Source organism: Lissotriton helveticus, chromosome 1_2 (assembly GCF_964261635.1).
Source record: "Lissotriton helveticus chromosome 1_2, aLisHel1.1, whole genome shotgun sequence".
In the NCBI taxonomy this organism is placed as follows: domain Eukaryota; kingdom Metazoa; phylum Chordata; class Amphibia; order Caudata; family Salamandridae; genus Lissotriton; species Lissotriton helveticus.
The window spans coordinates 4,315,224-4,603,581 of record NC_136058.1 but is presented as its reverse complement, the minus strand read 5'-3'; the positions used below and the strand labels follow the sequence as shown (position 1 = coordinate 4,603,581).

Sequence of the window (288,358 nt, the reverse complement as noted above, 5' to 3'; positions counted from 1 at the left end):
ATTGTACATAGTTATGATAAAAGATTTACTTATTTATGCAGTCACTTCTATACATGTTTAAAACATTTATGTACATTTGTTTTGCAGAACTAACGAATATCTATTTGTTTTTAAACAATTATTCTACATGTTTATACAAAGCAATACACATATATAGGTACATATCTATAGTACAAATAAAGGCTTATATACAGAGGGATGTGTTGTATATTTCTGTTTGCGTATGGTGCTTATATGGGGGAAGAGACAATTCTTGATTAGTTTCCTGAAGATAAGGTGGTTATCCGTAGATCTTACGTTGGCTGGTAAAGAGTTCCATAGTTTAGCAGCTTGAACAGAAAAGGATGGGCCACCCATAGCTTTTTTTCTTGTATCTTAGGATTTTGAGGCGAGGTGCCCCTCTCGAGCAAGAGTTTTCAAGGTAACAAAGCTTGATCTTGCTAGTTTGCCCACTTGGGCATGTGAACACCTTTCATCTAACGATGATTCACTGGTTGAAAAAGGTATAGTAGTTTCCTTAGTAAATGTATGTATTGTTGGAGGAGAGACATTAAGTTCTCCCAAGTGTATTGTTAGTTTCTTGAATGAAAAACTTGAACTTATGGCGGATTCGGGTTCACCCAGGTCTATTGTTTCAGAGCGTTATTTCAATAAGAAATTTGGTGGTAATAAGTCCATTGGAGATGTGTGCCCCCCTGAAATTGTTGCTCACGGTTTTGATGGTTCTGCTATTGATTTTATTGGGTATGTTGCCTCTGACATTGAGTTTAAGGGAAGTTCAGCTTTTATCAGGTTGTACGTTGCTAAAAAGGGTGTGACCCTGTATACCAGGAGTACAGACTACCGTGTGGTCGAGGCTGGTGCCTTGGCTGGTAGTGTTACGGCAACCCGACATGTCAGTAGGGGATGCCAATACCTAAGCTGTTGTGAGGATCAGACCTGCACCTGAGAACTGTGAACCGTGTCACCACAAAGCTTCAAATGTTGAGCCTGAGTCACTCCCATAAACAGAGGAGGATGCAAACGGTGTATCGCCACATCACCGAAACTCCAGCCAGGAGCATCAGAATACAGCCTCCCACCCATCCCCTTTGGGGAGAGCAAGACTTACTGTGCAGAAGAAGCATTAGAGCACCTCCCATCACTACTGGGGCCAGCCGCGTATGCTTAGGAGATGATGTGATGTAAAGCTCCTAAGGTCCCACTCAATTTATGAGTATTCCCTGACTTCAACATAAGTACCAGGAGTCGCCATTTTTTGATTCCACTTCAACAATGTATTGAGAAAGGGTTCTGTGGGGCTACATTAAGTCTTTCGCATTCAGTGCTGATGCCTTGAATCAAGCTCACCTGTGTTACCGGTGGGTGGGAAAGCAAAACTTGTAGAGTTACCCCAGAGTCCTAGTTTACCCAACAGGCCGACCCCGATGTACAGTACCCAAGCTTTGTGAGTGCCCACTGCCAGGGCACTCGCCATGACACTGCAATCCTCCTTGCTGCTGGAGACTGCTTACAGGCCTTATTGGACCACAGGGGACTTGCTGCTGAGGGCGCAGCAGTACCAAAACACCCTTGACTTTTTTTCTAAGAGTCGGAGTAGACTCCTGAGTTAAGGCTTACTAGTGAGCATTCCCTGGATGCAACCGCCAGTAAATGGGGCATTACTCCAGCCACATTACAAAGAGTCAGCAGGACAGGGATTTGCTAATGAAACACTAGAGCCCCGACCACAAGGGGAAATGTGTTATTGTTTATATAAGTTGTAACCGTGCTTCGAATGCATAAAGTGAGAAATAAAAATACTTATTTTTATTATAAAAACAAGTATTTGACTGAACATTAATTTATTGACACTGCTGTGCGCTCTATGAGTTATGAGTTGTGTTCACTGACCTATATTCACACTTTCCCCTGGAGAGAGTCTTGAACTACTAGACCATCGCTACCATTGAGAATCAAGTGTAGACGGTGTACTTGGTCAGTTGCAAAGGAGCAAATTAGGTTGGGCCCCGGGACATCAGGAATAAAATAACTAAACCCCCACAGTTGGGCCCAGTAACCCCATTGTGTCCCATGGCCCTCTGAAAGAATTAGTCAGGCCTATAGATTTTATCATTGCTCTGTAACTGTAACCCACTCAGGCCCTCTGAATTTTCATAAGATTTCCCACAAGGCAACCTTCAGGCATACTATCAGAAAAGTATTAATAGACACACAATTGTGAGGGAAAGCAACACCAAACCTCTTGCCTACTACAGTAATCTGTGATGATCCATGTAAAATAATATCTGTCTACCGACTTTAACACAATGTTATAATAATCCACTATTAAATACCTATAGGCTTTAACATATATTGTTCACAATAAATAAATAAATCCTACTGCATTTGTCATTTTATTTATTCATTTTATGTTTTCCATGTTTATAAAGTGGACAGCTACCCAAAGAACACTCTAGTTCTAACTACAAAAGAATGATCTGGAGTGAGGTGTAAATGTATAGATAGAGAATTCTATGCAGTCGCATAGGAAAACGCCAACCCTCTCAGATCTACACTTCAGAATTTTAGGAGGAATCACAAGACAAAGTGCAGCAGAGCGAAGAGTATGGTACGGTTCATGAACAACAATTAACTTGCAAATACATTCAGGGAATTAGCTGTAGGTATCTTTATGACAAATGCAGAGTGACTAGAACTTAATACAAAGCTTCTGAATTGATAACCAGTGTAGTGGACTTATGTGTTGACTGATGTATTGAGAAACTGGGGCCCATTGGACAAGACCCAACAAGAGACTTGAAGTAATATTTGAATCAGCTGAAGTTTCTGCAACTGATATTTAGAAAGAGAGAGGTAAAGTGAATTTCAGTAATCCAAATGTGATTCAATAATGCCTCGGATAATTGTATATATTTGATCAAAAGGAATCACACAAACTATTTTCCTTTGCAGTCTCAGATTCAAAATGTATGAAGAGGAGAATTTAGCAATTTGAGTTGAGCAATCAAGTTTATCATCAAACACAAAACCCAAATTGTGTACTGTATTCACTAAGGTAGGGCATGAGCTTAATGATGATGACCACCAGTGAGGAAACAAGATGGATGATAATCCTCTGCAGATCAAAACCCCCAAAAAGTATTTTTCGAATTGGGCTTTAAAAATGTCTTTTTCATCCAGTAGGTTACCACGGACATTCACAAACAGGACATACATACCTGTACCAAACCTCCGGGTAGCTGTGCGCTCTATAAAATTAAATATAAAATAAAATAAAATAAAATGATCTGAGTGACCTCCACATTGGTCATTGCCTACAGGTCATAAGATCTGATGAGCTTGTGCTAGTGGGGCAACATATATATTAAATAATGCCAGGCTCAAAGAAGAGCCTTGAGGTACCCCACAATCAAGACTGTAATATATTGAGGAATAAGGTAAAAGATAGAGACTTTCTGGGTAGGTCCTTGTAAGAAAGACTTTGTTCAAGCAAGTGGCGTGCCCCTTACGCCAACCTCCTGATAGTGTGGGAAACCATAACAAACACTGCAGATAAATACAGAGCAGACACTCTCTCATCCTGGATTATCTGCATTTGGTCCATTCAGAGATAATAGGAAAAGCTCTATTCCATGATGAGCAAAAATCCCTGATTTTACCTTGCCCAAATGTTATTAATAAAGTCTGACAGTTATTAATTCACTTCCTTATCTGCCACTTTAGAGAGAAAATGAATACATTTTTATTACTAAATTAGCACACCAATAGCCTCTGACATAACTTTTTCTAATGAATGACTCAGGCTGGTGGTCTTTATCTATATAGTCATAATCTGACAAATATGTACAAAGTTAAAGTTGGCTAAACAACATATAACTCTTCCTACAATAGCATAAAGAGGATTCACAAACTGCACATCTTCTACCCCGACGAATTGTGAAAAAGGATGCACAACACCAAAACTCTTGCCCAACTTGGAAATTTGTGATATTCCCTCTAACAAGCTTTAACACAGCACAAAAATAAGCCACTTTGGAAGGCCTATTGGCTTATGCTTTTCACAATAAATAAGTCAGTTCTAGAGCCTATAGCCTTGATCAATGACTTGCCACCATATCAAACTCAGTCTTGCTGTATTGAGCATAAGCTTTCCCACAAGGAAAAACATGTAATTTAAGAACTCTTATGCGGAGGGAGCACACAACTTCTGCGCAATCAAAATGTGTACTCAAGGAACTTAACATTTGGCAGAGACAAAGTCCCGCTCCCAGAATTGCTTAGTAAAACTCTTTCTGTTGATCAGCATACATTCTGGCGACAGCAATGCTGTCAATTTAGGCCTAACAAGCAGTGGCAAAGCCAGTGGATCTCGCTTACGCAAGAGCTATTGGCTTTGTCAATTCTTTCTTTAGTTGTACAGAAGTGCAGCTGCGCAGAATGGTTGAAAGTAAAGAAAAAAAGGGCTATGACTGTCAGCGTTAGAGGTAGGAGAAAGGGACAGAGACAGCCTGCAAGAATATGCACTCTTATGGAGTGCTACAACTAAAAGTAAACGTAGCCCGGGCCAGAAAGTGCAAGCAGTTGAAAGACACTCATTGGGTAAGGAAGCAGTCTTGGACTTTGTTCCTGGGGAGGGATAAACACACGAAGAAGAAGTGAAGTCGGCATGCGCTGACCTAAGAGGAGCAAGGAAATGAGAGTGAATATGAAGCCAACTAATGGTAAGCAATGGGTGGGTTTTAAGCAGCCTGTAAAATATAAAAATGACTCACAAGTGACAGGTCATGCGCTGCCTCAGGCGAGACCTGAAAAGGACTTGGGACACCTTATTTTAGTCATCGTCCAGAAACAAAAAACAGATGTGGGCAACGGACCTAAATAAACAGTCAAGTGTACGTTTTGCATGCACGGCTGACAGCATGATTTTTAAATGTGTGCACACTGTGCACAGTGTGAAGCTGCTGCTCTTTGCGGTTTACAGAGGAAGTGATGGCCTGATTGGCCTTGGCATCAACTGGACACTGTGCATGAAGGACAGCGAAGGATCCAAAGCACAAGACTGGTCTGCTCTTTGTTTTTGTACTTTGCTACCAGAGAAAGAGAGTTGTTGATTTGTTCATCACTGAGGATCTCAACTTCATTCCCGACTTCTCCCCTGCAGCATTTCTTGTCTGTCTGCTACAAAGAGTCTATAACCCACAATCAGCATGCCAGTCAGGTAAGGTGGTATAACTGAGACCCCCAAGGTCATTTATGTTACTAATTACTAAAACCAGTGGTAGGTTCTGTCTGATTGATAAATAGATGTCAAATGTGACATCAATCAGGATTTGTAGAGTGCGGCTGCATCATCAATTAGGGTCTTGAGGTGCTGGGAGAACATGCTGCCTGTTCTTCTATTGTTTGAGCATCCAGGATTTCAGGTCCATCCTGAACTGCTGGAGTGAAGCTGATACTCTGAGGTGCAGGAGGAGGTTGTTCTAAGTCTTAGCCACCAGGTGGGAGAAGGAGCGGCCTCCACTGTTTGTCCTGCGGATATGTCAGATGACTGCTAGGGAGAAGGATTTGGAGCGGAGTCTCCTGGTAGGTTGGTAAAAATTAATTTGATTGCTGAGGTACGCCGGTCCTTCATTGTGTACTGCCTTGTAGGTGTGGGTGAGCAGCTTGAACTGGCATCTCTTTGCGACTGGTAGCCAGTGGGGTTTCCTGAGGTGAGGAATGATGTGAGTTTGTCGGCGGAGTTCGAGGATGAGTCTGGCTGCTGTGTTTTGGTTAGTCTGGAGTTTCATCATGAGTTGGGCAGTCATTCCTAAGTAGAAGGAGTTGCCATTGTCTAATCTGCTGGTGACAAGAGCTTGCGTGACTGTTCACTTGATGTTGGGTGGGAGCCATCTGAAGGCCTTCCTGAGTATTCTGAGGGTGTGGAAGCAATAGGAGGAGACAGCACTGAACTGTGTTAGACCTGGCACCATTGGTGTGGGTCTCCCTTCCATTTTTCGCTTTTGTCTCATCTGTTGTTAGATGCTCTAGGCGCTGCTCCCTATTGTAAATTGACTGTATGAATTGGTATAATTCTAATTGACCCAAGGAACATGAAGTGCATCTTTTAGTGACAATTATTTTTATATTCTGTGTTTAAAACTACCACTTTTGGGAAGTAGGTATTTTCTGGCCTAAGACTTCCCGTGTGCTCTGCTGTTATGTGCATTGGCTGTCTGGTTTTGGAGGGTCAGGGCAGGCTGAGACCGACCTGGATGGAATGGAGCGATCTGAAGTTGGAGTATGGAGAGGGGTGACCCTTTGATCTGAGCAGGGCTGTGCCTGGCAAGGTTAATGATGGCTACACCTCCCACTGTGTGTCTGAGGGCTTACCCCCTCTCCCTGAAAGGCAGGGTGCAGTGCTCCAGGACACCACCAAACTGGTTCTGGCTGGTTTCAGTGCTTTGTGACTTTTCTAAGAACAAAGACTTTTGGGGTATAAAGATCTGTGCTAAAACCCATACATGGTGTGTTACTTCTGGATGTCAAGACGAACCTCTGTCAGTGTAACTAGAGGGAAAGGACTCTGAAACGTTCATCCTTCTTGCTGTAGCCACTACCCAAGGGACTGATTTGATCTTGCCTCCTGCCGAAGTTTCAGGAACATTAGACTTCACCCATCAGTCGTCCGGATTCCTATTTGAGGGGGATTTTACTCGCAGGTGAGGCCTCTGTTGAGAATTCCAGAGCCTCTGGTCCTACTGTGGGGAACGTGGGCTGAAAGTCATCGCATCTCTATTGTGGGCCGCCGCAGCTGAGGAGCTGTTGCCGCTGAGAGCCCACATTTGCCTGTGTTACCCAAGTCATCGTTATCACTATTGTGGGCCGCCGCAGCTGAGGAGCTATTGCCGCTGAGAGTCCGCATTTGCCTGTGTTACCAAAGTCATTGTTATCGCCATTGTGGGCCGCCACAGCTGAGGAGCTGTTGCCGCTGAGAGCCCGCATTTGCCTGTGTTACCAAAGTCATTGTTATCGCTATTGTGGGCCGCTGCAGCTGAGGAGCTGTGCTGATGAGTGCCCGCATTTGCCGTCCTACGAGAATCATCGCTATCGCGAGCCACTGCAGCTGAGGAGCGGTGCCACTGAGTGCCCGTATTTGCCGTCCTATGAGAATCATCGCTATCGCTATTGTGGGCCGCCGCAGCTGAGGAGCTGTGCTGCTGAGTACCCGCTTTTGCCATCCTATGAGAGTCATCGCAATCACTATTGTGGGCCCGCTGCAGCTGAGGAGCTGTGCCCCTGAGTGCCCGCATTTGCGGTCCTACGAGAATCATCGCAATTGCTATTGTGGGCCGCTGCAGCTGAGGAGCTGTGCCGCTGAGTGCCCACACTAGTCACCACTCCGAGGAGCTTGTTATCACCTGTGTGTCCCACTGGGTGCCCACCTTTAAGTCCCATCCCAGGATTATCGTGAGTGCATGCCGCGGACCGCTACAGCTGGGAGCTGTGGCCACTGCTAGTCCGCCTGTCATCACCGCAGCTTCCTTGTAAGGCTTAGAGTCGTGCCCCTTCAAATCTCAGGTACATTGTACACCATTGGGTCGCGTGGACCCCGGCCTCGAACTAGGTTCGTTTTTGAGTCCTCTATTGCTTTTGAAGGGAATCTGTAATTATGTGCATTGTGGTTTCTTGATTGCTTTTGAGCCTTGTGTTAAGCCTATATAAAGATACTTATTTTTCTATAGCTAATTGTGTGGTGTTCCTTTGTAGTGTCTTCACTGCGTTATTGTGTATGGTCATAAATGCTTCCCACACTGCCTCTGATATAGGCCTGTCTGCTTGTGCTACGTTACCACAGGGTTGGTCAGGGGCTATCAAAGGGTGTAGCCCCCTTACTCTGACTTATAAAGAAGGATCCTTATTTGGACCTCGGTGCCAGCCGCTGCCAACTGGAGATCCCCATTTCTAACATTGGTGGCAGCGGTGGGATCAGGACTTGCATTTATGATCCACATACAATAACTGGTGTACACTACTAGTGAGTGTAGGCCTAGGCGCAACCACAGACGGTTTGATTTTGTTCTATTGTTGATTGTAATTGCCAGTTATGTCTACAAGGGTAGGCCAACATCCAATGCTTCGGAGGATCTCATCTTTGAGGAAGACAGGTTAGAAACCTACACTGCCAAACAGCTAAAGTCTTTTTGCAAGCAATTCACAGTCCCTATTCCGGGTCTCTCTAGGAAGGAGAAGTATCAGAAGGCCCTTAAGGCCTGGTTAGAAGCGAGAGAGTCCACTAGGAATGAGGGAGAGAATGCTGGAGGGCAGCAGGATGACGAAGTGGATTTAGTGGGAGGTAAAGCACTTTCCAATCCAGGTACTAGTGTGTTGTCAAAGGGTCTGTCTCCAGAAGAGATGGTGACAGGGAGAGCTATAGGATGCATAGTTTGGAGATGGCCAAATTGGAAGGTCAGAAGGACCTAGAGAGTAAAAAGTTGGATATTCGGAATACCAGGTTGGCATTTGAACTTGAGAAAATGAAACTGGAGCATTATAGAGTATTGAGGGAGTTGGAGATCAAGGCTAAGAGTCTAGAGATCTCTTCCTCTGGTGGAAGCATACCTTTAGTACCTACTGAGAGTGGAGTTTACATACCCAAGGATGTCATCAAGGATTTCCAGAAGAGTGAGGCTATTGGACAATGGTTTGCCGCATATGAGATAGCCATTGTGTCCCACAGGATCCCTGAGAAGGATTGGGGAGCGGATTTGTGGGGACACTTTGTGAGTGATGGGAGGGATACCCTGTTGGATCTGCCTGAAGAGAGCAGGAATGTACAGGCAGAGATTTAGAGCCTGTAAGAAGTTAGAGGGTAACACTTGGGTTGAATATTTGTCTATTTTTTGCAGAGCAATGGATCGCTGGGTAAAGGGTAGCAAGGTGGAAACCTTTGAGCAATTGAATGATTTGTTTGCATGGGAGCATTTATCTAGTAACTGTTTTCCAGAGCTACAACAGCATCTTAATGATAGCAAGCTAACTCACCCTAGGAAGCTTGCTGAGGAGACGGACCAATGTGTGAGCACCCGGGTTCGCAAGGGTCTGGTGGGAGACTTCTCCAAAGGAGGGCAGGGTCCCCAGCAGAGAAGTGGGGGGGAACAGGGGTAAACATAGGGCGTTCCAGAGAGGGCCCCAAAGTAATTCCTCAGGGAATCAAGGAGTGGTGTCCCAGCCTCCCCCTGAGAAGAAACCAGTGCCCCCGACAGGTAGGCTTGTTCAGAGGGGTCCTCTTACTGGCTTTAATTGTGGTCAAGTGGACGACCGGTATTATGATCCCCAGTGTCCCCAGAGGGACTTCAATGCGCCACCCCGTGCACCCCCTGCCAGATTGCCAGTGTAGCCGTGGGTGGGGAGGAGATGGGTGCCGAAGGTGGGTGGGATCCCATAGAATTGACTCTTGTCTCCCTAGTAGACTTTGAGAAGATCCCTAACCCTGCACTGCCTGCTAACACTAAGAAGTACAGGCAGTGGGTGACCATCAATGGCCATAGTGTGGAGGCTCTGAGGGACACAGGAGCTAGTGTGACTGCTGTCAGCTCCCGGTTGGTGTCCAAAGAGCAGGTTGTCCCCCATGCATTCTGCAAATTGTCGTTGGTGGTTGTTGGGTCGTTACTAAGGGAGAGGATAAGTAGGGTGACATTTGTCCTGATCTGCTGAACTCCCCTTGTCCCCTATCATGTCACTTCCTTACTTTGTGTGTACAAGCTTATAGTCCTTGCATTGCTGAGGTGAGTAGGGCATGCTGCCTGAAATTTCTCAGGTCTGTTATGGCAGGCCACAGTCCATCATTGCAGGAAGTTTATGAGTGTTGGCTGAACCGCATAACTTCACCCCCCCCAACCATTCCATATTTTATAAGGCCAATAAAATGGATTTCTAATAGAAGACCTTTCTGTATGTGTAATTGATAAATTATTTAATGAATCTTCATAAACACTTTTATTGCATGACTGCCCTTCCCTCTTTTGGTGCCTTGTATTGGTTTGCTAAAAATTATTAGATATATGCATGCTTTTTCACAATCCCATTACTCTATTCGGCTTTGGTTTTTGGGGAATCATGGGTGGCACTCTGGGAACCAATTTTTTAACAGGGTTTATTATTTAATCACCAGTGCACAAATGGGACAGCTATGCATTTTGGCGATTGCCTTCCACAGAACCATAGAGTTTTAGTGGCTAGTTTGTCCTTTAATAGTGTTCATGACCATAGTCCATCAATTGTGTTTACTTTTTGGTTGTAACTAGACCACACATTCAATTTATCTTTCAGACAATAGATCCCTGTTGTACAGGATATAATTCATGTAAAGTACATTAATTTAGCATATTATTTGAATAAAATAGTTTCACAGCTCATACAGAAAGTTGCAATTCTTTTCAATGTATTATCACAGTAAAGTATTAAACTTGCTAAGAAAATGTGTATGCAGTACAAATGCCTATTTTTGATTGTTATTAAAAAATCCAGCATGAAGCATCCCCTCCTGTCTGTGTAAATACACAGAGGAAAATATACATATGTACATATAACTATATGCTGAAGAAAAGATATAGGAGAACTAGAAAGAGAAAGTAGGGATAGATGTAAGTATTGTAAAATGATAAGCTTCAGACGAAGGGAGATCAGGAGAAGAGAGGGAGAGAATAGTTGACATGCTGGTTAGAATTATAATTTAAGTAGATCCCTATAAAGTGCTAGTATAGTAGCATTATTAAAGTGTAAGGTGAAAAATCTTTTTAAAGTGCAATCTTTATGAAGTGCATATATAGTATCAGATTGTTTGTGCAAATCGCAGATTATGGAATGATGTTGTGTACCTGGAGACACCGAAGTAGTACTCCATTTAATTAATAATAAGCAGCAATCGATCTTAATTTAAAGTGTCAGTGCGTCATTATTTGTTACGAACATCATATTGTAAAGTGCACAAGCCTCTCACTTCATGTTTCTCCTAGGATCTGATTATTCTGAGGGATGTTTAACTATCAATAAAGTGCTAAATATGTACGTATATATATATATATATATATATATATATATATATATATATATATATATATATATATATATATATATAATGAATCCAAAGTTATCCCTGCGCGGCAACAGCTCGTCACAGCTCCCACAAGTAACACAATGCACGGACCAAATTCTGCGGTGCTCAAAATTTCTTTAATCGCATGCCGGCTTCCTCATAACGTTTCGGCACTCAGGTGCCTTGCTCACATGACAGCGAACTATTGTGAGAGTGATTAATTTAAAGTGCACGTGCTAAGTTCTGATTGGGCTCCAACATATAGAGCTAAAGAACAGACTCATCAAATGTTATCGTCTAATACACAGCGATCAAAACTCATTTAGGTGAAATACACATTCATATTTTGTAAAATACATTAATGAAAAAAGAGACATATAGCTTATCACATATGATAAAAGTTTCAAAATTAGCTATTATCATGAAAAAGGTTACTGAATATATATAAAATACCTTGGTTCCTAAAAACAATTAACCATAGAAAAATTCATTTTTCCTGTCTGTTCAAACAAGATATTCAAAATACTCCACTAATGTGGGGCCCACATCACATAGTGTTAAAAGAAAAAGTGCTCTTTAGTGTTTTCAACGAAAAGTGCATTGTGCCTGAAATTCATATATTGAACCCATATACCCATCTGTCAACCCAAAGGTACCCCACCGACTGAGCTCAGTCAGTGAGGTCAAATGGATGACCATCACATATTATTTGAAAAATGGCACAGAACTAATATGCAATAATTCACGGATTAAATTAATGTAGATCACGTGAAATTGAAGAATGTCAATAGTTAAATACCGTTCAATACAATATAATTAATATCATCCAATCAAGTGATTCAATAATTCACAGTTCCAAAGTCACATAAGTCACATAAGTCCAGGAGTCAAAGTACTACAACCACCTCGAAGTAAAGATAGTAGTGAGTCCAAGATAGTAATATATCCAATTTGTTGCAGCCAAAGTTCTACCGGTAGATCATAATATACTTGAGCAAACTTCTAAAGATTCATATTTTTCCAGTTATTCAATCGATTTTCATTCTTGTGTTTACACAGTACTGTAGAGGAAGGGAAATAAAAATCCTACTGTAAATTTGTATGATAGAGCCAAGATTTTTCATAAACATACGTTAATAAGAGTCAAAATATCTTCATTCACTAAAACTCCATAAGGACAAGTTCTAATAAACATTAAAACCTCCATTTACAATTAATAAAATCCATTGTAAATAAGGAAATAAAATAAATAAGATAGTAAAATCATGGTATAGCTTTTCTAGTGCATGAACAATAATGACTTATATTTGGGTCCTAAATAATACTGTTATAAAAACTTTTAGATGATATAAATTTGATCTATATTCTAATGCAGACAAGTAAAGAGGTCCTCCATTACATTTAGTCGATTAGGCTGTTTACTGTTTAGTTGTAAAATGTATCTTGTCTCTAACTTCCTGAGTTTTGCCTCTCTATCACCTCCTCTCCTGCTTGGCATAATTGAATCCACCACAAAATATTTTAGTTCTTTGTTGTTACTGTTGTGGTGGGATCTAAAGTGACGTGCCACAGGATAAGTATTGTCCTGTGACGTGACGGCCCTCAAGTGCTGTAGGATTCTCTTATGGACTGGCAGCTTTGTACTGCCCACATACTGTAGTGGGCAAGGACATTCCAAAACGTATATCGCAAAATCGGTTTTACAGGTTAATGTTTTGGTGATTTTATTCTGCCTTATATAAATATAAAACACACCAGTACATCATACATCCACACAAGCAACATCATACGCCAGGACACCGACCATCATACGCAACACACACATCATATATCCTCACATCCCACATCATATAACATTTTTTCCATCATATATTCACACACCCAACTTTATATGACAACAGACACTGTGTAAAATGCCACCATGAGAATTGAATCCTAAGTAACTGATATCGTCCCACAGATCAACGGAGGACTTAAGCAGGGGCCATTAATTGGCAGAGTAAAATCTTCCATTACTGAGACTGTATAAGACGTTGCAATGGCTTCAAGCAAAAATTCTTCGTAGTGGAAAACAAAATGTCCTGTCCAGCCATGCAAACAATTGACAATCTGAAATGTAAACTATTCTTTGGCTTATAAGAAAAATTTTACTGATAGAATATCAACTGATAATTTCTCAGAAATGGAAATGGCAGTGATTCTTTGGTTAGCTTTGATACTGATTGCCACAACTCCCTGTCTTTATCTTACCTATCCTTAAATCTATTCTCAGAGTTACAGCAGCATTTGGAAAAGAACAGAATAATGTATAGGAGCTTCCTGTCTTTTCCTTCTCTGTCCCATCTGTAGCTAGGTCTGGATTTGCTCCAGTCCATATCATTGGAACAGGGTGCCCTGAATTGGTATATGTTCCGCCTTCTTCATGGGGATGGTGGAAAGGCGAGCCATCCTGAGCCGAGGCCTAGAAGGTTTCAAGGACTGAACTCTGAAGAGGCCTTCTTCATAGCTCTGGGAAAGGTTCACTCTTTCCTGTAGCCATAGTGCCACCATGCACTTTTTTGTACACATGAAAGGTGTCAAGTGTCTCCTTAAGAGGGTCCTAAATTGGAGTAAAAACAAGACAAAAAAGGATGAAAAAAACCTCCTTGGCAATGTTGCAGTACTTGATTGTAGATGAAGATTCAAGCAAGGCACAATGCTCTCATTGATTTCAGGGAGGAGGAAGAGCCAAGCAAGTAGAATCCAGAAGGAATCCAACAGAGTCTACAGTTACAAAGAATCAAGACTCAGGTACAAATATCAAAGCAAATTGGTGATGAACGCAGCAGAAAATAAGGGAATGAATGTATTGTGATGCATCCATCACTTTAGACTATAGCCTTGCACTTTGCCTCCTTTGCCTATTATTGTAACTTCTTTTGGATTTTGTCTTTTACCCTTAGACAGGTGTGATTTGTCTGACCACCTCACGGGCAGCACAGCAATTGTGGGTTTGTGTTTTCTCTGCTTGTCCCAAGATGGCAACTGCTCTTCCCTTGGAAAATCATGTTTTATTTGACTGCCACCAGAGTTACACAGTAATGGTGTTACCACGAACTTAAGCCTGCTCCAGGATGTCGCCTCTCTGCCCGGCTTCATGATCCGCGCACAGAATGTGCAGAGGCATGGACCATTTTATTGTCGTTTAGTGTTGTGTGCTTGTTCTTTGCAGGTTTTACATTTTAGTAAGTGTATATCGATTGATGCATTATTTTTCAGATGCACTGATGTGACTTGGGATATGGCTTATTCGCCTCTACATTGGCTGTATTCAAGGATTTTTTTGCTGCTATGAGTCATAGATGCCTAGATATTTGTTTGCTGCTTTGAGTCCTAGATCCCTGGTTCAGGATAGCAGATTGGAGTTCTTACGTGTGTATGTCCACAAATATTTGCAGTTTTACTAATGTCATGTTATTTGTTTGCACTTTAGTTTTTTCATCACATAAATACATGTATTGCTTATAATGGGTAACAGCCCTCTCGTATTAGCTGACCAAGTGCTGCACCTGCTTTTTTTGCATGCATTAATGCATTCCCTCACCCACATTTGAGTTATGGATGGTGTTCTGACCACTTGTTTGAGTTGTTTGGCATTGACTGGTCAACAGTCTGTTTAAGGTGCTTTCACCCCTGTTTGGTGTTCTTCTAGTGTTCTTAGTGTACTCCGTCGTTGTCAGGCCGGCGGGTTTGTGCAGACTCAATTTAGATGTCCTTGTTGTGCTAAAGTGTCCTGGCAGTGGAGTCCTGTTGGAGTGAGGCCATGGAGGTGTAGAGACAGGTTAGTAATACTCACCATTATCTCACTACACATATATGTTGTGAATCTGTCAATTTTCAATGTAGGTAATGTGTAATGCCCTTATTTTTAAACATATAACATTGCACATCAACAACATGCACACACTGTTGAGTTGGCAGGGTATGCCCAGACGTGGGTCCCTTGCTCACTCTACCACTGGATTTAAGATAGCCTGGCTAATGAGGATTATGAATCCGAAACCGGTCCCAGGATGCTTGTTTCCGGTCCAGGGAAGACATGGCTTGGTAGTTTGGGCTGGAATGTTCCCATGAGGCACGGGGTCAGACTGATTTGCATATGGCCATGTCTGAACTGGGGTGGTGGAGTGAGCTAAAGAATGATGATGGATTAAACCCAGATCAGTTCACTGGGGGTGAGTGTTTGATTCGCTCAAGCACTCCGTCCATCTTCCCCTTTGAAATCGCTTTGTTCGCCCTGAGTTGGCAGGGTATGCCCAGACTTGGGTCCCATGCTCACTCTACCACTGGATTCAAGATAGCCTGGCTGATGAGGATTATGAATCCGAAACCCGTCCCAGGATGCTTGTTTCCGGTCCAGGGAAGACATGGCTTGTCAGTTCGGGCTGGACTGTTCCCATGAGGCACAGGGTCAGACTGATTTGCAAATGGCCATGTCTGAACTGGGGTGGTGGAGTGAGCTAAAGAATGGTGATGGATTAAACCCAGATCAGTTGACTGGGGCGAGTGTTTGATTCGCTCAAGCACTCCGTCCATCATCCCCTTTGGTATCGCTTTGTTCGCCCTGAGTTGGCAGGGTATGCCCAGACGTGGGTCCCTTGCTCACTCTACCACTGGATTCAAGATAGCCTGGCTGATGAGGATTATGAATCTGAAACCCGTCCCAGGATGCTTGTTTCCGGTCCAGGGAAGACATGGCTTGGCATTTGGGCTGGACTGTTCCCATGAGGCACAGGGTCAGAGTGATTTGCCTATGGCCATGTCTTAACTGGGGTGGTGGATTGGGCTAAAGAATGGTGATGGATTAAACCCAGATCAGTTGACTGGAGGTGAGTGTTTGATTCGCTCAAGCACTCCGTCCATCATCCCCTTTGGTATCACACTGTTGAAGGTACACCCACAGATTCCGGTGACATGGGTTTGTAGTGTAGTTCCTATATTCCCAATAGGCTCTGAGCATTGGAATAGTATATCCTATAGTTTAGACGTAGGACTGAGGTCGACTAGGTCTCTATCGAATATACTAAACTTAATTGTGAGTGCCAGCTAGCTCAGAGGTCACTAGAAACTTTCTCGAATTCACAAGAAGGGATTAGTTTCTGACAACCGCATAAACATGACAACTTTGTTTCCCAAGAATAAGAAATATATCTCTAGAGTCATGGAAACAATAGATACATATTTTACTCAGTCAATCATGCATGCTTCGTTTCAACAGAGGTGCAGAGAAATAGAGATACGGGCGTTTTCGATAAAAGGATTTATTGAATAGTCTTCTTTCTAATGCAAGTAAAGTGAACTGCTACAATCGTAATGCAGGCTACAAAGTATAATGCGTACAGCGAGAATAGAATTATAAAATAATACTGTAAAAGAATTGTATGGTCTCTAAACCATATAAATGTACATACATAAATATCAATGGCTAAGAGTACTCAACTGGTGCTTCTGAAATACGCCTACCCCAATGTCCCTAACCTAAGTCTAGTACGCGGGAGGGAGTAAGTATTTGTGTAGCATAGGTTTGGTTTTCTTTGCCAAGAATCTATCCAAGATTTCTCTTAGGTTCTAATCAGCTCCATACCTTTTAGTTTAGAATGAGGGAGGTCTGGTATCTCTTGTCTCAGGACTCGATTTCCCAACACCCCGCAAGGAGAGCTTGGAAACACTGGAGCTGGATTCTCGCCGAGAGAAATGTAGCCTCTCGATCAGTGCGTCAGCTGGAGGGTCGGCTTCCTTCAGCACTTGCAGTAGCGAGCTGCGTCGGGCAAGTAGATAGTCGAACTGCTCCGAACCACCGTCTCGTGCTTGAGCAAGTGAAGGCATATTTATACCTTGAAGGTGCCTAGTTTGACGTAAAGTCGGGCATAATAACAACAGGAAAGAACCCCAAGGGAATAGTAGTTCTTTGTAAAGTACATGAGTTCTTGGACAAATCAATATTCAAGCAAGGAAGGTCTCTGACTGCTTAAGCCAATTTTCCGAGAAATCGTTGCGACGTTCTGGTACGGGTGGAAGTTGCCATGCCTGTATTTGGACTGCATGGGCTATATCTAAATATGGGTATGATTTCTATGCCTATATTAGGGCAATGTGAAATGTACCTATATAAGGGCATGAATCGGGAAATTTTGCTTGGGTCCTAAAACGCCATACAACACCCACTCCACTTTATTATGTTCGACATTACTAAATTCCAAGCATATAAAAAAACATATCTAAAGCATGATGTGTTAAAACCCCAACCAAAATACATAAAAATGCATTCGAAAAGGTTGCACACGAAAATAGCATTTGTGCTGTACGCATTTTAAAAACAATGTTTTCATTCAAAGCATATAGTATGACATTGGAATTGCTATCCGAATGAATCACGAAATTACATTTATGAAATGGCTCTTAAGTTCAGAAGAAAAGTAGAGACCATTCCATGACAAAATATATGAATTGTTTGGTTGTGGAAAAGGTCAAATATTGTCTCTTGGAAGAATTAAAATAATTCTTGTTCTGTAGGAATAGTTCTATTTTAAGCAGAGTACTTTGTGCCAAAAAAGTTCAATTTTGGAAAACAGTCAAATTGTAGAAAAATAGAGTTCCAAAGTTAGAAGCTTGTTTTGAAAAGTGAAGGTCGAATAGTCCCATAGAATACTGTGGGCTAACTTCAAAAGTCAGTCTCATTATTTGGAGAAAACATCAAATCTTCTAGGCTGGTAAAGAATTTGTCTACCATAGTAGGGGAAAGTTGGACTTCGTTAAGTAGATCGATTGCACAAAAATGAGAAGCATCGCCGTCAGCGTTAGCCGCATTAGCAATGTTTGAAGGAGATGGATATGCTACCTGTGTGCCCGTCGATCCACGTATCTCACCGTCAGCAGTTTGCATCTGTGAGACCTCAGTGAATGCCGTCATCAGGATTGGTAGCCGCTGGGGACAACACAATGCATGAGCCGTTGCCGATCCAAGCAAAGTATCAACATCCATTGGCAGGACTGATGGGAGCGTCAGACAGATGTCTAACACGCATTCTTCTCCACATAGCAGGCATCGTAGAACAGGTAAGATGTAATCTTGCCAGATTGGTCGAAATGATAGAAACCACGTGATATACAGATCACTTAAACGAGCCAAGCGCTGTATCATGCGCTCACGACACTTCATTGCCAGGAGAGTGTTTTCTAAGGTAATCTGGGTGTCGCTAGTGAGTGGACTTGCCATATAGGAGCAGAAGAAACAAAAATAGTATTCCTGCTAAGAGTCCCAAAATGAGAGGCAGGCCGCCGAACACAGAGTGCATGAAGTTTTGAAATATGCCGAGGACTGCTTCAAACGGTGCTAACAGTTCCAAAAAAACTGTCTTAAATACATATACAATACCACTGGTATCAGACATGTTTAAGATACGTCTCAACATTTCTGCAAAATGTATAGGGCAGTTTGTCGATAAAAGAGCATGTATCTCTGCAGAAGACCTTGCAACTTGTAGTTCATACGTCTCTTTGGACGAGGCCAGTGGCACAGTTTTTTGTAAAAGAATGGCTTTCATTCTGTTTAAAGTATCAATTTGTATAGAAGAGATGTTCAGTGAAGGCCATAATGGCGACTCCCAGTCAGTCTTCGTTTTAGGAAACAATACTTGCATACAGCAAGTGACCCTGGCTGACACAGTTCCGAGATAGGCTATTCCTGGCAACATTCCACAGCAGCTGCGATCATTCAACATAATATAGCTTCCATTAGAAAGCTGCCTAAAAATTGGATCTATCAGTGCAGCTGGAGAACCTTGCAGGTGGCAGGATAAGTTGGTCGAAGAACTATCGCAATCCCCGTGTATGTTAATACCCTGACATAAAAGTGTATCGCTTAGTGTGCTTTTGCAGTTTGTATCACTAAGAAATACTTATTTTCCCCCACTCCAACATCTGTGTGTATATGGTAATTCCCAGGTTGACTTGATGTATTCTTTACCCAACCTTTCGAATACGCCAGCTGGTATATGTTTCAAACAATACTGAAAATGGAAAATTGTGACAGGCAGAGTGATTGTCCCGTGTATTGGCCATTCTGTTGCAGGTTTTTCTGAAACAGTTAATGGTAATCTTTCCACTATTTCAATGCTCAGCACCGTATAGTCTGCTCCTCTTTGTGCCAAAGTGATTTGTCTATCTGTAGGGTTAAATACAGAAAACAATAACGTGGTGTTGGTTAGACGCCATGGCACATATCCAGAATGAAGATTTTGTAACATCCAGCCTAAAAGCATTATAGAACGTAATTGTGACTGTCCATGCTGTAGCATGAGCAAGTCCTGTTCCATTATGTCTATGGCAGAGGATACTTTGCTGTCCAAAGAATACATTCTGGATGACAGAGTCGTTAACCCATTGTCAACTATAGAGAGAGATTTCTCTAAATTAACACGAACAATTTCTTGTATTTGTTCTGCAGTCTCTGCTTGTGTCGCTTTCCAAGCTTCATTATAATTGGTATATATACCAGCGTATATAAAACGTTTATGACGTCGTTTCGCAGGACCTTGTAAGAAGTCCCTTAAATCAACGCCATCTTTAATTAAAGATAAGTGTTGTTTTACCTCTGTTAGTGTGGATTTTTGTAGCCAATCAAGGCACAGTTTTCCTACACTGTATGTTGTTACTATCCCTGGATGTTGTCTCTGGACATATCTTGGATCTGGCCTGGTGTATGTGAACCCTGGTGTCTTTTTCAGGAATCTATCTTGACAGTTGTTTGTGTCTGTGGGCCAGATTAACCATTTCCTCCAATCAGGATCAGTTCTGTTTTTAAATAAAATTGTTTTAACGTCGACCACCCCCTTTGTAGTGTTTTTTTACTATCAGGTGTAGGTGTAGGTATGGACGGTTTGTTCAAGTCTTTCATCTTAGCTAGGCCAAAACAGGATGTCTGTTGGACAGTGTCATTCAAAAACATTATTTGTTCAGGGATAATGCAGGCTCGAAATAAAGCTTCTAATCCCTGCACCTGCCAGTCTTTTGTGCCCCAGACAGTTTTTGTCTCAATGTTGTCTCTCCAAAAGTCAAAGCCTAATGTGGACATCTGGGCATAAAAGGCCGCAAAACAAATTTGCTTAGTATTAGTCAACATACTTTTTGTTCCTGTCTTATTAATATAAAACGTTTCCGGATTTGAGACGTTAAAACCTGAGAAGTCTGGACATTTTTCATAAAATGTTTTTGAGCTACCCTTTGGTGGTGTTGGACGATGTTCCCATTGATTATAATTATGAACATTTCTAGGGTTTGCGGATTTGTGCAAATAATGATGACCATAGTGATTATAACAGGACATTTGTTCATAATCTGATGTACCTTCTAAGTATTCATGTTTTGTAAATTTTGCAGATATCTCGAAGTCTGACATCATATTATTAACAGTCTCAAAGTTCCAACCATCAGAAAATGTGCTGGATGAAACAAAGTCACTCAAAGAAACCTTGAATTGGTGTGGAATCTTCAACAGCTCTGCAGGACCAAAGATGTCATAATCAGTTCTGTCCCAGGCTATACCACCAGGTATAGGAACAGCTGTGATGTTCACTGATATCAAGTCTCTTTGTTCACAATGAGATAATTTGTGTAGCTTGAGGAGTAAGTTGATGTTCTTACTTGCTGTGTCCATTTTACTATATCTTCCATTTATCAGCATTCTCAAACTCAATACGAGAATTAGCCAAAGTAGGAGTAAAAGTACGCCTAGCACAATCCAAAGTTCAACCCATGGTGAAACAAGATAAGTTTTTTCAAGATGATGAAAAAGTTTTGTTGCTTGTTCTTTAAATGTTTTATTTGCTGGCGTCATTTCAGGTTCACTGGGATCCTCGGAAAACGTGAGATCTGTGAGAAGTTAGCCTGGCATATGATGTCCACTAGTTCTAGTGGGCACCTTGCACCAGTCTATTCGACCCTTATTGATGGTGGTTGTAAAGTCAACCTTATAGAAAGCTATCCTAGTGGTAGCATGGACCAGCAGTCATCAGGCTAAGACTTCAGAGAGCGTATTAAGCAAGTTGTTTTACCAATTATAATCCCTTGAGTACCAAATGAAAGGACACCACACAAGGTATACATCAAATATACATGTATTTATTCTTATCACAACCCCTCTGCACTCTTTATGAGGTCAGAGGTAAAAATAAAATACAAGTCACTGAGTTAATATACGATAAATTGAACAGTATACGTTATGCCCTAGGGGCCTCACAACCATATACTAAAATAGTGGTATAAGAACCACGAGAGAATTAGAAAGCAGGCCTGGGGCGTGTGGAATCGCTGGGGCTACTCTAAACAAACAAAGGTTAGGAAGTAGGTGGCCCACAGGAGATGCGTGCAGTGTCTAAACACAGCCGCGGGTTACCATTGACTTTCTATGGGAAACGTAGAAGTTACAAATATACAATTTAAGGACACTTCCGGATGGACTACGATGGAACCCTTTTAAACTAGGATACTTCGATAGTCAAGACCCACGGGAGCACCGGAGTACTCATGTTACCTCACCCAGGGAAGCTGGGTGCATAGGTGTCTTTTCGTGTCGGGTTTCATTATTGTTTTCAATGGAGAGCTGCAAAGAAGTGCTACAGACGACCAGAGGAAAAGTGTCCGGGTGGATCCAAGGGTGGATTGAAGATCTGTAGAACCTGAAAGCAGAAGGGACAGAGTTTGGGTCACTTGCCAGTGACCAGGGCGGCGTTAGGAAGATGCCACCAGATGTCGGGTGATTTCAAGTGAAGATGTGAAGTTTGTCTCTTCACCCACGAGGACCAGGAGGCGTCGATGACAACCAGGAGCTGGATTCGAGCTGCCCCACAAAGGATCTAGTTGACTGCAGTGTCGGTATCCGGACAGGACCCAACAAGCCTTGGCAAACGCAACCCACACAGGATGTTGAGATTGGCTTTGGTGCAGACCAGCAATGTCTGAGGAACTTCTCCTTTGTAGGAAAGTTGGAACAATCCTGGAGCAACTAGGAAAGCTAGTTAGATGTAAAAGGAAGTCTTCAGGGGGCTCACTAGCCAACAGACTAGGAACAGGGAAGACGTGTCAAGCTGAAATGGGGCTTGAGCTTCGGTGCAAATGGTGCTCGGGGCTGGAGCTTATCGGATCCCAATGCACAACTGTAAGATATCTCGGGAGTCAATGCAGTTAGCAAAATGCAGGATGTCCAGGAGTTTCGGTCCCACGTCTCTCGTGTCCTCCACGGGTCTCAGTTTTGCAGGGATCGAAGGTCGGGGTCAGAGATGTCTGGAAGTCTGTGTCCTGCATCACAGATTCTTAGGGATCCGGCAGGAGCCTTGAAAATGCAGACCGGCAAAGTTGCTGTTGGTGCCTGTTTGAACAGGGTGGTCACTCCTTGACCACAAGGGAGATGTCTTCCATCTTCCAGTCAAAATGGAATGTCGAAGGTCCAGGATTTATGTTTCAGAGTTTCGTCCAAGGTGATCTGAAGTCCTAGGGACACAGCTCCTATACTTATACTGAGTTTAGGGGTTGGACTACCCTTAAGGTCCTTCCTATGGGTGGACCTGGGAAGGGGTGGTCACACCCCTTTCCCTTTGTCTAGTTTCACGCCAGAGCTGGGGCAAAGTGCCCCAGCAACTGGTTTGAACGTGGAAATGCATGGAGCGCCTAGTGTGCCCCAGGCAGTGTCTGGAAAGCATTCACTGAATGCAGTCCTCCCTGCCCCAATACACAAAAGCCTGTCTGGGGAGGTGCTGGCACCTCCCTGGACAGGAAATCTATTGTCCAGGCCTCGCCTGCCGGAGTTTCGTCCAGCAACAGGAGGTCAGACTTGTGTCTGTGGCAGCAGCATCCATTTTGTGGTGCTGACGCTCTGTTGAACTTTAACCGGGTAAACCAGTAACTACGTGTCTTCTCCCTCTAGTCTTGATATTAAATGTAAATGTAAATGTAGGTGTACTTATATAGCGCAAACCTGTCACCCAAAAGGCATCCTGGCGCTTGCTTAGGGAACCCGTCCTGGTATTCCCCTGTGAGAAACCCCGGCAGGGTGTCCACAAGGTGAAAGCCAGGCATCCCGCCGCGAGGGGCCGTAGTGGAGATTAAGCAAGCTATTGCCCAGAGTTGCAGAGTGTGACCCCGTGATTCGAGTAGGCACCGGAGCGAGAATTGTCGAGTCCGTGGAATTTTTGAGCCCGAGACCCGCCGAGGCGGGGAATCGAACCCTGGTCCACGGTCGATCTCAGCTTCCGGGTCTGCCGCCTCTAACCACTGAGCCACGCTTCTCCACTTAGAACATTAGACATGAGTCTTCATGTTCTAAGTGGAAATATCTGGAGAGTCCATCCGCATTGGCATGGTTACTCCCAGGTCTATGTTCCACTGTAAAGTCAATACCCTGTAGGGAAATAGACCACCTGAGCAATTTGGGATTTTCACCTTTCATCTGTTTTAGCCACAAGAGGGGCTTATGGTCTGTCTGGACCTTGAAGTGAATACCAAACAAGTATGGCCTCAGCTTCTTCAGTACCCAAACCACTGCAAATGACTACCTCTCAATAGCTGACCAACGTTTCTCTTTAGTGGTCAGCCTTCTGCTAATAAAAGCTACTGGCTGGTCTTGACCATCTTTATTCAATTGTGATAGCACAGCCCCTACCCCCTACTCAGAAGCATCTGTTTGAACAATGAATTCTTTGGAGTTGTCTGGACTTTGCAGAATTGGTGCAGTCACAGTGCACATGACCTGCTTCAGGTCATCAAATGCCTTTTGACAGCTGACTGTCCACTGAACTTTCTTAGACATTTTCTTGGAAGTTCCATCATTAAGGGGTGTCACTATGGAACCATACCCCTTGACAAATTTCCTGTAATACCCAGTCTGGGTGGTTGGAGCAGTCCAGTCCATTATGGTCTGGATCTTGCTCTGCAATTGTTGAACCTGGCCTCCACCTACAAGGTGCCCTAGGTATACAACCTGACTCTACCTGGCAGTTTGTAGCCTTGATAGTTAGGCCTGCCTTTTGCAGGGCCCCCAAAACATTTTTCAGGTGGATTAGGTGATCTTCCCAGGTGGAGCTAAAGACAGCAATATCATCTAGATAAGCTGCATAGTAGTCATCCAGGCCTGAGAGGACTTGGTTCACCAACCTTTGAAATGTGGCAGGTGCATATTTCAGACCAAAGGGCATTACCACAAACTGATAATGTCCACCAGGGGTTAAAAATGCTGTCTTTGCATCCTCAGCTAGTCTGATTTGCCAGTAGCCAGCTGTCAGGTCAAATGTGCTCAAAAACTTGGCAGATGCCAATCTGTCAATGAGCTCATCTGCCCTGGGTATTGGATGGGCATCTGTCCTAGTGACAGCATTGAGACCTCTGTAATCCACGCACAACCTCATCTCTCTCTTACCATCTTGGGTGTGAGGTTTAGCCACAAGGACTACCGGACTGGCCAAGGGCTCTCTAAGGGCTCAACGACTCCCAATTCCAACATCTTTTGGACCTCTGTCCTGATACAGTCCCTGACATGATCAGGTTGCCTGTAAATCTTACTTTTAACAGGCAGACTGTCCCCAGTGTCCATTTCATGAGTGCACCAGGTAGTCTGACTTGGAGTCAGAGAAAACATATGTCTGTAGGCCTGCAGAACTACTGCTGTTGGTCAGTGAGGCTGCCTGCCAAGGCTACACCATTAACTGAACCATCATCCGGGTTCTGAGAGAGCAGGTCTGGGAGAGGGTCACTCTCTTCCTCCTGTCCTTCATCAGTAGCCATGAGCAAGCCCATGTCTGCCCTGTCAACATATGGTTTCAGTCTGTTGACATGAAGCACCCTGTGGGGGTTCCTGGGAGTTCCAAGGTCAACACAGTAGGTGACTTCCCCCTTCTGCTCAACAATAGTGTGTGGTCCACTCCATTTGTCTTGGAGAGCTGCTGGGACCACAGGCTCCAACACCCAAACGTTCTGTCCTGGCTGGTGACCAGTCAGCACAGCCTTTTGGTCATGCCAGGTCTTTTGCAATTCCTGACTAGCCTCAAGATTTCTGGATGCCTTTTTCATGTACTCAGCCATCCGGGAGCGGAGACCAAGTACATAGTCCACAATGTCTTGTTTGGGGGGTTTGAGAGGTAACTCCCATCCCTCCTTCACCAGACAAAGGGGTCCCCTTACAGAATGTCCAAACAAAAGTTCAAAAGGGCTGTAGCCAACCCCCTTCTGTGGGACTTCTCTATAAGCAAACAAAAGGTAGGGCAGCAGGATGCCCCATCTCCGCCTGAGCTTTTCAGGGAGACCCTTAATCATGCCCTTTAAGTTCTTGTTGAATCTCTTAACTAGACCATTGCATTGTGGGTGATAGGGTGTGGTGAATGTGTAGTTCACTCCACACTCCTTCCACATTGCAGTCAGGTATCCAGACATGAGGTTTACACCTCTGTCTGAGACAACCTCCTTAGGAAAGCCTACTCTTGAGAAAGCTCCCAGGAGGGCTCTTGCCACAACAGGTGCTGTTGTGGTCCTAAAGGGAAATAGCTTCTGGGTATCTGGTGGAATGATCCACTACCACCAGAATAAATCTGTGCCCAGAGGCTGTTTGGGGATCCAATGGTCCAACAATGTCAATCCCTACAAGTTCAAAGGGAACCCCCACCACAGGTAGTGGTATAAGGGGGGCCGTTGTGGTGCCACCTCATTTACCACTGGGGTGGCAGGTGACACATGAGTGACAAAACTCCTTGATATCTTCTGACATGGGTGGCCAGTGAAAGTGAGGGACACGCCTGTCCCAAGTCTTGTTCTGGCCAAGATGTCCTGCAAGGGGAATATCATGGGCTAGTGTTAAAAGGAAGCCCTTGAATGTCAAAGGTATGACCCACCTCCTGGAAGCTCCAGGCTTGGGGTCTCTAGCCTCTGAAAATAGGAGCCCTTCATCCCAATAAGTCTTATGGGTCCCACTAGCATTCCCTGTAGCCTCAGCAGCAGCTTGCTGTCTGAGGGGTTCAAGAGAAGGGCAGTCCAACTGCGCCTGCCTCAGATCTGCCCTGGAGGGTCCCCCTGTCCCAAGAAACTCGACCTGATCAGGCTCAAGCTCTTCTAGGACAGTTCCTTCCTGGGTTTCACAATCAACTTCTTCAGAAGGCTGATCCTCTTCCTGAGGCAGGGGGAAGGCACTGCCTTAACCCTACTGCTTCTCCTCCTGGTAGGCAACTGGCCCATTATTCCAGAATCCAGTGCCTGTTCAGTGTTGCAATTTCTGACCTGTGACCTAGTCACAGCAAGGACATGTGCTGAGATTCCTAACATTTCTGCATGGGTCCTATACTCCACTTCAGACCAGGCTGAAGTCTCCAGGTCATTGCCAAGCAAGCATTCCACAGGGAGGTCTGAGCTAACCACAACCTTCTTGAGGCCAGTTACCCCTCCCCAGGAGAAATTAACAATTGCCATACTGTGAGCGGTAGTGACATTGCTAGCATTGGTCACTAGGTAATTTTCACCTAGTATGATCTGTCCAGGGTCCACAAAGCTGGGCGTCACCATTGTGACACTAGCACAATGGTGTCCCCGTAGGCCTGAGCCACTTTATCATTAATTAAAGGAGTTTGTCTGTACTTGCTCAAGTTATTGGGACTCACAGTAGAGGACAGGATTCTGTCCCCATCGCAGATCAAAACAGCTTGAGTTGGTATTATGACTAGGCCAGAATCCATCTCAGTTCCCAGGGTTAACCCTACTACACCCTTCTATTGAGAACCACCACTTGGAGCTGAACTAGGGGGAACAGTTGCCTTAGGGGCAATGGAGGCTGGAGCTGCCTCCTTCATGGTGCGATCACTGGTCCAGTAAGTATTTACTTTACAAACTTTGCACCATGCTTTCTTTGGGCCTTCTTTCTTTTTAGATTGTTGGCAACCCCCACCATTAAAGCTTTTTGGGGACCTTGAGAAGACTTCTGATCTTTTGCTTTCTCCCCACCTTTTTGGTCTTGCTTCTTCTGATCACCACCTTGATTCTGTACCTTCTGCTTCACCCTGGTTCTGACACATTTGTCTGCCTTCTTACCCAATTCCTGGGGAGAGGTCAAATCAGAGTCAACCAGGTGTTGATGCAATAGCTGGTTTTAACAGTTATTAAGAATCTGTTCTCTCATAATAAGATTATACAATCCTGTATTGTCACTTACTTTACTGCCCAGTAACCAACCTTCCAGAGCCTTAGTAGCACAATCTACAAAATCAGTCCAGTCCTGAGTCTGTGTCTTTTGGGTATTTCTGAACAGCAACCTGCACTGCTCAGTAGTTAGGCCAAACCCATCTATCAGAGCCTTCTTCAGGACATTGTAGTTTTCAGCATCCTCTTCTCTAACAGTGAGGAGCTTGTCTCTTCCTTTGTCTGCAAAAGAGAGCCACAAAATTGCTGCCCACTGACTTTGAGGTACCCGCTGTACTTTGCAAACCCTCTCCAAAGCAGTTATCCACTTATGGATGGCATCCCCAATCCAATAGGGAGGGACAATCTTGTTCAGGTTTCTATGGTCATGAGACCTTTCCCTACCACTAGGGTTGTTGCTGCCACCTGTGGGCTCTAGCCCACTCAATTTCTTCTCTCTTTCAAGAGCCAGGGTCTCTTTGGCAAGGGCAATTTCCTGCCTCGTGATCCTAAGCTTGACTTCTCTCATCCTAGCTTTATGCTCTCTTCTCTGATGGGAAGTCATTCTCCTTTGAGCAGAGGCATTGGACCCTATTGATGAGTCAGAATGGTCAGACCCACTGGAAAGTGATCTGCGCCTTCTGTTTCCACTATTAGGCCTATTTGGAAGGTTAGAAGGGGCCTACCTTGGCCCTCTCCACCTCCAGATAGTCCTGAGTTGCCCAGGTCAGTTTTATCAACCTCATCCTGGTCATCAACCACATCATCATCAGAGACCACTGGATCCTCCCCAGTAGTATTCACTTCTGTTGAGGGATGCCCCCCCCCCCTCTTTACTACCCTGGCTACCTGGGTCTGATGCTTTCTCTGCATCGTGTGCCACTAAGATATCTACCAGGTGGTTAAAGGTTGGACTCTGTCCTTGTCTTAACTTTCTGACCACACACAAGCTTCTCAACTCTTGAAAAGAGAATGTGTCATACTTAGAAGGCAACCTTGGGTTGTCTTCTGGCAGAGGCCCACTAGGCCCTGCTTCCAAGGACATGGCTAGTGTGCCGTGGTGTGTGCACCTACTTACACTACTTGTTTCCTACTAGAACCTCTCTAGGAGTTGGAGTCAGGGTGTGCTAAGTTCTTACCACCTACAACTGTTAAGTTCAGTAGAACTTATGTATATACAACTTGATTCATATGTACCTACAGGTACCTTGATATGATCTTTCAAATGATATTCTCAAGATTATTTGGTAAAACAATGCAAGCTCTTATCCCATCCGCTGCACACTAATGTGATAGGTTAGCCTGGCATATGATCTCCACTAGTTCTAGTGGGCACCTTGCACCAGTCTAATTGACCCTTATTGATGGTGGTTGTAAAGTCAACCTTATAGAAAGCTATCCTAATGGTAGCATGAACCAGCAGTCATCAGGCTAAGACTTCAGAGAGCGTATTAAGCAAGTTGTTTTACCAATTATAATCCCTTGAGTACCAAATGAAAGTACACCACACAAGGTATATATCAAATATATATGTATTTATTCTAAACACAACCCCTCTGCACTCTTTAGGAGGTCAGAGGTGAAAATACAATACAAGTCACTGAGTTAATATACGATAAATTGCACAGTATACGTTATGCCCTAGGGGCCTCACAACCATATACTAAAATAGTGGTATAAGAACCACGAGAGAATAAGAAAGCAGGCCTGGGGCGTGTGGAATTGCTGGGGCTACTCTAAACAACCAAAGGTTAGGAAGTAGGAGGCCCACGGGAGACGCGTGCAGTGTCTAAACACAGCCGCGGGTTACCATTGACTTTCTATCGGAAACGTAGAAGTTACAAATATACAATTTAAGGACACTTCCGGATGGACTATGATGGAACCCTTTTAAACTATGACACTTCGAGAGTCAAGACCCACGGGAGCACCAGAGTACTCGTGTTACCTCACCCAGGGAAGCTGGGTACATAAGTGTCTTTTTGTGTCGGGTTTCGTCGGGTTTTCAATGAAGCGCTGCAAAGAAGTGCTGCAGGCAGAGCTTTTTCCACTATAGCACCAACAATGTGGAATGCTCTTCCTGCGGAAATTAAGGCCCTTCCCACCCTTCAGTCCTTTAGAAAAGCCCTGAAGACACGGCTATTTGCCAAAGCTTACCCGTAGTTTTGCCTCTGCCTTTTTGTGATTCATTTTTTAATAGGCGCCTTGATGCCTTCGGGTTTTAGTTGCGCGTTATACATTTTCTTTCATTCATTCTTTCAGGCGACCAGAGGAAAAGTGTTCGGGTGGATCCAAGGGTGGATCGAAGATCTATAGAACCTGAAAGCAGAAGGGACAAAGTCTGGGTCACTTGCCAGTGACCAGGGCGGCGTTAGGAAGATGCCACCAGATGTCGGGTGATTTCAAGTGAAGATGTGAAGTTTGCCTCTTCAGCCACGAGGACCAGGAGGCGTCGACAATGACCAGGTGCTGGATTCAAGCTGTCCCACAAAGGATTTAGTTGACTGCGGTGTCAGTATCCAGACTGGACCCAACAAGCCTTGGCAAACGCAACCCACGCAGGATGTTGAGATTTGCTTCGGTGCAGACCAGCAAGGTCTGAGGAACTTCTCCTTTGTAGGGAAGTTGGAGCAAGCCTGGAGCAACCAGGAAAGCAAGTTAGATGTAAAAGGAAGTCTTCAGAGGGCTCACTAGTCAACAGACTAGGAACAAGGAAGACGCGTCAAGCTGAAATGCAAGAGCGGGCCCCACGGGACAAGCGTGGAGTGTGGGGGCCTGAGCTTTGGTGCAAATGGTGCTCGTCGCTGGGGCTTCTTGTATCCAAATGCACAACTGCGAGATATCACGGGAGTCGATGCAGTTAGCAAAATGCAAGATGTCCAGGAGTTCGGGTCCCACGTCTTTTGTGTCCGCCACGGGTCTCAGCCTTGCTGGAATCGAAGGTCGAGGTCAGAGATGTCTGGAAGTCTGTGTCCTGCATCGCAGATTCTTCGGGATCCGGCGGGAGCCTCAAAAATGCAGACCGGCAAAGTTGCTGTTGGTGCCTGTTTGAACAGGGTGGTCACTCCTTGACCACAAGGGAGATGTCTTCCATCTTCCAGTTGAAATGGAATGTCGAAGGTCCAGGATTTATGTTTCAGAGTTTTGTCCAGGGTGATCTGAAGTCCTCGGGACACAGCTCCTATACTTATACTGAGTTTAGGGGTTGGAATACCCTTAAGGTCCCTCCTATGGGTGGACCTGGAAAGGGAGTGGTCACACCCCTTTCCCTTTGTCCAGTTTCACGCCAGAGCTGGGGCAGAGTGCCCCAGCAACTGGTTTGAACTGGGAAATGCATGGAGCACCTTGTGTGCCCCAGGCAGTGTCTGGAAAGCATTCACTGAATGCAGCCCTCCCTGTCCCAATACACTAAAGCCTGTCTGGGGAGGTGCTGGCACCTCCCTGGGCAGGAAACCTATTGTATAAGCCTCCCCTACAAGAGTTTCATCCAGCAACAGGAGGTCAGACTCGTGTCTGTGGCAGCAGCATCCATTTTGTGATGCTGAAGCTCTGTTTAACTTTAACCGGGTAAACCAGTAACTACATGTCTTCTACCTCTAGAAGGGTGGAATGCTACCCCCGCTGCCAGGACTGGCGGGGGGGGGTAGTATTCCAAAGTGTTTGACACCTTACCCCGACGTGTTTTAATAAAGCCAAACCAAAGTTAACATTAACCGCGATGATTTTAATGCACTTAAGAGTATATGGTATGGCTATATCATAGAACAGCTATAAGGAGATGGTTCTGAAAGCTGCAGAGGGCTCAGCTCATGCTAGGGCACCCTCTCACATAAAACCAAGCCCTATGCCTCTAGGATTGTTAAGGCCTGCCATAGGAGTGACTTATAAGTGTATATGTGTCTATATGTATCTATAGATATAGGTATACTATATCTAAGTAAGGGTTGATTACACCACCTTACCCAGGCTGTGTGAACAGACCTGTGGTGTCAGTTTGGAAGGCAAACCAGGGGTGGCACAATACATGCTGCAGCCCCTGGTAGGCCTAAGGTGCACCTATGCCCTGGGTACCTATGGTACACTATACAGGGGGTATGTCTAACACACGAAACACAGGGGGTCTAACAGCCAAATTGAGAGGCTACACTGTCGATACTGAGTCAACAAGATCTCAAAATATCTTTATCGCACACACATAACGTATTAATAAGGATAAAGAAGGAAAAAAGGCTAACACTACATGCATAGAGGAGACCGGTACATCATCGATTATTCGTAAAATGGCTGATTAATCCACAACAGATTGTAAAGGGTTTCCATCAAATTAGACTCAATGATCAGTCCTATCATTTGGCCAAACCCATGTGCAAATGAGGCTGGTCCCCTGATCAGTGGGACACTCAGCTCCGCACCTTATTGTTGTATCAGGATTTGGTCCACCAAATACACAAACCGTCCATGATGACTGATCTTTTGATGGTAAAGTAAGAAGAAATAGTGCAACGAACAAGAAAGTGATTTAAAATAGGATGGAATGTCCTCCTTCTAAATTAAAAAATAGAACAGTGCAAGAGAAGACAGTGACAATTATCTGTCTACATAAGGGCCAACATGTTTCTGCCTAACGGGTATTTAATCCCTTGGCATTCGTCAGGGCCTCTGCTCGTATAATAGTTGCACTCCTAATAGTGAAATATAGAATTCACCACCATCACCAAAACAAATTGTAGTAAAACTGGTTAGAAACGGTACAACCTGTAACAACCATGGACATTAACCCTCCGATTCACAATGGTTACTGTGAATTCTGTGAAGGAAAACGTTATATCATTAGTACTGTATTCGATGCATCAGTCTCGTGTGCATAGTGTGTCACCAGACCAACCAATAATGTGTGTCATAAAATTAATTTTTATTCTTACCCTTTGTGGTAGGGCAATAGACCTCACCTCACCTGGACACTGCTCAGGTACTAAGAGGCCCCGCACTACAAAGATATAGGGAAAACAAAAGAATGTGGCAAAGTACTGTAAAGAAATGTTTTCGCTTTTCACCCTGCCTATAATCATTCCTATAACCAAATGCCCTATATCTAGAGGCAAAACATGTGAGGTAGATAAACACACCAAACTCAGTGTACTAAGCCTCAAAATGACCCAGAAACTCGACTAAGACACCAAACTTTAAGGAAGATTAAAACTCCTGTGTATGCTTATTCAGGAATTTTACAACATTCTGATCTTCAAAACCTGTGATTTGCTAAAGTTTACAACATAGTATAGCTAAAAGTATTCTGTGGTAGCTGCTCACCTTTCCGTCGGTACCTCAAGCTCCCATCTGAGACTTGGGGGAGGCACCGATCTGTAGGAGATGCTAGTATAAGTAGTCTAGTGAGCGTTTGTTAGTGAAGTATCCCTCCACCTTTAAGATGTATACTAGATAGTGGCAATCTTATCATGTGTCCCTTCAATTGGTATATATTAGTGTCAAGGACACTATTATCAGACATTTATTGTGAAGTAAGCCTTATTGGTCTTTATTTTCATAAGAAAACTAAGCGCACTACTTTACGCTCGAAATCTCGCGAGATCTCGCGAGAGGACGTGCTCAGAACTACCGTATGATGTCATATCGGCCATCTTTGTAGTTCCTAACACTATAATCTGGTAATCATTAGACCATGATTATTCCTCACGTGCATATGATGTTAGAATGCCCCCAGTGTTGTGAGTCACTGCCTAAGCCTAGTTGAGCTTGTTTTCTTAGGAACAAGAGCGCACTACTTAGCGCTCGAAATCACGCGGATAGATGCGCTCAGAACTACCCGATGACATCATATCGGCCATCTTTGTAGTTCTGAAGGCTCCAACCTGTATATCATAGAATCACGATTGATCATGTGTTGTTTTTGAAAAAAGTACCAGTCATTGGGCAATCACAGCTGCCCAATGATGTCATTTCGGACATATTTGCAGTGCGATGACTGCAACCTATTGGTCCGTGATATTCCAATGTTGTTTTTGGGAACGCCAGTGCTCTGAGTAGTGTGCCATGAGTGGCCTCAGAGTATATTCAATGGGCATAACTATGCAGATGCTCCAAAATCTTACAATGTGGGAACCATCCTAATGATTGTGCATAGCTATATGTCACCCTCCAGTGTATGTCAGAAAACTCCCATAATCAAACCTATTTGTGATATTATGAGAAGAGTGTGAGCAAAGTAATTCAGGCATGAATCAATATGTACAGCATGTTTATATAGACACACCCTATTACAGTCAGTATATCCCAGTTATTGCTCACTAGTGCCAAGGCTACAGGGAGGTCCAAGGAATATCATCATTTAATCCTCCTGTATCAGTCCGAAGTTTATAAATCCATTTTTGCTCTTTTCTAAAAAGGTAACCCGACACATCACTTATGTGACTGGGTATATATGGCTTCTCCAGGACAGTCCGTTGGAAGTCCGTTTCTAGATGTGCACGCTCCAGGAAATGTCTCGTAAGTTTAGTGTTGTTTTTCTTACAACGAAAAGAACTCTTATGTTCTAACATCCTGGTGCGGACTTTGCGGGTCGTCATACCCACATATCGTGTGGAGCAAGGACATGTCAGCTCAGCATATAAATCAGATTGGTACTATTGCAATTACTATAGTTACTCTGCAACCAAGGTCTCGTGGTGCCTATATCTATCTCCTTCGTGTGTTTGGTCTGAGGGCAGACTGAGCAAGTGCCGCAAGGGTGATGCCTGACAGCTGGTGGAAGGTTCCACAGTGTTTCACCAAGTTTCCTAGGGAGCTCTTTTGGGCGTGTGTGAACAAGTCGATCCCGAATGCTGCTGGCCCTTTTGAACGCAAACAAGGGTTGCGCGATTTTCTCTCTCCCATGGTTCAGAAGGCGCCAGTGTCTTTTGACAATCTTCTGGATGGCATTGCTTCTAGTATTGAAGGTGCTCACTATACAGGGGCTCACAAAGGTGACCCAGTAACCAATCTGGTATGTACCTAAAGTACATGGAGTCCACTTTATAAAGAAAGCAGATAGACTGGGGCCCTGAATAGCACGGTCCCAGGCCAACTAAGTCGAAAACCAGCAAAACACCAGGAAAAAAGTGGGGGAACCATATAGTCGGATATCCACCTTCCTACAAGGACTGTGGTGGAAAAAGGGAGATGGGCCTGTAGTTCTTGAGCTCTTTGGGGTCTGCGGATGGTTTTGTGAGGAGGGGTTTGACTTCAGCGTGTTTCTATTACTTGGGGAAGGTGGCTGAAGTGATGATGTGCTGAAGATGGTGGTGAGCTTGTTGCTGATGGTCTGGTTACCAAGGTTGAGCATGTGGTTGGGACAGGGGCTTGTGGGTGCTCCTGAGTGGACAGCGTGCATGAAGGCTGAGGTGCTCTGTGCGGTGATCCGGTATTTGGGGAATGCATCAGTGGAGGAAAGGCAGCTAAGGGTGCAGTTGGTGGAGGGTTGGGATGAGAAGTGCTTGTAGATGGTGGACATCTTGTTGTGGAAGAAATCCACCAGGATGTCACAAACGTCGTTTAAAGGGCTGATGATATTCTTGGTAGCTGTAGGGTTGGAGAACTCTTTGACGATGCTGAAGAGTTTTTTGGTGTGGTTGGAGCTAGCTTCGAGGTGGTCAGTCAGGGCATTCTTTTTTGTCTTTTTCAGAAGTCGGTGGTAGTGGTTGAGTGCTGCCTTGAGGGTTGAGCGGTCAGTTGACTCCTTTACAGGTGTGTTTGGAGGTTCTCAGTTCTGCAGTATAACAACTGGTATGTTTGGTGGATCTTCTGAGTTAGGTAGGCTTGAGGGGGCGATTTTGTTGGCAAAGTCAGTGATCCAGGTGTTGAAGTTTTTGAACGCCGCTTCGAGGTCTGTAGTGGTGTTGGGATGTGAGGTATTGAGGGGGTCGGTACATTGACTTTAAGATATTGTGCGTCTTTTCTCCAGTTCTAGTCTGATCTGAGGTTCGGGGTGCCATATTTATGCCCACAAAGTGCCCTTGGGGGATGGTGCGGTCACTAGCTAATGGGCTATTAGGGTTCCTCCTGCCCAGTGACATTTCACTAAAATCATACCCCCTCCCATCCCACTAGAAGCCATAGATCAACAGACCAGCCCACTGCAGCCATTGGATACTTTCACTTTGAGTGACTGCATTTTTTCCCTTCCACATTTACACACACATTTAAATAAAAATAGTTCCCCAAGAATAGAACGTGCATGTTGAAAGGAACTGCCTCTTTTTGCATGATTACTCCTAAAATTTGGACTGATGCTCCTGGTTTTTCTACTCTGAGAGTGCACTGAGGCCTGCTAGTCAGACCTCAGTACCGGTGTTCTAATCCCTTACAAAATGTATGTTGAATTAGCTACCCCCAATTGGTATAAGCAGACTGTAGTATTCTGTCGTAGCTCGGCCATTCTATGGAACGTGAAACGTCCTAGTAACAGCAGTTGAAGACTGGGATGGAGCACCTGGTGGTGTGTTACAGCGGCAGCTCGGTCACATAAACTTCTTTTATATTTACCTTCTTGGTAGTGGTCCTTCTGTTGATGAAGATTACAAAAACATTTTTCTGGCGATGAGCAGGCTGGGACAGAGCTGCATAAGAACCCATGTTCCCATGCCATACCGGCTGTGCAGTGCAGCACTCGTCAGAGACACGCACAAGCGGACGGGCACCCGGAGAGACTTGTCAGTTACGTTTTATTCTTTTTCGTCAATCCAACATCAGCAGGGGCGGCAGCACTTTACTTAATTAAGGAAAGGTTTTGCAGGCATTCGCTTGAGGACCACGCAGGAAGGTACGCAGACCTGGCTGCGCTGCAGGATGTCAGACTTGGCCTTCACGTTACGTGTGCGTCAGCCCGAAAACGTGGTTACGCGCAGGGAAGAGCATACAGAAGCCATCTTTTTTTGGGAAGCGTAAAGTGAAACACACAGGTGCCTTTTTTTCATATTTAGGAAAGGATTGTTGAAAGTGCATGACCACTCGTATCAATTAAGCTTTTACAGTACCCAGTCTTGGCATTGTGCAGTCCAAAGAAAAATAAATAAACGGTTATTTAAAGTTTACCGGTGACATGCACACCTTGTTCAGCGTGTTGCTGCCTTTGTAAAAAGAATTACAGGGCCATCAGTGATTACCGGTCACACACGTCTCAGCTACTGCTTACACTTCAGCGCAGCAGTGATAGTGTTTTTGCCATGTTCTGAGTTAATGAGGGATCCCTCCCTGTTAAGAACAAGCTGCGCAGTGTGCCATTCTCTGTCAGGGAAGATTTGGAAAGAGAGCTAATGGATTTGTGTGACGAGAGTGTAATTGAGCCTATCGAATCTTCAATATGATTGTCTTCATTGGTGGGGGTTCACAAACGTAATGCAGATTTGAGGATCTGCTTAGACTTCCACATCCTAAACAAGGCCATTTGGGTGGATTCTCATCTACTTCTGAACATTTCTGACCTGTTGGCACTCATAACTGGAGCAGAATGGTTCACCAAACTAGACCTAGCGTCTGCCTACCATCAGATAGTCTTAGATGAGGAGTCAAGACATTACACTGCATTTGTTTCACCCATAGGTACGTTCCAATACTGTAGGTTGCTGTTTGGGTAGGCTTCGGCAGCCGCAGTTTCCCAGAGAATCATATACCAACTTCTCAAACGGGTCAAAGGTGTAACGGTGTTCCAGGACGACATATTGATCTTTGCCTCCTCGGTAGAGGAGCACAATGCCATACTTGGCAAAGAGGTGTCCATTTTTCAGGAAAAGGGGATCATGCTGAAACAAGCAAAGGGTGAGATTCTCAAAAACAAGTTTGAGTACTTGGTCCACATGGTGTCGGGTGATGGTGTTGGTCTGAGGCCTGGTTTAATAGAGGCAATTATCAATGCTGAAACCCCTGTTGACAAAACTACTTTGAAGTCTTTCATAGGCCTACGTGAGTTTTATTCAAAATTCATTCCAGAATATGCCAACCATGTCAAAGTACTTACGAGCTTGTTAAAAATAAAATTGTATTTGTTGGGATGTAAAGTGCCAAGAAGCATTTGTCTGGAGAAAACACCAGCTTGCCAGTTCCAAAGTGTTGAAACCCTTAAACCTGAATTTACCATGCTACATTACTGTGGATGCCAGTAATCATAGGTTGGGAGCTGTATTGACACAAAATGATGCAGGACATGAGAACACTATTAGTTATGCGCCTAGAGTTCTCAGAGATTCAGAAACACATTACTCAACTATAGTTACTGGCATGCTCGTGGGCAATCCAGAAATGTAAACAGTACGTTTGGAGAACCAAATTTTTGGTTAAGACGGATCATAAGCCATTTTGAATGACAAAAACTTAAACAGTACAGAAAAAGGTGGTCACAGTGGAGACATAATTAAATATAACATCACCTGCAGAAATTCAATTTGTCAAATTTATTTAAAGATGATTATTTTGCAGAATCAGAGTGGCTCCTCAATCGATTGATCGTGAGGCGGTATCCAAGGAGACTAGCGAAACGAGCACGAAAAAGGGCGTGGTTTAACCCAAGAGAGACATTGATCGGCTTAGCTCATGAGGGTCATTTAGGTGGCACATTTACTAAATGCAGGCTTAGACAAATCTTTTGGTGGCTGTCCATGGATACTGAAGTTGATGAGTTTGTTGGCAGATGTGCCTTTTGTGCTTCTGCAAAAAAACGTTTGTTGTAAGGAGCCTCCTTTACAACCCATTGAGTGCCCCTCACGGGCCTGGGAAAAGGTGGCAATTGATTTGGTTGGTCCTTTTTTAGTCTCTCCCCATTGCTGTTATGCTTTGGGCCTGGTGGACTTGTATTCAAAGTGGCCAGAGGTCAGATTTGTGTCTGACTCAAATGCAAAAACTTCTTGAAAAGAAAATTATGCGGGAAGCTTTCCTGCAGTTCCTTTTGTCAGACAATGGTGTACAATTTGTTAATGAGGAGGTAGCCAGCTTTCTAAGATTGGGGTATGTCAAACACTTGAAAACTTTGCTGTACCATCCACAAAGCAATTAACAGGTTGAGAGGATTAATCGAGTCGTGGTGCGATGTGTCCGCTGGGCAATTGCTACTAAGTTTGTGGTGGTTAATGCAGTTAGTGCAATGGTTTGGTTTTATAGAACTAGTCCCCATAGTTCTACTCAGGTGTCTCCATTTGAACTGTTGAGAGGTAGGAAGGCCTTTTCAAAGATCGGTCCGAGTAGTATCAGTAAATGGATTATGAGTGAGGTGTCCTTAGTTGACTATGATATGACGGTCAAGAGGAATCTTGGGTTGGTCAAAGCAAAGCAGAAGGGAAACGACGACTACCGTATGAGAGTCAAAGAACCACAGATCCAAGTCGGGGATTTGGAAAAAGGGTGCACATACCAATAAAGAAGGGGAAAGGTTCTGTGAGCCTGTTGTCATTGATAAAGTATGTGGTAGTGCTGTCAAAGTTAACAGCAGGAGTTGGTGGAATGTTGCCAGGCATGGTGAAGTGCCTGTACAAGCAGTTTAGGAAAGGACCTCTGTTGGGGAAAATTAAGGTTCAGGGTGATGCTGAGGGTACTGGCTCCAGTTCTCTGAGTTCTGGTAGGGCCTTTTCCTCACAATCTTCGGTTGGTCCTGGCCATGGGGAGACGTCAGACCCATCCTCCTCTCAGCGTGACAGTAGGATCGTTCGTAGGGAGGAATAAGTGCGAAGGCTACCACTCAGATAAAGGTGAGGTTTTTAGCAATTGTTATGACAGGAGCCCCTGGTTTTTTAACAAGTAAAGGACAACGCAACACGAGGCTCAATTATCTGGAAATAACTACAGCCAACTTCCAAATGCTCTAGTTCCAGGTACGTTAGCCCCTTTTTTTTCACAATGATAGACAAGGTAGCATTATAACCCACAACCATTTAGATTAGCATTCGCCTCCTGTAAAGGAATTTCCCTTGCTCACCCTCACCCATTATTATTTTATTTATAGGAATTCCTTGATTGCAGCTCGATTTAGACATGCGATTTTAAAATGGACATTTAAAGCCAGCATCTCTACTTACATCGCATCTTATTGCGGGTAACAATGAAAATCTGACTGTATTTAAAAGCGGATCTCAAGGTAAATAAACATCACCTTATAAGCCTGCTACAAAGAATACCATATGGGTACTTAAAAACATCGGACTTAGCATATAATCCCCAGCTCGCTACAAATAATATCAAATTGGGAACTAAAAACAAAGCAACAAGCACATTTTCCCCGGCTCCTTAATCTGGTATACGATACTAGGGCAAAGCTCTTTACAACTAAAATACCCTATACTGAAATTCTCTTATTTAAAATATAAGTTATCAGCAGTGTAATATAATAGATCCCTCCTAATTGAGAGGTATTTATCAACTTGATTTTCCTACTTATATGAATATCCATGCCTTTCTCGACCCTAAGAAATAAGGGAAATTACCGGTGTCACCAGCCCCAATAAACTTAGAAATGTATGTATCTGAAATGTATGCTTTAGGACATTAGAAAATAAATTGTATAGGTTGTATAGGAACCTTGCGTTCAGTCTCTAATCAATTTTTATCTTCGGATTGTCAACTTTGAACACAAATACAAATGTATGATAAACTGTCTTACACTAGGGAGGTCTTTATTCGAGAATAATACTTGTTGGCACTGTTAACCATCAACTACAGGAGTTTGAGACAAAAAATGTTCTCGCTGACTATTGTGAACTATGATGTACTCACTCTAACCTATTGTGTCTCCATTTTTTAGGGAGATTATATTGACCCCTGTACCACGACAGATATCAAATATAGTCTTGATAAAGGTGGATAAAATTGTGGAAAACCACCGAAACGCGTCGACGCACCATTTTAGTATAATTCACGACTCGGATACCCCTGTTGATATGCTGTACTGTGGTGTGCATAACATAGGTGTCAGAAATAGAGTTTGAATATACGTCTAGTATTGTACGAGTTCAATGTCTTTCTGTTTTCTGTCTCCATGTATCAATTTTGCTGGTCAATATTGAATGTTAATCATTTTTTATCGTTCCCTTTTTTACAATCTGTGTTAAGTGGTTCTCTTATTGTCCACTTTTTTAACATTTGTATTATCAATAAATTATAAACAATTCTTTTTACACACGTGAATCTTGTTATTGTTTTTGACCTTTTAGCTCTGTTAATTTAGTCCTGTTCAAGGGAATCTCTCTTTTACTCATTGGTTGGTTAACCCTATTTCCCTTGATTTTCGTTAAGGGGTACCTCTCACATCTTTTTCCATTTTTGCACAACCTTTTGGTTGGAGAGGAGCTTGTTCTCCTGCGACCCTGTCTTAAGGGCACCCTAAATTTGGTGAACCATACGTGAGACCCATTATGGATAAATTGAAAACATTTGGGTTCTCAGAAGATAAGTATACCAGATTAATGAATTTGGACCCCAAAATTGGAGGCTCTAAAGGATTGCATAATACAAGCCATGAACAATTGATAAAAATCCTAAATTTGAAAAAGAAACTCATCAGAACAGAGCTGCATGCCAAATTTTTGATAAATTATTTAAAAGAGGGGGTTATTCCCATAGGGTTACAGGTTCGGAATGAACCTGGACTGTTTGTTGAACACCCCAAGTTTGTAGAAACTTGGACTCTGATAGCCAACCGGTGTAGCCGTGATTGGCTGATATTAATCATAGAAACAGCCCAGGAAATAATAGAAATAGAAAAACAGCAGATAGACAAACTTGAAGTAGTATTTAAACAATCACCGGCCCTGGAAGATGCGAAAAAGAAACTTGAGGAAATCAATTTTGAGGCAGATGGATATAGGGACTACCTATCTAATAAAAAACTTAGGAAATTCAAAAAGGATGTAGATAAATACACCATTGAGGGGGTATATCCATACACCCATAAGGACTACTATGCCAACAAAAATGAACCCCGTTGGGAAAGACCAAATCCACAAAGACCAGTCTACTCCAGAAACAACAACAAAAGGATAACTTTTTCCGAATCCTCAGGGTCTAGTGGCGATGATGAACCCGATAGACCACAGGACAATAGGGCCAGCTCCAATTATGAACGGGAGCCTTTTTTAGACAGTCGCCCAAATCGCGGATACAGGAACCCCAGGGGATACAATCGCTCGGAATATCCGAGGAAGCAACAACCTCAAAACAGTTCCAGGGAGTACATAGCCACAAGGAGCACTCAGTATTGGAGGTAGGCGAATTCCCCATAGTCAACCTCTCAAAAAGGACCCTAAATAGTATAGAACAAACAGTACTACAGAAAGGTTTTAGCTTCGCCCCGAACAGTGCACCCTCTATGTTTCACATTGAAAGTGACCTCAAAGCATTCTTTAGGAAGATTCGGCTTAACCGATTCTTTGAAAATCGCGAGTACAACCCACCCTCTAGTGTTACAGGGCTTAAACCCAAATCTACCTTCTTTCCCAGCATCCACCAAGTAGACAAAAATTTTGAGGTGTTCGAAAGAGTTGTGGAGGTGGAAGTTAAGAACCTACTCTCCAAAAAAGTCATTTGCAACAACAATATCTCAAAAGCACAGAGAGACGCTCTCAACAGCTTGCAAAATAGTGAGGAACTAACGATCAAACCTGCCGATAAGGGCGGGGGAGTAGTTGTGTTCGACACTGAGAAATACGATAGTAAAATGAAAGAGCTCCTGAGTGTCAAGGAACATTATGAGAAATCTAGATTCCAAGAACTCAGCCAACTAAAAAATGAAGTAGCCGACCTTCTGAGTGAAGGGAGAGACAGGGGCACCATCAGTGAAAGTGAATATAAGTTTTTACTTAATCAACACCCGGTCACCCCTGCTATGTATGGACTCCCAAAGATTCACAAGAATCTTACTGATCCACCTATGAGACCTATAATTAGTGGAATTGGGTCGATATTAGAGCCCTTAAGTCGGTATGTTGACTTCTTCCTGCAGCCAATTGTGAAACAACAAAGGTCCTACCTTAAAGATACCTCCCATGCTATTTCGGTATTTGAGGGTAGAGGGTTCAATAGGGTGACCCAGTTTCTGGTCACCCTAGATATTGAAGCCCTCTATACGAATATCCCCCAAAATAATACCTTGGAGGTCATATCTTCCATACTAGAAACAGAGGACCTCAATGGAGGTGAAGACACTTTTATCATGTCATGTATCCACCTAATTCTGAAGAGAAATTTCTTCCTATTCAAAGATGATTTATATCTCCAAATCAAAGGGACCAGCATGGGGGCCACCTGTGCCCCCAGTCTGGCCTGTCTATATGTGGGAAATTTCGAACTGAAACACATATTCAACGAAGCCGCACCGTTTGTGGAAAATATCTCTTGCTGGCATCGCTACATTGATGATATTATTTTCATCTGGAGCGGTGCCAGCGAGGATCTACATAGTTTTCTGGAATGGCTCAACCTTGGTGACCCTAACCTTAGGTTCACAGGACACCATAGCAATTCCAGGGTGGAATTCCTGGACATTGTTATTAAAGAAGAGGAAGGCATCCTGAAAGTTGAGCTTTTTACCAAACCAACGGACAAAAACTCACTTTTACATTATTCTAGCAACCATCCCAAGGCCCAAAGGGACAATGTGCCCTTTGGTGAATTTTTGAGACTGAGGCGAAATTGTTCCAATCTGGAAGACTTCTACCAACACTCAGAAAACACGACAAGAAAACTCAAGGAGAGAGGCTATCCCCATAAATTAATTAAACACTCCCTAAAGCGAGCAAGGTTTTACGACTGTGACAGCTTACTTGACCAAAACAAAACCCGCAATAAAAATGATCTAGACCGAATAGTATTTGTGACTCAGTTTTCGCACTTGAGCAATCAGATTAAAAATATAGTGAACAGGAATTGGCGCATACTTAACTTTAACACTGAAAACCAACTTAACAAACCCCTGTTCTCATTTCGGAGAAACAAAACTCTCCGCAATTGTTTGGTACACACCTACAAGCCACCTATGGAAACCCAACTAACCCTGACTGGCCTTAGGGCATCAGGTAACCACAAATGTGGAACCTGCTCTATCTGTCCCCATTGCATCACAGGCACGAGCATTGAATTTAACGGAAAAACCCTGACTCCCAAAACATTAAATAATGGTAGGAGTCGAAATGTGGTGTACCTGCTGATCTGCCCCTGCAATTTGGGATATGTGGGGGAGACCAGTAGGGAACTAAGATTCAGAGTCTTGGAGCACAAATCCGCCATACGAACAAATAAATGCAATGCGCCTTTGACAGAGCATTTTAATCAGCATAACCACTCCTGTGATGACTTGCGGTGGTACATTTTGGAGAAGATCAGAACCACCAGACGAGGCGGTGACATCGACAAACTAAGAAAAACTAGGGAACAATGGTACTTTTGTTTCTTAAATACCATTCTCAAAGGGTTGAATACCAGGGAGGACTGGACAAGATGCATTTAAACCTACTCTTACGGGTTCCGACATAGAGGGCTTCCATCCTCCTGTACATTATCAATAATGCGTTACATTTCGCTTACAGTGTAGGCATACTTTTCCACACTGGCCCTTTTTGACTCCACCCCATCAGCATTATTATGTAGAGATATTTTCTCACTCCTTGACGGTCTCTTCTCAACAGCCGCATTTTCATACTCCCATGACTTTGTTCAAAAAGAGTTTTTTATCTCCAAACACTGTGGAGCGTGCTAACATACTATCTAGGCGCTCTACAGGCAATTCGGAAACCGGCGGTCTTATTTCAGGCAATGTATCCTCTATAAACTGCATTATTGCAGCTTCACATTTCCCACTAGCATTGCTAGTTTAAATTCCCGGCACAAATACTCCAGGCTACATCCAAAACACAAGCTCGGTACCTCGGCCAATGGGATTACGGCCCCACAAGCCTGCGTATGCAAATATCCCTGTTTCAAAAATACCTTTTTGATTGGCCTTCCTTTGGACCTATCACGCGCCAGATTCGGTATTTAACCATGGCGTTTCTTCCCCTCTGGTACACCCTTCGTAACCAGAGAAGCAGGCAGTCCTTCGCGAGTTATCAGGTAAGCGGGCATGGTTATAACGGTCTGTAGAACGCGAGATTCGAGACCAAAATAGCTTATCTCTAACAGCTGCGCTCGTATTTCTTGTCTCGATTTCTAGTGAAACACGCCTTCACGCCGCAAGGACATGACGTAAGCGCCCCTGGTTTTTTAACAAGTAAACTTCACGCAACCAGAGAAGCAAGCAGTCCTTTGCGCTCTAATAGGTAAGCTGACAAGGAAACATTGGTTAAGTGTAAAGCGGGCTCTAACATTACAATTCTTGACCTCTGACAGCCCCGAATATATATATTTTTGTCTTGATCCTTAGTGAAATACAAATTCATGCCGCAAGGACATGACACAGGCGCCCCTGGTTTTTTAACAAGTAAAGGACAACGCAACACGAGGCTCAATTATCTGGAAATAACTACAGCCAACTTCCAAATGCTCTAGTTCCAGGTACGTTAGCCCCTTTTTTTTCACAATGATAGACAAGGTAGCATTATAACCCACAACCATTTAGATTAGCATTCGCCTCCTGTAAAGGAATTTTCCTTGCTCACCCTCACCCATTATTATTTTATTCATAGGAATTCCTTGATTGCAGCTCGATTTAGACATGCGATTTTAAAATGGACATATAAAGCCAGCATCTCTACTTACATTGCATCTTATTGCGGGTAACAATGAAAATCTGACTGTATTTAAAAGTGGATCTCAAGGTAAATAAACATCACCTTATAAGCCTGCTACAAAGAATACCATATGGGTACTTAAAAACATCGGACTTAGCATATAATCCCCAGCTCGCTACAAATAATATCAAATTGGGAACTAAAAACAAAGGAACAAGCACATTTTCCCCGGCTCCTTAATCTGGTATACGATACTAGGGCAAAGCTCTTTACAACTAAAATACCCTATACTGAAATTCTCTTATTTAAAATATAAGTTATCAGCAGTGTAATATAATAGATCCCTCCTAATTGAGAGGTATTTATCAACTTGATTTTCCTACTTATATGAATATCCATGCCTTTCTTGACCCTAAGAAATAAGGGAAATTACCGGTGTCACCAGCCCCTATAAACTTAGAAATGTATGTATCTGAAATGTATGCTTTAGGACATTAGAAAATAAATTGTATAGGTTGTATAGGAACCTTGCGTTCAGTCTCTAATCAATTTTTATCTTCGGATTGTCAACTTTGAACACAAATACAAATGTATGATAAACTGTCTTACACTAGGGAGGTCTTTATTCGAGAATAATACTTGTTGGCACTGTTAACCATCAACTACAGGAGTTTGAGACACAAAAATGTTCTCGCTGACTATTGTGAACTATGATGTACTCACTCTAACCTATTGTGTCTCCATTTTTTAGGGAGATTATATTGACCCCTGTACCACGACAGATATCAAATATAGTCTTGATAAAGGTGGATAAAATTGTGGAAAACCACCGAAACGCGTCGACGCACCATTTTAGTATAATTCACGACTCGGATACCCCTGTTGATATGCTGTACTGTGGTGTGCATAACATAGGTGTCAGAAATAGAGTTTGAATATACGTCTAGTATTGTACGAGTTCAATGTCTTTCTGTTTTCTGTCTCCATGTATCAATTTTGCTGGTCAATATTGAATGTTAATCATTTTTTATCGTTCCCTTTTTTACAATCTGTGTCAAGTGGTTCTCTTATTGTCCACTTTTTTAACATTTGTATTATCAATAAATTGTAAACAATTCTTTTTACACACGTGAATCTTGTTATTGTTTTTGACCTTTTAGCTCTGTTAATTTAGTCCTGTTCAAGGGAATCTCTCTTTTACTCAATGACACAGAGTTATACATCATGTTTTGTTTTTAACATTTTTTTACAGACTTTATTCTTGGCTTTTTGTATTTCCTGATTGTTGTTTTTTTTTTAGTTTTAGATTTTGGGTATCTTTGTCCTATATATAGTAATGAAGAATATGTTTGTTTTTCCACATATCTTTTGTTAGATTGTATAACCTTTTAATTTCAAGTTGTTTCTTTTGAAAAGACAGTTGTTTCCTTTTGTCATCAAAGGGAAGGAGTATTGTAATATGCTGTCATAAATCGGACATTCCATGGAATGTGGAACGTCCTAGTAATGGCAGTTGAAGATTGGGATGAAGAGCCTGGCGGTGTGTTACCGCCGCAGCTCCGCCAAATAAACTTATTTTACACTTACCTTCTTCGTAGTCGTCCTTCTGTTGATGAAGATGACTACACTGACTTACTCATAAGTCCCTTTTATATGGTACCAAGGATACCCATGGTATGTAAGAAAGTTGGAAAACAATGCTAAAGATGTATTTAGGCAAGAACTAAAAATGCATTTTCCATGGAAAGTGTGACTGAACCATAACTAAACAGAGGTGAGTTTCATTTAATGTGTGATACGTTTGTCTATGGAATTGCGTTTACTAATATAATTCATGAAATATTTTAGCATTTCACTCGAGCAATGCCGAACTATCAACTGCTCCTTCAAGACAGTCACATTCCCCGACAATTGGAAGCGTGCCAAAGTCAACCCCCTTCTAAAGAAGCCCTCCACAGACCCGACGGACCTCAAGAACTTCAGGCCCAACTCACCACTTCCTTTTGCTGCCAAAGTCATCGAAAAGGCCATCAACACCTCTTAATCTGGCTACTGCAGCAAGCACAGCACAGAGACTGCCCTCCTCGCTGCCACCAATGACATCCACGCCCTCCTCGATCAAGGCCATATGGCAGCCCTCATCCTCTTGGACCTATCAGCAGCTTTCGACACCATCTCACACCGCACACTAGGCACCTGGCTCCATATCACCGGCATCCAAGGAAAGGCCTTAGACTGGATACGATCTTTCCACTCAGGCAGAACAGAGAGAATAAGACTCCCACCCTTCCTCTGAGAATCAACATAGATCAGATGCAGAGTACCCCAAGGATCCTCCCTCAGCGCCCCACTCTTCAATGCCTACATGGCCCCCCTTGCAACCACCGTCAGAAACCAAAGGCTCAATATAGTCTCCTATGCCGACAACACCCAGCTCATCCTCTCCTTCACCAATGAACCCGACATCACCAGGCACAACTTCCAAGAAGGGATGAAAGCCGTCATGACCTGGATGAGGAACAGCTGCCTGAAGCTCAACTTGGAGAAAACAGCAGTCCTCATCCTCGGATCCACCCCTCTGCATGGGACGACACCTGGTGGCCCCCCACCGGCGTAAAGCCACCCACCCCAACGGACCATGCACGCAACATTTGCTTCGTACTTGACTGTTCACTCACAATGAATCACCAGATCAATGCAGTATCCTACATATGCTTCAACACCCTCCGCATATTTCACAAGATGTTCAAGTGGATCCCCCCGACTCCAGGAAAACCATCACTCATGCACTCATCACCAGTAAACTGGATTACGGCAACACCATTTACACCAGAATCAACACAAATCTCCTACGCAAACTCCGGACCATCCAGAACGCCACTGCCAGATTTATCCTCGATATCCCACAGCACAACCACATCACTCAACACCTCCGCGACCTCCACTGGCTCTCTGTCGAAAGAAGAATAACCTTCAAGCTGCTCACACACACCTACAAGCCCCACACAACACCAGACCCCAATACCTCAACCACCGTATCTCCTTCCATGCCCCCAAGAGAAACCTCTGCTCAGCCGCCCTCTCCCTAGCCACCGTCCCGTGTTTTTATGGCACCAGAGCAGGTGGAAAATCCTTCTCGAACCTCGCAGCCAAGACCTGGAACAAACTCCGCTTCACCTCCGACGGAGCTCAACAGTGCAGCAATTCAGGAAGGACCTCAAGACCTGGCTCTTCGAATGACCCTAATGGAGCTGTTCATACCCACCCCTAGCACCCTGTGACCTTTACGGGTGAGTAGTGCACTCTGCAAACCCCGTGATTGATTGATTGATTGATTGAACATAAAGCATTGTTCTTTGGAGTTACGGGTAAGAGAGAAGGATGAATTGCACACTCTACATCCAGGACACCTGGGATAAAATCCTGACTTCCCCTTGACAAAACTGTGAGATACACGGCATCCCAATTTACTTCACTTTGTATTACTAGGTCGTAGCCTACCAGACAGCAGCTGTCTGGTTTGCTAAATACATCTTGGGACATTGAGAAATCTGACCTAGGAATGCATTCGACCCATTGCTGACCATTGACTTTGGGGTTTGTAATTCACATTTTCTGGCTTTCTATGCTGGTTTTATTTGCTTTATGCTGTCCAGCTCGATGTCGGTCCTCCCGTTGCCTAAACCTTGTTTACTGTATTCTTCCACTGGCTCACTTTCTGTGAACATCCCTCTAAATCTTGTTATCTTGTCACATTTGCTATGAATTTAAAGACAGAGGTCAAATGTCAAGTGCTCTCTTCCAAGGAGCTTGATGTTTACTTTTCTTTCTCTGACTTCAAAGTGAGAGAATTTATGTGACTATCCTGATGAGTATCAATGTAAGAGTAGAGGGTGTATGCCACTCTACTCCACTCTATGCCCTTCCACTCTAAAACACTCTATGACACGCCACTCGACTTTACGCCACTCCAATCTATGCCACTCATTTAAAGATACTCTACACCAATGCATCCCAATCTACCTTACGCCACTCCACTTCGCAACTATCTACTCCAATCTACTCCACTCCAATCTACCCCACTCCGCTCCAACCAGTCTACCCCACTTCACTCCAATCTACCGATCTCCACTCCAATCTACCCCTCTCCAATCTATCCCACCCCTATTTACCCACCTCGATCTGCCCCACTCCACTCCAATCTACCACACTCCACTCAAATCCACCCCACTCCAATCTAACCCACTCCATCCCAATCCACCCTACTCCAATCTACTGTATGCCACTCCACTCCATCTACCCTACTCCTATCTATCCGTCCCCAATCTACCCCACTCCAGTCTCCCCACTCCAATTTAGCCCTATCTACTCCACTCGAATCTACCCCACTCAACCCCACTCAACCCCACTATACCACACTCCACCTCAGTCCAACCTACCCCACAGCCATCTACCCTGCCCCACTCTACCCCACTCCAATCCAACTCTCTCCACTCCAATCTACCCTACCCCACTCCAATCATCCCTCTTCAATATACCCCATTCCAATCTACCCCACTCCAATTTCCCCCACTCCAATCTACCCCACTCCACTCCAATCTATTATTTTATGTTAAAAACTTTTGTTAAGCGCACATTCATCAAGCGGTTTCATGTCGCTGATAAGGCAGAAAGAAGGTTACGGGTAGCTGGAATTAAATGTTATATGATTGAGCAAACAGGTAGGTCTTGGGCATTTTTCTTGAACTCTACATAAGATGGAATCAGTCTAATCTCCACATGGAGAGAGTTCCAGAACTATGGGCCTATGACAGCAAATTGAAGGCCTCCAAGCTTTTTACGTTTAAAAGAGGGAATGGTCAACCAGTTTTGGTGAGAGGAACGCAAAGCCCGGAAGGGGATATATCTTTGAATCCTAGATGAAATAAAAGCAGGACTACTGCCGGGAAGAGCTTTAAAAATGGTGCATCCCAGCTTGAAAGGACACCTTTTGGCCACCGAAAGCCAGGGTAAATTTTTCATTATGGGAGTCACGTGCTGCCGTTTGGGTTGGTGAAAGATGAGTCTGGCAGCTTGGTTTTGAGCCAGCTGAAGGCGTCTTAGTTGATAAGCTGCAATGCCACAGTATAAAGAATTGGCCTGGGGGATACCGTTATCAGCTCCTCTTCTCAGTGCATCTATAACAGTGAGTATAACACATTCCGTGGAGTGGACGGGTCGAAAACCTGTCTGATGCGAGTCCAAGATCTGATAGTGTTCAATAAATGAGCTGAGCCAGTTAGCCACATATGCCTCAAGGACTTTATCCAAATAGGGCAGGAGGGGGATGGGGCGATAATTACTAAGGACTGCCGGGTCTAAATCTTGTTATCTTGTCACATTTGCTATGAATTTAAAGACAGAGGTCAAATGTCAAGTGCTCTCTTCCAAGGAGCTTGATGTTTACTTTTCTTTCTCTGACTTCAAAGTGAGAGAATTTATGTGACTATCCTGATGAGTATCAATGTAAGAGTAGAGGGTGTATGCCACTCTACTCCACTCTATGCCCTTCCACTCTAAAACACTCTATGACACGCCACTCGACTTTACGCCACTCCAATCTATGCCACTCATTTAAAGACACTCTACACCAATGCATCCCAATCTACCCTACGCCACTCCACTTCGCAACTATCTACTCCAATCTACTCCACTCCAATCTACCCCACTCCGCTCCAACCAGTCTACCCCACTTCACTCCAATCTACCGATCTCCACTCCAATCTACCCCTCTCCAATCTATCCCACCCCTGTTTACCCACCACGATCTGCCCCACTCCACTCCAATCTACCACACTCCACTCAAATCCACCCCACTCCAATCTAACCCACTCCATCCCAATCCACCCTACTCCAATCTACTGTATGCCACTCCACTCCATCTACCCTACTCCTATCTATCGTCCCCAATCTACCCTACTCCAGTCTCCCCACTCCAATTTAGCCCTATCTACTCCACTCAAATCTACCCCACTCAACCCCACTCAACCCCACTATACCACACTCCACCTCAGTCCAACCTACCCCACAGCCATCTACTCTGCCCCACTCTACCCCACTCCAATCCAACTCTCTCCACTCCAATCTACCCTACCCCACTCCAATCATCCCTCTTCAATATACCCCATTCCAATCTACCCCACTCCAATTTCCCCCACTCCAATCTACCCCACTCCACTCCAATCTATTATTTTATGTTAAAAACTTTTGTTAAGCGCACATTCATCAAGCGGTTTCATGTCGCTGATAAGGCAGAAAGAAGGTTACGGGTAGCTGGAATTAAATGTTATATGATTGAGCAAACAGGTAGGTCTTGGGCATTTTTCTTGAACTCTACATAAGATGGAATCAGTCTAATCTCCACATGGAGAGAGTTCCAGAACTATGGGCCTATGACAGCAAATTGAAGGCCTCCAAGCTTTTTACGTTTAAAAGAGGGAATGGTCAACCAGTTTTGGTGAGAGGAACGCAAAGCCCGGAAGGGGATATATCTTTGAATCCTAGACGAAATAAAAGCAGGACTACTGCCGGGAAGAGCTTTAAAAATGGTGCATCCCAGCTTGAAAGCACACCTTTTGGCCACCGGAAGCCAGGGTAAATTTTTCACTATGGGAGTCACGTGCTGCCATTTGGGTTGGTGAAAGATGAGTCTGGCAGCTTGGTTTTGAGCCAGCTGAAGGCGTCTTAGTTGATAAGCTGCAATGCCACAGTATAAAGAATTGGCCTGGGGGATACCGTTATCAGCTCCTCTTCTAAGTGCATCTATAACAGTGAGTATAACACACTCCGTGGAGTAGACGGGTCGAAAACCTGTCTGATGCGAGCCCAAGATCTGATGGTGTTCAATAAATGAGCTGAGCCAGTTAGCCACATATGCCTCAAGGACTTTATCCAAATAGGGCAGGAGGGGGATGGGGGGATAATTACTAAGGACTGCCGGGTCTGCACCCGGTTTCTTCAAAATGGGGATGATTTCCGCACTTTTAAATAAGTCAGGGACAATGCCGAGATTAAGTGAATTGTTAAGAAACGATAGAGGGGGATCAGGACAGATAGAGAAAGCTTCTCGAAGAATGCGGGGGGGACAACAATCAGTGGGGGAGCCAGAGTCAACATTTTTGAGTAAACCAAGAAAGGTCTCCTTCGAGATCAAAGGAATGTAGTACAACTGGTTTTCGTTCTGACAGGTGTTCAAATCATAAGTGGAGGAACTGGATGGGGGAATACTGGTTTTGATGACTGTGATTTTCTCAAGAAAAAAGGAGTTCAGGGAGTCCCAAAGACTCTGTGTAGGAACTGGCTTAAGCATGATCCTGTCTGATTTAGAAAGCTCGTTCACAATAGAGAAGATTTCTTTAGGTTTATTAGATGAATTAAGAATTTTATTTGAAAAATAATCTTCCTTGGTTCGAAGAATCTCCTTTTCGTATTCTTTCTGGAGAGCTGCATATATAGCCCTCTTATCAGGGAGATAGTGATGTCTCCAACTGCTTATTTTTTAAGTCATCAGTGAACCATCGTTGGGCATCATGGGGTCTTAGAAAAGTAATTTTCTTGAGAGGAGCAGTGCGATCACTGACCCGCTCGAGCCAGATCTTGATGCTCTCTGCCTGGGTCTGAAATGCCTCCTGTGCAGATGGGGCTGTGTCAATTAGCAGCGATCAGAATTGAACAGTAATCATACGTCTCCAATTTCTTGACAGGACGTTCTTTAAATCTTGTGGTTTCGAAGGGGAGGCAACAATGACAGAGAACGTTATTAGAGAATGATTAGACCAAATGCAGGGAGAAATCGATGGAGTAGAGATCTCCAGGTTGGATGTCCATATTTGGTCAAGGACATGGCCTTTTATATGTGTTGCAGCCTTGACGTGCTGGGTGCAATTCATCCCAGTTAAAAGCTTGGTCAATTCCATTGAGCTAGGGCACTCTCCTGCATCATTAGGCCAGTAATTGAAATCCCCAATTATCAGGATTCTGGCGTTGTTGATGGCAAAGTGAGATATAATTTCGCCCAACGCTTGGGGAAATGTAGGCACATGTTGAGGCGGTCTATAAAAGAGGGCACAGATAAATGGGGGATTCAAATTTTAAGACTAAGCTGTCAACTGAGGGTGGGCCCTTGATTACCAAGGAGGTAAACAGTCACCATCTTTTCCTGAAGGACAGTTGGCCTGCAAGATGTAGTACTTGTCCGGTACTGCGGCCAAGATATCGGGGACGGATTCCTCAGTCAACTACGTTTCTGTGAGAAGAAGAATATCAGGCTTGTCAGAATCTAAGAGCTGAAAAATTTCCAGCTGGTGCCTCACCATTGATCGGGTATTCAAATAATGAACTATAAGGCCCTTTGGCTCCTGGATAGTTTGAGTTACAGGAACAGGATATGAAGGTGTGCTGAGTGAGGGATATATTTTAATGTCAATTTCAGGGAAAGTGTGTCTAAAAGCTAAATTATTCTCTTTCTCTAGAGAGGAGTGGGTGATATAATTAATACAATAGTTATTTCGATAAGAAATAAGTTCCCTGCTAGAATATTGAAGAAAATGGGCATGTGGAGGGGCCCCCGGTCCCGTTCTGGCGCGGACGGGCGCAGACAGGCTTACCTTTGCCGGCAGCACGTCCGAGGGAGCATCTTGTTTAAGTCCATTCACGGCTCCTGCCACCAGCCCGACAGCCAGCCGGAAGTGGGGGTGGAGTGGGTGTGAAGGGGGTGTGGCCTACAGCGTTTCTCCATACAAGCGGCACAAGAATTCGTGACGGACCGGAAACGCTGAACAGCAATTTAGCCTGATGAATGAGCAAATGTGCAAATGCGCCAAGCAGGTCAGTTAAAATTGATGCAATACTTTTTTTAAATCCCGAACTTCTCCCCAAGTTTCTGCTGCCCACCAGTGACAACGCTGGAAGTGCTGGAAAATAAATTGAGACCAATGAAGTGTGCTCTAATCCACCCAGTCTACCCCACGCCACTCTCATCTACTCTACTCCAATTTACCCAACTTCACTCTTCCCTAATGTATCTCACTCCACCCCTATCTCAACTGCTCTCCAATCTATCCAACTCCATACCAATCTACCCCACTCCACTCTACCTCAATATACCCCACTCAAATCCACCTAATCTGCCCCACGCCACTCTACCCTACTCGACCACACTCCATTCCACTCTACCCTATCTACTCCACTTCTCTCCAGTCTATCACATACCACACAAATCTACCCCACTCCAGTCCAATCTAACCCACTCCACTCCAATCCACCCCACTCCAATCTACTTTACCCCACTCCACCCCAAACTACCGTACTCCAACCTACCCCATCCACTTCGCCCCACTTTAATCTACCTCAATCTATTCCATTCCAATCTACTCCACTCCAATCTATCCCACACTACTCTAACTTCATTGCAATCTATTGCATTCCAATCTACCCCACTCTACTCCAATCTACCCCAATCTACTTCACTCCAAACTACCCTACCATAATCCACCCAACATCCCACCCTAATCTACTACACGCTGTTCTACTCCTCTCCACTTCTATCTACCCCACTCTCCTCCAATCCACCCCACTACAATCTACCCCACTCCACTCCAATCTACGCCAATCCACTGCACCACACTTCCCCCAATCTACCCCACTCAATCTACCCCAATATACCCCACTCCAATCTACCTGTTCTACCATACTTCAATATACTCCAATCCACTCCAGTCTTCCCCACTTCACCCCAATTCAATGTACCCCACTCCAATCTACCCCAATCTGCTCCACTCCAATTTACTTCACTCCACTCAACCCCACTCTACCCCAATCTACCTCACTCTACCCCAATCTATCCCACTACAGTCTACCCCACCTCATCTCCAATCTACCCCACCCACTCCAGTCTACTCCTAATTCCCCAATCTACCCAACTCCAACTCAATATAACCCACTACAAACTACCCCCAATCTACCCCCAGTCCATTTCATTCTACCCTATGATCGTCCACCCAATCTACCCCACTCCACTCCAATCTACCTGACTCCACTGCAGTCTACCCCTCTCCACTCCAACCAAGGCCAGCGTACCCCACTCCACTCCAATATATCCCACTCCACTCTACCCCGATCTGCCCTACTCCTATCTATCCCACTGCGATCTACCTCATTTTACTCCACTCCAATCTACCCCACTCCACCCCTCCAATCCAATCTACCACGCTAATCTACGCAACTCCTCCACTCCAATCTACCCCACTCCACCCCACTCAATCTGCCTCAATCTAACTATATCAACCCTTCTCCATTCTACCCTGCTCTACTCCCACTCCACTCAACGGCAATATACCCCACTCCACTCTACCCCAGTCTACCCCATTTCACTCTATCCCACCTCAATCTACCCCGCTCCACTCCCCACCACTTACTTTTAGCCATGCTGAACAGCAGCCACACTGGTGTACATAATGGCTAAAATACATTGCCAAAGCCATTCCGAATAGGTGCGACCTATTGGCTTTGCCAATGCTTGTTTTTCTTAATCAGCCAATTTCAGAGCACATTAAATAAAGTAAGCCGGTTCAGGAGCTATGCAATACATAAACCTGATTTACAGCCTTACAGGTGTAAAAAAATGTTTCACGTTTGTTTTTTGTTGTTGTTTTTTGTAATTTGTTTATTGAATGTTTTGCATTACAATACATCAGTGCTTGAACGAGCCATCCGTGTCACACTATTAGAGCCAATGCTGCAAATTAGAGTATACAGTGACATGGATGGAACATCTAGAGGAGAGGAGAAGGCGAGATGAAATGAAAAAAAAGACGGTTACCTCGCATCTCCTAGTAATAACTGGTGATAAGATACAGCCGTATTTAACGCTAACGATGTCTAACTATGACCGATTTCTCTTGACCCGTTTTAGACTAAATATTGTTTTTAGACTCTTGTCCTTCCCAGTAATGAATTCATGGTCTCAAAATTTGCCTATGTGTCCATGTGATGATTTGTCGTCCCAATCTGATATTCACATCTTATTTTTCTGTAAATTTTATATTTTACCTCGTAGAAAATTCCTTATCCCAATTCTTAAAGAAATGAATTTAAATAGATGTCGCCCAGCATTTTAGAACTTCAGAGAATGGACACTGTTTTAACTGTTGATGTAGTTTTAGGTTTTTTTAAACTCGTTTTTAAATTGCGGAAAACAATTGACTTTAATGAAATATAATGAAATGGTTCTTTTAAAAATTTCCCTGTGTAAATTGTAAATCATGTTGTGAACTTTTATGGTTATTATCTTTTAACCGAATAAAGTACTTTTTGACTTTGACTTGAGTATACAGTGTGCCAACAAATATATAAAACAAGTATAAGGCAAATGCCACTTATAACACAGGGAAAAGAAAAGAAACCCCCTCCCCTCCCCGCTCCCACCTCTGGCACTGCAACAATATATGACCTATATAAATAAAGCGTCACTACTTACTAGAGGTACACGTTTGTTTAATAAACGTATAAGCCCTATACATAGAGCCCATGACTAACTGACGTCCTGGATAGCTCCTGGTAACGGTGGCAGGAAATGTAGATATTCTTGGCCAGTTTATGTTTAAAAGCATATTACATTACTTACCATAACTGTGAATTAATGCAGTGACATACCTGTATGTACTTTTTTTTTTAACTCCAAAATGTAATTCGTGCGATTTAAAGAGTCTTTATCATATTTTTTCATGACATGTGTTACCTCCCTTACAGGCTGATTTTTTTTGCTGGCTCGGCTGTTAGACCCTGACTCAGCACCGACTCTCTCTCTTTGAAGCTGCTCATTTACTCATAAAGCAGATTATCTTCAAACTTTCGCGCAGTGCAAAACTCTGACCCTGGGGAAGCCCCGGGGTGACCCTCTGATGTCACAGAGGTCTGTATAGGCACTTGGGTGTGGGATTGGTTGGCAGCTGTGTGACATCACGGAAGGCGTGGCTCGAGCTGGAAACATGGCTCCTGTGGCAGGGGAAGCGATGGCCGACCGGGGGCTAAAGAACATCGTCTGGCAGAGTAAGTGTGCCTTACCTAGGGGCGTCCCAAGCCGCAGGGGGCGCTGACCGCCCGGGGAGCGCAGCCACCGTACCGTGAGCCTGGAGAGCGTCATGCTCCAAGGCGGCGAGCGATGAAGCAGCGGAAAAGCCAACCACCTCATCTGTCTTCTAGGGCGGAGGCTTCCGTGCCATACAGATGCCCGGCGGTGCTCCCGGGAGCACCCACCGAGGCCTGTGTGAGCGACGGGGTGTGGGTGAATGAAAGACAGGAGGGGCGCACGTAGGAGGGCCGGGCATTAGCAGCTGCTCAGACACTTGTTGATATCCATTTCCTGCGCTCAGTAGCGCTGCTTTAGTGGAGCCCAGGACTCCTGTCACAGGCTGACACCAAACACCCTATATGAGGCTCACTAGGGAAATGGAGCCGAAGGATCATTGTAATAAAAAAAAAAGATTTTTTCCTGTCCATTCCTCACTCCTGCGTGCTTTGTTGGATTTTGTGTCTATGTAACCTTCATTTTTAGTCTCCTGTTTTTCATTGTAATGTTTTATTGTGTGTCCACTGTTCTCTTGTAACGTAACTGGCTCTATTGTACAGCGCTCTGACACCTCCGGTTAATGTCCGCGCTTTATAAAAATGCAAAAAAATAAAAGGGCTGAAACTTTACAGGGGTCTGTCTGTGAGACATGGCTGCCTTCAGTAGTGCACCCGGGGGAGGGGTCTGCAGGCGACTGTCAACATATCACACCTCACCTAGATGCTTGCGTTAAAAGACAGCAGCCAGAGTTGAGGGTGCAATGGGACGCGAGGGCCCTCCTACAGTACTGGGTTGCACTGTGTTATGGCTGTAATAACGGGTTACGTGATTCATTCACAAATGGCTAACTTTTTTTGGCGCAGGAACATTTTCAGTGTCAACACTCAGAATGGGAAATAGAGGGCAGTCTTTTGTGGTCAAGCACGAATGGCATTTTAGGTGGCCGGGAAAGTGCACCACGTTATTTTTTCAAACAACTTTTCAAAAATAATTTTAAGCTATTTGACATATTACATTGCAAGGTAATGTGAATTCATAACCTTAATAGAGTAGTGTGTTTGGTACATTGCTTTTTTTTAATGAAAGTGTTGTAAGCCGCATGTATGAACAATTTCATTCTCTCCAGAAGTAAACTCTAAATTATTCATGGTAGGCATTCCATCGACTTTAATCTTACAAAGCGTTGTTGGCGAGGATCCTAGTGTTCGTATTCTGGTACAAAACGATCCCTGTGATATTAAAGTAAACTTCAGTATCACTGGAGTCCTTGACCAGAATATTGTGTTGTATGTAATGCATTTACATATCGCTTACTACCCCTGATGAGGCGTCAAGATGCTTTTTCGGCCAGTAGCACACTACTCCGGAACCCAAAAGGATTAGTGGTGAATTAGTATAGTGAAATATGAAATTAATTTGAGCTGTGAATGTTAGTCTGTTATTTGGATTGAGAAGGATAGTGGAGGGATAGAAGCGGGAAGGGTTAAGATTTATATAGTGCTTGCTCTCCCATATGAGGTGTTGAAGCACTTTTCAGTAAGTAGCACGCTACTCCGGACCCCAAACAGGATTAGTGGGGAATTAGTATAGGGAAATATGAAAATAATTTGAGCAATGGACATGTTAGTCAATTATTTGGATTGAAAAGGAATAGTGGGGAGATAGAAGAGGGAACGGTGTAGATCGTTTTTTTGTGAGTTAATAGCAGTACGAGGGGGTTTGTTTTGTGAGTTGACAGCAGTACAAGGGGGTTTGGGATGAGTGAAGGGGAGGTGGAGGGGGAAGAGTCAGAAGGAAGAGTTTAAAAATGCTTGTTTTGGAGATCTGAATAGTAAAAGAGGTATGAGATGCTGCAAGGAAAGCTAGAGGAGGGAAGAGTCAAGAAAGGGTTATTCTGGGGATGATAGTAGTGGTATGGGTTTTGGGATGAATGAGAGTGTGGAAGTAGAACATATATTGAGAGATATATGGGGTTAGAAATAGGGTACTGCATTGGAAAGTAGAAGAATTAGGTTTGAGGTGAGTCAGAGTTGAGGTAGAGGATATATTGAGAGCGGTATATGGTGAGAAATAGGGTAGTGCTTTGGAGAGAGTAGTAGAATGAGGTTTGAGAAGAGCCAGTGGAGGTAGAGCTACATTACAAAACTCCCTTCATAAATACTTGTGAAAGTTGGAGGACAGTGAGGGAGAGCAAGGCATAGGCAGCCAGTAGGGTTTCCCCTTGCTTTATGCACTGTATTACATTGTGATGTGAAGTATTTCTTTTTTCAAAAAGAAACGCACTGGGATAACATTTACTTATTGGGTCTGCTGAGTGGTTGTTGAGCTCTGAGGACCTGATTTGTAAAGGCAAACCTACACGTTTGTGCAAGTCCATGACCCCTAAACCACAGGGGAGTACTCTGAATTGGTAATGGTCATTGTTGACAAAGAAGGAATAGTTTCTTAACCTGTAACTCCTCTTCTCTTGTAGGGGAAATTCCATTCTAGTCATAAGCACGTAGTCAAAAGATCTAGTAAACATTCTGCAGCACATCTTATAAAGAGTGAAGTTCAGTTCTCTTAAGTAGAGACCTGGCATCATGCTTTCTTCGAAGTGACAGACTTTAACCAGTTCAATTCCCTTACAGTCACGGAACTAACAGATTCCAAATCGCATAACTACGAACAAACCATAACATGTAACTGAAATATTTGCTTCTAGGTTGCATACAGTTAATACCACTACTACAATAAACAATTGTCTTCATACCAGTACCAGAATCAATATGTCATATAGTCCTGTCGGCGTCGCAGCAGCAGGTCTGAAAATATTTTAAATACAAACATTTATATTGAAGCCATTTTGAAGACTCAATGAAGCAAAAAATACATTTCTGCTCGAACAACGTACAACCATTTTCACAGTAAGGGCACGGACATCGTGTTTGTAAACTACTTTATGTAAAGCAAAAATCGCAGTCCTCGGGTACTACATCTCTTCAGCTGTTGAAACTTCTCTTTTTCCAGATCCTTTGGAAACATACATGGTTTATTAATGGCCAGGGCTCCAGGTACGACTTTGAACCTGGACTATTTTAATCCGTACTTTAGTTGCCTCATCCCAAATTTTGGGTGTTAACATATTGCCGTACTGTAATATATAAAAGACATGGTCATCTTGACGAGGCAGTAGTTGGCACAATATTTCTTTTATCTACTTGTTAATAAAATTGTTTTGTATGACTTTTTGAGGCACATACCAGAATGGAAGACTGTTTTATTGTTTACGGACATTATACTGGATTGTTTATTCCGTGGCTTCCTGAAGAAGGCGACCAGCTGAAATGTGCATTGAAAAATATTTTCATTGGCATAGGCTACAATTGTGTAACAATCATTGTAGTATCAGAACAATCATTCTTCTGTACGGTATATGACCATAATTGATGTTATCCTTATTAGTCTGTATGAGAGATGTGCAAATGTATGAATGTATGAGGATGGGTGAGTAAGATACAAGAATCAACTGCATTTATCCCATTGGAAATTATATATGATGATACTTTATTTTTGTAAAAGGAATATAACATAGATACAGTGATATCTCTATTTTATCATAATAATATTTTTGCATCTACTTGTCTCTCTGTCCGACTTAGTATGTTCCTTTTACCTTGTTGTATTCAGCAATTCCCTAGATTTTTCTACAGTTTATTTATATTATTCCTGCCTTGGGCAAGTTATCTTGTAGCAGGTACCCCTCTTTCTTTTCCCTAGCAGGCTACTGCACTGACAAAGGGTGAATACACTGCAAATAGAAATATACAAAATTAAAACTAAGTTAATATCCTTGGGCCGTAGCTAAAGGGGCTGCCTTGGTACTTTGATGGAGTACATATAGAAAATGTGGTAACTTGCTGTTACTTTAGTGTTTTAATATAATATAGACTGAGGTGGAAAGACTTATGAAATGACATTCTATCCAGAAAGTGAAAGTTGTGATGTGATTCCGTGCTATGTATCATGAATGCACAATAAGGATCTTGAAGGCCAGTTGTGCCATGGGTATCAACTTGGATTAGAGTGGGGACTCCATCTAGCTTCCAGACCATCCTGAGAGTGACCTTAGTGTTTAAGTAGCCACAGGAATTGACTCAGCAATTTTCTGGTTAAACACCAACATATTTATCAAATGACGTATAAGTAGAATACATCTACTTCTCTTCAGCATCCTAGTATGCATGTCTCGTAAAACTTTATCTTACCAGGATATCATTGGTTTCAACTGTACTCCAATATATATTTTTTAATGTGAGTTCACCTAAACCTCCAAACTCATGCAGTGGTTTTGGTATGTGAATCTAAGGTTCTAAAGGTAGCTGATTAAATGAGTGAGTAGAGAACAAGACTCTTTAACACAGTGGCTGCAGTTATCATGGGTACAGCACCTAATATGTCTATGCCTTGGTAACATAACCTTTTTAACAGCAACAGTCCTCCCCATGATGAACCGCTCTAGCCCAGTCTTGAATTCAACCATGTTGGAAGGTTTCTGCTGTACTACATTTACATTGTCTTCCAATGCCTTAACCCGTTGCGTGCTTCTGTCAACCAACGGCCGGCGCGTGCACTACCTCCGTAGTGCTGCGCACATCCTTTTGGCCTACGCGACCGCGCCCACTCATTAAAGGTGCCGCAGCGGAATCTCCGCAGTGGTAAAAGGGTTAATACAATTCTAGTCTAGTTTTACAGGTATTCTAACCCCTTTATCCTTGGAGGTGTATATAGATATGTGTAAGGAGCAAAGCTATGTTCTCTCTTTGTAAAGTATAAGATGTAAAGTACACCCAACATACTTTATAAGAATATTGCAAGTCACAGGTGAGTTCCATAACCATATAGAAGAACGAGACTGAAGGCCCAGTCCCCTTATAAGGTTACAGAACTCTGAGGTGACTTGCACTATACTTATCATGTACACTAGGGGGACTTTATCCCTTATAATACATGGCCATGCCATCAACTTTCCCACAATTCACCTAAAACCTTGGTGTGTAGCTCTTTCATATAAAAGATCGAGCATGTATGCAAACATGAAGAATAAAACATCCAGTGCAAAATTAACCATATCAAAAACCTGTTAAATAACAGTTAAAAACAAGTCAGTTTATAAGCTTGGAGTAGCTTGGAATGTGTAGAAACATGCAGAAAGATTTGAGCTTTTCTTCATCTAATAGAGAAAAAAATAAACATTCTCTCTTCTTGTCATTGTAAGATATTAAAATTGAGCTGAAGGAAGAAAAGTAACATTCGGTTTTTGTTGCTTTAAACAGGTACTTCATTTGTGTTCTGTGATCTGACTTACCTTTTACCTTGGCTGCTGACAGCAGGCATTGTGATGTCAGAACTCAGCTGTAATAACTTGTATTGGTCGCGTTCTGACATATTTTTTATAATCGGCAACTGAGTGTGTCACTAGTTTCAGATTATAGAGAAATTAAAGACGTGCAATTATGCAGGGGTTGCAAAATCCCATGTATTATAATTTAATTACCTCACTCCCTAAAGGGAGACTGGGTGATCCCAGAGTGAATGTTACACCTATCCCTCTATTACGCTCTTAAATTGTGAATGAATATTTTGGTAAATGTTAATGCTGCAAGTTTTCAATCTGTTATGCTCAAGATCATGGACATGATTTTCGGTGGTCTTTATGTTCTTCAAATGTGTACATCTTCTTGGGTATACCTGGGTATGACTAGCCTAAAGGAAGTACTATTGTTAACCCTTTGTACAGGAAGCCCTTTTATCAGTTGACCTGGTTTGTTTGTGATCTGGCATTGAGGCATTTTGGGTTTGCTGTATACTTTCTGAAGGGGGGTCTATAACTGTGCAGTTGCAATAGTGATAACAAATGGCATTTTTTCATATTTTTCTAGATTGCAATGTGAAAAGTGTCAGGGATGTCCACTCTCTCCTTTCTTTTTAACATAATTTTGACATCTTTCTCAACTTGTAATGTATATTCTTGAAATAGATTGCTTGAAGAGTCCTTTTAAAACGTGAGGATCGAAGTCGCCAGGCAAGTTGTTAATATATTAGGGCATTAACATTGTCAGCAAAGAAGAGAAAGTGACTCAAGGTGGTTTTTCTGAAGTTCTTGCATTGAAAAGAGGACTCCATTAGTTGGTTTGGTGCATGATTAGGTGTTTGAGGTGCACCTTATATATCTAAGATGTTGCCTGCCTAGATATTTGTTTTTTTCCCAGTGTAGTCAATGTGTTAATCAAAAATAGTTTCTAAGAGGCAATTAGGATTTTTAAAGAAGTGGATCAAATGTTTCTAGGGTTTATTTGAAGTTGGATGTAAGGGGATTTGCCTTCCTTAAACTGAAGCTGTTTCAGATATCCTTATGCTGCATCATTTGTCTAATGCCCTCATTAAGAGTTGGCTGGACTTTTGTAGTGGAGAAGCGAGGGGGTGGCTGAAAGGAAATTTACCAACTGCATCTCAGCTACAATCAATCAGGATTTATAAAGCAGGGCTAATCGACCCGATAAGGTATCTAGGTTCTTGCAGGTCCCCGGAGGCTGAATCGAATTGCCATGTCTTGAGGGCCATTTGGAATTCTGGAAGTGAGCTGACGTTCAAGGTCTTTGCTGCAATATGGGAGAAGGAACGTCCTCCAATTCTGCTTCGGTAGAGGCGGGGTGTATGGGCAAGTGAAAGGGAAGCGGAGTGTAGTCTACTCAATAGTTGGTGGAAGAATTCTGCAAAGTCCAGCTATTACGAGTATTTTTCCAAAATGAGGAATATCTGCTCACACCTGGGTTTACCTGGTATGTTACTGTGCAGTTTTTCAACATCTCTGTGAGAAATCTATGTACGTTTGGTAGAACGTGTATGTGGGACTGCCAGTTGCATGTAGACGGCTGGGAAGGAGGCACAGTGGCTCGAGGCACATTTGTACCTGTCCAAGGGGAGCATTGTAGTCTCTACTTTGGCATGGAGCGATCAGGCCTGTAGTTTTCAGACCTGATAATTCCGGGCTTTTGCACACTTGTAATTTTGACTTGTTATTTTACTTGGAGGTAGCACAATGGGTGAAACTGCATAGCTCGTAATGAGGGCCTAGATGTCTTAGTCTGACTTGTCCTCACCATTCCTCCCACCCCCAGCTGAATGCTGTTTAATGATGGGCTGTTTTACCTGTCACAAAAGAACATGTACTTTCTGTAGACCAGTATAGGTCTTCTATGGAGTTCCCAGCATAGCGAGAAGAAAACTTTCACTCTGAGGAACAAGTGTGGAGACATATAAAGTGATGATGGTATTCTCTCCACTCAAGTCCTTTTACAGAGCAGTGCAAATATTAACCTTAATGGGAAGACGATTTTGTAGGGACGTGAATGTCTCCTGCATGCCATACAGTAGTGTTCCCCTGCCCTAAGTGCCTGCCTGTGAGTGTCTGGTATCCTGTTTTTTTTATTTTTGACTCTTGTCTCTCATTAACCTAGTTTGTGCCTAGAGGCCTAGGTCTGTCTCTTGACATAAGTTCTGTTACCTGGAGGGGCACACCAAACATGCCCTTGTTTGGTTGACAGCGGACTACTGTCTCTGTCCTGAGTTTAGCACCTAGTGCGGTGGTGGCAACATACTGTGCTCTGTGAATACGTAGTCGTAACCAGATCTTTTTATCTGAGTCACTGGAGTGGAGACTTACCAACCCACTCATATAAGGGTTTGCTTCTGAGTTCTAACCCGGATAATTGCTGTAACATCCAAGCGTATGAAGTGTGTTTGCAGTGTATGTATGAGTGACCTGGTGTAATAGAGCTCTGCAGGTTCTATTTTGGGAGCCCCCTCTGTTCCTGTCTGAGGTGAGTTTTTTATTTTTCTAGACACTGGAAGTGTTTTGCTGATTTTCCTGAAGCTGGAGGATGAAGATGTAGACACTGCAGTGAGGATAGAGGAGACAAGGCTCCTTTAGAAATCCTATTAGGTTCTTTTGCACGAGGGGCTGCTGATTAGTCTTCCTGTAGCATTTGGCAAATGGTGCGGTTGCAAGGTGAGACTGTAATCACTGTTCAGAGTGAGAACGTTTCTTTAGGTGAGGCCAGCCTTTTGTCTCATCCCTGGTCGCAGTTCACTGTGGCTATTGATAGTTACATGCAGAAAGATTACAACACTTTGTCTCTATTGTGGGTACTCGAAGCTGGAGACTACCCTGCTGTGAGGAGCATCATTCTACTCAAAAGTTGTGTCTAGAGAACAGCATAGAAAGGAGAACCCGCCCTCAAGACCCTCTTCCCCCAACCTGCAGATATCCCCTATCTACGTTGGCTGTTTAGACTTAGTAGCCTCTGCCCTCTTCTAGTTCCATATCCAAGTTCTCTTCAGCCAAGGATAGAAGTGCTCTGTAGAGTACTCCAAGGATTGTTGTGCAACTAGAGCTGGTGTCTGACTGACAGTCAGCTTCCTGGAGGAAATGGTACATCACCTGGAGTTTTGTCTTCATGGAAAAAATGATTTCTCTAGCGGAAGTAAGCTCCTAGAAGCCAGCCTGCTGCTAAGAGAGGGAACAAGCCTGCCAACCCTGCAGAGCTCTGACTGACCTAAAAGCTCCTGAGTAGTTTGACTACCAGTGGTGTGCAGGTCCAAAGGACAAAGAATGACTAAGGTGATTGATCTACGTGCACTGAGAAGTGTGGTTATCTGTCTCAGTGAAAGCAGTGTCAGGATGGAATACTTTACAGCAGTCGTCACCTCTGCCTTAAAGAAGTTGTTTTTAAGGTGGGATGTTATGCCCAAGGTATCTGTTCTGGCCCTGCTGAAGCAATCAAAGTGTGCCTGAGAGTAACCCTAGCATCACACTCAAGATCCTTGCTGCGACTGCACTTGTGCTGGCATGACCTCTGACCCCTGGTGGTGCACCTCACCTGTGGCCCAATGGTCCACCACTTACCCAGAGACATGAAAGGATGTTGTACAGTGTCTTTCTCTATCATCCTGCTGCAGCCATCCGGATTGTGGGCTGAGCCTCAAGCTGGTACATCTTCTGGAAGCCGAAGTAAAGAAATGCGGATACTGCAGGCTCCCACTGGCTGCCTTAAATGGTCTCTGAAGCCTTTATTATGGTGAAACTGTATTAAACAGTAACTTGTTAAGTAACCTAGAGCTACAAACTGAACTCACAGGTAATCTGTGCATATGGCTTGCCCAGGTACCGGTCCTTGATTTGTATTTGTTACTTGTATGGTGGAATATTCTATTTTAAGTGTTTAGGTTAAAGTTCTTTATGAAAGTAAAACACTGGGCATGACAATCACTTATTGTGCTGCTGGGTTATTGATGAGTTCTGAGCTTGTGTGTCCCCACACTACTTCTCTGAGAAGCCTGTGACCACTCACCATTGCTTCCACTGAGAGCCAAGTGCAGAAGGGGTTATTTTTTGCTCAGTTGTCGGGGATAGTAGGACAGACCCCTGAACATCCGAGGCTACCAATCTCAGTCTCAACTGTTGCCCCTGCTGACACCATGGTCCCCTCAACAGCATCTGGCAAGTATGTTTTGAATTTAGTACAACATGCTTTGGCATAGACGCTTCTTTGTTCATTTTTCCACTTTCAGGAACGTATATTGCTTGTCTGGTGATGACTGGTGTTTATCAGCTGCTGTATAAATTTCCCATGTTCAAAATGGCTTGTGGGCAAGGACATGAGCACAAGTGGTCTCTTGCTTGACCCTTCGCTCATATGTCGAAGTGTGGGTTCCAACTTGTATTGTCGTTTGCTATCTCTATTTGACTTTGGTTGTTGTCTGAAAATATTTAGAGAGGTTTGCTCAGAGAATTAAGTGTGTGTGTGTGTATTTCACAACAGGATCGTAAGGGGGGGGAGAGGCGGTATGGCCCTTAAAGTTGACTCCGCATTGGATCACAATTTCAGATCAACTGAGCAGGAACTGGCCTTTCATGAAATAGTTGTACTACTTCAGTTAGTTCATTCAATTCAAATTCAAAAGAGACTTTATTTCGGTTTGTTTCAACCATAAAAGTACACATTTCATACTGTACATACATACACAATCATAAAAATGTTTACAAAACAGCTTCCCTTGTCAGCATTGGTTCCACTGAACTGAAATTCATTAATGTGTTAATATTCATTGATCCAGGCAAATTCTCAGTCTAAGACAGTTTTAAAAATTCAATAATTTGAAGGACACTATCACTGTGTAACAATTGCAAATATAAAAAGGCTGGACGAATCTGATTAAAATTACGTTTTTTTAAAAGAGCAAACAGATAAAGTTTTCGAGGATATTCATAAAATTTACATAAGAACATAAAATGCATCATATCCTGTGGAGACTTTCCGTCGCAGCCACAAGATGCAGGGAGTTTATTAAAAGCATCTTTTTTTGGTCTTATAAGCAGATGATGAAACAAATTCAATCTAACTTTTCATGGGTACTGAATGTGCTGAGTAAGGCTCCATTGTCGAACAGGTTTTAACCATAATATATTTCCTTACAGTTATTTTCTGAAACTCCGCACCCTCCCTCAAGGCCTTCCAATGCAGAAGGAAAGACTGCTTAATTGCTTCCACATCCCCTTTTACAATTTTAGTCGGATGTTCAAATAATTCAGGACGACCCAGTTCACAGAAGCTGGTTTTTAAGTACTTCAGCCATGGAGTGCCTAATGCCTTATCATGCGAAATAAAGTCATTTACAATCAAGTGTGTTAATGGGATATCTTGGCTCAACCATATTTTCAACCAGCATGTCAATGGGCGTAAGGAGAGAGTATCGCTCAAATATTCTACTCCTAACTCCTCATGTACCGCAAAGTTGGAGGTGGCGGCCGGAACACACAGAAGGCGTTTGAGAAATGCATTTTCCGCAATCTGTAATTGTTCACAGGCCAGGTAACAACAGAGTTCACTGCCATAGACTGCAGTTGCTACTGATTTTGCATCATATAATTTTGTCATTGCAAGAGTTGTTTTTTTTCCTAATTTTGAAGCAAAGTTAAAAATAGAAGCATTAACCCTAACCACATCACATCTTTTCTTTGCAAGTTGAGGGCCCCAAGACAGTTTAGAGTCAAAAAGAACTCCTAGATAAGAAAATGTATTGGAGAATGGAATTACTACATTATCTAGTTTGAATGTGTAGTCTCTTTTTGGACGATTACCAACTTGCATAATGAAAGATTTGGAGTTATTGACCAGCAGATCTCTTTCTTCCATAAACTGTTTAAAAGCATTAAGTAGCGATTGGAGGCCTTTTTCAGTTCTGGATATTAGGACCGCATCATCTGCGTATAGAAGGACGGGGATACTCCTTCTCCCCACCCGAGGGCAATCAGCTTTCACATCCTGCAGAACGCTATCTAGCTCGTTTATATAAAAATTAAAAAGGAAAGGGGCTAGTATACAGCCTTGACGCACTCCCTTTCCAGTTCTAAAATTCTCCGTTACACACAGTTCTTGAGAGTACCTAACGTTTGCGCTTGTATTGCTGTGTAGATCAACAAGAAAATTTACAATCCCGCTGTCTACACCCTTCTCCCTCATGGACCCCCAGAGCCTTCCCCTGTTCACACAGTCGAAGGCTGAGGATAGGTCCATGAAGGCTAGGTGGACTGTACCTTTTTGGGCAGTGCAGTATTTACTGAGTATGGAGTATAGGTTTATACATTGAGTTATGGTCGATCGACCACTGCAGAAGCCGTATTGTGAGATAGACATGATGTTGTTGTCCGTTACCCAGTCCGACAGTCTCTGCAGTACAATTCTACCCACTATTTTTGCCATAGAATTTATTAGGGAGATAGGCCTATAACAGAGTGGACTGTCCCTGTCCCCCTTTTTAAAGATCGGGACTATGGTGGAAACCCCCCAAGAAAATGGGCACCCTATTATAGCGGCTGCATTAATAACAGCCTCGACAATCGGTGCCCAAAAATTGGGATCAGATTTAAAAAGGTCAGGGGGTAGCCCATCTGGGCCTGGCGCTTTACCAGCTGTCAGCCCCTCTATCCCTACCATTACCTCTCCTCTACTTACTCTGAATGGAGTTACCCCATTATAGGAGACTGTGTTCACGGTATTGTCTGCCGTACCACCATATAGTTGCTTAAAATGTACTACCCACTCCTCCTTAGTTATAACGCTTTCAAGTCCCTCTCCTGGGTCTTACACCAGAAAGGGTTTCTTGATTACAGCCCAGAACCTGGCACTATTTTTCAGTGTTTGTGGGTCCAGGATCTCATCCCACGCCTCGTTCCTCAGAGATTCTTTGCGATTGGCAGTGGCTAATTTAAATTCTTTGCGACAGTCTTTGACCATTTCTTTATTACGGGGTTTGTTGCCAGAGCAGACCTTAGGTTATGTGCCGCTTTAGAGCATTCTTGATTAAACCAACGCGGACCATTATTCATAGACTTCTTTACTCGGTCTGTCATTAGGGTGGAAACTTTATCTGATACATTTTGAAAGGCAGACAAGATTTGTGTTGGATCTGAGTCATCCTGAGTGCAACTACTAATTTCTTCACTACAGGTGTCTTTAATGTTTTTATATATCAGATCCGGTGAACACATGGCCCATTTTAGGTGGCGTCTACCATCCGTTGCCCTTACACTGCCCATGGCCTGACTGCACCTAGTATTAACCACCCAAGGACCTCTGAGATGGATAGTCAGAGGATTGTGATCACTAAATTCATTATTTTCAATCGCAAAGGAATCCGCAAAAACCTGCATAGGCAAGCATAGTAGTATATAATCTATAAATGTCCCTTTCCCATGCCCTTTGAAAGTTGGAGTGTCAAAGCGTTTCCTGGGGTCACACAGTGCCATTGTTAGAGTGAGATCATGGTCATTTAATAAATCATTAAAAAGGTCCCCCTCCAATGTATGTTCCAAGTGCAGACCCTCAAGTCTGTCACAGTGGATTTCCTGAAGATTTCTCATTAGAGGGTCCCCACAGGGGTGAACATTAAAATCACCCATAATCATTAGGTTATGTGAGCAGTCCTTCATTGTTGAGCTAACATAGTCATTTAACATTTTTAGGTATTCATTGCCGTGCATGTATTAGTCGCATTATAAAAATTAATCATACCAGCCATACAATTATCTCTAGCTAAAACTAAGCCTAGAATACCATAAGTGCTTGAGGCCCTTCTTTGTATAGTGCATGTCATAGATACAGAAATAAACGTGACCAGCCCCCCTTTTGGTCTGCCCCTGCCTACCGCTGTAGCGGGTACATAGAAAGCCTTGCCTCTATAGGCTGATCTGCTGAAACATGTGCGGTACTTTGACCCTCCTGCTCCACTAGTCAATCACAAGCATCCAAGCCTGAGAATACTTCAAATCTGTTCTGTATGGCCACATTAATGCCATTATTATTTTGAACTGGCATCTGCCATCCATTCACCCCGTGGCTAGCAGTATTACACATATATGGTCCTGCCGATGTGGGAGAACGTGTTTGGGTCATTAGCCTAAAACCTCGAGGTTCTTTTGGTGTAATTGGCCCAGGCGCATAAAAATACCCTAATGGACGCACACAGACGCTGTTAGGGCTATACATTAATGCAGATGCACGCAATAACACTGTGGCAACATGTTGTGGATGTTTAAAATTGATAACCACACAATCCCCCGATGTTGATTTACGTGAGGGGCCAACCCAATTGACCCTTTCTGTTGAAATGATTTGGTCATAAAAATGGGTTGGAAAACCACAATTTTTGTTAAGCCAGGCTACTGTTCTGTTTTTCAGTGAGTCCTGAGTCTCCCCATGTGGCGAAGCAGAGTGTTCTTCAAAACATGGAACATTTGTTAGTACTACCACATAGGGTACACAATCAGGCGGGAGATTAACATTTCTAAGTTTTTTCCTGTGGATTGGCGCTGGTCTGTTAGACAAAGGTGCTGGCGCTTGATTTTTTGGCTGGGTTGCTGGAGGCGGATTATTAACAGCCCTGGTTTCTATCAAGCCTGGGGCACATCGCTGCAGTGCGCTCTCCGCCCCATCAGCCTTTCCCTTCACAGCTTTATTAGAGGTAGTGCTAGGGTTAGTTTTTGGGACAGTCGCTTTTGTGGCAGTGGCAGGAGCCAGATGTGCCTCCAACAATCCTCCCAGCCTTTCTACCTCTGAGGTTACTACATCCAGTCTAGTTAGTAGTGGGTTCATTAGCTCTGTAATTTTCTCCCCCATCTTACTTAGTAGTGTGCTGATTACATTTTTTCAAAGTGGTTAGAAGTTAAGCTTAACCCTCCCTCACTATTTCCATCCCCATCACGAACACTTATGACTGGGGTACCAGCATTTGTAGCGTTATGACGGGAAGTGTCAGCTCTTTTTTTTGTATTTTTCCCCCCTCGTTTCGCCTGATTCTTCCTACACTTCCTTATGGGTCTTAGTGTACGGCGGGCCGAGTCTGAATCTTCGCTGGAGGAGTTTTGCAGACCTGAATGCACCTCCGCATGTACCTGTGCTTGAACCACAGACCTATGTGCCCCTTCACCGCCAGAATTAGGGTTCCCTTCTGTAATTCCCTCTGTCCCTTCTACCACCTTGGTGGGCATAATTTCAGGTGGTACAGGAAGATTGCTACAACGACCCAAAGAAGCCCTACGCTCGTTATTGATTTGATTAACTTTTTTAACCAAAAAATTATCCATGGTGTTTAGACCAGTAACTGGCGTATCTTTGGTGAGTCTGGGCATTATGATATGAGTTAAAATCTTACACCGTTATCCAGCAATCCAGTAGTATTAGCAATGCGGCCGATCAGTAAGACAAATACTATTAAGACAATTATTAAACTTGGTTTTAAAGTCTCACGTGAATAATGAAGTTCTTTCAACCATGGGAGTTAGGCCAGGGTCTATGGCCCGTCCCGTCCTCTTCTGGCCCCTGAGGGCCACAGAGGGCCCGCCCTTTGCCCGGGCTTAGCCTGGCACGTCCCGCGCGCGTCCTCGCGGGACGGGAGGCGTTCCGCTGTTTAGTAGCGCCCCCGGGCGCAGGCTGTGATGTCACTGGTGCGCCGGTGAAGCCCGGGGCACCTGGGAAGTGAAGTCTTTGGTCGTTGCCCTCACGGCGATGCGGGGAAAGCTGCGGTGTTTCGGCCGTTTCCCTCACGGCGGTCGGTGAGTGCACTAAGTTAGTTAAGCCATTCCCCTCACGGCGCGGTCTTCAGAAGCTGTAAATGGCGTGCCTCGCCCCCCCCAACATCAGACTAAGAATAAGAGGTTTGCTTGGCTACTTCAGTTAGTTCAAATAAATGATTTAATCTCATAGAGATGTTTGCCGGAAGAACGTGCCTGCCCCAGTTCTGGTCGTGCATTAAAGTAGCGGTGTACTCAAAAGAAGTGTCAAAGAAGTTATAGTTGATTACGTGCATTTTTACTGAACTAGTATCCCTTCCTAACAATCCTATATCATGACAATCCAGTTGATAGACGGCACCTGGGGATAAAAATATTTATTCTGACAGTATATATAATAACTAGAAGGGTTATTCTGAAGATTCGGTTCTGGTTGTGAGGTTTGAGTGATTAGACAGAAATAGAAAATGGGATGCATCAACAAAGGCATTGTTTGTACAAATTTGACTTGATGTAGTAAGTGTTCAGAGTTCATTGTTCCTAGAGCTTTGTTATATCCATATATAATTTCAAGTCTATTCATGTTTATGCAGGCAACTTTCTTCTTATCTGTTTTTTTGGTTTGATTACTTGTTGATATTGTCAAATCCAATTTTGGGGTGATGTGCAAGGAAGAGGCGGGATTGTCGGAGTGTTACGGGTGTATATGGGGGGAATGAGGTTGTGCCATTTGTGAATGTTACAGTAAAGAGTTGCTTGGATAATTCAGTTTTTTGTTATTTGTTGAACTTGGATTAGTAATTGGAAAAAACATTTTTGAAATTGTTGCCTACATTGTTCTGTATACTTGCTTGATTATGTTGCTAAATAAAATATTGGAAACATGTAATAGTTTTCTTTTAATTTGCTCTCAGCAAAACGGGCCTGTCGTCCAACTCAGGGGTGTGGCCCTTAATGGCGCAGTTCTGCAGGAGGGCCCTCAGATGATTTTCGCCCGAACTATATATAATCCTGACAGACATCCAGCTACATCCAAAGGTTTTAGCAAACACGGCAGTACTTCACTGGGACTGAGATTCCTCCAAGTATTTTATGAAGAACACAGGCACGTGCTACCATCTCTAAAGCCTGTGAGCGTTTGTTAGATCCCATAATTCTTTCTCATTTAAGAGCTAAATCAGGTGTCATGCTGACACGAAGTCCTCCCTGTCTTTTACCAGGTATATTCCCAGTCTTATCATAGCCATTATTCCCAACACGTTCTGATACTACTTGTTCGCAGTTGCGCCAGAGCTTTGCTTTCAGTTCCTCACATCCGTAATTATAATATTATGGTCTATTGTTGTTTAAAACCAAGCTCACAGTTGTTTAAGAATCATCGTGAATGGGCAAGCCCACTGTCTCTTTTAGAAACTTACAAAATATGTAAGGGCATGTTGTCCACCTTGCCACGTTGCTTCCAGCCCTCACCTGAAGAACCTGGAACTTCTTTTATAAAAACCCTTATACCTGCCACCACGTCCCCCTAAATCGAGTGACTAGGGTTTTTAAATATGTTTTCTATCTTGTTACCAGTGGTCTAATTGTGAGATGCATCATTCAGCAACACTTTTGCTGACAACAAAATGTTCAGTTTGTCACCCTGAATACTAATTGGGTCACATTGAAAGAGAGTGGTTATAGAGCTGCAGACTCCTTTGCTCCATTTCTTAAACCTCATCTAGTCTCTAGTTGGAGAATTTCCCAGTCTGAAGTGAATTGGTGTCTACAAGGAAGGTAATGGTGTGAATAGTCTTGCCATCTCTATGGACTCACACATATCTAATGCAGTACTAGTGAGTTAGTTACATAACACGTTTTGAAATCTATGCTGTTTTGTGGAGCTATAGAACAACCTATATCTAATCAAGACGTGTTAGGAGGGGAGGAAGGAATTGTGATCCATTCAGCTTCCTTGTAGTCATAAAAAATATCAAGGGGAATAGATCACTTGACCTGAGTACCCAGGGTTTAAAACGTATTAGCCGTCTTTCGTTACAAAACCCTCATTCACATAAACAAGCCATGAGGCGGTATACCTGGTTCTCCGCCTTATTAAAAACGTGACATCATCATAGGGTTTCTTTTTCACGTATGCTATCCTCCACCAGCAGTAGAAACCACTGGTTATTACAGTAGTGATCAGTGATGAAAACGTGAAAATGCTCAAGTGAGGTGAGTTAAAAAGGGTTAGGAGCCTCGTATTACCTAAACTATTTCTTTAATAAGTCTGGAATTGAGGTGGGTAAAAACAGTGTTGTGTGTGAAAAGACAAATTATTAGTCTAACACACTGGATTGTCCATATAAAAGTTCGCCATGTTTCAGCCCCTTAGAATTGCCCTGACGGGTCAGTGGGCCTTCTTCAGGACCTAGAAAAGTGTAGTGTAAAGGCTGCGAGTTGTCACGGCCTCGGGGAATCCGACATTGGTTCACCTAGTTCAGAAAAGTTCAATAAGTACCTTTGGAACCTAAATTACGGACACCCTCGGGGTGACAACAGGCATATTAACCTGCTAGTTTAAACACACAGTGCGACTTGTTCTCGCTCTTCCTATGGTGCCCAGGTATAGAACAACCAACAGTGAGTGCTTAGCCAAGGCTTGGTCAATATGGTGCTTTGTTTGACTGATTCACTTTTGGACCATACACTTAAAATGTGTGATTTGACTTGAGTCCCAATTCACCTTCATATTTTAGGGCCTTCAAAACATTTGTGATTATTCGAGAGGCCTTTTCCGGCCTGCTAAAGTGCAGTTCTGAGAAAACAGTTTTTTTTTTAGTTTTAACTGGGAGGGACAGAAATTCATTCAACAATATAGAGATACATTTCATTTTGATAGCTGATAAAATTGCCCATCTGTGAAACTTAGATGTGTTGTCATGTACATAAGTTCTAATATATATTCTTCATCATGGTAGATATGTGGTATTTCCATAGCGCAATCAAAGCAAAAAGTCTCCCTCTGACCTACAGTTATTTTACATTGATATTATTTCCCTTTTCATATGTGAGCCATCCAAAAACTATTCAAAACACAGACCAATTCACAAAAATATCTTTTTAATTTCTTTTTATCAAAAATATTTTTATCATCTTATTCTCTTTTTGTTTTTTAAAACATAACTAACTTATTTTTCTCTTTTTTACAATTTCAAAAAAGGCAATACATAGATTATTCAAAATCAAAATATATAAGCAAAAGATCAAAAGACATAATATACACAACACATTTTGATCCCGCGAGAGGAAACACTCAACAAATTCAAACACACACTTTCATACCATGGAACCACTTCCTCAAACACACATTCAATCAATCTGGGAGGATCTGCTACAGAATGACCTAGTAGTTTCAATAGACTATATCCAACAACTGCACAAGGCAGGATCTTAATTAGGCTCTACTCAACGCGTTTCGGTGGCTAAACAAGGATGACATGCCACCTTCTTCAGGACCAGCCAGAAAACAAAAAGGAGTGTCTACTCAGCCCGGGGAAAACAACCACCTAAGGAAATATAAATATATACTATGAAAGATGCTCACTCTGATGACAAGAATAAATCTTCTATTATTTACATATCTACGGACCATCAAGAGAACAATGTTTACCTTTGCTTTGACCCTACAAGAGGATTGTGCAACCCAAAAAACGAAGATGAAACTACCCAATAGCATAACAAAACTCATTTTTCCCCTACCTACTCAGGGCGAAATTAGCTTGATACAGCCACTGTGTTTATAAACAATCACCAAACACCCAAGTGAAAGTATACATAACATTTTGTGGAGAACAAATCAAATCTACCTCAACAGTTACGTATATTGCATCCATAAACACTTACCAAAAGTGGTGAATAGAATCAAAGAAGCATAAAGCTCAACTGGTTAAAAGGGGGTATACCTTTCCTTCCGTTCTGAGGTGTGGGATAAAGGTTCATACTTTCTTTATCCTATGAGACGGATAGAACAGATGGTATGTCCTACACTTTTGATCCACTCACAGAGTGTCTCTATTTTCCAAGCCAGCTTTATACCGGATTGAGTTCTAAAGATAGATTGCATACCTGTTATGTTGCTCTTTCTACCACGACTGTTTCCTGCATCATCTATGGCCATGGATTTATTCAATTGACCCCTTGCGTCAAAAGTCTGCACAGGGAAAGACGTAGTTTCAGATATGTCTTAATAGCTCATAACATGCATGATATAGGTTCCAGATATATATACCTAACAAGGCAAGGAAATGCTGATCCCAGCTACTGTCTCAATCCAGTTCGTATTTTCTTAAATGCCTCGTGGTCACAATAATATGTACCTATAAAATAAGAAGACACCTCACTCAGTGGGTCCTTTCACAAGATGGTTGTATAAAAAGAACTGCCACTGAGTACATGTTTACCTAAAAGGTGTTTGATATCTCATATGTATGTAAGGATACTATAAGCTTGTTCTATATGTTTCTATAGCGCAAACCTAGCCAAAAGGCAGTGGAGCACCGTACAGGGTCAAAGACGAGCATAAAGTCAACAAGTTTTAAGAAAGGTCAGTTTATTCGTGGGTGGTTAATGTCTTGTGATGGAGTGCTCTTTAAAGAGGTGCATCTCTAACTCTTTCCGAAATGTGTGCAGTGTCGTGGTGCTGATGGATACGGATATGTTGTTTCGGGTCATGGGTGCATAGATAGAAAAGGCCTTCTGCCTTGTTTCTTCTTTTTATACATAGTCTGCAGTCTGATAGTGTTCTGATTGCGGATGTGCTGAGAACCTTCAGAGAGAGTGAGCTTGTCTGCAAGATAATGGTGATGTCTTTGTAAATGCTGTAGCTGGTTTTGAATATAGTGCAGACTAGCAAGGGAAGTCAATGGTGATCAATCAAGATGAGGGCGATGTGATCATATGTCTTCATAGTCTGGATGAGACGTGCTGCAGTGTATAGGATGCCCTTAGGGAGTGGAGTCTTGTAAGCGATGGAAGGGCATTGCCACTATTCAGATGCAAGAACACAAGGGCTTGAATAACAGTTTTAAAATTGCTTCCCTGAAGAAACTTTCACTTTCTTCAGAACAAGAAGCTGTTACAAGGCAGTATGTTTTTTAAGGCTGTAGTTGGTGTCCAGGGTGAAGTTGGGGTTTGAAGCCATCAAGGTTCATGTCATTTAGCCAGATTTGTACTATTTCTTGTCTGTTATTCTCTGTGGATACTAGGAATTCTGCTTGCTTTGGGCTGAGCTTTAGATCGGTGCTAGACATCCAGGTCTGGATGATGTGCAGGCACTATATATTTTCTTCTTTACAGAGTTTTATATAGCGCAAACTTGACCTGAAGGTATCTGGTATCGGAGCGCCTTACATAGCACCAGTTGCAATACATGATGACACAATCATTTTTGTTAGGCACAGGGAGATTAAGTGATTTGCCCAGAATCACAGGATGTTCAGCGTCATTGCTGAGACTCGAACCCAGTTCCCCAGAATCGAGGTTGACCACCCTAGCCATTAGGCCAACTCCTCTCATTTGAGGCGGTGAATGTGTGAAGCAGGGGAAACTTTCAAGAAGAGTTGTGTATTATCGACATTGGTGTCGTGTATATTAACGTTTTAATTTTTACTCGTCTGGTGCTATTTCTCTAGCTTAGTGACAATGCAAAAGGGCATTGGTTCATCCAAGTGGCTTTGTGGTTCAAGGACAGACAGATATGTCAATTTAGATTTGGATAATATGGTGACTTTTATCTTGTATGGGTTTAAATTTATCACACAATATACCATTAATCACAAAAAAGGATAGGAACTTTTCGGAGTACTGAGACTACATGAGCACTTGAAAGAGAAACCGAGTGAGAAACCTTAAATCACAAACTGAAAGTTACAATTGATCAAGAACATACTTATTCAGAGTCGTTTCACGAGAAGGACCAGGCCTACTTACATAATGGAGGAACAATAAGGCATACATTCCATGGAATAGCAGAAACTGGGACCTTATGCAGAGAATACCATGTGAGACTTATATCCTGGGTACTTGTACCATAAAAATATATGGGAAATGTAGTGTAGTTCCTATATTCCCAATAGGCTCTGCGCATTGGAATAATATATCCTATAGGTTTGACTTAGGACTTAGGTCGACTTGGTCTCTATCAAATATATTAGACTTAATTGTGAGTGCCAGCTAGCTCAGAGGTCACTAGAAACTTTCTCAAATAAACAAGAAGGGATTAGTTTCTGACAACCGCATAAACTTGACAACTTTGTTTCCCCAAGAATAAAACTGATCTCCAGAGTCGTGGAAACAATAGATAGATATTTTACTCAGTCAATCGTGCATGCTTCGTTTCATCAGAGGGGCAGAGGAATAGAGCGACGGGCGTTTTCAATAAAAGGGTTTACTGAACAGTCTTCTTTCTCAAGCAAGTAAAGTGAACTGCTGCAGTTGTAAAACTGGTTGTAAAGTATAATGCGTACAGTAAGAAGAGTATTATAAAATACATACATAAATAACAAAGGCTAAAAAGTACTCAACTGGTGCTTCTAAAATACGCCTACCCCAATGTACCTAACCTAAGTCTAGTATGAGGGAAGAAGTAAGTGAGGTGTAGCATAGGTTTAGTTTTTCTTTGACAAGAATCTAACTAAGATTTCTCTTAGGGTCTAATCAGCTCCATACCTTGGTTTTAGAATGAAGGAGGTCTGGTATCTCTGTCTCGAAACTCGATTTCCCAACAACCCGCAAGGGGAACTTGGAAACACTGTAGCTGGATTCTCAGCGAGAGAAAGGCAGCCTCTCGATCAGTGCGTCAGCTGGAGGGTCGGCTTCCTTCGGCACTTGCTGTAGCGAACTGCGTCGGGCAAGTAGATAGCCGAGCTGCTCCAAAGCACCGTGTGTTTGCTAGGGCAAGTGTCGGCATATTTATACCTTGAAGGTGCATAGTTTGATGTAAAGTCGGACATAATAACGTCATCAAAGAACCCCAAGAGAATGGTAGTTCTTTGAAACTCCATGATTTCTAGGACAAATCAATATTCAAGTAAGGGGATGTCCCTGACTGCTGAAGCAGAGTTTTCCAAGAAATCGTTTTGGCTTTTTGGAACTAGTGGAAGTAGCCATGCTTGTATTTGGACTGGATGGGTAATGTCTAAATATGGGTATGATTTCTATGTCTATATAAGGGCAATGTGAATTATACCTATATAAGGGCATGAATCGGTAAATTACACTTGGATTCTAAAATGCTACACAACAGAAATACTACAAGTAAATTGTAGACGAGCATTCTTCAAGATGTATACATTAAACAACAAAGATTACAGTTACCCATAAGTGAAACGCTGTGCAAAGTTAATCGCAAAGTATTAGGGCATTTGCCACATTCTAGTACAACACATATGCAGAAACATGAGGAGGTTGGAGATGTACCACAGAAAAGTAGGTAACAGTGACTGCTACTAGTCAATAAAAGTGTTCATTTTTTTTATTGTGGATTATATTCTGAAACAATATACTACTGTTTTGCGATTGGACCCATTTAGCAAGTGTCTGCAAAACATGCCTCGCATGTGAGATGACCACTCAAATGTTGTGGTTATGAGATGATGAAATATTTTCATTAAATAAAGAAAGAAGATTGACTTGGGTATTCAGTTATGGAAATATTGAGAAGCGGCAAAGGTCTGTCTTGTTATAATTTAAAGTGCCTCTGATGTTTCTCATTGTTATATTTAAAAAGAGTTGCACTAGTGGGTAATTGGTGTCTAGAACTACATAGCAGCGCTGAGAGGAATCCAGCTTAATTTACCCGACGTTGATTGTGATTTGTGTCAGTATATTTATATTGAGATGCGCCTACCTATAACGTTTGTTCCTTTTGGTGAGATACTCCAAATATAGTATGAGGAAACTCACAATGAAAATAACAAACATTTCCTAACATGCCAAACAGTTACCAATCATACAAGTAATTGCATTTTCTAAAAGCCACATAAATCAAACATAGTGACATATATTGTGGTCCCTTCTTGACTGTCATTTATGGATTTTGAAAACACATAAGGACCGATGTACTAAATTTCCATAGGATGTGGACCTAGCCTGGATCATATTCCATCCCCCATACAGTCAGTTTTATGGTGCTGACTTTCTAGAAGGATTCCTACCCAAGCAAAGATAGTATGGGTCAGGGATTCTCATTGGAGGACATGATGTCCAGTAATGTGTTGACTCTACTGTTGAATCAAGCTCTGTATAGATCCGTTTTAGGGCTCTGGTTGTTGACAGAGGAGTTGATGTTGGAGTGGCCATTACCATGCCTATGTGAAAGGAAATTGTAAAGGAAAGGGTAACCCAAGGGTGTGACAGTCCTTGTATCTACACTTCAATGGGTTGTTAAAACCAAATCCTATCCTTCACACCGTGTGACCTTTTGATTTTGGTTCAGCCATTAACCTTCTTGAAAATGAAATGTCTAAAGCTGGAATGTAATATCGCCACCATTTGTCCTTTGTTCAGCTCAATGAGTGTAGTGTTCTACAAGGGACATTTTATGGCATGTAAAAGCAACAATGCAAGATTTGGTTTGTAGTTGATGGTCACATGGAAGATGGGCCACTGAGCTTTCAGAAAAGATAACCGGAAAGAGACAATGAATGCTGCAAATAATTTACATTGTCTGGTGTTTTAAAAAAAACAAGCCTCTTTCTTTGTCAATTATTATGTAAAAAAATTTGCTTCGCTTACAGTTCTCTTTCAAGTGCATGGCTTAGGAAATTAGCAAGAGTGTAGGAGCCTGCATTAGTCTTCCATACTTTTCTAATTAACATAAGGCTCCACCTTGTAGGCACGGTACAGTAACCACGTCTCCCCCTGAATCTTTTGATGTAAATGTCATGGTACTTATAGAGCGCACTGTCACCAGACGGTCACCTTGCAGTGTCGCCTATTCGGCTTCCTGGCGCTGATACTCCTACCGCTCTGGAACCCCTCCTGGCTTTTCCTGTGAAGTGTCCACTCCTGGGCACCCCCAGGGTGAAGCCAGGCATCCTTCGCGCTGTTGGGGCCCGTGTGGAGGCTAAGCAAGCTATTGCCCCAGAGTTGCAGCGTGGGGCCCGTGATTAGAATAGGCACCGAGGCGAGAATTAACAGGTCCGAGGAAATTGAGCCCGAGACCCCGCCGAGGCGGGAATCGAACCCTGGTCCCTGGCCAGAACTCTGCATCAGGGTCTGCCGCTCTAACCATTGAGCCACACTCCTCCGCCATGTTTCTAGGGATCCCCTGGCTTCTTAGATCAGTAGTTCTGATAGCCTGCATGGATCTACGGCTGCTTTCCACTTGACAACACAGGGGGCCTCTAGTATTCTCTTCAGTTTAGCACAACATCTTGATGTGCCAGAAACGCTGCAGTTCCAGAAAAGATTTTTCATATCTGTTGAAACCTAAATCCTCCAAGTTTAGCAAGCCTATTTCTAGTGGTGAAGATGGTATTTCGGTTAGGTACTTCTGTGTAGGCCTGGGCGGTGAACTTAGCTCAGTTCGAGTTTTCTGCACTCCGCGGAGCTCGCGGAGTGCAGTAAAATCCGCTTTGTGATGTGCAGCGTAGTTTTTAACCCCGCTCTTGATCGCGAACGGTAAGTTTGCGAGCTGCCGCTCGGGTAGAATTTCTACCCGAGCAGCAGGAATACCTGCATAAACTGCAGTTTGCACTGCACTCCGCCACTCGCTTAACTTCGCAGAGTTTTTTTGTAACTTCGCACAGTTCCATGTAGCAAAACTCCGTGAACTACGCCCAGGTCTACTTCTGTGAGAACAATCCCTATACAGCTTGTCAGAAAGCCTAAATAGTTGTGCAGTGCCAGACTGTATGAGAAAAATCACCATTTTCTATTAGGATCTGAGCCATGTGGCTGAGGAATAGTCATGCATCTGTCATAGCTGCTGCCTTGTAAAGTAGACTTGTTATAAATATTTGAACAGATTGAGACTACATCTCACCCATATAGCGATTTGACTGGGTTGCATAATGGCCAACCTAGGTCTGATTCCCAGGCTTGTCTGAGGATATGAAATTTATCAGCTGAGTGAAAAACTAACTATTTGTATACCCTGGAGATCTTCCACCCCCCTCAATAGCATCAAGATTGTAAGTTCCTCTTCTGTTGGGTTGAAATCCTCTAGTAGCTCATGTATCTGAAGAAGTCTGGATTATTCCAGGAGTTTAGTAAATAATGTCATGCTATCCTAGGGGTAACTTCCCCATTCATGGAAATCACCAGTCTATTCCTTCACTCAAATGCTGGGAGAGGAGATACGTGAGGAAATTGTATGCCCACCCACATCTAGTTCTTCTTGGTTGATTTTCCATACCATTTCAGCTGAGATAAAACATCTCTTCAAACCTTCAGCACTACTTTAGTGCCAGGAGGGATGCTGCCTGGTGGGTGGCCACATCACCCTCCCGCCCTCTGACACAAAATACAACAGTGATTTATCTGGTAAGGCCCTCCGCTCCATTTGATAAGCTGGCTGCGTCCTGGGGCTATATTACCAGTCAACGATCAAAGTTAGGTGTGCAGCCTGATATTTGGAGATAAAATCTGCTATGCCTAGACTCCCTTAGAATTGATATTCGCAGCGCTTTCTCAGCACCCTGGATACGCCAATGCAGTCCAAGAATCACTGGACACCCTTACGTCAGTGAAGGTGGGGTAAAATAACTAAGATAAAGCTGACAATTCTGTCTTGCTTGAACAGTGGGATGGTAACACTCCTCTTTCCTTCAATAAGTAACTACACCGTGGTTTTAGGGTCAGTCTTTTCTAGTTGGTTCTCTGGTTCTAGGCTCTGATACCATTCTGCAAATAAAAACGGTTTCAAGTTTGATTGCGAAGCTCTGAGTCGCTTTTCTCCATATGGAGAAGTGTACTCTGTTGTGAATGAGTCTTGTTTCTGGTCAAGGGGATAAACGGACAGGTGAGATCTGGATCACATTGGTTCACCCGACCAATCACAATACACCATCGTCACTGAGCAGACACAGAATATGAATTTGCAACGCTGATGAAAAGTCTACTGGAAAGACGCTGATATGTTGCACAGCCTTCAACTACGAAATGCATTTTTGGAAAAACAATGCACCATATATTCAGAAAGCTATTCTATATGCCCTCATGCATGCAGCTTGAAGGTAGAATATAAGGTGCACATTGTAGATAAGTTAGTAAGTAGCAATGCTTTTATAGCATTAGAATGCCACCCGTGTGTCTGAGGTCTTGGTATATCGCAGAGAATGCAAGGCCCTCTCTCATTTACAGGTGGAGGAGGGTATGCAGCTAACATATACAGACAGCCTGTGTGCAAGTGCCCATGGCATCCACACCTACATAACTAGTGCATATTGGTTCTTTTGATATGGTGATGTTTTGGGTTTGCAAGCTATTGCACCCAATCCGAGTTAGCAGGAGTACTCTGGCATAAAGAGAAGTTGTCCAGCTTTGGGTACTACATGTCGATGCATTCTTTGTCAACAAATCCTACATAGAACTTGCCATGCAGTATATAACACAACTGCACCTGGGAATGCATGCACAAATTGCACCACATTTTCACTCCTGAGTGGTGGAAAACACATTTAAATAAAAAATAAAAAGCCAAGCTGTTTTTAGTTATTTTACAAGTAACTCATATGGTGTGTTATACATCATTAATATATGTTGTGTTACATGTTTCTGTTGGGTGTAATAAACACTGCCACTGGAACTATTTTGCAGCAATCAATTGCAGAATTGTGCGGCACAGAAAGGTGATGTTTGTTACAAAAGAGAGCAAATTATCAAACTAAAGGCAAATTGTGCAGCACATTCTTTAGCACCTAGATGTTTTTAAAAAGTTTGAGAAGTTTATACCAAAATGTTGCCCAATGCAATAGTATATGATGTTCCTTAATAAAGACCACTATATGTAGTCATAGCTGGTATTATTGGCAAATTATGCAATGTTATTAGCATGGTCCATTTACCATGCTCAAGTTGGCAGAAAACAAACTCTTGTTCTAAAAGATGGACCTCTTTTATTGTGTGCATCCCGGATGTGTTTCATAACTGGCTTTCCATTCATATCTACTTTCTTCTCACTATTGGGATTCTCGAAGCACCGGTTTCCAACAAGAAACCATGCTACAGAACAATCTTTAACAATACATATGTGTTACGTGACTGTCTCATTGAGAGATTCTTTAAGATTCGAGACATTTGCCCTTGAAAGAAGGTGCAAACATTGGGACATTTTCTAAACTCTAAATGCCCTTTTGGGCCAACTGTTGGATGGAGAACACGATTTCTGTCATGTAAAAAGGAATTTGCATGAAGATTCAAGAAAACGTTTTCATGACAAGGGCTAATTCTTCCCACCTTCTTTGGATTGCATTTAAATATGTAGGGTTTTTATTTCATGCCGAAGAGGACTCTCGTCTCCCCCCCCACCCCCCAAAACAAACTCCCAACTACCACTTGAAAATATTAACATCACCTGGTAAAAGCCTTCTCACATCTTCAACGGGTATCTAAGTGAAAGGTGACCCGTGACAGTTTCTAAAGACCTTGGAGTTAAATCGGCTGAAAAATCTAAATACACCTTTAAATGTAACCATTTGTATTAATTTTTAGGTTTCGCCCTGGCCGTAGCACCTGCGAAGCAGGTGCTCTGCCCAGGGCGAAATCTTATGTCCTACAGTATAGGGCTTAGTCCCGCCTCTGTCCTCCATTGGCTAGCTCCATAAATGGAGGCTAGCCATTGGAAGACATCAGTGTCAATCACTTTCTCCCGGTCAGAACGCGAATCGTGGACGTTTCTGACTCTTTTTTTAAGTCCCGCCCCTTGATGCCGTGTGTCCCGGGCCGCGCTGTGATTGGCTGCCGGCCCGGGACACCCCCGCGACGTCATTCCCCGGGCCGCGCTGTGATTGGCTGCCGGCCCGGGACACCCCCGTGACGTCATTCCCCGGACCGCGCTGCGATTGGCTGCCGGCCCGGGACCTGACTTGTTTTTGCAATGGAACTACAGTTGTCAATGCGGTAATGCCATTAGCAAACCACAAGACCCAGCTTGCACTTGTTTTCGGCGCATGCTCACTCGAAAATCGAGGTGCCATTTAAAAATAATGTTGGAAATGGCTGCGCAGGTCGAGGTTCTGCGCGTCCGGGAAGAGGGGAGAGACAAAGGGAAGAATAGGGGGAGGAAAAAGAAGCGCCGCGAGGATGATGATCCAGCCAGCCAACGGGGCAAGCGGGTGAGGCTGAATCAAGAGCCCTCTCGCCATCACCACCATCGTTGCCACCGCCAGAAGAGCAGCGAGAGCACGAGTGACCAAGCCCGGAAGATGGGGGGCCCAGGTAGTAGAGAGCTGGACAGCCCACAGCCCATCTCCTCCCTCAGTCCAGGACACTTCACCTTCTGCCCCCTCAAGCTTCCGCCACTACCCAAGCACAAGAAGCAGCACCAAGAATCTTCGCGGGATGCCACCGGAACCAGCAGTGGTAGTTCACCGGCGAAGCCTGCAGCAGCTCGAGGTGAGCCCCAGGCAAGCACAAAACGCATATCCACAGTTGGTGCAGTGGGGAATCAGGGCCTGTGTGCTTTTAGTGTTATGAAGTCTAAGTCTGTGACAGAAAGCACTGTGAATATTTACGTCATTGTTTTTAACTTGAATGACACATAGCAACTTAAACTGACACAAAGTCTGCTAAAATATTTAAGTTTAAGGTAATAAAGTATTTAGAAAAGATAGATCAGGGGAATGTGCAGGCTGTACTTTATGCAAATATTTTTTATAACTGTCCTTAAGATGCATGCACTCCACAGATCAGCTGGTCACCTTACAATACCTATCAAAAAGAATACGGCTTTGTCATCCTCATAAAGCTTCAATAAATGAAAGCCATCACTGGCTTCCAACCAGCCTTTGCGTATGCAGATTAACCAAATGCACACGTTTACCTTTCTTTCAGGTAGCAGGCACCCTTGCCCAAAGGTTTGTTTCTTGGTCAGCAGTCTGTCCCTTCCTCAGCTTCACAGCACAGGCTACCCCACTTCAGCTGATGCATTTCAAATTCTGAATGTATGCGTTTTAAGGTGAAGTTGGGAAACCTTTTTTCCAAACTAAATTTTGAGCAAGTCGTGCCCCTCAGATCCCGCCCACTTTGACCTCTGCTCTTCGTGTACAGCTTGCCTAGGCACAAATAAGTATCCATACAGAGCTTTTGCGAAGAAACACGTATATCATATATGTTTTGTATGCATTCCTTGTACGTCTCTGTGATTGTGTGTTTATATTTATGAATGAATCTGCGTAGGTATGCATGCAAAGTGAATGCCTACATGGATGCGCATAGGTACCGGTGCTGACAGTTTGTATAAATGCATGTGGACTTCACGTTCAAACTGCAGTCGAGTTTTGCACAGATTATGTATCACTGATCGGCAGTGCATAGCTTTTCACGCTTAGAATATGATTGTGACTATCCATGTGTAGTGTGGGGTTTTCAGATATAGTTGGAACACAGATATATACGCAAAGGGTATCAATGTATGGAGGGCGTATGAATCATGCACATATACATGCTTGAGAGCATAGATGTCCGTGTTTAGGTTTGAGTTGGTATTTAGGCTACTGTTTATTCATGTATTGGTGTTTTCTGTTAATTTGGTCGGGAATGTGTTTTAGTGAAAAACACAGTTCTAGTTTGTGCATGTCGAAGTATGCGTGACTGTGCATGGAAAGAGGAAGGTGTTATAAATCATCTACCTACGTGTCAATACAACGATTGTCCTGATGCGTCCATGAAATGGTTTATTTAGGGATTGTTGTGGACCAGTCTTTGCAACTCTGTAAACTGAGTAATAGGTGTCCAAGAATGGGAATAATCGCCATGTAATGTTGGGGTAATGGCTTATCTAATTAAAGCTGATCTTCGTGTAAATGCTGGCTGACTTTCACATAGGTCTTGAAAGGCCTTCGCGTTGCTCTTTCTTCTTTAGTGCTTTGAAGTAACATTTGACAGACCCCCCAGGATATTGCGGCAATGAAGGGGGCGTTTATTTCCGTGATATGGGGCTGCATAATCTATGCTCATATAGATATGTATATAATAACATTTATATGTGGTTGTAGTGAGGCAGTTTAATATAGCTATACATTGGATATTATTTACACATACACGTATGCTCAGTGTGTAATCATATACGTGCAGACGCGTTTGTGCACATTTCTGCTCGTGCCTGCAGTCTGCACCCCCGCTCCTCATTTCACCTTTCCGTGAATGTGTGAATAACCCTGAATTAAGGCCTCTCTGGTGACGCGCAGCTGGTGCCGATAGGCTCACTCCATCCGTGACGCCTCCTGAGCGAGTGTGTGCTTCTCTCCTCCTGGTTGTGTCTCCACGGACGCCTGTCTCCTGAGGCAGGCTTCTCAGGGGTGCATCTGATTGTCACCTCCGTACTGCGTGTGTGTGTGTATGAGATAGGGGGGCAGATTGTGAGAGGGATTGTGTGTGTAAAAGATAGACAGATTATGTGTGCGTGAGAGATCACATGGTCAGCGACTAGCTGCCGCCTCCCCCCCAATCCGGCACTCAATACCCAGGAACGTGGACACGAGACGTCTTTACTTTTTGGAAGGCGGGCGCTAGTCGCCCGGCCGTATTTATTAAAGTATGAAATTAAAAAAGGTTTTAATTGCATAATCAACAATTTATACAAAAATTCAGCAGGACATTTAGGTACATACTCTTAGCAACAAGTTTGAGAGCCTGACTTTAACAAAACTCTAATACATGTTATTCCTAACTTATACTAAACATCCTCATCTAGAATTTTTGTACATTTCTGGCCATATGGCAGGGTCACTACCGGTGTCAGGTCCTACAAGCTGCGCCTCCCCTCTGGATGTGCGCATGCGCAGTGTTACCCCGGGAATTGCCCGGTCTACGCCCTGAACTCCATTTACCCACTAAAGGAGGGCCCTTACTCTGCGCCGGTGGCGTCATGAGTCCACGCGCGCGGGGTGGCTACCAGCCTAAGGAAAGCGTGAACTACTCCTACCCGCGCTCCTTTGCTTTGCAGCATCTATTACCTTGCCCCTGGAGTTGTGGGAGTGGCCCGCAGGCTCCTCCCCCTGGGCGGGAACCTCCATAGGATGATGCCCGCCCCCTCAGACCTCAAAATATGTGCTCACCGATAATGACCTTACCGCCACAGGCCAGCATTGTTAACCGACGATCTGGCCTCCCCCTGCCTAGGTCTACCCGACAAAGTTCTCCCTCTAGTAACCCCTTCCAGCCAGGCCCCGACATCATCAGACCACAGGACCCTCCCTTCCTCCGTCACATGGACTCTCGTTACCAGGCAGAGCCAATACACCCATTACCAGGTAGAACCAATACACCCATGTTGGATCATCTGCAGGCCGAGTGGGAGCTTGAAATAGTTTGTCCCACCGTGTGTCGATCCCCTTTATCGAGTGATTCAACACCCTGACCGAGCCCCTGCCACCCCGGGATAGGTTGAGACCCTACCACCGTGCCACCCAAGTCCTGAAGACCCACCCACAGTGGAGAAGAACCCATCAATGTGTATTCGCCTCCCCAGTTTAGCCAATTCAGCCCCCCCTAGGTGAAGTATCACCGCTGACAGGAGGTCGGGCTGCTGAGCTATCAATCCCTGAAAGAAGCTCCTGAACTGACCATGGCACAGACCCTCCAACCAACTCTTCCCTGTCCTGCATCCAGCGTGTTGTTTGTGCTGGCCCATTGTAGCTCCACCACCTCTGGTGATGAGTCCCCCCCCTGCGTGACAGGTTTGAGAAAACTGCAGCAACCAGGAAAAGACCAAGAAAACATGGGTGACAAATTCCCACTTCCACCGTAGGGAATGGGTAGCACTTACACCTGCCAGGAATACCTGGGCCCTTGGTGTCCTCTTTCTCGACGTTTGCTTCCCGTTTTTTGTCCACCAGCTGTTGATGTTGCGGTGTGGAGCACTCCTCCGATATCCGCCATGGACCCAGCCGTGACTGACGTAAGCATCCCTTGGGCTGTCCACCTGTTGCAGCCATTGTAATGTGGGGCACTCCAGGTATTCACCACGGACCCGGTCATACATAAATAGGAAAGATAGACACACACCATTAGTGTTCCGGCAATAACTGCTGTACACGCATTAAACTTACATTACCATCAATCGCTAAGTTTTAGATAATCTTAGTGCCAGGTCACCACATATTAACACGTCGACGGAAAATGTTAGCCCTGGTAGGCTGTAAAATTGGCCACCCCTCTTCACAATCATTGTTACCCGAGAAAGTTGTGCTGCGGGCGAGGACATCGCCTCTTAATCCTGGATTTCTACCTACGTCTTCATGCATAGGATCTTATGTGTAAAACAAGACAGCCTACTTAACAGTGCAGCATCCCAGTCTTTAGCTAATAGAATTAGCACAGCCCCATCTCCGCCAGGCCATACGCTGGCCCAAGGACCGTTTCCGCTCGCCGCTTTGGCTTCTGGGAGATATCATCCCAGCCAACCGGCATGATCACATGGATCCCCAGAGCTATCTGATGCCGCAACCAGGCTCTTGGGCACCTTTTAGGTGCGACATCAGGGTGTGTATCACCATCAGGACCCCAAGTAGTCTGTCCAAAGGCTCTAGGCCCTGTCTCTATGCCATTCGTGGTTCCCCCACCATGTTATTACTACGTGGCTTTGGTACCCCCTATGGCTCAACGTGTATGGTGCTAAATTACAGTGTGCTATATAAGTTTCCACACTGTAAATATTCGCCTCAAATCTCATCATAGGCTCAACGTATCTTGTGCCAATTCACTTGTGTGTGAAATAAGTTTACTGACTGAACTAAAGGGATGTGTTTAGTACACATACACCTATTTATAGGCCTACCCCTGTTCTTTTCCATTTACTCATTCATGAGATTAAAGACTGGTAAAACAAGCTGCTCTATATTCCCTAATGACTTGGCTGAAGGCTGCACGCAATACAGCTAACCCTAGGATAGCTCACTAATAATGTTGACTTTAACCTATCCTCCATGAAGGGTCCTATGGACAGGTGCAATGTTTGGACTGGTGCAATGCCCCCCCTAGAATAGTCAACAGCACCTCATATGGTGCTTACCTCCACCGTGCAATCAGCCCTTGGTTATACCTTATTCGTGAATGGTTCCATGATTGTTCTAACTATCACCTCCGCAGACACCAATGATAATCATTCTAGAGCGTCAAAATTGACTTAGGTCAGTGGCCGTACTTTGCGTAAGCTAAATAAGCCAGACCATCAGTGCCACCCAGATCGTGAAAAGTTCCAGGAAGCCAATGTTGCTGGTCAGGCCCCATGTCCTCCATACTCCCGGCCACTGTTGCGCGACCCATCTGTTTCCTAGAATGGCGCCGAAGCCCACACTCCCGGCAGCCTCCGTCCACAGGCCCAACTCTGCTGATGTTGTCAGCGGGCCAGGCCAGACTACCCTGCCGTTAAAATCCTCCAGGAATGCCATCCATATAAGCATATCCTGGCGAATCTCAACCGACAGCCGAGTGCGGTGGTGCTTCTCCCTCAGCCCCTTCATTGCCTGTGCAATAGAGCGAGAAAATGGGCGAGCCATGGGGATGATCCTCAGTGCAAAGTTCAATTGCCCTACCACCTCATGCAATTGCTGCAAAGTGACCTTCTCCTTCCGGAGGCATAACTGTAGCGCTGCCTTGAATTTGCCCACCTTGTCCCTCGGTAATCTAAAACATCCCTCCATTGAGTCAATCTCAATGCCAAGGAATACTAAGCAGGTGGTCGGGCCAATCGTCTTCCGGGCGCAAGCGGGACTCCAAAAGCCCGCATGAGCACGCAAAATTCCTGCAATGCCCGTGCACACTCCTGAGATCCCGCTGTACCCAGGAAGAGGAAATCATCTAAATAATGCATGACCCGCTGATGGCCCGTCACTTGTCTCATGGCCCTTTCAAGAAAAGAGCTAAACATCTCAAAGTAAGCGCAAGATATAGAACAACCCATAGGCATGCATTTGTCCATGTAGAACATATCCCCAAAAGTGAAACCTACAAGCCCCAGTAATGGATGAAAACATTGCAGTTCCCCACTAAAGATAAGTAACGCAGTAAATTACGAGACCTTTTCCTCCTGTAATAAAAGTGAGTCTCTCGTATTTTATGCCACACTAATCAAACATCATATCGATTTTCTGGACCATAGTGTGATGCTTCATTGCCCGGTACCCTTTTTGTGAAGCATTATCCTGGGACCCTGTTAGGCTGATACATACGTGTTCTTATGGCACAGCAATAAGGATGCACATTTCTCCAAACATACACCGAACATTATGACGTGTCAGGCATGATATCGAGTTCCTAAATACATCACTCATATTCTAGGTCATGCTCGCTCTTACATCCTATACCAGGGATAACTTTATATGTGGCCTATGTTAGCAGCTGAGGGTTAAAATTCCCTACCTACCTCGTAACTACCTTCAAACAATTGATAATGAACAATTAAAGGACGTACATATTTGTCTGTAAGACTCGTGGGCAATGTCATAGCCTCCATATGTAACCAAAATACGACCTAAATTAAGGCCATTATTATACTTTCACTTGATATCCCCTGTGTAAAATGCTTTCGTTTCCAGTCTGATACCCACCTGTTTTGAAGTACCGCTACAGAATGCATTAATGTCGTTTCTACACACTATAGATATCCTCTATTACCATTGGGTAAATTCTAGTATAAAGGTTATCAACCTTTAATGTCTAAAAGGCTGAGTCAGCACAGCCGAAAGGCAGACCCTTTTCCGGCCCCTCGCAGCATACCACGTCACTACCTCTTATCACTGAGTCATCCTGCTACATCTGTGGGATACCACAGTACGAAGTCGCAAATTTGCCAAATTTTTCCACGCACAACTCTCCAACTGTTATATTATGGCCCTTATCGCTCAAATTGCTGTGTGGAACCTCCAGGGATAACAATGGGTGACAATGCCAGCTTGATGATACATCCGTACTATTTATAGGAACGAATCTTGCACTACGCCCTATCAGGTCTCTGCCGCAGTGCCTAGTATACGGCTTTGTTGCAACTTGGCTCGTTTTGAACATGCAGAAATGCAGCACCTCATCCCTAACTACTTGCTGCTTCAGCCACCCTTGGACCAGGTAGTGCCAGATCGGACCCCGACAGACGGGGGAGGAGGGATGGAAGGGGGGGCCGAGGGCCGAGGGCCCCCCCTTTTCAGTAGCGACTGGCCCAATAGTGTGTCTAAGAGGCAACCTAGGAGTGGTGTGTCGGGAGCTATTTGAGAATCCTTCAACTAGTCTGGACTAATTTGCCAGGCGTTTTATAATTAGCAGTTACAATTGATCTTTTCCTCCATTCTTGCTGCATCATCAATTATTTCATGAACTCTCCAATGCGGAGTGTCCAACCCGGTTGTTTAGTGAGGTAGGACTCTCAGAAGATGGTGAGCCCTCATACCTTTAAGAAGTATAGTCTCATTTCAGATGGTATATAAAAACGATCTCTTTCGAAAAGTATACTTCCACAATGTAGCTTGTGGGTTATTTTCCATTAAGCTCACGAACATCAAGGAAAGGGTTAATTTTGTATTCACTGCAGCTAATCCGTATTCGCTGCAGGAAGATGTGTACGGAGCCAGAAGAAATTAAAGTACAGTGTTTCTTTTTCTCAAATAAAAATGAGATAGAAGTAATGAATCTCCGTGCTATCTCTCTGTTGTGGCCAGCGCTACCAATTTAATTTCCCCTGGCGTGCTGACCTTTGACGGTGCCCTGGGCATGCCAAGATAACACATCTCCTTCATTAAACACATCAGACTGAAAAACAATTAACTTCCCGGAGACCCCAGCAGTCCACGGGAGAAACATAATTAAATATGTTACAAACCAATCCTGAAGTACGGGAGACCTATCACAAGGACATAAAAAACAAGTGCAGAAACATCTTTATTTACTGGGGGAGACGACGTCCCCACTCTAGGATATAACTTTCTGCAGCTCAGACGGAAAGAGCGTAGCACTGCTGCCCGCAAATTGCCTAGTAACACTCATGGACGCTCAAACTAATCGAATCCCAAATTCCGTGACTCATTCATTAACCCAAAACTATTGCGAGCGTCGTCGAGGCTGGGCACAAGTGCCGTATTCCCCAATCTACTGAGGAACATCCGTTGTGATGCTGGATAGAGCTTTGCATCCCCGACTTTCACGAGCGCAACACCCGTGCTGTCCCTGTGACCAGGAGCTTCTCTCTTCTTCCGTTTAACTCCTTTTATACACGCAAGCTGCACGTGGACTCGCCTGAAAGCCACGTCATCCCACGGCTTGAACCCTGGTCTCCCCTCCCGGATGACTGGACATTTAAAAATGCAGCCTACGCTTTAAAGCGGGAAACGCCGCAGCCCATCTGACTGCCATCACCCTTTGCCTGTACAGGGCCTTCCCCACCCCCCTCAGCCCGCCCACGTCGACCAGGCAGGAGCCCGCAGGCCCAGGAGCCCTGCCGGCAGCCGCAGACCACAGGCGCGGACTTCGTACCGTCGCCCCCCCCGGATACCCCTCCCGCAATCCGCGGCTGCACACAAGGCCCCCCGGCACCCCCGACTCCCTACCTGGCGAGATGGACGGCTGCAACTTGACGCGCCTCTCCTCCTCGTCGCCTCTCGCCATGCGCTTGGCTGGGGTGAATCACAACCCGATGAACCTCCAACTCCGGCCGAGGGGATACGAGGAAAATTAACACTAAGTTTTAAAACTAAAAACAAAGAAGCCCCGAGCGCGGGGCACACCGTTTCGGCGAGGGAGCGTCCAGGGACAAGGGGGTCTCCTGGGCGCTCCCTATCTCTTTATTCCTGAGGGGCCAGGTGGCCCCTCCTCTAGCCCGCCCCCCCTGACCCGGACCTATTTCCCAGGATCCGGGTCAAGGGGGCCGCCAGCCAATCGACGGTGGGCCGCGCCCCCCAGGGCACGCCCCCACCGCCGAGTGGCAACCAAGGAGACAGTGGGGGCGACGGTCGCCGCGCCGCCATGCGTGCGGGGGGGCCGAGGGCCCCCCCTTTTCATTTGTGTGTGTGGAAATAATTGCAAGTGTTTGCGTCAGAAAGATTGTGTGTGAGAGTGTGTATGTGAGAAAGTGATAATTATTGTGTGTGTGGTCGAGAGATTGTGTGACCGTTTGTGTGAGATTGTAAGTGTGTGTGCACGATAGAGACAGACAGATTGTGTGGGACAGAGAGAGACTGTGTGTGAGAGAGAAATTGTGTGTGGTAGTAAGATTGTATGTGTGCGTGTGACCCTCTGTGTGTGTAATGTAATTACAAGTTGTATGGCTATTGACATTGTAAATGACAATGCCATTTATTTATCTGTTTTCAAAACCAACACATAAATAAAAATGTTGTCATTTACAATGCCAATAGCTTTAACTTTGGCAAAGGCGAGACCGTTGCATGGTAAATGCTTGTTTTAAGTATGGATGTGAGTCGAAAATTAATGTAAACAAAATATGATTTTTACCTTAAAAAACCTCTTTGGAACAGGCTTGTGGTAAACACATAGTGATACCACTTAGCTGGACATATTTCTAAAGCGGTGTAGGCAGAATTTTTAAGAGAGATCTTTGTTTCTGTCCTGCTTCTGTTGCTCCCTTTTTATTATGTTCTATTAATAGTGTTTGTCTTAGCACAGTTGCTCATTAAGAGAGTCTATGCATATTAAAGAAGGCAGCAAAGCTCACTTCAGAACTATTAGAGTATCACCCAGTCAAACCAAATGCAGAGCGCCCCATTAACAATTCAAACACGCAGTGTGTTGGCCTGTGGATCTGCCACATGACCATCTCCTTTCACTTTTAGTCTAGCTAAGTCACAAGGAGATTGGCCATGCTGTAGTCTCTGCTCTGTTATTCACACCATGTGTGTAAACATTGTGGGTGAACACTGGACCAGGAAAACGAGTGTCAGCGGGAGCCTGAGCAGGAGGCAGTGCTGCCCCACTGAAAATGTGTTAATGGAGTGCATGATCAGCCCAATAGCTGAAGAGAGCAGGGTATTGATGCAGAGCTGAGACATTTAAGAGCCTCATGTGCATTAATCTGCGGGTGTTTATGCATGTGTACACCTTTATCCGCATCTGTAACATTGTGCCACTCCAGAAAACAGTGTTGTTCCCCATAAACTGTGCTTTGTGTCTGGAACCCCCAGAATTATATGCTGCCTACTAATATAAAGAGTTCATATCTTCCGCAGTGGTATCGGTTCATGGCATAACAGTGCCAGTTGTCTTCCTTGACTCCTTTGGGCATTCTTGGATTACTTGTAGCATTGTGGTAACCAGAACTGACTTGCATTAAGAGCACGAATGGTTTATTTTTAGCTTTTCCTAAAATAATTATGGCAGCCCCACGCATAATAACGGCCATGACTGATATGTGGTGGGCATCTTGACCATATGTGTCTGGCCTTGGCACAGTGCTGGCTGTGCATTAATAGTTGGCATATTGCAGTAATATTTGGTGTTCTGGTGAGCAGCCACATCCAGTGATTGCGCAACCTGGGTATTTGAACTGAATCTGTCCGTGCGAGGCATTTGTACATGTTATTACTCAATCAAAATGATAAGCTGATATCTGAGGCAGTGCATTTCCTAAACACGAAAACTGATATTTTGAAGACGAAAATAGTTTTTTCAGAAAGCTTTTCTTCTGGAAAATCGAGTTTGTTTGCCCAAAATGAAAGTGGTATTTGATAGAAAAATATTTATATTCTCAGAAACTGACCTGCTGATGAAGACAAAAGGTTGCAATTCCAAGGCAAATCTTTAGCTGATAGTTGAATTCTAAGTCAAGCTGACCTGGGGACTCCTTTGTGGTAATGGAACTTCCGGTCTCCGGTGCCACATAACTAAGATCTGGTGGACACCAGAATGCTTCATTTCATGGCCTGTATTCCTTGGAAGGTTCGACTAGAACAGAGTCAAAAGCACAGATGAACACTTGACCTTGCCTTATGACTTCTCAATGTGGTGCCAGGGGGTAATGGGCCCATTACTGAAGTGTGATTTTGCGTATAACTTGTATGTATTTGTATTTATGTACTTGTTAAGCGCGACTGCCACCCAAAGGGTATCCTGGCGCTGAGACTGCGTCCGTGTTTACAACCGATCTGTCATTACATTTTCCTTGGGAACAAGAATGTTTTCAGGTCCTTTTTAAAAGAGGGGAGATCCTGTCTGCTCCTCAGTGTCAACGGGAGTGAGTTCCAAAGTGTAGCGGCCGTGAAGCCGAACGCCCGGCCGCCCATCCTCACTCTATTTATCCTTGGAACCGTCACTAAGAACGCAGAGGAAGATCTTAATGGTCTAGTGGCGCAGTACCAAGAAAAAAGTTTTTGGATCGGTATTGGCCCCTGTCCATGCAGGGCCCTAAAAACAAGACAAGCTGCCTTGAACAGTATTCTCTGCTGGACAGGTAGCCAGTGAAGGTCAGCCAGTGCTCCAGTGGAAGAGGCAGATCGAGGACGCGTTAGGGCCAGCTTAGCCGCCATATTTTGTATCCTCTGCAGTTTTAAAATTAAAAGTTTAGGAGCCCCCAGAAGTAGTGCATTGCAGTAATCTAACCGGCTAAGGATAGAACTGCGCACTACTTCCGTTCTAGCATTTTCAGGGAGAAGAGGTAAAATCTTGCGTAAGGCCCGAAGTAGGCCCATACAAGTCGCTACGGTTCTGTTTACTGACGCATCAAGCTGCAGGTTGGATTCAAACAGAACTCCCAGATTCCGGACCGGCTTTGCTGCCTCTACCGTGCCAGGAATAGATGCAGGCCAAAAATCGTCCGGGAGCGGGCGCGGTGTACGATCTAAAGAGCAGTGGACCACTTCCGTTTTTAAGCTGTTAAATTGTAGCGAGTTCGCACCCAGCCACTCGGCTGTAGCCGACATACAGCGATGAAATGTGTCCACTGATACTGCCATGGCGCCCTCGAATGAAAAAATCAACTGGGTGTCATCGGCATAGTTGATGACCGATATGCCGAATGACTTTATCAAGGCGACCAGAGGCTGGAGGTACAGGTTGAATAAAATAGGGCTGATCGCCGATCCCTGCGGGACGCCTTGTTCCACACGATGAGTGGCTGATTGATAAGGCGGTAAAGCCACTGCCTGCTGTCTGTCACTAAGATAGGATGTAATCCAGCTCAAGGCCAGGCCAGTGACTCCTGTCGTCTGTAGACGGCTCAGCAATACTGCATGGTCCACCGTGTCGAACGCGGCCGACATGTCGAGCAGCACTAAGAATGCTGATTTGCCCATGTCGACTCGCGCCCTTAGATCGTCCAACACGGCGACCAATGCAGTCTCCGTGCCGTGAGCCGGCCTAAAGCCGAACTGTGATACATCCAGGCGAGAGTTATTTTCCAGAAAACTGGATAGGGTTCTTGTGACCCACTTCTCTACAACCTTTACTATAAAAGGCAAGAGCGAGATGGGTCTATAGTTGGCCGGATTTGAGGGGTCCAGAGAAGCCTTCTTCAGCAATGGTGTAATGATTGCCATTTTCCAGTCTTCTGGGACCACTGCTGTACTTAGTGACTGACAGCAGATGGTGTGGAGCGGCGGAAACAGCTCGCTTTGGAACGCCTTCCAGATCTTATGGGGCATAGGATCAAGTGGTGATCCTGAGGACACACTATTTGCAAGAAGGCAAAAGTCTTCCAAGGAGGGGCACGGAAAACAAGACAGCTGACCCACCGTGACGGATGGTTCTATCGGGGGGGGGCAAGGAGGCTGTTAACTGAGCCGAACTCTGAAGTCCACTCAGAATTTTCCTAATTTTTTCCTCAAATGCGTCAGCCACAGAATCACATAGGTCCTGGGAGATGGAGACAGTCGAGGCAGCACAAGGCGGGTGGGCTAAGTTGTTTACCAGTTTGAACAGTGCCTGCGCTTTATTAGCGGCCTTGGTCAAAGTGTCCGCCAGAAACTGAGCCTTGGCTTTCCTCAACTTGGTCTTGTATTCCTGCAAGGTCGCTTTATATGCCACCTTGTCTGCTTCCCTATATTCTCCTCTCCAGAGTCGTTCCGCCTGTTTACAGCGAAGCTTTTGCTGGCCCAGAGCCTCCGTAAACCAAGCATTGGTTCTTCTAGGTCTGTCCCCTACTTTCCTTAGGGGGATCAATTTATCCGGGGATGTTCCGATCTGCTGACAGAAAGTCTGATAGCTTTTACCCACATTGTCCTCTGCCACGAAGGGTTTGGACAGCAAGGTAGGTCTAGTAGAAGATTTCAAAAGACGAGACCACCGCCTGCCGGTCCTAGCAGCACCAGGGCCCCCCATCTTCCGCGTACCAGGCAAGAGGACAGATAGCGGGACCAATGAGTGGTCGGTCCAGCATTGAGCCATGACTTCCCCCACAGTGACAAGATCACTGTTAGCAAATACCAGGTCTAGAATGTGTCCTCTGGTATGGGTAGGTGCCTCATCCAACTGTGTAAGTTGTACATTGTTACAAGCTTGGCATAGCTCTCTATACGCCATATCTTGAGGGCCAGAAGGCCAGAGGTTAAAGTCACCTAACACCAGTAATCTAGAGTGGGAGTTTGAGAGGTCATAGATCAGGTCAATCAGAGGCTGAACATCCGTGGAGGATGGGGAGGGAGGTCTATAACATAGAAGACCCGCCAACAAGGTACCGCCTTGGGCCACGATGGAAAAACCCATAAGCTCAAACCCTGATACCTCCTTCATCTCCAACTGTGTGAGCGCTATGGAATCTCTAAAGATATATCCTAATCCACCACCTCTGCCAGTTGTTCTAGGTGAATGTTTAATAAGGTACCCCGACGGGCAGGCCCACCCCAACTCTACTTCACAGTTCGTATTAGTCCAAGTCTCTGTTACAAAAAGGACATCCAGATGTAAGGAGTCTATCAGTAATGCAATTTCTGCATGATGTTTCACAAGCGAGCGGACATTAAGTAGGCCACAGATAAGAGGGACGGCGGAAGGGCGAGTCATGGGGCGGCCTCTAGCGGGGTCCCGAAGCTGTAACAGTGGATCCGAATCGCCTAGTGTATCCATAGAGGACACGCCGGACGCGCCCGAGACGCGAACGGGCGCAAACGGGCTTACCTCTGGCGCACCTCCGGCGCGCACCCGCTGCGCGTCACTGCTGCGCTCTGACCGTCTGCCCATCTTATATAACCCTATACGTGGGAGGAGTGTGAGGGGAGGAAACTATTCCCCACTCAGAGATGGCGCCCGTCAATCGGCTGCCCCAGCTGCCCTCTCCAAGATGGCGTCCGCAAGAGTCCCCGGTAACAGTCCCTGGCTGCCCTAATTCCTGCAACTGCAGGGTGAAAACTCCTTTAAGTGCGGGTAAGAAGCTAGCGCTATCTTAAGCACAATTAGCTTGGTCTTATTTTTTGTATTTTTGACCCGCACCCGCGGAAGAGACTGTTTTGTAATTTCTCTGGCTGTTTTTGTTTTTAAACATTTGTAATGTTGGTTGTATAACCTTTACAATAAATAATTCATACTCACTGTCTAACCCATAAACATTGGCACTGAATTTAAAATGCATACTAAACAGATCACCTTTTAATACAATTCCATTTTTATCCATTAGAACCTTGGATGTTGAGCATTCTATCTTAGCCTGGGGTAAGAGCCCCACCACAAGTCTGCCTATGGCATCTTGTATTGATTCTAGGGTAAATGGCGATGCCCCAGATTGAGACTCCTCTTGAATTGCAGGTGAAATCTTACACAGATAGATCTGACCACCCCATCTTTTTGGTAGTGTACAGCATGTATGATCTGTCTGGTGTGTTTTCTATCAAAGGGTTTGGTGGCTTTGCGGGTTATTGGGTCCACTATAGGGGCCTGTGTTTGTCCTCATGGTCACAGGTTCAAATCCCGTTGACTCCACTCAGCCTATTATCCTTCTGAGGTCGATAAAATGAGTGCCGTTGAGTTGGATAACAATATGAATCTGTTATTCAGTACCAGCGGGTGAACATGCGCTTCACAAATACATGTTATGTGAAAGGGATATCCTTTTCTATATCTGCGGACAGAGATCAGTATTTTCTGTTTTAGATATTTAGGGAAAATTGGGGTTTTGGTATTTGTGTGAAGATTATTAGTTTATTCCCTGTTGACATGGCCATCCTTATGGGTGCTCTGCTCTGTTAACTGTTGCTGTTTTCTACATTTGTAGCCAACAGTAACCATTCACTATCAATTTCGAACATGCAGAGTGACACATGGTATTAACAACTCCCCATATAATTCTTGGAAATTACAAGTAGATCCCCAACCAGAAAAAGTGCTAAAATATGCCTGATTCTGAAGTTGTGTATGTGGAGCACAACCGTGTTGAATCTCCTAAGTCGGCAAAGAGAGAGTGTATACAAATATTTAATTTTCTGCAACTATTCCGTTGCCAAAGGGTACTGTAATTCTGTTGCTTGGTTCTAAAGAGGTCATTGTCATTAATGTAATGGTCTTCTTGCATTAGTTTTCCAGTTACCAAGGTGGAACTTATAATCAGGCCATTTCCTATTTATGAATTTCTTTTTATTGGTCTATAGATCTGAGGCACAAAAGGAGTAAGATCTAGGGTCTTAAAAGCGAGGGCAGATGGTGACCTTCCTCCCATTTCTTCGACTTGAAATGTGACTTGAACAGTAGAAGGGCCACACATGATCAAACGGACCTTGTCGGAAGTTAGTGCTGTACCTTGTTAATCAGCAAAGAAGACCCACGATTGTAAACAGCACAGTAAGCCTATCAGATGGTCTTGAAGTCCACATGGGTAACCACTGACAGCCAGAGCAGATGCCACAGTACAATGGTAATGCAGGTGCCCAATTTAAGAGAGAACAGTAATCTGGCAGCAGTGTTCTGGGCTCTCCATACATGGGGAGGTCCTTATACATGTTGTTGTACAAAAGGGGGTGGTGATGGACGGAGCATCTGAACCAATCAAACACTCACACCCAGTCAAAAGATCTGGGTTTGATCCATCACCGTTCTTTAGCCCACTCTGCCACCCCAGTTCAGACATGGCTATATGCAAATCAGTCTGACCCTGTGCCTCATGGGAACAGTCCAGCCCGAACTGCCAAGCCATGCCTTCCCTGGACCGGAAACAAGCTTCAGAGGACCGGTTTCTGGCATTACAGCAGTCTTCAGCCCGGTTTGCTTGAATCCAGTGGCAAAGTGAGCAAGGGACCCACGTCTGAGCATACCCTGCCACACTTATGGCGGCCAAAGCGGTACAAAAGGGGGTGGTGATGGACGGAGCATCTGAACCAATCAAACACTCACACCCAGTCAAAAGATCTGGGTTTGATCCACTACCGTTCTTTAGCCCACTCTGCCACCCCACTTCAGACATGGCTATATGCAAATCAGTCTGACCCTGTGCCTCATGGGAACAGTCCAGCCCGAACTGCCAAGCCATGCCTTCCCTGGACCGGAAACAAGCTTCCGAGGACCGGTTTCTGGCATTACAGCCGTCTTCACCCTGGCTTGCTTGAATCCAGTGGTAAAGTGAGCAAGGGACTCACGTCTGAGCATACCCTGCCACACTTATGGCGGCCAAAGCGGTACAAAAGGGGGTGGAGCATCTGAACCAATCAAACACTCACACCCAGTCAAAAGATCTGGGTTTGATCCATCACCGTTCTTTAGCCCATCACCACCCCCTTTTGTACCGCTTTGGCCGCCATAAGTGTGGCAGGGTATGCTCAGACGTGAGTCCCTTGCTCACTTTGCCACTGGATTCAAGCAAGCCGGGCTGAAGACGGCTGCAATGCCAGAAACCGGTCCTCGGAAGCTTGTTTCCGGTCCAGGGAAGGCATGGCTTGGCAGTTCGGGCTGGACTGTTCCCATGAGGCACAGGGTCAGACTGATTTGCATATGGCCATGTCTGAACTGGGGTGGCAGAGTGGGCTAAAGAACGGTGATGGATTAAACCCAGATCTTTTGACTGGGTGTGAGTGTTTGATTGGTTCAGATGCTCCATCCATCAACACCCCCTTTTGTACCGCTTATACATGTTGTTGGCATAAGCTAAACGAAAGAACACAAGTGTCATAGGGGGCTTGCACTTTAAGGAACTGACAGAAAAAGGAGATGCTTAACATAGTTTTCCAAGCATAAAGGCATTTCTTTGTCACTGTTCAGATACCTTGCTTAAAAGCTAATATAGAGTCATAAGCTTGGTCTTGGAGCTTCAAGTCAGGTGGAACTGTGCAAAGCAATTGGTGGTGGATGGTCTCCTCCCACCAAGATGTGAGATTGTTACAATTCCATGTATTCATTTCCGCAAGGAATAAATGAATTTTTTGTCTGAGGTGGCTATATTTGTAAAAGCATAACCTGTGTTAATGAACTGGCATGGTAAAAGGCTTAATATAAATATTATCAAGATGAAAAATAAAGTAAAACTCCAGGGAGCCCTGAAAGAAATAGAAAACGTTTGGGATTGTAGATGTGGATTTTCTGTTGTCCAAAACCAACCATTTAGTTAAACAAACATTTACAATGCAATAGTCTCGGCATTATTAAAGGTAGAGCTATTGGCATTGCTCATGACATTTTTTTTTTTTAAATCATAAAGAAATGGCATTGTCATTTACATTGCCAATAGCTTAATCGTTAAATAAATGGCATTGTCATTTGCAATGCCAATAGCTTAATAGCTCGCAAATGCATGACCTATTGCATTTACACCCACACCGAGCCACACGCACAGAGCCACCCACACACATACAGAGCCACCCACACACATACAGCCCCACACACACCCACACACACCCACCCAGAGCCACACACACACACACACCCAGAGCCACACACACACACACACACACACACCCACCCAGAGCCACACACACACAGAGCCACACACACACACACCCAGAGCCACACACCCAGAGCCACACACACACACACACCCAGAGCCACACACACACACACACCCAGAGCCACACACACACACACACAGAGCCACACACACACACCCAAAGCCACACACACACACACACACCCAGAGCCACACACACACACAGCCACACACACCCAGAGCCACACACACACACACACACCCAGAGCCACACACACACACACCCACACACCCAGAGCCACACACACACACACCCAGAGCCACACACACACACACACACCCAGAGCCACACACACACACACACACCCAGAGCCACATACACACCCAGAGCCACACACACACCCAGTGCCACACACGCACACACACCTAGAGCCACACACACACCCAGAGCCACACACCCAGAGCCACACACACACACCCAGAGCCACACACACCCAGAGCCACACACACACACCCAGAGCCACACACACCCACACCCAGAGCCACACACACACACACACCCAGAGCCACACACACACACCCAGAGCCACACACACACACACACCCAGAGCCACACACCCACCCAGAGCCACACACCCACCCAGAGCCATACACACCCAGAGCCACACACACACACACCCAGAGCCACATACACACACCCAGAGCCACATACACACACCCAGAGTCACATACACACACAAGAGAGCAAGCACAGCGAGGGGGCAGGGGAGCAAGCATAGCGAGGGTGCAGGGAAGCAAGCACAGCCAGGGGGCAGGGAAGCAAGCACAGCCAGGGGGCAGGGAAGCAAGCACAGCCAGGGGGCAGGGAAGCAAGCAGAGCCAGGGGGCAGGGAAGCAAGCAGAGCCAGGGGGCAGGGAAGCAAGCAGAGCCAGGGGGCAGGGAAGCAAGCACAGCCAGGGGGCAGGGAAGCAAGCACAGCCAGGGGGCATGGGAGCAAGCACAGCCAGGGGAGCAAGCACAGCCCTCTGGAGCGCCTCTGTACGGCTATCGGCAACGGTCCTACCAAGTCCCACGCATTTCGCCACACACACACCCAGAGCCACACACACACCAATGTTTTCCCAGTACCTCAGAATGGTTTAAGTTACTTAAAAAGATGATGCCACAATGTTCAGTCTTTCAACAGGTTGAATGCCCCTAAAACCACTTCACTTGTACTTCAGGCACTGTTGTTATGCTTAATACACTGTTCGTTGCAGGTCTGGGCCCTCTGTAGCGCTCCTGTACGCTCCGTACGATCACGGCAAAAGGCCCTGCCAAATCTCAAGCATCTCGCGTGCGACACGTACACCTTCTGCAATGTTAAACAGTGGTACGAGCCGTCTGGGTCAGAAGCAAACCCATGAAATGGTAGGGGGAGGGAGTTCACGACTGTGCAAAAAGCTAGAGTAACCAGCAGTGTCAGCATGACTTGGCATCAGCCACCACTATGATTACCATCGCAAAGATGCTTGTGACTGCTGGCTTCTAAGACAGGAAAGCTGAGTATGTTTTTGCTCTGACCCTCCACATCTAGAAAAGGACCATCACAACCAATGGACTTTAAGCACATAAGTCCTGAAGGGTACCAGAGCCTGAATTGCACTGGGCACTCACTGCTCCACTAAGGGGTGTAAAGGTCTAACAGACAATCCATTGAAAATCTAAAACTGGGTAAAAGAATAAAGGCACTCGCCACCCAAGCAGAGCGCCACGTGAGGCTTTTGGCACTGCAACAGCTTAGTATGGTAGGTACAGGATAGGTTTGCCATTGCTTAAATCGACGACCCATATTGCTGGTTCTTGGGGTTGCTGTTATTGGTGAACATGGGGAAGTGTTATTTATCATAATTAAACAACCAAAACACTGTAACCACATGAGACCAACAATCAGGTGCGCAACAGTGTAAACCAACTGAGTCAAAAACGTACAGACTACTCTTCAAAAGAGGTTTATGAACATGTACCGCTCCCCACTAGAACGGAGGAAGGAGAGGGTGTGTGCTGCTCAATTACAGTTTATACCTTCTTTTGTTGCTGGTTACAACGCAACGCTTCAATTCCAATTTGTAATGGAATCTCTTTCCCAGCTCAACTCCTCCACTGCAACCTCTTTGAAAAGGATCTCCATGCTCAAGTCAGCATGGGTGTCTCTGCGCTCCATCTTATACCCCAAATAAAACCACTAGACTCACTGCTAGCGTATGATAAGTGTACCATCCCTCTAAATACGCCCATCCAGTTAACGCTTCAGAGTTGCAGATGGCATTCCTTTACTAAAAAACAAAGCATATTTTTTAAAAAGTCCCCCTAGTTTCCACCAGGTATCAGCTACTCTTTTCCAAAAGCCTGAAGCGCACCTGCCACCTTACCTATTTTCAACCTACTCAGCCCACTGCAGAAGTCCTTCACCAACTCTTCAAAAATGGTCCTCACTCTAACTTGGCCATCTTGGAATGTTGTTTTGGTTTTAATTAACTAAACAATAAAAAAAAATCACTCATTCACTGGTCATCTCTGCTCCAACAATCACCGTTCTTCCCGATCTCTCCACAGCATTCACTTGCCCTCACACCCTGTTCTACCTCATGATGCACAGACTTTGCGTCATTCGAAACTCTTCACCGAAATGCCACCTCCCCTCCCCCGTGGAGTTCAAGCGGGGACTAAGCACCCTACCCACTCATACCAGACTCCACCTCAGCCTTAAATAAGGCCCTGCGCCCTCACCAAAGCCTGAATGCCACTGGAAAGTAAGAGGGAAACCTCTATACGTTTATTTAAAGTCCGAGCCTCACCACACTTGGATCACTCTGGCTACTTTGTACAGCAGAGTAGCAAGGATGCCAGTGCCCCTGATGCCAGCAAGGAAAATGGCCCCATTGATTGTAGCTGAGGTAGCAAAATACAGCAATTATCAGGGTGCCCTCAGGACTGTACACCCCGTGCACTGCGCCTGCCGCCTCAACTGCAACTAAGCCCATATTGAAACTGTAAGAAACTCAAAAAGGTAATACATTTCAATAAACACAATTTAGGAAAAAAATGTATGACTGCATGTAAATAGTCGCGTGATTTACGTGAAAACATCCCGTCACACCACCGAAACAGGTTCTTCAATTTGGTCCTTCGAGAGAGCAGTGTGAACAACATACCGGCTGAATGTCATACCAAGGACGGCTAAGTGGCGTGGTGTGAGAAGCCCTTAACTTTCGAGAAAGTCACCGGAAAACAGTCTTGGAACCATGGGCGTTTTCCCAATACGTGTGCAGCTGTTCGGGGAAATACTATTTACTGACGAGGCAGGGAACTCACTTCCTTGTGCTGGGTTTCGTGTCTGATGCAAACACCGAGAGGGAGGCAAATTCCATTCACATCTTGCACCACCCTTCGCGGCTGAAACAGGTGAGATGCGGCGCCCGTACCTGACGGGAGCCGCCACGGTCTTGTAATCTACCGGAGCCGCGTTTGCACAAACCTCCTCTGCCCCCGTCCACCTGAAACAGGCGAGAAGCGGCGTCCATACCTGGAGGGACAGCCAGCGCCTTGGAATCTACCGGAGGCCGGAGCAGAGTAGAGTCACAAAAACCCTTCAAGAGCCAAACGTTCAAGATCGGACCCGCAGGAGGCATTTTATTTTACTTGGAAATCAGTGTAGAAAAAAAAAATGGCGTCCGCAAACACCCGAACAATTTCGGATTCGGGGGCGTGTTTAGGCGTTCTGAGTGACGGCTGACGTCACAGGGCGAAAGAACGCCAAAAACACGCCCCCGAACCGAAAGAGACGGGGCTTGTTTCTAGTGACTCCCTTCTCCTCCAATGGCTGGCCTCCGTTTAGGAAGCCAGCCAATGGAGGAGAGGTGGAGTACAGAGGCGGGTTCAAGCCCCGTACTCAAAATAATTAAATCTCCAGCCGGAAGCTGGCAAGCCAGCATTTCCGGTCCTCGACCTAAAACAGGTCTCTCATGGATTAAATCTCTCTTCACAGTGTGTCTGTAAGATGAGGAAGAGGGACTGTACTACTAGGGTGACTGACCTTGTTGAATACCCAGTATTAATCCTCTAATATCACGATAATCTCCATTTGATCTCATACTGTTACGATTAACAGGTTTAGTTTTCTGCAGTGGTGGAAAACATGTGGGACATAGTTCATTAGGCTCCATTTCTGGCTGAATCAGATTATCAATGGCTGCTCCAATAGTTTGGATGGGCAAGGCAAGTTTGAAACTCAGTAATAACAGACCAACTCGAAATGATGAGCCAGATTTTTATGCACGTTTTATTCATATTTTTCTAAAACCCCAATAAAATGAAAACAGTTATGCAAAAAAGAATTCGACACAGCTTTACGATAAATCCGAGCAATAAGGTATTCATAGAAATCTTGAAAACTTATAGCAAAAGAATCTAAAACTTATACAGAAAGTTTATCAATATTTGCAGGAAGAAACCTGAAACAGGAGAATACATGAAGGAACATTGATATTTTCTTTTTTGACGAAACCTGTTGTCGCAGTTTTAGGAGCAGTGGGCGCTGAACTGTCAACAAGAGATTTGTTAACAAGATTTCACTGGTGTTTTAGATAATGAGGGTTGTGTTACAAATGTTTGCCTACTGCACAAACAAAGACTGTGTCTTGGGAGACACCTCTATTGCACTTAATGGCCAGTTCAGTAAATCCTGTTTAGACAGATGTTGGAATTCAGTTAATTCTGGTTTGGTCAAGGACTCTCGTACTTTGGTGCCGGTCATTAGTGATTGCTGGTAGGATACGCTTGGCACTGTATTTTCTACACTTTCTTCGAGTTTTATCACTTTAAAAAAAAATAAGTATTGAGCACCACGCTCATGAAGGGTATTGAGATGTTATGATAACGGGACACTTTGAAACAGGATTGTGAAACTTCTTCAAATTGAAAACCTCTTTCTCTGAGGTGAAGATTTTAGAAGCAGCCTAGATTAATGATGGGGAAGCTCACAATTTTATATAGATATAATCTACCGAACCTCTGCAGTTTGGTCTGGTCACTTGACGTACAGTGTCAACAGCAAGCTCTTTCGGGTGGCTTTATCTTCTCAGAATCTGCTATTTGTGAAGTGAACCATTTCAAATTCAACTTTTGCCTTCATGGGATGACTGCATTTTAAGATGATGAATTGTCTATACATGAGGTAGTCTATTTAGAGATCAGCTGTAGATGTAAATTCAGATCTTGCTCATGGGTTGACTGGGAGTTTCAGGTAAACAAAGCAGAAGCAGACAACTAATGCAAAACAAATAATTGATGGGCAAAATGTGACCACATACATAATTTTAAACTTGATTCTACTTGACCGAAACGCACCAGCCCACCATTGATGTGACCTGAAAGGTGATCTTGACATGGCAATCGGGAACTGTATCTCAGCTGACACAATCTTGCTTTCCATCTTTTAACATGTCCAGCTCCCTGTGCCCTAAAAGCCCTGCCACAAACCCTTTAGGCTAATGTTCTGCTCACAATGGTGCCATAACCAATGTGTGTGATGTCCAGCACTTAATTTACCCTTATGGCCCCGTTATTCATGAGTTGAGCAGCCTGACTTTTCTAGGCGTGTTGAAACCCCCTTGCAGGGTGGTATATCTTTTCAATCAGTGTTCGCTGTACAAAGTACTAAGTGCAAACCTGCCTCATGATCACAATTCTCCTTTAGTGTTTTTTGTGTTTGTAAATGAAATGCCTATCGTAATCTAGACTTTTAATCTCCTGTGTCTTACTTTAATAACCCAATACCACTCAGGCACTTCTATTAAAATATATATATATATATATCCAAGCAGATCATGTCTGTGTAATATCTTTTTAAAAAAAAATTCATATCAAGTGTGTAAGATTCAGAAGCTCGGTGTCTATTCCACTGTTTTCTTTAGAGAGAGGAGGAAGTTGGAAAGTACCCTGAACAGAGGAACAGAGGAAGCTTTCTGAAAAACCTTTTCAGACATTGGGAGATGTGTGCTCTGATTACTTTGAGAAAGGATATACTATTTGCCAAAGGTGATACTTACATTCAGCACCGGGACACTGTCCCCCGGATCCGAATGATTAGTTTACACACACACACACTCTGAGCTCTACCTCAAAGCCACAACCTGTGAGATGTCATAATGAACAAGGAGTTTATCTTTCAGGAAGGAAGGAGACACCAGTGATGGGCACTCATTAGTCATATTCAATCTTTATAGGCCTATTTTGCAAATTTTTCAGTATGAATCAACTTCAAAACAAGCGGGATGTGAGCACTGATGGGTTCACTGGCCTCTGTGGTTTCGGCTGGATCTTAATGTTTCAAAAAGTCCCAAATCCAAAATGAATTGAGGTGATTCTGGCACACCAAGAAGGTGAAGTAGCCGACGTATAATATGTAAAAGAGCCATGTTACAGCAGATAGGGGGTTGTCTTGCACCGAAAATATGTCCTGGTCTGTTGATTATTTAATGATCAATTTAAGTGCATGACACATGTGGGTTATCATTATCAAGTATGTTCCAAAACACAGTTTTTTCAAATGTTTCCCAAGCAGCATTATTGTGGAAAAGTCAGCCCATAACGCACCTGATGCCCAGGCTGCTGGCGCAGGACGCCTCTTAGTTCCCATCTTGAACAATTACCAAATAAAGAGACGGGCGCTGGAAGCAGGAAAACAAGAACAGAGTTTTATTTCTCATGAGGAGAGCCTGTCATTTCGGACACTCGCATGGTGTCTTCAGGAGGTGCTCCCCTCCCAGTTTCTCTGAGGCTTCGTCTTTTATACACATGTTTATGATGCACAAACATTCCTTATTGCAATAAAGACGCTTTGAAGTAGGAAAAAGCATGCTTGGAATCCCAGCTTCAGGCCTATTCCCATACCAGTCGCTCAGATGTCATCCTCCCCTCCTGAATGTAACAAGAGATTGTGATCTCTCAGCCGGACATTCCTACAGGACACGAGGGCAGGAGGGGATGATCAGATCAAAGGTTGGGCAGGCTATAAGATAGGGCACTTCGGTTGGTGTATCACGGTTTTGTTATGCTGGGCAGGAAAAAAGGGGGGGGGGGGGTGTACATCCACGAGGCTTGGTCTTAGGACTTGGGACCGGGTCGAAAGGCCAAGTGCAGCTGGGGGGGCTCGTCAGCTGAGGGGAAGGGTGTTCTTGGGAGGAAATGGGGGGGGGTGTGGGTCAAGCAGGAGTGTTACTTCTAGAGCAGGGTCACGCAGAGGGAGAGGGTCTTATGGCCGATGCATGAGCAGTGCGTGCGGGGAGGGGTGCCGGGGGTTTAACAAACGGGCAGAGAGGCCATGGTGCCTAAAATGGCTGTCGTGTACGTGTGTGCATGGGTCTATGCTGGCGGGATAACACAGTCAGTGTTTCGCGATATCCGTTCTGATTACAACAAGGGCTACAGTGAACACAAATGAACGCCGCTTATGTGCACATACATTGCCATTTTCAACAGTATGATGTTTATGGGGATTAACCCCTTCGTGCTCATGACGGAGTCACGGTGGGCGTGTGCGCATGACAGCCGGGGGCCGTCTGAGCCACGCCCGCGTTTGGAATGTTCAACACCGCAGCAGAATTCGCACCGCAGCCAAGGTGTTAAATTGAGCAACTTTTGTTTGTGTATTTACTCGTCATTTCACACCTGCTCAACACCAGGATACCCTCGCAGGTGATAGTGCACTTTACAAATATGCATAACATAGCACTATATAGTGAACAATGTTTTCAAAAACACAAAGCACAGTCACTTATAGTGGACCGTATATAATCCACGAATAAGCGTGGTTTGTCCACAAACTTAAAGACAGGAACAGGACATTTTATCTGGGGCATTTTGTCCTTCTTTACTTGTTATCAATTGTAATGGTGTTAGAAGTCTTGGAAGTACTAGCTATATATATACATTTGTGCCTCTGCTGGTACATTAGGTTGTTATAAATGCCTTTCATTTTCCTCACACTAAGATGTCATCTAATGAATACATAGAATCACATAGTCTGCATTGTAGTCCTGGTTTAAATGTAATTATTTGTTTTTGCAGAGATAAAAAAAATGGTACTTGATGATTGCAGAAAAGAAGAAGAATGGAAGGTACAGCCTTCAATTTTTTTCGCATTTGTGAATGGGGTAGATAACAGATGAAATACTTTCAGGTATGTGCAGTGAAAATCCTCCTTTTCTTTTAGATCATGCTTTTGGACCCATTTACCACAAAGTTGCTGTCATCATGCTGCAAGATGTCCGACCTTTTAACTGAGGGAATTACGGGTAAATATAATATACAAATCGGTCTTACTATTCTAAATTCAATTTCATTGTTTTGTAATTGCTGCTGTGAGTTGGCAGTTAGAGATATGCATAATATTGGCCTCCTTGCCTTGCCCTAAAATCAAGGTTGTTTTCTATAATAATGAAAGTACTAAATGTATTGTAAGTATGGTAACTAAAAAAAGTAGAATTTAGGAAAATAGTTTAGCAAATTCTTGACTGACGATTGTTTTATTGTAAACTGCGAATATGCTCTTCCTTGGAAATGCATGAAACATCATGCAGCCCATACTGAAGAAGCGTTGGATCCCTTCTTTCTGCTGCTGTATGCAGAGACCATACTGGAGCTACAGAGGAGCTCAGTTTGTGTTTGGTTTCTCATATCTTGAGAATAATCTTAATGTGGAGCCTGTACTTTGCCTCTGTCAGTTGGTCAGAAGCAGGAGAAGTACAAATGCGGCATGACAGTGTTAAGGTTTAGCAACATATGTACTGTTTTGGGACCTAATGAAAAAATACACCTGCCTCAAGGAATCCTTTTTATTTAGCGGTCACTGCTCAACAGTGAAAACCTTTCCTCAACTGTACTTACTACCCTGGGACGAACAATATAAAACACACTGCTGCCCGGATCCGGCCAAGAAGCTAAGCTGCTAAGTGTAGGCTGCTAGTAATGAATGTGTTTTTTGTCTGCATGTCCTCGACATATGCGAGGGGGGGGGTGGTATTGTGTTGTTTGCTTCCTTGTGCAAATCAAAATAAAGATATATTCCACAAATTAAAAAAATGTTTACACTAAAACTATATAGTTTTAATCTGATTTACACTTGGCTTCAAATATACCACAGTGAAACTTCCATTTCATGATGCTCTCTAGGCAAACTGTTGACCATTATCTTATGAGACCTGTTTTAATTTCATAGATGGTGAGGCCCTATCTTCTCTGTGGCACATCATTTGCAGTGCAGAGGATGTAACTATCATGTAATAACCTGTGGTTCAGAGGAAATCCTGACTCGGGTCTACCACCATCTTCCAGAGTAACAGCAGAATTGCTTCCGCTACTGCTAACCAGCGCTGGTTTCCATGAAGAAGTATGGAAGCGTGTACTAAAGACCGCAATAGGGGCATGGCCCACACTGATGCCATTCCGCTCCAGTAAGCCAGAGGATTTTATGGAAGCAGTGTCAACATCCTGTCTGTCTCCCAATGTCCCCAGCTGACAAGGGTATTATATAACTGTAGTTTCTGATGGATTGCCACAGGATGTCTGTTGCCATTCATCATTAGCACACTGGATCAAGCGCAGTAAATCAGAGCACATGTCCCAGGGCTTGCCCACAACCTTGCCTCCTTCTATATATTTGGCCGTGTTGGCTGAGTGCCTGATGATCTGCCTCTCAATGGTTGCTAAAATCCATTAGATACAAGGAGTTCATTTATTTCTCTTTCAGTGAAAAAGCAAGTATGCCCCCCCCCCCAGCTTAAGACAATGGGTTCTTCACTAATCCTTTCGCCCGCACCACCAAAACACGCTCCTGGCATTAGAAATTCTTTACTGCTTATAGAGGCTGGTGGTGCCTAAGAAAGCCATTCGGTCATACTGTGCTCTAGAATTTAGCAGAGCTTAATCATGACCATACTTGCCCTCATACCCATATACTACAGCCAGCTAGAACTCGCTACTTAGGGCGTCAAATCTAACCCCTATGGTGGTTGACATGTCATTGCCACAATTTTCTGCTTTAAAGGGTAAAAACTGAGGGCCGAACAGGCAGCCATGGCATTTTTGATGGCACATATTTTTGAGATGTTTGTGTACTACAGTAGCACAGATGACAGTACACTGATGTTCCCCTATTCATAGACTCTACATCAGTGCAACACCTCCAGAGATTATTACCAAGTATTGGCAAAGCCAGTAGGCTTTGCCTGTGCAAGATCTGCTGGCTTGGTCATTGTTTTTAAGCAGCGAGGGCTGCTGTTCAACATAGCTTAAAGTTAAAAAAAAAACAACAAAAAAACGCTATGACGCAGCCAGCATTGACTGCAGCAGTGCGCTTTTTCCCCTGTAAGCCATGTTGCACATCGTACTGTTGAGGAGGCTTGCCTAAACACAAAGGAAAAAATAGGTTCCCAATATCAACAGCTGCAGGATACCACTAGTCCAATCAAAATAATGTTAAAGAAGCTATGTACTAAGGCTGGAGAAAACCCAAGACTAGAGAGGAAAGCCATTGAACCAGGAACATAGCAGTGAAAAGACCAGAAGAAATTTCCATTCATGAACAAGAGTCCCACACAAAGCCCACTCTGTTTATATATTGTACGCAAATGGCCTTTCATAATAGAACATACAGCTAAGGCGGTTGGCCTTCCAGTTTCAAACATTCCATTCTAAGAATGAATCAAGGTTAGGTCAGTGAAAAATTTGGTGATTTGGAGTTAGGTTATTGAAAAATGTGTAATTTAAAATATGAGAGTTACGGTTGGTCCCTAAGTTGTACTTAAACTAGGAATTGCACATTCTGTAATAAGGCTGTATTTTGTGTATCTGTGCTTCTCAATCTGCTTTATTACTAGGGTGATCTTGCAGGGTCATTGTGAATTTACCCCACCTTCCACCACAGTTTGTCATCTTTCTTGAAATGTATGATGTTGCTATGTCATTTGCCATGCTCTTTGAGACTCCCCAAATAATTGGAATTAGTTTCTATTGTCAGGTATTCTACATATTGATCATGCACATTAATGCCAGAGTCTGTACTCTATGATAAAAGAAAATCTATTTTTTTATTTAGTTGTGGAAGATTTATATAAAAAGCGTGAACCAGTTCCACACCTGAAAGCAGTTTATTTTATTACTCCAACTGAAAAGGTAAGTATTTATAATGAAATATTACTTATTGTAGATAAGCTTTAGCCCATTGCATCCTGAAATGCATTATCTAGTGTGATAAAATGGGACTGCAAAACATCGTTCTCAGTAACTCTAAAACATGTGGGGCTGGTTATTAAAGTTTTATTGAACGCATCTGATGGGTTATCCATTTGGCTTATGGTAAAGGGGCATGCTGCCTATTGCAGATAGAGATCCCTGCAGTTGTGCTTGTTTGGTAACAAATATCAAGATTTATTTCTTTAGTCTATTTCTTTACAATGATTATCCTTACATTAATGCTGTAAACCATATCATTTACCTAGAATGGAAAGTGCCCTTTGGGTTTCTTGTGAAGGCCCTTAGAATGAATGTGCTACATGTTGTGGGGAAGTGTAAACCTTTGTTGCTATCCTGTAAGGGATTTACTGCCCCATAATTACAATTGCTAGATCCACTCAGAACTGTGGTTGAATGAACCTCCAAAAATATATACTTCCAAATGTTATCAGCATTTCCTCTCTTTTCTTTTCATGGTATTTCAGAATACCATTTTATCTATCATCCAATAGGTAACTAGGTTTGTTAACACAAAAAAACAAACTAGGGCAAAGGACTGCTATCAAACATCTTTGTACCCAGCAAGCCTTTTTTTTAACTTGGACTTCATTGTATATATGTTCTGAGCGGCAGTTTAGACCTTTCATTAGTAAAATAACAACACATAACACGAAACAACTGCATTTTCCATTTGTGGTCTCTATCCAAAGTTTTTTTTTAGCCGTCTGCATTCTTCCCTTCTCTAACGCACATTTGTTGACCCAGCTGTGGCAAATACACCCTTCTTTTGGCTCAAGGACTTCAGAGTTTCTAGTAAGAAGTTGTCCTGGACACCATACTAGCCCTGCTTCTGTCTCTGACTTGGTACAAAAACAACACTTATGGCAGTATGTAGTAACTTGTTTTCCCAGGATGTCACTAATTCTATATCCATTCTTGTTCGCTTACATTTCACCCCCACCTTTAGCACAGTCCACCACTGTGATACTTCAGTTTGCCTCTGGTGTTTCTGGAGCATAACTCAAATGACTCTGACACACCCTGAGCAATTAGAAACACAAAATAAAAGTTTCCATCCCTTTCCGAATGATCACCTGCATGATCTCTCCTACCGAGATGATGTCTGGGTCAGAATTCAAGTCTCAGTCGTCAACCAATTTGTATTTTGCACACATCTACAAAGGCCTAGACTTAGTCTGGGAGTGGATGGAAAGAAGCAACCTCAAGCTCAGTGGGGCATGGGCATAGGTCCTCTTGCTTGCTCAACAGGAATTCTTCCATTCCCCCTTCTGGATGAAACCTCTTCCCTTCCTCTGAGGTATCTTTTGTAATTCTGCCAAAAACTTTGGAGCATAACCTAGGCATGTCAAAACCATAGGAGCCCTTTATTTAATCACAGACCAGTCAGAATGTATATCCACCTGTATAATTCTTAAGCAGCACTGCCATCCACACGTTGCTAAGCTACGTGGATTCTTCACTGTTCGATCCCCCAATTCCGGAACCTCATCCCACTCTTGATCAGATCTCTGAAGTTTCACTTTTCAGGACACATTTGCCATTCCCGGTTTCTATTAGGAGGTAAATCTGTTCAGGGGTAATCGTGATATCTCAGGCTATGTTGTAACTGTCAAACAATTGTGACCAGCAAGTTCTTTTAGAGCTATGTAGAGCTTGAATATGGCAGATGAACAAGATGTAACTAGCAAGCAGCACACTTAAAGAAGGCCTTAATGTGCATGCTTTGAGCAACATAATTAAATTCACTTGTTTAAAATTTAACGGTATGAAAGAGGCTTTGGTGGTGCATTTGTGCTCAAATTTGATCTCTTTCGGCGTAGGAGGAGTAAGGGAAATCAGGCCTTTAGAGGTTGCACATGTTCTGCTCCGGTCACCGACTTTGAGTACTTTTCAGTTGTTATCTTGACTTTTTGGTGTAAATGTGCACAGCAGTAGATTCTATGCCTGCCTTAAACATATCATTGGTTAAACTCATATTATTAACGTTCATTTTTACAATTGGTAATTTGAGCTTTGCCATGAACAAACAAGAATAGGCAGAATTCCTGCATTAGGATGTTACACATCTTCTGCTCATATTGCCATCTGAATTACTGGCCCTGATGTGATTTCACTTTTATGTAAGCTCATGCAATTCTACTCCTCTGGTTAGATTTCTGCTATGTAGGAGCCTCTGCATGCGAGAAACCCAAACATCTCCCACCAAGCTGTAAGGAACAATTATACTAGTGGCAGAAAAACACACACTCTTCCAACAGAACACATGAAACAGAGCACATTTCAGGCGGACTACACTGTCTAATAATGCACTTCCCAACATGTCTGGCCATGCACTAACATCCAGTAGATTGGATAGCTGGTAGTCTGCTGTTATGGTACAAAGGCGCACTCCATACCAAGAAACACCACACATACATTTACACATTCCCAGCCACCAAAGCAGTTGCATGCTTATTATCCTAGGAGAACTCAGCACAACTCCAACTCCTCAAGCAAGACCTAACCTTTTAGGTAAGAAAATGACCAAAACACATGTTACATATCATCGCAAGCTGAATCATACGCTGGTCTGCTGAGCTAATCTCAGGACCTTGTTGAATGTTGATATATTTATGTGACCTTACCAAAGGTACCAGAAAACTGACAAATAATTAAATTTCTAGTTCTGGGCTGTTTCATGCAGTCAATATAAAATAGGCAACAGTTCATCTGCAGGGATACATTTGCATAATACGTCAAGAATAGTAAGCCAACATTTCTCAATAAAATGATCTGTTAAGAGGAATTGCATTGTTAAAATACCATTTGTGTTTTCTTTTCCATTTTCTTTCCCTTTGGCAGTGGTTGTTCTCTTCCTTGCTAGGACAATAAAAAGTGAATCTCAAAGACTGTAGTCTTTTTTAGAAATCCTATATTAAGAACGTGTCACCGCTCCCTAACAGCGTCATTTAAAAAAAAAATCAAGTAGACCTTTGTGCTTCGCGTCTTGAAGCCATGTGATATTCATTTGTTACAGCTAGAATGTGCATGTTCCTTCAGAGCGATATTTGTGTGTTGTTCCCCTTTTTCTTTGTACCCCCTTTATGACCCAAAGTGGCCCATCATTTTGTGTGACCCATCCTCCTCTGCGTTATCATTCTCTATGTACGGTGTCCAGTCTGCACACCTCATCTCATCTACACGCTTCTTCCGTTTCTCATTCTGTTCTTACTGGTTCCTGTTTTAATAGTTACTGGTCTGTTTGTCCTGTCTCTTAATACCACATTTTTCTGTCTAGTTGTACTCCCATCTGTTACTATCTGCTTATTTCCTATGTGGACTCATGCTCTCTCTTTCTGGCCCATTTGTCCCTGCTTCTTCTTGAAGGTTCCACTTTTCTCATTCTCTCTGACCCATCTTTGTGTGTACCAGCAGGGTCTGTGTCCCACATTTCACTCTGCTCCATTGTTCCTTGTACCATGTGTCTCTGCTCAACCTTTCCTGTGCCCTATCTATCGCTCTGTTGCCCCTTTTTCTCTTCTGCCTTTTCATGCCACATCTTTCTCTATGCACCCTAAACCTGTCAGCCCTAGCTGTCCACCAACTTCCTCTCAGCAAATGTGTCCTGGGATTAGTTTCTTCTTGTATCCATATGCCCAGTTTCTAGTCTGTCTCTGCCCCATAGGTCCCTGTTCTGTTTTTCCTTTTCCCGTCTCTTAGCATCTCAGTGTATCATCTCTGTGTGCACTTGCTCTCTGTCTCTGCCCACTATCTCTGTCTATTTCGTTGCCCATTTTCCCTCTGCTGTGCATTTTCCTCTGCTCCATCTCTCCTTATGTGTTCCATCTGTCAGTCCCTGTTCTACACACTCTGCCATATTTTCCTGTGTCCAAACATATCTTTCACAGCACCTCACATTATACAACACCTTCATGTCTCATTTCGCAATTCAGTTGGTTTTATCCAGTGCTCTTCTACTGCTTTAATTTAAATTTTTCTGCCTTTACTATTGATTCCCACACTTGAACTCTTTCACTCAAACGTTCTTTCACCCCGAAATCTTTGCCTTGTTTCACTCTTTTCTCCAGACAAAGGAGATCTTCAGAAATGTTTTGGTTAAGCAGGACATTGACATCATGTGTTAGAAAAAATAATAATCTTGCAAACAGAGGACGTTTGTGAAAGTGAGTTCCTTACTGAAAACATAAATAAAAGCAAATGGCAATAATGGAAATAGGAGGTGGCGTGAGGAAAATAGAAAAAAGATTCAAGTGACTCCTGATGCATACAAGTAAGTGATAGAAAAATGAAGAGGTGCAGGAAGCCAAAGTGGGACAAGATTTTATCATGAATAAAAGTGGAAGTGGGTTGGTTAGTATAAGTGCACTCATTAAGGTTGCACAGAAGGAGCCGAATAAAGAACTTCTCTGTGCAAAGAATAGGCTATTGAGGTAGTGACATCCTGGTAAAGGTTAAGTGGTACAAAGAGGTTTATGTCAGAGTAGTTGAAGTGGTGACTTGCATCACCTTGAATTTAGCAACTAGCTGGGTTGAGAAGCACAGGGTACATCTAGAATGAAATTAACTCTCGCGTGCTGCCAGAGCAGGAGAGAAGAATTAGTTATAAACTCACTATCACTCGTTCTCCTTTTCCAGACCATAGGTATACTTCACATTTTGTGGTAAAGCAGTGCTCAACTCAGTTCCTTGAATACCATCTTGCCTGTTCAAACCATCCTGAATTCCCTATTGTCTGACAACAATACAACATCTGTTCTAAAGAACAGGTAGAAGTAATAAGTTGTGAATAGCCGAAACCGAAGTCAAAACAGCTAGTCATATCAATGATCAACCGAGCCGTAGCAAGACTTCCAAACCGCAGCATAATGATGTCCTGGCCAAATTAGGAACAGCTTGTGATCGGTGATGGATATCTGCCCACCACTGTCCTCCTATTTTGGACTTGTCAGGCTGGAATCAAGCCAGTACCAAAGATCAGGTATATCTCTTGTTATGAGAAGAGGACCAATACTAAAGACGGCAACAAGTAATCTGCCATTCCCCTCAACTACGGATGTAATCATGATCTCTGGGGACCTCAAAAATATGAATTAAAAGCCCCAGGCGGGCTGCAGGACGGTGGCATGGATTGATTGCATTTTTCTTACGGGGTTTCCACTTCTATTTGTATCCTAGCTTCATTTACATTGAATCTAAATGTTTTTTAACGATTAAACTGGTTTCCTTTTCGGTGTTGTAGTTGTGACAAAAATCAGAATCCTCGTCACTGCGCTGGTGCCCCATTATTCAGGTACCCTCTCCCCTGGCTGGGCGAAAAGGGACGCAGTTATCTCGGCAGCGCTATCCCATGCTAAGCAGAAAACTTATCAGGAATAGGCGTCTTTTCGTTCTTCAAGATATTTTTTACTCCTCATTGTATACAATGACAATCACCTCTGGGATACTCTTCACCATCGATAAGGACACCCTCCTGCCACTAGTAGATCATTTCTTCCTCCGGTTGGCCCACTTCCATCTATTCCTCTGGGTGGCCCATCTGCATTTATTTGATCTGTACTGCATTTTCATTAGGAGCACATTGTTTTAATCTGCTATATCTCCTGTCAGTTTCAGTGCAATAGACGGTAACCCGATGAAGGCCCACAAGCCGAAACGCGTGTAGTTCTTATCTACCACATTGCCTCCATCAATACGTGTCTATGGTTATTTCGGTTGTTTTTAAAATGTTAAAAATATTTTTGGAAATGTATATCTGAATGCCTATATAAATATTAATTTTGATACCAAAGCTGCACACATATATATATTGTGAGGTTAAAACGGAGATATATGACCCACAACAAGTCTATAACTTAAAAAGACATCAATTAATAAAATGAAAATAATTTCTAATATTTATGTGTGACAGTTTTGATCTATGTGTGTTGACTCTTGTCAACATGGTGGGTTACTACATGTAACTACTGGACCTAGAACTGCTTTTTGTCAAATGTATGACTGACTTCGCTATAGACCTTTACCTAAAGGGCTGCAGGAGGGTGGCATGGATTGATTGCATTTTTCTTACGAAGCTTCCACTTCTATTTGTATCCTAGCTTCATTTACATTGAATCTAAATGTTTTTTTAACGATTAAACTGGTTTCCTTTTCGGTGTTGTAGTTGTGGTATCAGAACATGCAAATTCGGGCAACAGAAAAGCTTAGCTGACTTTGGTTGGTTGTTACTTTAAAGTTTATAGATCATACCTAGAACCTCTGTATGCTCATCTAGAAAAAAAATGCTGATTTCTAGTTATTTTATAAATTGTCAAAAATGTGCATTCTTTTTAGTGTGTAAATGTTGAAATTGCAAATTTGCTTGTAGTCTGTAGATGAGCTTGTGAATGACTTCAATGGGAAAGCTCCTTTCAAGTATGATGCTGCGTATGTCTACTTTTCTGACTGTAAGTATTTGTTTAAATCTTTATTTATATGTTGTTTTGGTTCATTCCTTTTAAAAATTTTGCTGGTCATTATTTTTTAAATTTGGTTTCACTTAAAAACAAAATATCAAAATGTAATAGCCGAGTTAACCTGCACTTGCCTGCAGTGTTTGAAGCTAGCACCCAGACAAACCAAATAGTTACATTTGTTACAAAAAGGTAATTTTTTTTTTATTCAAAACATTAATTGGGAAGACCTTTACTGGCCTATATGTTCTCAACCCCAATGTAAAAAAGATGCATTTAGTTGTTGTAATGACTTGGTATTCTTCTGTATTGGTGCCTCTGTCAGTTACCCAGGCCATTACTTACCACAGCCCCTCTCAGGACTCATGAAATCACCACATTTTAGAATACCTAACTGAGAAAGGAATAACACTGAAAGCTAGAAATACTGAAAGTCTGTAGCCATAGTTGGGAGGATATGTAAAGCAACTCAACGCACCTCAGTGCGAACAACACCTTACGGTGAACAACGTGCCACTGCACGAACAACGCACCTCTGTGCGAACGCCTTCCGCCGAACAACGTGCCACTGCACGAACAACACACCTCTGTGCGAACAGCGCCTTCCGGCGAACAACGTGCCCCTGCACGAACAACGCACCTCAGTGCGAACAACGCCTTCCAGCGACCAACGTGTCACTGCACGAACAACGCACCTCAGTGCGAACAACACTATGCTGGGGTGAAATACTTAGAATTTAAACTTCCCTGCTGGGAGCCAATTTCCCTCCCGTATCGACAACTACCCGTTGGGGGGGAATTTACCCATCCCTCCGTGAGCACCTCACAAGGAATACAAACAAATTATAAGCTCTGGGGTTTCTTTATTACACAATGATAGAATGACAAAAGAAAGAAATAACTAAACATCACAGTAAACATTCTTCACCATAGCAATTACTGACGTATACATATATGTTATATATAGAACCTGAAAATGAAAGAAATAGTTAGACATAAACAATCATACAACAAGCGTCATTGGAACACCTCACCATGATCCCAGTCATCTCTTCCTCTGGCTCGGTCAGGACTCTCTGTTCCACAGTCACGTCTGCATGTCATGTATCACCAGACCGCCAAAACCATCAGACCAGAATCTCACACTCTCTCTGGCCTCTTTGTCTAATATAGAATGCAACCCTCCATCGAAGTTTCCAGAAAACTACGCCTACTTTTCCCATCAGATTCCTGTTCCACCTTGTACCGAGAGTACAACATCAGCTGGCCAGGCGTTTGCTATGACTCCGGCGCGAAGTGAGCACATTACTCCGATAAGAACCGGTCCTCTCTAGTTTAGGAAGAGTGAATAACAGGTAGGAATTAAAACATAACCTCTCACTCAAAGAGGTTCGGAGAATGGCCGCAGCTTAGAACATGGAGTCACTCGAGCATAGGCCTCTTTGCCCGAAAAAGAGCAAAAGCAGTATGCAGGAAGGCATAAGATCATGCCAAAGCAAGTAGGCAAGTCCTGCCATTAGGTGAGATAAAGTCGCAAACAGAAAGAATATTGACAAGCCCTGCATTATAATCACATATGCCTAAATAGCAGAAAAATATACTGAGATGGTGGTGGGCAACGGTCATAATTAGTCCAACCATTGAAAATACCTCAGTCACTACACTTGTGCAGGTTGCTGTTATACCAATATGTTTTTGTGGCATGTTAGGTATCTGCAATTATGCAATTAGGAATTCTTTTTGAAGGCATGTTTGTCATGAAGAATTCTTCAAATCCACTGGGTGATTACACATGATTGCGGATTATGGGTTGTTTTCCAAACAAGTATGCTAATCAATTGAACAGTTAAAGGACTGGGAGCAGAATGTCACGGATAACTGGTTCCTTGCAAGGTGACTCCAGGACCTGGCCGGGATTGATGTAAACACTTTGTAGCCGATAACTACATCTCACAGAGAAGCTGTGCTCTCATGCATTTCAAAGGTTGCTAGCAGTATTATCCACAGATGTAATGATAATAAAACAAATCATAACTTGTTTATTATGTAGTGTTTCATGCGGCGTTCTGCTGCTATTTCTAAGCATGGATAGTAACAACTGTTGCTATTTCACACTTAAAATTTTAATCAGTTTACCAAGTAATGACAAGACATAAGAATCACTATTATGCTTAGCTTTCATATTTCAGCCTCTTATAAAAGTCCTATTCTCATCACCTGCCTCAGCCCGTTTTGGCTAGGGTAGAGCAAACTGAATCCAAATGCTGAAAATTTAAATAATGATTCTAGAAATGTGATTGTGGCTTGAGGATGGATCCACATGTGCATCATTTTGCATATTAAATGAGGTTTTCACAAGACCAGTGTACAGGTACTCAGTACAGGAGCCCTTTTGGTCTAAAAGCAGGCGATGGTGAAAAACGGCTTTCCTTTATTGGTGTTCAGTGAGTTGGCTTCTATTGACTTGGGGTTCATGCCATGGCCTCACCTCCTTGACTTTTCTATTAGAACTCACACTGGGAACTCTCTCCAGGTAAGCTTAAGCAAGTAAGCTTAAGCAGGTGCTCTACATAGACATTTCTTTGGCAGTACTATTACTATGTCTTGTGATCTACATAGGCTTTCATTTAGGTTCATTAACCAAGTTAAGGTGGCCACTGTAGCTTAGAAGACTGAAGTTGGGCATTGGTATTTTTTGTCTAAGGGACTAAGAATTATAGTTAGTCATCGGAAGAAGACATGCCGTCGTCGGGATCTCAGGATATCATACTATATTTCTAACTTTCTATACCTTCGTAGGCATTGTCTACCAGACATCATTTTCATGTCTGTAGGCGAAAGCTTATTGTGGGCCATACCAAAAATGTACAGTGGGCTTAGAGTCCACCCATTGCTTGCCATTTGTTGGCTTTATTGTCCCTTCCATTTGCTTGCTTTTTTATTTAGTGGCTTGCCTGTCTCTTCTTCTGTTTGCCCCCTCCCCGCCCCCCCCGCAACCTTCTTCCCCAGGAGCATACCTACTTTCCAATCTTTGTGTTTGGCCAACTTGTATTCTTCCACTTGCATTTGATGTTTTTAGTTAATTTACAGTTTTTTTGAAGGGCCCGGTGGCTACCAATTTCGGGCGGGCTGCTCTGCTTGGTGTTCTAGCGGATGTCGTGCAACACGGCATTTTGTTTAAAAACGGAGCAATCTCTATTATAGGGAGGCTTATAAGTGATTACAAACATACTCACTGCTCCCACTCTGACAAAATGAATATGTGTGATGGCCTTCCCCTTTGACAGTGTGCGCAACTAGAGACCATGGTAGAGTGTAACAGGCTTCACTCCAAGTGCAGCATAGTGAGCATGGAGAGTCCACCTTTTTCCTCCTGGGCAAAATTCTCTTTCATCACCGCCACCAAATTCGTCACAGTCCTCTGTTTGAATCAGCCAATTGATTAATGGGATTCCCACCCCTTTTTTGAAGAAGTTTGGATGACCAGTAGCGTCCAGCAAGAGGTCTAAACTTTTGTTGAGCATCTTTGGGTTAAGGATGGCCTTTTTAACTAGAATTGAAGTTACTTTTTTAAATAAATATGTTATCAGTATTTATGAGGACAAAAGTCTAGAAACATGTTGGACAGATTTTTAGCCCATCTGCTGAAATTTAGTAGATCTTTTAGGAACTTCAATTGTTGGTTGGAAAGAGTAGGTAATTAAAATAAAAACACTCAAGATTTCACATTGGGTTATAGCTAGTATTAACAAGCCCACAAAGACAGCATTTGGTAGCTGCTACCTTTCTGATCCTGTGGCTTGTCCTGGTGGGCCTGCAACCCTCCCTTAGTCCAAAGTGCCAGCAGTCCACTGAAGAGTGGAGCAGCTATTTCCATCAGAAGCTGCTCTCACTTTCTCTCTGTATCGACCCACTCACCTTTCATGTCAAAGCAGAAATGTAAACCCTGCCAACATCATAAATGTAGAAAAAAATAGCGATGCTGCATTCCAGTTAGCATTTTTCCTCTGAGAAAGAAGTGGAGGGCGTAGGCTTGTAGTGAATGAGAGAACAGCATTTGATGAAATATCGCTACTGCAGTCTTAAGGGGCACGCAGGCTCCTTGTACTAAAGGTAAGTTAAATTCGCCTCGGAGATGAGAAGCCGTGCCAATTGCTTTATTGCAGCCACCTGCAGAGTAATAATGGCTGTTAAGAGAGTTTTATCCTCCCCTCATTAACACTTACATATCGTCTTTACATATCATACAGTGGTCTATAGGTGCATATATTTTCCCCATATGCCCCCCCCCTAATTCATTACATGGTGTCTGTTTCTTTTACAATAAATTCTCAGGTGAAGTTAATTCAAACATTTAATTAATCGAATGTGGATTTACTTGCTTTGAACTTTTAAAATCTTTCAGAACTACTCCAATACAAATAAAACATTTATCAATTTGATTACAAATGGGGCAGTAATTGCCACGAGGGGTACATCCACCACTGCTTAGATTGGTGGTTAAACCAGTGGGAGAATGCTGATGTTGCATGTGACTATTTCATCAATTTCATTCCTTAAGTTACCATTACTTAAATGATGTGGCTATAATCCAAAGGGCAATATGCTCTCCAAGTGTAGAGTTCAATCTATCAATAAATCAGTACATTTATTAAGCGCACAGCTGCCAAAGGCGTTTCGGCACTGATACAAAATCCATAGCTGTCATCCACAGCAGATCAATCCAGGTGTAAAAGACAAGTCTTCAGCTGATAAATAAACACATCCTCCTTCTCAAGAATCCTCCGAGCTAGGTGAGGTATATTCCATGGCATGGACACCAAAAACAGTCATCTGCCTCTTGTCTTCTGCTGAAAGCAAAGGCATTTTAAAAGTAACGCGTGTTCCAATCTTAAGGCACACCCAGTCTGGTAATGCAAAAGCCTACTATAAAAGTACTTAGGAGGAGTATGATGAAAAGACCAATAACTAGCGTCTTAAAAATATACGTTTTCCGATTGGCAGCCAATGTAACTTTCTCAGATGGGCATGAACCGATTGCATTGTGGCTAATTCCAGAGTTTGTGCGGCTGCCACCCGTTCGTGTCTTAATGTCTTTTGCTCACTAGAATAGAGGCGGTTAGGCCAGAATTCAAACTAGAAGGACTCCAGAAATTTAAAATTACCTGAAAGTTATGTTTTGCTTGATTTAGTGAAAACTTTTCTTTTGGCTCCAAGAATTCCTTTTTGGTATCATAAAAATCCTTTCTTATAATTATAATTAACCAGAACCACTTTCAAAACCCATGAACCCAGTTTTTAAATGGGTAATTCTCAACCTATGCTGTGGTATGGTTTGCACCTGCATGTATTGCATTGCATATTTTACGTCAGTGACCATTTTTTCGCATTATCCAATGAATGATGCATGCATCTACCTTGTACAAATCTGTATTTCCATCCTAATTTTAGTGAAAAATTGTATTACATCAGATCATACATTTTTGAGGCAATTGAGAAAATTCATCTAATTTTATATCTGCATACACAACCTTATTGGCACTAGGGTGGATACCTGCCATAGCACCTGCCGGATTGATGTAGGTGTAACTGCATTGTTGTCCAGTTACATGACAGAGAAGGCACTGAGAGAGGGTCTGTCTGATTCCCCTGATTTCCAGGGGGAGGGGGTCAGTCAAATACTGGAACTTCAAACTTCATCCATAATGAGGTGTTGCAGTTTGAAAAATTGTCCCAACAGTTTACTGGCTGTTAGACTAAAATTAATTTTAAATTGTCCTTCTATAATGAAGTTAAATAGTACAAATCCCAGATCTTCTACTTGCACCAATTTAAAGATTTATTGAAAATCTGCAATGGTTGTCCCTTCTTTTGTTGCAGTTTGTCCCGACAGTCTCTTTAACAAACTAAAGACTTGCGATGCTAAGAAAATAAGAAGATGCAAAGAAATAAATGTTTCCTTTTTTCCGCTGGAGTCTCGGGTATGTTACCTTTTATTAAATAATTGTCAGTTTGTTATTTACTTATTTTTTTATTATATTGAGATATTTATGTGGTGCCAAACCTTAATGAAAATTGAAATGAGGGTGGATATTGGGGATAGTTAATAAGTTTAAGAATTGTGGTCTGCTCGTTCTGGAGGCGTCTTGCACCCTCTAGTAACATTGCTCGACAATTCTGATCTGCTTATCATATGTTATTTTAACATGGTCATCTGGGGATTTATTGTGGCAGTATTTGCAATATCTTTCTCATATAGAAAGGCTCACGCATCAATAAATTCCTGGTTGACAGGGAACGTGATCTATATCTAACGATTCCAGGCTTGAAAGGCTGGAGGGTAGGCAAAAAGTACTCTTGTTCATCTTATTTCTATCCTTAGCCTTGTTTTATGCTGCTAAAATAAATTTGTTTTCTTTAATATAGGCATTTGTCCTCAACATACCAGATGCTTTCTACCGATGTTATAGTCCAGATGAGACGGTTGATAAAGAGGCCTTGATGGAAGAAGTCGCACAGCAGATTGTGACTTTATGCGCCTCTTTGGATGAAAACCCTGGTATTCGATATAAAAAGTGAGTCAAAAGTAAGATCTGCTGGTCTGTGATTTTAGTCTGTTTATTCCTATTGATGTAATATTGAATGAAAAAAAGGTATATTACTGTTTCTAAATGGAGGGTTCGGAATAGGTTACATGGCTTGCTACTGTCCAGTTTTTTGCCCTCATTGAAGCTTATCTTCTCTTATCCATCCAAGTGTATTCCTTTTTGCCCCTTTTGAAGAAAGACCAAAGCCGCAAAAGGCAGAGGATTCAGCTTGTGATTTGGTCTTGGTAACCGCCCTGAACCTGTTCACCCACAAACCACTCACTCTTGTGCCAAACTGGTACCAGGCACCTGAACATTGAATGTGATCATATTGGGACGATAACAAGGCGTCCCCACATGAGCTCTTCACCATTAATCTCATACTCACTCACGCCCCCATTATGATGTCGTGCGGCCCGTCACAGACAGGCCATTGGTGGAGGTTTGTCTAACATCCAGTGCAGCGGTCGGAGCGCAGAGGGCGGGGGGACAATGACCTCCAAAGGCTCAAGGTGCCCGTCGAGGTGGCGGTCGGACAGTAATCCTGACAGCCTTTTAATGACAGTCCCACAGCCATGGAAAGGCTTTTGGAAAGGGACTATGGGTCCCCCTGGCAGGGTGCCCAGCCCCCTTGGGCCACCCCAAACGTCCATGCACCGTGTGCCAGGCCCCACAAGGTGAAGGTCACACGGTGCATGCGTGTTTGCAAACATCCCTTTTTCTACTGTGGCTTAGGCTGTGGCCCTTTTCTGGGCCGCAGCACAAGCTGCAATAGAAAAATGGCAGCCTTCTCATTATATGGTGAGTGGAACAGCGACTACTTGTCGGGCGGTCTCCATTCTGCTGCAATCCGACCGCCATCATAATGAGTCCCTAAGTGTAAATGATAATGTTACATGGTTCTGCGCTGTAAGGCTTAGTTGACATTTAGCACATACTGTTGTTCGGCACAGCGATTGATAAGGAGTATCAAATTGCGTAGTGCTGCAGTGTATGGGTAAGTGACAGCTTTTGTTACTGAACTTCAGAGATGAATATTAAATTGGTTTCTTGTCCTGCCAATTAACTTTTTCACTAGCGACCTTGTAAAAAAGGTCTTCTTGATGAATCTTTGCATAGGTTTATATGAGATTATCTGGCTTTGTTCAAAGCTCAGGATCCACATGGGTAGTTACGTAGTCAATTTAGAGTTTTGTGCCACACACAAGTTCTGTTTGGGTGTTCCCTGCAGGAAACGTTTGCACAGTGACTTCAACAATTTGAAACCCTTGTTTCATTCTACAAGGACTATTGTCATTCAAGCTGCCATCTAAAAAACAGATTTGTCTATAAAGCTCTTCAAGGATCACAAATCATCCTTCATCCATCCTTCAGGTGCTCAGACTTCCAAATTAACCAAGTGATCAAACTCCCCTACCTTGTGTCCTCGCTCCCACATTTTTGAGCCTGGGCATCACAAAAGCTGTGACATTTTATTAGATTGTGGAATGGAAACCAGTAATTAGTTTGCTTAGTGTAGGAAGCTGGGTTTGTGTTGCAGTAACCCCCCTCTTTTTGCCAGACTATTGATGCACTTGGACTCTCTGCCTGGGTCCCCGCCAATCAGGTTCCCAGGGCCTGTGTTCTTTCCCAGAACTGTGCACTGTATCCCTAGTTGGCTCCTGTTTGGTAACATGTCAGTCCCTTGTAAAACGTACCATGTGTACCAAGGGCACTGTGGCCAGGGAAGGCCTCTAAGGGCTGCAGCACGTATTGTGCCACCCTTATTAGAGGCCCTCTACCTTTACACACACACACACACTGCCTTTGCAGGCTGCGTGTTTTGGTGCAGAACAAAGTGAGGAGCCAACATGGCACACATCCCTGTGTGCAATGCCTACAATCCACTGCCCTGATGTAGGTCAGCTACCCCTCTAGCTTGGTGCACTATACCAGTGGTGAGGGTACAGGTGCATGAGCCCTGTACCCCTACAGTCTCTAGACCAATTCTTAGACATTGTAAGTGCAGTAATGCCTTTAAGGGTATTTGGTGCTGGGAGTTTGTCATTACGTACTCCACAGCACCATAATGGCTTTGCTGAAAACTGGGAAGTTTTGCTATCATACTTCTCAGCATATTAATGAAAAATGAACTCAGAGGACATCTTGGAGATCCCGCCTGAAAAACGACCTGCCTCTGGTGGGTTCCCTGACTGGTACACACCAGCCTGCCACCACGAGACATGTTTCTGGACCCCAAGGGGTGGAAGCCTTCGTCCCCTGAACCCAGAAGCAAAGCCTTTCCTGGGCGGAGGTGTTCACACCTCCCCCAGGCCAGGCAGAGCCATCTGTGTCAGGGGAGCTTCAAAGGCATTGACGCCTTTGTAATGCAACCTCCAGCCTCTCCTGCTAGCAGGAGCAGGCCCCTTCTTATCTCCCCTCCTTTTCGGCAGGAGGACAGGCGGGAACAATTTGCCAGCCCAGAAGGGGTGCCCACCTCTGCCAACCCATCCCCTCAGGTGGGGGAGGCAAGGTGAGGCCCACTCTTCAGTGCCCAACATCTTGCAGATGGCAGGCACTCCCCAATCAGGATTAGGGATTGAGTCCACTCCCCCACATGGGTGTGAGCACACCAAGCGTGTAGTCATCCTAAGGTCAGTATCCCATTGGCTACAGTTCTGGAGACCGCTAAAACGCCCCCTAAATAGAGTATTTAGGGGCAGCCATGAACCAAGAAGACAGATTCCCGCAACCTACAAAGAAGAAGGACGAACTGAGACGCCCAGCAGAGTAGACTGCAGAGAAGAACTGACTTGGCCCCAGCCCTACCGGCCCATCTGCAGTTTCCAGTGATCCTGCACCAAATGTCGCCTTGTCATGCAGCCAGTGACCTCCAGAACCCCTGGGACAACGGACTGCCTTCCCCAAAGACTGGATCCCCTGTGAACAGCAGCTCTGTTCTAAAGAAACAGCCTAGAAAGACTCAGTCTGCTGAGGACAAAGAAACATGACGCCGGGAACCACCACTGCACCCGACACCTATGGCCCGAGTTCGTGTGGCCCACCGGTCCCAGCAAGGTCCCCCAGTGCTCCAGAGTCAGAGTCCACCATGGGTTGACCCCTCCGGGACTCCCCTGCGTCGCCTGCAGCCTCTGCACAGAGATCCCCTGCCCCCAACCGCGAGTGGCCCGGTAAGGAGAAATCCGACCTCAAAAGAAACCCCTGCATCCAGTGTCCCATGCCCTTCAACGTACCTGCCCAGATGTTAGTTCCCCCTGGAACTCTTTCTGGACCGAGCCTGCAGCCAAAATCCCCCTTTGCCCTGAGCTTAACACCAGGAGCTTTGCTCCCACAATCTTACGGCCTGCTCTTGAGCAGCCACCAACCGGAGGCGGTCTATTCCCCATTGGATTACATTTGGCCTCAGCACCCGGCCGCCCTAATGCCGCTGAGGGTGTTTCAGGAGTGCATCCTTGCCCCCTGGGGGAACCCTGGTTCTAACCCTAGAATACCAACTCCCACAAACTTGTACTCACCTACCAACTGTTACATTAATTTGTCTCCATAGGACTACATTGGCTTTTTTTGTGTGGAGTTGGTTTGTATGAAACACTGAAAAACTGCGAATGTACAAACACTGATTGGCTTACCTTTTCTCTAGGAAATGCCCCAGTGTGTTATCTAGGCATATCACACTGAGTAGAAAAAGTAATTTAAAAGGTAATCTAATCTGTAAAGTAACTGAAAAGTAATTTCAAAACATTTACATACCTGTAATTCAATCAACTGCATTTGAACCTGCATTCAACTTTAAAACATTGCATAAGATTTTTCAAAGCATTTATTTCACTTACATGCACCAGGCCTGGCTTGGTTCTTGAAATAAAATAACTTAATAATATTTTTGATAAAAACAAATTGGTCTGAGTTCAGTCTTTGTCTGTGACATCATTTGCTGCCTGAGTGTGTACAACAAATGCTTAAAACTGCCCTCTGATAAAGCCTTACTGCTCGCCCACACTATCACAAATAGAGAGTAAGGTGCTATCTACTTTTGCCTCTGCCTACTTTTAGGGTTCAACTAGACTCTGTGCAAACTATACCTCATTTTGGTATAGTATATACAAAGCCACCTTCCTACACTTAGCTCAGGCTCTGCTAGTTTAATAACAGAAATGCTCTTGTAAGCAAGCTTCTACGGCATTTGTCTACTGGCTTGTTTCTGTATGTCAAAAGACAACTCAATCTGGTGGGCACCAGTTCCAGATGTGCTCTATCCTCTCTCCATCATGACTATTGCAACTTACTTTGCTCTGCATAGTCGCTTATCCATGAGTCTCATATGCTGGGCCATCAATTTTTACTCTCCCACGTGCGTACTGCTAGCACTATTACTTAGGACCATGTTTTAAGCCACACTCTCAGTTTGGGCAAGAAGTCTTTAAAACAGCTTCCAATGATCTCCCTTTGATCCTGGTTTGCTGCTCTCCAATGTCGTTTCCTGGTTTGTAATTGTTCCAACACAATATGTGGGAAGTGGGTTGAATGTAAAAGTTACTTTTCTTTGATCACATTCTGATTACTAATCTTTGTCCAGTATCCCTTCATTGAAGCACAGTGATTTCCATCAGTACGTCCCCCAAAAAGTTTATTATCATAGCCCTTGGTCAGCCCCTGTTAAGGAGTAGAGGCGTGCAGGAGGCTCATTGGAAGCAAACTTTGAAGTGCCTCAGAGGGGCATATTACAACCTGTTGTCTCACCGAATGTAGATCTTTGACATAGTTGTTACAATCCAGAAGGTGACGTGACTGTGAGTGGCAAATGCTTAGCAAGAGTAGTTGCTGCTGTAGAAGTATCTATTTGTTTTTGTTCCTAAATTGTTTAATGACCGAGACACCCCTAAGTGTTTTATGAAAATGAATGTAGTTATGAAAATGTATAAAGAACATATGGCTTGTGAAATTTAACGTTCATTGTGAGGAAAATAATTGAAATCATAAAATGTGTGACTATGAAATAAGATCCACAGAATTGTGATATTTCATCTAGATTCTCATAACATTACAGGATTAACCTAAACTTATTAATACACATCAAATCTACAAAGGGTTCAGGGCAAGTACTTGTTTGTACTTTCATTTTTATATGGACGGAGGGAGGTTACTGTCAATTATTAAAGCAAACACAAGGAGATAATGGAAGGAGCACTGAAACTTTTCAGACATCCCCCTCCCCCCCCCCAGTCACAGATCTGGGTTGAATCCTTCATGGTTCTTTAGCTCACTTGGCCACTCCAGTTCAGACACAGCTATAGGCAAATCAGTCATGACCCTGTGCCTCATGGGAACAGCCCAGCCCGAACTGCCAAGCCTTGTCTTCCCTGGACCGGAAACAAGCATCATGGGACCGGTTTCGGGCTAACAGCCATCATCAGCCAGGCTAGCTTGAATCCAGTGGCAAAGTGAACAAGGGACCCACGTCTGGGCATACCCTGCCAACTTGGGGCGAACAAAGAAAACACAAGGAGATGATGGACGGAGCACTGAAACTTTTCAGACACTCACCCCTAGTCACAGATCTAGGCCGAATCCATCTTCATTCTGTAGTAGGGGATCTCTGTGTATAGTCATAATCTAGTAAATAGTCCCGCCCATGTGCGTGGACCCCGGAGCAATCAACAATAATCTCTTAAGCTGTCACAACATGCAGAACTGCATCGACACTTAAGAGAGAATTGAAAGACAGTTAATGCAGGCTATATCCACAGGCTACACTGTCCAGTACTTCAACTAGAAATTCCACCAAAAATCCACAAACAGCACAGACTGTCCAGGGTTTTCTAAGAGAAAAACCTTGCCTTTAACAGCAAAATCCTCTGGAATAATAGAGAGGAAGAAGTGGACAGACAAGCCCCATAGGCTGCCATTATGTGGCTCAGAACAGGATACTGTGCCTTTAAGAGAACTTTCCAGAAGTCTCACAGTATCCCAGAATGCACTGCAGGTCCCTTTTACTTTCAGTTCTTTTTTCCGGCTCCTGCAAGCAGGACCCTGGAGCATTGAGCTCTCCCTTTTCAAGGGTTTAGTTGGTGATTTTTCACTGTTTTCAAGTATTTTCAGTGCTTTTCTTGAAGTACTTTGGTGTTTCTTCCTTGTGGTTGTCTTGGTGCACTCTTTTATTTGCCAATATGCCTGCATTATTTGACAAATGCCCTGAGTGCTCGAGGAAGAAGGCCAAGGCGGACCCACACGAGGTGTGCATCATCTGCCTTCCCTCATCTCATGTCCCAGAGGAGTGTGACATCTGCCAGGGCTTCTCTAGCAGAACCCTGAGGGACAGATTGCAGATCAGGCTCCAAGGCCTGGAAGACAGAAGACTGAAGGCACAAGGTGGGTCTGGAAGGGCTTCCTCTGCCCATGCTGAGGCCTCTGGGGGGCACCCCAGGGGCAGGAAGACCAGCAAGCGTCCCCATTCTCCGTCGGCGTCGATTGCACCGAATACGGCGTCGAGAGGGATGACTGCAGTCTGTTCCCCGTCTTCCCAGGGCTCTGGGTTGAAGCGGCGTCGACGCTCTGCATCGAGGGAACTGAATAGACCGCCGTCGAGATCACCGGTGATGATTTCGGTGGCGTCGTCGTCGAGTATTCGACGTCGAGAGGTGGCCCGGCGTAGGCGCTCGCCGTTGAGCCGACACCGCCGTTCGCCGTCGGCGAAGAGAAGGAGGTCGCCGTCGAGGGGATCCTCGACGTCGAGGAGGCGTTCGGCATCGGGGAGACGTTCGCCGTCGAGGCGAAGGTCGCCGTCGAGGCGAAGGCGTTCGACGTCATGGAAGAGGCGTTCGGCGTCGAGGAGGAGACGCTCACCATCGAGGGGCCGACGTTCGCCGTCGGGTCAACGTTCTTCGACGCCAAAGAGGCGCAGAAGGAGTTCTGGCACCAGGAGTCAGTCGAGCAGACGGCAGGTGCCGATGGGGGATTCTCCAACGCCGCAGCCTAGTAAAGAGGGCGGATCACCGGGCTCGGTGTATTCTGAAGTGTTTTCACCTTCTAGGCCGAAGTCGGTTCGCCCCCTCCTCCATTGCCCAGGGGGCCACCGCCACGGGCTCCCACCCCGCCTCCACTTCCACCTCATCCTCAGCCTCAACCTCAGCTTCCGGCTGACAGACCTCCTCCGGTTCCTCCAAGGACGGCTTCGCTGCCTTGATTCCCGACGCCCCCTATGGGTACCCCTCGGCCGAGGGCCCCTGCCGGGCCAAAGTCGCCCACTCCGGTAAAGCAGGCTGACCGCCCGAAGCCAAGGAGATCGCGATCTCGCTCCGGTCAGAGGGGGGAGATTGCGGAGTCGTCACAGGTCCTCACATGAGGCGACGGTCATGGTCCCGCACGGATTCCTCCGGGACCAGAACCTACTCACCGACCTTGTCGGAGTCCCCGGGGACGAGAGTATCGCCGGTGGACGACATCAGCACATTCCAGGAGGTTCTCCTGAGAGGTGCAGCGAAATTGGGTATCACGGTGATGGTGCCTACTCCAACGACATCCGTGATTTTCGAGACACTGCATAAAAAACACCTGTCTCGACCTTTACTACCCCTAGTGCCGGGGCTGGTAGAGCCTGCAGAGGAGTTGTTTCTCACCCCTGCGGTGACGAAGGTCGCTCCCTCGCGGCTCCTTAAGAAGTACAGGGCCCCGGATTCTGACCCTGCCTTTCTTCGGATGGATCCTACTCTGGATTCTGTCATAGTGACGGCGGCTAGGAAGCAACATGCCACCTCCCTGTCCTCTACTGTACCTCAGGATAAGGAGAGCCGATGGATCGACTCGGCAGGCAGAAAGGTCTGTGGGACGGCCTCTACTGCTTTGAAGGCGGCCAGTGCTGCGGCTTTGCTAGGGCGGTACGATCGTGCCCTATGGCAGTCCCTACGGCAATTCGCTGAGTTCCTTCCCCGGGAGAAGAAAGAGGATTTTCAAGAGATCCTGAAGGAGGGGATGCTGGTGTCGAACCAGCTCATCAGCGCGGCTGCAGATACGTCGCTTCTGGCTGCACACGGGTACTGTCATGGCATCAACCAGCGGCGCCATGCGTGGCTTCGGCTTACGTACCTCAAGCCGGAAGCTCAGCAGCGGGTGGCCAATCTGCCTTTCTCGGGTGAAACCCTGTTTGGCAAACATGCGGATGACGAAATGGCCCGCATGAAGGCAGAGGCCGAGACCCTGACGGCGGTCGGGTTGGAAAAGCCCAAAGAGAAGAAGGCCTACCGCCCGTTCCAGAGACGGTTCGGGGCTCAAGGCCGAGGACGAGGACAGACTTCGGGACAGCAGCAACAACAGCAGCAGCAGTTCCGGAAGCCCTTCCAGAAGCGCCAGAAGGGTAGAGGCGGCCAGCAGTCCGCGGCAGCGAACAAAGGCCCAGCTGGGTCTCGACCCTGAGCGGTTACTTCCTCTACATCCGTTACCCGCTCCGGTGGGGGGAAGCGTTAAATTTTTTCTGGAAGAGTGGAGAAAAATGACTCCGGACAAGTTGGTGCTGAATATTGTTTGCAATGGATACAGTCTTCGGTACACCAGCCCGCCTCCATCAATTCCACCGGTCAGCTCGCAGTTTCAACTGCGCGAGCTCCAGGCGGAGGCCGATATCCTGTTAAGGAAAAGGGCGATAGAAGACGTACCTCTGTCTCAAAGAGGAAGAGGTCTGTACTCTCGGTTCTTTCTGGTTCACAAGAAGGACAAGAACGAGTTCAGGCCCATTCTGGATTTGCGGCAAGCAAACAAGTGGATTCGCAGAGAGAAGTTTCGCACGCTGTCGTTGTATCTGATTTATCCTCAGCTGCAACAGGGAGACTAGCTATGTGGTATAGACCTACAGGATGCGTACTTCCATGTGCCCATTGCACACAAACACCAATCATTATCAATACACAGTACTGACATTCGGGCTGAAGTCTGCGCCCAGAACATTCTCGAAGTGCATGGCGGTGGTAGCTGCACACCTGAGGAAGAACAAGGTTTTTGTCTACCTGAACGATTGGTTGATCAAGGCCTCCTCCTTCTCGGAAGCTCAAGCGCACTTCCAGAAGACGTGTGTTCTCTTGAACAAGTTGGGGTTGCACATCAACATGTCCAAGTCTGTCCCGACTCCGGTCCAGTGCATACAGTACTTGGGAGCCTCCATCAATACGCTGTCAGCAAGCCTGTCTCCTTCGGAGGAGAGACGATTATCACTCCTTCGGAAGGCTCAGGCTCTTATGACCGCTCCATCTACAACAGTGAGGACTGTGTCTTCTCTACTGGGGTCGATGGCCTCTTGTATCTTCCTCGCGCCACACGCACGGCTGCACATGAGACCATTGCAGGAGTGCTTGGAGGATCAGTGGGATCAGAGGACAGGATCTTGGGACGACAGGATACGACTGTCTTTGCATGCTCTTCAGTCTCTGAAGTGGTGGTGTTCAGCAGAGAATCTCCTCAGAGGGGTTCCCTTCCACAAGGACATTCCCACACAGACCATCGTGACGAATGCGTCTCTCCACGGCTGGGGGGCGCACTCTGGAGACTTACAGATTCAAGGAACGTGGTCCCCGACGGAGTCCACGTACCACATCAATTTCCTGGAACTCAGAGCTGTTCACTTGGCACTGAAGGCCTTTCATCCGTCCTTCCGGACCAACTCTCTGCTTGTACAGACGGACAATACGACCACGATGTATTACCTCAACAAGCAGGGGGGGTCGAGATCGCGCACTCTTGTCGCAGGAGGCGCAGGCGATCTGGCACTGGCTTCTAGCCAGAGGACTGACGATAACGGCTACCCATCTGCAAGGTGTGCAAAATGTTCAGGCAGACGCACTAAGCAGACTGATTCAGGAAAACCACGAATGGGTCATAAACGACAAAGTACTAGGAGAAGTCTTCGTAAGGTGGGGGACTCCAGACGTAGATCTGTTCGCCACCGCCGAAAACAGCAAATGCTGAGACTTCGCCTCCAGGTACTACCAGCCGGGGATGCTGGGGAATGCGTTATGGATCAACTGGTCGAACAGCTTTCTGTTCGCTTTTTCACCCATTCCCCTGATTCCGACGGTGCTCATCAAGCTGTCCCAGTCCAGGGTGCGGATGATCCTGATTGCCCGGGAATGGCCCAGGCAGTGGTGGTTCACGGACCTGCTTCACCAGGCTCTCCTTCCTCACATACGGCTGCCGTGCAGGCCAGACCTTCTCACGAAGTTCGGGGGGCAGATGTTGCACCCCAACCTCTCGTCTTTGAGTTTGGCGGCATGGCTCCTGAGATAGTACAATATGGCCATTTGAATCTACCTGAAGATTGCATGGACATACTGAAGGAGGCTAAGCGACCTTCCACTAGGACTTCTTATGCTTACAAGTGGAAGAGGTTTTGCATCTGGTGCAAGTCCAAGAACTATGACCCAACGACATGTAAGGAAGATGTCATCCCTCCGTATCTTCTACATCTGGCGCAGACTGGCCTTAATGTCCATTCCATTAAGGTTCATCTTGCTGCGCTGACTGCCTACAGGAAATGCCCTTCACAAACTTCCTTCTTTCAGATCCCTGTGATCAAAGATTTTTTGGAAGGCTTGAAGAAAGTGTTCCCTCCTGTCCGGCTTCCTTCGCCTTCATGGGAATGGAATGTGGTGCTGTCCAGATTGATGAAGGAGCCTTTTGAACCTATTCATAAAGCTTCGTTGCAGCACCTGTCCTGGAAGGCGGCGTTCCTCGTGGCCATTACATCGGCCGCAGGGTGAGTGAAATTCAGGCGTTGTGTTGCCAAGAACCTTATACTGTATTTCATGCTGCTAAGGTTGTTATGCGTACTCACCCTAAATTTCTTCCAAAGGTTATATCTGATTTTCATGTTAACCAGACCATAACTTTACCTACGTTTTTTCAGAATCCTTCCTCTCCAGCAGAAAGGTCCCTGCATTCCCTGGATGTTAGGAGGGTGTTGAAATTTTATCTGGATAAAACTAAGGATATTCGTAGGTCAGACCAATTGTTTAGCAATTATGGATCAGTCAGGACGGGTCTTGCTACCTCTAAACAGTCCATCTCTAGGTGGATTGTGTCCTGTATACAATTGTGTTACCAAAAGGCTAATAAGACCTTGGGGGGTAAAAAATAAGGCTCATTCCACCAGAGGCAAAGCTGCCACGACTGCTTTGCTCCGTAATGTTCCAATTGCAGAAATTTGCAAGGCGGCCACTTGGAAGTCAGTCCATACCTTTGCTAAGCATTACTGCCTGGACACTGATGCCAGGGCAGACGCTCAGGTTGGCCAGGCTTCGCTGCGAAATCTGTTCGCACAGTAGTGGTGTTATTTCTCTTTTCTCCACCGCCGCTTTGGTGTGGGGATGGGCTTGCCATTCTAGTCACTAGATTATGACTGTACACAGAGATCCCCTACTACAGAAGGAGTAGTTTCTGTCCTGTAACTCCAGTTCTGTAGTAGGGGTATCTCTGTTATAGTCATAAGCACCCGCCCTCTTCCGCGGTGGAGAGAGATATTCATGTAAGAAATGCTACAGGTCTGGCGTGTTACGCCTTCAAAAAGAACTGAAAGTAAAAGGGACCTGCAGTGCATTCTGGGATACTGTGAGACTTCTGGAAAGTTCTCTTAAAGGCACAGTATCCTGTTCTGAGCCACATAATGGCAGCCTATGGGGCTTGTCTGTCCACTTCTTCCTCTCTATCATTCCAGAGAATTTTGCTGTTAAATGCAAGGTTTTTCTCTTAGAAAACCCTGGACAGGCTGTGCTGTTTGTGGATTTTTGGTGGAATTTCTAGTTGAAGTACTGGACAGTGTAGCCTGTGGATATAGGCTGCATTATCTGTCTTTAAATTCTCTCTTAAGTGTCGATGCAGTTCTGCATGTTTTGACAGCTTAAGAGATTATTGTTAATTGCTCCGGGGTCCACGCACATGGGCGGGACTATTCACTAGATTATGACTATAACAGATACCCCTACTACAGAACTGACTATAACAGAGATACCCCTACTACAGAACTGGAGTTACAGGACAGAAACTACTCCTTCTTTAGCTCACTTTGCCACCCTAGTTCAGACACAGCTATATGCAAATCAGTCTTGACCCTGTGCCTCATGGGAACAGTCCAGCCCAAACTGCCAAGCCATGTCTTCCCTGGACCGAAAACAAACATCCTGGGACCGGTTTCGGGCTAACAGCCCTCATCAGCCAGGCTAACTTGAATCCAGTGGCAAAGTGAGCAAGGGACCTATGTGTGACATACCCTGGCAACTTAGGGCGAACAAAGCAAACATAAGGAGATGCCCAGACATGACTCCTGTGCTCTCCATGCCACTAGAGTCAGGCTATCATGGCTGATGAGGAGTGACGCCCCAAAACAGGTTCTAGGATGCAAGTTTCCAGTCCAGGGAGGACCTGGCCTCGCAGTTCGGGCTGGACTGTTCCCAATGGGCGCAGGGTCAAAACTGATTTGCCTATGGCTGGTTTCAACCTGGAATGGCATGGAGAGCAATTTAGGCCCAGATCTCTGTACTGGGGTGAATGTATGACAATGTTCTGCATTCTGCCCATCAATTGTTCTTTTTGCAACTGTCAATTATCAGGCTCAACTCAGCATTGTAATATAACCTCCTCATTTTCCTAAACTTGTTTTATATATTTTTCAGTGAGCCATTGGATAATTCGACTGACCTTGCAAGCTTAGTGGAAGAAAAGCTTGTAAAATACTATCAAACTGATGTCATAAATCAAAATAAGGTACCTGTATTATTTACTATTTATTAAGAATGTTCCCTGCATTAAGTATTTATGAAGATAATAGTGCAATCTTTGTTTTGGTACTGGGCTGATACTATTAGTTCACATTCAACAAAATGAAGCATCTGTCTTGCTTTGCACATCTACCAATGGATTTAACTTTCAAAAAGACTGATCCTTTACATTTAAAGTAAGACTAATGTGTTGCTGATGATGATTTCATTTTTATATAGAGGTCAATACCACACTTCTACCATTTCTAAGTGCTATGTATTACACATTACTATTCTCAGCTATTTCACGTAAGGTTGACCTATTTTGATATTCAAGAACATCCTTACCTTTTTGGGCCCTCTACTAAGGCTTTTAAAACCACTTTAGGAAGGAACCTCTATTTTTAAGTAATACTCAATCTGTTGTTGCGTGTGACGAGTCCACCCCACCCTCCCTCCTACAAACTGAGGTGGCATTGTGGTAACAAAAACGATGGACTGCGAAGCGGCCCAGAGCGATTGCCAGTTATTGAGATTACTTCAAGAATTTCATCCATCACCTTGTGGTTGTAGACCTGCAGTATTCCATACTATATAGAATCAAATGAATACAATCACTGTCCTTACACACCCTCTTATCCCTATATATGCCTATTTTCACATTATTCTGATAGTTAGCATTTTGGCTTCAATATTTTTCTAGCATACTATTTTAAACAGTCCGTTATTTTGCCTGCCTCACCTTGCCGCTGATCCTGTCTTCCAGGAAGGTTACTGGAGTTTTGACGCCTCCTGATGCTTCCACCATTGTTACATTGTTTCTGCGTGAGTGGCCTTTCGTGTCTTCCATCAGTATTTCCACAAGTTTGTTCTTCTGCTGGAGGGGGAGTTCTACTTGGGATTTCATTATGATGATGTTGCCTTATATTGTCGAAATTAACCTTTTTGATTTGTTTATTCGCCACGAGATTTGTTGTAAGGAACACCTTAGGAGCAGCACTTCTTCACTTATGGAATACATTTTTATCTCCAAAACCATTTTGTATTCCATTACCACCTTGTTCAAGTCGATCACGAAGATCGCCAGTGCTTCTTCCTTTGTAGACTTGTTTGCAGCCTCATCTTTCTTCTATTAATGTGGTAACTTGTCCATGTGGGATGTTCTGTTTCGTATGATCTTTGAGGTTTGGTATACTTACTTTTAATCCTGTGGTCACTTTTGTTCTCATGCTGAGCTTTTACCGAATTGATCCATCCTGGCCCTGATTATTGTTCTTTGAGGTTTCTCTTTTGCAAACCCTGTTCAAAGCTGGTTCAGTGCTTCAAACGACCTGTAGATCACAAGTTGGAATCCTGTCATGGCTGACTCGCCCTTCCAGCTTTCTGAGGTCAGTAAAGTGAATATCAATTATTTGGGTAATAGTAGCACTTTATATACATCACTTAGAAATGTCATGCATGTGGTGTAATAACAAGTTACTATGCATCTGATCTTGGTGTCCCAGGAATGGACACCATTTTAGTCTGCATATTTCCCTTTGCCTGGTCTCAAATTTGCGTCCTTGTGTGCCTGTTCCTGCCTATCCAACAGTTACATTTTTCTCCCTTTTTGTCTCATGTTGCACTTTCATGTGTGGCAGCAGTCTAACAGGGAGGTGGCTTTTGGCCCACTGCTCAGCTGGCATATTCTTGGACTGGAGCGCTGTTCCTTGCTGGTTCCTAATCCAAATTAGTCAGACGTCACTGAATCCCATTTTCATGTCAGCAGGCAGTCCTGTGCCTTTTGTTTCTTCTTCTGCCAATTGCATGTGCTCTCCTCTGTGCCCAAGATCGCTGTAGAAGCTAGATGAGCTTGCATTAACCCTTCAAAGGCGCGATAGACTATGTGCAGCGGTCTTCTTCCTGCTTTCGGGCTTAGTGCACCATCTGCTCTGACTGTTGCAGTGGCACCTCCTCTTCATTGTTCAAATATTGTGCCTTCCATCTTGGGTGTATTTGCAGTGTCCCTGATGAAGAGGGGAGGGCAGTGCCCACACCTGTATTTTCACTTTGCAGTTATTGAGGCAGCTCAAGATTTCTTTTATCAGCATACTCTCTCATCAATTCTGAATTTCTTTGTTTGTTTAGTATTTATAGGGCCATGAGCCTTTTTGAGGCAGTCATTGGCATAGTGCAGACAATAGGATTAGTATCAATATTAGTTTAGTGATGGTTCCAACACACCAAAAGCTACCTCACACATTTCACATAGAAGTATGACATGACATAGTCAAGTCAAGGAAAGCTTTATTCGACTGTGTTTCAATACAGGCATAAAAGCACATAATAACAATATTAAAAAGAGCGAAATTTAATTTCATATTATTTACAATATTATGCACATAAAAGGGATATATTAAAAAACGCACATCGTTCTCCAATTAAGCATATTACAGTAGTTATAAGTCCATGCTAAGAACTTTCCTGATTCGAAGGACATTTTTTTAAAAACTCTGTTATTCTACATGCTCATTTTCCAGGATCTGGAGTAAAAACATGACCTGGCGACACTGCCTAAGCCCTAAGTTCTTTAAAAATTGAATAATCTATACTTTGCTTGGCTCCATATAAAACTTACAAAACAAGACTAAGTGCATGGTCGACTGATCTGAGGTTTTATCACAAGGACACAATATCAATTTGCGCGACCAATCATTCATTTTTGGCCAAGACATTAATATATGGATATTTCCCAGCCTGAACCTAGTCAGGAGAAATCTATCAAAAGTGCAAGGTACAAATGATAAGTAAGGCTCTATCCCCAGGGTTGTACGTATCAACCGATGCTGCCTCACAGTGACCTTATTTGAAATTTCCCCTGTCATTATAGTTGTTTCCAATAATTGGAGACCAGCTGTTTTTAGGGTCCTTCTGGCAATCTCCAACATAGATATTGGATTTACAAAATACTCGGGATGACCCAGATCATTCATAAAATCATGTATACATTTAATCCAGGGTATCCACAGAGCCCCCTCTAACCTCAGTGCATCTTTTAAAATCTCTCTATTTAACTTTGTCTGATCTTTGCACCAAACTCTATGCCACAGAAGTATTGGCTCTACTTTTACTAGATCTGCTATATAGTGTAGACCCAGTTCTTCATGACAAATAGATGAGGAGGTGCCCTGGGGTACAGATCAAATATGCCTTAAAAACGCATTTTCAACTGTTTATATTAGAGTAGCGTCTGTGAAACCCCACACCCCTGCCCCATATATTGCCATCGTAATACATTTTGCTTTATAAATATTTAGGAATTCTGAAGGTGGTTTCCTCCCTAGCTTTTTTGCAAATGTTATTAGAGCTGAGGTGGACATGACATATATAAACAAATATGTTTTACTTGTTTAACCATTGAAGGCTCTTAAAAACGTCATAAGAATGAGTCACGTGCAGTGCTTCCTGACAGCCGGCTGGTGAAGGTCTACTCGGTGTAGTGCCAGGGTACATAGGCAGTTATACCAGCAGCTGGGGACAATGCGCAAGTACCCAGACAGCCCTGCACGCCAGTTGTGTCACAACAATATAATTGTTTATCCTGTATCATTTTACTCAAAGGTTAGAATTCAAATGATATATTCATACTAATTTTTCATACTTTCCATCTAAGCTAGAGAGAGTTTCTAGCCCCCTTTGATATATTGTACTGTGGCCCTTACTTGTCCGCTATCTTGCTTGTCTTAAATGCAACTTGTGAACTCCCATGACGATAAAGTTGCAATGCCCATGGGCACCTGTTTGTGGAGACTTCAACTTGAAAGAAAGTCATTTTTTATCCAATTCATTTTGATTTTGCTTTCCAGCTGTAAATATTACTGAAATCACAAATCACCGTTGGCTTCCAAGCACAACTACCCATGGTCCTTCTGGTCCTGCCAAATTAATACTAGCATGCTTTTCTTCACTAAATTTAAAAGTGTATCTGAGTTTGCGCCATTGAAAAAAATAAGTTTAGGAAAAATTGGAGAGTGACAGCCTCTCTAATGGAGCACTCAATGTTGCTGCTAAACCCCAAAACTACCCTTGCACCCAAAACACCATACCCACCCAAAATCCTAAAATGACCCTTGCCCCCCAAAAAACCCATATCCACCATAAACCCTAAAATTACCCTTGCCACCCTAAACCCTAAAACCCATACACACCCTTATATACAAACACTTATTACTTACCTAATTCTTACATTTAACCTGCATATGCCTTTACCATTTATGCCTTTACAATCTAATTCATTGTAAAGGCATGCTTTGTAAAGGCATATGTGTGGTAAAATCTTGCGTTGTAATGGTAATGCGTTGAAACTTCACTTTGTTGTTACAACCGTGTTGTAATGGTAACACGTTGTAATGACCGCGTTGTAATGGTTGTTTCCCTTGCTAATACATATGAACAAAATGGCAGCAATCGGAACTCTATAAGACATCCTTTGGCATTCAAAGTGAACCAGACCACAGAGTGTATGATGATAATGGTTCTGACCTGCTTAACCCCATCGCACTCACCCCAGATGTTTTGATTTGGACTGCCTGGTCTTTGAATTTCTCCGTTGAGTGATATACCAAAATGGAATCTCACCCATCGTAAACTGTTAAAATGAAATGAATTTGTGGCTGCCAGTACCCACCTTTTAAAATATGACTTATTGTTGTGTAACTAAGGCAAGAGGTTCTGCACTGGCTATATGTGAACATGTATGTAGGCTGAGCAAGGAAGACTGCTGTATGACTCAGCCTGGTATGTGTGCACAGGTAGCATGTCATAGATGGCACCTTGAATAAATTGGTTGTGGTCTGTACTCACCATATAATTTAATTGGGTAAACCAAAAGAAATCTTTCCTTTCTTTGTGACTAGAGCAGTAAGTCTGTAAAGCTTTATTGTTTTTACACTGAGGGTGAAACCTGCACATAATATATATAGAGAAATGTCTACATGACTTTTCCTGTTTTTAAAAAGGTCCTGATCACAAATAAAATATTATTTTAACCATATTTGATCTTTTCCCCACATTCTTGGATTGCCAATATCGTCTTCAACCAGCCCTTAATTAGATTCTGGCTTTGAACTGTCCCTGTGAAATAGACACTTTTGGAGGAGAGTAGTTGTCTCCTAGTAGATGAAGAGGATGGGACGAGAAATCTGCATAGGGTAATACGCTGACTTTCCCCTGACAGTCCTGGGCATTCCTCTGTCGTAGTCACAGTGGAGACCGGCACAAGCAACCCAGGATTGGTTTCACCCTAGTTAGGGCTCGTTAGCTGGGTATAGCTTGGTTCCAGAGACACCGTGTTTGGGCACATCCATCCCACGTAGGGCAACATATCAAGGTATACCAAAAAGTGATGGATGGAATGCCGGTTCTGGGCTGCTTGTGTTCCTATTCCGAGGGGGCCTGGCTTGGCCTGGCAGTTTGGAATGTGCTGTGTCCGTTGGAGCAGGTTCAAATCTGATTTGCATATGGCTATGTCCAAACTGGAGTGGCACGGTGTGCAAAATAATGATCCACTGACATGTAGCCAGAGTGATTATCAGTGATTGAGATCAATTTGACCATTTCATCCATCACTTTAAACATCTATCCATTTTAATGCAGATTTTGTACCAGCAAGAGAAAGTACAATTTGAAAAAAATGGAACGATGATGACTGTTGAACAGTAGCAAGCTGAAAAAGGACAATTCATATGATTTGGAAATAGTAAAAAACTGTTGTCAATATTACAGAGCAAGAACAATTTAAATATTACTGATTAAAGCCTGTGTACAACCAGTCCAATGATTGAGGCAGGATTGACCAGACCACACAAACCTGGAAATACCAAAGGCACAGTCTTTTGTGTATCACATGACGCTTCTCTTTCCATTCAACAAGGCTGAACCTATATTAATAAAAGGTAGAAAATTCTTGAAAGTGAAATTTCTGATACACATGTGAGGATTTTATGCAGACACATATAATAAAATATCAAATTGATCCTTAATGGGATATCTTTTTTTAAAATAATGATGACTGGTATACCTAAGAACTTGAATAAAATATTACTAAATAGTAACAGCCAATGCCGGAGAGGATGCAGACATAGAGGGGTTCCAATTTATATTTAGTGGGGATGCCCTAAACAAAACGTACAAGTTTCTGGAATGAAGTATTGACAGCAATTAAAGAAATAATGAGCTACCTAAATCCCGAAGATCCAGTGGTCATAGTCCTTGGCGTGGAACCAGAAATCAGGAAAACTATCCAAAAAGAGAAATGGTCTCCGATATATATATTTTTAACTCCTGGTCTTGGAGAAAATATTCATAGCACAAGTGAAAACAGCAGCTTTCAAACCAACTGACTGTTCTAAGATATCTTGACTGCAGATGAGACTTTATGTCCATCTAGTTGAAGACAAAAATTACTTTTTTTCATTCTTGGTTCCGGTATGGATGAATATAAATACATATTGCAGGGAAGTCACTTGTCATCAAGATTTTACAGTGCTACATCTGTTTGATTAATTTTATGAATAAAACAAATTAGGAGCATTAACCAGCTTAATAAACCTGAAACTATAGGAGATACAAAGCATAAGCCTTGGGAAGATCCAAATCGACATGAAAGACAGATCCGTAGGATGGGAGGAGGGCGGAAGCAGAAGTCTCAGTTGATTAAAATCTTACTTGATAGTTAACGAGCAGAATTAAAAGGTCATTGTACAACATGCAAAGGAAATTAATGGAAGGTGTACTAATCAATGCTATGTTCTTGTTTTGCAAATATATGATTATTATTTGCCTGAAACAATGATAATGAAGGGGTCTTTGTAAATGTAGAATGCCTGTCATGACAAAAAATCATGACACCAAACTGCCATAACTTAGAATCCAGAATGACACACCCACCAAAGGTGTTTGTGTTCACATTTAATAGATCATGTCCCCAGCAACCACTCCCACAACGAAAATGGTGCTTTTGTGCCCTCTCCTAACCAAATAAGAAAGTGGTTATCTGATCTAAATATGTAGACGTTTTTGCACTGCTTGTCTACACAGAAATGGACATTCACTATGTTCACTTGATATTTGTTATTATTTATCCAAGCACACATCTTAATTAACTTTTATTTTCTTGCTAGGGTAAAACTCAGTCCCAGATGTTAATTGTTGATCGTGGATTTGACCCTGTATCCACACTACTGCATGAGCTCACCTTTCAGGCGATGGCATATGATTTGCTACCCATTGAAAATGATACATACAAGTAAGTATGGTGTTAATTAGAAAAATGGTTTTCATGCGTGGTTATACTGTTATTTTTTCAATATATTTCATTACAATAATAAGCCTATGCTGCATACAGGTACAAAGTTTCAAATGCCTAAAGCCAGGTTGTTGATAGCAAAGAAATCACAAGGGGGAAAATGACGGATAGGGATGACGGTGAGTCAAGATAATTCATTGCCATTGAGAAACAGAGGGGATAGCTTCTTGGATTTTAAGAATAAATATTGAAGAAAAAAATGCAGTTTTGTTTCCCATTGGAGATTAAGGATACGTTCTTAATTTCTCTCTGGAAATCGAAGTCCCTTGTGTTAAGTTGCTTAGAGGTATATGTATTAGCATCATTTATATGGTGATAATTTTTATTTAAACATTTAGGGTTATTTATGTGTGGATTCCAAAATGCTAAACTTTAACAATTCTCCAAATGTTCCAAAAATACAAATGCTTGACGTTGAACATTAGAGGTATGCACCCAATGACGAAACAACATAAAGTCCTCTCCTACATCAGAAGGCGGGGAGCCCAGATAGCCTTACTGCAGGAGACACACCTAACACAGAAAGAGGGATACGCGTTGCAGAGACGTTGGAGGTGCCAACTCTACTACACTACATAATCGACATATGCAAGGGGGGTGTTAATATGGATTCAAGCGGGGGTCCCATTTCAGTTATCGGATTCGCTGGTACACCCAGAGGGTCAATGCATAGCAATACAGAGGCGATTAGAGGGTCGGGAACTAAGCATAGTCAGTATCTACGCCCCAACGCAGAACAATATGCTTTCTTCACACAACTGAACCACTGCCTGACGCCATACTTGACAGGGACTACCCTAATGGGGTGATGGGGGTGGGGGGGAGCTTCAACAGTGTAGACGATATACTCGTAGATAGATCTCACCCCCACTGCGAGGCTCCCAAGCAGCACGTGCCTCAATATGTGGCGATAGAGCTGGGGTTTGATAGACACCTGGAGAACCTTACATACCCGAGATAGGAACTACTCCTACTTTTCCGAGGTCCATTAAGTACACGCACGCCTAGATGCTTTCTTATGTACAGCAGACATGCAGTGCCACGTTATCTCAGCAGAATATCCCTTGTGCACGATTTCGGATCATAGCCCTGTGGTCCTATCCCTGAGATGGGTGAATCCTGTACGTCTATCCCCACATGAAGGCTCCGCCTAGACACTCTAGAGGACCAGGTCTTTCGGGAAGAGATCAGGGGTGAAATGATACAATACTTTGTGACCATTTCAGGGACGTCCTCCTCGTGGAACGCAGAGTGGGACGCCTTCAATGTGGTCCTGAGATGCCAATGTATAACACGCACCACAGGGGTTAGATGCATCCTTTTGGTGGCGTTAGAGGAGGCGGAGGCAACCCTTAGAGGACTAGAGCGTAGACAGCTGGAGCATCCAGAGCTCCGACAGGCAGTATTGGAGGCTAAAGAAGAAGTGGCAAGACAGATAGAGAGGCTTAGATGCTTTGACTATAAGAAGTACCTAGAGCGCACCCACGCAGAAAGAGATTAATCAGTATCTCTCCTGGCATGGCTGGCAAAGCCGGTGAGTAGGAGCCCTTCATTTGTGGAAATAGCGGATGAGGAAGGGATTATATATTACATGCTCAGTGAGGTCTACGCCCGCTATTATGCGGGATTGTATTAAAGATCAATAGAATGCAATAACGCGGAGATCCGGGAGTATCTTACAGAATTGCAGATGAGGATGCTGAGCCCCATGGAGACCATGGAGCGAACATCGCGCAGCAGGCGGTGCGGGCTGCCATCAAGTGCATGGCACGGAACAAGACCCCTGGCATAGACGGCCTCCCGGTCGAATTTTACGCAGAGTACGTGGAGGAACTGGCGCCCCAACTGGTCACACTTTACCAGGATGCCCGAGAGGCGGGAACACTGCCGGAGAGTACAAGGGAGGCCCTCATCGTCCCGGTGCCTAAGCCTAGGAAGGAGGCGCACGACTACACCGTCTACAGACCTCTATCCATGTTGAACATGGATTATAAAATTCTAAGTAAGATCTTAGCCATGCGTCTCTTACCCCATATGCCGGACATGGTCCACGCAGACCAAGCCAGGCTTATCCCGGGGAAGGACAAGGCCATAAATATTTGGCGAATTCTGACTGTTATGGACTCAAACGAGTATGACAGGCAAGCGGCAGTGGTGTTCGCAGTGGTCATCGAGAAGACCTTTGACAGCATTGAGTGGCCTTACCTCTATGACGTCCTGTCTAAGATGGGAATGGGAGGAGGCTTTCTTGCATGGGTGCGGCTACTATATGCAACCCCCACAGTCCGAGTGTGAACTGGGAAAACTATCTCACCCAGGCAGAGGCTGGAAAGGGGCACGAGGCAGGGGTGCTCCCTCTCCCCACTGCTGTTTGCTCTTGCCATGGAACCCTAGGCGTGCAGTGTGAGGAGCGGGCATGACTATAACGGTCTGCGGACCGGGGAGGTGAGGCAATCTACAGCCTTTTACTCAGACGACCCCTTGCTATTTCATAGTAACACAACTGAAGTGTTGAGAGGGGCGCAAGGGATGCTGGCCCAGTTTGTAGATATATCTGGCCTCAAGGTCAACTGGCAGAAGTCTAGACTAGACTAAACCCTTTGGCGCCTAAACCCCCCCCCCCAGTCTCAGCCAAGCTGTTAGAGGGGTAAGTTGTGTAGAGCGATACGCTCAGTAGGGTCCTCACTGGAATTCTGGGGGACAGTGCCGCTGTCAGTAGCTGGCTGGTAGAAATCTTGAATATGGTGGCACTCCTATGGTGGCACTCCTTCGGCTACTATATTATTTTGCAGTTCTCCTGTGGTGGATACCACTAGCAATATTCGAAGACCTTTATTTGGGAAGCAGGACGCAGAAGGGTAGCGCTAGCCTCATTACAGCGCTCCTCAGCGGAGGGAGGCTTAGGGGTCCCCTACTTCAAGGGATATTATATAGCTGCCTAGCTGTATTGGCTGATTCAATGGCTAGCAGCCGAACAAAACCCAGAAAGTGAACAATACTCTGCTGTGCCAGATGCCACAACCCTCATGGATTTTGCTGCGGGTGCGGAAGAACCCGTCGGGAGATAAAGCAGAAACCAAGGTAGTGGTGCGCTGCTGGGCCACCTACCTGAGATGAGTAGGCGCAAGTATCCCTTACTCCCCGGACTTGCCCATAACAATGCTTCACTGTCTACCACAAGGAGACCACTGGGCCGGGCTAGAGGACTGGGAAGAGGCAGGCTTGAAAGTAATGGGGGACGTATACCAGGACTCTATATTGCTCCCTTTCGAAGAACTGCAAGCAGCGTATGATCTGCCAGGAGGTCAGTCCTGAAACATGGAGCCCTTAGTTGGAGGATCAGGAAACATTGGGGCGCGGGTGGCACGAAGCTCCGGGCACTGGCAGGATGTAGATATGTTGCATTATTGGCAGGGAGGATCAAAACGGTCTGCTACCTCTACAGGGTGATCAGGGAGAATATGCAAAAGCCGCTGGAGCGCCTGCGACTACAATGGGAGGAAGACCTGGGGAAACAGATCCCAGAGAAAGACTGGGTCAGAATACTAGAACAAATCCTGAAAGCATCTAGAAATGTGCGATTTAAATTAATACATTTTTATATACTTCACAGAGCATACCTCACCCCGTCCCGCATTAGGAGATACTTTAGGACAGAGACCGCAGCATGCCCGAGATGTGGAGAGATGGAAGCACATATAATGCACATGTTTTGGATCTGGCTCACATTACAAATGTTTTGGGTGGAGATAAGGCACACAAACAAGACGACTGAGAAGTTTCAGGACCTCGCCTATGTTCTGGCTAAGAGAGAGATAGCTAGGAATTGGAAAGCACAGGGGGGGGGGGGGATCGCGGATAGGCGCATGGAAAAAGGAACTCGACAATGGGCCGTAACAGAGGGTAGACTCTTACTCAGGGAAGCCAACCGAGGGATAGGTAAACTAGACAGGACAAGGGCATGGGTGCGCCTTGTAGGCGAATTAACAGCAGACAGGCATCTAACGGGATGGGCTCCCCACCGCCGGCAGCATCGGACCATGAGAGGGGAGGGGCGAACAATAGGTCCAGAGGTAACAGACACTCCCAACGCATTGAAATAAAAAGCTTGACTTATACAGACCTAGCAACACCCAGCGACACCATTACACCAACTCAAGGGGGGCAGTTACGTTACAAGGGATTTCATTTAAAGCGCACCATAGAACAAATGTGTTTAATATATGCAAATTGTATGATGTGAATATCTTTCATGTATGCTTAAGATGTCTTGAAAACCCAATAAAATCTGGTTGTAAAAAAAATACTCTTTGTTAGGGTGATTTACTGTTACATTTTGAATGGTGTGGATTCAGCTGTTGAGTGGGTATACAACCTTTACAACGCAACTTTTACAACGACCCACCATTACCACGCATTTTTTTACAACGCAGGATCCATTACAACGCATACCATTACAACGCATGTATTTACAACGCAGGTACCTTTACAACGCATACCATTACAACGTAAGTATTGGTAAGTATATCATTTTATTAAAAATATTATAAGTTTGGGTTTTTGGGTAAAGGGGTATTTTTAGGGTTCAGGGTCAGTTTTCAGTTTTTGGGTAAAGGGGTATTTTTAGGGTTCAGGGTCAGTTTTCAGTTTTTGGGTAAAGGGGTATTTTTAGGGTTCAGGGTCAGTTTTCAGTTTTTGGGTAAAGGGGTATTTTTAGGGTTCAGGGTCGGTTTTCAGTTTTTGGGTAAAGGAGTATTTTTAGGGTTCAGTGTCAGTTTTTGGGTAAAGGGGTATTTTTAGGGTTCAGGGTTAGTTTTGGGTTTTTGGGGTACAGGGGTATTTTTAGGGTTCAGGGTCAGTTTGGGGTTTTTGGGTAAAGGGGTATTTTTAGGGTTTAGGGTCAGTTTTGGGTAAAGGGGTATTTTTAGGGTTCAGGGTCAGTTTTGGGTTTTTGGGTAAAGGGGTATTTTTAGGGTTCAGGGTCAGTTTTGGGTTTTTGGGTAAAGGGGTATTTTTAGGGTTCAGGGTCAGTTTTGGGTTTTTGGGTAAAGGGGTACAGGGTAAAAAGTAAATATAATTAAATTTAAATTACATTAAATTAAATTGATTAAATTAAATTGAATTACATTGATTAAATTAAATTAATTAAATTAAATTACACTATATTAATTTTAATTAAATTACATTAAAAAAATATTATATACTTACCAATACTTACGTTGTAATGGTATGCGTTGTAAAGGTACCTGCGTTGTAAATACATGCGTTGTAATGGTATGCGTTGTAATGGATCCTGCGTTGTAAAAAATGCGTGGTAATGGTAGGCGTGGTAAAAGTATGCGTTGTAACGTCATACATCCGTTGAGTGTATCCTTGGGAAAGTGTTTACGTCTGCATTTGCTTTGTTGTAAAATGGGTTGCGGTCACAGAGTATCCTCAAAATCATATTTTAGGCTTTTGCTGTGGGAACTGTAATGCATTAAGCATACAGTGTTTTAATCTATGTGGCTAATGTTTTGAATTTACCTTTTATTTCGTGCATGACAGGTATAAAACTGAAGGATCACAGGGGCAGGAAAAAGAAGCACATCTTGAGGAAGACGATGAGCTGTGGAGGCAGATTCGGCACATGCATATTGCAGATGTAGCTGTGTACGTGAATACTTTGAAATGTTTTCATATTGTTTTTTTATAATTTCAAGAGCATGTATTTTATTCCTGCATTGAACCTCTTCATTCATAAAATGTCGGAATAGCCCTGCCTCTTGGTTAGTGCCGGTAAAAATGTACCAGTGGTGTGCAGACAAAGACACATGGTCTGCCATCTCAAGTGCCTCCATGTTCAACTGCCCACTATTTCCTGTATGTGATTAACCCCCTCAGTTTCTTTTTTCCCTGACAACCAGAATAGGCGGAGAACTGTGCAACTGTCCAGTTTTTTGATGTACCCGTGCCCATTTATAAAATATTTGCATGTTAACTTTTCTTCACAAACCTTTCTGTCAGTTGGTTAGCTCCGTAGTCCATTTGTGTGACATGGGACATGATGCAAGAGTGTGGGACCTGCTGGTATTTATTTTTTTAATTTGTCACTATTGTTCACAGGAACTGTATCAATCGGGTAATTAAAATCTTCGGGCAGCTAATCAGTTGAATTCAGATACTGTTGGAAATGTAAATCATATCCGGTATCGGATATTGTACCCAATTTGTCAGCAACCTCAGATACCACAAAGAGGGTTATATTCTCATTGGATAGTTTTCCTACCGTGAAGGTGCTTTCTTTCCATGGCTAATTAGAGATTATACTGGGGCCAGAAAGGGTTTTCACTTCGAACACTAGGAAACTTGAATCCCTGGCACTGATAATGTAACCTATGTTGGAACTTTTGCTTCTGGATCTCTGGTCTGCTGTAGTCCCAAAAGCATCCTTAAGTATTTTCTTCTACAGAGTTGGGTACAATTTACAATTCTGGTTCAAATCTGCTGCCTGGCACTTCTTTCAAGAGGCTGCCTGTGCCACCAGCAAGTACCTGCAGAAGGTGAGCATGTGCCAGACTGAAACTACATCTACCTCAGCCTTGCCACTACCTTCAATGTCTTTCAGTCTGAGATGGAAGGGGTGCATATGGTGTATGTGTACTTTGCTCCTTGGTCCTTGTATATTCCTTGGTCTTGTGACTCTAATGATGTTATTTATACATCAAAATATACGAAAAACTCACGTATGCTATCTATGTTCACAAGTGGCTTCCAATCGAGCGCAATTCAAATGTTCTGCCACCTGTGGATTTTCTCGTGAATCTGCAGGTGACATGCCATACATTGAGCATCTCCTTACAATGTGCCTGTTCTTGGTCTGCCAAAGCTTCAGCAGTGTAACAAGGTGCCACGCCAACAATGACATTTTTAGGTTATCCTCTTTTTCTTCTCGCATCCTTTGTGGATTCAATTTCGTCACAGTTCTCAAAAGTCTTGTTATGAAATTCTAGTTAGGGAATGCAGCCAACATACTGTTTGGCTATTGAAATTGATGGAATGAATGGAGCTCTTAAATGAGTATCAGTGTTGACCGGGTTTAGCAAGCTTTTTACTCCTTGTCCTTAAGCCCATGCTGTTGCAGTCACTACTATTCCTACAATTGCAGCTTAGTACACATATCATACAGGCAGTTGTGAAGGGCCTGTGGGGGAAATCACATAGTTGACATGCAGGAGATGGGGGTCAGTGTCCAGGTGTCTTTAGTCACACTGTATTTAGCTGTAGAAACTTTTCTAGACCAGCACAGAAACTGATGGTGTTGCCACTTTAAAGAATTAAAGAACAAATAATAAAGAATTAAAGGAATAAAGAACAATTAACTTCAGAGAGTGAAACTGAATTGATTTCTTCTCATAATTCATTTTTGTTTCCTTAGAAAAATTCCAAAACTTGTGAAAGAAATAGCTTCTGCGAAAAAAGCTTCTGAAGCAAAGGTAGGATGATTATATTTTGAGTAACTTTGGTAAACATGAATTTGCTTTTTAACCCTTATTTACTATGTTTTTATTTTGTAAACACGCTAAACCAAAAGTAGTGTTTACCAAAGCAGGTCTTTTAATTATATTGTGTGCTTATGTCTGGGCTCGTGACACCTATGGGCTACCAGGCTCTTGGAAATATCCAGCCACCATGTTCAAGACCACAGGTTTGGCCATTGAAGTTGAGAGTGAATAATTTACCAGAACTTTAGATAGTGCTTGAAACTTTTCACCATGTTGTTCTCCTACGCTGGGCATCCAATGTTTCTCTCACCCAACTCCCACTGGAATGTATCCAACTGCACAACTCCAGCTTTTTTCTGTTCCAGTGTGAAAGGAAACAGATACCCAAGAAAGCTCATTAAAGTCTAACACATTTAATACAAAAATAGTCGGTCAGAATCAAAAATATTATAAGTGCAAATTTGAATTTCAACAGACCAATACTCTGCTATATCATTTGAAGCATGTAATGCAAAATGTAGTATTTTTAGCGCCACATTTATACAATTTTTCCTCAGTGCAGGAAGTAGAGGAAAGGACATGTGATCAAAAAAAACTTCAGATAGAAACTAACAAGCTGGTATCGGACTCTTCTCACGGAAAGGATGTGCAAAGACATTGATACAATAAGCTATGGTAAAAAGGCATACTCTACTAAATCTGCAGTTCCTGCTTTGTTGTTCCAACTTAAGCACAAGGCTACGTTAACTTGAAGAGTTGGTGGTTTTTATAACTTAGCAGGATTAAACCCTCATCCTTTCCATTCATTAGGTTGTTATCGCGTTCTCTTACAGACAACAAATACCAAGCCCATTTTAATAGATTCACATTTAGAGCATTACTTCATCGATAAGGGCCCACTGCAGTAGAAGACTTAATCTCTTTTATACACTTAGTTTTCTCACTTTCTATGATTTTATAACAAATAGAAGTCTATATATTGCTGTTATTTTTTTTGTGTCAATTTCGCTGTGTTGGTGTGAGTTAAATATTTGCATTCAGTCAGTCTTGTGAGACCTCATATGGGATGAGCAGAGAAAAAATATAAAGACATCATGTCTTGTAAATTCTATCCTGCAGAACACTGAGGGGCTAAAATAACAAATGATTTTCTTTTCCACCCTTCCTCTAAACGGGAAATAAATATCCTTGCAACCCTGCCCATCTCTCAGGTGACTCCAACTGCATACTTCCCACATCTGTGAGTTTAAAATAAAAAACAGGCCTTTTTCGCCAAGAAATCAGCAAACACTAACTGGCTGACATACCCTCTCTGAGGCACGGTCAGCTTCATTTGCGGTATAAATTATCACATCTCAAAGTACAGTGTGATGGTGAATAAAGATCATATGCCTGAACCTCACCTGGTCAACTTGTAAACTTTAGTTAATTCAGCTCCTAAATCCTGCTACTAAGCCACTACCAGTACGACCGAGCAGTCCATTCTGCTATGCTGTCACCCCCCCGAACTCAGGCAACTCACCCCAACTGTCCCACCTACAAATGGAAAGGAGCACCCTCGCCCTTGTCCCAATCAACCAGAGCCACCCCATATTCAAATTTTTCAAACTCCAGACCAGCCTCCAACATGCTGCCAGTATCTAGGTCTATGCCAGGTCTATGGACCTCCTCACCTTCTTCACTGCGAGGCCGTGACTGCCACTCGCTGAATGACTGCACTCCATTTACATCCTTTACAAAAATGGAGAACTTGGCAGAAGTGGAACTGTACCAGTCATCTGTAAGCATACCATCAGGTGCAAAGAACTACCATGCCCAAGCAATTATTATTTTTCTTCTTAGTCAATTATGACACTGAAATCATCATCCCTAGTATTAGCAAATTTATATCAACCCGTAAGAAAACTTAGTTATTCATTTTCCAGCCAACTTCAAAATGGGACATAACATGCTTTCAAACTGTTGATATAAACTGAGTTAACATTTATGAACAAAAAAATGCATATGCACACAGGTATCAAAAACATTGGCATAGCTCAGTTGGCTCTGGTACTCGCCCATGAAGCTGGTCGCAGGCTTTACCTCATTTTCACGCAGATCTGAATCTTTGTATCACCAAGTAAAAACCAGTCTGTAATTTGTCCACACCTACATTTTCCATTTCCCTAACAAAAGTGATACCTGGTTTAAAATGCCCATTCCTGTACACCATTGAACCTCCCATGAACACCCCTGAAATAAACTTAATCGCTTTCATGGAAAAAGGTGTGAACTGAATTTCTCAACAAAATGACCTCTTTATACGGTGTAACTTCAAATTCACCAAAGCCCATAAAAAAGCTTAGTACCAGGTCCACATATTCAAGGCTGAAAATTAATTGGAAGAGGTATTTTAGATGCTATGGGAACTGTTGTGCTCCTCCTTTCCCAGAACACCATCACATTCATTACAGTCCTGTTCATTTCTTGTGAGAAGTCCCCACTCTAGCTCCAGCATTGTACCCCCTCTTCGTCCCTTTACTGAAGCCCCTAGAGGAGATCATGTGTCATATAATCAGGTGCAAATTCTCCCTATTTTTCATCATGGAAGTACCGTATTTTTCGGCATATAAGACGACTTTTTAACCCATGAAAATCTTCTCAATAGTCAGGGGTCGTCTTATACGCCGGGTGTCGTCTTTTATGCTGGTATACGGCGTGCTGTAACTTCAGGGACCACCATCGTGCGCTGCCCCCCTCGCCCTTCTCTCATGCGTACTACCGCTCGGATCGTCTTGGAGACAGCATGGCAGCTCCCATGGGTTTATTGTATTATCCTTCCTTTCAGCTTTAGAGTGAATTAGGAAAAGTTTAATCCACTTGCACTGTTTTAGGTTTACATGTTTGATGACAAACAGCCTTGTGTTTATAAGTGACAGTTTTCCTACTAAGTACCTGCATGTCATAAGCATTTGAATTAAAATTACCATATTAAAATCAAATCTGATGTTTTTTAATTTTTATTTGGTGTGCGTTGGAAGAGGGGTAGTCTTATACGGCGAGTATAGCCCGAAGCCTATATTTTAACAGGAAAAGTAGGGGGGTCGTCTTATACGCCCAGTCGTCCTGTACGCCGGACAATACGTTAACCAAGATTCTCAAATACTTTAACCTCTCATTCATATCAACAAGCAAATAAAATGCAAAGCTTTTGTCTCTGGTACTGTGTATCTAATCCCCACAGTTCCTAAACTCCTACTTCCCAGAATTAAACTATTTGTCAGCAGCTCCAACTCACCATTGTAAAACTGAGCACCAGCTCATAAGTTCTAGAGAATGTCAGACCCATGTCAGCCCTGTCTTGAATGCCAGTGCAAAGATCACTGCCCACTTCACAGAATATATGATACAAAATGATCCCTATGTGACTTCCGGATTAAGCATAAACCCCCATTGCAGAGAAGAAATCTTCATCATAAATATTATGGGGCAAAGCCAGGAAGTACTCTTGTCTTACACCTATCTTCTGCACATCCTGCTACTACTTCACCTTAAAATTGAGATGTGCATTAGGGGCACAAACCTGTAGAAAATAATTGCTTTCTCCTCAGGTCACAAGTTACTTGAGACCCTCACTGGTGAGTAGCAGCACTTTATAAACCTCTGATTGATTGATTGAAGTTGCCTATGTGGTGATGCTGATTATACCTAATCCCTGCCTTTACCTGCTTTAGGGCATGCTAGATAAGTGTAATTTACACTACCGCAGCATTGCAGATGATACCAAGTTCTACGTAAACTTGGAAAAGGGTGTTAATGGGGCTGCCTCTTCAACTTGCCACAAACCACGGAGCCACCAGCTTTACCCATTCAAAATTTTTGCAACCTGAGGGGAGTATATGAATATTTCTTATCATTCATTCATCAAGCCGAGAGCGCGACAAAGAATGCATTCTATAACCTGCAATCCTCCAGTAGATTCTCCTCCACTTCTCCTGCCAAGCTGAATCACGCTTGTGCTTGTTGTCGTATATTTTATCATAACTTGCAGTGTGACCAGTGTGAGTTCCCTATCAAGACTGTGATCGAACTATAGTCCATACAAAATAATGCTCCCCACATCTTCCTCAACCTAAAGAGACACCATGGTGTCACTCCTGACACAAAAGTCTGTACTTGCCCCAGATTAAAAAACACTTGCACTGCAAAATCCTATATCAACCACATAAAGCCGCTCAAAACAAGAGTTGCCTTCCCCTTTAAAGTTTAACTGTTGTTAAGGAAAACTTCTACATAAACAAGGTTCCACACTTCAGAAATACAATTCTTCATGTAACAAGATCTCTTGAAGTTCACTTAAGGACTAAAGACATTCTTGGTCCTTTTCACTTATGGCGAGAAATCAAATCCTACACTGTTAAGGGTTATTAAATGAAAGTGCCAGACAGGGCATTTCTTATCGTACTTCCCTGGCACACCTTAAATCATGTCTGACCTTTTGGAACTATCTAGTGCACATTAACTGTTAGGTTCTGATCTCCAAGATAGCTGTTCAGTGTTTTCTAAGAGAGGAATTATAGTTAATAGACCCATGTGGCTGTTCCCCCAACATTTAAACACATTGTACCAGTACCTCAACATAGAGATGAGCATGACTCGAAACGCATAAAGGAATAATGTGATAGTGTTCTTGTTTACTCACATGAAAACATTTATCCGTTTCAAAGCTGAATCTCCATTTATAGTCATGCATTAGATGCTGTAAGAATTCCGCCATCTAAATTGTTATCAGGGGTGACTTAATGTTCATTTTTATTTTTACGTTATAAGAATATACACTTTGAAAGACTATCTCTCAAATCTGCGTGATTGCTCACAACAGTCTTTCATATTTGCTTCCTTCAGGTGGCAGCAGCGTGTCTTCTTTTAGTAAACGAATTGGTTGATCGGCAACTTCTCCCCTCTACATCCTTTTGAAGCTTGCAGTTAGTTTTTAGATCGAGCCTAGAGCCAGCGCGCATGCACTGCTCTGCAAGGCATTTAGTAATTCCTCTGTGCAATGAAACCTACCGCTTTTTGTTTGGTTGCATGGCGTGCTTGGTTGCATGGCGTGCCATTATAAATCCCATTGTTTTGATTGGTGCACAGGGTACATTTGTCCTGTTAAGTCTAAGCCCAGGCGATCGTCCCTAGTACATGGATCCTTTCAGTTTTGATTATGTATTGACTTTCGCTGCACTACTTTTTGTTTATTTTTGTCATTTCGTGTCTTAACACAGCCTCACACATACGCTGCACTTCATCTTTAACAATGCTTGTGTAGGAGCATGTTGCCCATTTAGCGAGCATTGTTAAAGATGAAGTGTGGCTTATGTGTGAGGCTGCCTCTGCCACGTACAGCCACAGTGCGAAAGTAAAACATTTAAAAATGTTTACATGAAGCGCGGCACCCGGCCGTGAAGCTGCATTTTCCAAATAATAGCCTGCACTGAGCCCGCTTCACGGCCGAGTGCTGCACTTCATGTTAATTGTTTTTTATGTTGTACATTCTAACAATCAAGGTAATTACCTTCTAGTGTCCAAGGGTTGCTGTACCATTGTCACACCAAACTAAAAACCAAGCATTTGCAATGCAACAGGTTTCGCATTTACGCGAGTTTCAGCTATCGGCATTGTAAATGACGATGCCTTTTATTTAAGTTTTTGAAACATAAATAAAATGCATTGTCATATTGCATTGCAAATGCTTGTTCTTTCTTCTTGCAGCCTTTTGCATTGCTAAGTCAATTGTTGCATGACCATATTGTGAGAAACGTTTTATTCTTGGGGACACTGCGGACTCGAAGTGTGACATTTCTTCTTTTCTCCATAAAGGATTTCTTTCCTTGTAGACATAGCGAGTTCTTTTTACAAGTCATAGCAGTATCTAAGATTAGTCATCAGAACAGGGTCCTGACTGTTGCTTCTTGATGCCTGAAATCTTTAAGGTGAGATTAAGGCTATGGGTGACTCAAATGAAGGCAGCATCTTGGGCTCAGACCAGAGTGATGTTAGTCAGTGAGGACACCCTTTCAACCCTGCTTTTCCCCCAAACTTTATTCTGACTTCTACTAAATCTTTCCACGGGTATCTTTGTGCTGACCTTTGCCCCAAGTGCTGTAGACTTGGTTGAAACAGATAAGTGGAGAACAACCAGCTTTGCATGGGTGTTTCAGCTCACCACTTAATGGATCTGTGCAAGGTTTCTGAAATGATTGCCCCAGCTGGTTCATTCTGAGGACCAAATATGTTATTTTCTGGCCAGACTTGCAAAGGCTATGCTTTACCAATCTTGGTGTCTCTGAATACAAAAAAAGCCAAGAGCTCGGCTTTCTGCCAAATACATTTTTCTTTTGAAGTCCAGACTGAAGGGCTGTCCTCATTTAGTTTGCTCTTAAGAGGCAAATACTTCCTGGCTGCTGTTCTCTGTTCTGCAGTATAACCCTGTTATCCCACAAGTCTCGGTTTCTGTAATGGCCCATATGAAGTGCTCCCTAATGTTTTTCCTTACAAGATCTTTGGAATGCCAACTCCCATCTTATTTTAGAACTTGTTGATGATGTTTAAAACTGCCCTGGACTAGATTCTTTACCTATTCACTAGATATTCTTTAGCCAGCTGTGTGCATATAGGCTCACGAGTCCTCATCTGTAAAATTCTTTACCTCTTGCCACTGTGTAGGTGATATTGTTATGAGACACAAGGGATGTATGTGGGTAGCATACGTGTTAGTGTCTTGAGAGGGAGCACTTGTGTATTTGTATTCTGAACCAAATTTTTAACCCAAGGGAATCTGCGGGCTTAGGAGGCCCAGGCCCCTATTAGGAGCTCTCTGGGTGGACATAGTTTGGTTTGAAGCCCCGTTATCGCGAATATGCTGTTGGGATTTCACAATAACACACTTAAGTATGGCATTCCTCATATGATTGAGGCTTTTCCTCATGCAAAATAGATAAACTGAGGTTCCCCAGGTAGGTGCCCCATTACAGGACATGCACCTGGAGAAGGAAGACCACTTGGAGGCAGTGGTGGCCACTAGGGTATGTATTGGTGGGGGTGAGGGTAGAGGGGGGTTAAAAGAAATAAATAAATAATATAAAAGCTAGCTTACCTGAGTACGGTTGCTGCCTTTTCTCCGTCCTCCCTCTGTTCCTGGCTCCCGGCAGCACACAGGCTCCCAAAACTACCCTAAGGCAATCACAATGCTGCTGTCACCAGCATGACGGCAGCGTCATAATTAGTTTAAGCGGCCTGGTTCAGTGCTCAGACAGGGAGTGGGAGCCTGTGCATGTTCTCCACCCGGCTGTGCAATACAGCCGGGTAGAGAAATGCTAAGTGCGCATGTCTGTTTTGCCGGCCCAAGACGGCCAACCAAACTGTTGTGGGCACTTAAGTGCACCAACCACTCCTCCCCCTGTTCGTTGCATAGCCCAGCTCCACCCCACCCCACCCTAACCTGACTTGTGCTAAAAATAGAATGATAACGTGACATTAACATTTTATTTTTCCTTTTGCACTCAGTGGGGCGATGCTCCTCCGCATTAGTAGAGAAGTCGTTGCTGCTTGGAGAGGGTAGTATGTTGACGAGTGTTGCACATACTCGCAGCTGCTTCTGGAGTCCAGAGAAGGGTCATTTACCCCTGGCAATCAAGGGTATTTACTCCTTTGTCCGTTGAGGGGGGCCACCAGACACCTTTTGTAAAGGCAGCTGGACTCCCCCAGGGGGGCCACAGACAGTAGCGACTGAGACCATCTCTGGCTGTGCTGCAGGCAGTCTGGAACACACAGCATGTCATTGGATGCTGGTTGGGATTCTGCACAGGAGCACAGTCTGTTACTGGCGCCCTCAATTTCCATTTTTGTTTGATTTCTTGATGGATTTATTTATAGTAGCATAATTTAATAATCGTCCTGGCCACAGGGTTTCTATTGGTAATCTGCAACGGTCATACCAGATGTTTGTCTCTTACTGGAGAATATCTTTATAATGTTGCTTTACTATCTTAATATGAGTACGTATCACAGGCCTCAACTAGAAACTATGTTTTTGTATCTGCAGGCATCAATTAGCCACCTGTCTTCACTCATGAAGAAGATGCCATATTTTCGGAAACAGATCAGTAAAGTAAGTATTGTAATAAGAGTCCTGTATTGTTTGTTAATATGACTTTATTACCTGTAGAGATTGGATGACACAAAAAGCTTGGCCGAATTTTAAAAAAAATGGGCGAATGAATGTATGTCTAATGACATTTATAGGGTGCACCATATCAATGGAGATCTCGTGGTCCCAGTATTATAAAAGTTCTTTAAGAAAAAGGATTTCAAAGTGCCTTAAAACTGAAGAAGCATGTTCATGCTGTACTTTATTAAAAACACGTTATGTCTGTATTTAAGCACAAAAGTGTGGATTTATAGCAAAATAATTTTATAAATGGCACTGTTAAATTTGTTAATTGTGAATTCTGGGAAAGCAGACCGTATCCGTAGATTAATGCAGATTGTTCTAGAAGTATTCAATCAGTCTCTCAAAATCACAGTTTGCATAAGGAAGCATCTCTATCACTTTGTGTCTGGTATTGCCACCACCGTAGGCATGGGGCACACGACCGGTCCAGATTGCAGAATCATGTACATGGTGGTCTGCAGAAGTTGCCATTGTGAGGCTGGTGAAGGAGCTGTCATTGTTCTGTTGTGTGTGGGTTTCCATTCGGCAGTGAACTACCTGTTTTTTGTTTGAGCGAAATGGGGTTGGTCTACAAGAGCGGTTACTTCACGCTCTTACTGGGGTGATCTTCCTTGTGAGGAGAACGGCTATATTTTAAAGTCTCCTCAAGACGAAAAACATGATGGCCGTTTCTGATTTTTGCAGCTGCCTATTGATTTTCCTTTTTTTTTTTTTAAAGAGTGAATCTTTAGTGTTTCATGTGCACAAACTGTGGAAAAGTAAATTTTGCCATGTTCTGTGTCCCTACGTGTCATCCATCATATGTTATGTGTGCATGATTAAATATGCATATGTATTCCCCATGTTCGATTAATGACGCAATTACAGTTGTGTCCACCTCTAGTATGCCAGTTTCCAGTTCTCGTGAATACTACGAATATCAGGCCTATGTAAAGTTACGTTGCCACGTTTCTCAGTGTGCACGTTATTCTATTATAAAGTCCCCGTTTCTAGGCCTCAAAAGGGCCTGGACACCAGATTCAGCTCCTGTCTCCTGAAGCCTCGCTGAGGAGCGATACAGCCCCCACCTGTATCCTCGACCCTTCACTTACTTCCTGCCTCGCAGTGCCCGGCCCAGCCTGGCTCAGTCTCTGAGTCTGCCAAGAATATGTTATGATTCCAGTTATCAGTTCAGTCCTCCTTCTCTGCATTCCTAAGCTACTGAACTGCATCAATAGTTTCCGTCATTGTCTAGCCTTCACGTCTCCACGTTAGAGAAATACTGCATTTAATGGTCATTTAATATTCTTCATCACGCACTACATGTAGAATAATGCATGGTCCAGTCTTAGAATCAAGTTAGCCTTTCCTCTCCTGACTTCTAGTTTATATCAACATGTTCTCTAAACATCAGATACTAGATACTGTTTAGGTACATGTCGCCCTGACTCTCCAGACGTCAGTCTCTGCTCCTAGCACAGAGTTCATAGCCCCCAGCTTCTCCTAGTGATACGTCATTGCTAGTTTGCGCGCACCATCAGGTTAGAGGTCCCGGCTCCTTAGGTAGCCCCCTCCATGGTTTCCGCCCCATTCATGACATATTCTGTTACGTTTGCATCACATGTCTATGTATACGCCCTGTTACACCTCTTTTCGCCCTTATCTTTCGCGACTGCTACGCGTCACACCTTCTGCTCCACCCACTGCTACGCCTATTGCAATGTAATGCTATGTGTTTGCGTTATGTATATATGCTCATGTATTGTTATTAAAAGTCAGCGCGCTCATCCCAGATCCAGCCCCAGCAGCTGCTGGGCCCTGCCATCCTATTCCTATGCAGGTTGTCCTGTTCCTGTCCTTTATGCTGTAATAAACCTGCGAAACTCCTACTACCTCGAATCTTGACTCTTATTTATTGAGCTATCTGTTATGTTATATGTCTAGTCAAAAAGAGAGGTATTATTTATTTATTTACCACATAATGGCGCCCGAATAGGGACTTGCCCTTTCCCCACGCGTCGGTGAAGCCACGCCGACCCCCTGACCCTCTGCAGTCGTGACGGAACTCTTCTGCGCACCGGCAGATATTTCTGCTTCAAGTATCCCTCAGGCCCACGGAGGAGACGGAGGAGGCGGTCCAGCATCCAAACGAGACGGTGGAGGAACGCGGCGAGTCCCGACCAGAGCCCAAGCCGAGAGTCCAAGGTCCGAGGTATCCGGAGGTCCACCCGTAACTGAAGTCCGAAGTCCGTCGTCGTCGTAGCAGTCCAGTCCAGTCCGAGGCTTTCCGTTCTTGCTGCCCGGTGAGTACCATTACTGGGGTAGTATCTAGACAGGGTCAATCTAAATTGACTCTGGTCCGTGGGTTGGTGGTACACAGACTCACAAACGAAGTGTTCACCTAGGTGGATACGGGTCTTGATGCGTCCCTTTATGGGACCGGTATGTTCCGTACTGTTTCAGCAGTGCATCCAGTAACTCTAGTCTGTTCCGTTCTCGAGAAATTCTTGTGTTTCTGTTCTCAGTATTCCAGGTAATATTCTGTCCGAACTGTTATGTTATGATGTTGTTCAATGTATCTCCAATGTCGTGGTATGCCTGAATTGTTCTCCCAATTGTTATTGTTCCTCGTGTATTGTATTGTGTTCCGATTCAAGTTTACAATGTCTCTCTTTTCGAGATTACGTCAGCTAAAAACTAGAAAGGGTTTGTTAGAAGAAGCAGTTCCTGTTCCGCCGAGGGACAGTCCAGGTCACTTTATGTATCAGAAGCATGGCATAAGCGCCATATTGTATCTAGATTTATGGGTAGAGTATACCAAACAGTTAGAAGAAAAGTATAGATGGCCCGTATCGGGTACATGGGATGCCGAGTGCATCATGCGAGTAGAAGAAGCATTATGGAAAAAGAAAGCCAGACAATCACAGAAAGATGCCATCGAGTTATGGCGTAAAGAAGCTCATAAGAGAACCGAAAAAGAAATCAGAAAGTCAGAATTAAGTAGAGAATCCTTGGAACGAGCCCAAGAAAGGGAATTAATCGAGATTGGTGAACGAGTTAAAACTGAACAATCAGACAGACAGAGGCATGCCCTTGATAGGGGTATGTATCCTCTCTTTGCCGAGGGCTTGCCAAAAGCGACCCCAGAGGCATCCAGTAATTTCCCGCCACCATTAGTTCCGACCAAGCTACGTCACAAACAGACCGCAGCTGATATTTTTATTTCGTCCTATTTGGACGACACAGTCCCAGAATATGCAAATCCTGTTCGCGCTCCGCCAGTCCCTGTAAATCAGGCACTTCCCGCTCCTCCAGACACCGGAGTACCTGTTACGGTACCCCCGGTCCAGCCCGCCATACAAGTCCAGCCTGCATTTCCATTTCCCACTCTGCCAGGACGAAGAGCCTCAGTAGACCTAGACTCCAGTTTAGGGGCCGCAGGAGGAGGTACTCCTCAAACCCCGCCGCCACACAAGCGTTTAACGACAGCCGAATTACATGCACAAGCGTCCCAGCGTACGCCCAGACATCAGACTGTAGCAGAAATAAGAAAATCCCTTGCCGAATGCGGCTATGATCCAGTCCCAGGCGAGGATAATATGGTTTTATATTCATTCCGCGTAAGAAAGGTGGCCGAGTACCTAGTCACCTTACCGAATATGAAAGAAGATCTAGACAGAATATATCGTTTCATCCGTACAGGGGATGATCCAGAAAGTATTAGCGAGGCCATGTCTCAAAGGAAAGCCGAGACCCAGCTCATGATATTAAAGTTTCTGATCAATTGTCTAATAAGAGAACAAGATTACCCGTCTAAAGATCCGGCTGAAATGAAAACCCTGACAAGGTGGAGTGATAATATAGCCGAGGGTAAGCACAAGACCGTCGGTGCTATGGAGAGTATGTACAAGAAAATCCGTAGAGAAATAATAAAGATACACGAACAACGTAAAGCAGCACAAGTAAGTGAGAAAGAAAGTAATTCTGATACTGAAGAGGTAGAGGACGAGAATCCCGCCAGAATAGCGTATGTAGGAAAATCTAGATTTCCAGATCGCCATTTACGCCTAGAACACAAGTCTATTTTTCATCATCCAGCACCAGAACAAGGTTCACTAGAACAAGTGTTTCAAGCTACCGATCACATTTTGAAATCACGAATCGGTTACAGTGAGTTAAGTACCATGCATGAACAAGAACTAGCCCGATCAGCAGTCCGATGGATTACTGATTCTACCACTTTTCCAGACGAAATAGTGGCACAAATGTTTCTGAAAATGCCCCCAGCCGAGCAACGACTGGTGGGTATGTATATGATTCAGCACCTCATTACATTGTATGAGGGTCAGCACTCTGATCCAGGCCCGTTACATGATATCCTGAACGAGTTACTCCAGTATAGATGGAAAGGTTTAGGTACCGATTTAATTAGTGTCATTTTAGAACAGCGTCACAAATATAGAACGTTTTTGAACCCGCATTTTGTTCATGTCTCACCCCCAGAAAGTAAACCCTTTTACATGGAGAGACAGAATCCGTTACGAGAAGTCCACCCAGTCAGAGGAACGGGTGGCGAACTAGAACGAGTGTTTGTTTACACTCCAATTACAAAGATGGAACTCCTCGAGATGAAGAAATTAATTCCCTGTCATGACAAAGATCCAGCAGGGTTCCATAGAGAATTAAAAGACATGCTCCGTATGGGAGAATACACGTATCCAGATATAATTAAAATGTTAAAGGTTCTGTTGCCCGCAGGGGTGTATGAAAAGCTCAAGGAAAAAGAATGGGAGGTGGGAGAGAAAAAGATCGATTGGGCAGTTCTAGAAGCTGAAGATAAGGCACGAGTACCAGGTACCGGTCTTGGAGATAAATGTAAAGAATTACCAGAATTATTAATACAAGTTTTACCCAGATTATTGACAACTAGAAAAGAAGACTGGGATGCAATCTCAGCCTGTAAACAGAAACAAGACGAAGATATTAGTGATTTTTATTCTAGATTTGAAAAATGTTTTAGCATCAACAGTGGCCTCAAGACAAGTAGTGAGTCATACCCTCACCTTTTTGTTACTAAATTAGTCGAGAATTCAAGTCCACAAATTAAAAATCGAGTTCTGAAAGTCGAAAGTACCTGGCAAGCTAATACCCCGTCCCAGATGTTGCAAATGCTTCAATACCACCAGAATAGAATCAGAGAAGAGCAAGAACAAGAACACGAAAGAAAACGTATGAAAGACACGAAAATGAAAGTACTAGTTGCACAATCTGTTCCTCAAGACAGTCAGAAGAGGGGTCCGAATCAAGCCAGTCATCCTGCAGCTCCCGTTAAAGGGAACTGCAATTATTGTAAACAGCCAGGTCATTTTATAAATGAGTGTGCAGTTCTGAAACACAACATAGCTACTGGTAAGACTAAAGAAAGACCACGTCCGCCTAGACAAGAACAAGTTTCACAGACTCCTCAGTCACAGAATGCACAACAGACAGTTCCAGCACCGCAGCCTATTGCTGCAACACAGCATGTTACATCGCAGATGTACCAGTATGCACAGTCTGAGTATCCAGAGTACCAACAGTATTCATGAAACAGCCTAGAGAGGGAGGTAGGCTTGCCTCTCATCGAGATACCTGTAGATCAAGAAGGTCCCTATGTTCACAGTCAAGTATTAGGGAAAGACAGAAAGTTTTTGATTGATACAGGGGCAAGTAGGACCACAATTAGTCACGCCGAAGTTCCAGGGGCTCCGCTCTCAGGCTCAAGAAATGTTTCCCTTGGATTTTCAGGAAAACCTATCGTAAATGAGATTTCAAAGCCAGTTACTCTAGAAGTAGGTCCATTGTCCCGCACTACTGATCTGTTACTTACTAAGTCATGTCCAGAAAATCTATTAGGCATTAAAACACTGAAAGAGTTAGGTGCAGTTATATGCTGTTCCCCAGAGGGAATACGATTGTTCCTACGTGACTTCAAGGGTCACTATGTATTACGAGATTTTGATTCAAGACTGTCTAATGTTCCACAGCACTTATGGGCGCAAGGTCCAACTGATGTAGGTTACATGCAAATCACACCCTATCGTGTGACTCTCAAGCCAGGTGTAGTGTTACCACGAATCAGACAGTACAGATTGCCACCAGAGGCTGTAGCAGCCTTATCCAAAATTATTGACGAGCTTATTGCTCAAGGAGTGGTTGTAGAAACTGACTCCAATGTATGTAATTCTCCGATCATTCCAGTCATGAAACGTACTGATCCAAATGCACCCCCAGTATATCGATTAGTGATTGACCTACGAGAGCTTAATAAATGTATTATTCCGCAGTACCCAGTTGTCCCAGACATCTCTTCTCTATTGACAGCCATTGATTCCGAAGCCACGTTCTTCACTGTCATAGACCTCAAGAACGCATTTTTCAGTGTTCCTATTCATCCAGACAGCCAGTTCCTTTTCGGATTTTGTTTAAATGGAAGGAGCTATATGTTCACACGAGCTCCTCAAGGTTTCACAGAAAGTCCTAGTATTTACAGTCAAGCACTCAAGAGACAACTAGACAACATTCACATGCCAACTGACACTGCCCTGCTCCAGTATGTCGATGATCTACTGATCACAGCCCGTTCTGAACGTGCTTGCGAGCAAGCATCCCTTACAGTTTTGTATTTCCTAGCCGAGATGGGGCACAAGGTGTCCCCTTCTAAGCTTCAATTCTGTGTCCAGCAAGTGGTCTACTTAGGACACTTGCTGTCCAAGAGGGGTAGGCAGTTGACACCAGACCGTATCCAGTTAATAGCGAGTCTTCCTCAGCCCAAGACCCAGAAGGAGGTACGTGCTTTTATCGGCCTCACTTCTTACTGCAGACAATGGATTCCCCAGTATGCATTTCTAGCCAAACCACTGATACAGTTAACGACACAGGAGGCAGCCGTATCGACTGTCCTCCCTTGGACATCTGAACATACACTTAGTTTCAATGAGTTAAAGAAAGCCCTATGCCAAGCTCCAGTTCTAGCGACACCGAACTACAGTAAGCCTTTTACACTTTTCGTTACTGAACGTGAAGGTACAGCATTATCTGTTCTCACACAAGATCAAGCAGGACAATACAAGCCCTGTGCTTATTTTTCGAGCACATTAGATCCTGTAGCCCAGGCTCTGCCTGCGTGCCTCAAGTCAGTTGCAGCCACAGCACTAGCTATCAGACAAAGTGATTCCATAGTCTTAGGACACTCCTTGACAGTACAAGTTCCACATTCCGTGGAAGTTCTTTTAAACCGAACACAAACTCAGCACTTGACAATTGCACGTTTAACAGGTTATGAATTGACACTGTTCCAGCCACACATAGAAATCAGACGCTGCAACATTTTAAATCCTGCTACACTGTTACCATCAGTTACTTCGAATCCTGACCCACATGACTGTGTGGAAGTAGTTAACATTACGACAAAGCCAAGACAAGATCTGACAGATACTCCGTTACCAGACCCCGACCTGACACTTTATGTGGATGGTTCATGTATGAGAACAAGTACAGGAGAACTAGTCGCCGCGTATGCAGTGACTACTGACACTGAAGTTATTGAAACACACCGTATTGATACCCTGTCCGCTCAAGCAGCAGAGCTAGTTGCTCTGACACAAGCCTGCATACACGCCAAGAACTTGAAAGTTAATGTTTACACAGATTCACGTTACGCATTTGGAGTTGTACACGACTTCGGAGTGCTCTGGCAGGAGAGAGGTTTCATGACTTCTCATGGAACCAAGATTCAGCATGGTCTCCTTATTCAAGCTCTGTTAGATGCCATACACTTACCGACATCTATCGCTATCATGAAGTGCAAAGCACATACGAAAGTTACTGACATTATTTCCCAAGGTAATGATGTAGCAGATCACACAGCCAAGCTTACAGCACAGACTCCAGACATTCAAGTTAATCCAACACAGACACATACTCCAGATCCGACTACATGCATGACAGTTAAGGACCCTACACAAGATGTCATAGATATCCAGTTACATGCTACTCCTGAAGAAATCAAGAAATGGTCCGAACAAGGAGGGGTCCAGACAGATCAAGGATGGTTAACGAAGGGTAGAGCCACATGGTTTCTCCCCGACTCTATGGTTCAAGTCATTATTAATACCGCACATAGTCCAGCACATTTAGGAGAAAAAGCTATGTTAGACAGTATCCAGAACATTTGGTTCAACAAGCATTTACGAGCTGCAGCCAAGCAGAAAGTCCGTACCTGTATGATATGTTGTCAGTTTAATCCAGGTAAAAGTGTCCCGGTGGAACAAGGTGGATTCCAGCCCCCTGACCACCCTTTTGAAGTCCTCCAGATGGATTATATTCAGATGGAGCGATGTCGAGGTTTCAAGTATGTCCTTGTAGTTGTATGCGCTTTGTCCAGGTGGACAGAAGCATATCCAGTCCCAGATTACACAGCCGCGACCACTGCCAAGCAGTTGGTTCGTGAGTTCTTCCCCCGTTATGGACTCCCTAGAGTCGTATATTCTGATAACGGTCAGCCATTCTCATCCGAACTCATGAAGCATGTTTCCCTGTTGTTAGGGTACCAGTGGAAGTTCCATTGTGTACGCCATCCTGAAGCAGCCGGTCTCGTAGAGAGACATAACCAGACCCTGAAAATCCGTATTGCAAAAGTGTGTAAAGAAAAAGGTGTGGACTGGCTAGTAGCTCTGCCAGTCGCTTTATTTTATATGCGCATGGTCGCACATTCCAGATCAGGTCTGTCCCCGTATGAGGTCGTTTTCGGCCGCCCCCCTAACATGTGGGGTACTCCTAGACCCCGAAGTATTACCGATGTTTCAAGTAATATGCTGACAGATTACCTAGCTTCCTTGATGTCTGCCCTCAACTCATGTCGTTCACAGGTTGCTGCCGCATTTCCAGACAATCCCGAGGTGGCACCGCATGAAATCGTTCCAGGATCCATGGTGATGGTCCGTAACTTTGACAGATCAAGTCCGCTGGAGCCTCGTTGGAAAGAGCCCCGACAGGTCCTCCTCACCACCCGTACAGCCGTGAAGTTGGAAGGACGCAAAGGCTGGGTACACCTTTCTCATGTTAAACTTTTTAATGGACTGAAACCCGTCTTAAAGAACATTTCCCAGGATTTGAAGGATTGCCAAAGCATTGTTCTCAAGGACTGTCCCGCAAAAGACATTGCTACAACCCCTCCCCTGTTAGAGAAAACTCCGCAACAGGAGTATAAACTCAAACTCCGGTCTAGTAAAATAAGTCAGTCAGTTTGATTGTCTAAGTCCTCCCCTAGGTGAAACGGTTAGACTGTTTCTGACATGTATAAAATAGACCCCCATAGTGAGAGAGTTAGTCAAAACTCAATCCGATGTATCGTTTTTCTATGTTTCATATTATTTCTCAGCATTATGATTTCCTGCACCAGTTATGCATTTTTCTTGTATTTCCCAGTTCTTCATGTAAATAAGTCTGCTAATGCTACAGTAGAGCACACGTTTAGTGATCTGCCTCCTCATGAACTCTCTTACCGCCTCGCTATGCGAAATAACTCATTCATCCGCATGTTACATTACTCACACCAGACCAGCAATGCCACTAATTGTTGGGTGTGTGGTCGACTCCCCCCTTTCCAGACACCGAAGGGAGTCCTGCCACTTTTTCCTTATCCATTCTCACATAATGGTTCGTGTGGAGCATGGTCCACGTTAACGTCATCCTCAACAGATATGTCTTTTCTTAACAGTACATGTTTTCCAGACAAACAAGGTCTTCCCCACAGAACAGGGTTAGATCTAGAAAATGAAGTGTATAATTTAGGTAACTATTCTTCGAATTTTATGGTCCTGAATGTTCAGTCTGATACTACTCCAGACTTACCTGCTATTTCAGTACTACCAGTCAAAGGTGAATTATGTGTCCGAAATTATGGTTCCGTACATGTAGGACATAGTGATTGTACTACTATTGTCAAGTATAGTGACAGTGGGAAATCTATCTTTAAAGCTTCACGTCATTCTTATTTTATTTGTGGTCAAACCGCATATGTTCGTCTGCCCCTCGATTGGGAGGGAACCTGTTACATTGCCTTCCTACTGCCACCTGTTTTTCTAGCCCCATCTGACTATCACAGAAATACACATCTAGTACACATTAGACATAGAAGGGAGTCCCCAATTGTCGATTATACTGAAACTGCTCTAGAACAGTATACAGATTTCAACAGAGGTTTCTTCTTCTTTATAGGACCTATCCAGAATAGTAAGCTAATCCGTAGGTTAACCAGAACCCTCGAAGCTGTAGTAAATGAGACTGCTTCTGCTCTAGGTAATTTAACTGAAGAGCAATCTGCTATGAGATTTGTCGTTTTACAGAATCGTCTCGTCCTTGACGTCATACTGGCCGATAGGGGCGGGGCCTGTAGAGTCATCGGATCTAGTTGCTGCATTTTCATTCCAAATAACGCGCCGTCTGTTTATTCAGCTATAACCAGACTCCATAAAATTGCCCATCTGTTACACCAAGATCCAGGCACCTGGACATGGTCCGGTTGGTTCTGGAATATAATTTCCGCATGGGGATGGAAAATATTGTCCTTCCTAGGTATTGCAGTAGCGATCATATTTAGCTGCTGCCTCTGTATACAATGTGGCCCTGCGATTTGCGGCATTTGTGCTACCTCTTGTATTCCTAGTCCCAAGCCCCGTTCTAAATCCCGTTCCAGGATAATTCGAGACGAGCAAATGATACTGTATGAAATGATAGATGGTATCATGAAAATTTATGTTTCCTGATGGAAACGTAGTGACAAGGAGGGAATGTGGAAAAGTAAATTTTGCCATGTTCTGTGTCCCTACGTGTCATCCATCATATGTTATGTGTGCATGATTAAATATGCATATGTATTCCCCATGTTCGATTAATGACGCAATTACAGTTGTGTCCACCTCTAGTATGCCAGTTTCCAGTTCTCGTGAATACTACGAATATCAGGCCTATGTAAAGTTACGTTGCCACGTTTCTCAGTGTGCACGTTATTCTATTATAAAGTCCCCGTTTCTAGGCCTCAAAAGGGCCTGGACACCAGATTCAGCTCCTGTCTCCTGAAGCCTCGCTGAGGAGCGATACAGCCCCCACCTGTATCCTCGACCCTTCACTTACTTCCTGCCTCGCAGTGCCCGGCCCAGCCTGGCTCAGTCTCTGAGTCTGCCAAGAATATGTTATGATTCCAGTTATCAGTTCAGTCCTCCTTCTCTGCATTCCTAAGCTACTGAACTGCATCAATAGTTTCCGTCATTGTCTAGCCTTCACGTCTCCACGTTAGAGAAATACTGCATTTAATGGTCATTTAATATTCTTCATCACGCACTACATGTAGAATAATGCATGGTCCAGTCTTAGAATCAAGTTAGCCTTTCCTCTCCTGACTTCTAGTTTATATCAACATGTTCTCTAAACATCAGATACTAGATACTGTTTAGGTACATGTCGCCCTGACTCTCCAGACGTCAGTCTCTGCTCCTAGCACAGAGTTCATAGCCCCCAGCTTCTCCTAGTGATACGTCATTGCTAGTTTGCGCGCACCATCAGGTTAGAGGTCCCGGCTCCTTAGGTAGCCCCCTCCATGGTTTCCGCCCCATTCATGACATATTCTGTTACGTTTGCATCACATGTCTATGTATACGCCCTGTTACACCTCTTTTCGCCCTTATCTTTCGCGACTGCTACGCGTCACACCTTCTGCTCCACCCACTGCTACGCCTATTGCAATGTAATGCTATGTGTTTGCGTTATGTATATATGCTCATGTATTGTTATTAAAAGTCAGCGCGCTCATCCCAGATCCAGCCCCAGCAGCTGCTGGGCCCTGCCATCCTATTCCTATGCAGGTTGTCCTGTTCCTGTCCTTTATGCTGTAATAAACCTGCGAAACTCCTACTACCTCGAATCTTGACTCTTATTTATTGAGCTATCTGTTATGTTATATGTCTAGTCAAAAAGAGAGGTATTATTTATTTATTTACCACATCTGGCTCCTGCTGGCCACCATCGTACATCTGGTTAATTTACATCCTATGCTATTATATGATGCCACTATATAAAAATGCACTTTTGTCTACTGGGCATTTCCAAACGACCAGAGAAAAGGCAAACTCAGGTTTTTAGTTATGCATTTGGGGAGCACAGGACGTTAAACATGGCCCCCATGTCTTGATACTTTTGCCAACCTACGTAATGTATTTCATGTGTGTTTTCTGTGCTCCCTATTAACTTCTGCAAAGTACAATGAATCCCTCTTCCGTGAGGGTATGAGCAGTATTAAGGTGAAGAAAGCGAGCCTGAGAGCGCTCGCGTTATCTGATGTACCCCTCTGGTTTACAGTGGCATGTGTTTTCTGTCCAATGCTAGATCTACATGTCTAACTCGAAGCAGTGGGTCCAGTTTAATTGGCACATTGGAAACACAGGTTCTACCTACATACATGGAGCGATTTAGTGCTTAGTTAGGGACACATGGTCAAGGTGTGATGTCAGTGATTTTCAGAGCACATTTACATTATGTTATGTGATCTTCTGGATCTGGACTTCATCAGCCCGCACGCCCTCCGCTCCGCTGACTACATCCTCCTAGGGGACCTCAACTTCCACCTGGAGAACAACAAGGACCGCAACACCGCCGCCCTGCTGGACAACCTCACCAACATCGGGCTCAAGCAACTGGTCAACACCGCCACCCACTACGCCGGCCACACGCTTGATCCCGTCTTCTCATCCAGCAAGCACATCACCTTCAGCCACTCCACCGGACTTCACTGGACTGACCACAGCTGCGTCCACTTCAGCTTCAGAAGAACCACGACCCACCACCACCCGCAACAGGTTCCTCGCAGGAACTGGACCAAGATCACGGCCGAGCAGCTCACCACCTCCCTCAGCCAGAACCCACCCGCCAGCACAACAAACCCCAACAAAGCAGCACGCAACCTCACGCAGTGGCTGACCGCCTGCGCCGACGACCTCGCGCCACTAAAGAACCCGCCCAGCAGACCCAGAAGCAAGAAAGCCTCCTGGTTCACCGACGAACTCAAGGACTCCAAGAAGACCTGCCGCACCCTCGAGAAAGCCTGGCTCCTCGACCAGACAACATGACCGCCCTCAAAGACGCCACCCGCAAGCACCACCAGCTCATCCGCACCACCAAGAAGAAATCACTGAAGAAACGACTGGACAACAACGCCCACGACAGCAAGGAACTCTTCAGCATCGTCAAGGAGTTCTCCAACCCCAGCACCGGCAACAACGACATAACTCCTTCACAAGATCTCTGCGACTCTCTCGCCTCGTACTTCCACCGCAAGATCGCCGACATCCACAACAGCTTCGGCGCACCCTCCACGCACCCGACCGTCGAACCAACGCCCCCCCACCGCCACCCTCCGCACCTGGACCACGGTGACCACCGAAGACACAGCCCGCACGATGAACACCATCCACTCCGGATCTCCGACCGACCCCTGCCCTCACCACGTCTTTAACAAGGCCGACTCCATCATCGCACCCCAACTCCGGGATGTCATCAACTCCTCCTTCAACACCGCCACCTTCCCAGAGAGCTGGAAGCATGCCGAACTCAACGCCCTACTGAAGAAACCAACAGCGGACCCCACCGACCTCAAGAACTTCCGCCCCATCTCGCTACTCCCTTTTCCTGCCAAAGTCATCGAGAAGACCGTCAACAGACAGCTTGCAGCCTTCCTCGAGAAGAACGGATCCCTCGACCCCTCGCAGTCCGGTTTCCGAGCCAACCACAGCACCGAGACCGCCCTCATCGCAGCCACCGATGACATCCGAGCCCTGCTCGACAAGGGGGAAACAGCGGCCCTCATCCTCCTGGACCTCTCTGCAGCGTTCGACACTGTTTGCCACCGCACCCTAGTTCAACGCCTCAGCAACATCGGTATCCAAGAAAAGGCACTGGAGTGGATCATCTCGTTTCTCACCGAAAGAACACAAAGAGTCCTCCTCCCCCCGTTCCGATCCGAGGCCACCGAAGTCATCTGCGGCGTACCGCAAGGATCATCGCTCAGCCCAACCCTCTTCAACATCTACATGAGCCCTCTCGCAGCCATCGCACGCCAACACAACCTCAACATCATCTCCTACGCCGACGACACCCAGCTGATCCTCTCCCTCACCAATGACCCCGCCACCGCCAGAACCAGCCTACACGAAGGGATGAAAGACGTCGCCGAGTTGATGAAGAACAGCTGCCTGAGACTGAACTCAGACAAGACGGAAGTCCTCATCCTGGGACCATCGCCCTCCGCCTGGGACGACTCCTCGTGGCCTCCCGCCCTGGGCACCGCTCCCAAGCCAACAGACCACGCACGCAACCTGGGCTTCATCCTGGACTCCTCCCTCTCGATGACCAGACAAGTCAACGCCGTCTCCTCGTCGGGCTTCAACACCCTGCGCATGCTCCGAAAGATCTTCCGCTGGATCCCGACCGAAATCAGGAAGACGGTAACCCTTGCACTCGTCACCAGCCGACTGGACTACGGGAACACGCTCTACGCGGGAACCACAGCCAAACTACAGAAAAGACTCTAGCGCATACAAAATGCCTCCGCCCGACTCATCTTGGACATCCCCAGACGCAGCCACATCTCCGGCCACCTGAGGGACCTGCACTGGCTCCCCGTCAGCAAAAGGATCACGTTCAGGCTCCTTACCCACGCACACAAGTCTCTCCACGACCTGGGCCCCAAGTACCTCAACGACCGCCTGACCTTCAACACACCCCACCCGCCAGCTACGCTCTACAAGCCTCGCCCTCGCCGCCGTACCACGCATCCGAAGAGCCACCGCCGGAGGAAGATCCTTCTCCTACCTGGCAGCCAAGACATGGAACTCCCTCCCCATCCACCTCCGGCTGACACAGGACCATCTCGCCTTCAGGAAACAACTCAAGACCTGGCTGTTCGAGCAGTAGCGGACCCCCTCCCCCAAGCGCCTTGAGACCCTTCCGGGTGAGTAGCGCGCTATACAAATGCTATGATTGATTGATTGATTGGATGGGATTAAAGACATATTTCTTCACCCCTCACTTTTTGGCTCCCAGTGATCCTGCTGAGGGGTCGTTATAATTCCATTTAAGGCATATTTACCCCCTTGACTCATCACCATAGATTCATTTGCTTACTCTTTTTTTTTTGTCTTTGCTTATACTTTTGTTCTGCCTTGTGGTGAAGTCACGTTATCTGAGGTCTACATTGATTAAGATGTGTTCTTGGACCATCCAAACTGTCCCAGCCAATGGTGGCCAAGAGAACGCAATGTGGTCTCATCTATTAACTCGTAAAATGTTGTTTATTAAGGACTCTGTATCAAACCGCTGTCTAACAAGGCCTTCTTGTTTACGCAAAGTGTTTGTGCTTTACACATGGGACACAGACAGCATAAAATTACTCAAAAGTGATAATAAATCAGTGGTATCTGTTTTTGACAATGTGTAAACGACCTTTTCTTAATATTTCAATACTCATTTCCCCTCTGACATACCTTTAATGTTATCTTTATTGACCACTGATACAGCTCCAGCAGCCTGCCATGTTTAATTGGATGCTACAGAAATCCGAAACCAGTAATCATGTATTTGATTCTATCAAGCACTGTTTTCCCACTCCATGTAGGTTTTTGTTCTGAAGCATATTTTATTTAACTGTCTTCATTCATACATGGGTGCTCGCCTATCAAAGGAGGTGTGTCTAAATGTGATTTCTCCATTTTTAAAACAAATTGTGCTCTACATGCATCTTTGTGAACATTTAGACACTGTGAAGTGAGGTAGAAACCACTATACCATTTTTTAAATAGTCAGCCATTTCAGTTAGTTTAAAGTTCATCACTGTGACCACGCGTAATCGTCTCTCTGGCATCAAAGACTATCAGTAAGAGAAGTTCCCTTAAGTGTTATATCCGTGGTAGGACAGCACTGACCCTCCAGCCTGTTCTAATTCTGGCTCTTTCTGGAGATACCATTGTTAATGTTTGTTCTGTCTGGCTACTCGAGGCAGAACTTCACTGGGCATCAAAGTCAGATATTTGTGGATAATTTGATAATATTCGTGGATCCCTTCATTGGATATCGAAACTGGAATTTATATGTGTTTTAAATGTAACTGCTCACCATGGACAAAAAGATATCGGAAGGTGAAACTCCGTTGTCCATTCTTCGTCAGTAGAATTGCTGGTACTGGTAAGCACACTCTTTACAATGTTGCTTGGTCATTTAATGAGTTTGTTTCTTTTTCAGCAAGTACTTCACTTGAATTTGGCTGAAGACTGTCTGAAGAAGTATAACAATGGCATAGAGAAGCTTTGCAAAGCAGAACAGGTATGAGAAGCTAAGCATTTGTTTTGCATTATGGTTGTGCAGACACGTTTACTTTCTGCTGTGCTGTTGCTTTTATCTAGTGAAAAGTTATTATTATTATTAATGAGTTTTATATCGCGCGTGGTTACCCTTGGGCATCCCAGCGCTCATCCAGAGAAAGGCACCATAGCTGGAACAGAGGCACTAGGCAGGGAACAAATGAGTCTTTAAAAGTTTACGAAATCGTAAGGTGCCCGTTTCAGAGCGTAAGTCCAGCGGAAGAGAGTTCCACAAAGTTGCCACGTTTATGGAGAATCTTCTACCGCCGGTTCTAGCCTTCCTTACTCTCGCAACTTGCAACTGATGTTGGTGATCTGAGCGAAGGGCACGAGGGGCCTTGTAGGCTTGAACCATACCCCGTAGGATAGGTGGCCCTTTCCCCTGCAGAATTTTGTGTGCCATACAGAGTGCTTTAAACTTAACCCTCTCTCTGATAGGGAGCCAGTGGAGCGCCTTCAGCGCGGGGCGAGCTGAATGCCGCCTGGGAAGGTCTGTCAGAAGCCTGGCAGCAGCATTTTGTACTTGCTGCAGTTTGTTTAAAGTTGATTCAGGAGCCCCCAGAAACAGCGCGTTGCTGTAATCCAGCCGTGAGATGATGAGCCCCTGAATTAATAACCTTCTAGAGGCCATCGGGAGGAGGGGTAAGATCTTCCGGGCTGACCGGAGCAGGCCAAAGCACACGCCTGCGGTCTTCTTAGCGTGTGACTTAAAAGAGAGGTCCTGCTCCAGCCACACCCCCAGGCTCTTAATCTCCTGTTTAGGGGAGGGTGGCGCTCCCAGACAGCTAGGCCAGCTACTAGGGGACAGGAAGGGAGAAGAGTTCCCCAGCATCATCAGTTCCGTTTTAGAACCGTTAAGTTTGAGAGCTGAGTTGCACATCCAAGTAAAGATCTTAGCTAAACATGTGTGCAGCCGGTCTGATTGGTTCGCCGACTGGGGAAGGCCTACCACTAACTGGGTATCATCAGCATAGCTGATAATCTTGATACCCAGTGGCAGCACCACACTCTCCAGTGGGGCCATATAAATGTTAAACAAAGTAGGGCTCAGTGATGAGCCCTGTGGCACACCACACTGGAGGGGGACCGATGTCGACTTCTCGTGGCCTTCCCAGACCTCAAACGTCAAAAGTAGGAAGTAAAGTGCCTTTGCTTAGAAATGATTATACCAAATATAGTCGGGAGTCTAAAACAATTAAAACATGACCACACCGGGCGTGGCTTGGGGTGTCAAAATGGTGTTCACACTCTAGGAGTGATCAGGACCCCTCCGTCATCTGCCACCATCCACCTTGTTGCCTTGCCAATTCTGAGCCCATAACCTCATTACTGTATTCCCCGTGTTGGCGGGAGGCTGAAGGAGACACCAGCGGAGGAGCTGTGGAGGCTCGAGCACATGCAAGAGACTCTGGTGACATGCTTAAAATGGCAGAGGCGTCCACAGCCTTATCCGATGGGCTGGGCAGCTGAGAGGCAAACCGCTTGTCTAAGAGACTCCCATATACCCCAAGACACCCGGCATTACCCTGCTGGACTTGGCGGGAAATGCGCTTTGCCCAGGGTTACATCCCCACCACGCTTGTACCAAAGGGGCCCTTCCGCATCATCACTCAGAAAAGTAGCGAGGCAGGCCGCAGTAGAGTACTGCATTTGGAGCAGGTGGTGCCTCTCCCCCACACCCCCCATCCCCTCCCATCCTCTAGTTCTCCTGCCTTATTAATCCCCTGGGGTATCTTGGCTCGCGACCTACCTGCATTCCGGTTGCAACTCGGCACCGTGGTGCTGGCGTGTCTCAGGGCCTGGTCCTGCGGCACATCTCTGGTCATGCGCTACACCCTCCATGCCCCAGGCGAATGCATCGCCTTACCAACTGACGAAGCTCAGACTGGTGGTGTTTCCCAGTGGATTGAGAGAGACTTTTTCCTTACATGGACCTGTTGATAAGCTGATGCTGAGGAGCAACACTACTGGTTCTGCCACAGGAAGCTCTGCAGCCCCTGCTACTGTGCCATTTTGAGTGGAGAATTTGAGGGTGATCAGGCCTCCCCCTCTCTCTCTTTTGGATGTGTCCCGAGACCTCGGATTCGTGCTGAGTCGGGCCTGGAGGGGTGCTCCCCTATCAGCTTCTTCCCTGGGGCGCCTCCAACCACTTGTGCGGGGCCAGTGCTCTGCAGGGAGGAGATGATCTGGAGGCCGGTTGTGGTGCTTGTGCCTCTAGTGCCCTTCCGCCTGACTTTGGGTTATCCTTGGCCGGAGGAGAGATGAGCTGGCACTCAGAAGACGCGTGGTGGGAACATAGGCATTGTACCCAACACAGACAATAAGGTGGACTCCTCACCTGATCACATGCATAAGCATGATTTGATTATGTAGTCTCACCTCTACATCGAACTTTCTTCAGTGGCTGTGTGAAACGCACCTCTACATCCTGGTGCTCTGCAACCTATCAAAAACATGGCTGCTCCTGCTACTGCAGTCTGTGGCAAGTGGGCCAAGCCCCTGACACACCAACCTCTGTGTACCGTCATCCAACCATGTGGAAAGACAAGACCACTAAACCTCATCCCTCCCAGTCATGCATAGATCAATTTACGACAATGCTGGAAGCGGTGAAAGCGATACCTTGGATAAAGTTACCGAAGGCGGAGTTGACCTAGATAAAATTCTTCAAGCTATCTACACCTCACCGAATGTGGTAGAGACAAAAATAGGAGAGGTGAGGGTAAACGTTGCCCTTTTCTGCCAAGACCTAAGAAATGCAACTAGCCGTATCACAGAGGCTTAGGCCCGTCTCTAAGCGTTTGAAGACAAGGTCACAAATCTCAAAACCACAGTCGCCCATCTCCTAACTCATACCAATGAACTCCATCACTGGGCTGAGAGTGCGGACAATTGGTCCAGATGGAATAATTTGCGCCTAGTGGGCTTTCCCATAGAACTTCTTGGAGGAATGCCTCCTGTAGGTGACCTGGCTGGGGCCTTTGGGTGATGAAGAATGGCGAGATACTTTGATGGCCCCCAAGCCCCCACAGTCTCCTCCAGGCTCCCTTTGATACAAAAATATTATCCGCACTGCACTTATCTCACTCCTGAAAGGCTGTCCAGAGCGGGGTTAAGAACCAGTCATGACTGTGGCCGCTGTTCTTGTTCCCCAGCGGATTTCTTTCACATGGTATGGTCTTGTTTGATTATAGCGCAGTATTGGTAGAAAGTAATAGCTGAGATGTCTGATGTTTTAAACCTGACAATAGAGCTTTCTCCTCCTTTAGTTTTCCTGGGAGTGGATTAGGGGGTGGGTGGATCCCAAGCAGATAAGGCTTTCCTGGGCAATGCCCTGCTGGTCACTAAAAGGGACATTGCTTCCCATTGGAAGGCAACTCAAACATCGAATTGTCGAAATGGAAATCTGGAGTGTATTGGTGCGTTCAACAAGAAAAAACTGTTTGAGGCACGTGAATGCCTGACCAAGTATGCCAAGATTTGAGGCAAATGGATTGGGGGCTTAGTAGGAGGTGCTGATTTGTTATGATTATGCGATTTGTATGATCCTTGGTTTCTCATTGTGTACTGAGTTCTACTGCATTGGCTCTTTTTCCAAACCATTACTGTGACTTTTTTTCTTGCAATAAAAACAATAAAGTTGTTTATATAAAAAAAAACTGACCACACCAGGAATGCACTACTGCCTACCTCCAGCTGTCCACTCCTTTTTAAAAGGGTATTTATGAGTGTGCTGATTGAACTACAGCTCAAGTCCGTAATATTCATTAGATATTCATACGTGATGCGGGGCGATCACTGTTTTAATTACTAAAATTCGGCTCTTGGCTAGGTTCATTTAGTGTAAAACTCTTTCCACCCTCCGTAGAGCATGTTGTACCTGGTAAGCCAACAGTCACTGTAGGTGTTGGTCACCTACGCCTGTTACCACTCATGGTACCCAAGGGTTTCTTCTACCTTCTCCCTCTTCAACTCCTGCGGTGACTTGGGAAGAAGCAAGGTATTTTATAGTTGCCGTGGATCTGCAAGCAGAGTGCTTGACCACAAACGACCTAAATTACTGCTGAACTGGTCCTACAGAGGACACAGAGCCCGCAGCATCCCGCGACTGCCAACTCTACCTCTGAATGGGGCTTCAGCAGTGTAAGATTATTGTGGGAGCCAAATGTGAACTCTGATGAGTGGAGGACACCTTGCAAACTGAAGTAAAAGTAACTAGTGCTGGGGCTCACTCAGGTGACTTCAGGACTTTACTTGCCGAGTTGGGTGCAGTGCTTGTTGAACAGCCGTGTTTAGCCATAGAAGTGGCAGTGTTCTCCTGCACCAGTCTTTATAGTTTTATTCATTATGAAAAAACAGAAATAAAAGGTCTCCAAGGACATATTTATGGGTTTAGCATTAACGTTTGTTTCTTGGTCGTTCGTGCTGAGCCATCTTTCTTCAGTTAATTTACAACAAGGGGTGGTGATGGACAGAGTCTCTGAATTAAGCAGAGTACTCTCACCCAGTCAAGGGATCAGGGCTAGATCCAACACCGTTTTTTAGCTCATTGCACCATCCCAGTTTCAGAACCTGGCTGTATGCAAATTAGTCTGTCCCTGGCCCAGTGCATCATGGGAACAGGGCAGACCAGACTACAAAAGCCAATTCTTACACTGGGAAGGAAACAAGCTTCCGGGGACCGGTTTCTGCCATTTCAGGCATCTTCGGCCCGGCTTGCTTGAATCCTGATGGTGCAATGAGCAAGGGACTCACATCTGAGTATACCCTTCCACGCTTAGGGTGGACAAAATAATTTACAACAAGGGGTGGTGATGGACAGAGTCTCTGAATTAAGCAGAGTACTCTCACCCAGTCAAGAGATTATACAGATTATACAAGAGATGTAAATCCCATCATAAAACGTCACTTATTTACAGATACTCCACACTGCTTCACTCTCCAGTACTTTTTCTCACTCCTCATTACTCTACATTCCCACAATCTTAAAAAATATCTTTCGTTATTTATTGTTACTTGTATGCTTGGACCAGCTCTTTTGGTGTCTAAGCTATGTACATTTTATGTTGGTCTTTTTCGTTACCTTCAATAACTAAATCTGCAATTCCCATTAATCACTATGTCTTGCTAGTCAGTAAAATATTAAGTACTTCCTAGGGCTAGAAATGAAATGGACTTGCACACCTCTTGTACTGATTATGGAACAGTTAATTCAGTTGGCATATCCAGCAAACATGTATTCTGCAAGCCAGAAATTAGCATTAACGTTATATATCTCACAGACCTAAAGAGCACCTTCTGTGAGCACAGATAGTAGTCTCTTATATGGGCTTCATCCACCTATTTCATTGTCTGTGATAATCATAACTTTAGAATGGCTTAAATAACACACACAGCTCTTCATTCCAGTTTACAAACATACCTAACTGACAGTGCCACACTATAGTAGGTGAAAGAAACACGAGGAGCAAAACATACCTATTATGGAAATGTAAAAAAAAAAAAGCTTAAAGTCAAAGCCAGGCCTCTTTTGTCTAGCCCCGAGATAGCTAATCTTATCTTATCTGGAAAGTTTTATCTTTCAGAAAATATTTGTTGAAAACTCACCCCTTTTGAGGATACACCTCCCAGACTACCTGTCCCACATTTTATCTTTCCTGTTGTACTAATCCACCTCTAGAAAATGAGGACAGGCAAAAATAAAAGGTGGTTGCCTGATTTGCATTCAGGCCTTTCAGAGAGGCAAATTCAACTAAGTGGTTATGTGGACCTCATTTAGAAGTATGATGCACCCGTGGGAGGAGACCTCCAAATCTGAATTAAATATTGAAGAATTATAGGTATTTTGGATAAACGAAATGCAGTTAATGCTCTGTTGCCATGGTAACCTTAAAATCTAAGTTGATCTAGGGCCATGCTTTTACCACTAATGACATGAAGGTTTTATTTTTCTTTCATATTTAAGGAAGGTTAATTCAAGATATTGCTGAAATATGTAAACATGTATATTGTTGTAGAGTTGCATTTTATGCAATATTTAACTAGATAGATTTTTCACGTAAGATAATAAAACTAAACTGTTGTGTCTAGTAACTGTATATTCCCCAAAGGCATTTATTCTCAACAGATGCTTCTATTAGGTGGGCATGTACTTGGTGTAACTTCTGTTCAGCTTGAAGTATTAACTTTAAATATTTTTCATTGTAGGATTTAGCTCTTGGAACAGATGAAAGTGGGCAGAAAGTGAAAGACCTCATGCGAGTCCTCCTTCCAGTCGTATTGAACAAAAGCTTTTGCAATTATGATAAAATAAGAGCTATTCTGCTTTATATCTTCTCTGGAAATGGTATGGATCATAACTTATGACAACCCATGTATGAACAGAGTATGGCTACAAAGGCTTGTGAATGTTACTGCAACTCAGGGTTTAGTTAGAAGCTTAATGCCTTTGTGACTTTCCCCAGATACTTGAATGTTCTCTGAAAGTGTTATAGAGCATTGTCCATGAATGTCTGTGTACCACCTACTTTCCATATCGGATAGTATTAAGATTGTTTACCACAGAATCATGCACAGTTTAGCTTAATTGAATCCAAACAAAAATCTCCAAGGGACTGAATTCCAATCTAAAACGTAGGTCATTTCTATATCGCCAAGTGGCCCCTTCTCTTATGCGATAGCATCAGTCATTCCTTGCTATTTCATATTTTGAAGGGACTTCAAAGCCCATAACTACAATGGACAATCCACACCTCCCGCATTAGTATGAGATATCGCACATACCATGGGCCTAATTTTCAAATATTACATTCAGCCATTCCCATGGTCAACAGTGATGTGTGTGTTTTGCTTGTTTGAAGAAGGTGCATGATCTGTTGAGACATGCATTGGTAGTGAGAAAGCTTGAGGCTATTATTAGACATTTTCCTTGTTATGGTTCAAAAAGTAATCAGACAGCGTATTACTATTTTCACCCACACATCTAACCATCACAACCTCATCTTGCCTCTGGTTATAAGATTAGTTCACCACAGATTCGAGGCGCATGCAAAAAGAGTAGCTAATCTCTTCATGAATGATTACTGTGGTCATGATGTTTGCATGAGATTTTATGTTCACTAAAGTGAATGTTTTCACCATTTTCTTGTTATTCACAGTGGACCTAGAAAATGTTTGCTTCTAGAAGGTGACTGTGACTGCCCTGCCATAGCTAAGCCAAAAGCAAATTTGCTTTCCAGTCAACCAAATATTTGCTTCATTCTACAGTAGGCTGTCAAGATGAGTGGCCTGCAGTTTGTGTTTCTGTCTCTTGGGGTCCCGCAGGGTTCCTCGCTGAGTCCCACGTTGTTTAACATCTACGTAAGGCCGCTGGCTGAGGTTGTGAAGCTCTGTGGTATGACCATGGTGTCATACGCAGATGACACCCAGCTAGTGGTCACGATCAGCGGGGACTCTGGGGTGGATGCCCCAAGATTCAGAGAAGGACTTAGGGCGGTGGCTGGTTGGATGACGTCCAACTGTCTCCAACTTAACGCCAAAAAAACGGAGGTGATGGTCTTTGGGAAACGGACGGACCTATGGGGAGATACCTGGTGGCCCCCTGAGTTGGGTCCCACCCCCACTCCGGTTACGGAGATCAAAAATCTTGGTGTCTGGCTGGACCCTTCCCTCAACTTTGTTGGCCATACCAAAAGGACGGCGGCGTGCTGCTTTGGCATTTTGCGCAATCTGCGACCTGCCCTTAAATATTTTGATGCCGCAACCCGTCAACTTGTGGTACAAGCAACGGTTTTAGCTCGGCTGGACTGTGCCAGCTCCCTTCTTATAGGGTTAAACCAGGCCGAGCTAACCCGACTTCAAAGAGTACAGAACGCAGCGGCCAGAGCAATCGTAGGTCTTCCTAGGTTTTGCTCGGCCGGTCCAACTTTGCGAGCCTTGCATTGGTTACCCGTCAGGCAGCGGATCCATTTCAAAGTATTGTGCATATCTTTCAAGATTCTGAAGGGCCTACCACCTCCCTTATTGTGCCAACTTTTGTGCCCTTACATCCCGGGCCGCACTCTGCGTTCGTTGGACCAAGAATTAGCGGCAGCCCCTCGGTTCAAACTCAGTCGGGCGGGGGGTCGCTCTTTTAGGGTGCGGGCAGCTGCACTTTGGAATGCTCTTCCCTTGAAACTCCGGACCCTTGGCGACTTGCTTTCTTTCCGCAAGGCCGCCAAAACTTTTCTGTTTTCCGAGCTCTGTTAAAATTCATACCCCCCATTTTTAATAATATTTTCTGTGTCCTGTTGTGTTGTGTTCGCTACCTTGTCGGTGCGCCGGGACGCTCCTTCGCTGGAGCAGCCGTGCGCAATACAAATACTAATAACATAACATAACATAACCTCATTCAGTCATCACTTTAAAGGATGATGGATGCTTCTTAGATATACGTCCCTAGCCCCTGATCTTATGGAAGCCCTCTCGTAACCAATGAAGGTTGGTTTAGTAAATGCAGCACATTCGTACCATTCTGCTTTTCACAAAAAATGAAGCCACTGGTGTTGCTTAGTTCAATTTTCAAGATGGAACCATTAGTACAAAGTATTGTGAAACTATGTCAAGTGTATATTCATCACACCTTCTTTGATAGGGTTTAAGCAATCTAAGAGTTGTAGTTCTCTTCTGCAGCAGTACACAGTTTGGTAAATTGGTGTTCTTAGCACACCAAGATCTATGCACAACACGCCTCTAAGAGGTATTATCTGTTATGTAGGAAATTACATTCCTGGAAAATTAAGAAATTGTTACACTACTATGAGGACCTTGATAAAAGGTTTAAAAGTTACTGCAAGGGGTCATCATGATTTAGAAATGAATGCATTAGCCCTGACAGTGCATCTTCAACATTGTTGGTACTCATGAGTTGGTACCCAGTATTTTTCGGTGTTGCAGTCTTTCACATCACATCAATTTTAGTATAGAATTGTTAGTTTTCAGTTGTAACCCAGTCTATTATGGTTCTTCCAGTCTCTTATATTACCCTTTCTTTTTTTTCTCCATTTCAAATCAGTATCGCATTTTATGTAAGCAGTTTCCTTATATTCCTTCTTGGTCTTCCGAAGTGTAGCAAACTGGGATTTTGTTGCAGTAAAAACCACACACACTTTTTGCCTGTTATTTGGTGCTATTTTGAAGTGTCCTGGGTTCCTGCTTACCAGGTCCCTGGTACCAGTGTTCTTTCCCTAAAACTGTACAATTGTTCCCCCCCAATTGGCAAAACCTTTACCACCCTCTGTACCCATGGTACCTAGGCGTGAAGTACTAAAGAGGGCACTTCCGGTGTGCAGCACAAATTGTGGCATCCTAAGGCACTCCTCACCAAGCACATACAAGACTGCTGTTGCAGGCTGCATGTCGTGGTGCAGTCAGAAGTGAAAACCCGACATGTCACACATCCTTGTGTGCCATGTCCCCTACCACTATATGTAATATTTGTAAACCACCCCCACAGCAGGCCTACCAGCCCTATGACAGGATGCTGAATATTACTTTGAAATACATTGGGCTCCCGATGCTGTTTTGCACCCTGGACCTGGCTGCTGATGGTGTACTGCTGGTGTAGGTTTTTAGCTTGCCCACCACTCACCTTAACTCGTGGAGATTGGTTCTGTAAGTCGCTGTACTATCCCTGTTTGCAGAGCTTGTTCTTCCTTCCATAGTATAACATTGCAATGTTAACTTTTTAAAGTCAAAAGAATTTATATTTAGAAATGTATTAAACTGAACGATTTTTCTCGGATGACTAAGCATACATAAAGATACTTGCTTTTTTAGATAAATTGGTGTGGATCTCCTTGAGTTGTGTGTGTCAATCATTGTATTTGAACATGCCTTGCACTCCTCTGTGTTAAGCCTGAGGCTGCTCGACCACAGTACCCCCTAATAGAGCACTTTAGGATGGCATAGGAAGCCCCTGTCCACTCCTAGAGGAACCTCTGGACTCCTTACACAATACATCAGATTCTTGATATATCACATAAAGAGCAAATTTCCTACAAGAGGTGATCAGCTTTTCGGTAGTCGCTGTACCTTGAATGCTACAACAAGTAGCTATCAACACCTTTATTTAAAAGTAATAGTACCTCTCCTCAGAAGAAAACTTTCAAGCTCTTGTTTTTGAGTTAAGGATTCATTGTGACATTCTCCTTCCATTATCGTTTTTTAAACTGAATGCGCGGTTGCTTAAGTTGCTGCCCTTGAACGCACTTTTCCTCCTGCTGCTTCCTCATGTTTTTGAATAGATCAGAAATTTGGTGCGCTAAATTTCACTATTTATATTGGGCCTAAGGTTTACAGTGTTTTTATTTTTTAACTACTTAACAACCGGCTCATGGAAAAAACCTTGCCTGATGTAACACAGTGTGGAAGTATATCTTTTATTTGAATGCTTTCTTCACTGCTTCTCCTTACTGTCCTAATAATCACTTGACCTATTAATTTTTAACATGTTCACCCATATCAATAGAATTTTTCAACCCCTTCACAAGGGACCATGGGAGTCTGTTATAAACAATGTTAAAGTAGTTTAGCAAGTCATTGCAATGGCTTTTGCCATTTCCATCAGGTGTTGAATGTGGAGCAGTGGAAGGATTTCACCAGAGAATTGCAGATTAACTGCCTTGACTATTGTATTGACCTCTAAGATGAAGACGATATCAGGATCAAAAAGAACTCCTAAGTTCCTCTCTTTCTATACAGATGTCAACGTTAGTGGACTGCTCGAATAGCTATGAAGAAGATTCCTATCTTCCAGAGATCAGCATTTGTGTCTTGGTACAATTTCTGCTTGGAAACTTATACCTTCCAATAGTTTCATAAATATGTTAGTTTTATCAACAGTAGCTTCCTTGGGGTGTATTACACATCAAAGGCACAGGTTAGCCCCTGAATATGTTAATCTTCACATGTTGGCCACAGCCTCGCATATGAGAACTAATTCTAATGTTATGCCTCTGCGTAAACAAGTTGGAAAGCTCTGCTCCCTGATCAGCCATATGAAGTGTTGTAGAGGTACCCCATAAATTTAAGTTCCAGACATTCGTTACATTCAGCATGCCTAGGACCTAGTACCACAAGAATAGTGTCTATTGTCATACTGTATGGCAGTCGAATTGCATCCTTTCAAAATGAGCATAAGAAGAAATGTTAAAGTTGATGACTGCGGCCTGTGCTATCTTCCCAAAATATGGAAAATAGTGAGTGGTTAAAATTTAAGATCTGAGGTGTCCAAATGTTAATAAGACCCTTATTAGTTAAGTAGAAAATAGGTAGCTGGAATTATGTTGAACACAAAGCAAGAAAAGCTCAGTCTTTGCAACAAAAGTATCAGCCAGAGAGGAATCTGTTTTTCCATTTTGTAGGTATGATTGCAGCACTTCATACTATTCAAGTCAAATGGTCTTTATTCGGATATAAGATATCCATAAAAGTACAATCCTCACCGCCAATAGGACATAAAATATACAGTCATCAGTAACAAAGTACATTAAAAAGTAAAAATAGGGTAGGATAGGTCCAATCTAGCAGTCAATAGATAGCATAAAACCAGTGTGCAAAGGATAACAATAAAGTGCAAATAAAATACTATATAAACATGTAACAGACACGAAATCTAGCAGCATCATTGTGCAAAGTCGCAAGCTGTAAACTTCGAACTCAGTGCAAAATAGGCAAATGTAAACTTCGAACTAAGTGCAAAATAGGCTGTTACATATTTGTTAAATCCTCTTAAACAGGCATTGCAAGCAGTATTCTATAAAACTTGTTAAAAGAGTGATTACAGGTATACAACATGTTTTAAGGTGTGTTCATAGAGGCGCGTGAACATACCACAGCTTGCAAAAATGAGCTTACTCAAAAAATCATGTCCTCACATCCTAGCTGCAGTATTTCTTGATATGCCAGAGTATAATCAATAATGGAATTTGCCTTAAAATAGGGGATTAAGTATTGTTTGGTGTATCTCACATAAAATTTGCAAAGGAACAAAAAATGTAACAGTGTTTGTTTGCAACCAATGCCACATGGACAACACAACTCCTCCAGATTATTATTAAAAACCAATCGGGAACCAAAGTGAATATTTTATACTGTTGTCCCTGAGACGGAAAAGCAAACTGCTATTCCATCTCCCATTATTTTTCCTAAGATAGTCCTGTGGCATATGAAAATCATTGCTTGATAACACCCAGATAGAAGTATATCTAATAATTGATGGTTTACAAAGCTCAGTATTTCCTCTTTCTTTACGGTATAGATCATACAATGCCCCTCTCACTGTTTTTAGATTTATACCGTCTGCAGCTAAAGGGTGATAAAAGGTATACTCTAGCTGTACACTGACTAGGCTATTTTGTACTGCACTGTGCCAAGGTATACTTTTATCCCTATCGCATTTAAGGCAATCCGTAATAATTTCTTGAGTTAGAATTGCAGCAGGATTTCGCCATATCTTTAGCCAGAATAATGCAGGTCGGGATTTAATAAAATCCTCCACATAATGTAAATTTAATTATTTGTGACATATGTAAGTAGGCGATGAAATTTGTGCCCCTAGTACCTTTCTACAAAATCTGTTTTCCTCGATTTGTATCCCATTACAATTTACATGCCCCCATACTTCGGCGCCATAAGTCGCTGTTGGTACACATTGGGTTTTGTAAATCTGTAATGGGGGTATCACCACCTCTACCTTCTTGGGCTGTCGCAGGCTGATGATAGAATTAACCGCCTTACCAAGTTTATTTCTACCATGGGCTACATGCGGTTGCCATGATCCTGAGTCTGAAAAATCTAGGCCCAAGTAAGGAAAAGTGCTAGTGTTTTTTAGATGATCATTTCCCGACATTGTGTGCTTAAAACGGTGCTTTTTTGGCCCGCAGGACATTATATAAGATTTTTAAAAATTAGTGCAGAGGTCCAAATCTGCCATAAAAGATACAAAGCCCAAAATTAAAGTGCGTTGTGCTTTTGGTGTGCGGCCTATAAGGACCGCATCGTCCGCATATAAAAGTACGGGAAAAAGTTTACCATTAATTTTAGGTACGTCACATGTTAATTTGGACAGGGAATGGTTTCCTTCATTTATATAAAGGATAAAAAGCAGAGGGGCTAAGACACGCCCGTGTCTAACCCCTCTGCCAATAAAAATATCCCTGGAGACCTCTCCTTCATTGTTAATCCTTACCCGTGCTTTCAGGTCTCTGTGCAAATATGCCAAAAAGTGAACGAGTGCAACATCCAACCCATAATTTAAAAGAATCTCCCATAAACGTGATCGGTTGACAAGATCAAAGGCTGAGGTTAAATCCATAAAACCCAAATATAATGGAACTTTTTTAGCAACCGTGTATTTGCCCAATATAAGATTTAAATTTAGACACTGTTCGACAGTTCCAACATTACTCCTAAAACCCAACTGACAACAATTAAAAATTTGATTGTCCTCTGCCCAATTCCTAATCTTATTAAAAACAACCCTGCCCAAAATCTTCAAAATATTGTCTATCAGGGATATTGGGCGATAACAACTAGGGTTGGATCTATCGCCTTTCTTAAAAATGGGCACAATTATACTCGTTGACCAAGTTTTTGGAATTGGGGTATTGGTCAAATTGTTAAAAACATTACATAAAAGAGGGGACCAGAAGTCGGGTTCAGATTTAATAAGATCAATTGACAAACCATCAGAACCTGGGGCTTTATTCCCTGCGCTTTGGTGTATGGCCTCTTCAACTTTAGTTATTGATATTGCAACCTTAGTAACTAGAGGATGACTGTCAATGGTTGTTGTGGGAGCTGTATATATTCTTGAAAAATGCTCCTCCCATGACTTACTGGCTATATTGCAGTTTAGGGGAGTGATGTTTAATCCCATAGACCACATAGCTTTTACCTCATTCCAAAACCCAGTTACATCGTTGAGAGCAGCAGCGCAGGCAAGGGAGTCCCACCGTTCCTTCAATATCTCCTCTGCGCGTAATTTGGTTGCTTTCTTATAGCGCGCTCTCAATAATCTAACTGAAGTCATGTCCCTCGGTTCACCAGCTAATGCTTTGCGAAGTGCTCTGTTGACCCGGGAACAGGTGCAATCAAACCATCTAGGGTTCTTACTCAGGTTTGTGACAGGTTTAGAGATCTCATGTTTGATTCCAGCACATAACCCGGTGAAAGCCTGGACAATCTCTGTCCCTGAGCATGTGTTAGACAAACACATCTCCACTAATAGGGGATAAGATTTTATAGTACGGGCAAGTAAAGCTTTGTTATCTATGCCCTTCCAGATCACTTTGAGTTTGTCGGTCGATGCTGCCTGTTTTTTTGCCCCTATTTCTTTCCGTTTTATACATTTATTTAAAAATCTAATAGTTGTCGAAATTGGGTTGTGGTCACTGTAACTAGTGCCTAAAACTTCAGCCTTGACTAAACAATTCTCGAGGGAGAAGGATATAAAAACATAATCGATGGTATATGAACAACCACGACCTCTATAGGTAGGCAATGGGCCGTTGTCTAACTCTCATCCAACCTTGTCCATTACATTAATGTAATCCCTAGTGGATAAGACATTGTGCAATTCTTCTCCTCTTTTGCACGGAATTACCCGGACAGGTGTGACAACAGGTTTATCTATTCTATTGTACAAATGGGCATTGAAATCCCCCCCCCCCAAACAAATTCCATCCAATTTACCATACCTCTCATCGTCTACCAGATTGTCAATAAATTCAAATAAGTTAATAAAATTCCTATTGGGCAGTGATGTAAAATCATTATTATAAAAATGTATTAAACATAACGGAATCCCCTGCGAATAGATCATAGCCTGAAAATTCCCATCATTTGTCTCCAGAGGTTTTATATTACTGCCTACAGTAATCTTTATCCATGTGGATAGTCCCCCACTAGGTCGGCCAAATTCAGGGATGGGTACAATATTATTGTAACAGACAAATCTCTTGAGTAACAGGCCGCTAGTACACCATGTCCCTTGGAACATTAAGATGTCAAAATTACTAACCAAGTTAATCCACTCTGCTATATTCAGTTTAGCTTTTAGACCTGCGATGTTCCAGCTAAGTATATTTAGGTTTTGGTCTTCATACTATTGATGATGGTTGGTTTCTCGGTCTTTCTTAGTTCCATTTGCCTTTTCGTCAGTGTTCTGCTCCTTCTTACAGTATTCTGACCCTAATACTGCTTTCTTTTATCCTAGGGCTGCAGAGTACTCTGTAGCTGCTTCTAGCTTGTGCTAAGTCTAGCTACGTTATGCACCCTCAGAATCCTTCCTCTTCTGGGTGTGCAATGGCGGAATCCGCTTCTGTTGAGGAGGCCAGTGCCTTCCCTCTGCTTCCCAGAAATCATCCCCCACGTTGTATCTAATGAATGAATTGTCAAAGTCAAGCTTGTCTGATGAGGCGATTCTCATCTTCCACCATCTCCTCCACAGTCTCCACGTTCACAATTGATAGCATTTGTGGAGTCTGAAAATAAAGAAGCAGATGTCAGTTGGGAATAGGGTCCAGCTGTGATGCAACCGACATCATTGGTTGACTCCATTTCAGGTGATAGTGTGCTTGTGCTTCCTTTGGTGCCTCCTTTTCCTTTCTTGTCTCTCAGTGACAACTCGAAGGCCTTGAATGTAGGCTGCAGGACTGATTTTCTTGAGGGATTTTATATCTGGGCCAGGTATGCTTCCCCACCTGCCAGCTTCACAAAGCTGTGCAGTTAGCTGGCTCACGAAGGTGCCATTCCATCTTTATTCTAGAGCAGATAGTCAGATAGGCTCTCTAATGCATTAAGATGAAAACATATTGATCTCAATCCACAACACACTAAAGTGGTATAAAAGAAAACACAGTAATATCCCACAGACTAATGGGTGAGGCACACCATCTTTGCACGTGGTCACTACTAAAAAAAGGACATCTCTTTTTGCAGTGCGTCTTCCGGGTAAGCTATTTCTGTGCATGGATAGCTTAAACAGAATAACAAAATGACCATTACAGGAATACAACCATATTACTTTAAATGTCCTGTTCCCTCATCAAAAACACCCAAACAGATATTCTTGCAACAGCAAAAAAGACAGATGTCAAAATATTCAAATGTATTCGCACTTTCTAATGCTATTTTCATTTCTTGTTTGCCAGACTTTCTACACTCTTCTCTACATCTTTCAATAATCCTACAGGTGATGTACACATTAAGAATGATAAGTTTGGGAGGATGGTGGCCTGAGGCGTCAAGATGGCGGTCGCACTTTGAGAGTGCTCCGGACCCCCTCCGTCATCCGCCTTTCATCCACCGCTACCAGCTCATGACTGACCCATCCAGTTATTGGACATTGTCCTCGAGATTATCCGCCATCCCCTGATGTACTTGGGGAGCTGCGGCGGCTTTCCTACCCACTTGTGGAGCCCTTCGCTGACCGCGGCTGCCTTTTCCAACATGGCGGCCCCCAGGTAGCGCGGACTGAGGCTTGGTTGTCCGTGGCCCTGCAGGCTTGTGTGCTGCCTGCCCCTGCCTGGAGAGGAGAGTCGGCGGCCCGGCGGGGTGACCTTTGCCGCGGGAGACGGAAGCCGTGGGTGGAGAGGACGCCCAAGACCCCCGCCGCGAGCGAGAGGCGGGTGAGCTGACACGCGGCCCTGGGGCTGGGGATGGAGTGGCTGCTGGCAGGACGGCGCTGCCGCCCAGGGCGAGGAGAGCTACCGGCGAGTGCCCTGACCGGTGCCGTCGCGGGAGTGGCGATCAGCGGGAAACACCCGGCGGTGAGGAGCGCTTGGAGAGGGAGGGGTGGCTGAGGCCTGGGAGATCGATCCTGTGGCCCGGGCCTGCCCAGCTTGGCGACGCTGTGCCCCGTGGGGAGGACCCCTGTCCCTGCGGGCGCCGAACCCTGTGATCCTCCTCCTCCTCCTTCCCGGGGAGGTGAGGTCTTGCCTCCCCCGCTGCACTGGTGAAGTGGGGCCTGGTGGCTGAGTCACGGGCCCGACCGTCCTTCTTTAGCACGCGAGAGACTTTGCCTGGAGGCCTGGGCCAGGATAGGTCGGCCATCTTGTCGGGTGGCTTCCCCCCCTCGTCCCTCTCCCTCCCTGATCTATTGGCTTGGGAGCCCGGGGAATTGACGGGCCTGGAGTGGGGGCGAGAGTCGGCCACCGTGTCGGGTGGTGGGGACGCGGACCAGCCAGCCCTTCTGCTCCTTCCCAGGTAAGGATTGGCCTGCCTCTCTGGTGATCATGGGGAAGTCCTGTGCCCTTCCGGCCCCGTCTCCTTGACTCAAACAACGATGGAACAATTTGCGAAGTCTGATCGGGGCTCTGGCGGCGGACCCGGGCCTAGCCGGGGATGACCTCTCGACCATGCAAGCGATCACCACTTCTCAGGCATCCGTGGAGAACAAGATCGTCGAAGTGCGTGTAGACGTGGCTTTAATCCAACAGGACCTTCGCAAGGCCACAGAACGCATCACCGAGGTGGAGTCCCGTACCTCCACGCTGGAGGACAACGTGAACACCCTCAAGTCCCATGTGGCCCGCCTCCAGTCACAGACCTCGGAGTTACACCGTAGAGCCGAGGATGCTGAAAACATGGCGCCCCGCAACAATCTGCACTTCCTGGGTTTCCCTGAAGGGGTTAAGACGGTTCATGTTGCCACCTTTATGGAGACCTGGATTCGCTCCTGGATGCCTAAGGAGAAACTCTCTCCCTGGTTCGCGGTCGTGCGGGCCCACCGTTCCCTCGCCCCTAAGCCGGCGCCCCCGCGCGCCCTTTCATCCTCCGTATCCTTAACTTTGGCGACAGGGACGCTAAACTGGGGGCGTCCCTGGAGCTGGGGTCCCTGCATCATCGGGACTCTAAAATACTGGTGTTTCCGGACTACTCCAGGGAGGTCCAGACGCAATGTCGCTCCTACGACGAAGTCAAACAGAAACTCAGAGGGATGGGCCTTCGATATGGACTCCTCTTTCCGGCCCGCCTCAAAGTCATCTTTCAAGACAAGTCCTTCTCCTTCGAATCGCCTCAGGCGGCGTGGACCTGGCTCACGGAGGAGCGGCCCCTCATGCCTGGGGGGTCCCGTTCTCCTTCCCGGGGGTCCCCGGGGTGACAGAGCCAGCCTGCGCCGAAGCCTCGATGACGTAGAACCGGATCCCGAAGGAGGGGCGGCCGTCGGAGCTCGTGGGTTCGGGCACAGGGACAGGAACCCGACCCTCCACCGCTGGCCTCATCCTTGATTGGCCTGGGCGACGTCCCGGGACCCGGTGCAACCCTGCGCCGTGCGGTGTCCGACTCGGATCTGTCGGGGAGCCCAGTGATCCGTGGCTCAGATGGCGAGTCCGGGTCGTGAAGGACACCGCCTTAGATGCCTGGGGTTTCATCCACGGACTCTTCGTCACTGTGACTGCCCAAGAACCCTCACGCCACCTCTAGGGGAATGCATTTGACTGCTTTGTTGGGCCACCTACTTTGGGTCTTCTCTTGGGTTTTGACACTCTAACTAAGTCATGCCTGGTTTTGCTGTTAGTATCTTATCCAATTACATGGAGGGGGTCCGACCCAACCATGTCCCACTTTAGTGGTTGCTAACAGTTTTAGTTTAGCTCTTTACCTCCTTGGGAGGTGTGAGTCTTAGGAATTGTTTAGGGCGCCAGATGCTTCACTTCACGAAGTATAGGGTGGGGGGAGTTGGGGGCATGGGAGGGGGTGGAGACCGTTGTCTCCCAGAAGTTGTTGTTTTTGGCCGCCTACGGGCCGCTGTGTTCTGTTCCCATTGGTAGCACACTGATCTTTCCTTCTTCGTTAGCTGGCACACATACCGCCATCTCCTCAGTCCCTCTCCAAGGGCCCCAATCCTGGGTGGATCTCCCTCCCCGGCCTGCTAAGGCCCTACACGTGCATCCGTGATACTAACCCCTCATTCTCAAACATGTCTCCCACCTAAAACAGACCCCTCCACATTCTCTCCTGGAATGTAAATGGCCTTTTGGACCGTATTAAATGTACCGCAGTGCTCTGGGCAGACGCCTTGCTTCTCCAGGAGACCCATCTTCTGGGCTCCCACTGCCAGTTCTTGACCCGCTATGGGTTAGACCAAGTCTGGCACTCCGGCTTTGCCCGAGGTTCACGGGGTGGTGGCCAATCTCCTTCGGCGGGGACTTCCCTTTACCCTAGTCACGGCCGAATCAGACACGCACGGGACATACGTAGCCCTGTCAGGGTTGATTGAGAGGAACCCCGTAAACCTCTTATGCACCTATGTCCCTCCAGCTCTCATGACACCCACTCTTCGACGCCTGACGCAGGTGATCTCCTCTCTTCCCCAGGGACTCACTGTCATCGGGGGTGATTTCATTGCGGTCTTGCAGCCCTCCCACGATGTGACGGGTACCCCGTCGGCACAGCGGTTGGCCTCTGCGAGGAACCTTGAGAGATGGACCGTGGTTGTAGGTCTCTGTGATGTTTGGAGGATATGGAACCCCCGTAAGGAGCAGTACACGCACACATCAGCTGCTCACCAAACCCACTCCCGCATAGACCTAGTCCTCATGCCCGTCACGGACTGTCAACTGGTATCGGGGGTGGACATCCTTCCCAGGGGAATTTCCGACCATTCTCCCGTCTCCCTCCATGTTGGATCCCCCACTACGGGTCCTAAGGCGGTCTGGAGGCCTGGTTCCTGCAGGACCCCACACTAGTGGAGTCCTTGGGCCAGGAATTGCGCCACTATTTCTCCACCAACAGGGGTTTGGTCCCTTCACAGGGAACGCTCTGGGAGGCCGGTAAGGCGGTGGTTCGAGGGGTGGCCAGAGGAGTGGTACACGCCAAACGTGCAGACCAGGTCGCCCAACTGGTACGGTTGGAGTCCCGGGCGGTGCAGCTGGAGCTCGCCCAACTAGCTGATGATACCGGCGACTCCTCCAGGCAACTGGCGCTGGTCCGAGACGAGATTCGTCAGATCTCCCTGGAGTCGGCCAGAATGCTCTGGCGTTCCTCGGTGGCACGCATCTACGGCTGGGGGGATAAGAACGGTAAACTCCTCCATAACCTGGTGTCCTACCCCAAGGCCGACCGTATTATCCTGGGGATCCGGACGGTTGCAGGGGCCCACCGAGTGACCTCGTCAGCCATCGCACAAACCTTCGCGCACTACTACGAGACCCTGTACGCTTCGCATCCCCCCTAGTTAGCTGGTCTAATGGAGAAATCTGGAATCCTCCTGCCTTGCCTCTCCCGAGACGCCGCGAAGGCTCTGGATGGCCCTATCTCCCCAGAAGAAATTCATGCGGCTATCTCCCTGCTGCATCCCGGCAAGACGCCTGGACCTGACTGGTTCCCTCAGGAGTACTATGCTATCTTCCGGGACGATCTTGTTCCCTATTTGACGGAGCTTTTCCACCCAGTGGCCGAAGTGGGTTCCTTTCCAGCTGAATCGGACATGGCCACCAATGTGGTCATCCCCAAGACTCTGCCTCACTCCCTAGAGTGCTCGGATTACCGCCCGATCTCACTGATTAATACCGAAATTAAAATCTTCGCCACCGCGATAGCCCAGCGACTTCGACCATTGCTGCACGATCTGGTCCACCCTGATCAGTGTGGCTTCATGCCCACCAGGTGCACCCTCCACTGTATTCTTCACCTTCATCTGGGCGTTGGCCCACCGTCATCGGCTGTCCCCTTACCTCGCGCTGCTTCTCGTAGATTTCGAGAAAGCCTTTGATACGGCAGACTGGGGGTATCTGGGCGACGTCCTGGAGAAAATGGGTTTCGGCCTCCCCTTCCGCCGCCTGATCGGAGCTCTTTATTGTAGGCCCAGAGCTCGGCTCCTTGTCAATGGTGAGTTGTCGGAACCGTTTCCGATTCGGAGAGGCACCCGTCAGGGCTGTCCACTTTCACTACTTTTATTTGCTCTAGTGATGGAGCCCCTTGCGACGCTCATCCAACAGAGCCCCCTTATCAAGGGTTGGGCTTGGGATCGGAGCCAGGTGGATAAAATTGCCCTGTATGCAGACGATGTCCTGCTCTACTTGGAAGACCCTGAACACTCCGGCTCTAAGGCTTTAGCGGCCCTTGCGGCATTCGAACAGGTCTCTGGGTTTCGTCTTAACCCGACGAAATCCACCCTGGTCCCCCTGCATGCCTCCCGGGGCGTGTTTTGACTGGCAGGCGATTATCCCCCTCCGGAGGTAATCATTCAAATACCTGGGTGTCTGGGTGACCCTCCTCTCAGAGCTGGAATGGGCCCTCAATATCGCCCCCCTGGTTGCCCGGATGAAAACTGACCTTAGGAGCTGGCAATCCCTTCCCCTCAACCTGCTGGGCAGGAGCACCCTTTTTAAAATGATGGTTCTCCCCCGCTTTCTCTACATTCTACAGAACACTATGGTACAACTTTCGGGGGGTTGGTTTCGGGTACTGGACAGCTCACTCACCCGATTCCTGTGGGGTGGTGACGGCCGCGTTTGTCCCTGTCCCATTGTCGGGTTGCCCCCTTTGATGGGGGCATGGGTGTTACCAACCTTCACCTTTACTATCTGGCCACGAGGCTTATTGTGATCCACGACTGGTTCGCGGGCGGATGGTCCGACTCGGCTTACCGGGTGGAATTCAGTACCCTGGACTTTGCACAGCTCCAGGGCTTCCTCTATGGCTCCCCGGTGCCTCAGGTCTGGCCCCCAGTTACCGTGATTACGGCCTGGCGTGCAGCCCTTCGACATGTGAGATGGGACCGGAGGCTGACTAGGCAGACACCGTTATGGCATGGCGCCTGGCTGCGTGAGGTCTCGTCCCTGGGAGGTTTCCATCGCTGGGACCTGGTGGGGATCTTGCTCCTCGGGAATGTATGGGTGGGTGACCATATGTGCTCCTTTTCGGACCTGCATCGCACACATGCCCTATCTGATTCCCAGTTCTACAAATACCTACAACTCCGTCATGCCCTCCACACGCATCTCCCAACACCGGCCGCCCTCCCGGAATTTAGTCCCCTGGAAGCTCAGGTAATGATGGGCAACCTGGGTCGGGGAGGTGTGTCCCGTATATATCGAGTCCTGGTAAACAATAGTCCCACTTCCCTGGACCGGCTTAAGGTGGGCTGGGAGGGGTGGGTTAGTCCTCTAGATGATGCGGACTGGCGTGATGCCCTTATGGCACCCAAAACCCTGACAACCTCTTCCAAGTTACGCCTGATCCAACTGTATTATCTCCACGCAACATACCTTACCCCAGCGCGTCTCTTTAGGGCCGGCCTGAAAGCCTCTCCGGCATGTCCGCGCTGCGATTCTGCCCCGGCAGATTTGTACATGTAGTGTGGCTGGGCCTGGCCCTAGAGCCCTTCTGGAAGGGGGTGGAGAACGAGCTAACGCAGATCCTGGGATGGGAGGTTCCCCATGACCCAAAGCGTCTCCTGTTCGGGGTGTTTGATGGTCTAGATGGTTCCAGGATCGACAAGCGTTTCCTGGGGACCGCTCTGGCGCTGGCGAAAAGAGACTTAGCGGCAGGTTGGTCCCAAGCTGCGGCTCCGGCGCTGAGGAAATGGAGGAGGGGCGTGGACTGGTGCGGGGTCCAGGAAGAATCCCTTTTTGAAGCCCGAGGTTGTCCTGAAATGTTTACCAAGGTGTGGGGCAAATGGTTTGGCCTGCTGCCCTCTTGAGATCTGCCTCATTATGCTATATGTTTTTTGGTCGCTAATGTTCCTGCTCAGGAAGATCTCACTGTGCTTGTGTTGCCGCCAAAGGGGGGAAAGGTTCTTAATGTTATTATGTGATATGCTACCAATGAATTTTCGTGTTTTTGAAATTTCAATAAAAATGTGATTATCAAAAAAAAAGAATTATAAGTTTGGACAAGGTTGCCAACGGCCTTTCTAAAGCCAGTGCCCGTATATAACACTTTCTTCGAAAAGTGTCCCTTCAGGCTTTCCAGTGGACCACTGTACTGTAACAGAGCTTTTAATAACAGTGATTTGTGGCGATTGGCATTCACACTGTTTGACTGCATCTGTTCTTTCGTATCGTTTAGTGTCCTGGCTGGCCAATATGAATCACAGACCAACAGGAGGGTATGGGTCCTTTTAGGATAACTGCAATAAAAGAAGTTGCAGCTTCTAGGTCTAGGAAATAAAACAGCCAAATATTTTAAATAGTTTAACTGTCACAACAGACAGTAGCTCATCAGAAACCGTAAGTCAAAGAAACTAACTTACACAATGCAAAATAACTTGTTCACTCTGGTAGCACCCCGCAACAACCAGTCTGGGGCCTCTAAAACATCAAGAATTTACCCTGCAGAATTAGGTAGCTCACTCTTTACTATATGCTATAGAGACCTATTTGTCTGCTGTCTTTTTCTCGGCATGCACAAGATGTGTCCTACCTACAGAGGGGCCACAATGATGCCTATTCACAAAGGTGAATTTACACTTGTAAATTTACTCGCGCATAAATCTACTCCTTTGCCTGCGTGTGAATGTAGTTTTGTACTATTCACCTTTTCTGAGAGTAGATTTACACCCAAGTGCACACTTTCATGTCTTTAATCAGTTTATTATTCTCTAAAAAATATATATTAAAATTGATTTATTATAAAACATAAATGTAAAATAATGGTAACACAACACTAAAATAACCTACAGCATCATAACACATTAGGTTGTATTACATAATGATTTACATAAATGTACTTAACTTATGAATAATATTTTTTAATTTAAACATTTCCCCACCAATAGTAGCATTGATATTTAATATGTATTACATGTTAAGTAATGCTTTGAATTAATGTATATTTATATTTTTTAACAAAAGTTTTGAAGTTTAATGTATTTTTTAAATTGTGTTTATTACATTTTAGAATAACTTTTCATGTTTTTCGCCATTAAATGAATACATGTGTTCTTAAACTCAAACTAATTGCATTTATTTAACATTAGTTCATGTGGGGTGTTATTTTAGGTACGTTCTCAATTATTTTCTATAGGAGTATGTTGCAGTACCTATGAGTGGCCATGTGTGGTGCTCGATTTACTCCAAGGCTCGGTTAGAGTATGTTTATTATTGTTGTGTCCCCTTTAGAGCTGTAGTAACTTTAGAAGTTTTGTTTGTAAAAAGCAATGTGTTCAATATTTTGTGAGTGGGTGTTTGTAGTAGCCGGTCTCTCCTTAAATCCCTCCTTACTTCCCCCTAAATCTATCTCATTTTGCAGTAGGTAGTCCCCATTTCCCCACCACACCCTGGTCCCTTTCACATTTACCACTAGGTAATCAATTTAGAAATAGTTGTGTGTAAACTGCATTTTGTACTACATAAGTAGTACTAATTGTGTACTACAAAATGCAGTTTGTAAATTGGTCCCATTGTATTTAGTGCTTTAGCCACTATTTTGTCTGATCTATTCGGGCAATGAAATGCCGTATTACTTCATCTGCAGATGTATCACTCTTAAAAGGACTTTCTTGCAGAAAATAAAAGCAACCCTCAAGGCTGCATTTTCTAAACTCTTTCTCACAAAAATGGTTAATAAAAGCATATCTTATGTTTATAAAACTTAAATATGACTATGCCGATTTACTTTTTAAGGCCCTATTTTTTCTATGTTACAATTTATTACATCCCATTCTGTGCTTTATAAATTAAAAGTGTAATTCTAAAACGAATTTGAAGAAGTAACTGTTCTAGGATGTGTTAAGTTAGTATTTAAACATGCTTGTATACTTGTAGTTTTCCACTTGTTAAGTTTGTCTCTAATAATAATGTTGCCTATGTACACCGGAAGTGCATTCTAGTACATTTCATTCACTGAGGGAATGAAGAAAGTATTGACATAAAGCACACTATTATAGCTGCAACATTATAATGTAAAAGAACAGCTCGGCCAGACAATTTACTTCATTTTCAGCCCTCTACTTCTCGGTTTGCATTTGGCATACAAGCCAATGAAAATTTGACTGCTAAAAAGTGAGGAAATTGAGGTATGTTAGGTTGACATTTAGGTTGAGGCTGGTAGGAGGTGACTATTTCTAATGTGCAGTAAAATGTTGTAATCCACTTGTAAAAACACAATCTTTAGTCTTTATATTAAACCAATTACATTTCACTCCTTGTGTTGCTAGTTGTCCCCGCATTAATAAAAGTGCCAATAGCCATGTTAACAATGAATTGCAAAAGCTAGTTGTATGTGAAATTTCGATCTTTGCCAACTAAGATATATGATTATACTTCGCTGTTCTTTTGATTACAGGAACAACTCAAGAAAATCTTGATAAATTAATCCAACATGGTCACATAGAAAATGATGGTGATGTGATACGCAACTGGAAGTATCTTGGGGTGCCTATTCTGTCTTCGGTGAGTATTACTCAAATTGATAAATGTTTTTAAGTGAAGTTTTAAGAAATAATTTCAACATATTCTATGGGGAAATGCAGCATATAACATAAGTGCACTTTTCATTACTCGGTAATTTGTGTATTTATAGTTCTGTTTTGCACTGAATGATTTATCAAGGGGCATATTGCACACTAATAAAATGGAGTAATACAGTACAGTTAAAATTTGTTTTTGGAACCTGTTATTGACCTGTGCATTGTTTCAGCGATTCCTTAACCACAGGATTGAAGTACTTAAAAATGCTTATTGGATTGCATGCCTATTCATAGCTGTTCATCAGGCTTTCTATTAGTCTCTTCTCTTTAAACAATTTAAACAAATTTGGAGAGGAGGGGTAGAAAATGTCCATAATTCGGTCAACCGATTTCTACATGCATATACATTACCATTAAAGGGCTGATAGGCAATGGAGTCCATCTGTTTCACATATTCCAATCAAATGAAATCATACAATTACATTTAAAAAAAAAATGTATTTTAATTTGAGTTTAGAGTTTGTTTATAGACTGGTCATGCACAACCAGGTTACCAGAGGCTATAGGCCTTGGCAGAGAGTCACCTTCCAGATTTAGAGTGGTTTGCCACCCTTTCGAAATGGCAAAGTATTTTGTTCTGCTAAAACACGCTCCCAAAGTGGGACTTGTAGAATAATATAACACTGGTTCACAGCATGGGGAATTGCCTCCCTGTTAGTGAGGGCTATTGTGTGATTGTCTTACCTAGGAATGCATTTTCTCATGAAGTCCTGTGATAGACAGGCTGTCTGGTCAACGGTTTTCAAAGGTGGAGCCCACTAAGGCTACAGTGTTGCATCCATTGTTTTATTGGAGGTGTACCATTCTGCCACATCATTCTGCTAACTCTAAATGATGCTGTAAGTGTTCATTACTGCCTCAAATTGTACGGAATCTAATTGCGGCATTCAGAAGAGCTCCCTTTTGAGTAATGAGCACCTCTGTTTCCTCCTCTTTCGTTAAGGATCAACTATGTACCATTGTGGTAGATTTGATAAGTTTTTTGTGTTAAACACATTTTCTGTTCTGTTTTCTTAATATATATCTTGCTGCACTGACATTTTAATGAATAAACTCCAAAGGTTAGTAGAGCATGTTGCAGACAATGTCAATTGTATTTTTTCTCTGGTGAATGTTTGTAATAACAGTTTGCTTCTTCTCACAGTTTAACAATGTGTGGAGTTCAAATTTAGAAATATTCTTTTCAAGATATTCTGCTATGCGGATGACTGCCAGATCCTACTCCAGCTTGACACCACAGAACAAATGCAAGCTCAGTTCAGAAATTTGATGGACTATATCTTATGCAAATCTGGCTTCCCTCACAGGAGAGGAAGCCAATCCCCTGTGTCTAGAGCCCTTTGGCACCTAGACAGCCAGGAAAATTAGCTAGGTAGATAGGCATGTCCACCCTCATGCTAGTACCACCCCTAAGGTAGGCTACCTGAAGTGGAGGCGACTTTTCAAAGTTAGCCATCTTGGTGATGGCAAACTTAGTGTGAGAAGGTATTTCTGACTAGCCTATCCACCTGGAGTGTTTTGCTTTTTGATCACCTGTTTTTTTACTTTTTACTGAGGGTGAGCCTCATGACCTGTGACTCACCCACAGGAAACTCTTAGTAAAATGGACTGCACCTGTTTTCCACCTGTGTCCGTCTTTTAAGATAAGGCCCCTTTGACACAGACATAGTAAGGGGCACTTGGCTGGTTACACGTGTGCACAGGTGTGTACACACCTGAGAGAACTGCATGTAGGAGACTCCTGCTGTGCACAGCCCAAGAAACTGTGCACAGGTAGGCTGACGCAGAAGGGACTAAGCATAGTTGCGTAGTGATCTGGAATAGGCCTAATAATGTGGGTGTACAGGATAGTCAGTGTGCTTTAACTTTTGACTGTAGGGACACTCCATTATAATCCTATTGGAAAGACTGCCTTAGGGTGCAGCTCCAGTTCTCTTTAGGTGTGGAGACTCCAGAGTAACACCAATATACACTGTAACATGTGTGAAAAGAACAATTTTGTTGAGGCCAAAAGCTACCCATTACAGCTTATGGGTCATCCAGGAATATCATATTTCTCTTACTTAGCTCAGGATCAGAGCCCAGGCTTTTTGTTACCCTGCTGGTCTGTGTAAATTACTTGTTTTTCCAGCTGAAGGAACAAATGCCTCACCCCTCAAAGGAGGCAATTAACAGTGCTTAATCCAGCCCTGAAGGAGGGCGGGATTAGTTTAACTACTCTGCATCATTTAGCCAGTTGTCATCCTGTGCCAGGAAGAGGGCCTGCCCCAGGCCACTCCACAAAGGAGGGAGTCCAGACCTCTGGAGCCAAGCCAGAGGGGGGACTCATTTGAAGATTTGCTCGGAAAAGACCCTGGCGGTGATGTCAGTGATGGGGTGGAGTTGAGATTCCCAGAGTACATGTGGCAAGTGACTTCTGGGTGAAGCCATTTTGAGCTATCCCGGATGACTGCAAGAAAGTTGGGACGGGCAGAGAGATGATGTGGCATATCAGGATAGGACAGAGGAATGGCCCTCTTAGACACTCCCGCCCCACTTAAAAGGTCCTGTACAGGAGAGAGAGCTCTCTTGGTTGTACTTTTTGGCTGTACACTGGACATGTCACCATGGACAGTTGGAAGGAGGAACCCCCTGCCATCCATCAGGCCCCAGGACTCTGACTCTAATTGAACAAGGCAAGCTGGTCCCCTTACACCCTCTGAGGACCAGTTTGGGGGAAAGATTGGGCTCTGCATCAGGAGAGAGAGGCCCAGAGAAACCCAAGCGAAAGGCTGACGCAGGGAGTCAGTGAAATCCGCTCGCTGTTATGTTTGGCATCTTGGAAGCTAGAAGGCCAAAATAAAGTGCTCCAGGTGGCTAGGACTGGCCACCCGGAGCAAAACTACACCAAAAACATCTAAATCAGCCCAGCGGAGCCATAGAGATGCCTTCCTGAAGTAGGTAACCTTTGATCTTTTGTCCAGAGCTGGCGACGAGGTGTCTGGGGTTCCCCTGCCATTCTCAACTGTGCCACCGGAGTGGGCCAGGGCCTAGATGCTGCTCCTCAGCACTTGAAATGCAGAATGCGTCGCTGCGCTTCTCCTGTGGGAGGAGAAAGGACCCAGGACCCCATCCCTGGGACCGAGAAGAAAAGTGGAGGTAGGAGTTATCACGCCCTCTCTTAATGTCAGGCAGGGGACCAGGACCCCATCCCTGGGTCCGATGAAAGAAATAAACCGGGGGGCTCTATTAAGCCCCCAGTAGATATTAGCGGGCCCATGACCCCATCCCTAGACCAGACGAAGAAGACTGAGTCGGGGAGCGCCATAGCGCCCTTCGCAAAGCTGAGCGGGGGCCCAGGAACCCATCCCTGGGCCCTGGTGGCCAAAGTGAGATGGGGGATTGCCCTCACTCTCCCCTGGCAGCCTGGAAGGCCCCACTCCATGCTTCTAGCTGCAGAAGAGAAGCGCTGGCTCCCGCAGCAGCACACAACTGTGCTGTCAGTGTGGGGAGCTGGCAAGAGCAGCCTGGGGTGGGCTTCCTGAGCTGCTCTCCAGCATGGTGAAAGGCTGTGGGATGCCCAGGTGAGACACAGAGCTGCTCGATTGTGAGGGGAAAAAACGAAGAAACCAGCGTTGGGGCTCTCCCCAGCACAGCTGGAGAGCAACTGTTTTAAAGCTCCCCCTGCTCGGGAGGAGCGCCCATAATGCCCTACAGGGCTTGTCAGTTTTGCTGCAGCTTTGCAAACAAAAACGTTGTTTGCAGCTCGTAGTCACCCCAGGAGAGCGGGGGGACCTCCAGGGGGTGAAAGGTGGTAATTACACATGTGCATTTCCCAAAGTGATGTCCTTTAGGGACTATTTGCAAGAATGCAGTATTTTATTTATGTTTGTTTTACAAATGTGTGATCCTGCAAATACACTCTAGGGGTGAAAGCTATAATTGCATAAATGTTGTGATAATAAATGTGTTGCCCAGAGGGTCTATGCTAAAAGTGTGTATTTCTTGCTAAAAGTAACTTTGACACAAATCACCTACACATGCATAGACATATTCTCTTGTGAATGCGTTAATGAAGTAATGACGCTGCCAACCACGCATAGGCCAAGTAAACATGGTTTATTGCCCATATTAAGTGCTCGCTCATTCAAAGTGATATTCCATTATTGCATTTCTAATGCACGTAAATGTCCCGACGTGATTTGTTGCTCTAGACCTCCCTTTCAAAAGTGGAAGAATTATTACACAATGTCATACAAAAGCATTTCCATGAGCGAATGTATATTTGTAAATTGCTGCATAGTATTGAGTTGTATGCGGGTAATTAATGTAGATTTTCAAATAATTTATTGAGTATCTGTGAATAGAGGTTTCTTGCCCACACTACCTCCCTTGAGCAAACCTTGGACTGTTCTGCAACGCTACCCTATGAGAGTCATGTGCTACAATGGGGGGTTTAGTTCCCAGTGGTGGATAAGTGCAGACTCATTACGTGTGCAGGCCACACAACTAATGGCCCATTTTCCAATACTTAGGAACTCTGAGACAGGGCTATACCCACTTCCGCACAGGGTAAGTAGCCCTTTGGCTTCTACCCTACACTCCCCTATTGCCCCTAAATTCAGTATTTAGAAGAGCCCTTGGCACCAGAAAATCAGATCCTGCCAACCTGAAAGAAGACTCATGTGAAGAGTTGCAAGAACAGAAGCCCCAGAAACTGACTTGCTACCAACCCTGCCGGCCTGCCTGCTGACTTCAACAGTTGGTTCAAATGACGACTTTGTCAGCTACTGTGTCTCTAAAGCCTGGGAGAGCTGCCAACACTTCACCCAAGAACCAATAACTCCTGTGGAACAGCAGAGCTGCTCCCCTGCAGGTACCAACGAGTGAGCTGTGAGGCTCCAGAAACCCGTTGTCTGAAAGCACCACTGCATCCAAGCCGCATAGTCTGAGCTGAAGTGGGCTGACTGTGTCAACGTTAACCCAAGACCCTCAAGCCTCAAAGCTCAACTTGGGTTTCCATGCTGTGGTCTTCTTGATGCCGCTTCACCCTCTGTTTGCAAGCCCCCTCAACGCGACTGTTCCCAATGACAAAAACACGACGCCTAAGGGCACCTCTGCACCTGTCGTCCTTGGCCCATGGAAAAGAGAACCAAAGGTGTACCCACATCCCCGAGCAAAGCGAGGCCTGAGCCACCCTGTTGGTTCAGACCGACAGGCCTTGCAGTAAAAACCTGCAGCCTCTTTTCAGGAAGATCAATCCCCGTAGACTTACATTGGGCCCCTGATGCTGTATTGCACCTCTGCACCAGTCCGCCCTAGTGCCGCTGCAGGTGACCTGCTGGTGCTGCCTTGGACCCTGCCCCATACTCACTTTAAGTCCAGGAGATTGGTCTCGCAAGTCGCTGTACTCTACCTGAATGCCGTACTTGTTTTTCCTCTCATATGGTAACATTGCAGGTTCTGAAGAATGCACTATCTCGATTTCTGAAAACGTAAAGTATTTCTCTTGCAAAATGTACTTACCTGATCATATTGGTTCTGGTGCCTTAACAAATATAAAGATGCATGTTATTTTTACAAATTGGTGTGGATATCTGTATTGAGTCGTGTGCATCATTTATTGACGAGCACCTAGTTGGGGCAAGCATACTCACGACCGTGAGGGGAACGATCCAACTTGCCCCGCTGTCCGGTAGTACTCCCGGTGGCAGGGGCACACTCCAGGTCTTCACCATGAGGGGAACGGCTACAGCCACAGAGACTACAAGCCCCAGCAGCACTCCAGGTGACCAGAGACAGCGTCACTGCCCAGCGCCGCCACCACCCGCCAGCTCGCATTAGCGCGCCGCGCCTCACGCAGCGCGGGACAAGCACCTAGTCGGGGCAAGCATACTTACGACCGTGAGGGGGAACGGTCCAACTTCCTCCGCTGTCCGGCAGTGCTCCTGGTGGCAAGGGGCACACTCCAGGTCTTTGCCGTGAGGGGAACGGCTACAGCCACAGAGACTACAAGCCCCAGCAGCACTCCAGGCGACCAGAGACAGCTTCACTGCCCGGCGCCGCCACCAGCCGCCAGCCCTCATTAGTGCGCCGCGCCTCCCGCAGCGCGGGACGCGCGCGGGCAAAGGGCGGGCCCGTCCTGCGCCCGTCAGCGACAGGAAGATGCAGGGCAGGGCTCCCCTCTTTCAATTTTGTCCCCGGACTTAAGCTACTGTTCCGTAGACCCTCGTCCCTTTATCTGTCTAAGGAGTTTTAATGTAATGTACAGGTTTTGAGGTTTGTGGTCTAGTAATTGCATAGTTCGATACATTTTTAATTTTCTTTCTTTATTTTCATAAAATGTCTAAACGAAAGGGAACTAAAACCCCAACTGAACATACGGGTGCAACAATCGATACGTACTTAGTCAAAGCAGTGAGTGCTGTTAACGAAGAGATTAATAGGGCTGAACGCCGACTCTCTTTAGGTTTGAATAGTCTGCCGGCTTCAACCTAGGTGTCAATGCTTGTACCCCCTGATGTGTGTAGTGAACCCCCTAGAACAGATTATGAACTTAATAAAGGAGGTGACGGGGCTGTTCCCACCCAATCGCCAGATGAGCACACTGATATTCCTAGTCTGCTGTTGGGCAGTAGGGCTCCGGCACCTAGAGCTAAAAGAGGATGTAGGAAGGCCCAACCAAAACGGGGGGCGTCAACTAGTATTAAAGGATCTAAATCTGCCCCTGTTTCCAATGCAGATGAAGGTTCTGTAGATGTAAATGCTGGAGGATTAAATAGAATACAGCTGGGTGAGATAATTAATGCATTGACTGTCAATATCGACAGCTATTTTAAACCCCTGTCAGATAAATTAGATTCTCTGGCAAGAGAGGTCACTAGGCTGAATAGGGAGTTAACCCTCCAAAATAAGTCAGAAAAATTAGACTTACTGAATAATGAAGTCACCAGGTTGTCTGGGGAGCTAACCCTCCAAAACAAAATACTTTTGGCGTCTAAAGAAGCATTGGTGGAACATCTATAAATACGGGCACTGACACCACAGAAAACATCCCAATAGCTGTAGTAGGACATGAAGGGCGGGAGGCCATCACTGGGGGTGGGGGGTAAACAATATTTTAGTAATACGGTAAACACCCAGGAAACGGAAACTCAGTCGGGGAAACGTAGTAACACCATCAATTTACCACCAGATTGCGCCCCATACGTTGCATTTATGATGAACGTCCCAGCACTAAGCCTAACCCAATCTGAAACACATGATTCACTCAAGAATAAAGCGGTACACTGGCTGAATCATAACTGTGGGTTCCCAGTGAATTGCTCTGACCAGATCCTGACAACGAGCAGGGTTAACTGGATAGGACCTTCCAAAAAGAGTATACAGGGTGATTGCGTCATTATTAACTTTAATAACCCCAAATGCGCTAGTATCTCGTTGCTCAGAGCAGCAATGTTGCCACTTGGTCTCTTTTATAGCCCGCAAATGAATGTAAATCAGGGTGAGAGACCTTTGAACATGCCCCCCAAAAGAAGGGCCCCATGTTTAAATACCCCTCTGTATGAAGTACCGGTGTCTAATCGATTTCAAGTATTTAGCTCCCTTGATATTAATGATTGACAGGTTTTTGACCGCCCTATAATGGATATGGCTATCACTAGGCCTAACATTATAGAGGGGGAGTTTATAGGTGAACAGGATGCCATGGCTGAGGATATTCCTCAGCATGACAAGTGTCCAGGAGCTGCAGGTAATACCAATATAGAGGATGGTGCCCCCTAAGAGGAAATCGTAACCCCACCAAGAGAACTGGCGGCTATAAGCAATAATAAAAGGATATCTATAGCTAGCTGGAATATAGCTGGGCTGGCTTCAAAAAGAGAAAAGCTGGGGTGGGCGGATTTTCTCAGTTCCCATGATATAATATGGCTGCAAGAGACATGGTGTACCGAATCTGTTAATTATGATGGGTATGTCTCCTATAATTTACAAGCACATGGTTCAGCGTCTGGGAGAGCTAAGGGTGGCCTCTTAGTTCTTGTTTCGACAAATCTGCCACTGGAAGTGAAAAGGTCCTTGAATATTGGGACACTCGTGCAGATTCTTTGGCTCTTTCAAAAACACGTCCGGGATGTTCTTTTAATTAATTATTATAATAATGTTTTTGATAACACACGGTTTAAAATTAGTAAGGAACTAGAGAGCGTGATTGAGAAACTAAGTGCAGATGAAAATGTTATTTTTAACTTCATTTGGGTTGGAGACTTCAATACTCCAATATGTCAGTTGTCTACCTCAAGGGTTTGCGGGGTGCAGAGAGTCGCAGGTGAAGATGACTCCCATTTTCCCCACAATTTATATGGCGAGTCAATAAACAAACTAATGGCAGATTACGTCCTGGAACTATTGCTACCCGCAACTGATGGAAGTGGAAAAATGATTCCCACCTTTATCGGTAGAAACTCGAACTCCACCATTGATCACATCTTAATATCCTTGAGTATCTCCCCCCTCTGTATGACACCTAGGATAGAGGAATCTCTACTTAGTGACCATAATTGTATTACTTTTACTACTGTCATCTGGGAATCAAGGTCTGCCAACATTGTGAGAAGTGTGGGTAACATTGTACCAAATAGATCTAATGGCACCAGGATGAGATGGAATGGGGAGAAAGCAGACGTAGCGATAAACAATATAGTGAAGGCCTGTCTCACGGAGATTAATGAGAATTTAATAAAAATAGACAGTGGTCCTGCGTCAATTTTATTAAATTTTAATAAGATTAACCTGTGTATTGATAACATTTTTACACGCTCTTGTGATAGGGAAATTGGCCATAATAATAGGGAAATTGGCCATAATAAAGGTTGGTTTGATCATGCCTGTACCACTCTACTTACTCAGTTAAAACAGGCGCTAACAAATATTCCTAGGGGCCCTTTGTAGCTAATTTGCGAATGGATTATAAATTGGCCCTAAAGTGGAGGAAATAGGAGATGCAGACGGAGGTATGGGAAAATCTCACTCTGGCGGCAATTACATCGAATTGTCAACTGTTCTGGGCTACTGTTAATTCGCCATTTTTAAAAGATGCCACGGCCCCCGAGTTATTATCCCATGTAAGCAGTGAGGTCTGGGTAACCCATTTTTCAGGGATTTTTAAATCTAACAACACCCCCTCTGATAATACCGGTACCTGGCCTATAGTCCCGTTAAATTTCACCTTAGATGAGGTGGAACAGGGAATTAAAACAAGTTAGGGTGGAAAGGCACAGGGCCCGGATGGGGTGCCTATAGACGTATACAAAGTTATTCCTGCTCTATGGGGCCCTTTATTAACGACTGTTTTTAATGCCGCTATAAGCTACATGGGGTGAATCCATTATTATTCCCATCTTTAAGAAGGGGGATAAATCTGAAGCTAGGAATTACCGCCCGATATCCCTTCTGGACTCCTCTGTAAAAATAATGAGCAGGGTTCTGTTAGTCAGGCTTGAAGAGTGGGCAGAGACTAATGGGATTCTAGCCAATACCAAATATGGCTTTAGGAAAGGAAGAGGAACATTGGAGCAATGTATTAACTTAGAATTAATCATTGCTGAATATACCTATGCCAAACAAGGTTCCATCTTCCTCTACTTTGCGGACTTAAGCAGTGCGTTTGATTTAGTCGACCATTCAATCTTATGGCGAACTTTATTGAAACTCGGGGCACCGGAAGTAATAATATATTTTTTAGCACGGCTGTACGAAAAATTACAGACCTCTGTCCGGTATGGGGCCAGAGGAGAATGCACGCCAAAATTCGATGTGAGATGTGGCATTAGACAAGGCTGTGTCCTTGCCCCTCTGTTATTTACTCTTTTTATTAATGAGATGGATGCTGTACTAAAAAGAGTAAAATCAGATACCCCTCAAATTAAAGGGATAGAGGTACCAGTACTGATTATGCAGATGATGCTGTTTTATTGACCGAGACCCCGAATGGTCTGCAGCGACTAATAGATAGGTTTGCAGATTTTATAACAGAAAGAAAGTTGCAGAGTAATAAGAACAAAACTTATACGATGGTATGTGGTAGCGGCCGTAATAAGTATTACCCCTTTTTTTTTTTTTTAGATGGACAGAAAGTCCAACAAGTGGACACATTTTGTTACCTAGGGATTACTTATTCAAGAGATAGAAAGCGGACCCATGAAATAACTAACGTGCAAGCCAAAATGGCCAAAAGTGCTCATGGAGTTTTCAGATTTTCATCAAAGCTTGGCGACAGACGCATAAGAGATATGTTACAGATCAACCAGTCCAGATGTGTCTCGATAGCATTGTATGGTGCGGGGGTTTGGGGATATTGTCCTGATAGTAGCTTAATAACGGAGGAAAATAATTTTCCCAAAAAACAACTACGTTTACCATCCTCTGCCCCTACTGAACTAATTCATAGAGAAGTCGGAATTAGTTACTTGTCAGATCTGATAGCTTTAAGGCCTTTAATGATATGGCGTTCCATTTGGTTAAAAGAGGAGACCGCTTTTAATAGATTGATCATAGAAGACTGCCTTGAACTGGATAACTATCTTAAGATACCTTGGCCAAAGTATATAGTACACAGTTTTAAAGAAATACTTGACATTATTATCCTGGCTAATCCATGTGCTATAGTAGAAATGCCTAAAGCAGAATTAAAAAACAAGTTTCTGCTATTTAGAGCTAAAAGACTGTCACATAACAGCGAGCAAATGTCGATCTGTCTGTTTTATAACAAATACTTAGTCGAGGAAGGATTTCAGATATATTTGAGCCAGGTATCAAGAATATCACATAGGTATGTCCTTACCAGATTAAGGTTTGGACTGGTGCACCACCTGGTAGCTTTTCCACATCCCAAAAAGCGCCCGGTAGGTCTCTGTCCTTGTGATGGTCAAACCAAGCAAAGCACAGTGCACTTTCTATTTATCTGTAATTTTTATATGAATTTTCGCATTGCTTATCTGAAACCAATGTTTTTAAAATATGGCATTTTTAGTGTGGACGCAGCTATGAGGCTGCTTTTTATGATGCAGGATCCTGATATATGCTTTTTTACCGCTACTTATCTACTCGAATGTATTAATGCAAGAAAAAGTATGATATTTTAATTCTTGGTTTTTAAATGAAATTTTCTCTTTCTGTACCAATCTCTTTCCAAATAATGATGTATTGTTTATGTGCTTTTATGGTTGTTTTTACACAAACCGAATAAAGCTTTATGAATCAAATCAAATTGACTACTGTGTTTATTTGCAGGTGTTTAACAATTCCGTCTGATAAGCCTAAGGCTGCTCAACCACACTGGCCCCTAGAAGAGCACCTTAGGATTGATAGAGCAAGCCCCGTACACTCATAAGGGAATACCTGGACTCTTTTCGCAATAAACCTCTGTTTGGTATATTATATATTGAGCCAGCTTTCTACAAGGAGCAAGGAAATTAAATAAAATTGCCTTGACTCATCCAGTTTGGGGGAGATGATTTATACAAAATTTGCATGAAGTTGTATATTAGCAGTGTCAAATGTGGAATAGCATTCAGAGTAGGATTGAGATTGAGATAATCGGTTTCCCTTTTTTCAACAAAATATATTTTATCTTTGTGATTCTTTGTACTTAATATCATAATATAGGATAAAATAAATAACTCAATACAAAAGTTTGAAATAAGTTGACACTTGTAGAACTTTTAAGTTGTATGTTTAAAAGTAACTCAGTAGTGACTTAGGAGGTAACCATTGCTGCTTTCCCCGTCATAGGTGTTGAAAGCAGCAGGACAAGCATGTATATGAAAGCCCAACTTTTGGAAACAGTATCAATCTGGGAGGAAAGGAAAAACATTTGTAGTTTAAGAATGTTAGATAAGAACTTGTTCTCCTGCTGTTCTCTTCCAAAGCCAAGAACCTTATCATGTTCTCATTTCTGTAGATACCCATCATTTTTGGCCAGCTCTCATTAAACAAGCATATACACATACTCAAGAGAAACAATATCACAAATACTTTCTAATTTAGAAATGTCACCATTGCTTAAAACTACACTGAAATTACAAGTCAAGTTCCATTTATTTTTTTATCTTTCCTTAAATGTATGCCTTATGGGTTTTTGGAGGGCTGATTTAGGTGGGGATGAATACGCATTCTGGATGTCTCATTTTGATGAGAGTACAACATCCATCTCTTGGTAATGTTTTCATTTGAAGGTTGCCTAAATTATTAAAGATGTTTCAGAGTAGACAGGTAGTATGTGTATTGTTCATGGTTATATGTTGAAAATTATCTCAGAGCTGTTATTTTTGACTCGCAGTTTCATGGCTAAATTGCCTTTTCCTTAAATAGACAACGCAGCACCATAAATCATCCAGAAGGGATCGTTCCGAAACTGAACAAGAATCATATCAACTTTCTCGATGGACTCCTGTTATAAAGGATGTTATGGAGGTAATATATCAGAATGAGCTTAAACCAATTTAAGCATGCATGAATGGTATATTTGTTGTTATTGGATAATGAGTTGCTGCTTCCCTTCTGTCTTTATGTGGATTTCATATTCCTGTTTCTCTGGGACAGTCTTCTCACTTGTAGCTGTTACCTAGCAGAGTACTTGCCAAAAATATTTATTGGAGCTTAAATCAACCTACAGTTTTTGGTGACCTTTGTGGCATGTTCACTTCATTTATTGAAAATGAATGTACATAGTATTTGTAATTTGTGCAATATCACCTCCAAAATGTGTGCATTATTAAACAACTGCAATTTAATTGTATCTACCTCTCATTTGCAAGGTGAGAAGTCGGACGAGACAAAAATGAAAATACTGTGAGTTTAAAAGAAGGTGGCTGATTTTGCGAAAATGAGCAAAGCATCAATGGTGACATTCATAGTCTCAACTAATATTAGTTAAAAAAAAATATTTTAATTAAGTTGTTGCACAAAAATAATAGTATCATCGAAACAGCTTAAATGCGACTATGTTGCTTCAAGAGATCCACTTCACCATAAAGGTGCATGCCATGATTGAAAATTTAGATGGCAAAAGCATAGGGTTAAAGGCAGTGGAACTAGCACTAAACAGGTCGCTGTTGTGCCTCATCGTAGAACCTTCGTTTCTGGATTTTTGACCCTCAAAGGTAATGCCCCCTGTCTCTGCAAAGATATTTTAAGTTGTATTCCTCTTAATGGCCACCTACATTTCAAGTAATGGAAACTCTGAATTAAAACAGAAGATTAAGCTAATAATGTATGTACACCCAAGATCTAGGAGAATTTGAGGTGGAAACTATATTATAGTCCAAATTCCAGCACCGGATAGAAGCAATAAGCGCATCTCACTTGCAGTAAAGAAATTCCTGGGCATGCCAAATGGTGCACTACAGCAGATGTGTCTTCAATGCTCTTTGTGATTTTTTTTTTTATCAGTTCAAAAGTGATTTTGTATACTTCTTAGTCCCCACAACTTTTATAGTTAAATCTCATTCGCATTAAAAAGAATCACCAAGCATGCGCCTTAGAAATAGATATTCACTCAGCTTACTCACAAAGTATTACTTGATCCCACTTAAAACGTGTTTAAGGAAGGCAATGGGGTGTAGTCCTTAATGCTCCCTATTGGTGGTTCTCGAACTATCTGTCATTATGGACACTAGAAATGAGGAATGTCCAACATATGTTTAGAAGGCCGGATCTATGCCATGTTTTTACAAGATACATTTATATACAGCAGAGCTAAATGTAATCTTATTTACATAATCAGTGGTTGTCCTGCAAATGTGGCATGAATCCATCCTACATTGCACACACCGATTATAGACATCCCATCGTGGTATGAGGTGGAACTAATTAGTAGCTTTGAAAGAAACTGTCACATGGTGTACTATTTCTAACTGACAGGATACTGATACCCTTGAAGCGCCACAAATGACCTGTAACACTGTTCCTTAGGGCTCCCTACTGTATCCCAATTATTTTAATATGTACCTGAAGTCTCTTTCTGAGGAGTTATGCAGATGATGACCAGTTATTTTTTTAGTTTACAGACAATCATGTGAAAGATGCTAAAACTTTAGAATGTCATTACTAAGGTCAAGTCACGGAGGGAGGAATGCTAAGATGTTGATCATAAATGATGATAAAATGGAACTTGAGATACCCAATCCAAAAACCATCATTGCTGATTTAGTAGTAAATTATTATTTGTACTTGTTGATTAGTTCTTGAACACAAGTTAATATGCCTTCTACGTGAGACGTGTCACTAAATACCTTTGTATTCGCGCCCAAATGTAATATACATCATGACTATAATGACTGCAACCTTTTTAGGAATATGTCCAAATGTCTCTTTCAAAACGTCAGGTACTCCAAAATGCTGCCACATACCTTCATGTTTTGTAATCTCTACTGTAGAGAGTCCATGAACAGTTCAATTTTAAAAGTGCACTTCTAATCTGGCCCCCCTAAACTCACTCCTCTTCATAGTTTTGTAAGTTAGAGTTAAGCTAGTACTCTAACATTTCTACAATGCAAAACACTATTAAATTCTAAATGAAATGCTAAGATTGATTTTAGGTGGCAGATCCCTGGCTGTACATGGCACTACGTTTTGGAAGCGTTTTCTTTTAGACCTGCATTGAGAGCTCAGTAAAAATTTTGTCATAAAATAGTAAAAAGAGAAGTTTTTCCTTAACCTTATTTTTTGTTTCGTTGTATTGATACCAGTGTTATATGGGGGTTGATGGTACTTTGAGACCTCAACATTTTTTATCGCTTTTAAATATAAAATGGAAATAGAAAAATGTTTTTCAAGCAGCAAAAACTAAACTTTCTGCTGATTTCCATCAAAAGTATTTTCTTGACTCTAGAAAGCCCACCTATATGAATGACCGGTCTTATAACACCAGAGACAGATGCGGCAGGAAAATAAAGGGCCATGCCCCAAAATAAGTGTAGCAGAGATCTCCAAGAGTAAATTCACAGTATCCGGACTAATGTTTTGCAGGACAACAAACCCTAGTAGCAGCATGTATAAAATAAGGAATCGGCTACAATAAAGATGTGGAGGAGCTGGATTAACTCTGTTAGAGATTCACATCCTAAATCATGGGTGAGTGATTGGGCATACTAGGTATGTGTTATGAACACAAAAAGAAGCACCAGGGGGCATACAATCAGGTTGCCCCCACTCGGCAGTCTTCAAACAGAAGTGGACCTAACCAATTTTGAACAACTAGATATTTTCTAAAGACATCTGAGGAGTTAGTAAGAAATTTCAAAGCTTCCTCAAAGGCAAGGCATATCACCAGTAGCCTATTGTCTAATTGTTCAATTTCACAAAAGAAACTTCAATACATCACATCTCATAGAAGAAAAAATTCCTTATGAAAGAATTTTTCAGTCCGCACAGAATTTGTGAAAAAGTGTGAGAAATGTAAGAAAGTACCTCACAGTAGTAACACCAAGGGGGGCTTGCTGGTTGGTGCTCACTAGCTCACCCACCTATCATCATCGATCACTTTCTTACCCAAATGAAAAAAGAAACCTGTGCTTTTTCATACAATTCTCAGAGGTGAGAAAAGGGAAAGTAACAGTGAAACAAATGTGTGCGTATGCACTGTCAGTGCATGTGTCACTAAAGTGCCCGCTGGTCCTTGTGAGAAAAGAAATGCAGTTCTCAAATTTAAAATGAGGTGCAACTCACTTGCTAAATGTAGTTATATTTGGTGCCTTGCGCGTCCTCAGTTAGATAAATTGTTTATTATAAGCCATTATCACAAGCCAAAATCTGACATGTTTCGTTGTCACCTATTTATGCAACTTGTTCAGGGCTGCCACGGTAACCAATATTCACCTCGCTTGTGACTCACACTGGACCTGTGGTTGTATGACACTAGGTATGAGACCTTGGTCATACAGGAAACAATTGTTAATAGATGTTTCAGTAGATTAACCATGGAAGGAACTAGGATAATAGTGGGTCTAATAAGAGGTGGAACCAATTCTCTCTGACCATGATTGAGGACAATCAGTGAAAAGCAAAAGTCTACAGAGCAGCCTATGCCACTTATAAAAGTTTTAAAAGAACTCATACCCTACTAACTTCATGACGGTGTACTGGCAAACATTAAAACTGTGACAGTGTGCAGTATAGTTTTCCATCGTAATATAAGCTATAAGAAATTCTGAGAGAAAACCAGAATTTACTGTGAAATGTAAAAGTAAATTGATGAATGTTTAACTCTTGTGTACACAATTTGCTTTGTGTCTTCTTTACACTCTAGTCTTGCCTATATATAGTAGCTCTGTAGTTAACTGGCTTTCTGAGAAATACTGTTGAAGTACGAATAAGAGGGTTCGGTTAATGTGATACACAAATAAGAATGTTTCTCAACTTCATTAAAACATTAAAATACATGATCTTATCACTCACACTGAACCTGCAGTTTGATCAGATATAGGTTCTTGTTTTGCACCTGGAATAGTTCACTATAGCAAGTTAAGCGGGCATTAATAAATTGGCCCGCATGCATACTATGTTACTTTAGCAAGTTGGGAATTAGCTTTTAGTTCATGCGCTTTCATTTGAAGACTGTCAAACTCAGTGTATTTTACTGCCTTTAGAAAATGTGTTGTATAATGCACCTAGAGGTGTGTTTAATACATTTTATATAAGCACCTCACAAAAAAGCAGGCTTGTTTCAGAAAGAATCAAAATGGCACACACGTGGTCACTGAATTTCATCATGCCTTCTCTTTCTAGGATGCTATTGAAAACAAACTGGATACAAAAGACTGGCCGTACAGTTCTGAATGCCCAGCTGCATGGAATGGCTCAGGTGCTGTGAGGTAAAACAAAAATGTACTTTGACATTCTTGTATTGATGGTTATGTTCTTTAGAGCACACAGTATCTTATTATCTAATTTAGATTGGTACTCCAGCTACAGTAACTTTTTGTGTTCCGTGGAATTCTATAGAAGGTGTCAATTTGTCTCACTTATGGTGCTTCTCTAATGTGCCAAATCATACAATATTTTTTATTTAAGGTCGATGTTGCATTTAAATTTCCCTTTTCTATGTTTTTCCTGCAATATACTGTTTAGAAAATAATTTAGTAAGAATATAACTTTGCAGAGTCATATTAACATGTAATCTGGATTGTTGGGGAATTTTAGAGCTTCTTCTAGTGGATTGCAGAAGAGCTGCTTCAAGAAGTAAACAAACTTATATTTTGACTGATTCTTCTAATAGCAGATTCCTCATCTTGCAAATATCCCTGGTGCCAGACTGGATCCACATGCTCAAAAGCAGTGGTGCTGCGCATTGGTGGGTGGCACCATGTAGATGGCGTTCTGCTCCAGAAGTGATAAATGGAGCCGCGTATGAGCACCACCCATCCTTTCTGCAACTTCAGATCAGGAGCTCCTCTCTTACTTTCTTTAGTCTGTGTAGAGATATTTTTTTCAAATTTTCCAGTCTGCAAGGGATATGCCACCCCCAAATGGCATAGTTTAAGCCTTGCAAATACTGTCACAAATAGTTGTCAGTGGCAGATCCCCACTAGGGGTTCCTCTGGTGCCTGGATTTAATGGATGACTCGAAGGCCTGTGATGACTTCGCCCATGATGAATCCTAAAACCTTCCGGAAGACACTCCAGTCCTGTTCCAAGTCGAGATCGAGGCCCCACTCCCGACCTGGCGCTGAAATACATGTTATTCCCTCGAATATTGCCACTGGTCCCAGAGGAGGAGCCGCAATCCAATGTGGCATCAGACTCCCAGCTGTCTTCATCTCATCTAGATAATGATGTCCCACAGCCAACATTGAATCTATCAGACTCTTACATGATTCTGGTCCAACACAGTCACACACAGCCACTACACCAGCTTTTTGACTCTGACTTGGACCAGAGGCAGCCATATTAAGAGAACAATGGTGGGGATTGGGAAGAGTGTGCCTCCCTCTATGATGAAGATAACACCTCTACCAACACTGGGCTGGTCTCCCCTCCACCCTTCTGTTCCAGCTACTGATGAAAGTACATTTTTGACCACAGTGACTCGGAGGGCTGTTGAGGACCTTGACCTCCACCTACCCACTATGGAGGTAAAAATGAATATGCTGACACAGGTCCTGAATCAACAAGTTGCCTGTTGCCATACATCTGCCTAGGTGACCAGAATTTTTAACTCCGCACCCAACTCCTGAAAGCTTGGTCATGCAGGCGTCCACCAGTAGAGTATACCTGTAGAGTATAAATGTGTTCATAGCTCCTCAGTTCAACGCTGCTGATAGTACCGAAATAGCTCTATCCAAATATAATTCGGCCATTACCAAGGCGATTGAGCAGATAGCCCCATAAAAGTATGTACGAATCGCCCCAATCAGCGCCAGCAAGCGTGGTTCACTGACCAGCTGCGCACACCAAAGCAAGCATGTAGGAAGCTAGAAAGGGTATGGAGGACCACCCATACCGAGCAGGATAGAAACCAATAATACCGTTCTCTGACCAATTACCACAAGAACATAAGATCTGCACGAAAAATGCACATATCATCACAATTGACACAGGCTGGAAATTCACCAAACATGCTGTACCAAATTCTACAATCCTTTACCAATCCAAAGGCATGTGAAAGCCTTGAATCACCATCACAAAAGATGTGTGATGATCTCTCCTCCTATTTGTCCCATAAAATAGAGGTGATATATGACAAAATTCTGGCGACGGGAACATTGGCGAGTAATACAGTATCTTTACATACCCCTAAACTGGTCAACTCTGTGCTGCTCAGCGACTTTCCTGCTATTACTACAACTGAGGTTGAAACTCTGATGTGCCAGATCAAATCTAGATCGCCGTCTGATTACATCCCTGCCTAAACCATTCCTCTCTGGCCAAGCAACTTGGCCCCATAGTGCAGTCCCTTGTCAACCTGTCCCTCACTGAGGGTATCGTGCCGCAGGAATGGAAGGTGACCCAGGTGAGACCCATTCGAAAGAATCCCAGCGCCCCATGGTCAGAGCTATCTAACCTTCGGCCCATCTCACTTCTCCCATATCTGAGCAAGCTTGCGGAAAAACATGTTAATACGCACCTGTCGAACTTTATCGAACATACTAATTGTCTAGATCCCTCCCAGTCCGGGTTCAGGCCCAGGTACAGCACCGAATCCGCACTTCTTTCAGTGACTGACAACATCAGACTGTCCCTTGACAAAGGACATTCTATGATTCTGGTGCTGTTGGACCTATCCGCGGCGTTCGACACAGTCTCCCACGACATCATGCTCAAAAGATTGGAAGAGGTGGGGCTAAGGGGGTCAGCTCTGTCGTGGATGAAGAGCTTTCTGTCCGGTCGCTCGCAAAGTGTCAACCTAGGCCCATATCGCTCAACTCCCATGGAACTGACCTAGGGGGTGCCGCAGGGCTCTTGTCTAAGCCCCACATTATTTAATATCTATGTCGCCCCCTTGACCAGTCTCCTGAGGACTTTCGGGTACATCCCCGTTTCATATGCTGATGATACACAGCTCCTCTTTCAATTCAGTAAACTTACAACTACGGTCCAGCGGGCCTTCTCTGATGGAATGAGAGCTGTGTCCCAGTGGATGGTAAACAACTTTCTGCAATGTAACGTGGGGAAAACAGAGGTGATGCTGTTCGGCGATGCCGCCCTTACGTGGACCCAGGAATGGTGGCCATCAGATCTGGGTCCTAACCCTGTCCCTAAATCAGTTGTAAACAACCTAGGCATTCGATTAGACCAGGCCCTTAGCCTAAAAGAGCAAGTGACACAGACTGCTGGCTCATGCTTCCACATAATGGGAATGCTCCGGAGAGTCTTCCCACTACTCCCAGATTCTACCCGGAAAATCCTAGTCCAGGCCTTAGTGATCAGTCGCCTGGACTATTGCAACGGGCTTCTGATCTCAGCTAATGACTCCCTACTAAGTAGACTTCAAATAGTCCAAAATACTGCAGCCAGATTGGTCCAGAATGCGCCTCCTAGTTTACCATCGCGCCCTCTACTAGTGAAGCTCCATTGGCTGCCCATCCGCCAACGGATCAAGTTTAAAATCTGCTGCATTATCCACAAAGCACTCCTAGATTTGGGCCCATCCAACTTGGCCGACAAATGTATTCCCTACACTCTCTCGCGCACCCTGCGTTCCAGCAGTAAAAATCTTCTTGAAGTACCAAACATTAAGAGGGCAAGACTGGGAGGGAAGGCCCTCTCCTACCTTGGCCCACGCCTCTGGAACGAACTTCCTGACTCTTTAGGACTCTGTTCAGAACACATGACATTTAGAAAACTGTTAAAGACTTTCTTGTTTCTTACTCCGCCAGTGTCATATCTCTCCTCAGAGCCCGCTCAAGCGCAGAGATACTCCTCAGGGAGTCGTTTCAAGCGCTATATAAACCCCTAAATAACTAAATAAATACCCAAACCACCACTCCTGACTGGAAGCCAAAAACATGTGCATACCTTTGATCAACAAATGTTCTCCTCGGACAGCCTTGCATTGTGGTCAGTTAATGCAGTTGTCTACCTAGTCACCATTGGTCACTGATGCACTTAGAACCATGGTCAATGTACGTGCCTCCTTGGCCCCTATCATTTAGGATGGTCGGGATGTAGTCAAAATATTCATCCGTTCAGGCCCAGACATCACAGATTGTCTGGGAAGGGCTCGGAGAACAAGTGCACTTACTCATTTTGGTATTCACAGAAGGCACTTACTCATTAATGAGTAAGTGCCTTCTGTGAATACCAAAACGAGTACCTTCTGTAAATACAAAAATTGTAGTAAGTTTAGGATTTAGTCTTAAGTTAGTTCTGTGAATCGGCCCCGATATTTTTCCAAAAATAACACAGGTTTGCCAGAGAGTAAAATTTCTCAATTAGCATTAGCATAAAATCTTAACTAAACAAGTGATTTAGGCTTCTGGGGAAAAGTCTGTATTTTCCTGTTTTGTTACATACAGAACAAATACTGTATAGTTAATAGATCACCACATCACTTTTCTCGAATGCGACTTCAAAGCTGCCGCTTCTCTGAAAGGGGCAGTGTTCTCTGAACTATTTTCTTTCGGCTACTTTTAAACTGACCGTGTCCACTCTTTGTTCATTTTAAAGACTCATTTCAATTGGTAAGCTCAATTTCAAGTGAGCGTAACTCCAACTTATGCACAAATTATGATCAGGAAGACTATTGCATCGTTCTCCTTATTGTGAACTGTTATTGGTGAAAGAGAAACAGTGCAAGAATACATTAATAACAATCATGTTCATCCATATCTACGATACCTGATACCTCGGCACTGAAGCTGCACTTTCGAAATAATATCAAATAAAAATGTCAAATATTCTTTTTATTATCAAGGTAAAAATATTATTAGAAATATTTGTGAAACACCATTAGTCAATGCTGTGATATTTCCCTTTGTACTCTTGAGTTTCATTATTAAATATACAATCTTTGCCACAGTTTTAGACTGAATTAATTTAAATCATTTAAAAACAGTGCCTGCGACTGCAACGATTGGGAGAAGTTCATTTCAATGATAACCTTGAAATTAGGGCTCCCGATTTCATGGTTTTATTTTTTTACCATTTTCGTCTGTATTTATCCGTATTTATTTTTGGGTGATTTTATCTATTTTTCCACGGTTATTATTGTTTCAAGCAAAAGAAGCCACTGCAGCTAGTATTTTTTTCACATTTACTAAATAGTCAATGCACACTTGCACTCGTTTGTTATAGGTTTAGATCTACCTATATGAATTTAGCATATTACCACTACGCATGCTGTTACAACGCGGTTGTTACAACAACAGCGTTGTTACCGCGCGTGGCTTTACATCGCAAATCATTTCTACGGCTTGCGCTAGGTGACGCGCTGGACTTAGGAATAGTATAAATTACTATTCCTACTCCAGTTAGCGCAACAGCAGGGAATGTGTTGGATTTAAAATCCAACGCATTCCATGGTGTTGCACACCCTCTAGCGCAAGTCTTAGAAACGAATCGATGTAAAGCCACGTGTGGTAACAACGCAGTCGTTGTGACGACCGCATTGTTGCCTACCTGCGTGGTAATAGAGTTGAAAACGCTGTTTCCCCCATATATATGCCAAATTAAGTCAAAACAATGCATTCATCTGTGTTTTTGAACAGTCTTTGATTATCCTAATTATTCTACAAAGGGTTTGCTTGAGTAAAAATAAAATGTTAGTAAAGTCAACCCTAACCACTGTGTTACATTCTGAATCCTGAGTTTGTTTCCCAGACCAAGCACTCTTAAAAAATGCCTGCCAGTATGGATGACATGTGCCTCCTGCACCTACACCCTTTGTCTTACATACCATTTCTATACACTGATTTACACATGCACGATTCATTGTCTCTGTATATGTGTGTGTGATGTGAAATGCTCAACCTCCCTATGCTGACATGAGATGCACTATGAAACAAATGAAATACATGCAAGAGAGGGGCAATGGAGAGATTTTAAAGACTGCACGCCCTTAAAAACGCTGAAAGACGGAACGTTCTATTTTAAACAAAAAGTGTGCATTTATTGTACAGACCTCCGGGGAACGTTCAGCAGCACGTTCTAAGAGTGGGTGATGATGGACGCAGCCTCTCTTTTGGCAATGTTTAAAATATGTGTTATTGTGATGGCATCAAGCACACACTGCATTACAAAATCTCTCCTCAAAATTACCTGCAACCTGTTTGAACCCTTTGTGATACAAAGAGCAAGTGCAGCGTTATTGAGGAGGAGTAGAAGAGGATAAAGGCATGAAAGCAAATGGGAAATTACTTTTACAAAGGCAACAACCCGTTAAAAAGGAGAGAGACCTGGAAACAGCTGGCATTCCACACGCAAACAGTTAAAAATATATATATTATAATTTCATGTTTTCTTTCAATATGGTCATCATTGAGAGAGCGCAAATTAAGAAAAAATGTAGAAGTGCACCATATTTACAAGCACGTTGCATCAGCCTAGTAGAAATTATATGAGTGTGAAATATATAGAGTGGCAATATATATGAGTGTTTAATTGGAGTAATAATACATATACCAGTGTGAAAAGCTAATATAGAATTGTGTAGTGATGATAGAATGATGTTGAAATCCCAGGTTATGTGGCTGTTGTAAGGGAAAATGTAATTCTGCTAAACGTAGAAATGTGTAGGCCACATGGCAGTTCACAGAGAATACAAGAAGCTGATGCATTTCCACACAATATGGATCTAATGTTGTTGTAATGCAAAGTATTATTGATCATAGAACTGAAATATATGTTTTATAGAAGTGTTTCATTTAATCAATGTGTTATAGTTAGAATACTGTTTAAACTAAAGAAATTGAAATGTTTGCAGAGTGCAGAGGCCTGTTTCATGTAATTCTAGTAGGCCTGAATAGATAGTCATTTCGTTTGATCTGCATGGGTTCGTTAGAGAGAGGTCAAGCAAAGCACAAGACACAGAGCCTGTTACATGGTTTACGACTTAGGAGATATGGTGGAGGCCGGAATTTGGGGCCCACAGAGAAAGTGTCTGTTTGCAGGTGCGAGGGGGTTTAATCAGGAAAGTGATGAATGGGCTTTGTTCAGAGAAGCCTGGCACAGACCTGTAGGAGGCTTCAGGAATTTCATGGGGGGTACCGTCCAGCAGGAGAAGAGCCTGGGAAGCAAGGTCAACGCTAACGATGGACCCAGAGGAGTACCAGCATGGAAATTGCCGCCAGAACCAACACCACGTGAGGGGCGTCTCTAAGGGCGTTTCTATTGGAAATGTGATTTTGTATTAGGGACAGCACCCCTGGGTGGAGTTAGAGCAGATGGTCTGAGGAGCCTAAGAGAGCGGATGGGTAGGCAGATAGGTTAACTGCAAGAGATCGATTTGCAACGAAGACTAAGAGAAGTGTGTGATCTTCTTAGGAAATCACCACGGCTGACACCTTTTTAGGTAAAGATCTTGTTAAGTAGGGATGTCACTTAGTCTAGTGTAGGGACAGTCTAACCTGAACTTTTCCTTTCTGTAAATGACGCATAAGCTACAGCTTGTGTCTATGTTGGCAACTTTAATGCTTTTTGAATTTGTTTTAGTGATATCATTTTGCCGACTAAGAGCATTTAGAGAATTCTTGTTTGTATTGATTCCCGTATATCTTTTGAATCTTATTCTGAGATGTTTGTATCTCCAGATAACTTTGGCTTTATAATAAACTTTTAAAACTTATTTGTAGTAAGTGTTTATTCAGAGTGGAGTAAGTCCTTATTTGATTGACCTAGTAGTGGATTGCCTTTGACTCAATGACAGGTACCAACGATTTAGTAGACCTGAATTGGGATCTGGAATAATAACTGTAGACCAGAAATCCCGCGTTAACAGTTGGTAGCAGAGTGAGGATGGTTACCTTCTTGAGGAGGGTGATCTAGACTAGGTTAGATTACCCCAAGGCCCCTAGAGATCGAGAGATGAGCATCGGAAGAATCGCGTGCCGAAGAAGGTGCTGACGGTGCGAGAGAAGCAGCAGAATCGGAAGAGAGTGAGTATAACAAGGGTCATGCGTGGACAGATTGCGGTGTTTTGTGTTGTACCTGTATTGTAATGTCATGCGGAGTTGAATGCCTGTAGTGTGAATGAGAGAAGGTTGTGAGCGCGCGCAACCTGGTAAACTGGTAACCTGGTAAACGGGTGAACTGGTGAAAATCTTAAGTTCGAGGTAGAGCTTAAGTGGTTCGGGTGTATCGAACATCCAGAGTAGTTGTCGACCAGAGTAAGGAGGTCATGAGGTACCATTGACCGCCGCAGGACCGAGATAGGGGGAATGCAAGAGTGAATGTGTGGGTAACGGACGCAGGTCGAAAGTTACCGTGTGTAAGTAACCTATCAGAGAAGGCGATTGTCTGGACGTACACGGAAAGACATTTCGTCGGTTAAGGTGACAATTACAGTTAGACTGTGGACGTACAGTCAAGGAAAGTGATCGCTTGGACGGAAGTAATCATTTTTCGGAGTATGAATGGGACGCATGCATGACCGCGGAGACGAGCAGAGAAAGGAGGGGAACTGCTGCGAAAGGGGGAGAGTGACGTCAGCTAGAGCCGCGCTGTGATAGGGCGGTTGGTGAGACGTCAGCTAGAGCCGCGCTGGGATAGGGCGGTTGGTGTGACGTCAGTGAGAAGCCGCGCTCTGATAGGCCAGTTAGCGGAAACCGCGCTGAGATTGGTGGATTGTCATTAGGAAGTCAGCGAACGCGGAGAAAATAGAAATTTTGTAGGTTTTGAACATGAAGTGTTTTAAATGTTTGAGGGGGATTTTTAAGAGAAAAAGAAGAAATTCTTATTATGGGGAAGAGGCACCGCCAGAGGGTACACCAGCTTACTATATGGCAACGAACGTTGGTCTGCATACTATACTTTGGATTGGTGATTGGAGCAAGATTACGGAAGGGAATGAGGAATTGATTTTTCCGAAATACGGAACGTTTAGGTTAGAAGTATTACATCAGCTGAAAGCAGTTATGTCCTCATTGAGACCTTTGCCTAGACCAACACAGTTTGAGGCCCTTAACGCATGGATTAGGGCGGCGCACGACAGGAATCTGAACAGGCGCCAAGAAAGGGTGAGGCGATCAGTAAGGGCAGTGCGAGATGCCCAATGGGATGCGGACGCCAAGAGATGGAGGGTACAGGCAATTGAAGTGGATAAGTTGTACACAGTGAGAGAGGTTGCAGGAGAAAAGAGGCTCATGGAAGAGGATGAGGAGAGCGAGTCGGAAGACAACGTAATAAATAGGTTGTTGATGGATAGACCACCCCCGGACAATAGGGAGACGGAAGGCATGGAACTCCCAAGGGAAGACAGAGTTGGCATAGAAGGGTATAGGCCACTCCCTTTAGCGGATTGGGTACCTACCAAAGATGAAGGGTCACCCCAACATAGTACCATACAGAGTGTAGTCGGAAGGGTTGTGGTACAGAAGACGCCAGCAACAGAGAGAGTTGAGTCTTATGAATTGCCAGATGCTCTTCAAGTACCCGTTACCATAGGTCCTATACGGTCGATTTATCACCCAGAGAAGGGGAAAGAGGGAGAACAGGTACAGTTAGACAGGGAAAGAGTCGAGATGGAAAGGAGGAATAACACGACAAATGCCTGGAGGCAATTGCCAGGACCGATAACGTGGAGCACCCCATTAGATTCAGCAGTGGGTCCCGTAACAGAGCAGGGGGGTCAGAGAGGACCGATGGACCTGAGGGGACCACGGCCGAAATCCTATAAAGAGTTGAGGGTTGACTTGAGAGAATGGGATGGGTCCACAGAAGCACCGATCAACAGGTCAAGAGAGGAAGCAGAATGGGGAAATCGAGGAAAAGAGACATTGTCTCACTGTGGGGCTAGCACAAGCAGTCAGGAGTGGGATGGTAAAAGTCAGGAGAGTAGAGGAGTTATACGATACAGTGATGGAGGAAATGGGCAGGAGCGAAGAGAGAGAAGTACCGGATGTGGAGAGATGTCTCGTCTCATGCAAAGTGAGGGAGACCAAAGGACACGAGAGTACAGAGACAGGTTTAGGTGCACTCACCACGCACCTGATGAAAACGTACAGCACTGGAATCATGGGAACACAGGGAACAGCGAGGGATCTTGCCATGAGTCGAGGGATCAGAGGTCACCGCCAAATTGTGAAAGAATGGGGGATAATGAAATGTCTTGCCATGCACCTGGGGGAACCAGGCAGGATGGACACTCTGGGACTATGGGAAATAGAAAAGTGTTTCACCATACACCCAGTGAGGATGGAACTGCATGGGACCTAGAGAAGTGGGAGCAAGGGAGGACTCCCCATAACACGCCTGAGCCCAGACGTAGGACTCAGAGCTGTGATGGGAGAGATGTAAATGGACCCTCTAGAGATGGCGTACTGAAAGCTGCGGTGAAAGCTAAAAGACTCGATGTGTCCAGCTTAAGATCTGATCTGGAAGATATAATAGATGGTACATTGCAAATAGAAAGGATTGAGACGTACGAGCAAGATGAGCTACTGTTTATGGCAAAGGACATCACTCGAAAGGCAAGAGCAGCTCATGAGAAACTGTCTGAACTAGCAGAAAAATATATGGTAGATTTGTCCAGAACAAAGACACTGCAGGGTAACCATAGGTTGCAGTATACAGACCAGGACTTGGATGAGAAGAGAACTACAGGATTAAAAACACACATAAGGGAACTGATCACAGGAATACGAGCATGGAGAGATCTGGACAAATGGGAAGAGAGATGGTCCAGAAAGGGAACTGTTAGACGGAGCGTGAATGCGATGTCTCCAGAGGGAAGGCTAATGAAGATGGAGGCATTCCCTTTGCGAGAAATAGCAAATGGGAATTATGTACATGTGCCCTGGAGTAGAGGAGATTTGGCCGCATTTACCAACTCATTTCCAAAGTTAAGGGAGAACCCTGTAGAGTGGTACAAGCAGGTAGAGAGGTTTGTCAAGATTTCAAAGGTATTGTGGATTGATTTGAACACTTTGTTTGACATTGTGGTTCCAGGGGACTTGTGGACAACATGCAAGACCAGTGTCGAATGGCCCACTGTAGAACCAGAGAGGGATGCTCTTACTAATGGACCGTCAGAAAGTGTAATGTTAAAATATGAAAGGGTGATGACATGGCTGAAAGAGAAGGTGCCACCACAAGATATAGATTGGGTAAAAATAGACCGAACAAGGCAGGAACCCAAGGAGACAATTCATGAGTATTATGAGAGATTGCTGAAAGCATTCAAACAATACAGTGGACTAGATGTAATGGATCCCAAAGATATAGGACAGTTTGTATCAAAGTTCGTTTTGGGGTTGAGACCTGATATTTGTTTGATGATTCAGCAACATTTAATTTGTTGGCAAAACAAACCATTGGATGAGATTTTGAGGTACGCAAGGTATTGCAGTGATGAAATAGATTCTAAAGCAAAGAAATTAAAGGAAAAACTCATGATGGTGCAGATGCAGTCAGCTGGAAAGGGTGGACAGCAGCAGGGAACAGGGACAATGGGACGGAAATCGAGTAATCAGAATAAAGACAGCGAGGAAAACTCGAGACCTAGAGTAGACATTGCTACGTTGAAGAAAACGACAAAGTGCCACCAGTGTCACCAGGTGGGACATTGGAGACGCGAGTGTCCCTATAACCCTGAAAACGGAGAACTAGAGGTAGAGGAGGAAGTTCAAGAGGTTCCAGTTCAAAGGGTGACAGTGACCAGAAGTAATGTGGCCAAAGGGGGGACTTCGGCTCCACGAGCTCAGTTCCCGCAGCCACCAAAGATTGCGACAGGAGGAAAGGTCTATAGACAAATGCCTCTTTTTATAGATGAAGAAAAATTGTATTACATTGATCCATTGACAGGACAACGTGTAAGCAGAGAAGAGGACTGTACCCTCGGGGCAGTTCTAGAGGTGGATCAAAGAGGACCGTTTGTTGAGGCTGAAGTGGCAGGGTGTCCTACAACATTCTTAGTGGATACTGGAGCTACTCGATCAACTCTGAGATCAGCAGTGGTACCAGATCTACCGATGTCGGGGGAAACAATTCAAGTGGTAGGAGTCGCAAACAGGAGAATGACTAGCCCTTTGACGGAACCAGTGTCAGTGAAAATAGGAAACTACACCAATGAACATCAGTTTGTGGTATGTGATTCTAGTCCTGTGTGTCTGTTAGGAAGGGACTTATTGTGCAAACTGAACTGCACAATATACTGCACACCTCAGGGAGTGGAGGTACAGACTACTGATGATGATGCTACCTTTAAAGTTGCTAATTCGAGAACGTGCATAGAACTGTATCCTACTCTGACTGTGGAGGACCTTCCCTGGGACTTACGGGATGCAGTATCTTCAGAGGTATGGGATTTTACTGGTGAAGAGATAGGATTGATCAAAGGTGTAGAGCCAGTAAAGATCATGGTGAAACCAAATGTCGATTATCCAAGAACGCCTCAATACAAATTGTCCCAGGAGACGATAGCAGGAATAAAACCTGTGATTGACTCTATGATTCAACAGGGAATATTGAAGGAAATCGTGGGTAGTCCATGTAACTCCCCGATTATGGGTTTGCAGAAGCCTAGTGGGAAATTTAGAATAGTACAGGATCTTCGAAAAATTAATAACATTGTTGTTTCATGTTGTCCAGTGGTACCGAATCCATCAGTGATATTATTTCAGATACCATTCCAAGCTGAGTGGTTCACAGTGATAGATCTTTGTCAGGCTTTCTTTTCAATTCCATTAGATGAAGAGAGCCAGTACCTTTTCGCTTTTAAAATGGAAAATCGCGTTTTAACATGGTGTCGTATCCCACAAGGGTTTACAGATAGCCCATCAATTTTTAATCAGATACTGAAGAAAAATCTTGAAAGTCTAGTACTGCCACAGAACTCGGTTCTGGTCCAGTACATAGACGACCTACTTGTTGCGTCAGGAACAGAAGAAGCTTGTAAGACAGATACCATTGCCTTGCTGAACCATTTAGCTGAAAATGGACACAAGGTATCTCCGAACAAATTGTAGTACTGTCTGACCGAAGTACAGTACTTGGGTCATCGGATAGAAAAGGGAAAGCGCAAAGTGTCACCAGACAGGATAGAGGCGATAATGAAAATGAACGCGCCTACAACACAGAGAGAAGTCAGGATGTTCCTAGGAATGGTTGGTTATTGCCGACAGTGGATAGCTAACTTTTCACTGAAAGCAAAACCCTTACAGAAACTGACGCACAAGGAGGTGAGTGATCCGGTACCATGGGACAGAGAGTGTTTGATGTCGTTCCTACAGCTGAGAGAGGACCTGTGTCGTGCTCCAGCCTTGGGGATGCCAGACTATGAGAAACCATTTTCACTTTACTGCTGCGAAAGAGAAGGTTGTGCTTTGTCAGTGTTAGTACAGACTCATGGGAATGCCCGTAGACCAGTTGCATATTTCTCGGCTACTTTAGATCCGGTAGCCGCAGCGTTGCCCGGATGTCTCAAATCCGTTGCTGCAACAGGTGTCAGCATTGAACGTTGTGAGAATATAGTGATGGGACACCAGTTAGTGGTGTATGTACCGCATTCTGTGGAATTGTTAATGACCAGGAACAAGACACAGCACATGACCAACAGTAGGCTCACGCGTTCCGAGCAAGTTATTCTTGCTGCGGAAAACGTGACCCTGAAGAGGTGCTCTGTTTTGAATCCTGCGACACTGATGCCACTTCCTAATGATATAGAGGGCGAAGACTGTGAAGATCACGATTGCCTTGATGTGACTGAACTATGCACGAAGCCCAGACCAGATATTGTGGATGAGCCATTGATTGACCCCGATGAAATTTTCTTTGTTGATGGCTCATGTTTAAGAGACGATACTGGTCGGTTGAGAGCAGCTTATGCTGTTTGCACCATTACTGGAGTTGTGGAGGCCGCTTGCCTGGAAGGAGTACACTCCGCACAGGTAGCAGAAATCATTGCATTGACCCGTGCCTGCATAGCAGGTAAGAAAATTAGAGTCACCATTTATACCGATAGCCAATATGGTTTCGGTGTAGTTCATGATTTCGGGCAATTGTGGTCTCAGAGGGGTTACATGACCTCCTCTGGTTCGCCCATCAGAAATGGGGAATTTGTGCGACTGCTGTTAGAAGCATTACAAGGTCCGGATGCAATAGCAATAGTTAAATGTGTAGCCCACACCAAAAATACAGATTTTGTGTCGCAATGTAACAGATATGCAGACGAAGTTGCCCGTTACTGCGCGGAGCACGGATATTCTTTCACGGAGGTGGAAGTAGGTGGGATTCAGGAAAAGACAGAATTAAACATGATGTTAGAAACAGTGGATACTTGGGAGGATTTGAAGGTAATGCAAGACAATGCACCTGATTTTGAGAAAAAGGCATGGGAAACAGCAGGGTGTGTGAAAAGTGAAATGGACTTTTGGGTTTCAGCAGATGGAAGGGCAGTGTTACCTGAGGAATTAGTGAGTCCAATGGCAAGACAGATACATGGTCCAGTACACTTGGGAAGGGATGCCATGCTGAGGGTATTTAGGCAGACTTGGTATTGTCCTAAGTTTAGGGTTGCAGCAGAAGCAGTCTGTAGGAGATGCGTTACATGTCAGCAACTAAACGTAGGGAAAAGAACACCAGTTACGATGAGTCACATTGGGAGGTCTGGGGGGCCTTTCAATAGAATGCAATTAGATTTTATCGAGATGCCAAAAGTCAACCGCCTCAGGTATGTTCTGGTGGTTGTATGCATATTTTCCAGATGGGTCGAAGCATACCCTACACGCAGGTGCGATACACTCACAGTAGCAAAGTTGTTACTTAGAGAGTTGATCCCGCGCTACGGGGTGCCAAACTCCCTGGAATCAGATCGAGGAACTCATTTTAACAGTGAAATTGTGAAGATGCTCTGCTCTGCATTGAACATTGATCAGAAGTTGCACTGTAGCTATCGACCAGAGGCTTCAGGTATCGTTGAGCAGATAAACGGGACTTTGAAATGCAGAATTGCCAAAGTATCTTCATCGACTTCCTTAAGTTGGCCTGATGCTTTGCCCTTGGTACTTATGAGTATGCGTAGCACACCCGACAGGAGGACAGGTCTCTCTCCACACGAGGTGCTAATGGGGAGGGCAATGAGACTTCCAACCACTGCTTTGTTGAACATTACAGATGATCTGATCCTGGATTACTGCAAAGGCTTGTCTGACGCCCTTCATTCTGTGTCTCTTCAGGTGCAGGCTGCTGAAGTCCCATCTTCCAGAGATCTGTGTCACGACTTGTGTCCAGGGGACTGGGTGCTAGTAAAGAAGCACGTCCGGAAGAATTGCCTAGACGTGCGTTGGAAGGGGCCCTATCAGATTATATTGACAACGAACACTGCAGTGAAATGTGGAGGGCTGCCTAATTGGATCCACGCTTCCCATACTTGAAGAGTTCCAGCACCCCTGGAAGAAACAGCTCCTCCCGCAGATGAAAATCCAGTTGTGGACGACGAACCACTAGAGGGGATCAGTCAAGCTGTGGGGGTGTCAGAAGAAGCTGGGAGGGTTACAGATCCAGAAGAAGAAAGGCAGGACGGCAGTGAAACCGATGTAGCCACAGAAGGAGAAAGTTGCTGTGAATACGGCTCAGATACAGATCAGTACCAGAGTGATCAAGAACAGAGTGTGAGGACGAGAAATAGGAGAACAAGGTGTGGAGAAGTTAGTTGGCCCGAAAGAAAACAGAGGCCGAACTTAAAGCCAACTCCAGAGAGAACCCTTGCTCCTATATCCGAAGACTCAGATCCAGACGAAGGTGCACAAGGACAGGAACAGGAAGGTCCGAGAAGATCAAGGAGGGTGCGAGTGCCTTGCAGAAGATACGCTACTCCTGAGTGGACCTACCTCGCTGCAGATGTCCGAAGCACGCAGAACGGGGAGGGTGAGGGAAGTGACCCTGACCAGTACTGACCCCATCATAACAGGGGAAATAAAGTTGCTGATACCAGGAGTGGAGGTCGAAGGGTTGCTGACACTCAATATCGTTTATCCTCCTTACCTGAGCGGAATAAGAGACTTGGTTCTAAACAAAGTAGAATTTCCGGCTTGTTGTTTAAGGTGTCCAATACTTGAGGGACTCCTTCTTCGTTTGGAAATATTAGAGTGTGTGATGAGAGTTGTTGGAACACGTATAATTCCGGATTGCTAAAGACTTTGAAAAGACTTTGTAAATAAACTGATCAAGAGATAACCTAGCGCCAAGTGGAAGAAAAAGAAGAAACTAGGGACTTTCATTTTAGCGGATGGAGAAGGGCTAGAGTTGTCTATCGTTACAGAACTCATAGACTGACTTTGCGGAGGGGATTATCAGTTTCCAGGTGTGGTTCAAAAAGGCTGAAGAAGCAAAGGAAAGAGACTTTGTGCTGTGAAAGAAAAAGCAGAGCTACACTGTTTTGAGATCATGGAGGCTGGCAACCCGAACCGCAGGACAAAATGCATAATAGGCACACTTTTAGTGGGAGTGATTTCTCTTATAGTATTAGTGGTTACTATATCATATGTAGTGGGACATGAAAATGATGTGAAAGCAGCAAAGGAAGCAAAAAGTGTATCAACACAGAAACCTACAACTGCTGGTAAACGGGGACAATACAGAGAAAGAGAAAACTTTGCTAGCAGCTGAGACTCGTAGGTTACATGTAGATGAATCGCAGGGAAATTTTAAATCAAATGCATATGCTAAATTGCTTTATGAATATGTGGATGCTATGGAGGCTAAAGATTGCTATGTATGCATGAAATTGCCAGCATCTGTAGACGAGGGCATTAGGTACCATCATCTTCCATTAACTTATGGAATCACATGTAGTTTATTGTTGAGCATATTTTATGAACGTGATGGTTTCGAGTATTTGATATTTTGATATTTGATATTTATGTGTTTTTATAAAGCGCGAACATTCGCTCCCAGGGGAGCATCTTGGCGCTAAGCTTGCGAACAGTAGGTAGATGAAAAATGAAGCAGGTGAACGGATGAGACTAAATGGCTGCCAGTACGGAGGTATCTGATTGTTGGTACACCCATGTCTTGAGGAGTTTTCTGAAAAGACCCTCCTTTTCAGTCAGTCTGAGGTTAACTGGTAGGTTATTCCATGCCTTGGCTGCCAAGACAGTGAAAGTTTTCCCACCCTTGGTTTGATATTTAAATCTGGGAATCAGGATGAGGTTTGTCCCAGATGATCTCAGACATCGCGGAGGATTATAACGCACAAAGCGATGTGTAAAGTAGCGGGGACCTGTGTTTTGCATAGATTTAAAAACGGTAAGAAGCAATTTAAAAAGAATTCTTTTATGCAATGGGAGCCAATGCAGAGCTCTTAATGCTGCTGAAGCTGATGACCTTCTGGGAAGTTGTAGGACCAGTCTCGCCGCTGCATGTTGTATACTCTGCAGCTTCTTAAGGGTGGACTTTTTCACACCAGCCATTAATCCATTGCAGTAATCAAGTCGGGAGAGTATTAAGGCTACCGCGACTGATTTTCTAGCTGCAATGGGGAGGAAATCAAAGAATTTTTTCAGTGATTTAATGAGACCAAAACAGCGTCCAGCCGTAATCCTGATGTGGTCATCGAAAGAGAGAAGTGAATCAAATTGCACACCTAGATTCCGAGCTGATGCTACTGCACTAGGGGGGGCTTCCGATCCCATGGGCCACCAGTCTTTCGGACAGAAAGATAGATCTTTACCCAGCGGTATAATTTCTGTCTTCGCACTATTGCATTGAAGATGGTTTTTGTTCAACCATTGAAAAACATCCGATAGGCAGGTTTTAAAACGAAGGTCTGCATCTGGCCATTTTTTATCGATGGTAACGACAAGTTGTGTATCGTCGGCATAGGACGTGACAAGGATCCCATGAGATTCTATCACAGCGAGAAGGGGGGCCATATAGATGTTAAAAAAAAGAGGGCTTAATATGGACCCCTGAGGTACTCCTGATGAAATTGATTTTTCGCTGGATAGATAGGGACCCAAAGACACAGTCTGGGACCTATTGGATAGAAACGAAATTACCCATGCCAAGGCTGTGTCTGTCACGCCAATCTCTCGCATTCTGTTAATCAGGATGGCATGCGAGATGGTGTCGAATGCTGCTGTCAAGTCAAGCAGGACGAGGACTGTCTGTCTTCCCTCATCCTGCAGAAACCTGACAGAATCAGCTAGTTCGATCAAGGCTGTTTCAGTTGAATGGCCGGAACGAAATCCCGACTGCTGAGGATGCAGAACATTATGGGCCTCTACAAATGTTTTGAGCTCATCGTGTACTAGCCGTTCCATGATTTTACTTAGAACAGGCAGCAAGGAAATGGGACGCATATTGCTAAGATCCGTGGGCGATTTATTCTGCTTCTTCATCAGAGGCTTTACAATGGCCTTCTTCCAATCATTCGGCACTAGCCCAGATTCAAAAGATGCATTGATGAGACTATTTATGTAAGGATTTACTGTCTCTATCAAGTGATGTAAAATGATAGGGGGACATGGATCAGTGGGGGCTCCAGATTTACAAGCCAAAATTGCCTTGCTTGTTTGTTGGAGGGAAACCGGTTTAAAAGCAGAGAGCAGAGGGTGGTTGCCAGCAATCTCTGGGAAGTTGGTCGGAGGGGGAGGAAAGTGCATCTGAATACTGACTATTTTATCTTCAAAGAAGTCTGCGAGTACTACTTCTCGAACTTTGATTCCGTATTACCAGAGGTGCCAAATTACAAGCACCTCAATAAATGGGATTATTACAAGAGTGAAGACAGGTTACAGAAGTTTTTCCTTCCATGGAAAACTTTAGATACTTCACATGCTCGAAGAAATAATTTGACTTGTACAGTGTCAGAAATTGAGAAAAAGTTTGTGGGACAGGTGGATGCTCGATATAGGAGGCAGAAGATTTTAAAATCTTCAGGTCAATGGAAAACAGATTGGACCGAGGAAGAAAGGTCACACCAAAGAAAGGGTAGTAATGGTCCAATAGCTTTAGATCGAGAGAAGAAGGGGAAATTGTGCATACATAGGGGTCAAACCTATTACGAAAATGTGTTTGTGGGAGAAGTAAGTTGTGAACATGCTTTCCAGTTAGAATACTACTCCAAGGATTTCTTGAAGGAAATGCAGGTGATCCCAAATGTATATTTTGTTTGTGGGAGGAATGCATATGTGAAACTACCAGATAATTGGTATGGATCATGCTATTTAGTGATTGTCTTCCCCAAAATATACCATGCTAAGGATTTAGAAAACATAGAGGGAGGAACTCAAGCTAGAGGAAGAAGAGATGTCAGCACTGAGGAGGTAGTTGGAGATGTATTTGGTGCTGCATTTCCTCTTTTGGGAATCATACTGAATGACATCAAGATTAGAAGATTGGCAACAGTCGTAGATAGGTTGTCCGCCAGTACTGCTAGATCCTTAATGCTGGTGGAGGGAGAGATGTAATCGATAAGGGCAATGGTTCTTCAGAACCGACTTGCTCTAGATGTTCTGTTAGCCAAAGAGGGAGGAGTCTGTAAGGCTTTGAAGGTCCAGGAATGTTGCACTTACATTCCAGACAATTCAAAACCTCTAGAGAAATATATACGGAATATTACTGAAATACATCATGAGATTGAGGATTTGGCAAAGGTAAATGTGTGGGAGAAAGTAGGTCAAGGAATGGGTAAAGTTGGAGGTTGGTTTGCCAACCTAGGAAAGGGAATCGTTTGGTACATATTGAAACCTATCATCATAATAGTGATTTGTGTACTCACTTTGTGGGGATTGGTGCGGCTGTACCAGTGGTATAGATCAAACAGGTTGCAGAGATCCATGCGGGAGCAGGGAAGGAGATTAGCTGCGATGCAGGAGAATCAGTACAGGAGTCTGAGGGCTCTAGAGATGATGAAACGAGGGGGTACTGCAAAGACTTCAGTTTGAAAATTCACATCTTAGGGATGGTGTTGTGATTGTGATGACTACTAAAAGTCATCAAAGGGGGGACTGAGAGAGCGCAAATTAAGAAAAAATGTAGAAGTGCACCATATTTACAAGCACGTTGCATCAGCCTAGTAGAAATTATATAAGAGTGTGAAATATATAGAGTGGCAATATATATGAGTGTTTAATTGGAGTAATAATACATATACCAGTGTGAAAAGCTAATATAGAATTGTGTAGTGATGATAGAATGATGTTGAAATCCCAGGTTATGTGGCTGTTGTAAGGGAAAATGTAATTCTGCTAAACGTAGAAATGTGTAGGCCACATGGCAGTTCACAGAGAATACAAGAAGCTGATGCATTTCCACACAATATGGATCTAATGTTGTTGTAATGCAAAGTATTATTGATCATAGAACTGAAATATATGTTTTATAGAAGTGTTTCATTTAATCAATGTGTTATAGTTAGAATACTGTTTAAACTAAAGAAATTGAAATGTTTGCAGAGTGCGGAGGCCTGTTTCATGTAATTCTAGTAGGCCTGAATAGATAAAGTCATTTCGTTTGATCTGCATGGGTTCGTTAGAGAGAGGTCAAGCAAAGCACAAGACACAGAGCCTGTTACATGGTTTACGACTTAGGAGATATGGTGGAGGCCGGAATTTGGGGCCCACAGAGAAAGTGTCTGTTTGCAGGTGCGAGGGGGTTTAATCAGGAAAGTGATGAATGGGCTTTGTTCAGAGAAGCCTGGCACAGACCTGTAGGAGGCTTCAGGAATTTCCTGGGGGGTACCGTCCAGCAGGAGAAGAGCCTGGGAAGCAAGGTCAACGCTAACGATGGACCCAGAGGAGTACCAGCATGGAAATTGCCGCCAGAACCAACACCACGTGAGGGGCGTCTCTAAGGGCGTTTCTATTGGAAATGTGATTTTGTATTAGGGACAGCACCCCTGGGTGGAGTTATAGCAGATGGTCTGAGGAGCCTAAGAGAGCGGATGGGTAGGCAGATAGGTTAACTGCAAGAGATCGATTTGCAACGAAGACTAAGAGAAGTGTGTGATCTTCTTAGGAAATCACCACGGCTGACACCTTTTTAGGTAAAGATCTTGTTAAGTAGGGATGTCACTTAGTCTAGTGTAGGAACAGTCTAACCTGAACTTTTCCTTTCTGTAAATGACGCATAAGCTACAGCTTGTGTCTATGTTGGCAACTTTAATGCTTTTTGAATTTGTTTTAGTGATATCATTTTGCCGACTAAGAGCATTTAGAGAATTCTTGTTTGTATTGATTCCCGTATATCTTTTGAATCTTATTCTGAGATGTTTGTATCTCCAGATAACTTTGGCTTTATAATAAACTTTTAAAACTTATTTGTAGTAAGTGGTTATTCAGAGTGGAGTAAGTCCTTATTTGATTGACCTAGTAGTGGATTGCCTTTTACTCAATGACAGGTACCAACGATTTAGTCGACCTGAATTGGGATCTGGAATAATAACTGTAGACCAGACATCATCATGTTTGTACACTCTCGGTATGTAAATTTTTTTAAATCCGAATGCCTGGCAGCTGCCTCCAAGCAGACCGCTACCTGCTAACAGGCCTCAGGCCTCTGCCTTGCCCCCACTGATTGGTGCTACCTTACTAGCGCTGACCCTAGCAGGCCCCGCCGGATGGGTTCTACAGCTTTCCAACAGTGGGCCGGACTGCTAATGCACATATCAACACCTCATGCTCAGCTATTAGACATTCTAGGATGGACACAGTGCTGTTTTAAACGTCAAGTACTCACACTTCATGCAGTGTCCCCCACCCCTTTAACATGCAATACCTGCTGACGTACAATACGACCAGCTCGTCTTGAACGGGCAGTTGTGGTGTAGATCAGAGAGGAGGGGTGTGGCAAGGAAACCCTCGGCGAAGCGCGGCTGTCCCAGTATTTTTCTGTTTCTAATTTATAAATACAAAGGAAAATAGTTTGATGTTTGCATTTGTAAGTAAATATGTGTTTGAACAGAAAAAAAACGGTACCTTAATTGAAATGTAGTAATTTTATCCTATTTCTTTGCAGTACCTTGTTCAAAATTATTAGAAACCCACATAGTCCATTTACAGTAGTTACTGACTCCCTTTCCCAGACTTTTTTTTAGAAATTACAAGCATATTTTAGTGTTCACAGCATTTAGGATTGTGGAACTGTGGACTATTTATTCATATAAATGTTGTTTCTTCTGGTAGTGCTCGTCAGAAACACAAACCGAATCAAACAGACGACCGGAAGACTGGGTCAAAACTGATTATTTTCATAATTGGGGGAATGACCTACTCAGAAATGCGCTGTGCCTATGAAGTTTCCAAGGCTCACCCATCATGTGAAGTTATTATTGGTAAGCCAGTGTTTTTCTTTTGTGTCTTTTGTGTCTTGTGTGACTGGTGATGGTGACACTGTCTGGGGATGGTGTAGTGGAGAGTGGGTGCCCAAAACTATTACTATCAAGTTGTCTTAATGTACAACCAAGTTTTTTGCTAATGTATGTATGTTATTTATTCTTTATCACTTTGTAATTCCATTTGTACACTTAACTAAAAATCGACCTCACCTCTGTTAGTGTCTAACATCTGTTTGTTTCCTAAAGATTGTAACTTGTTGTCCCCCTTAGAAAGTAAAAGCTGTACAGATCGGTATATTGATTACTGGGTACACTGACACTTTCTACGCACTAGTCCTCTGCCTGAAAAATATGTAAATAGTACTGGCTGCTAACGGGCTATATCAAAATATACCTGTTATTAGTTTTGTTTTGAATGTGATCATTTTGTTTCATTCAGTGTATATTTTATTTCTTTACTATGAATTAGTTTTTATAATTTACAAACATACCAGTACCATTACCCATTTCTGTAGTATTTAAAATAATAAGCAGTTAGGTGTGCTGTTCCTAAAAGAAGACCGGGGGTGGAGTAGCTCCTAAAAGAAGACCGAGGGGTGTCATGCTTCATCATAGGGCAGCTCCTCATTGGGCTGGCGATGCAGTGCCCAATGGGCCGCGCAAGGGGGCTCTTTGCCGGAGATATTTTACCTGTATACCTGGCTGCAGATGAAGCAGGTGTGTGGTGTATATACAAGGGTGAGTAGTGTGTGGGAAACGTGTAAATTTAAAAATAAGTATGGGAACCAGCTGAACTAGCTTTAATTAGCAGGTTCCATGTCATGATTAAAAACATGTACTGCATCCATGAAGAGATTCTAATAGTCTTGTCAAGTATTTAACCGCTTAACCGCGGCGGCAATTCCACGCGGTGAGGCGGATTAACGCAGTGGGCGGGGCCGCGGCAGCCAACGGACGTGCGCAGCACTACAAAGGTAGTGCGCGCGACAGCCTTTGGCCGACGCCAGCAGGGAAGGGGTTAAGTGAGAATAGCGGTTGACATGTTTCATGCCCTATATTGTTTTAGAGATCGTGGCATTTCATCAGGACCTAAAAAACATACTAGCTACTCATAGGGGGTTGTTCATATCTAAGTGTAAGAATTGGAAACCATGCCCTCACCAAATACACAAACAGCGACAAGGGTCCTTCTGAGTAAGGCGCTGGGTAGAGAAAAGGGGAACAAAAAAGGGCGGGAGGGAAGGTTATAAGGTAAGGATTACAAGGTATGTTAAAATATCAACATGGTGCCCTTGGCGATAACGGGCATCGGTGTGCATGTTATTCAGTCAATGCTCACAAGTGGTTGGAGAGTCACAGGTCTAGTGGCACCAAAGAAAGTTTGATGTGCTAAAGAATGAACCAACAAACCACCCGGTGTCTAAGCGGTAGATAGTTCTCTCTCACACACTGTTCCTACTCGTGCTGTGTATATATATATATATATATATATATATGTATATATAGATAATATCCGGGTGGAGAGCGCTCTTGTGCCAAGTGTAGCCATATATGATGAGCGCTGTGTGCAAAAATTAACTCAAGGAAATATAGGTGGTGTGCAGTGAAGCTTGCGCGACCACACCGGGAGGTAGCCCAAACCTCCAGGGGCGCTTGTTGCTAAGCGGTGGCTCGAGTGGACTATCATAGGGCCAACTGAAGGTCGCAGTTTTTTTCGCATGATTATGGATTTGTCACGTTTGCCACATTATCCATCATCTGCTGCATAATCTGTAGATTTTATCCCCCAAAACATTGTTTGTAGCTCAAACGGATCAAAAGTTACTAAAACGTGGCAATATGTGTTCACACATGTTGGAAGACCCTTTGCAAAGATTAACTGGTCATCTTTCAGTTGCTTATTTATGTATTTGGAGGTTAAACTGGAACTAATGGGGTGAAATCTTTGCCCAGACAGTATTACTATGTGTAAAGTGAGAAAGTAATGAAGTATTACTATCAAAAAATGTGCAGCATTATGCCTCATAATGTGCCTTAACTTGCTGCATAATTAAGTCTGCCCTGACGCATAATGTTTTTGCTCCCCTACTGCTTAATTTCAGTGGCCTTGCATAAAACAAATGTCAGTGTTCATACAAAAGTGAAGGTTGAGATATTGAGCCACTGAATTATAAGATAATATTTTCCCACCGCAATTTCACTATTATTGTTCTCACAAGAAATATTTATTGTTGTCGCAAAAACGTGACGCATAGTGAGGACTACAGCACTGAAATTATTGATCCATTTCTTTATGGAGGTAGTTAAGAAATCGGGTAATGCTTTGGTGAACAGTAGATGTATTCGTACTTACAACTTAACATACATCAAAGACAACAGTTTCCTCCTAAGTGGCTTTAATGAAGCCATGGTTAAAGAGCAAATGCACCTTCTCGATACATTTTCTTGGGTCCTTTACCTACATATTGGGCAAAAGTCTTGTGACTTCATCTTCCTCTCTACAACATCAGAAAGCTAAAGTATATTGAGTGTGTTGACGAGAAATTTCACAACACTTCTGCCCTGTCCTTTTGATTAGCCAGTAATTCAAGTTCCTGACGAGCAGACGTCTGCAGGTGTGAAGCTAAATGGCTGTATTTCCCAAGGCATGTTTGACCCTCCCTACATGGCGGCTTTGCTAGGAGTGTAATGGATGCTAAGTGAACGCCATTGGGATGCTGAGTTGAGCCTCTGATTGTTGTAAGTACTAGAGTCGCATGACATGTCCTTGAGGGCTGGGCAATGCAGAATAGCTTAGATAAGATCATATGTTACTAAGTCTCATGAGAATTACATGGTTCTGAGCTGGAATGGTTCCAACCCACAAACTGTGGCTCTAACAGCAAACCTAAGCATGTGCTGCTAACATCGGTGTATATAACCTGTAATCACAGATTCGTATTACAGCAGTATTAGCGCATCCTTTCATCATTTGAAGGTCAAGAAAAGAGCATGAATACGTTAGATTATAATGACATCTGTCATTTATAGTGACGTGAAAAAAATAAAACTGTGTTTACAAACAAAATGAAAAGAGATTGCTGTTGTCAAGCGACTAGCACTGGGACTGTGGATTTGATTGCTTAACATGGAGAGTTGATGGTCTCTCCTACAGGTTAAGAAAGCTTGGGCTAATTTATTGAGCATGTTCTTGTAGTCCACAAAAAAAGGCCATTCTTGAAAGCTACCTACCTATTTATAACCCTTACTATTTTTTAATTGATCTCGCTTTATTATTATTGTTTAAATTGAAGATTTTTTATGCTTTCATGTTCTATTTTTTACCTTCCCCAAAATATCTTCATGTTGACAGTTTTTTGCGTTTTAGCTTTATTATGCTATTCCTGTGTTGTGATTTATTTTGTTTCACATAATTCCATTGGAGATTCACAGGGCATTGATTGGGAATGTCCGAGCATTGCTGCTTGCACCCTGAAGGCACTACTGCCACCCAATATGTAATAGGTTTCACAGTTTCATCATTTTTGTGAAAATTGAAATGCATCCATCTACATAAATAAATTGTGAAGTATCATTGCTTGGTTTGCGGTTGACAAGACCACTACTTCTTTTACTTGCAGTCTTAGACTGCATTGTTCTAACCTTTTACATTTCCATACCAAATTTGTTAATCTCAATCTTCTGTTTTCAGTTTTTTCACCGAAAAGTATACAACTATTTTGATGTCCAAAGTATAGATATTTGTTTTTGATTTAAAGTATTGTTTTCTTTTACCAGGTTCAACGCACATGTTGACACCCAATAACTTGCTGGATGATATAAAGGCACTCAATAAGCCTCTTGTGCCCAAGACCGCTGTCACGACTGTCTGTACTGTGAATGAATCAAAATGTTAAATATTTGCACATTTCTGTTTTGGTTAACACATTTGTTATAAGGAACATGTCATTTAAATAAAATGTATATATTTTTATGGTGTCTTAAACTCATTTTCCACTGCTGCCTACGCTCATAACTGAGTACATCTTTTAATATGTAAGTGTTGTTGCTGCTGCCACTTTACAGAGGAAAAATAACGTGTGTTTATAGACCCAAGATATGTTGTTTTAACATAATTGCCATGCACATTGTTGTAAACATGTTCACAGTACGCCATTGATTGGGCATAAATAAATAAGTTAACTTAAGAGAAAGCACTCGTAAAATCTGAATTTTTAAATGTTTGGATCCTGTTGTATGATTGTTTTTAATAAAAACTGAAATTGTATCATATGACACGTTTTGTTTTATTACTGTCAATTTTTTTATATAGAATTCTCTTCCTAAATCTGAAATCTTCGATTGTGTGGCACGACCCCCATAGGGGTCTGTGGTTGTGTTCCAAGGGAGGTCGTGGGGGGCAAATGCCTCAGTAAGTACTTCTGTGTAAAAATTGCTTAGAATCCCGCCTTTATGTAGTCGTCACGTTTACAGGCCTGCTTCATTTACATGCTGAGTTTGAATTGTATAAAAATTATGGCAGTTGTGATCCTGAGGGCTGTGGTGGTGAAGTCGGAGTTAGCTAAAAAGTACAAGATATTCTATAAGTACTTTGTTACTTTTAGACCACTGCATACAAAATAACACACACTTTATATTCAAAATAGATGCCACTTAGACAAATCCGTGCGAGTGTTGGATGCACTCTCTTACCAGTTGGCCTAACGGCTAGGGCGGTCGACCTCCAATCTGGGGAACCCGGTTCGAGTCTCGGCAATGACGCTGAATATCCTGTGATTCTGGGCAAATCTCTTAATCTCCCCATGCCTAACAAAAATGATTGTGTCCTCATGTAACGCAACTGGTGGTATGTAAAGCACTCTGATACCCGTTACCTTCGGGTCAAGTTTGCACTATATAAAACTATGTTAAAAAAGAAAAGAAAATTAAAATATTGCATTGGTCAATGCTATCACACCAGATGTCTATTTGTGAGTTCGGAGCCACATAATTGAATATTGGCTGGCGCAGTTCAGAATATTGCAACAAATGAATGTGTCATTATTTTAAAATTGCATTACCCACAGTAAAAGCACGGAAATGGAATTGTGGCAAGCATGAACCTAATTATGCGTTAGGGTTTACAAATGTATGCAGCAAGAAAAGTCAAATTCTGCTGCATAATGATTCACATTTTATGATAGTATTACTTAATTGTGTTGTCGTTTTTATGCATGGTAACTTGCCTGGGCAAAAAATGCACTTATTAGTACCAGTTTAACACCCAAATACAGCAATAAGCAATTAAAAGATGACGAGTCAGTCATTGCGAAGAGCTTTCCACTGCGTGGGGACATGTTGCCATGGTTTTAGTAATTTTTTATCCGTTTGAGCTAGAAACCATTTTGTTTTTGTTAAAATTACAGATTATACAGTAGAAAATGGCTGATTTGACAAACATGGAAAAATCCATAATTATTCATAAAATGCTGTGACTGCATAATCACATAATTCCAGTAGCCCTGAGTATGAGATAGGCCAACCACAACATGATTTAGTGTTAAAGATAAAACAAGTGCTTTCAAAGAGAGATGAGTAATCGCACTGTACCTAGTATATACATATTTATAAGTCCATTAAAATGACACTTTCTCATTACTGAAGCAGGTGCAGTGGAACTGGAGGCCAGAAATATGAGGGGCCCACTGAATCACAATTATGACCATCTTACTTTACAAAAGAGGCATTGGAGCTCACATTTTTTTGCCTTGTTAGCATTAGGACTGACTCTGTAGGATTGTGATTCTGTAGCATTTATCACATAATTCTATATTTACTGCATTTGCCCCATAATTTAAAAAAATAGCAGATTTTACAAAAAAAAATGTTTTGGCACTAAAATGAATAAAAATTCAACTGACCGAGAATTTGCTGCAAAATTTGCCCGTTTTGCCTCATAAATAGGAAAACAATGACACCCAATTTGTTTGTTGATGCTGCATAATCCTTGTAACTGTGCAGAAGTGATAAGGGGGGGCATTTGCTGTCATTATAATGATGAGACCCATATTTCACAGGCAAACATGGAATATTTTCCATATTTCACGATTCACTGTAATAAAAGCACCCAAACATGTAATATATATATATAATTGAAGACCGAAATATACATGATATACCATACTAAGTATTAGGAGGCTGCCCATTTGTGGGCTTGAGTGATCTTGATGCAATATTGCTTTGTATAACGCTAATGAGCGCCATGAGAAATCAACACTGTAAGATGGCCGCCACTATTCTGTGTATGGTGTGAGTCCCCTCTCGATGTCAATGCCATTAGATTGGTGGGAGTGAACTACAAGTGAAATGTTTAAAATAATGTCGAGTTTCACCCCAGTGCATCACACACTGACGAAGGCAGACCGCCGAAACGCGTCTGTGTGCACCCCCCACGCTGAATAAAATCTAAGCGTGTTTGAAACTCCACCCTCGAGTGCTGTGTTGTCCTTCCTGGGAGAGACCGGAGGGATTCTGAGCGTCATGTGTGGCGGTGTCCACGTACCGCCGACAGCACCCGCCAACGAGTGAGCAGCCGTTTTTCGTGGAGTAGGAGCGTTTTTGCAGTGTACAGCTGCGCACCGCCTTATCCTCAATGGGAGTTCGAGCCTGAGGACGGAGTACGGAGGAGTACGCAAAGCGGCAGCCAAGCGTCTCCCGAGGAAGACGTCACCGGTGAGCATAAGTGCCTGTAACCGTGTACTCCCATCTCTGCATGCCAGGGACTTTGGAATTGTGAGGCCAGGCGATAGAAGGTAGGAGCGACGGACACGCTGTTAGATGCGGGGGAGGTAGCACTATTTAGAAGCACGAGTCCACAAGATAAAAGACACAGTTGAACTGCAATCACTGTGTATGACTCGCATAAACCCGACATGTTTTCTGATGCGGAACGGTATGCAGCGGCAAAGGACATGTTTAAAAGGCAGGAAAGAACGCCTGCTACAATTGACTTGCCAACAGCGGAAAGGCCAAGTAATCCACTGTTAATCACCATGACGAAATTGGAGCGACTCCACGAGAGGGAGATCCGTAAGTGGTGGGAGGCTACGAGTCTGACCAACTACATTGAGGAGGAAAGAGTACCCCGAGGACTGAGGGTTCACACTGTGCCCTCCTACGAGAATCCGGACCCACAACTGCTCACAGACTGGTTCGAACACACTGCCCAATACTGTGAGGGTACATTGAAAATACTCGTCAAATATGCTTGGAGCGATAGGGAACGGGCATTGGCTGATATCGCTGAAATTAATAAAGAGCTGGAAAGCGAGACTGACCCTAGCATAATAGCAACTACTGGACAAATGAAAGAACAAATGAAAGCCAGGCTAGGGAAGTATGAAGCCAAAATACGACTCCGAAAGCAGGAGAAATAAGAGAGAGACGCAAGGCCCTCCAAAAGAGCAGAAAGGAAGGCGCAGGGGCCACGAATGAAACTGCAGAAGTGACATCAGAATCTGACATAACTGAGAACGAGTCAGAAGAAAATCAGTCGGATGCAGAGGAACGTAGAACTAATAGAGGGTTAAGAATCCCAGAGAAAACCAAGAAGACCCCTTTTCAGGAGGAGTACGAGGTAATAAAAAGCTCATGGCTCCGGGGCGGGAAGAACAAGCCACCGGATGCAAGTACCCAAGGGGCAGGAAAAGCAGGAGAACCAGAAGAGCAGGCGGGGGGAACAAGAGGCAGAGGAAGAGGCAGTGCAACAACATCTCGGTGGGCAAATCGAAAACGCACCAACAAGAAACAGCAGCAATAATAATATCTTCAGCCACTGACTCTACAGAGAGCAACGACATTATACAAACCTCTCATCCATGTAATACCGGTAACGAAGCAACTAATTTAACGGTGGTCAATTTAACGACAAGAAAGATCACGATAGAGGAAGAACAAGTTTTAAGCCTGGGACTAACCTTCTGTCCCAACAATGAGTTGGAATATACTCAGACTAAGATAGATCTGTTCCGCTTCACCCGCAAGTTGAAGTTACACAAACACTTCAAATTGCGTCCACATCTACAGAACAAGGAGAACCAAGGGTCTAGGATAACAGCGACTGACCAACTAAGCTGTAGAGATCTCCGCTCAGTAGAAGTTCTGAGCGACCTAGAATTGGAGCAAACACAGAACCGTGCATTACTAGACACAGCCCAGAGAGCGGAAATGCAGGGAATTGAACAAGAAAGAGACACGAGTGAATTTAGACCAGTGTCAACTTTCGTGCCCCAGTCCCCTTGGGATGCTATAGATGTGTTCTCTGAAGCTATGAACGAGGATCTACTAAAATATCGGAAAACCAACCACCAGAATACCATTCATAATATCACGGAATCACAAAGACTTGCCCTGAAAACACTAACGACTGACACGAATCTAATTGTGAAGCCCTCAGATAAGGGCGGGAATGTGGTTTTAATGACACGGGAATTTTACCAACAGGAAGCATTAAGGCAGCTCTCTGATGAGAACTTTTACAACAAATGCACCAATGATGTCTACCAGCAGAGTATTAAAGACTATGATATACTTATTGCGAAGTGGTATGACCAACACATGTTGAGCAGTGATGAACATCTGTTCTTACGTACGAACTGCCCTATGACTCCCACATTCTACCACCTTCCCAAACTACATAAAAACCGTGAATGTCCTCCTGGTCGCCCTATTATTTCTTCCATCGGAAGTCTCACAGAAAATATGTCTCGCTTTGTGGATCATACCCTATTTCCTTTGGTATCGAACTTGGACTCCTATGTGCGAGACACAAAAGACTTCCTGATGAAGTTACAGAATCTAGTGTGGGAACAGGAATATTTATTAGTGGTATTAGACATTACTAGCCTCTACACTGTTATTCAACATCATGACGGATTAGAGGCAGCAAAATGGGCATTAGATCAACGCCAGCTACGATTTTCGAGACACAATGCAATGATTCTCGAATTCGTAGAATTTTGCCTGACACACAATATTTTTCTGTTCGGTGAACAATTGTATATCCAGAAGTCTGGGACGGCGATGGGTACCTGCTTTGCCCCCAGCTACGCGAACTTGTTCGTTGGCTGGTGGGAGGAGCAGGTGCCCAGGAGCTGTGTATTAGGAGAGGATGAAGGGAAGGTCATATGTTGGCATCGTTATATCGATGACCTCTTCCTTGTGTGGAAAGGTAATTCTAAAACAGCCTATGAATACATCAATGTCCTGAATAGAAATAACATAAATCTTCATTTTTCGGGGACAGTAAGTCCGGTGGCAGCGGACTATCTGGACCTGAGGATATATGTAGAAGAAGGACAACTCCACACTAGCCTTTTCAGGAAACAAACCGCTGGCAACTCGACACTATATGCCAGCAGCAGTCATCCCCCACAACTGATCAACAGTATCCCCTATGGGGAACTGTTGAGACTTCGGAGGAATTGTTCCAAACCATCTGATTTCGAAGCGGCCGCTTCGGAATGTATGTCTCGGTTCAGGGTTAGAGGGTACGGAGAGAAACTACTGACTAACACCCTCAAGAGAGTGAGGAAAGTGGACAGACTGTCTCTTCTGACCAATAATCCTATACAAGAGAACCGTAGAGCTAGACCAGGTGAAAGCAAGGGCAAGTTCAGAGTTATAACTCCCTACTCGTCAGGAGCAGAAACCTTTAGAGCTATGCTTAGGAAGAATTGGCATATTCTTCTCACAGACAATGTACTCAAAGCAGATCTCCCTACTCAACCACTCCTCACCTTCAGCAAAGCTAGATCGATAGGCGATATGTTGGTGAAAAGCCATCTTGAAAAAATGCCCCAAAAAAGCAATACCTTAAGGGAGCAAAGAGGCTTTTACCCCTGCGGCCGCTGTAAAGCGTGCGCAGGAAGCAAACGGGTCCTCTCCTATATCATCAAGGATACTGGTAAAAAAATGAACATCAACAAATTCATTACCTGTAGTACCCAATATGCAGTATATTGCCTACAGTGCCCTTGTGGCTTACGCTACATTGGGAGCACTATTAAAGAGATCAAGCTCCGAATACTCGAGCACATGAGAGCCATCGATAAAGTTGATCAGGCATACCCGGTGGCTCGCCACTTTGCGGAAGTACACAATCGAGACAGGAACAAACTCCAGTATTTTGGCATAGACGTTGTACCACCCAATATACGTGGCGGTGACCGCCTACGCAGACTAAGGAGACTGGAGTCTCGATATATCATAGACCTTTCGACGAAACACCCCAAAGGTCTAAATAGTGGTGAGGAGATGGCTTTCCATCTAGGGAAATAGCTTAGGAAACAGTAGTCTAGCATATTTCCAAGGTGATAGTTTACCATATAACACTGTAATTAGAACCATGACTATCATTCCTTGGGGTAACACTGTAGACGACTTTGTGTATATAGAGTAGCTCCTGAAAACTCTGATATTTTGGTAATTTGAATAATTTTGAAAATTTTGTTGGTATGTTTGATCCGTACTAAATATATATGACGTTCTGAGAGACCGTCCATAATATATGACTAATAGTATTGACTCTGTCGAAGGATATCCTTATGCGAATTGTATTTAATATAAGTTTGCATAAAATTTTGTGTTACAGAGTTATAGGATGTCTAAGAGTATTTGGATGTACTACAACATTTTTTACCATTAGAGATTCTCATGTAATGGTGACTATCATTTTTCTATTGTATTTATACTTGAAGCTGAATTCGCATTTATGGAGATATTTGTATATATGTATATATAACCCAGTGTTTCACTATATCTTTTTGAAAATTGATTTCTAGATTGAAATACGAATTGGTGTGTATCTCTAAAATGAAATTTGATATGCGAATGACAGCTCATATGTGTTTTCACATGACCCTTTACTGCTGCACGTAACGCACCTCACTGTATATATTGTTCACTCCACCTGAAAGTTTCTTTGCATTTTGAATGCTCAATTGAAGGTTCTTTGATTTTGGTTATTGACTTTTCGATTAACTTTTCTATGAGGGGACACCAGCCGATCCACGGCTAAATGTTTTTGTCTAATTGAAGACTGAAATATACATGATATACCATACTAAGTATTAGGAGGCTGCCCATTTGTGGGCTTGAGTGATCTTGATGCAATATTGCTTTGTATAACGCTAATGAGCGCCATGAGAAATCAACACTGTAAGATGGCCGCCACTATTCTGTGTATGGTGTGAGTCCCCTCTCGATGTCAATGCCATTAGATTGGTGGGAGTGAACTACAAGTGAAATGTTTAAAATAATGTCGAGTTTCACCCCAGTGCATCACACACTGACGAAGGCAGACCGCCGAAACGCGTCTGTGTGCACCCCCCCGCTGAATAAAATCTAAGCGTGTTTGAAACTCCACCCTCGAGTGCTGTGTTGTCCTTCCTGGGAGAGACCGGAGGGATTCTGAGCGTCATATATATATATATATATATATATATATATATATATATATATATATATATAATGTATAGCTAGACTGATAACAGAGTGGCAGCAGCCACTCTGTATTTATAGTTAGGGTTACCAGAGAGAGGGATTCTTCTGATGTTTGCCCCTTAAAAAGTTTACACCCATTTGATGGATCTCTGCTAAACTTTGCACACATGTTGCCCCCTATAGATGTGCGGAGGATGTAAACTTTCGCACCATTTGGTAAAGGCCTGGGCAAAGAAAACACCCCCCCCCCCCCCCCCCCCCCCCAAGATTGGACCCCAATGCATTTTACAAAGACTTTTTGTATTGGATGTATTGTCAAACAGGTAGTACGGACTGGAATGAAATTTCACAGAAATGTACAGTATACTATGTAGATGATCCTTTTTTACATGGCAACTAAATTGGTTTAGTGGTTAAGATATAATGCTAAAAAAATTGTTGATATCTGTTTCACACTAATAGTAAAAGTAGCAAGGAAGCCCATAAAAACAATTAGACTGCATATGAAAGTTTCTGGTTTACTACATGAACAGCTGAATATATGTAAGTGTTTTTGCTGCTGCCACTTTCCAGAGGAAAAATGAAGTGTGTTTATAGACCCAAGACATGTTGCTTTAACATAATTGCTGTGCACATTGTTGTAAACATGTTCACAGTACGCTATTGATTGGGCATAAACAAATAAGTTAACTTAAGAGAAGGCACTCGTAAAATCTGAATTTTTAAATGTTTGGATCCTGTTGTATTAATCAAAACTGAAATTGTATCATATGACACGTTTTGTTTTATTACTTTCAGAATTTTTGATATAGAATTCTCTTCCTAAATCTGAAATTCGGGTGGGGGGAGGGGAGGAGGGGGGGAGGGCAAATTCCTCAGTAAGTACTTGTGAGTAAAAAATGCTTGGAAGCCCAACTTTATGTATTTGTCACGTTTACAGGCCTGCTTCATTTACATGCTGAGTTTGAAGTGCATAAAATGTATGGCAGTGGTGATCCTGAGGGCTGTAGTGGCGTAGTCCGAGTTAGCTAAAAAGTATAAAATAGTCTATAAGTACTTTGTTGCTTTTTCACTGTTAGACAACTGCATACAAAATGACACACACTTTAAATGCAAAATAGATGCCACTTGAACAAATCCGTGGGAGTGTTGGATACACTCTCTTAAGAGTTGGCCTAACGGCTAGGGCAGTCGACCTCTAATCTGGGGAACCCTGTTCAAGTCTCTGCAATGAAGCTGAATATCCTGTGATTCTGGGCAAATCACTTAATCTCCCTGTGCCTAACAAAAATGAATGTGTCCTCATGTAACGCAACTGGTGCTATGTGAAGTGCTCTGATACCCGTTACCTTCAGGTCAAGTTCGCAATATCTAAAACTCTGTAAAGTAAAAAAAAAGCCCCCTTTGTGGTCATATGCTAATGGAACCCAATAAACAAATAGAATACATCTTAATCTGCATACGTTTTCTTTGCATGCTAGCTGGCTCACAAAACAAAACTGTGTCCAACAAGCCTAATAAAAATCATCTTCCTTATGCACTTCTGCTTAGTGACCGAGCAGTGATCTGCACTAACTACTATATGGAAGGCATGATTTATGGTCCTGCCCCGCCCTCCTAACCTACTGGCAAGGAGTCCACACTACGCCCCACAAGGACACTGAAACTCACGGGCACCTCCACCTGGCAGCCTTCGCCATTGGTATTTTTAAATGAAAGAAGAAATACTCTAGCACACTTCACTGGGATAGCTCTTCTACTGGGCAAAAGAACACTTACATTACAATGGTGAGCCACAACCGCTCCACCACTATCTACATGGCAGAGTGCGGTACTTAAACAGGAGACAGCAGAGGGAACAACCCTCCGGTATGAGAAAGGGTATCACCTTCGCAAACGACACATATATAGCAGGAGTGGGACACCCTTCTGTCGCAATTACTACAACTCATTTCACCAGATGATCTACCCCTTTGAGCTTGACACCACATTGCACCAACATAGGAACCCCCTACAAGGATCTTTCCCACGATTTCCGATGCACAGGTCTGCCTCGCGTCACTGTACTCCTCTACCCCTCAACAGTACATATCACGCAGTTCTAGAACTAACGGGCCTCCCCGGCCTGCCTACACTGCCACAATTCTGCATCTTGTTCCAAGTCTACCTCCGTGCCTCCCCCTCCCAAGTCATACAATTTCCCATTCCAGTTGCAATGTTGTTCTTAATCCTTGGTTGATTTATACAATAGTACACGGTTTGCTTTACTATTGGTGTTTTTTTTGTGTAATTGTAAAACTCTAATAAAAATACATTTTTTTAATGGAGAGCATAATAATTGGCCACTGGGAAAAAAATGAATAATCACAATTTTTATAACAACGCTGATTGACTTTCATTTACTTTGGGCTTCATATGTAGCACAACACTAATAAAAGTATCAAGGAAGGCCAATAATAAACTAGACTGCATATGTAAATTACTACATGAATAACAAAAAGACAGATTTATGGTCACATGATTATATAAACCAATTAGAAAATACAAAAGAGAAAGAGAAAGAAGTCACAACCAATCTGATTGCCACTCTGTAGTTATAGTTAAGATTCCCGATTAGGAGTTCCTTGAGTTTTTTCTCCCCAATACCTTTCCAACTGTATGAAGAATCACCACAAAACATTCCAGCCCTATAGCATTTTCTAAATTTTGTGATGGTGTACATTTTTTGGGTGAATCGTTGAGGGGATGCAAAGATAACAAGCATTTGCAATGCAAAAGGTCTCACATTTGTGAGATTTTGAGCTATTGGCCTTATAAATGACAATGTCTTTTACCCATGTGTTTGTTTGGAGTGATGTGAATGTATGTAGTGGGGAGTGGAATTATGTGGGTTGTATTAGAATTGTTAGGTGTGGAATTGTGGAGTGTGTAGTGTATTTGTGTAGCGGAATTAGGTGGCATGTGAATAGGTAGAGGTGAGAGCTGCACAGAATAGATAGAAAGGAAGATAGAGAGGGATAGGTAGTGTGTGCATGAAGTGGTAACTCAACTCAGACACAGGAGCAGAAAGAGTATGTGAGAAAGAAGGGGAGAGCAGGGCATAGATGCATAAAGACACCTTAAGAAGAGGAGGAAAGTGTGGGATGGAGGGATGGAAATCTTGAAAAGGCACAAGAAAGAACTTTGCTCGAAGACCTAAAGTGAATCATATGAGAGAGGCGGGAAGAGTGAGTGAGATTGCGAGAGAGAGATGAGAGAGTACCAGAGAGAGGGTTGAGTTGGAGGGCAACCGGGGGAGTGAAGGGGAGACAAGAGGTGGAGTAGTGCACAGCACAAGGCGGGATTAGCAGGTAGTATGTGTGAGCAGGCAGTAGAGAGAGGAGACGGGAAGTGTGAGAAAGGTAGAGGGTCTCAGTGGAATTGCGAGATGAGACGGGGTAGTGGTAATATGAGGGATAGAGGAGAGGGTCCTTGCATGTGGGGGAGAGATGACCGGATCATTGAGTGTGGGGGAGAGATGACCTGGTTGGTGGTAATGTGAGGTAGAGGTGGGTTGCTTTGTAGTTGTTTGTTGTGGAATATTGTTTGTGTGGTGTGGAGTTGTTCAGTCGAAATACGTGGCATGGTGTTCTGTGGAGTTATGTGGATAGTAATCAAATGGTATTAACTGTAATGGAAATGTGTAGAGTGAGATAGTGTGTGATGGACTTAATTATGGGAAATGACATTCTGCGTTGTGTAGTGGTGCAAGCTAGAGAGGAGAGATGCAGGGTGGAGAGGAGTGGTGTAGGGCACAGTTCAGAGGTATAGAGTGGTGTAGAGTGTAGTGTGGTGGTGTGCAGTGATGCAGAATAGATTTAAGTGGGGTAGAGCGGAGTGATGCAGAGTAGAGTGGCGTAGATTGCAGTGGTGCAGAATGCATCGCCGTAGAGTATAGTGGTGCATTGGCACAGAATACAGTGGTGCAGAGTCAAGTGACTTGGAGTGCAATGGTGTAAGGTAGAGTGTTGCAGTGGCACAGTGTGTGCTCAAGAAACACAAAGTTTACTTCAGGGGCACATAGTTCCACCATGTGCTCCTCCCAGGTGCACTGCTGTGAGAGCTTCCTGTGAAGGTATGGGATGGTACAGCTTATTCTGTTGCCCAGTATGCTAGCACTGACTCAATACAAAGAAGGTGGAGTCAGCAGGAGTGATCGAAGAGAGCAGCTTTCCTCCTGGTACTTGTGTTCTGCCAGAAAATCATGTAGGCGGGGCACAAGTGAGGACTACTTCCCTTGTCTAAATACATTAGTTTTGAACATTAGTTTACATTATAAATGGGCAACCATCCTTATTACCCTACAGGCCTAGCGCTGTCCAATCCCGTCAAGGTGGTATCGTGTCTGCTTAATTCATAATTGGATTCATCTCTAAAGGGAGACCTAACATTGGCACTGAAACACAGCCTTGGGTAATAAATGCAAACACGTGCACAACTACAACCTGTGGTGTACAAGCTATCAAAGGTGTAACATCTCACTTATGTGCTTCACTCAGCCTTGTGTCCTGCCATTCAAGGTTGCAATCCTGTGCACCTGGAAATACAGTCATGGATTTCGGCGTACCCTGCTGCATGGTCCGTTTAACTTTAGCATTAAAACTAACTCTTCTGCCGTCCATTACCAGCAGCCTACTTACTACACATCGTGAACGGTCAAATCGAGCATTTGAATTTTTTTTTGCATTTGCTGTGTAATCTTACGTGAGCCTGAATGAGTTTAATCAGTGACTGGCAGAAAGCAAAGCGGCTGCAGCCGAAGTCGTGACATGCCAGAAACACGAGCTGGACTGGCTTGGTGCGGCAGAGGGATCCCCAGCCTCACTCCGAAGCGAGATGGTCGAAATTAGCATTTTTTTCTTCTTCATTTTTGCATTTGCTGTGTAATCTTACCCGAACCTGAATGATTTTAATCAGCAACAGACTCAAAGCAAAGCTGCTGAAGCCGAAGTTGAAGACACACAGATGATGGACTGAATGCAGGGCAAATCAAACATTCTCCGACAGTCAATAGATCTGGGTTAAATCCATTGTTCTTTTGCTCACCATGCCACCCCAGTTTAGACCCAGCCATATGCAAATCAGTCTTGATCCTGTGCCTCATGGGAACAGTCCAGACCGAACTGCGAAGCCAGGTCCTTCCTGGACTGGAAACAAACATCCTGGGACTGGTTTCGGGGCATCACCCCTCATCAGCCAGGCTAGCTTGAATCCAGTGGCACAGTGAGCCTGGGACCCACGTCTGGCCATAGCTGGCACACTTAAAGCGAGAAAGCAAAAGAGACACAGATGAAAGACAGAATGCAGAGCCAGGAACCGGCGCTGGACAGGCTCGGTGCAGCAGAGGGATCCCGCGGCCTCACCACTAAGAGAGATGGCATCTGGACGTGGCAAAAGCAACCACGACAAAACCACACACCAAAGCAAGATGGCGGCTGGACACAGCAAAAGCAACAATTACAACAAAAAAAGTTCTCCCAAACAACAGATGAAGAATGCAGGCATAAGGAAACTGTGCTCGGCCAGTGCTCCTCTGCGAGAAATGTAAATGAGGTATCGCTGCCTAAACCGAGGCAGCAAAGAAGAGCGCCACTGGACTGAACCAATGTTAAGCAGCAGGCGGGAGCAATGTCCTTTACTGAATATAGCAAATCTTGCAGACAGTGCATGCACGCTGCCTAGGCTTGACCTAAAAATGGGGTACTAAAACTCGTTTTTCTACCAATACACTTTTCATAGACTATTGTATTCGACATAACACGAAAATGGTTGATCGGAATTGCATGAAATTTTGTAGGATTATACATTATGGTGCACAGATTATACTTTTCGGGTACTGCAGGTGAGTTGGGCAAGTATTTTTTGAGTTATAAGGCATTTAAACTTCGTGATAGCAGCGACCACTGTACTTTCGCCGGATTTTTGCTGGATTTCACAAAATTGCTGCAGTACATGACAATGACAAGTCATTATCTGATTGGATAATGACTGGCTTAAAAACATGTTTAAAAAGCCATCTTGTTTTAAAGCCACTCTGTCAGTGTTCTGGCTTAGGACCCTAAATATAGGTAAGGATTAGGTTTTATTTTTTTGCCCTACCTATTCCGATTTTAGTAAAGTGGTAATAGGTAAGGAAAAATAATTGTACGTTTCTAGAATTTCTTTTAAAAAAGAATGTTAGGAGTACAGCCGTACTACCTAGGAAGTACCACAGTACTTGAAACAAATAAAAAGAATAGACAAAACTCTGTTATATGCGATATACCACAACTACAGTGTATTTACTATTTTTAACATGTCATTCTGTAAAAAAAAAAAAAAAAGTACGGAATACGAGAGAAATACTTTAAAAATAATGCTCAAATACTGTGCAAATTAAAAAAAAAAAACATTTTAAAGAAACATTTCCTAAAAAAAAAAAATACTTACTAGGTGCTAAAGCAGTACTCTGTAAATTTATTTAAAAATATGTAACAACAAATATAAATATATTTCCCTACCTATTGCCTCTTTAATAAAGTGGCAATAGGCAGGGGACTACAATAAAATCTACTACTTATCTATAGCTAAAGCCCTACCACAGAACACAGCCAAAGTGTAGTAAAACCAATATGTCTGCCTTTTCATTTCCTAAAATCAGCCATTACCCAATTATATACAGGCTTCTCATCACCATGTACCATGGTATAACGCAACGTTATTGCGGTATACCGTATTCCAAAATATAACGAAGGCTTAGCTGTATTATTGTATTGCGCAACCCTTGCGTTCCCGCATGGTGTTGCATGGACAATGCAATACTGAAGTCAGATTTGCAAAGCAAAGCAAGGCTATCATGCGTGGCCTTGCGTTGATTGATCAATCTGGAGACACTCAAGGCAGCGCACTTCACTGTTTTGCATTACTCTGCACACCATAATCTACATGGCTGCTAAATTTCACATACATCCGTACGCCACTTCTCTGTACACTATTCCACTGTACGCCACTCCACTCTACATCACGCCAGTGTTTGACACTCCACACCACTTAATTCTATGCTATTCACTTGGATGCCTCTCCAATGTACACCACTCGACTGTTCACTATTAAACTTTACCCCACTCAACTGTATGCCACTCCAGTCTATACACTGTATACAGCTCCACTCTACACTATTACACTGTACGCAGCTCCACTCTACACCTATGTGATGAGGGCAATAACATGAAGTAGGCTTTGTGAAGTTTCCAGCTTATTCAAGGAATGAATACAGCAGACCAATGACTCTCTGCCTTCTTCCTGTTTTGGCACTAAAATGAATAAAAATTCAACTGACAGAGAATTTGCTGCAAAATTTGCCCGTTTTGCCTCATAAATAGGAAAACAATGACACCCAATTTGTTTGTTGATGCTGCATAATCCTTGTAACTGTGCAGAAAAGTGATAAGGGGGGGCATTTGCTGTCATTATAATGATGAGACCCATATTTCACAGGCAAACATGGAATATTTTCCATATTTCACGATTCACTGTAATAAAAGCACCCAAACATGTAATATAAATATATATATATATATATATATATATATATATATATATATATATATATATATATATATATGTATAGCTAGACTGATAAAAGTGGCAGTAGCCACTCTGTATTTATAGTTAGGGTTACCAGAGAGAGGGATTCTTCTGATGTTTGCACCTTAAAAAGTTTGCACCCATTTGATGGATCTCCGCTAAACTTTGCACACATGTTGCCCCCTATAGATGTGCGGAGGATGTAAACTTTCGCACCATTTGGTAATTTGGTAAAGGACTGGGCAAAGAAAACACGGGGTCCCCCCCCCCCCCAAAGATTGGACCCCAATGCATTTTACAAAGACTTTTTGTATTGGACGTATTGTCAAACAGGTAGTACGGACTGGAATGAAATTTCACAGAAATGTACAGTATACTATGTAGATGATCCTTTTTTACATGGCAACTAAATTGGTTTAGTGGTTAAGATATAATGCTAAAAGGAAGCCCATAAAAACAATTAGACTGCATAGGAAAGTTTCTGGTTTACTACATGAACAGCTGAATATATGTATGTGTTTTTGCTGCTGCCACTTTCCAGAGGAAAAATGAAGTGTGTTTATAGACCCAAGACATGTTGCTTTAACATTATTGCTGTGCACATTGTTGTAAACATGTTCACAGTACGCCATTGATTGGGCATAAACAAATAAGTTAACTTAAGAGAAGGCACTCGTAAAATCTGAATTTTTAAATGTTTGGATCCTGTTGTATGATTGTTTTTAATAAAAACTGAAATTGTATCATATGACACGTTTTGTTTTATTACTTTCAGAATTTTTGATATAGAATTCTCTTCCTAAATCTGAAATTCGGGTGAGGGGAGGCTAGGAGGGGGGAGGGCAAATTCCTCAGTAAGTACTTGTGTGTAAAAAATGCTTGGAAGCCCAACTTTATGTATTTGTCACGTTTACAGGCCTGCTTCATTTACATGCTGAGTTTGAAGTGCATAAAACGTATGGCAGTGGTGATCCTGAGGGCTGTGGTGGCGTAGTCCGAGTTAGCTAAAAAGTATAAAATAGTCTATAAGTACTTTGTTGCTTTTTCACTGTTAGACAACTGCATACAAAATGACACACACTTTAAATGCAAAATAGATGCCACTTGAACAAATCCGTGGGAGTGTTGGATAAACTCTCCTATGAGTTGGCCTAACGGCTAGGGCAGTCGACCTCTAATCTGGGGAACCCAGTTCAAGTCTCTGCAATGAAGCTGAATATCCTGTGATTCTGGGCAAATCACTTAATCTCCCTGTGCCTAACAAAAATGAATGTGGCCTCATGTAACGCAACTGGTGGTATGTGAAGTGCTCTGATACCCGTTGCCTTCAGGTCAAGTTCGCAATATCTAAAACTCTGTAAAAAAAAAAAAATTAAAAAAAGCCCCCTTTGTGGTCATATGCTAATGGAACCCAATAAACAAATAGAATACATCTTAATCTGCATACGTTTTCTTTGCATGCTATCTGGCTCACAAAACAAAACTGTGTCCAACAAGCCTAATAAAAATCATCTTCCTTATGCACTTCTGCTTAGTGACCGAGCAGTGATCTGCACTAACTACTATATGGAAGGCATGATTTATGGTCCTGCCCCGCCCTCCTAACCTACTGGCAAGGAGTCCACACTACGCCCCACAAGGACACTGAAACTCACGGGCACCTCCACCTGGCAGCCTTCGCCATTGGTATTTTTAAATGAAAGAAGAAATACTCTAGCACACTTCACTGGGATAGCTATTCTACTGGGCAAAAGAACACTTACATTACAATGGTGAGCCACAACCGCTCCACCACTATCTACATTGCAGAGTGCGGTACTTAAACAGGAGACAGCAGAGGGAACAACCCTCCGGTATGAGAAAGGGTATCACCTTCGCAAACGACACATATATAGCAGGAGTGGGACACCCTTCTGTCGCAATTCCTACATCTCATGTCACCAGATGATCTACCCCTTTGAGCTTGACACCACATTGCACCAACATAGGAACCCCCTACAAGGATCTTTCCCACGATTTCCGATGCACAGGTCTGCCTCGCGTCACTGTACTCCCCTACCCCTCAACAGTACATATCACGCAGTTATAGAACTAACGGGCCTCCCCGGCCTGCCTACACTGCCACAATTCTGCATCTTGTTCCAAGTCTACCTCCGTTCCTCCCCCTCCCAAGTCATACAATTTCCCATTCCAGTTGCAATGTTGTTCTTAATCCTTGGTTGATTATACAATAGTACACGGTTTGCTTTACTATTGGTGTTTTTTTTTGTGTAATTGTAAAACTCTAATAAAAATATTTTTTTTTAATGGAGAGCATAATAATTGGCCACTGGGAAAAAAATGAATAATCACAATTTGTATAACAACGTTGATTGACTTTCATTTACTTTGGGCTTCATATGTAGCACAACACTAACAAAAGTATCAAGGAAGGCCAAAAATAAACTATACTGCATATGTAAATTACTACATGAATAACAAAAAGACAGATTTATGGTCACATGATTATATAAACCAATTAAAAAATACAAAAGAGAAAGAGAAAGAAGTCACAATCAATCTGATTGCCACTCTGTAGTTATAGTTAAGATTCCCGGTTAGGAGTTCCTTGAGTTTTTTCTCCCCAATACCTTTCCAACTGTATGAAGAATCACCACAAAACATTCCAGCCCTATAGCATTTTCTAAATTTTGTGATGGTGTACATTTTTTGGGTGAATCGTTGAGGGGATGCAAAGATAACAAGCATTTGCAATGCAAAAGGTCTCGCATTTGTGAGATTTTGAGCTATTGGCCTTATAAATGACAATGTCTTTTACCCATGTGTTTGTTTGGAGTGATGTGAATGTATGTAGTGGGGAGTGGAATTATGTGGGTTGTATTAGAATTGTTAGGTGTGGAATTGTGGAGTGTGTAGTGTATTTGTGTAGCGGAATTAGGTGGCATGTGAATAGGTAGAGGTGAGAGCTGCACAGAATAGATAGGAAGATAGAGAGGGATAGGTAGTGTGTGCATGAAGTGGTAACTCAACTCAGACACAGGAGCAGAAAGAGTATGTGAGAAAGAAGGGGAGAGCAGGGCATAGATGCATAAAGACACCTTAAGAAGAGGAGGAAAGTGTGGGATGGAGGGATGGAAATCTTGAAAAGGCACAAGAAAGAACTTTGCTCGAAGACCTAAAGTCTTCGAGCAAAGACCTAAAGGAAATGTCAGACCTCTGAGGCGGAAGCCGGAGGTGTTTTCGTTCGTTTTTAAAACTGTGTGAAATTGTGTTCAACTGTGTTTTTAAATTACTGCACCTACCCAGAGCTATTTGCAGATAGTCCCGCCAAGCTGGCACCCTAGAAACAGCGGATCCTAGCACTGTTGAAAGGGAAAACATCCCATGGACGCCATCGCTGATAACGCGAGGCCACGCCCACCCGCTAGGCCACGCCCATCTCCTAGCCTTTGTAAGCGCTGATTGATAGCGCGACGCATGGAAATGTCAGACCTCTGAGGCGGAAGCCGGAGGTGTTTTCGTTCGTTTTTAACACTGTGTGAAATTGTGTTCAACTGTGTTTTTAAATTACTGCACCTACCCAGAGCTATTTGCAGATAGTCCCGCCAAGCTGGCACCCTAGAAACAGTGGATCCTAGCGCTGTTGAAAGGGAAAACATCCCACGGACACCATCGCTGATAACGCGAGGCCACGCCCACCCGCTAGGCCACGCCTATCTCCTTTCTCCATAAATGTGCTTCCCACGCAAGCGCAGCGGACGAGCGCAGTGGGAGCGCCGTTTGCGTGCCGAAGTCGAGCCAAAGTCTAGCCCGTCTGCGCCCGTCCGCGGCCTGACGGGGCGCGGGGCCATAGCCTCTGTCACCTCTAAGTCCCTCGATATATGGTATGACAGACAAGAATTGTTAGATCTATGCCCTACCATTGCCCTTCGCTGTAAACACTCTATGGAGGCTACATCGATACATAGCTGCACTATATGCCCCTTCACTCCTGATAAATGCCTCACCACATTTAACACGAAAGGGCTGCTAAAAGCGGCGGTGCTGAATTGCAGATCCCTTAAGAAACATCGTACTCAAATTTATCATCTCCTTGAGGATGAGGAACTCAACATCTTGTTTCTCACCGAGACCTGGTTAGATGAGCATTCTGACCCTGATATAATAGAGGCCATGCCACCTGGATATTCCCTCTCCAGACTCGATAGGAAGGATGGCAGAGGTGGGGGTATTGCTATAGCAACTAAGGCACCCTTAGAATGCTCCCTATCTCCCCTCTCAATAGATCATAGTGAAGCAGGTTCCTTCACTATCTTAATAGGGCCGAAACACTCCCTTTCAGGTATCCTTGTATATCGACCCCCAGGAAGGCTTCACGACTTTACATCTAGCCTTATTGAAGCTACAACTCACCTAGCACTGAGAAAAACCAGATTACTAGTGCTGGGAGACTTGAATGTCCACTTTGACAATCCCCTTGATAATGAGGCCTCGGACCTAAAGGATGATTTGCTCTCCTTACAGTTAGAGCTCAAAAACCAGGACCCAACTCACCAACTAGGACATTTGTTGGATCCCATTTTTGGGAACTGGAATGGAGTACTCCCTCTGCCCCCACTACCGATACCCTGGTCTGACCATTTCGTGATTCCGATGCAAATACAGATTGCTGCTACCGAACTCAGCCCTGATACTGCTCAGCGCTATCAATGTAGAAAATGGAAAAATTTCTCCCTTGACATCTTCATTAAGCTACTTGATAATGCTGGTCCTCCTGGAGGGTTTGACTGTGAGACAGCCCATAATCAGCTACAAAAACGCATTTTAACAGCTTTAGATAGCACTGCCCCTGCTCGCACGCTGACCAACACCAAGAGGGCCAGTAAAGCTAATCCGTGGTTCACCCAGGAACTACGTTTAGCCAAACCCGCATGTAAAAAACTCGAGCGGACATGGCGTATCAATTTCTGCCCAAAAATTAAAACCTTGTATAAAAAAGCTCAAAAAGACTATAACAAAATGATTCGAGCCTCCAAAGCATCCCTCTATAACACTCGTATCACGGAAGCAGAGAGTTCCTCGAAAAAGCTTTTTAAGATCTTTAAAGAAATCTCTATAATTACTTCGAACAATACTTTCCATAATGATTCGGTGGATACTTGCAACAAGATCACCAAGTATTTTGCTGGCAAGATCACTGACATTTATGCCAACTTCTCGGGTAATATAAAACCAGGACACGACTTTGTTGAGAGGGAAGATGCCGCTTCCACAGACTTATGCCTGTGTAATTTCACGGTCCCTCCCCCGGAAATCTTCATAAAAACATGCCAAAGCATTAAATCTGGCTCCCCTCGGGACCCTGCTCCTCCCAAAATAGTAGCTGCTAGTCTAGCTGTCTTGGAGCCGCACCTTAGATATGTGTTACAAATCTCCTTCTCTACAGCCTGTCTGCCTGAAGACTGGAAAAAAGCAATCGTACTTCCTATAAAAAAAAAGCCCAATGTGAATCAGGAAACCCTAGAGAATTTAAGACCTATATCTCTGCTACCTTACCTAGCAAAAGTCGCAGAGAAAATAGCCAATACTCAACTTATGGCTCACCTTGAATCTCAAAATGCTTTACATAGCTCTCAGTCTGGTTTTAGATCGGGCTACTCAACAGAGACAGCGCTCCTGAGAGCGACCGAAACTTTACGGGAGGGAGCAGATGAGGGTAAGACCATGGCACTCATTATGTTGGACCTCAGTGCCGCGTTTGACACTGTAGCACACTCCATCTTGCTACAGTGTCTAAACAAAGCTGGGGTCACCGGGAAGGCATTGGGTTGGCTGAAAGCTTTCTTAACCAACCGGAGCTTTCAGGTTTAGAGAGGCAACTTTCTCTCGGACAGCATAGCTTTAGACCAGGGGGTACCTCAGGGCTCGGCCCTGAGTCCCACCATGTTCAACCTCTACATGGCCCCGCTAGCAGGGGTGGTCCAATCGTACGGCGTAGAGCTAGTCTCTTACGCCGACGATACCCAACTGCTGATCTCCCTGTCCCAAGCCCCCTTGGCTGCCGAAAACTTTAAAACCTGTATGAGCGATCTTGCAGATTGGATGACCCAACACTGCCTCAAACTTAACGGCTCTAAAACTGAGGTGTTAATAATTGGAGGTAAGGATACAAGCTGGACCAAAGAGTGGTGGCCATCCTGTCTGGGGTCTTTACCCACTCCTAGCAGAGAAGCCAAAAATCTAGGTGAATGGGTGGATACCAAACTCTCTTTTGACAGCCATGTAAACAAAATTGTAGGGAAGTGCTTTGGGGTCATAAACTCTCAACCGTACCCTGGACCTCCTCCCTTTGGAGGCCAGGCGTACCATGACTCAGGCCCTAGTAACTTCTCGTATGGATTATGGCAACGTGCTTCTTCTTGGTACTTCGGAAAAGAACGTTAGGAGACTGCAGGTACTACAAAATTCAGCAGCACGGTTAGTATTGAGACTTCCTAGAAGAGCTGCTTCTAAACCCACCCTGGCAACCCTTCATTGGCTGCCTATTAGGAAGAGAATTCTGTTTAAAGCACTCCTGTTGTGCTATAGAATTATCTCTCATAAAGCACCATCCTACTTGTCTGACCTAGCTGTTCCGTACGAGCCAAACAGAGCACTTCGCTCGATGGGAAAGGGCCTCCTCATGATCCCCCGTATAAAAAAATCCAGAATGGGAGGTCGGTCTTTCCGTTCCCTGGCAGCGATCAAATGGAACTCCCTTCCCACCAATATTAGGCTAGCTAATAATGAAGCCACCTTCAGAAAACTACAAAAAACGTACCTATTTGCCCTTTAGGCTCCTCACCTCCACTGTTTTTCTGACACTTTTCCTTTAGCGCGGGGATACGCCGGGAGGCGTCACCAGGCGCTTTATAAACCCCTTTATTATTATTATTATTATTATTATAAAGTGAACCATATGAGAGAGGCGGGAAGAGTGAGTGAGATTGTGTGAGAGAGATGTGAGAGAGTACGAGAGAGAGGGTTGAGTTGGAGGGCAACCGGGGGAGTGAAGGGGAGACAAGAGGTGGAGTAGTGCACAGCACAAGGCGGGATAAGCAGGTAGTATGTGTGAGCAGGCAGTAGAGAGAGGAGACGGGAAGTGTGAGAAAGGTAGAGGGTCACAGTGGAATTGCGAGATGAGAGGGGTAGTGGTAATATGAGGGATAGAGGAGAGGGTCCTTGGATGTGGGGGAGAGATGACCGGATCATTGAGTGTGGGGGAGAGATGACCTGGTTGGTGGTAATGTGAGGTAGAGGTGGGTTGCTTTGTAGTTGTTTGTTGTGGAATATTGTTTGTGTGGTGTGGAGTTGTTCAGTCGAAATACGTGGCATGGTGTTCTGTGGAGTTATGTGGATAGTAATCAAATGGTATTAACTGTAATGGAAATGTGTAGAGTGAGATAGTGTGTGATGGACTTAATTATGGGAAATGACATTCTGCGTTGTGTAGTGGTGCAAGCTAGAGAGGAGAGGTGCAGGGTGGAGAGGAGTGGTGTAGGGCACAGTTCAGAGGTATAGAGTGGTGTAGAGTGTAGTGTGGTGGTGTGCAGTGATGCAGAATAGATTTAAGTGGGGTAGAGCGGAGTGATGCAGAGTAGAGTGGCGTAGATTGCAGTGGTGCAGAATGCATCGCCGTAGAGTATAGTGGTGCATTGGCACAGAATACAGTGGTGCAGAGTAAAGTGACTTGGAGTGCAATGGTGTAAGGTAGAGTGTTGCAGTGGCACAGTGTGTGCTCAAGAAACAAAGTTTACTTCAGGGGCACATAGTTCCACCGTGTGCTCCTCCCAGGTGCACTGCTGTGAGAGCTTCCTGTGATGGTATGGGATGGTACAGCTTATTCTGTTGCCCAGTATGCTAGCACTGACTCAATACAAAGAAGGTGGAGTGAGCAGGAGTGATCGAAGAGAGCAGCTTTCCTCCTGGTACTTGTGTTCTGCCAGAAAATCAAGTAGGCGGGGCACAAGTGAGGACTACTCCCCTTGTCTAAATACATTAGTTTTGAACATTAGTTTACATTATAAATGGGCAACCATCCTTATTACCCTACAGGCCTAGCGCTGTCCAATCCCGTCAAGGTGGTATCGTGTCTGCTTAATTCATAATTGGATTCATCTCTAAAGGGAGACCTAACATTGGCACTGAAACACAGCCATGGGTAATAAATGCAAACACGTGCACAACTACAACCTGTGGGGTACAAGCTATCAAAGGTGTAACATCTCACTTATATGCTTCACTCAGCCTTGTGTCCTGCCATTCAAGGTTGCAATCCTGTGCACCTGGAAATACAGTCATGGATTTCGGCGTACCCTGCTGCATGGTCCGTTTAACTTTAGCATTAAAACTAACTCTTCTGCCGTCCATTACCAGCAGCCTACTTACTACACATCGTGAACGGTCAAATCGAGCATTTGAATTTTTTTTTGCATTTGCTGTGTAATCTTACGTGAGCCTGAATGAGTTTAATCAGTGACTGGCAGAAAGCAAAGCGGCTGCAGCCGAAGTCGTGGCATGCCAGAAACACGAGCTGGACTGGCTTGGTGCGGCAGAGGGATCCCCAGCCTCACTCCGAAGCGAGATGGTCGAAATTAGCATTTTTTTTCTTCTTCATTTTTGCATTTGCTGTGTAATCTTACCCGAACCTGAATGATTTTAATCAGCAACAGACTCAAAGCAAAGCTGCTGCAGCCGAAGTTGAAGACACACAGATGATGGACTGAATGCAGGGCAAATCAAACATTCTCCGACAGTCAATAGATCTGGGTTAAATCCATTGTTCTTTTGCTCACCATGCCACTCCAGTTTAGACCCAGCCATATGCAAATCCGTCTTGATCCTGTGCCTCATGGGAACAGTCCAGACCGAACTGCCAAGCCAGGTCCTTCCTGGACCGGAAACAAACATCCTGGGACTGGTTTCGGGGCATCACCCCTCATCAGCCAGGCTAGCTTGAATCCAGTGGCACAGTGAGCCTGGGACGCACGTCTGGCCATAGCTGGCACACTTAAAGCGAGAAAGCAAAAAAGACACAGATGAAAGACAGAATGCAGAGCCAGGAACCGGCGCTGGACAGGCTCGGTGCAGCAGAGGGATCCCGCGGCCTCACCCCTAAGAGAGATGGCATCTGGACGTGGCAAAAGCAACCACTACAAAACCACACACCAAAGCAAGATGGCGGCTGGACACAGCAAAAGCAACAATTACAACAAAAAAAGTTCTCCCAAACAACAGATGAAGAATGCAGGCATAAGGAAACTGTGCTTGGCCAGTGCTCCTCTGCGAGAAATGTAAATGAGGTATCGCTGCCTAAACCGAGGCAGCAAAGAAGAGCGCCACTGGACTGAACCAATGTTAAGCAGCAGGCGGGAGCAATGTCCTTTACTGAATATAGCAAATCTTGCAGACAGTGCATGCACGCTGCCTAGGCTTGACCTAAAAATGGGGTACTAAAACTCGTTTTTCTACCAATACACTTTTCATAGACTATTGTATTCGACATAACACGAAAATGGTTGATCGGAATTACATGAAATTTTGTAGGATTATACATTATGGTGCACAGATTATACTTTTCGGGTACTGCAGGTAAGTAGGGCAAGTATTTTTTGAGTTATAAGGCATTTAAACTTCGTGATAGCAGCGACCACTGTACTTTCGCCGGATTTTTGCTGGATTTCACAAAATTGCTGCAGTACATGACAATGACAAGTCATTATCTGATTGGATAATGGCTGGCTTAAAAACATGTTTAAAAAGCCATCTTGTTTTAAAGCCACTCTGTCAGTGTTCTGGCTTAGGACCCTAAATATAGGTAAGTATTAGGTTTTATTTTTTTGCCCTACCTATTCCGATTTTAGTAAAGTGGTAATAGGTAAGGAAAAATAATTGTACGTTTCTAGAATTTCTTTTAAAAAGAATGTTAGGAGTACAGCCGTACTACCTAGGAAGTACCACAGTACTTGAAACAAATAAAAACAATAGACAAAACTCTGTTATATGCGATATACCACAACTACAGTGTATTTACTATTTTTAACATGTCATTCTGTAAGAAAAAAAAATGTACGGAATACGAGAGAAATACTTTAAAAATAATGCTTAAATACTGTGCAAATTTAAAAAAAAAACATTTTAAAGAAACATTTCCTAAAAAAACATGATACTTACTAGGTGCTAAAGCAGTACTCTGTAAATTTATTTAAAAATATGTAACAACAAATATAAATATATTTCCCTACCTATTGCCTCTTTAATAGAGTGGCAATAGGCAGGGGACTACAATAAAATCTACTACTTATCTATAGCTAAAGCCCTACCACAGAACACAGCCAAAGTGTAGTAAAACCAATATGTCTGCCTTTTCATTTCCTAAAAACAGCCATTACCCATTTATATACAGGCTTGTCATCACCATGTACCATGGTATAACGCAACGTTATTGCGGTATACCGTATTCCAAAATATAACGAAGGCTTAGCTGTATTATTGTATTGCGCAACCCTTGCGTTCCCGCATGGTGTTGCATGGACAATGCAATACTGAAGTCAGATTTGCAAAGCAAAGCAAGGCTATCATGCGTGGCCTTGCGTTGATTGATCAATCTGGAGACACTCAAGGCAGCGCACTTCACTGTTTTGCATTACTCTGCACACCATAATCTACATGGCTGCTAAATTTCACATACATCCGTACGCCACTTCTCTGTACACTATTCCACTGTACGCCACTCCACTCTACATCACGCCAGTGTTTGACACTCCACACCACTTAATTCTATGCTATTCACTTGGATGCCTCTCCAATGTACACCACTCGACTGTTCACTATTAAACTTTACCCCACTCAACTGTATGCCACTCCAGTCTACACACTGTATACAGCTCCACTCTACACTATTACACTGTACGCAGCTCCACTCTACACCTATGTGATGAGGGCAATAACATGAAGTAGGCTTTGTGAAGTTTCCAGCTTATTCAAGGAATGAATACAGCAGACCAATGACTCTCTGCCTTCTTCTCCGCTCTTCATCTTCCAACTGCCTGGGCTAGCATCTCCAGCACCAAGCAAACAGTCAACATTCTGCCCGCACATTCTTCCCTCACTATTCAATTGCTCCCACATATAACACATCTCCCTCCTTATAATACCAAAACAAATTGATTACCATTATTCTACATTGCTGAAGAAAAAATGGTGAAACTTACATCACCATTGAGATGCATGACAATGTGCACAAAATGAACACAGTGCATTGAATAAAATGACATAACAAACTGTGCAAAGATGCCTGAAAAGTGTAAACACTGCAGTGCAAATGAAAATAATTGCATAACGATACTTGAGTAAAAATGCAACATTTCACTTTGACAAAAATACTTATAAAGGAAGATCAAAAGTACCACCCCAAGAGACTCTTAAGTAACGTCACAAGAGAGTACGTGCCCGGCCCCAGTGAGGTGTTGTCATCTTTTATGCACAGGACTGTCCAGTCTATCCCGCCGGAAGTACTTGCAAGCGGTACAGGTCACCCGGGCGTTACTTTTTGAAGCCGACTGTTTGCTCTGCTGCTGAGCGAAGGTAAGTGTAGATGTGAGTTAGGTGATGGGGCTTTCACCTGCGCAGGGTCATTGGGGCATGGTACGCCGGCAACTGACTACACTCGTGTAGCGCGATGTCTTTCGGAGGGTCAATCGATGTCACTCGCTAAATTTACAAACGTTAACGGAGGCAGGCAAAAGAGCAATTGTTACCACTACGATTCACCTGCTCAAAATATCTGCGGTTTCAGTGGCTGCAGAGATTCCCTGCCCACCACCACCACTGACCGGCCACTCAGACACCATTCATCCCGTGGCTCCTAATGAGGTTTTGAAGTGGGAGTATTTATTTGTTTAATGTAAGCAATAACACAGTCGTGAGGTGAGCATTTTTAAAGGGGCGGGGAGCGTGAGCATGAAATAAACATTTCATTTTTAAAAGACAGTTTATATACAAGCTTTTTGTAGTTTTAAATTCGGAAAAATGAAAGATGTAACTTACCTTTTTATAAGTCACTTTTTGAGGCAGGCAACAACCACAGTAGATTGAGAACTTTCCTACGGCCATTAAACATGTTGGCATTGATTTTATATAGTGTGGACATGGCCTGGAGGCATCAGAGCGCTTTACAAGAAAACAGTCCCCAAACAGTCGTATGAGTACATTAGAGATACAACCTAGGAAGGATTAAAAGCAGGTGATGTACAGTACGTGGGTTATAGGTGGTATGCGACTACAGTTCCAAACAATCCATGCAGGCGTAAATTTGGGATACAATAATGGAAACAAGCATTTGCAATGCAATAGGTTTCGCATTAGGAAAGTTTGAGCTATTGGTATTGTAAATGACACATTTTTTATTTATGTTTTGTTTTTGAAAATAGTGACATTAATAGCTTTGTCATTTACAATGCCAATAGTTATAACTTTCGCAAATGTGACACCTATAGCATTTGTAATGCAATATGTGTTGTATTTACGTGACTTACATGTATTGATATTACAAATAACAAAGGCTTTTAATTTTTTTCCAATAATTATTACTTAAATGAAAGTTATTGTAATTTATAATGGCACTAGCGTAAAGTTTTGTAAATAACTTTTGTGATTATTATGTTCAGTGTATTTTATTGTGACGAAAATCCAAGAACAGAAGTGAAATATTAACATCTTTTTGTTACATTTGTAATAAAGCTTGAAACATTGAGAGAACATATGTGAACCAGTTGTTGTTGAATAGTTGCACAGATTGATGCTGTGGTGGCGCTGAGTGATGTTGTGATGGTGAACGAGTGATGCTGTGGCCTTCAGTGATGCTGTGGTAGCGTATAGTGATGTTGTGGTGCCCCTGAGTGATGCTGTGGTGGTGCGGATTGATGCTGTATGCTATGCTCCCTGCACAAATCGCCATATTAAGTTTCTTTATTGCGTTCTCCTTCCATATGTATGTACGAATTGCCTTATAAATTTTTCTTTATTGCGCTCTCTCATATGTATGTAAAGCGCTCTGATATCTGCAAGGATCTTGTTCGCGCTATACAAAACTCTGAAAATGAAATGAAATGAAGCAATAAAGTCTCCTCAATGGTCAACATGGGAAAAAAAGATTACCCTACCACATAATCCTCCAAGTACTTCGGCTTAACACACACTCTCCTAGATTTGATACTGGGAGACCTGAACGCTTTAACCCCAATCGTAAAGGCTCACTAGAACTGCTGTAAACATTGCAGAAGGAGCACTGTCCTTCTGATTCACTTGCAGTAGTAGTCAGAATCACTGAGACGCCTGCGGCAGCATTGTAATTCCAACCACAAGTGCAGTCAGCCTTGTGTTTTTGTCCCATATCTTCACTCCTCATCTTCGCAAAATTCCACCTGCCATCCTCAACGTAGATTGAATGTTTGGAGACTTGTAGCACAGTAGTCCTGGGGAAATATTTTGACATTTCTTTCTTAGCATCTGTGGTTTCTTAACACTTACTTGATCTACCACCTGAAACTTCACCTCCTTAACATTTTTAAGATGAGCATATCAGACCATGCTCTTTACTTGTTGTTCTGATATTTAGCCGTTATGTCATCCAAATTACACCAGGCATCACCCACAGACTCCACCCTTTCAACTACCCTCAGGGGAGATAACTTATTGAAGGAACCTCTTCCCCTCAACCATACAAAAAGTGAAACTCCTATGGTGGAGTGTGGAGTGTTGTAGTAACTCCAAATCCTCTTTGCCAGTTTCTCCTCGACATCCAACACAGAGGAAAGTGCCAACTGAATGTTGTCTTTTAACATGCGGTTGACCCTCTCCACCATTCCATTACCTTGGAGTCTATACAGTGCCATTGTGAGATGGTTGAACTCCTAGACAACAAGAAATCTTGCATTTGCCTGTATTTAAACGGCACATCATTGCCCGTGACCAACATGGAGAGGACACCCTCACAGTGAAACATTTTTTTTTTTATAAACTGAATGACGCTTTTTGTATTAGGCTCTCTTAAAAATGTGTAAGCAGCCCATTTGGAATGGTAACCACCACAACAAATGTAAACGTCAGATTTTCACCTAAGATATTGATAGTTCTGATGAAGTTCATTCCCAATTTTTCCCACAGTGAGTTTGGAAATTCAACAGGACATGGGAAAGTTGAAAGTACACAATGATTTGTCTGCTAAAGAACACATTGAACACCTACTAAGCAATTGGCCACCAATAATACAGTCTAAGTCTCTTCCTTGTCCCTGTTACATCAGTATGTCCTTGATGCACCTATCCAATGCGTGTTTGCTCAACTCTCTTGGGGGAATGAGCAGTTTCCCCCTCACAACTAATCCTTCTTCCACACTTCATTCATCTCTCACTTTGCTTGAACCCCTTTAATTCACTGAATTGAACTTTAGCGTCTCTAAGCCACTCCTGCATGATTACTTCTCTGAGTCTTTTTCAACCCTCATCCTTCATACAACTCGACTTCCATTGTTCTGACAAAAAAACTTTATCTGTGGCTGTCACACCATCCACCAACCCGACCAGCAGTTCTTCTTCCCAATGCACAATCTCTACTATATCAGCATTTGTAGGACACTGATAAGAAAAATGCCCTTCAGTTTTTCCCTTCAGGTATGTGCTTGTCCTTAAAATTGTAATCATATATTCTGGACGACAACCTGGCCAGTCTGGAACTGACATTTCCCAAACCCTTGTGATTTATCAATGACTCCAAAGGCATGTGCTCTCTTTCAATCGTGCTGTAACTTTTCACAGCAGATGTCAACATCCTGGAGGCAAAAGCAATTGTGTTCTCCTTCCCTCCACCATCTGGCTTAATACCGCTCATAGATCCATACCGCTTGCATCAACTGTGCCCCCTGAGGGAACATCGTCTCTGTATGCTTGAAGAGCAGGCCCCAAGATGATCATGTCCTTTAATTAATAAAACATGTGATTGTTCTTGTTCCACTACACATTTTGCTTTGACCTCCATACATTTCTAAGAGGTTCTGTCTGAAATGCACAAATCTTGAATAATACTCACATAGCCCTAAGAAAGACCTTTATTGATCTTTGTCAGAAGGAGATGGATAGTTCCTGATTAGCTTATAATAGATCATCCTTGGCTGAAATTCCTGGTATTGACCAGGTGTGCCCCAAGTATTGTACCTTGTCAACCCTAAACCTGCATTTCTCTTGTTTCACTGTGAAGCTGTAGCTATGGAACACTTTCAGCACTTTGTCTAATAATTTGAGATGGGACTGGACCGAGTCTGTAAAATCACAATGTCTTCCTGATAGGCCAAAACACCATTCAGTCCTCCCAGTAAATGGTACATACGTTTCTGGAACAACAATGCAGCTGAGGCCATCCCAAATGGCATTTGCCGAAACCTAAATGCCCTAAAAGTAGTGTTGAAAGCCGTGGATTGACGGGTATCCTGCAATAGCTCCACCTGGTGATAGGCTTTCCTTAGGTCTAGAGTAGAGAATATTTTGGCTAGCCCCCACCCCCCCCCACCACCAACAGAGCCAACCTTTTTTGGGGGTGGGGGAGAACAGTCAACTGAAATGTTCCTTTTTAAAGACTAAGGGTCTACACAAAGTCTCAAGTCACCTGATTTTTTTTCAAGGCTTCTACAATTGGGGAGATCCATTCTGAAGAATCGATGGGATCTATAACTTTGTCCACACAGACTTTCTTCAAGTGCTCCTCCAATCTTCCCCTTATAATTAAGAGTACACTTCTTACTTTGTGCGTTATAGGCAACTCTCTTCGCTTGAGAACAATGTGATGCTCAAATCCCTTTACCAGCCGTAACTTCTCTAGAAACAATGCCTTATGTTTTTTCAAAACTTAATTCTTGTAATGCAGTTTCCCTCACCATGGTATTGGAACCTTCCAATGAGATGGGATACTTAGTGCAAGTCTTAGCACCATCCCAAACAACACCTAATCTTGCCATCCTAAAATGTTGTTACCCTTCTTTGCACATACACTTTAGTGTGAATCTCCCTGTCTTGGAACTTAATGCTTTCCTTGAAATACCCCATCATCTCAATCTCTTGCCCACCAAATGCAACTGTGCGAATGTCTGGACTATCCAATGTCATTTGTCCCTATACTTGCTCAAAACATTTTTCTGAAATGATAGAGATGGGAGAATCTGAGTCCACCATCACCACCAATGGTATCTTCTCAATGAATACCTCATACTCTGGATCCCCTTTCTTCTCATTATCCTCCTCAGTATCTACATTTGTACTGATAATACTACCCTATTATCTGAATTGTTATTCTTCTCACATAGGGGAAGAGATTCAGCATATTCCCCGCAAATACTACTTTCTGTGAGTTACGGCGCACCCTAGCGCAGTGCCCAGATCTTTTGCATTCGAGACAAGTTTTACCCAAGGCTGGAAAGTTTTTGAAACTAGCAACATGACTTTTGGATCCACACCTGAAACATGTATGGACATTGTTATTAGTGGCTTTGCGCTGTCTTTTCATTTCAGTGTTGGATATAAGTTTAGGAACATGTCGCACCACACCCACTGTCTCTGAGGCATGTTGCTTGTCCATTCCCAATTCTCTGAAGGCCATTACTGATCTCTCTATTCTTCTTGCAGGTTTCTTCGAGAGATGGCTTCCTACAGGATAAAGTTTTCTTTTTTTATCCGATTATACAAACACACTAACTGGTCTCTCAGATACTTGTCTAGAACTCCCTCAACTCACACCTTGAATCTAACACCCTTAGTTCTGCCAAAAACGAGTCAATGGATTCCTGTTGATGTTGCCTACATGCGAAAAACCTGTCTTTCCAATACAATGCTTTAATCATCCTAAAAATTGTTTCCTCATCTTTTTTTACAGTTCCGCACAAACATCCCATTCAGTTGAGGCTGGGGGTCCTCTATTGAGGTTGAACATGAAAGAGAATATATCAGAGAGAAACATTACCAAAGGCAGCCAATCCTGTTGTCTTCCTCTGCTGTCACCAAATGACGAAGCAGCTTGTATTGACGAATCAGTGACCTTCTCTTGTAACAAGAGGCAAAATAAGTGAGGCCACCCATAATGCACTTCTCAGTCAACAAATTATAGAACTTTTACTGGTTCTGAAGTGTATGCAGAAAATGAATCCTTGCAATGCTATGGAGCCAGAATAATGGGCAGGCAACTTGACTGAATTTAATTATCTAATTGTTTCCATGCTGCACACATTCCTGTGAAGTGCTTTCTAGTGACTGATTCTCTGACGTCCAACTGCCGATAGCAGAGCATAGATGGGGCTTGAGCACTGACAAGGCTGGTGAGCACTCTCTCACAAATCATTCCGCGTAGGGCTGGCTGTCAACGTTCGTTCGGTCGGTTGATTTGCATGTGCCCTCACACTAATTCTGGTGCAAGGGGATCACTGTCAGTGTTCGACCAGTTTAAGAAGGGGCTCTAGCAAGGCAATGCTCATGTGCACCTTCATGCCACTCCTAAACGCAGCTGGACAGTAATACTCACCAGTCGACAAAAGGCAGCATGTAAAGGAAATTCCTAGCTGCACATTGTCCTTGAAATTTTAAACAGCTAAAAGTGTGCCTGGGAGCCAGACGTCTGAAAAACAGTAAAATACATGCCACGCCGTACCTTCCCTCATTTTAAGCACCCAGATTGCAACTTGTAAGAATATGCAAAAAGGTACTTTCCTTTTCTCCACCAGTAATTTGATCTTCTCCGCTGGGTTCTGAGCTGCCTCCGTGCAGTGTTCTGTGGTCTCCTTATCACCAATTTGTGATGAGGGGAATATCACAAAGTATACTCCGTGTAGTTTCCAGTTTACTCAAGGAATGAATACAGCACACCAACGCTCCCTCTCTTATTCACTTTTTATCTTCCAACTGCCTGGGCTACAATCTCTAGCACCAAGCAACCAGTCAGCATTCTGCCTACACACTCTACCCCCAATATTCTATTCCCACCACATATAACAGCCACTTCAGTGTATGCCACTCCACTATACACTACTCCACTATATGCTATTCCACTCTACTCTATGCTATTCCACTCTACTCTACAACAGTCCACTGTGTGCTATTCCACTCTATGCCACTACAGTGTATGCTAACCCCACTGTATGTTCCATTGGATGCCACTCCACTGTATGCTATTTCGCTCTAAACCACTCCACTGTATGCCACTACAGCTTACACCCCTCCACTGTACACTCTTCCACTCTACGCTATTCCACTGTATGCCAGTCCAATCTAGAACTCTCTCTCTCTCGTCTATGCTATTTTACTGTATGGTATTACAATTACACTGTACACTACTCCATTCTGCGCAACAACAGTATATGCAACTCCAATCCATTCTGCTCTATTACATTGGACTCAACTCCACTGTATGCTATTACACTTGTCCCCACTCCAATGTATGCAACTCCAGTCTGCACCACACTACTGCACAACACTGCATGTGATGTTACTCCACTATGTGCTATTCCGCTCTACCCCAGTCCACTCTACGCTACTCCACTCAACTCAATTGTATGCTATTCCATTCTACCCCACTCAACTGTATGCTATTTCATTCTACTCCACTCCACTGAACACCACTGCACTGTACGTTATTCCATTCTACTCCACTGTATGCCAGTCCACTGTACACCATTCCATGCTATCCCACTGAATGCCACTGCACTCTATGCTATTACACTGTACGCATCTTCAATATTCGCCACTCTACTGAATGGTATTGCACTCTACCTCACTCTACTGTAAGCTACTCCACTGTATGTTATACTCTATCACACACCACTGTACGCCACCCCAGTTTATACCACTCCACTGTACGCTACTACGCTATATGCTACTCACCAAAATCACACTGAATCTCCTGCCACTCCTCTACAGTGCTCGTGGTCTGCGGTGTGAGCTCGATACAATCCATCAATAGTTTGTGCCGCTCCAACGTAAAATACACAACAAACTCCAACTGCTATGCAGAACAGTTTCTTTTGTTTTGACAAACTCCAAACCCAACACATTTCAGAGACTGCCATCTCCTTGTTCACAGGTTCACTATATCCTATTAGACTCTACGCCATTTCACTGTACAACACTTAACTCTACACCCCTCCACTGTACACCACTCCTGTCTACACTTCTTCACTGTATGCCACTCCACTGTACGCTATTCCACTCTGCACCACTCCACTCTAGCCTATTCCACTGTATGCCCCTTCTCTGTACGGCACTCCAGTGTACGCTATTCCACTGTATGCCACTCCACTGTACTCTACTCCACTCTATACCTCTCCAGTGACCTCTTCTCCACTCTTTATAACTCCACTCTACAAAACTCCACTCTACAAATTTGTACTCAACTCTAGGCCCCTACACTCTATTGTTCAACACTCTACACCACTCTATGACCACTTTCCAATACTGTAAGCCACCGCATTCCTATCTACAGTATAAGACACCTCTCCAGTCCCGAACAGTTTACTCAGCTCTATCCTATGTTACTTCAATGAAATCCACTCCACTCTATGCTAATCCACTATACCCTACTCCACTAGATGCTATTCTATTCTATGCCATTGTACGGTCTTCAACTGTACAGTAATTCACTCAACACCACTACACTGTACGCCCCTCCACTGTACGACACTCTCCTCCACTCTATATAACCCTTCTATAAAAGTCTACTACACATTATGGCACTCTACAACACTCTACTCCACTGTGTCTCTGTACACTCCACTTTATGACTGTACACTCCATTGTACAACATACTATTCCACTATACAACATTTTTTGTAAATGAAACAGCACTCTACTCCACTCTACTGTACGAGACCCCACTCCAATTTATAGCAGTTTACTACCTATGCTACACCACTGCACTCAATGCCATTCTACTCTACGACACATCAATACACTCTATTATACTTAACACTACATTATGCCACTCTACTGTACAATACTTTTTCCCCACTCTATGCTACTGTACAACTATCCACTCTACAAAGCTCCACTGTTTGACACACTACTGTACTATATGCAACTCCATCTACTACACTTTATGCCACTGTCTGATACTTTACTCTAGTCTATACCCCTACACTTTGCTGTACAACACTGTACTATACTGTATGCCACTGTACAACACACTACTCCACGTCACTCTACGATACTCTAGTCGTCAATACAACCCTGTATGTAACTCTTTGTATGCCACTGCACCCCACTTTACTCCACTCTACTCTGACACAGTATTCCATTCTACTTCACTACTCCACTGTACGGCACTCCACTCTATTCAACTCTAAGCCATGGCACTCTATAACACTGTATGCCAATCCACTCTAACAAACCCTACAACAATGTACTGGACACCACCCAACTCTACAAAACTCTATTAGACTGTATGCAACTCTACTCTATCATCTACAATACTTTCCAATACTTTACGACACGCCACTACACTCGACTGTACGACACTGTACTCCAGTTTATGACACTTTACTTGACTGTATGCTACGCCACTCCACTCTGCTGCACTCCATGCCATTATAGTCTATGATATGCCACTCCACTCTGACACTTTACTCCACTCTGTGCTACCCTACTCCACTATACTTTACCCCACTACACTTTATCCCACTCTATGCCACTGTACCATACTCCGCTCTATGCTGCTCTGCCGTCGGACACTCTACTCAATGGTATATAACTCCACTCTACAACACTGTACTACACTCTATGCCACTCTGACACTCTACTCCACTCTGTGCCCTTGCACTCTACACAATTGTACTAAACTATATGTCACTCGATGACACACCACTCCACTCCTCTCTACAATACGCCATTCCACTATGACACTGTACTCCACAACACTCTTCTCCACTGTACTCTACAACACTCGTCTCAACGATGCTCCATTCTATGACACTCTACTTCACCCTAATCCACTCTAAAACACTCTCCTCCACTCTATGGCTAGCTACGACACCCTACTCTACTGTACGACATGCCAGTGCACTGCACAACTAGACTCTCCCAATACTTGACTCCACTATATGAAACACCATTGCACTATATATATAACACTTTACTGCACTGTATGCTACGCCACTTCACTATATTCCAAACTATCATACTCCACTCAATCACAATAGACTTTACAACACTTTCCTCCACTGTACTGTACGACACGCCGCATAACAACACTCCACCCAACGGTCCTGGACTCTATGATTTGAAACACATTTTTTTTTAAACATAGAAATCCAAATAAACCAAAGGTTAATGCTTAGCTATAGGGAGGAAAAACGTTCTGTTTTCCCTATACAAACTAAACTAATACTATACAAACTTTAGAAATTCTAAAGTTCTAGTTATACATTTCTTCTACAATGTATCCACCACCTTCAAATTATTATAAATAGTGCACCCCCTACACACTCTTTTCAGCTTGTTAACCAAACAACACTAAATATATAACTCACCACTCCACCATGCAGTTATTTCAAATAATGACTCTCCTGTACGAAACTACACTGTACGAGACCCTCAGCCACTCTACTGCACTCAACAACACTGAACTTTATGACACTTTACTCCACTGAACTCCAGTCTATGCCACTACACTCTCCAGTACTCTACTACACTCTATTCGATGGCACTCAACTCGATGGTACTTCACTCCACCAAACTCCCTTTCACAACACTCCAGTCGACGACACTCTACTGTACAACACTCAGGTCTATTGTTTGACTCCCCACCACACTGTACCACATGCAGCTCCACTCTACATACTCCACTCTACATGCTCCACGACCGAACACCAGACAACCACACAGCCCACAAGAACGCCACCCGCAGACACCACTAACTCATCAGGACCGCCAAGAGGACCGCCTTCAAGGACCGCCTAGACAACAACGCACACAACACCAAAGAGCTCTTCAGCATCGTGAAAGAACTCTCCAACACCAACGACATTCCACCATAACAGGACCTGTGCGACTCCCTGGCCACCTTCTTTCATTGCAAGATCACCAACATCCACGACAGCTTCAACTCCGACACCTCCGCACCCACCACTGAGACCACCACCCCCACGACCTCCACCCGCACCAGCCGCCTGACCACCTGGTCCACCGTCAGCGACGAAGACACCATCAAAACCATGAACTCCATCCACTCCGGATCCCCTTCCGACCCCTGCCCTCACCACGTTTTCAACGAAGCCAGCACAACCATCTGGCCCCACCTCCGGAAAGCAATCAACATCTCCTTCGAAACAGCAACCTTCCCGGAAAGCTGGAAACACGCCGAGATCAACGCCTTACTGAAGAAACCGAATGCGGACCTGAAGGACCTCAAGAACTTCCGGCCCATCTCCCTGCTTCAGTTCCCGGCAAAAGTGACAGCAGATTGTCAACAAACAGCTAACCCGCTACCTCGAAGACAACAACATCCTTGACCCTTCCCAATCCGGTTTCCGCAGCAACCACAGCACCGAGACCGCCCACATCGCCGCCACCGACGACGTTAGGATCCTGATGGACAAGGGAGAAACAGCCACCCTCATCCTCCTGGACCTATCAGCAGCCTTCGACACGGTCTGCCACCGCACCTTATCAGCACGCCTGCATGACGCCGGAATCCAAGAGAAGGCCCTGGCCTGGACCACATTCTTCCTCTCTGGCATAACCCAGAGCGTCCGCCTCCCACCCTTCCGGTCGAAAACCACCGAGATCATCTGCGGCGTCCCTCAGGGATCCTCCCTCAGCCCAACGCTGTTCAATATCTACATGGCACCGCTCACTCACGTCGCACGACAACATAGCCTCAACATCATCTCCTACGCCGACGACACCCAGCTGATCATTTCCCTCACCGAAGACCCCCCACACCGCCAAAGCCAATCTCCACAGAGGAATGAAGGCCGACTGGATGAAGGTCAGCAGACTGAAGCTGAATTCAGACAAAATGGAGGTCCTCATTCTCGGACCCAACCCATCAGCCTGGGACGACTCCTGGTGGCCCACGTCGCTAGGCACTGCCCCGGAACCCACCGACCACGCACGCAACCTGGGGGTCATCCTCGGCTCCGCCCTCTCCTTGACCAAGCAAGTCAACGCCGCCTCCGCGTCCTGCTTCAACATCCTCCGAATGCTCCGCAGGATCTTCAAATGGATCCCCCAAGACACGAGGAAAACCGTCACCCAGGCCCTCGTCACCAGCAGACTCGACTACGGGAACACCCTCTACTCAGGAACAACTACCAAGCTCCTGAGACGACTACAACGAATCCAGAACGCCTCTGCACGACTGATCCTCGACACCCCCTGACGCAGCCACATCACACCCCATCTGAGAAGCCTTCACTGGCTCCCCGTCAACAAGGGGATCACCTTCAAACTCCTCATCCACGCACACAAAGCGCTACACAACACCGGCCCACATACCTCAACAACCGACTCTGCTTCCACACCCCCCCACCCGCAGCCTCCGCTCGGCCAGCCTCGCCCTCGCCTCAGTTCCTCGAATCTGGAAAACCACTGCCGGCGGCAGATCCTTCTCCTACCTCGCCGCCAAGACCTGGAACGCTCTTCCTACCAACCTACGACAGACCCAGGACCTGCTAACCTTCAGAAGACTTCTCAAGACCTGGCTCTTCGATCAGTAGCGCCCCCCTCCCCAAGCGCCTTGAGACCCTCACGGGTATGTAGAGCGCTTTATACATGCAGTGATTGATTCCACTATATGACACACCACGCCACTCCATTGTATAACACTTTACTGCACAGTATTCTATGTCACTCCACTCTATATTACTCCACTCTATGACACTAGACTCTATGACACTTTCCTACACTTTACTGTACAACACTCCACTTAATGACACTCCAAGGAATGACACTCCACAATACTATTCGAAACACATTGTTTTAAAAAAAAAAAAACATTTAACAGACAATGAAAAAAACAAATGTTAAGGATAATATATGGTTAGAAATACTTTATTTATTCTTTTTAAACAACCCCAACTTAAATTACACAAACAGAAAAAATGGTTATAATTATAACTTCAACCTATAATTTACACACCACCTTCAAATTAATATTAAGTTGCTCACCTCAGAACACAGTCTTCTCAGCTCACTCATGACACTACATCTATACTACTATTATAAAGAGAGAACTGTGAACCTTTGAGGCGGGTAAACCACTCGGGAACCACTGCGCCAATCCAAACACCCAATACATCATTGGAATTGTCAGGGTCTGCAGAGTGATATAGGCTATATACCACAATAAAATATACATTCCTTAAAAAATATACGTTAAAAAAAAAGTAGTCCTTTGGAAGTAGCGCCGGCCGTGTGCGCTAACGACGTGCGTGCTGACATCATCAGGAGCGCGGGGAGTAGCGGCGGACAGGAGCGGTGAACTTTTGCGGACTGGAGCGGGCTGAGGTACGTGAAGCGCGGGGAGGAGCGGTGAACTTTTGTGAACTGCAGCGGGCTGAGGAAGGTGAAGCGCGGGGGGAGCGGTGAACTTTTGTGGACTGCAGCGGGCTGAGGAAGGTTAAGCGCGGGGAGGAGCGGTGAACTTTTGTGGACTGCAGCGGGCTGAGGAAGGTGAAGTGTGGGGAGGAGCGGTGAACTTGGCGGGCCGTGTGCGGCTGATTGGGGGCCCTGAAGGTGGCGGTCTGGAGCGGGCTGAGGAAGGTGAAGCGCGGGGAGGAGCGGTAACCTTTGGCGGCCTGGAGCAGCCCGTGTGCGGTTGCAGCGTGGAGCGGACAGGAGCGCGGGGAGGAGCGGGGAAGTTTGAGAGCCTAATTGCTCCCGGACAAGGTCGGGACGGGCTGCTAGTTAACTATAACTCACACCGTTTACATGCACAGGTTATACCCTTGCATACTACATCACTTTTAGCATGTGAAATCATAACATTCATAACTGCCCTTATTACATCTCAAATAACACCTCTTGTCACAACACAGTGCATGGTAGAGCGGCCAGTTATATTTATTGTTGTCTGGTTAGCAAGCTTAAAAGCGTGTGTATGGAGGTGCGCTACTTTTCATAATTAGAAGGTGGTGGATAAATTGTAA

The 288,358-nt window shown here is 44.0% G+C and overlaps 1 protein-coding gene across 1 annotated transcript; it reads left to right on the top strand.

Annotated features, from left to right (window-relative positions):
• Positions 1–56,912: 56,912 nt before the first annotated feature.
• STXBP3 (syntaxin binding protein 3) lies at positions 56,913–248,334 on the top strand. Its single transcript, XM_078668314.1, has 19 exons — positions 56,913–57,048; positions 111,269–111,318; positions 111,414–111,495; positions 114,297–114,373; positions 120,819–120,897; positions 126,784–126,884; positions 127,330–127,478; positions 140,141–140,231; positions 147,385–147,509; positions 153,117–153,221; positions 154,987–155,044; positions 163,131–163,196; positions 179,568–179,648; positions 185,894–186,032; positions 204,962–205,068; positions 217,497–217,598; positions 221,913–221,998; positions 243,905–244,053; positions 247,834–248,334. Exons 1-19 carry the CDS (start codon positions 56,988–56,990, stop codon positions 247,950–247,952), a joined length of 1,827 nt encoding a protein of 608 aa, XP_078524440.1. The 5' UTR covers positions 56,913–56,987; the 3' UTR covers positions 247,953–248,334.
• The last annotated feature ends 40,024 nt before the right edge of the window (positions 248,335–288,358 follow it).

Bases quoted from the DNA above. Each gene is read 5' to 3' on its own strand.
- STXBP3 (XM_078668314.1), top strand. From the start codon at position 56,988: ATGGCTCCTGTGGCAGGGGAAGCGATGGCCGACCGGGGGCTAAAGAAC. The intron at 57,049-111,268 runs GTAAGTGTGCCT...TTGTTTTTGCAG, and splicing joins AAAGAACATCGTCTGGCAGA to AGATAAAAAAAATGGTACTT. The intron at 186,033-204,961 runs GTATGGATCATA...TTTTGATTACAG, and splicing joins TTATATCTTCTCTGGAAATG to GAACAACTCAAGAAAATCTT.